The following is a 254,710-nucleotide window of genomic DNA, read 5'->3' as shown; positions in this document are numbered from 1 at the left end:
CTGTGAATTCAGAACAACCTGGGCAACATAGAATGCTGATTCTTATAGAGGTAATTGTGTTGTTTCTGGGACCGACACATTTTTCACAAAACATTTGATAAAATCCACAGAAATTTCCAGATTTGTTGTGTATCATATCACAAAATATTTACTTCAGATATAAACCGTGGTCATCTTCAGCCTTCGAAATGTTTAATATTTTAAATTTCCCAATAATCAAATAACTCTTAATCTTATCAAAAATATTAGACATCAACTTAAAATGTGAAAACAAGTACATAGTTTTTCAAAATCCTTTTAGGATGGTATGTGTTTTTTTAAATTTTGAAAACAACTGCTCTAAAATAAAATTTAATCATGTATCCCTTCTTAATGGCTTCCCATTGCTCTCAGGATAAACTCTAAACTTCCAATGTTGCATACTTGGCACATGCGGATTTGGCCAGCTCCTGTTGACCTATAGCTTGTTCTCTTACCGCTGCCCCTTCCCTCTACTCCCTAGCCATATTAAACTGCTTTAGTTCCTTAAACATGATATTTTCTCTCTTGCCTTGAGCCTTTTGCACCTAAATATCTTCTGTCTAGATTAGTTCTTTTTCCTTCCCTACAACTCTGAAGTTCTTGGATAGATGTCTCTTGCTCTTTTGTGTTCCCATAACCCTTTTCCTTCATTAATACTCGCCACCCTCTACTGTATTTACCTGTCCACTTGTCTCTGTCCTGGAAAGCCCTGGAACCGCTATCATCCCAGTAGCAATGAGCAAACATAGCATCCAGATACTGATTTCTAAATACCTACCTCCAACAAGATGAACCAGGGCTTCTTAGAAAAATGGCTGATTTCAAGACTGAGGCAGGAACAAAGTGACCAGGAACGTCTTTTCATGCCAGTAAATAAGGAAGTGCTCAGAGAATAATAGGGACATGTCAGAGAGACGCAAGATTCAGTTCGAGAGGATTTTTACTGGCCAAATCTTGGACAGTATATCAAAATAAATAGAGATGGTAAACAGATTACATCAACTGATTAAATTAGGAGCCATCTGTTTATAATTGCATAAGTAAATGAATGATTAAATGGAGAGAAACCCCTTCCTTATAATAAAATTTCAATTAATAAAGGTCAAAGGGATAATTAAATTAGAAAATAATCATTTTGCAACCATCACAGAAATAAAAAATTCAGACAAGAAACATCAATATGTGTTAAAGACATGAGTGATATCTAGATAAGAACGGTTTTTATTTACATTGTCTCAAAGCCTCTTCCTACAGAAGAATAATTAATTACTCAAGGAAAAAGAGTAACTTTACACTGGAGAAACCTGAAGACACTTCCTTATTCAAGTGATCAAAGTTAACATCAACAGTAATGGAACAAATCAACGTCATGTGTCATCTGATGGATATAGAGAGCCGAGCACAGTATTACTCAGTGGTGTCTTGCCAAAAGTGTGTAATATAATCATGAGTAAATATCAGGCAAACTCAGCCACAATATAACGGGTTTGTAATTACTTCAGTTTTCTATTGCTTTGTAACAAACACCCTAAAAACTAGTGGCTTAAAACAACGCTTTTTATTTTACTGCAATTTAGACAAGGTTCAGCAGGTGCAGCTCTTCTCTGCCCTAATGTGTCATCTAATGTGTCAGCCTAGAGCCTGGCTCCACTAAGCCTCAGCTCGAGTGGCTCAAACACTGGGAGCTAGAATCAGCTGAAGGCTTTTCCACTCACATCTCTTGATATCTGAGCTAGGAGACTCAAACAGCTAGCTGAGGGCTAGAATAGCTGCAGCCCGTCTAGCATCTCTACCTCTGTGTGGTCTCTTCATCACAACTTCAGGGTAACAGGATTTCCTTTATGTCAGCTCAGGACTCCAAAGGAGACAGAGTAGAGAGCAGAGAGTGAGAACGAGAGTGAGCATGCCAGGTAAAAGCTATATGGCCTTTTCTAACCTAGCCTTGGAAGTCACACAGGTTTACTTCTTTGCATCCTACTCATGGACAGGTCTGTCTAGATGCATTGCAATGGTTGAAGGAGAATAAAGAGACATGACAATTGAGTGAAATACATGCTCCTGGATTGAAACTTTTGCTATAAAGGATATATTTGAGACAGTTGGCAAAACTTAAATGCCATCCCTAAGTGACAGGTATATGGGATCTCTTTGTACTGTTACTGCAACTTTGCTCTAAGTTTGAAATTGTTTCAAAATTAAAAAAAAAAATAGTCTACCACAAAAGCTTATGATTTAAAAATCTTACAGTTTATACTTTCATAAAGCAATAGATGTTTATATAATAAAAATAATCACCCAATTTCCATATCTAATATGTTCATATGTTTTAACATCATATTTTATTAAATCAGAATACCACTGAATGTTATCATTATTATATTTTTATTAAATATCCTTCTATGCCCTCTGTCTCAACTATGCTCTCAAATTTTGGTCACCTTTTCTTAGAGGCAAACTGACCAATCCTGTCCCTCTTCCATCTCTAGGATAAAGAGTATATCACTTTTGGTATCTTGCCTTTGAAAAGTTTCTGAAACTGGTGACCAAAAAAACCCTAATAATAATAGTAGTGGTGGTGGTAGTAATAGTAAACCTTACATAGCATTTTATGTGCCAAGTATGATTTTAAATTCTTTATGTATATGAACTCACTTAATCCTCACAACAGTCCTATGAGATGTATACTATTATTATCCCCTTGTCGCTCTTTTATGATTGAGAAAACTGGAAGAGAAATTAACTAGCATAAGGTAATATAGCCAGTAAACCACAGAACTGAGATTTAAACCAGGCCAACTGGCTCTAGCCTTTTTATTGTTTATTAAACATTCAAAATATACTTTGCCAAACAATCTTTAAAGCCACAAGTATTACTGGGAACAATTTAAAGTAGAGCAATGGCCCTGTTGCCACTGTTTCTTCCATCTGTTTGCAGTGCTATGATTTTGATGGATTTTTGAATTGTTTTATCCTTGATAAAATGTATGGCACAAATTGTGGTTAAAAGTACATAACATAAAATTTACCATCTTAATTAAGTGTACAATTCAATAGTGCTAAGTATATTCACGTCGTACAACAGATCTTCATAACTTTCCTTTCATAGCGTTGAAACTATGCCCATTGAATAATGACTCTCCATTTCCTCCTCTTCTCAGACTTTGGTAACCAGCATTCCATTTTCTGTTTCTATGAATGTGACTAATTTAGACACCTCATGTAAGTGAAATGATACAGCATTTGTCTTTTCATGAGACTAGCTTATTTCACTTAGCATAATGTACTCAAAGTTCATTCATGTTATAGCATGTGACAGGATTTCCTTCCTTTTTAAGGCTGAATTATATATATTTAAGGCTGAAATATTATTATGTATAACATATAATATGTTATATTATATATAAAATATATAATATATATAAAATATATATATTTTATATATTATATATAAAATATATATATATATAAAATATATTATATATAAAATATAGTATTTCAAAAGACTAAAATAGAATATTATAATAATATATGATATATGTCAATTTTATTATATATAGATCACATTTTGTTCATTCACCTATCAGTAGACATTTGGGTTGCTTCCACCTCTTGGCTATTGTGAGTAATGCTGCTATTGGAGCGTTCATATATTAAAAACATGTTAAGGTATAAACTAGCTTATAATGAAAGTGAAGAAAATGAAGCTCTCTAGGTTTTGAAACGCAGTATACTTTCTGTTCTTGTATAAGTAATGATAACACTTTATATAGAATTTTTAAATTAGGAATTTAAACTGTTTTCATATATTAAAAATTGTAAGGCCAGTGCTCCCAGAAAAGGCCCCAAGGCTTGCCCAGGGGCAGGTCCCCGCCCCTAGCTCCCACCTGCTAGCCACCTGAGGCCCATGGACCAATCCGCGGGTGCCAGGACTACACTCGTGGTGCCAAACCGCTGCACCAATGAAAGAGCCCCATGCTATGCTTTTGCCTTTTTTGAATCTTCCCCTTCCTGGACGCGACCCTTAAAACCCTGCCCCGACTCCCCTGGGTGCGACTTCTCTAGCCCCTTTCCTTGGACCATGAACCTCCCCCGGACCCCCTTGCCTTTCAATAAAGGACGCCTGTTATTCCCGAGTCAGACTCTGTCTGTTGAGCAGCTGAACCTTACAAAAATCACTTATCTTTATATAATATCTATGAATTTAGTATTCTGGCAATAGGCATCATAATACTTATACAAGTACAGGGCTCAATTTGTAACTGTAGAAGAGGAAGAAACTTTACCCTCAAGGTTCTTTTGACTGGTCTAATAATAATCAAATAGATATGAGACGGGTTAATAAGAGAAAACAACAAAGTTTAATACATGTATATGTGTGGGAACCCAACGTACATGAGAGAGTCAGAGACCCCACATGCACGAGAGGTTCAGAAATAAAGAGAAAATGGGTTTATGAGACATCCTGAGCGAAGAATGAAGAAATGCACTTTGAGGCTTCAGTAGGTCACTGCAGGGAGAGCAAATGTTCAGTAATTATTAGTTTGCCCTGCTATATTGATAGGTAAAAATTCATTTCTGGTTTTAACTCATCCTATGCTAGGCTCCTAATTTAAATTATTCCAGATAATTAAGGGGAGACCAGAAGTTTCTCTTGAGTCCACAGGGTCTCAGTTGCCTTTAGCTCAAAATAATCCACATACCACTGAGGCACATCTTGGAGTGCTTGTTTTGAATCTCTATATAACCAATAGCTTGATGTTTTTAAATTTCAACATCTTCTTAGAAATCAGCTCTACTTTCAGAGCCTCAATTCAACCAAGATACCACAAATTTGCAGTAGGTAGAAGAAAGCAGCATGGCCCATTGTTGCTTAGGGACTGTTACAAAACTAGATGCTTTTTCTGAAAGGAGAGATTTCACAAAGTCTACCTTTCCAAACTTCTATTTTATCTAAGATTTATTTCCCTAGTATTAGGTGCCCAAAGTAAAAGTCCTTTTCTGGGAACAACAACTTGTCGAAAAAGATAAGTAACCAACCGGTCAATCACCATTTCAAAAGATTATTTTAAAAATGTGGAAGTGCATTGTAAAGATACCCAAGGGAATTTCAAGGTTGGACAACATGTATTGAAGAAAAAAACACAGGCCAGAAATGGTGTCTAGATAACTGCTCTTCCCCTTGTGGGTTTGGCTGAGACATGCCTATAATAAAAGACAGATTAACAGGAAGAAAAAAAAAGTTTAATAACATGTATACAAGGGAGAAACCCAGGGAAACTGAGTAACTCATGAAACTACCACTTTAAATGCCACCTTAAGCTGAAGACAGGAGAGGAGGTTGGAGGTAGGAAGAGTCAGTTATGGAAGGTTACCAAAAAGAGCACAGTAAACAAGGGTAAAGTTGTTAGTCATTGCCTTTTGTATTGATAAGAGTTTCTAGAGATAAGGTCTGGCTCATTTCTGGTACAACAAGGGAAACACCTTTGGTAACTGGAGATTTCCCTTATAAATATAAGTGCTTTTTACAAAGGGCAACTTGGTTTTCAAGCTTCAACCCTGTCTGCTGTTTCTTAAAATTAACGAGCCTAAAATAATCCTTACTCCAAAGAGACATATTTTTTTGGGTGACAAATTATGTTCCTCTACAGCTTCTAGGCCACAGATCTGTACAGCCTGTCACTGTACTAAATACTGTAGGCAGTTGTAACACGGTGGTTAGCACTTGTGTAATGCATTGCACTATCACGTTATGACTGCTATGATGTCACTAGGTTATAGAAAATTTTCAGCTCCATTATGATTTTATGAGACCACCATCACATATGCAGTCCGTGGTTGACAAATGTCGTTATGTGGTACGTGACTGTACTCATTTCTCTACTTCCCGGCCCCCCATTCACATATTCGTTACCTCTCTTCAACTTTCTACATCCTTTGGCCAATTAAGCACATCACCTTTTGCCTGTCCTACTATCCGTCATTCTTGTATTTCTCTCCTTTTAATTGGCTATAATATATGCATGAAAAGAGTGGCTGTGGGTGGTAGTGTTTCTTGTCTTTTAACTTGCTTACATAGAATAAAATAATATATAAGCACTTTGTAAATGATAAAGCACTATACAAAATATTAGGTTTTTTAAAGAATATATTCTAATGCCTAGCATTTTGTGGATACCTAATATATGGTTGTCAAATGATTTAGTAAAACATTATGTATTCTGTCCTTATTTTTAAAACCACATACCCTGAAACATGTTGAGATGAGGACATTTTTACAGCAAAGAATAAGTATGTTAATCTCTAAAACATATGGAGCACATTATAAGAAAATTAAAAACACCAATACCCCAGTTAAGACAGGGGAAGATAAAACTGACAAATTAAGCAGTACAAATAGTTAATAAACAATATATTACTTGAAATATTTTGGTGTCATTTTCCCAACCTTCTGAAATCTCATATCATGACAAAAGAAAAAAGTTTTAATTTTAAAAATATGGCAATATTGGAAAACCAGGTAGGATGTCATAAGCAGAAAAAAATTTTGCTGGTAGGAGTGCAAATTGGCACAACCAATTTAGAAAGTGTTTTGGCAATTTCTTATAAAGTTAGATATATACACACAGGCTTAGCAATTCTATCCCAGGTCATTGCCCAAGATTAATGAAAATGTGTGTTTAGACAATAACCTGTACACAGGTGTTTATAATGATTTCATTCATAATTGCCAAAGACTGGGAATAATCCAGATCCCCTTGAACTGGTGAATGGATAAACAAATGTTGGTACATCCATACAATGAAATGCTACTCAGCCAAAGGGGGGAAAAAAAAAGGAGGAGGAGATGGTACAGAGGGGGAGAATTATCAATACAGGTGACAACATGGATAAATCTTAACATACTATGCTCAATGAAAAAAGCTAGACTTAAAAGACTAAGACATATTAGAAGAGGCAAGACTATAGGGAGAAAAAACAGATCACTGGTTGCCAGGGGCCAAGAGGGGATGGGTGAAGAGACTGACTTTAACTGAACATGAGGGAATTTTTTTGAATGATGAAACTTACATCTTGATTGGGGGGGGGGGGGGTGGTGATATAACTATTTGTCAAAATGGTTTGTATTTTTTGAAACTCGTAAAAACGGAGATTATAGGAATTCATAGTACTGTTACAAGATACAACTGAGTGCAGAAAAGACCAAAATAAAATCTGAGGCAGATGTGTTATCATGTAATTGAAATAAAAACATTTTCTGGGTTAAAAAAAAACTCATAAAAATATACATTAAATTTTACTTTATATAAGTGATACCTCAATAAACCTGACTCTCCTACCCCCTAAAAAAGCAATTAAAAATTCTGAGGAATATATAGAAGACATAATTCAGATGATAGTGAACCAGAAAACCAGCCAGGAAACCTCTAACCACACATAGGTTTAGGAAAAGGCCACTAGATGGTGGTATTCATTTTTGTAATAGAGCCCAGGCAAAGTCTTAAAGACTAAAGATCATAGGACTGACAGTGGAGCAGTGTTTTGGAAAATTCCTTGTAAATTCATAGTTGTAATTTATGCTGTCAAGCCTTGAGCTGTATTGGTTTCTAAGTTTTTGCTAAGGCAGCTCTCCCAGGCTTCCACTGATTCTGAGAGGCCATCAATAACCTTCCAGTAAAATTCTCTCTCTTTATGCATTTGTTTTTGTTTTTGTTTTCTGAAACAGACTGGATAGCAGAACTAAAAATTGCTGTTAACCAATTGTTTTTTATTGTTTTGTTTTTCTTCTTACTTTTAATTACAGAGAATTTTAAACATGTGCAAAAGAAACAGAATGGTATAATCAACTCCTAATATCAATCACCAAGCATCAACAGTCATTGACAATCTACCATTCTTAATTTATCAAAACTTCACCACATGACACCTATGCGGATAGTTTTTTACAGTTCCTTTTTTAATAAGATAAAATTTACATATTTTGAAAGCACTTTTTAAAAAAGCAGTTTTAGGATCACAGCACAATTGAGCAGAAAGTACAGAGATTTCCCATAATCCCTGCCCCCACCATCTTCAGTCATGCACAGCCTCCTCCATTATCAACGTCCCCCGACAGAGTGATACATTTGTGACAACTGATGAACCTACATTGATGCATCATTATCACCCAGAGTTCATAGTTCACATTAAGGTGAACTCTTGTTGTACATGCTATTGGTTTGGATAAATATGTAATGATGTGTAACTGCCATTTTAGTTATTAAAGTATCATACAGAATAATTTCATTCCCCTAAACAGCCCCCATGTGCTACTTATTCATCCCTCCTTGCCCCTAACCCCTGGAGAAATGCACAAATTTTAACTGTACACTTCCAAGGTTTTTTTGAAGGACCTAGTTTGGAAGTTTCCAATAACGTAGAACAAAAAGAAAAAGGCAAGTTATGAGAGAAAATTAAAAGAGATAAATCCAGGAAACAAACTAAAAGTTTACTAAGATTTCCAGGAGGAGTTAATGAAGAAGAAAGAAAGGAAAAATCAAATATATCGTAGAAGAAAATTTTCCTAAATTCAAGAAAAATTTGGAACTTTGTTCAAAAGGGCCTAATAAATGTTGAATAAGATTAAAAAAAAACATACATACACATACCTTCTGTACATCTTGGGGAAAATACTGAACTCCAAGAATAAAGGAAAATTTCTCAAGCTTCCAAATGGATTGATATTAATAACAATAATACAATAATATGCTGCAAGTAAGTTTCTTTGATGTAATCAGTATCTTATTTTGAGATCCTCAGCCTCAAGTCACAGGAGAAAGAAAGAAAATTTAAAGAATATATATCATAAATATGAACATATGCTTTTATCATTAAAAGAATACAAATTAAAATAATATCACATGTTTCTACTTATCATATTAGTGTAAACTGACAATTTTAGAATACAAAGCATTGATGGGGGCAAGTAAATGCAAATAATCACTTAAACAGATAATAAATTGGTATAAAACTTTTTGAAGGGCTATTTGATAATATTATCATATTTTAAATATACATATTCACCCAGAAAATTCACTTCTAAAATGTGTGTGTGTGTGTGTGTGTGCGTGCGTGCGTGTGTGTGTGTGTGAATGTATTGGCAGTGGGAAATATTGGGAAAACCAGTGAATTAGAAAGAACCTAAATGTTCATCAGTATCATCAGTATGAGACTGGTTGGTAAATTTTAGCAAACTGTATACAATTTACTCTGATAGGCCAGGTATGGACCCTATGATCAGCTTATGGTTGTTCAGGTGTAGGCAATGGAAGATGGGAATGTAGGGGGTGGGACAATTTAAGGCAAGAAGGGATCATGGCTACCACCAGAAGGGTTTTGTGTTTGGCTGTTTCACCAGCTTCACCAGAACACATCAATTAGGGAAGACCAGTTTCCCAAAGGAAAGGGAGAATGATATTAACAGACATGAGTAAGAGACACTGAGTATGCAAAAAGAACAGCTGTTCATTGACAGTGCTGGCTGAAGTTCCTGCAGTACCAATCTTGTTTTCATAGTGGTAGCGACAGTTCAATATTTGCTGACTTACACTGAGGGCCTGGTGGGGGAACACTCCCAAATTTGTAGAGGAGTGTCTCAGTCTGTCCCACAAGAAAATAACCGTGAGGTTTTCTGAGGAAAGAGCAATTTAGGTATGGCTTAACATTGAAGATTTGTCTCTGCTCCATATGGTGTCAACAAGGCTAGCTGAACATGCAGCTGGAAGAATCACTTACAAGATATTGCATACAGGGCTATTGCTGTTGACTGGGACTCAGTATTGAGTTATAGACCTTTGTTCCTTTCCTGACAATCTTTCTTTCAGCACATAGGACTCATTTCCAGGAATGGCTATCTCAAGAAACAAAAGTGGAAACTACCATTTTCTTAAGACCTGTGCCTGCAAATTAATCCAGCATCACCTAAGTTACATTCTATTGGTCAGTCGTAACCTAGATTCAAGGGAAGGGTAACTGACCACACCTCTCAAAGCAAGGAATGATAAAACGTTTGGAAGCTATGTTGCAAAACTGCCACATCAAGCTCAGGGAAAACAATTTCAGTTTTTTATAGATCCTCTAAAAAGCCTTAAGAGTTTCGGTGTGAACTATACATTATGTATGACCAGCTGGCTTACTATGTATAATATCTGGCGTCACATTATATTGCTACCTACACCATAGTTAAATCAAGATTGCACCATATTCTATGCTAGAATTTCCTAACCCATCCCACAATCTGTTTTGGTCAAAATTCAGCTCCTCTAAAAGAGAACTTAATCAAGAGGGATTTGCTGTCTTATCACTTGAATGTCAGCTTTGGATAGCCATGTAGTCACATTTAAGCTCTGGCAGATGGTGAAGAAATGCATAAAGAATGAGGACAATCATAAATATCACAAGAGACATTTGAAAACAATTTTTTATTGATTTTTGTTTGTTTGTTTAACCTACACCTAACCAGGAGAACATATATCAAGAATCAGTTTGATCAACCTTAGCTGAATAACCATAAGGGTTAGCACAGGGTCTATACAAAAATTGACTAATCGTTTTATTTTTCTTGATGAGTACAAGATATATTGGCTATTGTATGACCTGTAAATAGTTGAGGGCAATTGTATTATTCTGGATGAGTTTAGACAGCAAGTTTATATTAGTCTGTTGAATTTCCTAATCTGTGTTGTTATTTGCCTCATAGTCAATATGATCACATGTTTTGGTTTTGAAACTTCAGTGTAGACTCCTGTGTCCTGGATGACTCCTGGTAAATTAACTGGACTTCTAAAAATGATGAGTCACTGAAAAATTTGTTTTGCATACTAGGAAAAGGAGGGTGATCTGTCCAAACTAAGGTCATGGTTGATGTGATAAGTGCATAAGGGCCATCTGGCTGTACAAGAATAGCTCTGAGGGTTTACACTAAGGAGAGAAAATTATTATATGAATTTAGTGGGTCTGGGTGGACTTAAATAAATTTTGTTATAGTTTCCAAATATCTGAGACAATAATTGGCCTACAGCTTATTTCATTAGTTTATGTTCCCTTTTATCCTTGATGTCTCTAGAGTTTCTTTGAGGCTCTAGGAAGCATCGGGAACTATATCATTATCAGAATCTAGAGATATAGAGTAGATATGCTGTGGTTAGTAATATTAACTATATTACTAATATTAACTATATTACTACATTATATTACTATATTACTACATTATAATATTAACTATAATAGTAACCTATAGGATTTAGGGGCCAGATGACAAATATGACAGACTTGGTAATTTGAAAGTTTTATAGTATCCTAATATTTTCCCACTGGCACCCTGGAATCGCACCATTTCCTTTATGCACTTTCTCAATTAAAAAAACAAAAACAAAAACAAAAAATTTGTAAATTATTATATGTAATTTGTTAAATAATAGAAGAAAATTCCCCTGAACTGGAGAAAAATTTTTATCTTCAGATTGGAATAAGTCCTGGATTCCCAATGTGATGGGATACTCCTCCCTTTAAAAGTTGGAGTTTACTCTCTTTCCTTTGAGTGTAGGTTGGATTTAGTAACTTGCTTCTGATGAATAGAATATGATGGAAGTGACAGATGACTTTTGAGACTGTGTCATAAAAGCCCTGTAACTTTTTCCTTGCTTTGTTTCTTAGATCACTTACTCTGGGGAAGCCAGCTGCCATGTCAGAAAGACTTAAACAGCTCTACAGGCTCATATGGCAGGAAACTAAGGCCTTTAGTCATGTAGCTCTCCTCCAAAACCGTATTTCAAATGAATTAATTTATAGTACAAATAATGCTGTTGGTTCCCTAAGTTTATTTTCTCATATTTCAATGATAAATACACATTGAGTTGACACGAAACAAAATTTTAATATTTGGCTCTTACAAAACCTTTTATAGTAGCTCAAAAATACAGCGATGTAATAAGTTTTATAATTCCAAACCACTCAACAAAGTGGATAAGGTTACCAGTTACACTACACTTCTTTCCAACACATTGGAAATATGGACTACAGAAAAACCTAGCACCTCCCAGCACAGCTGGGAAGGGCACCCTCTTCACTATTTAGTCATGCCTTCCTTTTTCTACCCTTTCTGGGACACAAAGCACCCCAGCCTGCGGATTAGAAGTTTTTTAAATTTCCATTCTTCTCTTCCCAGTTTCTGCCGGGCTCACGAAAGCAGCGGCATCGTACACTCAGCGTGGAGTTTGAGAATTGCACTTCCTCAACCTAATGACCAGCCCTCGCGCGGCCACTGCAGCTTCAGAGGCTGGACAAGGCAGTAACACTGATGCCGACGCAGGATTGGCCCAGCAAGCCCTCACGTGGCCGCTTGGGCCCAATGACCTAGGCCCACGCTTTCCAGGCTGCCGCATGCGCTCACAGAGCCCGAGCGCTCCCGGCGCCCCGCCCTGGCCGCACTGTGCGCTTGCGTCAATCCTCCCATGAGGTCCGGGCCGCCAGAGTTGCGGGATCCTGTCAAGAGGAGTTTTCCAACTCGGCCACGAGATTGTGTCCTGATTGGCTTGCTCTGGAGGCGGGGACAGGACTCTTTTGAGACAAGGACCACTTCCGGAAGCGCGAGGCAGGAAGTTATCTATATCTCTGGAGCCCCGTGCAGAAAGTGCTACCTGTCCCACTAGTGGCGGCGAGAGCTGAAGGTTGGTCGGGAGACTGACCGTTCGGTCTCGCCGCAGTTAGGCGCCGATTTCCATCGCAGCACCACGGCTCCCTCCTACAGCCCCGAGCCCGGCGCGGTTGCCCAGGGGGCTCCTTCAGGCTCCTTGACGCCGCTCCAAGGGACACCTACCTGGGCATCGCCAGGGCCTCCAGTCAAGGGACTGACACTTGGCTTCAGCACTCCTGGCCGCAGTAAGAAGTCCCCTTGTCACCCCGCGCCCTGCCCCCCTGCCTATACCATCGAGATCCTGGTCCAGATCAACAGCCTTGGACCTGGAACTAGACCGATCAGAGACTCTCAGCCCTGGCCCCTCTCAGACGGGGGTCTGCATCGTCTCTGATATGTCACCCACCATCTCACACAAGGACAACAGTCGGCAGCGACGGCCAGGGACTTTCAACCATTCTCTGGATATGAAGAGTGGCCCTCTGCCGCCAGGTGCCTGGGATGACAGTCATCTGGACTTGGTAGGAGGAGAAGGGGACAGAGAAGCTCTTCTGCAGGATATTGGTGATTTCTCAAAAGCCCAACGGAGCTACCGGGCTGAATTAAGCAGCATTTTTCTGTTGCTTTTTCTTTACGTGCTTCAAGGCATTCCACTGGGCCTGGCAGGAAGCATCCCACTCATTTTACAGAGCAAAAATGTTAGCTATACAGATCAGGCTTTCTTCAGTTTTGTCTTTTGGCCTTTCAGTCTCAAATTGCTCTGGGCCCCATTGGTTGATGCGGTTTACTTTAGGAACTTCGGCCGCCGCAAATCCTGGCTTGTCCCTACACAGTATATACTGGGACTTTTCATGATATATCTGTCCACTCAGGTGGACAGTTTGCTCGGGAATACTGATGGCAGAACCCCCGATGTGGTTGCTCTCACTGTGACATTCTTTTTGTTTGAATTCCTGGCTGCCACTCAGGACATCGCTGTGGATGGATGGGCGTTAACAATGTTATCCCGAGAAAACGTGGGTTATGCCTCTACTTGCAATTCAGTGGGCCAAACAGCGGGCTACTTTTTGGGCAATGTTTTGTTTTTGGCCCTTGAATCTGCCGACTTTTGTAACAAATACTTGCGGTTTCAGCCTCAACCCAGGGGAATCGTTACCCTTGCAGGTAGGGTATTTAAACTATTAAACAGTTGGGTTTATTTTACGTTTATGAGTCCTTTTGACAGAGTGTGTGACTTTGAAAAAAAGCTCATTATTTAATGTACTAGAGATTTTTTTATTGGGTGATGACCTGAGGTAAGTTTTCTTTTCCACTAAAATGAGCTTCAGTCAGAATGACTGCATTGGAGTAATCATAATTGATCAGTACTCTGCAGTGAGCAAGAAGAAGTAACCCAACCATTAACATGTGGAATGACAAACAAAACTAAGGCTAGGGATCTGTTGGTTCTTACCTAATACACAGATGCATATTTTTTAAAAGTCTGGCTAGTATGAAGACAGGAATCCAACCTGACAACTGTTGCTCACATTTTCCTTTTTTCTTTCCTTGGATAGAGATTTCTAGCTCCATGCTTTCTGGTCCATTCTATACCAAGAGTCCTTATTTTGCCCTTTGCAAAAGGGTTAATTCATTAAAACATTAACTAATTGGCTAAGTGACAGTTGTAAAGGCCTGCTATAAAGCAGAGTCCAACCCACAGGGAATGAGAGAGAGGTACATTTTAGGGGAACTCAGAGTTGCCAGTTAACTGCTTGTGGGAGTCAGGCTTCACAATACAAATATTTGACCTTTTTGAGTTATAAGATTACATGAAATGGATAAGTAGAATTCCAGAACGCACAACAATGGATGAAAATACACTAAAACAAAATACAAAAATGTACAAGACAGGGCCTATGGTCAAAGTGCCTACGCCAATAAACTCTGGGGACTTGGTTTAAGAAATGTTGTGACCAAATTAGTAAGATTTCCTTTAATTGCTGTGAGAAAGAGTTTGAAGTTTATCCAGTAAGAAATTGGGTGTAAGTTCTACAAACTCTCCCCTTTTCTGCATTAGTAAATACATGCCTCTGTAAGGTTTTCTGAGAGATTTTTTTTTAACTTTCCTAAAAACTAGGAAACAGAAGTGAAATTACCAATATCAGGAATAACCAACATCAGGAATATTGTAGAATTTTTCTTTCTGGTAGTGATGATGAATTTACAGAGCTACACCCTCCCATCTTTCCAGTACTAGGCTGAGGATTCCCCCCAGGGTGAATGTCAGGGGTAGGTGTGTGGTGAGGGAAGTGTAAGAGTTATAATATTTGAGGAAGAAGGAGGGATTCACGACTGAATTACTCATCTTCTGAAATCTTAAGACAATCCTAGTATACCCCTACACCCTGTAGTGGACCCCTTTTTTACCTTCTCAAACTGCTAGTGAGCCATTACTACTGATGTAATGATAAGTATACTTTTCATCAGTTGATCTGAAGCCAAATATGGTTGAGAGATCATTGCTTTACACTAGATAGATTTGTCTCTGAATCTTCTGGGGTTCCAATCCTGCTTTTTGGATAAATGTATGCCTAGAAATAATTTGTGGATGCATCAAATTAGCACCGTGTTGCTTTTCGTGTCTTGCTTTTCATTATGTACTGGGACTGTTCATATCACCAAGAAGGACTAATGAGATGATCCGTTACTTAACGTAGGAAAGTCTCAGTAGAGAAATCAAAATTTAAGAAGCCGTGGAAACTAAATTACCAACAAGGTAAAGAGTGACTGACAAAACATCATTCCAGAGGATGCAGTACTCCCTTAAGCCACAACTGTTCCCCAATGAGATCAAAATTGTGCCGTGGAAGTTTTATTTACATTGATTTGTTGTTTTGAATAGCTGTGGAATTCAAAACTGTGGAATATGAACTTTGTTCTCCAGGAAATTGTAAAAATTACTTTTTAATTCAGCTTTTTGTATCAGTACTGGACTGTTGTTTTTGGTTCAGACAATTTAGTTAAGGGTTGAAGAGTTCCTGCATTTTTATTTGTCTCTTTATGACTGCACATATCACATTTATAACCTTGTACCTTTGGAACTTAGTGTAACTAAGAAAAAGCAGAGGAATTTAAAGGGCAAAAATAATCATGAAGGAAATAAAATTGCTAAGTAATGAAAAAAGAGCCAAATATTGAGGAAGATGCTTAGAAAATCAGAATATTAAAAGTAGGCATAATTATTTTGTAAAATTCTAAAATCTGTTCAGTGTTTAACATCATGATGATAGAATATAGTGAGAGAATAGTTTTCGTTATCTAGAAAGCAGTAATCTAAATAGTATATACAGAACGGTAAAGATAGAATGAGAATAGAATCTCTTAGAAACAAAACCTTGACTATGCTGAGATTGGCTTTTTGGTACCTTCAAGGATCCAGGACAGTACCGAACTCAGAAGTAGGCTTTTTTTTTTAATCCTTGCCATATTTAGTTTTCAAATACTTTTAGTAACAAAAAGAGATGACTTTTTAAGCTGCAAGAACTGATTACAGTAACCTAGAAGAACAGAGATGAAAACCTAAAGTTTTATGATTTGGAAAAATCATATATTTCAATTCCTTCATTCTTACAGATGAAGAAACTGCAGCCAAGTAGCTAGTTAGAGGTAGAGCTATACCTACAGCTTAGGTTTCCTGATTCCTTAAATATAGTAATGTATAATGTAACATAATAAAATATAGTATGTGCTGATTGGGCTTTCCTACCGGAAAGAAGTAGCACTTTGACTGACTGCTGATGTCTAAAAACTATCAGCCCACTCCTGGAGTATCTAATGCCCAGAAGTGACAGATTAAAATTTTTCTGTTTTGTTATTCACTTACTCATCATTGAGTGCCTATTTGGTGCTAGCCATGTGATAGTGTTGTAATTTGATGAATGAGACTGTGACCTCTGCTCCCAAGGAATTTATAGTCTAGAGTGGAGGTTTGTAAACCAAAATGATGGAGAGGGTAAATGGATAATGTGATGAGTCAAGTGAGTTGGTGAAAGACCATAGGGATTGGAAGGGACAGTGATGACCTGAAAACCCATGCTCATCTAAAGGCAAGGATCTGCAACTCCAATAAATTGTCTGGTGACAATAGTCTCCCAGAATTACTAGATTGGATGAGTATTCAAGAGAAGCTGGAAATTTCTTTGTGTTTTTTCCCCTAATTTTAAAAACATTAATTAGACTCATAAAATATGTCTTTTGGCCAAGTCCAACCTTTGAACTGGTAGTTGAGGCCCACTTTTTTAGAAGCACTGGTAACAATAATGAATAGAAGTGATTGGAATAGGGAGTGGGAAATTGGGTTTGGGGGCAGGAAGCAGGATAGTCTGATACCAGAGGAGAGAGATAAACATATTAGAATTAATGAATCAGTTTGTTTATAGATAAGCATACCTATATAGGGGTCAATCAGAGAATAAAGAAATGTTGTTTTGAAAAAACTGGTGCTGTAAGCGTGAAGCTAATCAAATTGGTGATGTTACTAGTAAACACTATGTATTTGTAAAACATTTATGCTTTAAACTAGGAAGAGAGCTGGACCAATTAATTCTTAGTGACACATTTCTTTCTCTTGTTTTCAAAAGCAGTATTCGTTAATATATATTTACCTGACCCGAAATGCTATTTAGAATTTGGGTAGAACTGACCCATTTTTAGATAGATCAGTTATTCTTGTATGGGCTATAATATATTCTTAAGCATCTATATCTAGGCTGAAAACATTCTCCTATTCTCAAAAGAAAACTGTAGAGATGGAAAATAGATCATAGTTGCCAGGGGTTGTGAGTGAGGGAAAAGGTACTATAAACGGATAGCCTGAGGGAGGTTGGGGAGTGATGGAACTCTTCTGAGTCTTGATCATTGTTGTGGTAATTTGAAATTTATACGTGTGTTAAAATTCATAGACGTGTACACTAAAAAATATTTAGTTTTACTGTATAATAATTTTAAAAGATTTCTAAAAATTAAAAAAAAAACTAATCTATTACCTTCAAAGCTAATCTCTGGGTAAATATGATATGAAATCCTTGAGTTTAGCTCTCTTTTTGCCTTGAATGGAACAAGTTTGCAAATCTGGTGGTTCTTACATCTCAGTATAGACAAATAGAACAAATTTGAACTTATTCTCGAATGTAGTGAAGTGAGATAGGTGGAGGAATACTGAAGCTAGTAGAATCAAGAGGGATTAGGTATTGGCCATTAAAAACTGGAGCCTGCACCCCAGAAGGAAGGTCTTAAAGCCATTTTTCTTTTTTAAAACAAAGTAAAGGAGAAATGGTGCTATGTGCTTTCTTTGTCCAGTAAAGAATTATGGAATTGCTTTTGTGTGGAAAGTCAATTTACAAAATACATTGAAAATTATTTGATTTTATTTGGCACATTTTACTCTGATTTTCACTTCTAACTTTATGGAAATTTATTGAGGCTAATTGAGTTAGCCTTTACTATGTAAATGTATCAATGAAAGAATCATAGAGCCTCAGTAATTACAAGCATCTATATCTCCTATCTTCATTTATACTGTTTCAAAAAACACTACAAATTTAGGAAAGCAAAATGTACCTAAGTAGTGAAGGAGATATTGTTCCTAGGAAATTAAAAATGAAAATTAAAAACCCCTGATTTCACCTGTTCTTTTAAGCTAGCTAGTTATTTATTTATTTGTTTATTTATTTATTTATTAGGCGAGGCAACCTTTGCCTAAAATCTGCAGACTCACAGATTGCAAGGACTTCGTCAGTTTACAATCCTTATTTTTTATTTTTTACGCCTACAGCACCTGGTTTTCCTAGGTGGTCTCCCATCCAAGTACTAACTAGGCCCAACCCTGCTTAGCTTCTGATATTCACCTGTTCTTTTAGACATAATTTTGGATAAATCTGGCATTTTGTATATGTTCTTTAATCTCATTCTTTTTTATTATTTCATATTTTTAAATTTTAAATGTGTATATTTTACATTGTACACAATATATTAGTATAGGAATCACAAATAGTTAATTTACATGTGAGTGTGAATGCTAAAACATTTTTAAGGATGGGATGCATATTCCAAAAGCAAGATGTCGGTTACATACCACTATCTCTATTTCTTGGTTTGGTGTCACCTAAGATTTTTTATTTTCATTCTTTTCCCTCACTTTTGAATGTATTTCTTACTTGCTGAAGTCCAGTGGTTATCAGTTAAAGCTACAGAATAGGTAATTTCAACGTACATAAAAGATTTCCATTTTTTTATATTTTATATTTCAGATCTACATATCTCATTCCTAGCAGTCTTAAAACATTTACATTCTTAAATTTCCCATTCATTTTTTAAAAAAACTTTATTTTAAAATAATTATAGACTCATAAGACATTGCAAAGAAATGTTTAGTGAAGTTCTATGCACCCTCCCCTCAGCCTCCTCTCTTAACATTAGATAATTATAGTACAATATCATAACCAAAAACTTCACATTGATACAATCCATAGAGTTTATTCAGAGGTCACCAATTAATACATGCACTAATTTGTGTGTTTGCACATATTTGTGTAGGTAGTTTTGTGCTATTTCATCGCATGAAGCCTTGCATAACTACTCTCACCTGTGGTTATCAAAATACTCATATGTACCATCAACACAAGACTCCTTTGTTTTGCATTTTTATAGCTATATCCATTTCTTCCTCTCTGCCCTTAACCCCTGGCAGCCACTAATTTGTTTTCCATCTTTATAATTATGTTATTTCAGAAATGTTACCTACAAGAAATTATGTAGTATGCATTCTTTGGAGATTGGCCCTTTTCATTCAGCATAATTTCTTTGAGGTTCATTGAAGTTGTCGCCATGTAGCAATGATTTTCCTTTTTATTGCTGAGATGTATTCCATTTGTTAGACATATCACAGTTTATTTCATCATTTATTGAAGGACATTTAGATCGTTTCCAGGTTTTGGCAATTGCTGTGTGAAAAATAAGTCTTCGTTTCTCTGAGATAAATGCTCAAGAATGCAAATGCTTGTTATGGTAAGTCCATTTTTAGTATTGAAAGAAAACTGCCAAACTTTTTTTCCAAGGGGGTACTCCCTTTTATCTCTCTACCAGCAATATATGTATGAGTAATCCATTTTCTCTGTATCATTGCCGGCATTCGGTGTTACTGTTTTTCATTTTAGCTATTCTGATGTACCCTGCATCTTCATGAGATAATTTGGAATGTACATTGTCAACCGTTTTTATAAAAGTTTGAATTAGCTCACAAAAAGTGATTTAGAAGTGTCAGGATACAGGGTTTACAAAAGCTAAATGCAAGACCCTCATCATAGCATCAGAGTAGGGAGGTGTGTGTGTGTGTGTGTGTGTGTGTGTGTGTGTGTGTGTGTGTGTTTAATTAAAAAGTGATATAGGCCCAGGGTTAGCATGAGATGGGAGCACAGAATCTATTCGCCTCTCTGCCTCAGTCGTGCACAGTTGTGCATCCTGAGCTGAATTTAAGCTTAGTGTTTTGGGACAACATGGCCTTTAAGTAAGATAGCTGCTTAACGTGGTGCTTGATTGAAGAAAACAATCTCTTCTAGCTTGGAGGAAAACCTGACATTGTTGAAGTTAATGAAAAGATATGTAATCTCAAACATGGCTTCTTCCTAAGATGTTAAGAAAACTAAAGCATTAGGAAGATTTCAAAACTAGCTTTGTATTTACTTCATTTTTACATTATATGCTATCTTTTAAAGAACTTAATCCCCTAATAAGATATGGCAGTATTGTATTATCAGAACAGCATTTTGCAAGAGTGCTCGACAACAGCATGGGTATTTTGAACTAATCCTTAAGAGAGAGATTTGTGGAATAAAAGAAAAGTCCCTTTCTGCTAAGACTTAGTTGGTTACCCTGGGCCAGACACATAACATTTCTATTTTAGTTTCTTCCATTGTGAAAGTGGGAACATTGGACTGGATAATGGGTGTCTAAAGTCCCTTCGTGATCTTAACTTGTGAATTATATGTGCCAAAAGCAAGAAGGTGAAAGGAAGGCCTGACAGTTATTTAGAACAGAAACTAAGTTCATTTTTCTGCCACAGACTTCTGAAAGACCGAAGTTAATTTTCATAGTGTGAGAATTAGGGGGAGAGAGAACCTGGTCTGAGCCAAGAATGGTTTTATCAAACAATGCTTCTTAATTTTTCTGTCTCTTCTGATAGTGGAAGAGAGTGAACATAAACCACAAAGGGACTTGGGGCCTAGTCCAAACCTTGAAATCCTGACTTTTTTTTTTAGCCTAACATTTTATCTTAAAAATTCTTGGAAATTTGGCTTTCTCCATAACATTTTTAAAATCAGAATGTTTCCCTGTAAGTTGAGTATAGTGAACTCTTTAGAAAAGGTGCACCATGTTTATTTTTCAATGGGTTTGCATACCCTTTAACATACTACCTTATGGGGAGAGGGAGGTGGGGAAGGGGAATGTAAGTAGCCAGTTTAAAGAAGTATGTTCAAGTATCTGTTCCTGACTTCACAGTCGGAGCTAAACTATATGCCTTCTCTGGTGTATGTGGTCAATGAAAGCACCTATTTTCTTTAAGTGTTTGAACATCTTGGTAGTATAGTGGAAAACAGTCTTGCTTTAAAATCGATCTGAGTTTTTGGCACTTTCTGACCTATGATCCTGTTTCATGTTATATAGCGTAGGAACAACGATGTTTGTCTTGGAGAGTGACTTTGAGATTTATTGCACTGTCTTGCATAATAGACACCTAGGAGCTAGTTATTATATCCTTCTTGGTTGCTTGTGAATTATTACATGCTCTTAATTTTTGTATTCATGGGAGCACTAGCTAAGATCTAGTAGCCACTCCTGAAGACTTAGTTTGTATTATAGGCCTTGCTCAAAAATCAAGTGTATGAAACTTGGATGTCAGTTTTGATGTCTCGATTGTATATATCATAATGTTTTTGTAGATAAAAATACATAAATCAGAATTAACCAAAATATTAATAAAGAAATGTTTAGATTACTTTTGGTAGTATCTTTACAGTTAGTATATCAGGCTGTATATGTTCTAGCATCAAAGCAGTGTTAATAAACAATAGCAAATCATCTAATGGTCAGTATTTATAGTAATTATGTTCATTAAACTTAAAGTATTTTCTTCTCTTTCTGAGATATTAGCTGCATTGTTTTGTTCAAGTGAACTACAGAAAGACTGACTTAAGGCTTTGAATGATTCATTGTTACTATTTCCTTCTTTCATGTGTACTGTTTTATCCTCAAAGCATGAAGAAATTACAAATAATCCTATCTGCAAACAACACCAAAACCTGTTTAACTTGTTTTTTTTTTTTTTTCCTTCTGGTATTAATATCAAGGTGTTTAAATTCTAGATGAAGATTTTGTTTATTAAAATTGGAAATATACTAAGCAAATTTTTAAAAGCTTTGCTTAGAGAACTGGAACTCTGAAAAACTTTTAATTTTCACTTAACATTTATATAGACTATTCATTTCTGATGACAGTGATAATAATATATATATATTTTTTTAGGATTTCTTAAACATTTGATTTAAACCAAATGATGAACAAAAACTTTCTGAATAGGAATAATATTGTAGATGAAATTCTGTAAACAAGTCATTATCACATTTCACAGATGAAATTAAGAATGTAAAAATAAAGAACATTAGCCTGACTTATAAGAATAGTTGTAAGTTGTTCATTCCTTTTAAATAGAGACTTCAAAAGACCATATTAACATAAACTAGAAAATGTGTTGTAATGTTATTTTGGTAAACTTTTAAGCATAACGAATATATTACTGTATTTTAAAATGGTTAGCTTTGTGTTTAAGAATGTTTTGTGTTTTTCTTCGGATATCTAAAATTAAGTATAAATTTCCCATTTTGGAGAGAAGAATTCACTCCAGAATACAAATTTCCACATATGCTTAAAAGTGTTTTGCTTCTTTAATTTGTGTAATTTGCATAGCCCTGTTTTGGGTTAAGCTTGTGGAGACTAAATAATTAGCCAAGTTTAATAAATTCTTATTTCATCATTACTTTTTGAAAAAAAAATATTTGTGCAAGCAATGTGAAATAGTGGAGAGAATATGAAACTCAAATTCAGATTTAAGTTCAAGTTCTACCTCTTGATAATTTGACCTTTGGCAAAGATTTAAATATTCTGGGCTTCTTTTCCTAATGCCTACATAGTAATCCCTGCTTTCCCTGTCTCACATGTTTGCTATGAAAATCAAATGAGATAACATATTAAAAAATGAGCATTTAAATACTAAGGTGAAAATTGGTCCAAACGAATAACACTAATTCCTCCATTATCAGTGAGGTTCAAGCTGTAGTGATCACCTTCAGCTAGAACAGCTGCAGAACAAGACTGAATACCAAGAAAAAGCTCTGACGGAAGAATGCTCTACTTGTTTTTGAAAAAAGGTGATGAGGCTTTATAAACAGTGCTACATGCGTGATAAAATGAAAAGTAAACACATAGAAAAATGAGCACAATTCTAGAATGTTAGAGCTAGAAAGCATCTGGGATTTTCTAGCCAAGTCCTCTTATTTTATGGATGAGGTATCCAATAAATTTTGTAGTAGTAACCTAAGATGCATTTCTCAGAGTGGTTAAGGAGATACAGGTTTTGTAAGTGTATAAGGCATAAAAATTACAATTTTATCACTGACTTATAATGTAACTTGAAGCATAACATCTCTAAGCCTTTTTCTTTCTAAATTGGGGCTAGTAATAACCTAATCTATTGGGTTGTAGTAAAAGAAATGATATATGTAAAATGCTTAGCACACTTACAGCATGTGATATACACTCAATAAATGGTGCCTTTATTATTTTTTTAACTGTTACACAGAATCTTCCAGAACATTGTTCACTCCCTTTGCTTAATTTGTTCAAAATAATGGCTAATAACCCAGCTATCTTTCACTGAAACAACCCAAACAGTAATCTTTATGTGTCTCCCTGTGCACCTACAAGTATGAGGATATTACTTCTGTATCTCAGTTTCGAAAAGGTTATTCTTAAACAGTTTTAAACATTAGGAAGTTTCAAAATAGAAGTTGGAAAATCTAATGTAAATGATCATCTATCTGTTGTCTAAGTTGTCATAATTTAATAAAGAACTAAAATGGCTTAGATGCTTAAGCAGTATGACTGATGAATTTTGTGGGATATGAATATCATCTCCCCCCAACCCCCAGCACTTTTCTTGAATAAAATGACTGGATAGACTTTAGTTTCATTCAACCCACTAAACATCTGTGACCCTTTTCTTTTTCCTTGTTAAGTATCACTGTCTATTTTGAGTCTATGTAATGTATGTTTAACAGCCAGGACTGTCTTGTTTATCTTATACGCTTGGTATGCACAGTGCCTTGAACATGATAGGCATGTTAAGTGTTAATTTTTTTTTAACAGGTTTTAGTTGAGGAAAAGTTGTATAGAGATTTATAGAATCAATTAAATTATATCATTTTAAAAGTTAATTATAGATTTTAACATTTTTAATTTCAGATTTCCTTTTTTTCTGGGGAACTGTATTTTTGATAACAACAACTTTAGTTGCCTTTCTGAAAAAAGAAAACAAAGAATTATCGGTAGAAAAAGAAGAAACCCAAGGGATCACAGATACTTACAAACTGCTTTTTGCAATTATAAAAATGCCAGCAGTTCTGACATTTTGCCTTCTGATTCTGACTGCAAAGGTAAGATATTTATCAAGTAAATTTACCATTCCATTATAATTACCAATATCATGGAATACTTCTATTGCCTTTTTATAAGTCCCTTCCCATTACTATTAGGATTTAACAAAAAATAGTAGTTTTGGTTTATGAAAGGTGTTTTAAAAAGGATGATGATACAAATATAATTTCAAAATAAACTACATGTCTTGAGATCTTAAAAAGAATTTTGCTAATTTGAAGTAATTCTAATAAATGTAAAATTTTTAATGAACGATATTAGTGCACGGTATGGAAGTGAATGCCTTGAAAAATAAATAGCTCTCTACTGTTATAATAAGCATACATTGAACCTCAGAGGTACTAAAATTATTTACTTAGGATGTGATTTCTAAGATATAGAAATGTGTGAGTATTAGAAGTCAATTTAAAAATCAATTGAACTTTTTAAGTGCTAGAATTAAATATACCATCAAATAAATGGAGATTCTGGTAGCTTTTGTTTTATTTTGTATGTGTTCTGTAGTAAGATGTCCTAATTTTATAGTTATAAAACATTTTAAGACATGTTAAAAGAAAGGTAGGTATACTTCTTAATAGTGAGCTATTGTTAGTGTTGGAATTAATATTCCTAAAATCTAAAATCAATTATAGGCGTTTCCTATTATATATTTAAACATGTCTATATAAACACTTTACAGCTGTCTTTTTATAAGCCCGAAGTAAAAATCGTAGCCTCAATGTTTTGAAATAATGAGATTTTCTTCCTCCGATGATAAGAGTAGGTTAAATTTTAAGGAAACATTAGGAAGGTTTAAATTTAAGGAACTTCAAATTCAACTTTAGGAAATGCTGAAATGTTCAAGGAAGGTAATATCATTTAATTACATAATTTAGAGATAACCTTTGGTAACATTTTTGGTATATTTCCCCAGTCCCCATTCCCTCTCTATGTGCAAGTATATGTATGTGTGTGTGGGTATACATATACTTTATAAATATAACTAATAAGTTAGTTATACTCAACAAATTAGTATTAATAATATCATACTGAATATAATTTTTATCTTGTTTTTTATCTTATTCTATATTCCTATATCATTAAATGGTATTTGAAAATACTTTTTAATAGCTACATAATTGTCACAGTATAAATTTTCACAATTTGCTCAATCATTTTTCTGTTGCTTACTTTTTTTGATTATAAAAATGCACTAATGAATATTTCTGTGCATAAGACTTTCTTTGATGTTCTGAATATGTCCTTCTAATAGATTCTTTTTTAAAAGATTTTTATTATAACATAGCTAACATACAATATTGTATTAGTTTCAAGCGTATGACATAGTTATTCAGTATTTATATACCTAAAGAAGTAATCACCATGATAAGTGCAACCATCTGACACCATACAACACTATCAATATATTATTGCATATATTCCCCCATTACTTATTTGTTTTATACTGGAAGTTCCAACCTCTTAGTTCCCTTCTCTCTCTTCCCCTTTTTGATTTTTCAAATACAGTTGATAGTCTATATTATTTTATATTAGTTTCAAGTGTACAGCTTAGTGATCAGACATTTATATAATTTACAAAGTGATCCCCCGGGCTAGTTTAGTATCCACCTGGCACTATACATAGCTATTACCATATTATTGACTACATTCTCTATGCTTTATTTTACATCCCCATTACTATTTCAGAATTACCAGTTTGTCCCTCTAATCTCAACCATCAGCTTGTTCCCTGCATCTATGAGTCTGTTTTAGTTTTATTTTGTTCTTTAGATTCCACATGTAAGTGAGATTATATGGTATTTGTCCTTTTCTGTCTGGCTCATTTTACTTAGCATAATACCTTCTAGGCCTATCCATGTTGTCACAAATGATAAGATTCCATTCTTTTTATGGCTGAGTTGTATTCCATTGCATATATGTACCTCCTCTTTTTTATTCAGTCATTTATTGATGGGCAATTAGGTTGCTTCCATAGCTTGGGTATAGTAAATAATAGTGAAATGAATATAGGGGTGCATACATCTTTTTGAATTAGTGTTTTGGATTTTTTTCAGATAAATACCCAGAATTGGAATTCCTGGGTCATATGGTACTTCTATTTTTAATTTTTAAAATTTTCTGTATCAGCTGCACCAATTTGCAATCCTACCAACAGTGCACGAAGGTTCCCATTTCTCCACATCTTTGTCAATACTTGTTGATTTATTGATGATAGCCATTCTGGTAGGGGTAAGATGATATCTCATTGTGGTTTTAATTTACATTTCTCTGATGATGAGTGATGTTGAGCATCTTTTCATATATCTGTTGGTCATCTGTATATCCTCTTTGGAGAAATGTCTATTCAGGTCCTCTGCTCATTTTTTAATTAGTTTTTTTGGTGTTAAGTTGCATGAGTTCTGTATGAATTTTGGATATTAACCCTTTTTGGATGTATCATTGGCAAATATCTTTTATCATTCAGTAGGTTGTCTTTCTGTTTTATTGAAATATCACAGAAGTAATATTGTGACATCTTCAAGGGAATTACATCAGGAGCCATATCATGTCCCTTCATTCCATTAACTGTTGTAACTTTGATTACTCTGTTATCCGATTATAAAGTTACTTTTCTTTTATAATTAAAAACCAATTTATGGGGAGATACTTTGATACTATCTAAATATCTTATCTCAAACTTTTATTCACTACTTTTAGCATCTTTACTTTTTTTAGTCGTTTTTAAGAATGAATCTAGCTGTACTTTTTCTTCCTCCTCATTTTATTGAACCTCTCAGATGTATTTTTTTCAGAATTACTTTGAAATGTTAGATGACTTTTGGAAATTTTAATATAGATATAGTCAGTCAGAAATCATCGAAAATGTGTATATGTGTGGTAGTGATGTTTCATTTTAACCAGATTTGGAGTCAATTAAAGCTTTTTCTTTTAGACTTTAAACATACAAATCAGTAAGTTTGGATTTGGACCCGTTTATTATAAGAGATTGAACTTTTTGAAATGGAAATTTAGTTGTAATTAGAGCTATCTATAGTTCCTAAGAGTGCTGAATTTTCAATTGTTTTCACTGACTGCTGTTAGTAGCCCATAGGGTAAAGTGTACTTTTGTAACTTGAATGTTGTGCCAGATATAATAATACGATATTTACTTATAACTGGTATAGGTCAATAAAGACATTAAGGTTCTTGAAGAACTGACATATGCTTGGAGGAAAATATTTCACAAATCACAAATTAAAATATTTTTTTGTTTTTATATTGCAGATTGGGTTTTCAGCAGCAGATGCAGTAACAGGACTGAAATTGGTAGAAGAAGGAGTGCCCAAAGAACATTTAGCCTTATTGGCAGTTCCAATGGTTCCCTTGCAAATAATATTGCCTCTGATTATCAGCAAATACACTGCAGGGCCCCAGCCACTAAACATATTTTACAAAGCCATGCCTTACAGGTAAAAGCAAAATAAAACCTTATTAAATAAGAATGGTTAAATGAGGAACATTCATAAATATCACAAATATAGGGTATATATGGAAAAAGGCTTGAAAAGCATCTTTCACTTCAATATCATTCATATGCACTTTTAGCTCTTTTTAACCTCCTAACAGGTATTAGATAAAGGCCTCTTTCATATGGTAGCTACAGATTTTTGTTTCTGTTGTTTTTTTAACCCAAAATAGAAGTCAACTCCGTGTTTCTTTCTTTTTCCATAGATTATTGCTTGGATTAGAGTATGCTCTACTGGTATGGTGGACTCCTAAAGTAAAATATCAAGGGGGATTCCCTATATATTACTATATCATAGTGCTACTGAGTTACGCATTACACCAGGTAAGTTTGTGGTGGTTTTCTCAGGAAGGAAACTATTCTTTGTAAAATAAGACCTTTTTTTGTGGTTGCCTTAAAATAATGATAATAAGATTTAAACATGACTGACAATGAAGAAATTTTTGACAGTGGACTTTAAATCTTATAACTTTTGATTTAATGAGTTCTATTTGTGGAGAGTTCATTCATTTTACTTTTTGTTTGTTTATTCATTCAACGAGTATTTTTTGCATTTCAGAATTCATTCTAAAGCTAGTAATTCTACCTTTGCTAAGTATTTCTCAGTCCATCCCTAGATTTGGGTTCTTTCTTCTATTCCTGATATTGTTTCTCTGAAAGTATTGAGGAATAAAGTGGACTACTGAGTTAGAGGTCCCAGGTGTTTGGTTTAGATCTTGTATCGAAAGTTATGACTTTTTGTGATTTTGGAAGCTGTGTATTAATCTGTTTTTTAAAAAATTTATGTATTAAATATGTTCGTAATCCATAAAAGAAGTGATCCCCACTGTACCCTAGCCTCACCTAAGTTGTAGAATGGGGTTTTGTTCTGGGAGCAGGTGATTCAAGTAAATGGTAGATGCCCAGCAGTAACCTTTGGGATGCAACTGCAGTTATTGCTAATGTATATTTCAAGGTCACTTTGGATTTTTCTAGGGAACCTAGCTTAAATTTCAAAAATTTTGAGTTATCTTTATCATCTGCTCACTTTGTTTTTAACTGAAACTCAAAAATATGCCCACCAAGTAATCTCAATAATTTTTTGCATACAAGTATATCATTTACGAGAACTCCATAGTAAATCAGGTCAGACTAAGTGAATGTAAATCATTGAGGCAAGGCTGTCAAATATATTTTTTTCCTGTTTCGCACATACTTAGTTAATACTAGGCACAAAATAAAAGTTAAAAGAAGTGCTTTAGCTTAGTAAATGCTTCACTATCTGTGTAAATAAAAGAAAACTATGATGTAGTAGTCCAAAAATCATTTGTTTATTTTTGGATTTCACTAGAGAATTTCCCAAAGTGTACTCACTGAATCTCAGACAACCAGATGCTTTGTGAGAAAAAATGTACAAGGCCAAGTACATTTGAGAAATGATACATGACATAATCCCTCTTTATGTAGGATCTTAATCATTCTTCCAATGAATTTAAAGTGGACACCTATTCCATGCCAGAAACAACTCTAAGTACTAAAATGTAATGGTGAATAAATCATGCCCAAATCCCTGCCCTTAATGACTATATTTCCTAAAGGCTTTCAGAAGGCATACAGTGAAAGGGACCTGTTTAATTTTGTGTCACTTAGTGTTACTCAGTCTTATTTGATACTGGAATGTCCCGTGGAGCAGTATTTGAAGGAATGCTGTTTTGGAAACATGGTTTGTTTCCATGTTCCTAAATGGCGGGTTAATTCTTGTCTCTAAGCACTTTTACCTTTAAGGAGATTTTTCGCTGCAGTTTGTCACATAAATTTTGAAATATTATTTTTCTTCTATATATGTAAGAAGAAAATAATATATGTAAATAATTATAGAGTCATATCCCCTTGAATATATTTGAGTGCTTAAATGTATTGTATATACATACATATACATATATAAAAAGGTATACACACATATATGGTATATTTAGGTACAGTATAAATATGAGGTTTTGCTTTATTGCTATATGCATCATTCAAGACCACCTCATCTGTCATTTTCTCATTTGAGCCTTCCTTGACTACTTATGGTAGAATTAATCTCTCATTTATTTAGGCCCCCATAGCACAATGAGTATACTTCTATTTAGAATAGTTACTATGTTTCATCATAATAATTGATTCCTTATTTTCTCAGCCTAGAATAAATGTTGAAAGGCAGAGAGATTCTTCTTAGTGTTCTTTATATTGCCATCATCTGGCTTAAAGCCTGGCCAATAGGAAATATTCAATAAATGTTTGTTGACTTGGGTTTAATAAGGGTCATGAAAATTAATTTTCAAATGTATAATTTCAAATTTCTTAATTCAGAGTGTAGCTTTTAATAGTCTAATTATACTACAGATGTTTTACATTTTTCTTGTAGGTTACATTGTACAGCATGTATGTTTCTGTAATGGCTTTCAATGCAAAGGTTAGTGATCCACTTATTGGAGGAACATATATGACCCTTTTAAACACGGTGTCCAACTTGGGAGGAAACTGGCCTTCGACAGTAGCTCTTTGGCTAGTAGACCCCCTCACAGTGAAAGAGTGTGTAGGAGCATCAGACCAGAATTGTGGAACACCTGATGCTGTTAAGGTAAGTATTTTGTCATTCTAGATAACATTAAGCTAATGTTAAAATATTAATTTCCTTGTTTTGCTCCAGAAGTAATATATCTTTTTTAAAAATCATATCTGCCCATAGTTTCTCATATAGAAATCTACTTATTTTTTTTTTCTTTTCTATCGTAACTGAGGGTTGTAATACACTAAAATCAAGAGTAGCTCACTGAAAGCGCTTCTCAGCAAGAGAGGAGCAATCTTTTTTCCACTGTCTTACACATTGGTTCTTAATAAATGCATTATTATTAGTTAAGTTTTATAATGATAGCAAAAGAGAAATTTTACTGACTGTTCATACAATAATTGTAGGTAAAACCAGATGGTTAGAAATTTGTTGATAAATTATTTTAAAGTAACATTAGCCTACTTATGGAGGAGATTCATTGCCTATTTCTTCACATCTCCAAATTTAAAGAGCTGTATCATGAAAATGAGTATTGTTTACAGCACAAGCTGAAATTGCTTTGAATCATGTTAGTAGCATTAGAGAGATTAAGATACATTAACATGTTTTGCAATTTGAAGTAAATGAAATGTTTTAACAAAAATATTTTGATTAATTTTTTAAATTACAAAGTAGAAACATTTAAATTGCTGAATACTTCCATTTTGAAATTGTGGAATATTTATTATAATTTTATTTTTACAGCTTTGCAAAAAACTCGGTGGCTCATGTATTACAGCACTGGATGGTTATTATGTGGAGTCCATTATTTGTGTGTTTATTGGATTTGTTTGGTGGTTCTTTCTTGGTCCAAAATTTAAAAAGTTACAGGATGAAGGACCATCTTCATGGAAGTGCAAAAGAAGCAATTAATACATTCACTACTAGATATTCTAAGAAAGGTAACTATAGTTTAGTTTTAATTCAGAGACTATGATTATCAGTGCATAGGAGTATAAAATATTGTTTTAAACAAGGAAATTATTAATATAAAATGCCAAATGGTTAAAAAATAGAGACCTCTCCATATATTCGATAATTCCTTGCCTTGTTGATGTATTTAAAGTTTACTTAAGGTCAGGAAATGGATTCTAAAACATTTCTTGTCTTGTTATTTGATTTATATCTTTTTAATTTACTAACAAAAGTATGTTTTAAACTGCAATGCAGTGGTCATGGGTGGTAACCATGCAGTCAAGTATTGTTATCAGTTCCTATCATTGAGCTGTATTTAAAATTTTGATAAAATATATTAAATGGAACAGAGCTTGATATTTGGGTACTAATTACAGCTAGTCTGACCTGTTGGAAGTTAAATCTTATTTTGGATTGCAAATTGGTTAAATTCTATGTAGAATTTACTGAGAAGAGAATTTAGGCTACTGACCGAAATGCCATTTTAGTTGTTATTTTTCTGACCACAACCACATTGTACTAATGAATCTGTGTTTAAAAGACTATTTTAAATGTATTTCCTGCTTTTGTAAGCATTAAAAGATTTATAAGAAGATTATTCAAACTATTTTTTATAAAACGAAAGCTATGATTTTTAATTTATTGATTCCCCTCTCCATCCTTTTTTGGAAGACATTTTGATTCCTTGTTAATGTTGACCCTAAAGCTTATGTATGTTTATTGTCATAAGTGCTTCATGGCACAGAGACATCTCATGAGGTGATCAAATTTACTGTTGTATGTATGTTCATGGCAAAGTTTTGAAAATAAAAATTAAATGTTTTTCTTTAAGTAGTTATTTTTTATTACCAAGAGGGGGGAAAAACAGTAAAGCTTTCAGATTAAGTAAAATTTAAGTGAATAATACCATAATTAAAAAAAATGCTTTAAGGAGACAAAAACATTTTGTGCCTTTGACAAATTAAATTGTGGTGGAAGAACGTTTCTTCATTAAGCACTTTACTAGTGAGAAAAGATCTCACAATTTTTTTATACCTAATCAGGTACTGTATTTCCACTTACTAGAACACAATCTTCTGTTTGTAAACTATAGTTTCCAGTAGAGAATTGCTATCCCAGAAGAGTTAAGCCAAATTTCAGTATGTTAGCAATTTCCAACATATTACGTATACCTGGTAATAAAGTTCTCTGTATATTTTGTGTTGTATATTACTCCATTTGAAGAAAAAGATGAAGTAGAGTCTTGATAATTTTATCTTTGTGGGAAAATATATACTAATTCCAGATTTTGTTAATTTTATAACATAGGTTGAATTTTAGAGTGGGTTTTTTTAATAAATAATGGAGGATAAAATGGGTGGGAGAAAATGGCACTCAGCATTTGAAGAAAGATAGAGGCAATGGATTCTAGAGCTCATGCATTGCCATTGGAAAGCTTGTGTTGGGAATCGATGTCAGATCCTGAAGAATCACCTGGAAAATCATCCTACAGGCAAAGAGGCTTCACCAAACAATAGACTACAGCACTTTGTCACATGGATTGTCCAGTATCAAGTATTATTATCAACGTGTTTACTTGAATAAAGAAAAAAACCACTTAATTCTCATATGTGAAATGTATTTTGATTTTTAATTTTTGGATTAGGTAGCTCACATTGCCGTAATTACATTTTATTTCTTCTCCATTCATATTATTACAAATTATACATACTTTCAAAAATACTATTAAGTCTATGAATTTTTTTAATCTTAGTAATCTTTCTGTTCTCTAGTTTTTTTTAGTCTACAAATCTTTAATGACTGAAGTTTTAAAATATATTTTAAGCTTTTAACTATAAGGTGAGAAAGCCACGAATTGCATTTGCTCTGTAAGTGAACAATTACTTTTAATTGTAGTCATTTGGTTATTTGGATACATACTTGTAATGCGTGCCCAAAATGATTTGATAGCTATGTGCAACTATATTGCATACATTGATTGCTGATGGCATCTGTACTTAAATCTAAAGATCTATGTTGTAAATCAATAGTACTAGAAAATACAACTTATTTTTGTGTGTGAGTATTTTTCTTTACTGATTGATCTTGATAAACTCTACCCTCAAGTATAACCATTAACTCTTCCAATTAATGTATATATTTACTGGCTAATATCAAATATGAACATATCTCTATAGCAATATTTCCATTTGCACATTGGTTGAAACTTGTATACATCTGAGTTTGAAAAAATTCTTATAAGATTAAAGGTCCCTCCTTTGCAAATATTTTAATTTTGTCTCATCAATCATAAAAAATTATTCAACACTTAAAATAGATTCCTCTAATTTTTTTTTATACCGAACTATTGTAATCTAAACCTGCAATCTAAACTTATTGTTTGATTTAATCCCTTTGTTACAAGGGATTTTATCCTAAACAGATGTCAATGGGGACTTGAAAGCCCTGAATTGCTTGCAAAACTTTGGATATGTAGTTTTTTGTCTTTCTGGAAAGAGCTCTTAAAATCTTAAATGGGTTGTGATCCAAAAAAGTGTAAAAGCCATGACCATATTGAAGATGGGCTGTAAATTGTAAACATAAATTTGAAGTAATAGTTGTAAAGCTAATTGTTTAAAGCATCCTGAAAACAATGTTAAAAGAAAAATCTATGATGAAAACTGGAAAATATTGCATTTGTAGCAGTGAACTTGAAGCTCGAAGAGATTAGAGCTGATAAGATATTACTGGTAGAAGAGGGACATAAAGGTGAATTTTATCCCACAAAAAGTATCTTAGTCATTTAATCTTTTTTTCTTATGAATAATTTCTATTTTGCCTTGTTAACAGAAACCCAAAAATGTATGTTGTTTTATATTAAATGGTGGAGATCATTATTTAATATAACACAGGACTGACTAGATTTGTTTTTGCATTTTGGAGGATCATATCTTTTCATATAGTTGAAAGAATGAGTTAAACTATTTAACATAGACCTTGCTAAAAGTAAAGAACCAACTTATTGGGAACATCCCATGCAGATTTCCAAAATATATTTTACCTTAGTATTAGAGAAAGAAAGTAAACTTTAAAAAATAATTCCCTTAGAACTAAATTGACATATTTAATATCCATTTTAGTTACAGAGATGAGGGTGATATAATGCATTGTAACTACTGAGACTTTTTTTAAACCAATGTCTTTGGTAGATGGGAAGGCATAATTTGATTTTCTGTTAGAAAACTTAAATTGTCTATTATAGACCATGTTTTTGTCCACTTCAGCTTAATCTCTGCCTTATTCGACAGTGCCAGATTTTTTAAATAATCACTATTTAGTTTGGGATTGAGAGCCTTTCCATTTTGTACCTGTCAAAACCACTATTAGAGTCTTCCATTTTACTTTTCTAAGTTGTTAGTAAAGTGGAATGGGCATGCAGAGCTAATAATCTTTACAAGGATTCTGTTTTGGTAGACGCAGTCCTGTATCAGGACAGAAGAGTTAAATAAACAGGACTCATGCCCTGTCTTTTAAGTAAACAGAAACTTTTATTTGATTGTTGGGTTATAAAGATTGCTTTTAAGAATTTTTTTTAAATTGGGGGAGCAGTGGACATTTTGTAGGAGAAAACAGTTATACGTAGAATGAAAATTTTATAATTAATCATAATTCATCTTTTAAAACAACTTTGCCAAATGTATAATGAAAAAGATTATATTAAAATATCAGCAATATTAATCGTATAGTTTATATAAAGTCTCAAAGCACTGAGAAAAAGGTTGCTCCATTTTAATAATTTTTTATTATCAAAGATGTTTTTCTAACAATTTTGTGTGCAAACTTATGATTTAATAGCACTATATAATCATAAGTCTCTAAAATTTAGTACCCTAGTTGGTTATAATTAGTCACTATTATAAAGTAGAAATACTAGGGCCTATTATCGTCGACAGAATGACCTTAAATGTGGGGGAAAGTTTACATTTTATAGACCTATGGCATGCATCTGTAAAATTAGGAAAGTATAAAATGAGGGACAAAATTGAATATGTTAAAAAGTTATTTTAGTATATTTAATAAATTGATAGATTACCACTGTCATGTTATATCTGTGTATCTATGCTGTCGGCCTCAGATATTGCCTTTGCAAGAGATAGTGTAAAATTGAAAAAAAAAAGTGTCTCATTGTTGAGGGCTTTATGAAATCATTGCACTCATGTACAGTTTTTAATTAAAAATGCATAGTGCAAAATCATTTGTTGGTATTTTTGAAAAATCTAGCATTAGCTTTGATAGCTTAAGCATTATTTAAGTATTTTGGTATATGTGAAATGTTCATTTGGTTAACTTATTAAAAGGTGTACATTAAAAGTTCATATTTATGCACTGTTTAAATATTTGGAGATATTTCAAATAAATTCTCCATATGTTTACATAAGGAATTATTTAAATGTTCAAAACGAGTGTTTCACAGTTGAGCTCTAAAAAAAATAAAACATTAATGAAATATTCTTGTTTTTAGTAATAGGTGAATTTACCTTCAAATCATTCATGTTAAAATTATACTAGATTGGCATTATATAATTAAAAGCAAATACAGTAATTTCAAATCATGTATACTTACCACCAAACCTTTTTTTTTTCTTTTCTTATGAAGCCAGGCTGAATTGATTGTATCTTCTACTAGTAACCTGGGCAAAAGGGAGAATAAGTGGAGGCACAACACTTTTCCTACGAGAAGAGATGATGTGTGGATAGCTTGAGATTATAAAGAATTTCACCGAGAAACTATTACAAAATTTCTTATTTTTAAAATTTTATTTATTTATTTAGTGAAGAAATTATTTAATTTTTTCCCCCTGTCTACCTCCCCCACCCCCTCAAAATTTCTTATTTTAAAAACATATTTGTATATTGGCTTCAGGTGTTACAATTTTGAAGAATTTCTTTAAAGGACAGTTTGGGTCTATAGAGGAAATATTTTGTTTCTTCACAGTTAGAGCTTTGTGAGCCAGTTAACTGAAGCTTGGGACCTGTGCTGAAAGAGAAGATTCAAATTTAATTTGTGACTGAATCGATAGCGAGAAACCATCCAGAGTGGTTTAGTTTGCTAGGGTTGCTGTAACAAAATAATAGAGACTGGGTGGCTTAAATAATGGAAATTTGTTTTCTCACAGTTCTAGAAGTCCAGGGTCAAGGTGGAAGTAGGTTTAGGATCTCCCAAGGTTTCTCCTTGGTTTGGAGACTCCCACATTTTTGCTGTGTCTTCATATGACCCTTTCTCTGTGCACACACATCCCTGGTGTGTCTTCCTCTTAGAAGGACACCAGTTCTATTGAATTAAGGCCCTACCCTGTGACTTCATTTAACCTTAATTACTTCCTTAAAAGCCATATCTCCAAATGTAGTCACATTGGGGTGTAAGGCTTCAACATATGAATTTCAGAGGTGGGGCACAATTCAGTCCATAACAGATAATTTGCTTCCCCAATATGTACATTTCAAAGGGGAATGAGACCTGGAACCATGGAGATACCTCTGGGGTATAAATCTGGAGACGTAAATTTTGTCTTCCCTCCTAAAACATATTTACATACCAAAGGGTAAGAGCCCAGGATCCTTCCCGCCCCTACCCCCCCCCCCCAAAAAAAAATATTGGTTTACATTAAGGAGATAAGATTCCTCTTCCTTTCTGTGGGAGAGAGGAGGGTTTGTGTACAGCTGTCCCATGTAGACACCAATTCCTGCTTTTGGGTTCCTCATCTACAGTACAAACCCCAGTATATGTAGGCTCTTATCAGTCTTATTAGCTGTTATAGGTCTAGTTCGCATCAGTCACCACACAAGTGAGAATTGACAAACCAGTGTGTTTATTATAAGTAATTAATAATTAAATCTATCTCTGCTCCAGAAACTTTGTGTGAACTTTCAGTACAATGTGAATAACTATACCTTGATGGATATATTTTATCCAGTGTTTCTTGAAATCATATTCTGTTTAATTCATATTTTTGGGTATATTATGATTAGAGGCTTAGAATAATGAAAACTAGGAATTTTCAACCAAGAGTTCAGTCTCAAGTGATTATGTCTCTTTTTCATATTTTCTCCTGGCCTAATTGGGGCACATTATCCGGATAGTTTAAGGTGATTTAAAAAAAAAAAAAAAAAGTCCACTCCTGTGAGTAAATTTAAATCTAGCATTTCAGTAGTGAGGTGTGAGTTGATGTAAAAATTGGAAGGTTTATGTGAAGAAATCAGACCCTGTAAGTCAGGAAATGAAAATTATTACAAAAATAAAATCAACTCTGGGTTTTCAAAAAAAAATGGTGAAAACATTTAAGAATAATACTTTTATAGTTTTTTGAACATTTTTGTTTATTAGGTTAATACCTTGTGACAAAAAAAGTAGAAGGTTTGTTTGTTTGTTTTTTTAGTTTATTTCTTTCCAGTCCTCAGAATTTAAAAATTGTTGATCAGATACTGCCTGCACTGTATGTGTATATAGTCAGAGTATGCACAAGCTAAGTTTTTGCTGGTTATAAGAAGTAATTTATTGGTGATTACCTTTTTCATTGACAATTTCTAATCAAATGAAATCAAAGGAGAGTAAATGGGGTCTAAACTAGAATGGTAGCATTGGAAAAGGAAAAGAGGAAATGGATTCCAGAGACTGTGAAAGTGAATTACAAGGACAACCAGTTGCTATAGGAAGCAAGTATATGATCTTTTAAGTGTAGATGATTGTAGGAAATGTGTGTGGAGGAGTAGCTTTGAAAGAGAAGGCAATTTTAGTGAGAAGGTGGTATTATGAGTAGGAAATCGGGACGGTTCAAAAAAATTTATTAAGGAGTTGAATAAAACAGTAATGAAGCCAATAAGGGCGTAAAGGACAAAAGGGAGCAATATGTAGGATAAAGTTCTGCAGAAGGTAGGACGAAGATAATAGTGACCTTTTAAAAAAATTAGCATTTATTATGTAAAAAAATTAATGGTACACTCTTCATTATTCCAGTCATGATAAAAATAAGAACAAAATTTGAGAGTTGGAATTTTGTTATATAAACTTTTATTTCTCCTGGTGAATATCAAAGTATTTTTTTGAGGTGCTAATTGCCTCTCAGTCTAGAATTGTGCTACAGCCTTCTGATGGTTCTTCCTTACTCTCAGTTCTTTCGAATTAGGGCTACACTCCTTACTACAAATATAGTTCTTCTAAAGTGCAATCAGAAATTATGAACTCTCTATAGAACAAATTACTTCCCCTAAGTGATAAAATCAATAATCTTCATGTTCATGTCACATACTCCATTACACTGTCCATCACGTAGCTCCCATACCAGTCACAGTAAGAGATTCCAGATTTCAGGAACACCGTGTATATACAGCCTCCAAATTCAAGATGATGCCCTATGAGCATCTTCTCTTAAAATTAGCAATAGGCTTTCATTCCCTCCCTTGTCCACAGAACCACAGTCAGTTTCAATAGAAGAAAACAAAGGCTCTGTCCTGGATGGTTAACCAAGACCATGACACTCCAGTAGTGACATTATTTCAGGGTCATAAAATAACGGCCAGCATTTATTTAGTGCTTTCTTTATTCTATGCATTGTTCTAAACCCTTTAAATAAATTAGCTCATTTAATCATGAGAATTCATAATCTTAAAAGGTAGGTATCATTTCATTTGTAATTCCCATTTAACAAGACAGAGACATGAAGAAGGGAAATGATTTATCCAAGTTAAGACTGCTAGGAAGTAGCAAATTTAGATTCTAACTGAGGTCATCTACCCCTAGAGACCACACTCTTAATTAAATCAGTTAGCTGCCAAAGCTGTGCTCGCAGTACCAACTCACCCACTCCACTTCACAGCTCAACATCATTCTATGTCGAACCTCTTGCACCATTTCTATTAACCCTCAAAGAGTGAAAAAAGTCCTCATAGAATAATTAGAGCTCCTCATCCTTAAACCAATATTCCAGTCCTGTTTATGTCCCTTGGATCGTGTCATCTCTTACACTTCAAATACTTTTTGTTTTAAAGGTGAGCTTTTATTGAAGATAATTATTTGCAAGGGATAAGAGTTTTAGCCAGAAGAGGCATATCATCCTTTGAAAACAGAGAAAAGATTATGAGAGAACATTTATAATCTGTTAATGGAGAAGGGAGAGAAGCTGAAATTAAGTTTTCTAGGTATTTTGATATAAGTAAATAAAAGGTCAAAAAGAAATTGAAGTGTTAGAAAATTCAAATGAAAAGACCGGGTATGGGACCAAGAGATTCTAGGACTTTAGATCTCTAAGGAATTTCTACAGTGATGAGACACACGAGAGCATACCCAGTGTTATTTCCAATTCCTGAGGAATTAGCTGTTTTACTTTCTATTTTCTACTCAAAACTTACCAAGAAGTAATAACTTCGATCTGGAAGTTTCCTGGTTGTACTTTGTATTGTTATAGACAAAGCAAATCTCTGTTTGTTTTGGCAACAAAAGAGCTCAACTAAAATAAATATCCTACCACAAAGGCTAAAATAAGGGATATATGTTAATATATTTCAGATTTTGTCCGTATATCACTGTAATGACCTGCCAGAAATTCCTTACATAGATTTAATTGCCAGATTAATGCCCTGAAGTAAAAGTAAACTGCATGTAAGTTTAATAATGCTAAGACTGTAGTGATACTCCCGGGAGGCAAACATTTCAGTTTTACTATCCACTTTTATAAATTAGGCTTATTACATGACAGAGTGAAATGGAAGAGCAATGGACTATAAACAGGACAATACTGTAAGAATATTTAGTTCCTAACTTAGTGATATAAAGACTACAAGCTACATTACTGGCATATATTTATAAATTATCATTATTATGTTGGTTAATCTCTTATAGTCTTTAATTCTTACTTTGACTCAATGAATTTACTATTTTTTTCTGCAAAATGTAACTGGAAAGATTAAAAATTCCTTGACATGTCTGTCTATTTTAGAGGCTCATAATTTACTCAGCAGAAAAGGGCCATGAAAGTAAGAGGAGGCAAAGAGTAACTTTGTTTAGGAGAATGCTCTGGAAAGGAGGTTTTATCTTTTATATGCTTCCCACATCCCTTCTGAGGGCAAATGGCATGTACAGAGCCCCAGGATTAGTAAATCAACTCTAGCTTTTTTTTAAAGCTCAAGTGGCCATTTTTTGACCACTTAACCTTGTCATACTGACTCTAGCTGATTGTGCTGGTGAGTGAGTCCTTGACTGAAAGATATCCAATTTAGAGATTATCTGTCAGTCCAGTAGGTGGCTTGGCATGAAAACTTTGCTCGATAAGGATGATAATGCCTGGATAAATCAGTTATTTTTTTTTTAGGAAGTCATGTGGGAGAGATACAAAGTGTGTGTTGGTAGTGAAAGGAGAATAAGAACTATACAGCAAGGTGCAGATTGAGTTGCTGGAGATAGATTAATAATAATATTCATAGGGATCGATGAACTTCTACTCTTAAGGGGACAGTGTTGGTGGCTAAATTCAGTAGAGCTATAATAGATCTTGAATGTAGCCCAAATTACGTTCTAGATCTAAGATCTAGCTATATTGCAATTTCTGATCATTGCCTGATAATGTGCTTGAGGTTTCAGGGACCCTAATTTCTACATGTCGTTACACTATCCAAACTCTCCCCTCCACATATTAAAAAAAAAAAAAATCAAGGTATAATTTGCATATAGTAAAATGCAAAAATCAGTTGGAATAGTATACAAAAACTTAGCTCCAATATAGTTCTGTTTGCTCTTCCCTCCTTTGTGCTATTATTGCCATACAAGTTTTATCTTTATATAAGCCGATCCATACAGTTTTATGATTCTTGCTTTATAAAGTTGTATTTTAAATCATATAGGAGAAGAAAAGATTTATAAACAAAAATATATTTATACAGTATTTTATATTTTCCTACGTAGTTAGCTTTACTGGTACCCTTTAATTCTTTATGTGAATTCATGTTACTAGCTCTGCTCTCCCTAAAAGCTATGCGACTGAATTGGTCTGGAAGGAAATGGAAGGGAAGAAGATGCGGACAAAACAGAGGAGGAGGGAGGATGGGTGGAGATTTTGCCATATAGAGAATTGCAAAGCGTATCTCTCAGCTAATATTTAACAAGATTCTCCTATTTATCAGGAACTGAACTATACCTGGCACAGACTGGCTATTCAGTCTTAGACACAGACATAGTAAAGGACGCAGTCCCTGACCTGCAGGCTAATGAAGAAGGAAGGAAGCAAAAAGAAAGCCTATCTGTCAATCCATAAAAATACGAGTTAAATTTTATTGGGTGTATGGTGAGGACCTACTTGAGATAGAGTGTTCAGAAAAGACCTCTGTGGATATGATATTTAACCAGATCTTTCAGACTGATAGTGGTGGACTGGCGGGGAGAGCAAAAGGGAAGAGGGATCAGGGCATTCTAGGCAGAGGAAATAGTAAATGCAAAGCCTCTAAGGCAAGGATGCACTTGGCATGTGTGAAGAGCAGAGGGGTCAGTGTGCTCAGTATGCTGGAGGCATAATGAATGAAGAAGGGAGTAGGAAAGAAAAGCTTGGAGAGATAGCTAGGGCCTAGATTATGCAGCACCTCGTACATGAGCCTGAGTTGACGTTACCTGAAGCGTAATGGAAAGCCACTAAAGCAGAGGTAATAAACTGAAAGTCTCTAGTCTCTGCCTTGAGACATATTCTATGCTCAGCACAGTGTTTTGCTAACTTCATTTTCATTTCAAAACATGGTGATTTCATATAAAAAGTCTAGATTTTCAGCTTCTCATGAAAAAAAAGCTGAAGATCTCTCTATAGTGGACTCCAACTGCTTGGTGCAGTTTGGTTGTAATTAATCGTTGCGGTTTTGCAAGTGCAAAGGAGGCAGAGTGGGACTGCAATTGAGGCTATTTTCAAGGGAGTGATTGTAATGCTAAACCATGGGGTCTTTGCTGGATAAATGGTGTAGATTAATTCAGAACATAGCCTCTCCATTTCCTTATGGTCAGCAGCCATAAGGAAGGCAGTAAACGAAGGGCTCTCGGCAGCAGTGGCTCCCAAGGATGTTATCTGCTCCTGTAACCAAGCAGCACATCTTGTTCCCATCAGCCTGAGAAGGCGGCTGTTTGCCCAATTAGATAACCCCTCCCTCTGCCTGTGCATGTAAAACATTGCTTGCTCTTGGCCAGCAGAAGCTTTTGCAGCTCTGACTAGCTGCCATCTGAGTTTCCCTGCTTCGTGAGTAATAAACAGCATGGCTCACCCTTCTGGTCCTCCTGATGTTTTTTGTTTGTTTGTTTTTTGTTTTTTGTTTTCAGAATATCCCAAGCCTGGGTGTAAGTTCTGGGCGTGGGGCTCCTGTATTATGGATGGGAACTGAAGATGAGAGGAGGGGGCTGATGAACGGGACATGGTTCAGTGGATTAGTCATTTTAATGAGTTCAAAGAATTATTGCTATGAGGGGCATTTTCACAAGTGAACCAGAAGAACGGGAGATTGTGGTGTGAGAGTAGGGTGTTAGGGCTATGATTATGGATGTACTAATTCATGGTGAAGACAAGATCCAGAGTGTAACCATGGGATTGGGTGACTAAGGTGGGGTAGAGGAAAATCATTGGGCATGAGACAGTCAACCGACTGAGAGATCAGAATAATGACAGGAATTGAGATGAAGGAAAGATTTTAAGTCAGATGCTAAAGTCTTTAGTGAATAGGAGAAAGTGACCAGGAGATCAATCATAAGACAGCCTTTTTGATCACTCCTGCCAGACCTGAAGAGGGAGAGGGGGAGGGTAATAATTGGGGGAGCAAAGAGGTTATGACCTCTCCTCCTGATCCTAAAGTACTTAGGTGTTTTAGACATCTCAGACTGCTATCGCAAATTACCATAGACTGGGTAGTTTAAACAACAGATGTTTATATGTCACAATTTTGGAGGCTGAGAAGTCCAAGATCAAGATGCCAGCACATTTGGTTTCTGCTGGGAGCCCCTTCCTGTTTTGCATACTGCTACCTTTTCCATGTGCTCACATGGTAGAAGGAGATGCCTCTCTAATCTTTCTTCTTCTTATAAAGACACTAATCCCATTATAGGGGCTCCACTCTCATGACCTCACCTAATCAACCTCCAAAGAACTCATCTCCTAAATACCATCACACTGAGAGTTAGAATTTGAACATTTGAATTTTGGGGGGAACATAAACATTTAGTCTGTAACAATGGGTATATTAGAAAAAGGGAATGGTTGACTTTGAAAATGGAAATCAAGGCTAGAAATGGGTGTTTCATGAGGGGTCCCCATTAAATACTCAAGAGAAGAGCAGTGAATCGAAGTATGGCTTTTTGTGTATAATCCCTCTACTTGCATAAGCAGCATATCTAGTGAGTCCTCAAAGGTAAGTAAAAAGGAGTAGAGTCCCTTAGTGGAGCTATCTCAGGAGAATATTAAATCTCTGATTAATCTGAGGAAATCCTGGGGCAGGTGCTACACTTCCCACATCAGTGATTAGAGGAATGATGCTGACCTATTACTGAGGATGCTTTGAAAAATCTGGAGGACTTAGAGACCCCCAGGTGGCTGATAATAGGGGTATAGAAAAAAGAATTTGGGATGGAAAGTAGGAAAAATGGACTGAGTTGGCTTTAAGCTGAACAGTGAGAATAAGTGCAGAAATAGGTAAAAGATAAAGGACATTGAAAAGCAAAAGAAGCAGAATTGGGCATATAGTTAATTGCCCATGAAGAAATTGTTTTTCCATTTATTAACTAAAAATATTCACAATTAATATACAGAGCTTATGGTTTATTTAAAATAGTGATTAAAGATTTTGGTTGTAGCATGTCTTTTTAATTGGATTTTTCTCATCATTTTGGTGACACCTTCACTGGAAACTTATAGGGATTTATGTGATTTAGCCAATTGGCTTTATGGGAGGCATCGTTGTGATTAAGAGCACAGACTGAGCTAACTGGCTGAGTTGCATCTCAGCACAACATCCCAACTCACCACTTCTTGGCTGGGTGACATTGGCTACTGGCGTACCTCCTTTTTAAAATCGGGATTAATAATATTGTTTACCTCATAAAGTTGCTTTGAGGATCAAAGGAGTTAATATGTGAAAAGTATTCAGTGCCTGGTACATAGTAAGCAAGATCTAAATATTAGCTATTGTTATTTACTTTCTGTTAGCAACAGTACTGAGGCAAAATATTCCATGAAAGGACTACTCATTATATGTGTTAGGAAAATAATATACTCCATGTCGACTTTTAAAGATAATATATGCATACGGTAAAAAAAAGAAAAAAATCCAACAGTATACCTGCATTGCCCAATATGGCAGCCACTGGCCATAAGTGACTATGTAATTTAACTAAAATTAATAAAATTAAAAATTTAGTTCCTCAGTGGCACTCGCTGTATTTCAGGCACACAAAAGCCACATGTGACTATTAACTATGAAACTGGACAGTGCAGATATATAGAACATTTCCATCACTGTAACATTTTAAAATGTTCTGTTAGAGCTGACAGTGAAACCTCCCTCCCATTCCTAGTCCCAATCCCTCTTCCTAGGGACTGTCACTGTTATAGGTTTCCCGCAGACCTTTTCATGGTTCCGACACACACGCGCACATTTTTACACAAATTTTACCATATCATTTGCATTGTCCTGTGCCTCATTTTTGTTTTAAAATATACTAACTGTACTGCGTTTTTTTAAATTGAGATGTAATTGGCATATAACACTATTAGAGATATACAACAATGATTTGATGTATGTATATACTGCAAAATGATTACCATGGATTAATAGCCACGTATTGATTTCTAGGATAAATTCTCTACATTTTAATCAATTAACAGTTCAAAGATTTAGAGCACCCGATATAGGTTTACAAAACTGTGAAAGCTTTAAAGCACAATTCAAAAATAACATGCATTTTGTTGTACTTGGGAGGAGGTGGAAGAAAGAACTACTTCGATTTCCTTTCTTGCATGGCACAAGTGGCATTCACACCACGGCTGGGTCAACGGAAGTCACAAACTGATCGTCTTCCCACCAGCACGCTGAGCACTCCTTCAGTCCCCATTCCTGCCCTACAGGGATCTCCCACGCTGTGGGAACACCCTACAAAATGTTGAAGGGTCATCGTTAACATGTCTCAGGACAGGTTGTGAGGTCTGCCAACAGGCGACGCAAGGAGCGAATGGCGGTCGGGCCTACCTCCAGGTGGCGTAGAAGGGGACCCTTACCAGCTGGCGCGGCGCCCCCTACAGCCGGAGGACTGCCAGTGACTCCTGCCGGCCCCGCGAGGAGGAGCGCGGCGCCCCCTACAGCCGGAGGACCGCCAGTGACTCCCGCCGGCCCCGCGAGGAGCGCGGGGCCTCCTGCCGCCCGCCCGAGCAGCGCGGCGCCCCCTACAGCCGGAGGACCGCCAGTGACTCCCGCCGGCCCCGCGAGGAGCGCGGCGCCTCCTGCCGCCCGCCCAAGCAGCGCAGCGCCCTCTGCTGCCCGCTCGAGCAGCTCCGCGCCCCCTACAGCCGGAGGACTGCCAGTGACTCCTGCCGGCCCCGCGAGGAGGAGCGCGGCGCCCCCTACAGCCGGAGGACCGCCAGTGACTCCCGCCGGCCCCGCGAGGAGCGCGGCGCGGACTCGCGAGAGGCCGGGAACATGGCGGGGCGGCCTGCGGTCCCGGCCTCGCCATCCGCCGACCGAGACAGAGCGGCGCCCAACATGGTGGCACGGATCTCGCAGTGGGCGGACGACCACCTGCGCCTCGTCCGGGTACCGCAGCCCCGCCGGCTGGGCAGGGTGGGGGCGCACGGCCGCCTGGGGCGAGCCTGAAGGCGACGAGCCCCAGAATGGGGGGCTGTCGGCGCCGGGAGGGGCGCAGGGCCGCGGCGCCGGAGTCCGGTGCGGGGCGGCGAGGGGCGTGCGGCCGGGCGGGCTCGCTGCGCGGAGCGGGGCGGGCGCCGCGAGCCGGGGAGACCAGCAGCGCCTCACGCCTCCCGGGCTGTGCTGGGCCCCGCGACTCACAGAGCGGGACGCAGCCCGGCTATGGGCGCCGGCGGGTCCCTTAGAGGAGTTGGGGGCGGGGAACGGGGGACGGGGGGCGGGCACGTAGGTCCTGGGGAGAAAGGAGTTTTGTGTTTTTGTTTGTTTGTTTGCCTTTTAATTTTAAGAGAATTGAGAGGTCATTGGAGTTCGAGCAAGGGAGGGACACCTTAGATGACCAGGCACGAGAGGACTGTGGCCAAGATCCCCCAGTGGTGGTGTGGATGGTTTGGGTGTGAGGTATAAAGAGAGGAATCAAGGGGGCTGCCTGTTGTGGGATGGTGGTGAAAGTTGCTGATATGGGGGAGTTGGAGTAAATAATTTGTCGGAGAAATCTAGAGAACTTTTTGGACATGTGAACTTGACGTATTAGACTTCTAAACGAAGACGTGGGAACTTGGAGATGGTCGTTAGACTCCTAAAGGTAGTAGATGTTCTGGGTAACTGGTTATAGGAGTCTCGGGTTGAAGGGACATGAGAACTGGACATGTATCTTTGAGAATGAATCTTAAGTAGTTTTTAAAGCTTGGGTGACATCTTGGAGCGAGTCAAAAAAGCTGCAGGAGTCCCTAGTTTTGAACTGAAACCTGGGGCACTCTTTAACATTTAGAATTTGGGGACTGAAAAGGAGGATGTCAGCAAAGACTAGGAAGGAATAGTGAGGGAGGAGGAGGAAAACCAGGTGTCCTAGAAGCCAAGTGAAGAAAATATTTTCAGAAGGAATGATTAATTTTGTTGAATTCTGCTGAGAAATTGAGTAAGATCGTTAGCTTCGCAAATATTCTGCACAAGAAGCTCAAGGCAGGACCATGTCTGTTTTCACTCACTAGTGCAGCTCTAGTTCATAAAGTAGTGCCCACCACTTAGTGCTAGATAAATATTTGCAGCGTTAATGAATAGTAGACATATATATGTTAATTGGAAAGCCTGTAGTTCTAACAGGTGAGCAGGAAGAGATGCATGGTTTATTTCAAATTGAAAAATGACTTCAGCAGAATTGGGCAAGGGAACAGTGTTTAAGTAGCACATGGTTATATTATTTCAAATAACCCATCAGAGAATGCACCCTTGTGTATGTTTTCAACTTCATTTCTTATATACGTAGTTGTATTTATTGAAGGAAAGCGTGTCAGATTATCACTGTTGGTGAGGGAGTTGCAGGGTTCTTATTTTTTAATTAAAATCCTTTAGGTCTGTTTCAGTGTAAATGAAAAACTGTAAAAACAGCCAAATTTTTCCAACTGTTTATTCACATATATTTCTCAAGGTGCTATATTTTAAAGTGTTGGTGATAAAGTTTTCTACCAAATACTTAAATTCCCACTGTAGACTTAGGGTTCTGTGAGTTACTGTGGACATTGCACAAGAAGAGTAAGACCAATTCATGCTTTCAAGGAACTTATGGTTATTAAATACAATCAACAGAAAACAGTACAATATTATATGAATAATTACCATCCATGCCAGATTGTTTGGGATAAAAAGGGGAAGATTAATGGGTAGGCAGGCAGTTAAGAAAGCTTTTTGGAAAAAGTGGGCTGTTAATTAAAGGATATGCCTTATTTGGATAGTCGGTATAAGAAAAGTGGTCTTCCCCCCCCCCCTTTTTATTAATACTTTTATTATTGTGAATAATAATTAGTGAGAATTAATCGTTAAATCTCTTTCTGAAGAGCATCAGCACCGTAATGGCCATAGCTGGAATAGTGTTACTTCTAAGAAGTGTTCGACTGGTAAGTTAAAAAATAAGGCATTATGATAAGCAATAGACAGTTAATTTTTTTCTCACTTCAGACAGTTTTAATCTCAAGCAGTGTATCATTTTGTTATTCATATTAGAAGCATTTTAGAAGCATTTTAGAACAATGAACATATATTAGAAGAATTTTATAACAAATGAACATATTTAAGATCTTGGTTTGAAAGTAACATATCCACAGGATTTTATGAAAAGTAAATTGCACAGCCTCTATTTCCATAATTACTTTCTTCATGTTTTAAAAGGAATCTAAAAAGGATTTAGTTCACTAGAATGGTGTAAACACTAAATTTTGCATTTCGGATGTTGAAGAATATCTCAAAACTGTTTTCCATAGTGGTTTTAGATTCAGATCACAGGTGAATTATGTCCGTTTTCACTGAGTAATTTATGCTTTTTCAGATTTGCAGGAGTATTTAAGATTTACTGTTCAATGAATAAAGCAAGATGTACAGAGTAAAAAGAAATAATAATAATGCTTTCAGTTAGCATGTTTTTTGCCCTGTGAATAATGTTTTAATAATAGACATGTGGAAATTCATTTGATATTTCGAGATTTACAAGTATTTTTGTAATATAACTGATATTTGCCATAGGATGTAGTTTTAGTGTCATGTCGCAGTCTGGCATGGATTTATTGCTTCTGTGTATATTTATTTTCTACATTTATTATTTTATATTGAACTGTTGCCTTTTCCTCCTGACGCCATGTCAGCACTTTTATCTTTTTTTTAAAAAAAATTTTTTTTTGGTACCTTGAACTCATTTGTAACCTCATATATAATATAATAGGTTCTTTCTTATAACACCTTCATGATTTTGTAAGCCATTTATTTTTAGCCATGATTATGAATGAAGTTTGTTCCTCTAGTACATTAATGTGAAGACATAGGTGTAAAATATTGACTAACTTCAGAGCATTAGGTGTTAGATATTTAATTAAGTTCCTAATGTGGGCCTTTGGGGGGGGGCAGCTTTTTCTACTATAAGAGAAAAAATAAGAAAAAAAATCTTGTCGAATAAGAGTTTTAATTTAATTTGACTCAGCTTTGTTTACATTCTCCAAACAGTACCTAGATGACTAGATTGTACATCTACAGAATAGGATAGTGACTATTTAACTAGACTTGTGTGGTGCCAGGTACAGATCTATATTCACTACACTCACTGCTTTTTGATGAATTGCGTCATATTTTGAGGACATGAGCTTTTAGAAGTTAGGAGTCTGTTTAATGTTCTCTGTGTCGTAGCCTGAGATAGTAAAATAGTGACTAAAATCTCTAAATGATGTTCCTATAAACACTTTTGATTAAATTATATTAAAATATTAATATGAAATTGTGAACCAAGTAAAAATTTTCAATGGTTATGTCTTGTTAAATGTTTAGATAACAATTCAACATACTTTTAAACTGAAAATAACAATAAAATGTATTTTTCTCCTTGTGAATCGGCAGACATCAAAATTTGTAAGTTCTTCAGACATTCCAATAGAATTTATAAGGAAGAATGTTAAATTACGTGGACGATTACGCCGAATAACTGAGAATGGTTTAGAAATTGAACATATTCCCATTACTTTACCTATTATATCTTCATGGAAAAGTAAGTAAGGTGCAAGAATAAGGCTAAATAACTATTTTAGTGCTCCTTTTTTTAAAAGTTACTTTTAAAATAGCAAAAAAATATTTTAATTTTAATAACTCCAAACTCTTGGCCTCACATACAAGAAAGTATTTAATTTAGTTTTGATTTCCTTTCTTCCTATCTCTTTTTTTCCCCAACCACTCAGTATCTCCTTCAGACATTCAAGCATTCATTCTACAAACATTGAGCATCTATTATGTTCTAGGCCCTATACTAGCTGTATAGTGAGTGCCGAATGAAACAAACAAGACCACTCTACCTCTTGGAGCTTACAGGAGGAAGACAGACAACACACAAATGATAATTATCATAAGGGCTATAAAGAAAAGGAGCAAGGTACGAGGATCTGAATTATTGGAGGTCATGTGACGGGGGAACCTATATCTATAAAGTAGTCAGAGACAGCCTCATTGAGGAGTTGGTATTTCATCAGATACTTAAAGAATGAGAGAACGTGGGCAGGAATGAGCTTGGCTCTTGATAAGCCATATGACAGACAGCTCTTGTGGCAGGGGCATAGGAAAGAAGGGTACCAGAGTCACCAAAGGAAATCGGAGAGCTGGGCGGGGACTGGGCTGTCCTGCTGCAGTTCCCATTTCTCACTGTGTCGTGTGAAAGACCCCAGGTACACAGACCTTCCGGCCTACCTGTGTTCTCATGCCCCTGGTCATACTTCTTTGCTCCTGTTGAACTCTGACTCTTTAGTATCCGATTCAAATGTCAGCTCTTAAGTGACTTTCCCTAACTCCCAAGCAGAATGAGCCTCTTTACTATACCCCACAGCAATTCTACACACTGCAATTACAGTACTTAAACTTTTTCCTATAATTATGTATTTAGGTTTACATCCTCCCACCAAACTGTGAGCCCCCTTGTGGCTACCTCGGTATTCACAGTTTCTAGAAAAATAATTTTTAGACAGTGGAGATTTGGTAAAATTTGTCAAATGAATTAATTTAGTTATATTTAAAGATCTTCATATTTGTTAATTTAGTGAAGGAAGGAGTTCTTGTGTTTTAACCGTGGAATGAATATTACTGTCTCCAATGAGATATGATTAGGATACAAATCAGTTTTGTATCATGCACTATTTTTTTAAAAACCCTGATATCATTTAGTCACCACATTTCCTACCCACCAGATGGAGCAGAAATATTAACAATATTCCTCTCATGTCTGCAGTTTTTCCAGGTGCCAGTGGTCTGTCCCTTACCTGACATGCTCTGTCCCTACTCCTGCCCTGCTTTGTTCATTCCGCAGAACCCAAGTCTTACTTTCCTTAGAGTGCTCCACTGCACCTGAGCTCATGCAGCTGTCCTCTCATAACCTTTTAGCATGGCCTGTGGTATCCTGCATAGAAGATTTGGCGAAGGCCTGGGGATTCAATCACAGAAACAAAGCTGAAATTAGAAACTATAAAATTTAAACATAACATCTGCTTTTTCAAAAAAGCTCGTGTTTTGGTGAAAATATATCAAAGGTGTTATTTACCTTGTTCAGCAGATTTGTTCCTGGAAGTTGTCTTTGAAGAATCTTATTGACCACATCCTATTTTAAATGCTCAATGGGGAATTTGCTAATTTTAAAGAAATCCAATGACCTTTTGTCAAGTGAAGACTTAGGAAATTATTAAGATAGATAGTATTAAATTAGATTTGTTTTTGGTCCCAAAAGCTTGGTCTCAAAGACCAGAGGATGATTTACTGGAAGGCAGTTGGTGCTGATGACGTAAAAGGACTGGAGAACTCAGAGTCCTCAGGTCTCTCTTAACTCATTATGTACCAATGATAAGAGTTTAATGTTTATTGTATGTTTTGCCTAACTTTAATTTGTATATTTACTATATCCCAGATTTTTGCTAAGGGCATAATCTTCCTACTTACACCTTTTGATACTTTTCTAATTGAAGCCAGTGTCCTAAAGAAAACGTTTTTTATTATCAAATAATATTGTAGCAGTGTTCTTGGATATGTTCTTGAACTCAAGTATTACTTTTTTCCTAGAGATTAGATGAATTTAACTTTATATCTTCAATTACTTGTATAAGAACCCAACAAATGTTAAAAGTATACTTTCTTTAAAAAAAAATACTTAAAAAATTTTTTTGTCAGCCGTATCTCTTTTTGGAAAGTTAAAGACTTTTTCCAAGATAAAATCCTGTTCTTAAATGGTTAAAATTTTATCAAGGGTTTGGGTGAACAACTTTAATACTGAGTTACTTTGAATATAAATTAATAAAATTCTGTCTAGAAGTCAGTTTTAGAAAATGTATAAAAAAGTAATAAATCAATATTTATTAAGATGAGAAGATATCTCAGTAAGTTAAGTGGAAAAGCAGTTTATACAGTTTTATTGGTTGTAAGAGCCATATTAAACTGCATATCTATAGCTTTATGTGTATACATATGATAAATATGTAGAAATAAATCTGGAAAGTTTAAAAAAGTAAATTGGTTAAACCCCACATCCTGTTCTGGAGCTTACTGAAATGGATTTTTGAAATTATTCCATCTATTATATACTTGATTGTTTTAAAAGAAATAGGTGGACTAATATCTAGAGAATCCTGGGTATTTATAAATAAAAATAATATATTTGTTTTTTTTTGAGGGCCAAGTGATTTTGGAATCTACTTTCGCGAAGTAGTATTAAAGGTAAACTTTTTTCTATGTAACCTTTTTTAGAGGAGCCATATGGTTTTTTGCTGGTTAAGCTGGCTGGAGTAGAACTCACTGAAACTGGGAAGGTGTGGTTACAGAAAGAGCTAAAACCTTCCCAAATACTATGGTTCCAACTTCTTGGAAAGGAGAATTCAGCACTCTTTTGCTATCTTTTGGTGAATAAGGTGAGTAGTGTGAAGAAATAATGAGCAATGTCGTCTTCTTTTTATTTATATATAAACGTCATTAATTAGAATCTTGAATACATAGTGAGACTGAATATTTTTTTGTCTTTAAAATGCCACTCATAGTGATTATAGAGAACCATGTTTCATATATAAATTTTATTTTAAAATTTAAGCGATATATGTTTATTATTGAATAAATAGAAAATTAAGAAAAAGGAAACAAACAGAATTATTGATGAGTCTGGACATTGCCGACATTGCTGATTTAAGGAGAATCTTTATACTTTTTTTTTATGTGTGAGTATATGATATCAAACCATTTGTTGAATGACACTCGTCAACTGGAAACTAGAAAGAGCAAGGGTATTTTCTGAAGGTGAATATTGCCCAATCTTTGAACTCTAAAGTTGGACATATTTAAGTACTGCTTGTGATCAGCAGTCAGTCATCTGAGTTTTCTTACCTTTATGATTGGCTGTGGCCGTTGTGTAACTGGGAAGGCTCAAATCTCCGTCCATGGCCCTGGTGTTACCATGTCACTGTCCTGAGTCCTTCCTCTAGATTTCTGGGGGGTGATTACTGAAAAAAGAACATATAAAAATTAAATAGTCGAAATGTTATTATGACGGGATTAAGAGCAGTTTTTCTTATTTTTAAAGTCCCTAATTATATGACAAACAAGAATAATCTGAAGGGAAAAAACCTTACATTAACGTGATTAGAATTATAATCATTTTAATTCTTAAACATTTTTTGAATTATTAATAGCTTAATGAAATCCATACATTTTTGCGAGTCCAAATCATACTCAGTTATTTTAAAATAAGAATTACTCAACACCGATTTGTTGACGCATCTTACATTTAAAAGTAAGTTGATAATACAAAGTTATATAAAAGATGCCAAAGGCCTTACAAAATATTATCTTCTCTTTTAAGTTGAGGAGTATACTTTATCTGTCCTCAAAACCACATTATGACTCGAGTGACTGTGTTTATTCCCATTTACAGGTGAGATTCAGGGTGACCAAACAGAAGAGCCTGTATTCAAACCCAGCTCTTCCTGGGCCCTTGAGCTCATAGTTAGTCTTATGTGTTTTACCTTATATTGCTTCCTAGAGGGTGACCAAACTATGCTCTGTATATATTGTGGTAATTTACATCTGTTGAGTTTTACTAGTGTGAGGTCAAATTTTAACTTTTCTGATTTTAGTTTAAGGGAATGAGCTCTTAAAATGTAAAAGATTAAGAGAAATATGATAAACCTTAAAATGTAAAAGATTAAGAAAAATATGATAAACCTTTAAAACAATATTAACTCCTTAGTATCATATACCAAAGTTATTGCATTTACAGGAGTAAAATCTTACTGTTTCTTTAGATAGTCCAAGAAGATATCTCGTATTTTAAAACAGGAGTTTTCACATTTTTAGAATTTAACTATAACTTACTTGCCTAATGAAGCTAGGAATTTATTAATGCATTGTTAAAATTAATCTTTTTAGGTTAAAATTCCATGAAGATTATAGAAATAGTTACACAGAATTTCCTTTAATTAGTGGGGGGAAATCCCCAGTTACCCGGTGTCCTTAGGAAGTGAGGCGTTCCACAGACGAAATTTCCCAAAGGACTGAGCTTCAAGGCCAGGCCCATTTTTATGCTAATTATTTTGTGGAAAGCCTTTTAAAAATTCATTTACATGCAAGTGCCTTCCTAAACACTGGAATTCTGAACCTAATTTAATGGTTCAGTGATAATTCAGTTCTGTTTTGCATTTGCGCACTTCTTAGTTTCTTTTGCTATGGCCTCCTGTCATTGTGCCTATCTCCTGTGCTCCAGTCCCCTTCCAAACGACAGCAAAGAAACCAAAAAATGCTTTATGTATGCTCTGCTGCTTGTTTGCTTCTTTGGGTTAGGAGACTGATGAACCAGTGGAGAACAATATGTCATAGACGTGACAGTTGACTTTGAGCCAAGGATCTCTCCTAGTAATGAAATTCTTGGATTTAGCATTAGCTGTTTTAAGTTCTTGAGGACCCTTTTGCTTTATACTTTTGGCTTTTCCCTGGAAAACTAAAGTTGCTGAATGACTGATTTTAAAGTAAATAGATGTTATTGGTTATACTAGCGATATTCTTAAATAATTGATTTGTGTTATTTTTCATTCAAGGGTAAGTATTTTAGTGTGAATCTGAATGAAGAAATTTTGAGAAGAGGCCTTGGCAGAACTGTTGATGTTCCAGGGTTAAATTACAATTCTAAAATATATTGGAAAATTCACAGAAACTTACTTAAAGCTGAACTAACAGCCTTAAAAAAAAAAGAAGGAATATGGAAGGAAGAATCTAAAAAAGAAAGTTATTTGGAAAGACTGAAAGACTCCTGGAGAGAAATATGGAAAAAAGTCAGTTAATAAAAAAAAATTGGATAAGATTTCAACCTGGAAAAAGAAAGTTATGACAAGTTTAGAAGTATTTATGAAGCATGGAAAGACAACTACTTAATACTGAAGTTCAGAGAACTTGAGTTGCATGCACTTTCGTAGAAAAGGGTAAAATATTCCAAGAAGTCTGGAGGTGACCTACTCTGAAAAGAGTAAAATATGTAAATATATAGATATTTTTCATTGAGTCAAAATGGAAATTTCGTGAAGTGATTAAAATTGTATTCTAATGGTATTTAAATATTTAAGAAACGATTGTTACAGATGTAATATCAGAATAATTTAACAAATTGTGATTAATGTAATATGTTTTTAGGAAAAGTAAAACACTATAAAAAGTTACCAGATTGAAGGATATATACATGTAGTACTGTTTTTGAAGAGGGAGATTAACTATTGGCCGTTGTGTCATTTTACTTACTTGGGTATCTGTATTTTTTTGTTTAAAGAGAAAATTAATTTTTTTCAGTTTTATCAACTTTGATTATTTATAATAAAAAGACTTTATACTTCATGTGTGAGGCTATTCTTTTCTCCTGATGCTTACTAACTAACTACTTGTGAATTTGGGGCAGTGCTACAAGGGAACCTCACTCAGACCATTCCTAGTAGTGAAGAATGGCCAATTCCTATTTGTTGTCACAAGAGGGAGATAATCCCCAAGACAAAAGACTGTGTGCTGAGGATGGCAACATAGGCAATAGAAAGAATAGGGATGCCTTATGACATTTTTGAGCCCTTAAAGTGGCCAATCCCCGAAAGAGCTTGCCTCTCAATTTTTCATGTGACATATTAAATTTGTTGTTTTTTTAAAAATCACTTTGAGTTGGTTTGAAGATTGAATGTAAACACATACTTGCTGCTAAAATCATCCTGACAGTACAAAGCTTTTTTTTTACAACATTGGCAATAATTCCTTAACAGCCACAATATCTACAGAAGTTCTTCTTAATGAATTTTGATACTGATAAAAGTAAGAGGTATCATCTGGTCCAAATAGTTGACCCCTGTTATAATCAATAGTACAGACTAAGAAGTTTACTGCTGCTGCCTGACTCCTGGTTAAAACATAACAAAGTGGATTTCCCGACAAAAATTTTCCAAAAATTCTTTTTTGCGTGTGATTTTATTTCCTCACCTTTGAGGTAGGATAGGATGTTACAGCCTAGTTTTTATTCCCTGGGACTAATGCCTTGATGTTTTTTGTTTTAAGGAGATGTTTTATTTTTATTTACAGAGTAGTTAACAGAGTACATTTAAATTAGTTTTGTGATAAGCCCTTGAGCCATTTTCTTTACCAGGTTGCCTCCAAGTGATATCTCATTATAGTTTTGTTAGCCTCGACCAGCTCAGTCAGTGCACCTTTGTCTTTCCAGTTAACCTGTATGAAGGTGAGGCTGGTACAGGTCTTTCTGTGGACTAGATTACCTGGTCTAACCTTTTCCTTGATGATGTAGTGGGAAACTCTGATTTTATGGACAAAGTGGGCATGAGGAAAAATAGATAAATGGGACACCTGTCACCTGCAGTCACCACTTGCTGGATATTCTCATTTTCCACTTAGGTAGTGACAGGATTAATACCTACTTGAAGGTGAGGAAGAATCCCATTTACTAGCAGCTTCCTTCTGGGCCAACAACCTCTGCTTTTCTGGCTTCTGCCTCTGGTCTCTATTGTAGACCAGTTTGCTCGATTGCTCAAGGACAATGTGAACTAGATGATTACAGAGGCTAGATTCGTGTAGTTGGAGATGATATTTATAACGACCATCTGCGATGGCAAGGACACGTGAGTTTTTGTTTGTGAAGGTGACTGGACTTAATCACGCCACTCCTGGGGGTGTGTGTGTGTGTTTTGGGGGGGGGGGGCGATTGCATTAGTAACTCTGCTTCAACCCTGCTACTTTTCATGGTGTTGGTTCAACTTACAGGAAATTCATCTATTTTTTTTAAATTTATTTATTTTAATTAGTTTAAAATATACAGTACATTGGTTAGATATCTATATAGTTCATAAAATGATCCCCCCGATTGTACCCACCCTCCCCTGCTCCTCCACCTAGCCAATGTATTAATGTAAACTACTTTTTCTCTTGCTGCTTTTAATATTCTTTCTTTGTATTTAACCTTTGACATTTTAATTATGATGTGTCTTGGTGTGGGCCTCTTTGGATCCCTGATTTTTGGAATTCTCTGAGCTTCCTGGGGTTTTATGTCTTTTTCTTTCACCAGGTTAGGAAGTTTTCCATCATTATTTCTTCAAACAGCTGTTCAACATCTTGATTTTCTTCAGGTACGCCGATCAGACAGATATTTAGACCCTTAATAGTGTCCCATATGCTTCTTAAATTATTTTTATAGTCTGTCATCTTATTTCTTGCCATTCTGATTGCATGTCCTTGGCTTTCCTGTCCTCTAGATAGGGCATTTGATCCTTTTCTTTATTCATTTTGTTTATTCCTTTTAATATACTTCTCATCTCTGATAATGTGTTCTTCATTTCAGACTGGTTCCCTTTTATAATTTCCATTTCCATTTTTGTGTTTTTTATCTCCTTGTTGAAGTTCTCACTGAATTTATCTACACTTCCCAAAAGTTCATTGAGCATCTTTATAACCAGTGTTTTGAACTCTGCATCTGTTAGATTGCTTGACTCCATTGTATCTGGATCTCTGTTCTGTTCTCATGGCTTCTGCTTCTTTGTCTCCCCATTTTGGCTGCCTTTCAGTGTCTGTTTCTATGTGCTAAGCAAAGCTCTGAAGTGTCCTGGTCTTATTATTGTGGATTTGTGAAATAACTGTCGCATGGTACAGTCCTGAGAGCGGTTCAGCTACAGACCAAATTTTTTTTTTTTTTTTGAGTGTTGGAATTATTTTAAATTAAGTTTATTTGGGTAACATTGGTTAATACAATTATGTAAATTTTCAGGAGTGCATTATAGTCTGACATCTATATATTCTATTGTGTGATTACCACCCCAAATCCAGTTTTCTTCAGCTACCATATATTCAATCCCCTTTACCCACTTCACACCCCTTAACCCCCTATATTTGATCTCCTTTACCCCGTCCACCTCCCCCCTTCTTCCCCACTCCCTACCCTCTGGTAATCACTAGTCCATTATCCATGTCCCTAAGTCTCTGTTTGTTACAGGCCAAATTTAGCCCAAGCCTCTACCCCTTTGGGGCCTCTTGTTAAGATTCAGCAAGCAATCCACAGATGCTATGCTTATAGTTGCCTCAAAAGGCCACACCAGAAAACAGCTGCCTCCAGTGTGAGTCTAGGTGCTGCTCAGCAGGGAGCACCTGATTCGCTGAGGATACACCTGGATGTGGATTGGATGGGGCTGTGAGTTGGGGGAGGTGGGGTTTCAGGGAACCTTCTGGGTGGAGCGACCTCCATTATCCAGTCTGATGACCTCATGGCAGTGATGGTGCTATGTTTGCGCAATGGGATGGGGCAGGGCTCAACATGGAACAATGGAGACCTCGGGCACTTCTGTACAGAGCTAGTCTCCCCTTGGCCCTCACTCTAATAGTGTCTCCCTGTAAGTCCCTGGTTCCCACTGCATAGAGCCGAATCGGCACTGGTGCTCAGAGCGAGCAGGTCCATCACCGAGAAAATTCACTCGTGGACGCGGCCCATTTAAGAGGCTTCTGCCACTGGCGCAGCCTCCATCCCACTCAGCTGCTGGAGACCTTGCAGCTCCACATCCTCGTCCCGTCCTATCTTCTGCCATTGCAGGGTGATTTCTTGGCTTTCTCCTTAGTTGTATGGCTTGTTCATTCTAGGCAATTTTTCCTTGCTGCTGCTCCTTGTTTCCTTCACAACTTTGATTTGGTCGCTAGAGGGATGAACAGAACCTCTATCATCTACGCCATGGGAATATAGGCTGTCCACAAGGCAATTCCTCTTTCTTCCCTCTTTTTGTCAGGCTTCTTTCTTCTTGTCCCAGGAAAATGAGGTGCTGGCAGGTCCAGTAGCTTAGCAAATGTCAGAAAAGAGATAATTACTATTTCCCAACATAGTGAAAACAAGATTATGTGGCATCTGAGGCAGGCAGATAGTATTGGGCCCAGAGTTTCATCCTCTTCTGAATTTCTCTAGCGTCATTTGTTTCCTCACCTGGAGAAGTTTGCGTCTTTGAGATAAGAGTTTCTACTTGGGGGTAACCTAACGCTGTATGCTGTTAAGGGCTTATTGTTGATACGGTCTGTCCCAAAAATCAGTGGTTGTATATGGCATTGATTTGATGACAGTGGCTTTTCATAAAGAGACAACAAGGTTCTAGAAGCCAAGAAACAGCTGCACTTCCAAAGTCTCGGCACCAGTGGAATAATTTTTGCCAAAGCCACCACTCAGAGGGATGGCAGGGATGCTGAGGAGCGGCAGCCGCTGGGATAGTTGGGTGGGAGATGGTTTCCCAGCTCTTCTTTGTGGTGTGGAGAAGAAAGAATTTTCTTCGACCCTCTTAGGATGCCTGGCTGGGCCTGAAAATTAAACTGACAGACTGATTAAAAGCAAACAAATTTATTAAATATAAGTTCTATGTGATACAAGAGGCTTCTTAAGGAAATAAAAACCCAAAGAAACAGACCTGAGTATTTTGTGCTAGGTTTGATGAAGAGTACACAGGGTAGCTTAAGGGGTGAAGTAATTGTAGTGACCTGGGGGTAAACTGGCAAGGCCTGTTTGTTAGGATTCCTCTTGGCGTCCCTCTGACGTTGGAGATAAGGATGCTTCTTTCCTCCAGCTATAGGGAGGGTGTTATGACTTGTTTCAGGGAAGAAGGACCAGGGGAGGAAGAGATCAGCGTGACCTTCCTGCTTCAGCCATTTTCTCAAACTCCTTCAGCTTAAATAAAATATTCACTATGCCATGATGCCATATTTTGGGGGTAGTGTGTCCTGAACCTGATTAGTGATTTGAGTTTCTCTAATACCATTACTGAGGCGGCTATTTCAATGAAGGCAAATCACAGGAAGAAAGTAATGCACATTTATGAAAATACTGGAGAAAATAAAGAACCCAAGATTAAAAATTAAAACATTAACAGAAATTTCAAAATAAAATAGTGAAAAAGCTTAGAAATGAGTCAGCTATACTTCTTTTTTTGAGATGGCCATTGAGCTCGTTCATTTAACTTCCATTCAAATTACATCAAACTACCAAAATATTAAAACAGAAAAAAAATGGCGTCAGTGATGGAAAATGGGACGGTGCCTTAATTGGCTAGATATTTGGAAGTTTTTCAGCCTGTGATGAAGTGGAATTGGATTGAGATTCTGACGATTCTGGGGTTCAGTATTCTTTAGGAAAGAAGGTGGGGTTCATATAGGAAGTAAGTTCATGGCCTAGTTTGGGATCTCTGAGTGATAAGAATTCCTTTTGGTCCAGTCCAGTGATAGTTCTCATGATCTGGAAGCCTAAGGCCAAATGTCAACATGCCCAGTATAAAATGTGGAGGGAAAATAGCACATGTCTTATCCTACTGGATGGGGAAAATGGTGACTCCCATCCCTGGCAGTGTATGAATTTCCTGGTCAGTCAATATGGGTGCTGCCCATTCTGCTCCCTGGGAGACTGCCCGTATCCTCCACAGTCTCTTTAAAAGTAGGCACTGGAGAGGATCTACCTTTGAGGGCTGGACAAATTTAGAAGCTCCTTTCCATTGATGTGGATTCATGGCCAAAGGGTTGAGCAGTCACGGGCCTTATTTTTTCTTCCAGAGATCTAATCCTGTTTGGTTTTGATATCTTCTACCTTACTGGGCAGAAAGGGTGCATTTGGGGTCCTGTTGACCACACTTGTTTCTGTTCTGAACATTATGCTCAGAATGCTTTGCTGCTTTTGCGTTTTTAAAGGACATATTGAAGCTGTGTTTTTTAACTATAGGCATGAACTATTAAGGACATGCGAAATCAATTTAATGGGTTGCCTGCCACCAGCAATAAAAAAGAAAAAGAGAACAGAAGAGTATAAAATATACTGGAGTGTATTGCACATAGCAAAGGTAAGTGTTGTTTTGTTGATTTTTTAAAAATAAATATATTCGAATGTGTGTACTGGCTTGCAATGCAAAAGTATATGGGTTACTGAAAGTCACTATAGAACATCCCATTTTTAGCACACTCTTTTGAAGAAACCCGATGAATAGATTTCTATACCTAAAGTGAAGACAAGTAATTCAGACATAATTTTTTTTTTTTTTTATTTGGGTTTTGGGATCATTCCATTTTCTGTTTTGGTTATCAAAACACAGCTCGTAGGCAATTTAGCAATAAAATTGAGTAATAGTACCCTCTTCTGTCCTTCCACAACACTGTACACATACCTATCTTAGCACTTGTCACATTATATTGATCTACTTACATGTGTTCCCTCTGTCCAAGGGATAGTGGGTCCTGTAACTTAAACCATTACTTAATAACTTTTCAATCATTCTGATCCCTCCACGGCATTTAGCCCAGTTTCTTGTAACTGGAAACTATTTGCCTGCACATCTTAGGATCCTACACTATGAAGATTAATTTGTCTTAAATAGTCTGAAAGAACATTTTTAAAATTGTCAAATTTGAAAATGATATTTACATTGGGCAAATCAAGCCCCCTAAGTACATATTTAGTTTAAACATGCAAATAAATGAAACAAAAACTAACATGGGTTTTCAAATGCAGTTTTCCCTTTTACTATGTTTGTGTGGGAAAACCTAATGATTTTTCAGGTTAAAAAAAGATAGGTATTAGAAATGAGGAGTGCATATTCCATTAGGATTCCAAACAGTATGGACATAGAATTTCCTTGTGGTATAGATAGCCTTTCTCCCTCCTACTCCCCACCCTCCAGCTTTCAAAGCTTTAGAATTTACATTCTGTCTTACCTAGTTTCTTTCTTAATTTTCTTTCAACAATATCTGTCTTACCTAGTTTCTTTCTTCATTTTCTTTCAACAATACGATTTGCTCATTTGCCTAAAACTTTTGTTCAGTGTCTATAAAAACAATTGCTGTACTGAATGACTGGTCTGCAATTAGATAGGTTATGAAGAGATGCTATTCTTTTAATTACATTATGGGATTCTGAAGGGATTTTTAATGGTAGTATGGGTGGGGAACCCAGTATAATCCATACCAGACATATGTAATTTCAGAGTTTCAAAATGATTTCTTAGGCTGAAGAAAGTACTTCAATTACATGTCTGTCCCACCGAGCAGGCTCAGACCATCTTGAAAGTTGTAGATATTAGCTCTGGGCAGAGGGGCTGGGGGGAGGGTTGCTTCTGGAAACAAAGCACATAGCAGAGTTATGAAGCTCTTGGAAGAAGGAAAAGGGGCTCTGTCCTTCTGACACTATTGTTTTCTCTAAAATGCTTCATTCCCCACCTCCTAACTACCCAGGAAAGAAAACAATAAAACAAATTAGAAAAAATTAGAAAATGAAAAAAGTTCACTTTAATTAGCATACTTGGTGCCTTTTATTGATTATTTATTTTTTCCCAGTTTATTTATTTAACATTTTATTTCTGCCTTTTAAATAGTATCCATTCTGTTCTGAGAAATGAAAATCTCTTGAGAAGCATAACTGGCATATAAAAAAATTGTAGTTAAATTGAAGAACTTAACCTAGGTAGGCACATCTTTGTCCAGCATTCATGGGATGAATTGTTTTGCCAAGGTATTAAAGTAGGTAACCTAGAGTTTAGGATTCTGATATCTAGTCCCAACTCATTCCTGAGCTAGACAATTTAACCTGCACTTTTTCCTTATTTGAAAGGTGCAGTTGCTTGTAACATGTTTTACATTTCCATGTAAAAGGAGAAACAATTATGTGGACAGAAAAGGGGCCACATACTAAATCTGACAAGCTCAGAGGAGGCTAGTATGGGGGGCCCTGCAAACTTACAGACCTAAAGTAACCACAGGGGATGATCTGAACGTAAAAATTCCTAACTACAAGTGGCTCATGGCGTGTAGTCACATCCTAGCCTGTAGCTTCCTTGACAAAGGTCAATCTTGACCTTAAGTGAGCCTGTCTATTGTCTTCTTGCATATAAGATAACATACCTTTGAAATGGTAGAGTCATCTTCTTTTCTAGACTCCTCAGGGCACAATCTCTGCACTAGAACGCAAAAATCCCTCATTGTTATCTTATTCCCTGCATACCATCTCTATGTGCTGTAGATGTTAATTATTAACTATCCTTTACCCACCAATGTAAAAGAAGTATGTATCTCTCTGTTTTACTTTTTATCCAATCCCAGAGATTCCCCCCACTTTGCTTTCTCCTTTCCCCTTAATCTACTACTAATGGATTTCATGTACGCTCCTTACTTCTCCTCCTTTTACTCTAATGTAAAAATAAGCTGCAAAACTGTTCTTTGGAGCACTTTCTCAATCCATTGAGATTTTGCTTCCTGACAATGGTCAGTTTGGCTCAAATAAACTCATGAAAATTTGCTAAAGGTGCAGATGTTTCTTATGTCAACATTTACTTGACATAGTTGACAGGATTCCAAAGAAGCCCCTGGCCCCCCCACCCCCCAAGGACCACCTTGCAGACCTGGACCCATGGCCAGGTACCAGTTGGGGCCCATTGTGACACACTGGCTCCTGCTTTGCATCAAATGAACTTGGGTGAGTTTTTCTTGGAATTCTAGACTTCCCTGTTTTAAGGTAGAAGGCACTGACTTTATTTCAGCTGTTTTTAGGTAAAAAAAAATTTCGAGGTGGCACTAAAAGATAAGGGCTGAGATAACTCAGGAACGGGAGAAAAAAAATGGGTGGCTGGTTTTTAATTTTGGCTTTTCAATTGGAATGCTTACTGGGAGTCTGAAGAATACCTCTTGCTAGATAAATGAGAGTCTGAACTCTTTCAGCTCTGAAGTTAAGAGGCATTTACTTCCTCCAGATCAAATTTTGGGAGTGCTTAGGTCACTTAGAATCCATGGGGAGGTGTCTGAAGGTACCCCTCAAGACAAGCAGTACACCATAGGGAATTCCAACAGAACTGTAATTAAATAATTGACTCATCCAGGGACATGCACAGAAAGGCTGGAAACCTAGTGCTCTGAGTCCTCAGAGTTGCATTAACAGCTGGAGAGAGAAACCGAGACACATAAGGGGGTTGGAGCAACTCAGGAGATGACAGCCCCTTGGAGCTCAACCCATAAGCAGCACACTTCAGCCTACTATACAATGTCCCTTAAAATTTTTTCAGTCTCCATGGATCTCAAAAGAAAACTAAAATTAACATGAGAAATCATGTCTCCAAGGCCAACAAGCTCCCAGCCCTCCAACCTCATTTCATAATACTGCTGCAGATGTACAATTTGTAGGGAGTCTTTACTTGTAAGTACTCACAACATGGGAATATTAACTAGAAGTGATATCAACTAGAGATGCTTGAGATAGAGTTCTTTTGACACTTAAAATATTTTTGCTAGCTCAATAGAAAAAAAAAAAGCCTGCTCGAAAATCAAACTGAATGAATGGGAGCCTTATGTCAATTGGCAGATAGAAGACTCTAAAATGGAGCATGGAGACTTTCTTCTCTCCAGGAAATTAATAAGAAAATCTTAGAGACTGTCTCCGAACTAAGGAAGGCTTCCAGAGGTGCTCAGTGCCAATTCCCCACTTTTCCCTCTTCTCCAAATGCCCCACTGTATCCTTTACTTTGTTGTTGTCCAAGGACTGTACACAAGTTATCCTACCCTAGTCGTCGTCGTCGTTCTCACTACTCTAATACACTACGACTCCTAAGAATAATACTCAGTAAAACAGGCATCAGCAATCATCATCCTTAACAGCCTCACTATCATCCTACTACTCCTCATAATACCTCATACCGCCTATCCTCCTTCATTTCTTCTTCTTCTCTCTCCTCTCTCCTCTCTAGATCTCTCATCTCCTTCTCCTCTCTCTCTCTCTCTCTCTCTCCTTCTCCTATGCCCCCTCCACAAATTCTAGCAGTTCCCTTTGGAGAAAAGCTGATCTCAAGCGGAAGGGAACCAGCAATTGTATACATTTCTTGGACTAACAGAATTAAGTAATCCACCTCCAGGACCCTGAAGGGTTCACAAAGGAATTGGATTTAACTGTTAGAACATATGATCTTGGCTATTCTGACTTATTCCAATTAATACTCCTATTGATTTCTGAGAACAATGCAACAGAATGGCTAAATAAAGTTCCCTGGGAAACTCTAGTCTATGACTTTTTAAAACAGACAAATTGGGAAAAATGCAAGGAATCAGCCCACTGGCTTTACCAAGCCATACATGAGATTTTTCCCTGGAAAATAGACCAGATCAAGATTCAGCGATGGAAAAGAAAGACTGATGAGTCAGTGCTTGACTTCTTTGAACATTTCAAAAAAACTGTTAAACAATACTCAGGTCTGTCTCACACAGTTTTAAGAATCGTCAAAATGATCCCTTACAAAATTTGGCATTTTGAGAAAGACTAGATGGAGAGTTTATAACTGATTAGACAACAAAATTAAATTGGTCGATCACACATACTAATGAACTGGCAATTCTGGCTAATCAACTATCTAAAACTATTCAAAAGAGAGAAAAAGACAAAGCTGCCAAAATTGTGAACTTATAGCTCCAGCAATTAAGCAATCAGTTCAGACCTCCCCAAGGATTTTTTAGACAAGGGAAACAGGAATCTGTTTTTACTGTAAAAAGTCAGGTCACCATAAAAAAGATTGTAGAAAAGTGAAATGGGATTTAGAAAAAGATAAGAAACAGAAACCAGCCTAGGGCTACTTCAAAGACTATGAGAGGCCATTTCCTCTTCTCCTTACTAATACTTTAGGAGAAATTGAAATTATCATAAAAGGGGAAACTACTCCCTTATAGATACTGGGGTTGCTTTATCTGTTTTTAATCTTTTCCAAGTTGCCCTCTCCCTTGGACTAAGCTTCTGTACAAATGATAGGGACATCTTAGCCACTAATGTGTGTTTTAAATCAGAACCTATTCCCTTCCAGTTATGGGCCAACATGTATTTTTACTAGTCGAATCTACCCCAATTCACCTGATAGGGCAAGATTTTCTTGAAACCAATGACACCCACATATCCTTTACCCAGGAGGGTATAATAACACTTAGAGGTAAATGAATTAGATACTGAACCAATTGAGAAAATAATGATTTAAAAGGAACCTCCACAAGAAGAAACTAATCTTGAGACTGAACTTTTGTTACAGGATATTTTGATGCAACTTTTGGCTCTTTCCAGTGCAGATATTGGTAAGATTAAGTCAGCTATGCCTATTAAAATAACTATTGACAATACTTAGCCTCTACCTAATATTTGCCAATATTTTTTAAGGCCTGATACATTAGTTGGAATTAAGCCCTTTATACAAGATTACTTAAAAAGAGGGTTTGTAATTCCATGTATGAGCCCCTGTAATTCTCCTATTCTTCCAGTAAATAAACCCAATGAGAAAGGATGGTGATTTGCACAGGATCTCATAGCTATACATAAAAGTTCTCCCCAGACATCCTGTGATTCCAAATCCACATACCCTATTATCAGCTATTTATGTGGACTGTCAATATTTTTCAGTGATAGATTTATGTAGTGCTTTTTTTTCAGCATTACTTTAAATAAAGACAGTAAATACCTCTTTGCTTTCACCTGGGAAGATCAGGCGTTTACTTAGACAGTAATGTTCCAGGCATATACAAAGAATCACATCTATTTCTCTCAGCTATTAAAGGTTGATTTGACTAATGTTGAATTTCCCAGAAGTTCCACTGTAATCCAGTATGTAGATGATTTGCTTTTATGCTCTAGGACATATTAGGCTCCCAAGATGGCACTAGTTACCTATTAAGACATCCATAAATGGACATAGGGCCTCAAAGGACAAGCTTTGAATCTGTTTACCCCAAGTAAACTACTTCGGCTATCTAATATCTAAAGATGGGCTACTAAGTAACCCGGAAAGACTCAGAGGAATCCTATCCTTTCCTTTTCTAAAAACAAACAAATAAACAGCTTAGAGATTTCCTGAATCTGACTGGATACTGTCACAACTGGGTTCCAAATTTTTTATTAATGGCCCAGCCTCTATATACCATATAAAATCAGATTGACCTGAGCCAAATCAGTGGAACCCTGAAGGGAAACAAGCTGAAAAAGTTCTACAGGAATAGCTGAAGAAGCTCCAGGTCTGGGACACATTATTTATAAACTTTCTTCCTTTTTATGCACTAAAATAAAGGACATGCTTTATGAGTTTTAACTCAAAGACAGACATCATCATAGACCTATCTCCTAAGGGATATTACAGTCTGCAATTAGATCCAGTAGCCAAAGGGCTCCCTCCCTGTATGATAGTCATCTCGTCTACAGCTATGTTATGCAAGCAAGCAGAAGAAATAGTTATGGGCTCTCCTTTATGTTCCTCATTCTGTTGAATCTCCACTGAACTCTCATCATACTTAACATTTCTCTCAGTCAACTGTTTTTGTATGAAGTACTCTTGCTTTCTGTGCCTAATATTACCTTAACTCGATGTACCAGTTGTAACCCAGCAACTTTGCTACCTTCTTTGCAGGATGAAGACATCTGCAACTGTGTTTTGCTTACTGACCACCTTCTTGTACCTAGGAACAATTTATAGGAACCTCCTGTTGATAATGCTGGTTTACAGATGGATCTTATGTGAAAGATGAGCAGAGATATTACTGACCTGGATATGCAATAACTTCTGTGGTGGACAAAATTGAATTTTCAATTTACCTGACTGAAATAAGATATGTCCAACAAGGTGAGTTGATTGTGCTAACTTGAGCTTGTCAATCAGCCAAGGATCAAATAGCCAATATTTACACTGATAGTCATTATATCTTTGGTGTAGCTCACGACTTTGGAATGTTCTAGAAACAACGAGGCTTCTTAACTTTCTCAGGGTGGCTCATAAAGGATAGAAGACAGCTTGCAGAGTTATTCGATGTCATACAGTAACCGAAACAATTGGCAATTATCAAAATTCCAGGATACTCTAAAGCTTCCACCATGGGAATGAAAGGAAAAAATTTAGCTAACACCTGCAGCTAGACACACAGCAATAAGGAGCCAAATTATCCAGATCTGACAACATTTCTTCTTCCTATTAAAAATCAATTTAAAAAACCTCTGTTATAGTTGCAGCCGGCAGCTGCAGAAGAAGAAAAGGAGGATATGGCAATGAAAAGGGGGAACCTTTGACCCAGACAAACAGATACAGCTTGAATCCAATCAGAAACCAACCTTCCCTATAGAGACTCAATTGCCTGTATGTCAGCATGCGCATGACCTAACATTGGGGTCTTGAAAAGATGATTTCGTGGAGTAAACAATATTACTGGGAACTTACTCTTACTATAGCTCATACAGTATACAGCAGATATTCTATCTGTCCAAAGTGTTGCCCTGGAAAATCACTCTATGGGTCCCAAGGACATTTCCCACTTCCTTTAGGTCCATTTGATGCCCCCTCAAGGATACAAATATGTGTTAGTTATGATTTGTATGCTGTCTCACTCGGTTGAGGCATTCCCGTGTAGGAGAGCAACAGCCTGAATGGTAGGCAAATTATTATTATTGGAAAAAATAATCCCCAATTGGGATATTTCCTCTGAGTTACACTGTGACTGAGGGACTCCTTTCATTGGGCAAATAATGGAATCCATTTGTAATATTCGGCCTCTTCTACAGCATTTTCACTGCGCTTATTACTCCAGTCCTCCGGATCAGTAGAATGTACAAATGGTGCAATTAAAACTCAACTAGGTAAAATTTCAGAAGCTTTTAATTTCCCTTGGCGGAAAGCTCTCCCTATAGTTCTTCTCTACCTGAGATCTACTTCTTTTGGTAAACAGCCTTTTTCCTTACAGTTACTGGTCACCCAGTGCATCTGGGTGAAATCACATATGAACCAATCTTACTAAAAGGAGATATGCCGCATGACAAACAAGGACTTATTAGCAAGCTTAAAGAAATTGATAAATGAGTAACTGATTCATTCACAGTGTGCTCCCAGCAGATAGAGACTTCAAGGACCATGACTTACAACAAGAGATTTTGTCCATTGGAAAAGGAAGCAATTAAAGACTCTCCAACCTCACTGGAAAGGACCTTATCAGGTATTACCAGCTAATCCATGGGCAGCCAAACTTAAAGGAGCTAACTCATGGATTCACATTTCTCATTTAAAAAGGGCACCCAACAGCAAATGGACATCTGTCCCTGTCTGACACTTGCCTTTGTCTACAGCGGACATCAAAGACTCCTCGAGGATGAGAAGTCACCGACATCAGTGGTAGACAGCTCTTCCAAGACATCGGAAGGCCTGTATCCCCACATAATTGATCTTTAACTTAAAAAACAAAAAAACAAAAAAACATTTGTTTGATTGTCTTTACCTGTCGGCTAGTAATATTAGTCATAATAATAGTTATACTTGTTCTTTGGGCTTTTCTCAAACTTTATTCTTATATAACCCACTGTTAATAATTGCTAAAGGTGTATAAGATAACTTTTATATTATCAATAATACTCTTTTTATGGTTTCTCTTTTGAAATTTAGAAGGAATGTTACTGCAGAAGAAAGGAAAGGGATGTGTGTGTGTGTTTGAGAGATGTTAAAAGGAAGGAGTTTGTCCTAATATGCTGGTTATTTCTGAATGAGTAAAAAGAAACAATGTGAGAAAGACTGGGGAAGTTGTAGAAAGTGAAAAAGGAATTTTACGAAAGGAATTTTATGTATAAATGCTAGAACCTAGTTATTGGAACATGCTTATTTCTAACTCAACCATGTTACTAACCATGTTAATAACATAATAACTATGTTAATTCAGATGCAAGCTGAATGGCCCTTTGTAACAACTGCTGAGGCACAGGACATTTACTTATGAAACCTTTACTGTCCTCCTAGCCTCTGGAAATTTTTAGATGCTAATTATAATTCACACCATTGTGTTCTTACAGTCTTAGCCCTGATTAAACCTTGAAGTTATAGTTCCCAATTACACAACTAGCAGGAATCAGATTGATGATAAATGACACTTGAGTGCTTCCAATGAGAAATAGATGGGCCATATTAAAACAACAAAACGACAACAACAACAACAACAGCAACATCAGTAAGTAGGAACCCATCACATGATCAGATTGTGAAAACTGAAGAGGTGTATGTTGTGCCCTCAGACTATAGTAAATGTTATACTAGATGAAAAATCCAGAAAAGTGAGACAGCAAAACTTGGATCATGATATCTCATCGGTTCGAAATGATCCAGTTTTTTTTTTTCTTTAATGAAGGCCTACAAGACCTGACTGTCTCCTATTATCTGTCTTTGCCTTTCCCTTTTTTGAAAAATTCAGCCTTGACTTCCATTCAAGATTACCGTCTTGCCCCATCCCCAGTGGTACACCATTATAGCAAGACAGATGATGGCGCCATGATTTCCTAGGAACAAGTCTCCAAAGCACCATGGGACCACAGTATCACCAAGAAGTTGGCCATTAATGCATTCTTGGGATTGATTTCTGGTCAAAATGGGGAACTGTGGATGAAAAGGGACCACATACTAAACCTGACAAGCTCAGGGGAGGCCAGCATGGTGGGCCTTGAAAACTCTGAGACCAAAAGTAACCACAGAGGATGATCTGAACATAAACATTCCTAACTAAAAGTGGGTGATGGCAGATAGTTTCATCCTAGGCCTTTAGCTTCCTTGACAAAGGTCAATCTTAACTTTAAGTTAGCCAATTGTCTTTCTGCATCTAAGATAACATACCTTTGAAATGTCAAAGTAATCTTCTTTTCCAGACTCCTCAGGGCACCAGAACACGAGACAGAATCTCTGATAGTTATCTTGCTCCCTGCATACCGTATCTATGTGCTGTAAATGTTAATTATTAAGTATCCTGTACCCACTGGTATAACAGAAATATGCATTTTTCCATTTTACTTTTTATTCAATCTCCCCCCCACCCCCCGCATTTTGCTTTCTCCTGCCCCCTTAATCTACCACCAATGGATTTCATGTGATGCTCCTTACTTCCCCTCCTTTTATTCTAATGTGTGAAATAAGCTGCAAAGCTGTCGTTCTCTGGAGCATTTTATCAATGTATTGAGATTTTGCTTTCTGGCAATTGTCGATTTGGCTAAATAAACTCATAACAATTCTCTACAGACATTTTGTACATCAACAATTATAAAGGCTTGTTATAGGAAAACATAAATAACACATTTAAAAATTGATCATGTAAAAATGTTGCTATCTATTGGTAAGAAGATTAGCTTTAGTTTTTTTCCCCTCCATTGGCCAAATGCATTTCAATGAGTAGACTTTATTAGTACTTAAAAGCTTTAAATAGGTTGCCAATAATAGTAAAAATAATTGGTACTTTTGAGAGCTCAGTTTGTATTAGGAATTTTGCTAAGAGCTTCACATGTATTGGTCATATTTAATTTCATTATTTTGGAAGCATTCATTTATTCTATTTATCAAGATTATAGCACAGCAATAATGTGTTCATTTATGGGTTAAGTTTTTAGTGAATTTTTACATTCCTGAATAGATACAAGACTGCCAAAATATTGATAATTGTTGAAACTGTGACTAATACATAGGGCTTCATGATATAATTCTACTTTTGTGGACCTATGGAAATTTCTGTGATAAAAATTGAAAACACAAAACAAAACAAAACAAAACTCTCCAACTGGGGAGGAAAAGATTGTTGACTCTTAAATTGGTTTCCTCCACCCCAAACCTTCCAAATGGACTTGGGAAGTTTCTCATACAAACAAATAAACAAACAAACAAACAAAAACAAAAACTCTGTCATGTCCATATGAATTTGTACAAAGGTGTTAATGTCTTTCTTTGGTGGCCAGTTCAGGAGGAGGCACTGTAGGAAACACCTGCTCTTCTTATCTGCCAGAATCCCTTCCTACTCTCCTATAGGGAACAAATCCTCCACATGTTATCTTCTGGAAGTTCTGGGGCGGCTATTCATACTACCCCATCTCCCTGGCTATAGGGGTGGGTGTGTAATCAGGGACTGACTACACATATACTCTACTCGTTGCTGACCAGATAAATTGATCTGTGGATGATTACACGACCTGAACCAGCTCAATTAAAATCCTTTCCTACAATCTTATTTACAGATGATAAAAGCAAGAAGGCCTCTCTTCCCTCTGGGATCAGGAGCCGAGACGATGGAAGCCTGGAGCTGTCCCTGGTAATGCTTTCCCCACTCCTACCAGGCTATAGAGGAAGCTCACATGTAACAGGAGAGAATAAGATCGAAACTTTGGGAAAAGTGGAGAAAGCAAAAGTGAGAGTGAGTGTGAGAGAGAAATGATGATTCTGAATTTCTAGATCTAGTCATTTCTGAAGCCCTTATCCTTTCCTCTATCTTAAGGTGGGAATTAGTCATTGTTGTTTTTTTTTTTTAAATTTTTTCCCCCTCAAGCTAGTTTGATTTGAGATTTTGTTATTTGTATCTAAAAGTTTTAACCAGTACAGTGAGTAGGGCCATAAGGACAGCTTCTGCTCTGTACTTCAGTACTATCGATATTCCAGCTAAGACAGAATCTAGATCAGTGTCTGTACATGGCAAGTACTAAGGAATATGTGTTGAAAGAGGGGTAACTCCTCCTTCATAATCATTAAGCTCTTTGATCACTCTCTTGACTTCTTGGTGCATCGATTGAAACAGGGATAATATTCATCTTCGCTTTCTTGCTTCATGGATATAACTTAAAGATTGTTGTTGATTAAATCTGAATATCTTAAATATGGCTATTTTTTTTTTTTGCAGTTGAAAGCACTATTTTTGTACCGCTATAAAAATCTGTTTCCAACACAGATTTCTAGTGTAGTTTCCTAAGAAACTCCTTCCCATGTATAGCACAGCGGGCCCACCACAAGGTGCATCAATCATCTCACTGTGGATCAGGCAGCTTTTACAGGATTTTCTGTGATCCTGGTGTCAGTGCACATTCTGTATCAAGGCAGAGGTGATATGTAGAAATCTGGCAGCTATTTAGGAGGGAGGCCAGGCGGTGCTGTGCTGTGCCGGTATAATTAATGAGAGTCATCGCTCTGGAAGTGAGAGGAGAGTGGGGGTTGGGAAGGATGTCTTTCACCAGTCAATGGCATTTAAGAAAAACCGGTGCTTTCATAGCCCTTTGACTGATGGGAGGAGGTTAAGTCAAAGGACCACCGTAAAGGGCTTTCTTTAACTCACTGTGTGGATGGAGGTCTCCAATATGAGGAAACGGAGGATTCAACCCTTGACTTTTCAGCTGGGCTGATTTCAACATTGAATTGAGCTACCAGTAGGAAGGAGTTCCTTACATTGGAAAAGTGGTAAATCGTTACCAAAAGGTTATAGTTTACATGAGCAAGAGACCATTTAAAAAAGATACTTTATTACCTTATAGGACATATAGCTCAAATAAGTGTTAACCTAGATCCCATTTTCTCCAGTACCCCTGTAACCAGTGAAGTAAAGGGGTATTATTTGTTTTGTTTTTCTGTTGACTTTTTGGTAACCATGGAAAGGCTTGTGTAACCTAGAGAGGCTGTTTACTACCCACTGTCTAATCCCTTTGTTATTATTCCTGCTGATTGTCACAAGCAGAAAAAATAGTTCTGTTCTGCTTCTAAAAACAGCGATGTAACAGTATTTTCTTGGTGTTAGTTAATTTTTCTCTGATTAATGGTATAAAAAGGGCTCAGAGGGAAAAGCTACATTAAGAGTTTTATGGATATATGCATATGTCCTAAACACTTTAAAACCATGCTTAAGTATGATTCTCACCAGCTTCAGATTGGTTATCTGTGCTGAGGAAGAGAGATAGAGAAAGGATTTTAGCTGTATCTATGATATTTTATTTAAAAAAGAAGGGGTAGGGGAGGCAAGAGTATTACATGAGTGTTTGATTTTGGTAGGTCTGAAATACTGCATAACTAAAAAGTTTTAAAGTCCACAAAAACATGGACATTAAAACTATCAAGATAAAGAATGCATACCAAACAGGAGTTCTTGTTATGAATTTTGTGTTTGAGTTTATTTCAACATGTACCTCTGTGGTTGGTTTTTTCAGATATGAGAAAGACAAACACAGAAGGTTGTGGGGGATACATTCTGAAGTTGTGCGAGGGATTGTTTCTGTCCCCCTCTTTTGGCCCTCCTATTCACCATGGAGATTTCCAGCAAAACAAATCTCCAAAAAGCTCACATCTATAAAATTAAAGCAATTTGGGGGTAGAAGGGTTATCTTTTTAATTTCTGATCAATTTGTGTAAGCATGTAAAAAAAAAATTGAGGGAGGTGTCTTTCTATGGCACCAAAATACCTAATGTGTCTTTTGCCAAACTGATTTCTTCCTGGTATCCTGGCAGGAAGAAATTGAAGCGACTATCTGGTGGCTTTTCCTTTTTCTCTGAGAGTCCAGGATTACTTTCAGGATAAAGTTTCTTCTTGCCCATGGTGCTTTGCTGTGACATTGTAATTGCCTCTGTTGAATTGAATAATACAAATGGGTTGTTTCTATGGTATCAGCTAAGTGGGATGAAAAGGTGAAACCCTAGATCTTATGCTGAAGAGGTCACAGTGTTTACCCCTCACCCCCAACACACACACACACACACACACACACACACACACGCACGCACTTACGCATACACACACGCACACGTACACACGCGCAAACTAACTGTCCATCAAAGTGTACCAGCAGCCGGGCCCCCCTCTTCAAGCTCTGGCACTCATTTGTAACTTCCTGAACAAATTCACGCGTGAAAAAGAAAATGACTTTAGTTTATGTTGTCACTAAGCCCAGAAAATCCCTGCCAACCCCATGCTGCCAGCTTTTCCAGGATCTTCTTATTGGTGGAGAATTTTAAACTGAAGGTGAGCGAGGAGCAATGTCCCGCACGCAGTCCCTCCCAGGCAGGCTTTGAACTAACAATAGGGCAGGTTGAATGAAGGCTGATACATGTAAATCCTGGAATCCCGACGCCGGATTACACCGCGGCTGCCCGGGCCGGTGGTGGTCCGCGTTCCAGCACCTGCACCAACCCGCTTGCTTACCATGTCGGTACGCTCAATCGATTTCGTCGTTTCATGACCATTTGAGTGTCTACAGTGCGCAAAATTTCCTCTGCCATGACTGGGCTCTAACTCACCGCAGATTGGCCGCTCGAGTCCGCCAGCCCCTAAATTAATCTGATTGAATAGCTGAAGCTTAACATTTAGAAGAATCTGGAAGAAGAGACTAGACATCGAGTGGGGAATCAAAGTAGAGTGTTTCCTACATTCCCCCTTTCTCAGTCTTAGCTGCACGTTATTCAAAGCAAATGTCTTTGGTCATAACAGCAAAACATAGCCTATATTCTCGGATTGGTAAAAAATGGGAGGGGCGATACGATGGGCGGTTCAGAATTTTAAGATGTGGTGCTGACACTTTTTACTCTGCTGCTAGCTGAGCACAGTTCCCATTCTCTCTGCCCTCACCTCCAACTTCGTTTCGCCCAACTCCCTTGCCCTCCCACCACCAAGGCTCTCTGGGACACATCGCCAAACTGAGTATCGAAGGGGATCCCTGGGTTTGGGAACCTTTGAAATTCGAGGGGGAAAAAGACTTCATTCCGGTGCTTCCGGCTTTGGCCTGCCGGAGAGCCCCGCAAGGGGGTATAGGCCTAGGGGTCCGGGTCTAACCCTCGGCCCCCTACCCTCAGCGGGTTGGGGCTCGTGGAGGCGGCGGGAGCTCCAGTCCACTCGCCCAAGCTCCAGTTCCTGATTTCTGCGGGAGCTTCGGGGCTGGTAGGGAGGGGGCTGTAGAGTGAGCGTGAGGATTTGAATGAGAAAGCAGGTTGTGGCGACTGCGCCCCGCTCTTCCCAGCTTGTCTTGGGGGGGTTTCCGTGGCTGGTGGGGACAACTGCTTTTCTAGGGGAACTTTTCTGTCCCTCTACAGGATTTTGGAGTTGGAGTCACAGGAACCAATAACTCATCGCCCCGGTCCTTTGGAGATTGCTCCTCTGCCGAAGACTCCGAAGAATCCTTCATCTACTGAACACTCAAAGTTGGGCAGGTCAGTGCTTCTCGGGGAACGAGGAGGTACAAGAAAGAAAACGAGGACTGGCCCGCTAGTCCAGGTGTGCAAGGGAGCAGGTGGCTCGAGTTCCTCTCTCTGCAGTCCGGACCCGGACACGCTCTTTAGGATTGTGTTGTTTGTGGGGATCCCGCAAGCCCCTGTGCAGAGTACTGAACAGAAGCGGGTCTTGGGGGTCTTATAATTCGGAAGGATGTGGGTGTGTGAGCCTGCGCCATAACTTAATTCTCAGGTCTCGTGGGTGGGTGGGGTTTAATCCAGTGGACCCACGCGGGGTCCCCGGACGCGTCTCTGACCACCAGACGCCCCGAAGAGAGCAGGTTCGCCTTTCTCAGCAAGGGAGTGCGGTATCTATTACACTTGGGGAGTCTCACGGTTCTTCCTGCGCTCGGTGACCCCACTCAGGACCCTGTCGGAGCGGGTGCTCTCAGTTCGAGGAGGATTTACTCCATTGCCTTTTCCTGGAATAAACCGAGGGCACCCGAGCGGCGCGCGGCGGGTGAAGCAGGTCCCGCTCCGAGCCTGCGCGGGGTTCCCATGGCGACAGGGCCGCGAGTCCGAGACGCCACCCCGCGCGCCCCAAAGCTCTGCTCCCTGTGGAGCGTCTGCGCCGCCCTCTCTCCTCCTCACCCGGACTTTTTCTTTATTGTTTGTAACTGGGAATCAGTTTATAATCTCATTTTTTGACTGTAGGAGTTCAGCATTAAAACAATAACCAACTAAACTGAAAAAGATCCCCCTTCTTCCCCCTTCCCCCAACACCCCGCGCGCCGACATAGCCATTTTGATTATAGACGGAAGAAAGTGATGAGAAATTGTTCATTGGGACAGTAATTGAGGTCCCCCCCACCCCCGGCCCCCAGCCTTGGAAGTGGAGACAAATAAAATATGTTGACTTCCTGGTGAGGATTTCAAAAAATTCAGTCAGTCAGGTACTTGCTCTTGAGCATTAGGAGGAGGGGGGGACGTACCTCCTTTCTGCCGGTGGAGAGCGGGGTTTATGCAAACTAACAGCACCCATATTTCCTCATGGCATGCTTATTAGAAGGAGATGCGCTTCAAAATGGACCAAAGTAAAATACCAGTGAAAAGAAACAAAGGCTACCCCCAAAGAGGTGATTTTTCATTGTAGGGGTTAATCTTCTAAATCTTCAGGGAATGTTTAAAGAAGCTGTGAGCAAACCAGTCAGATTTCTCAAGCCTTCTCTTAAGAGAGTCATTTTCTTTTTCTTAAAATTGAGTCTTGACAGCTCCACCCCCCTTTAAAAATCCCATTTGTTTACACACAGGTTAGCATTTGGCAAGGGTACACATCTTAAGGGGTATGTAGAAAGAGCTTCTCATTGCTCATTTTTCTTAGGTTGCATCAGTGTTTGGCAGCATGATTGATATACCTAGTTACTATTAAATAAACATTGGTTAGAATTAACGTGACTGCTAGTAAAAGTTTAAAATGGAGTTACTCTTCCTGGGATAAAGTGTGGCATAAAAACACCGATGAAGTAATATATGAGCACTGTCTTGCTCTAACCTATTTTTAAATAATTTGCCTTCAAGAATAGCAAATGTGTATTAGTGGTAGAAGTTTTCAGACAATATCCTTCCACCATCAGCAAATGAAGTCAACATAATATTACTTTTCAGATGATTAGCAAATAACATGCTGTTAAAGTTATTTCTCCCACCCCATTCATTATAAATGCCTAGACATTATGCAATCTATCTAGATCAAATGTTAAAAAGATGTTCTGTTAAATTTTTTTCCCTTTTCTCACAATTAAAAAATAGAAAACCTCTTCTAATTTTCAGGTTCAGATACTTTGTGACCCTATTTGGTGGTTTGTAACTAGCTCCAATTCCCTAATTCTCAGTGACATGTATTTCTACTGGTTCTAGGAAGTAACATACAGTTTAGCAAATCATGGAATAATGAGATTGGGAGTGCTTAGGGGGAGGCTGGGGACAGGCAGTGGGAATGAGACAAAGGGAGTGAAGGTTGATGGGCAGAACCAGGATTTATAGCTGTACCAGAGTCTTCACAAAAGCTGTTAAAGTCATTGCTTCTGTTTGATACATTTTCCCACATCATCAACATCCATTAAATTTATTTTTAGAATCAGTCTTCTAAATAATTATAGACTTATAAAAATAATATGATAAAGGTGCTTTATCTTGGGGTGCCATAATGTACTAGGAAAACTTAAATATTTTCTACTTAATTTATTCATTTAGTCAGCAGATATTTATTGAAAACTAATTATGGATAAGGCAAGATAAATCCAGATTCCTGCCCTCAGTGAACTAAGAGTTATGAGTTCTGAAATAATTCTAATGCTTTTTGGGTTTTCAGGGTGAAGATATTACCTATGGTTCTCTTAAGGAGAACAGTTGATTTAGTGCCAAGCAATCAGACTTCTAGATTCAGAAACAAATGCTGAAATTTTGATTGAAAAAATCCTCAACCTTATTTTTGAATATTCTAGATAAGAATCTCTCTCTATATGGTAAAAAGCAATATGTGCACCTATCTTCTTGCATTTGCATAGTACAGACTCAGCCCTAAAACTTACAGTCTTGCCAAGTGCTGCTCTTGAGTTTGGGAGGAACAGAGAAACCCTGAAATTCTCAGGTTTCTTAGGTGGAGATAAGGTGAGTGATTCAGTAGTCCTTTGTTCTGGCTCTGTGTTTCAAGACATAATAAACCTCCTGCAGCTCCCTTCTAAGAATAGTGTTGGTCTAGTCTGCATGCTTAAAGGATCAGGACTACTTCTCTGAGCAAAAAAAAAAAGGGAGGGGGGCATATACAATTATAATGGATAAAAGGAATTCAATAGAACATTTAAACATTTTAGCACTTGAGCTGGAATAATTTCAGGCATTTTTAGTGAGTTTGGACTCTATTGAAATCCATTACAACCATGACAAACCTGGCCTAATACTGACCAAGGTTGACAAACCTTTCCTCTTGTCAAGTTAGGGAGACTAGTCTCCTTTACCATCTCACGATTATCAGCTCAGGGAAGCTTGCTGAAGAGCATCCCCATTTGGTTATTGCTCTTTGTCTAGGGAAATCAGACTCAGCTGTGAATCGTAGACCAAGTGGTGCAGAACAATGCCTCCCCGGCCTGGGAAGCGTGTTCTCTCTTCTCACTCATGGGGGCTTATTCCAGGCTGGCTTTGCTCACAAGGAAAATCATTTAGACACAGTTCAGTGGACACTCACTCACATCTCTTTGACACCCGTGACCATTTTTGTTTAAGGAGAAATCCAGTACTGCTGTGGTAGGGTGTGCGGAATTTGAAGTGCGTTTTAAGAACCCCGTGAAGAAGTTTACACAGCTTTATGTTATTATCATCAAGGTCTGTCTGCTGCGCTTCAAAGGAAAAGGATGGATACAGAAGGGACAACTAAGAAAACTTTTATAGAAAAGTTAAAAAACGTTCTCACCAACTCTGCATTTTGGATGCACTAAACTACATGCCTGTTTAAAACTGTCATAAAATTACAGTGGAGAATGAGACCTCTACCGTGTTTGTTATATAAATCAGGAAACCAGGTTCCAAGGTTGCTAAATGACTTTCTTAAAGTCACATAGCTGATAAATGGCAGAATGAGGATGAAAATGCCAAAATTCTGATTTGTAATGATCCTGTTGTTTCCAGGAAGTCTAGGGCAGGCAGATAGGAAATTCTTGCTCTAGACTTGGTATTTATAGCCATATGAAATTGCTATAGCTGTAGATATAAAATGATCAAACATTTGCAATGTTATATGATTTAATCTAACTTCACTGAGTGGAATCGACAGTGGGTACCTTCTGATTATATAATTGGTTATAAGCCTGTGCGTGTCATGAGAATGTATATGGTGCACATGCATAAATGCAAAGTGTCTTTCTCAGTATCAGTTTTGGCATGATTATAATTTAATAAAGAGTAACAGGTTTTCTGGTTACTGCCCAGTAACTGTCCAGTTACTCTCCAGTTATACAAGGAGTTCTGGAAGAAAAGGAGGAAATGAACGTTAATTCATTTCACCATGTTCTTAGGCATTTACTTTATGTCACTTAAAACTCATAATAATCAAGAGATGTGAGAATTATTATCCCATGTTACTGATGAGGCTCAGAGAGGTTAGTTTCTTTTTAAAGTCACCATTCTATTCAAATGTACAGACAGGTAAGTGTTTCCAATCAGCTTTTTGGTGAGTAGAGAAGCTGCATTTCTTATTTGGAGGTTAGGAGGTTATAAATTCAGGCCTGGTTCCAGAAAAGCATTCAAGGCTTTGTTTATAAACTGCGTTGGCTATTTGTTTGGAAGAGTGTGGTGTTTAGGTTCTCATCTGCAGATACTTATCCACATCAAAGTGGGCCACGTATCAATGCAGAATTGTTGTCAAATTGCTGTCAAATTGCAGTGGTCTAAGAGAGTCCCTCATGATTTTTATGTGTTTTCTGGCATTCCAAGACTTAGATATTGGTTTTATCTTACATAAACTTTGCTCACTTATTTTTCTTGAAAAAGTATTGAGAGACTTACTGCTGGATAGAACCAGATTGCGTCTTCCTATAATTTTTTCTAATTGGAGACCAGAATCACCTTGGACAGTTGCTGAAAATTTCTAAGCTTATGCCAGAAGCTGGAGCTTTGCTGCTCCTAAAACTGCTCTGCTGTGATGTTGGGAAATTGAAGTTGGACTGTATTGAGCTAGTTTCAGATTTGCAGTATTTTTGAACTGGTTGATGCAGGAAGAAACTAAGGCTCAGGAATGTCCACACTCACACAGCCAAGTTGAGACTTGAACCTTGACATTGCCTGCAAATGCCTGGCCTGGTGTTCTTAGTAGCCACATCACAATTTGAAAGCATGCCGGACTCCACTTCGGAATTTAGCCTCAGCTTTAGTCACTGCGCAGGACTCCAGAAGCCTCTCTGGGTTTTCCTCATCATGAGTTTGTTTTCTGTGGCATCCTACTAGCAGCTTCTTTTCTCAATGGCCAACTCTTCTGAATATAGCAAGGGACTTAGGAACCTGTCCGGTCATTCAGGATTTCATGCATTACCTAGTAAACTGCTACTGGAAAGCAGAAGAATCTAGTTTAATGCCAGCATATGTGAGTTACTGATTAACTGATCTAAGGCAATCATGGTTTCTCTTTCGTCTGCCTTCACTTCCTTGTTTCTAATTTATAAGAACCAAACATTTGAATTCAGCTTCCCACGTCCCTCTTCTCTCCCTCTTCAGTTTAATTGAAGAGGCCACAGGACCTCAGAATAGGTTTCCATGGAGTGCTAGTGGAACCTCTGCAAAACTATCCCTGGTGGGAACTTTGAAGATCTGTGTGGTGTTTTCAGGGGTCAGAATCCTGGACCAGAAGTTAAGTGAGTTGATTTACTATGTGATCATATGAAATTTAATTCTTTAGACCTCCTATTACTTTTTCTTTTTTTTTTTGCCAAAAAACTCATTTTTTTCCCCTATTTTTAAATATTTATTTATTTATTTTAGGCGAGGCAAATCTTGTTTGACCTCACAGATTGCAAGGACCTTGTCAGCTTATAATCTCTTATTTTTTATCTTTTACACCTACAGCACCTGGTCTTCCTAGGTGGTCTCCCATCCAAGCACTAAACAGGCCCAACTCTGCTTAGCTTCCAAGATCAGATGGGATCAGGCTTGTTCAGGGCGGCATGACTGTAGACCCAAACAACTCTTTTTTAACTTTAATGTGGGAGATATTGAAAATATATTTATTTTTTAAAGATTTCTTTATAGAAAAGAGTAAGGCATTCGAATAAGAAGTTAGGATTATATAAAGACCCTTTGATTTTCATTTCAATTTAGACTATTGGTTCCATACAACCATTTGTGTAAAAGAAAAAAAAAAAAGGGAGGGTTTCTTGTATGCATATAGAGTATTTCTGGAACGATGTACAAGAAACTAATAATGTTGGTTTCTGGGAGACAGAGACCAGAGATAAACTATTCATTGTATATCCTTTTGTGCCTTTTGAACTTTGGAGCTTCAACTTAATAAATAAAATCAAAGAAAAACAAAGAATATATGGGTTTTAATAATGAAGAAATAAGTAAGTAACCAGCTACTGGTTCCTAAGTAGTTGAAGGAGGAGACCAGGAAGCAATTATAAAAAAGGAAAAGCAATTCTCTTTCTTATTATCTTTTTAAGTGTCACCGAAGTTCACATTTAGTATTTTTCTTTTTCACTTTCAGCGATTTTTAAAAGCAGTATTCTTTAAACTTTTCTGGATTTTTATAACAGGGCTGGAGGTTTTTTCAATTTTTCATAATTTTCTTCCCTCTCATAAAGCATCAGTGATTGGCTGCAGCCTAGACTCAGTGAACCAATGGGAATCAGATTCGTTCAACTCCTGAGCAACTAACCCCACCTTATGCTGGCAGTGTGTTTATAATAGAGTGAAGGCTAGAAATTTTTTTTTCTTCCACAATGTTTTTCCTCCTATAGAGAAATCCCTGTAATGTGATTATTCTTTTATTTTCCTGAGCAGTGCCTAAACGTGAGTGCCAGAGGAATCTTTTCTTCTCAAATTGAAAAAGAAAGAGAAAGCTTGTATACAAATGTTTTATTCTTAACCACAGCTTTTCTTGTTTTCAATAGATTGTGAATTGGAAGTATTTTTCTGTTTACTGGGTAAATCATTAAAATACAGTCTTAGGAGAGAGTAAACACAAACTGTGTCCCAACTTCTTTTTCACTCTTCATAAGAGAGAAATGTGAAATCTATTATTTAGCAGCCAGGGTTAAGTCAAAAGCAAAAACTCAAGTTGGGACCAGTTCTTAGTACATTCTTGAAAATTTCTCATCTGAAATTTGGTAAAGAAAATATAAAAAAGCATATAGTTTCCTTCCAGAATTCTTCTTATTGCTCTATTGCTTTTTATTTGTTGGAAGAGAATAACCAAATAGATATTCTCATGCTTAATTTTTTGAAAGCTTAAAAGGTCATTTGGTGAGTCCTCTCTCTCACGCCTTTGTCCCTGAGCCATCCAGTTCTTTCTCTAATAGACCAATAGTGTTGTTATTAGTCTCATATATTTTTCAGAGATATACATATATATGTGTGTGTATATATATATATACATATACATATATATGTTTATGTATATATATATAAACAAATATATATATAAATATATATATAAACAAATATATATATAAACAAATATATATATATATAAACAAATACGTCTACATACCATTTTCTTCCTTTAAAAATCAAATGGTAGTGTACCATCCACACGATTCTGTATTTTTTCGTGTAACAATATATCTCATATATGATTCCATATTAGTAAGCTTCTTTATTTTATTTTTTCCTTTATTTTTTAAAAGCAGTTTTAGGTTCACAGCAAACTCGAGGGGGAAGATACAGAGCTTTCCCATGCATTTCTTGCGCCCACACGTACATAGCCTCCTATTATCACTCTCTCCTACCAGAGTTACCATTTGTTACAATTGATGAACCTACATTAACACATCATAATCACCCAAACGCCCTGGTTTACATGACAGTTCACTCTTGGTGGTGTACATTCTATAGGTTTGGACAAATGTGTAATGAAACATACCCATCATTACGGTATCACACAGAGTATTTTTACTGCCCTAAAAATCCTGTGTTCTGCCTGTTTATCGCTCCCATACCCTTCAGCCCCCGGCAACCACTGACCTTTCACGGTCTCCATAGTTTTGCCGTTTCCAGAATGTCATGTAGTTGGAATCGCACAGTGTCTAGCTTTTTCAGATTGACTTTTTTCACTTAGTAATATGCATTTAAAGTTCCTCAATGTCTTTTTATGGCTTGATAGGTCATTTCTTTTTAGCTCTGAATAATATTCCATTGTCAGGTTGTACCACAGTTTGTTTATCCCTTCACCTACTGAAGGACATCTTGATTGCTTCCAGGTTTTGGCAGTTATGAATCAGGCTGCTGCAAACATCCATGTGCAGGTTTTTGTATGCACAAAAGTTTTTAACTCCTTTGGTAAATATCAAGGAGCACGACTGTCGGATTGTATGGTTGAGAGTATGTTTAATTTTGTAAGAAATGGTCAAACTATCTCCCAAAATGTCTACCATTTTACATTCCTACCAGCAATGAGAGTTATTGCTGCTCCACATTTGGTGTTGCCAAGGTTCTGGATTTTGGTCATTCTATTAGGTATATAGTGGTACCTCATTTTAATTTGCATAACATATGATGTGGAGCATCTTTTCATATGCTTATTTGCATCTGTGTATCTTTTTTGATAAGATAGACACCTTAAGGTCTTTAACCTATTTTGTTGTTGGATTGTTTGTTTTCATATTGTTGAGTTTTACAAGTTCTTTGTATATTTTTCAAATATTTTCTCCTAGTCTGTGGCTTGCTCTCTCATTCTCTTGACATTGTCTTTCACAGAGCAGAAGTTAAAAAAAATTTTTTTAATAGAACAAAACAAATGTTTGCAGTCTCTGCTGTATTTTAATTCAGTCATGCACAATTTCAAAAACATATAACATACACATGCAAAATACTCAAATATCAGGAATTAAAAGGGTGTAAAACAAGGGGCTTACAGGATTGAAAGACTATTTTAGGCTTCAGAGCAAAACAAAACCAATCAAATTTTGAAAATATCTTTGTTCAAAACACAAAGATATTTTGTTTCCTTTTAAAGGACTACTTCAGGGACAAGAACTAACCTGCTTGTGTTGCCTGAGGCAAGGCCTGGCTGGCTTCTCTTCCTTTTGAAGACCTTTTACAAAATACAGATGCCAGCATTCACTGGTCTTGATTTTTACTTCCTCCTCCCCCATTCCTGCCATCCGAAAGCTCAGCACCCTGGGCCCACCCTGAGGACAGGAGCTAGAGAATGTGGTCAAACTTGGTGACTAGCTCCTGTCGCTTTGCCGAGATGATCTTCCGTAGGTGTCTTTCTTGAGCTCGCTAGCCACCAACCCGCTCAGCTTCCACCACCAACTTTAGCACCAGCTCCCTGACTTGTGCATCTAGATTCTGCATTTCCCTTACTTCATCTCACAGGTCAACCTGGACTGTAGCAGTGCAGTCTAACTGATCAAGGCCTTGTGCTCCATCTCTAGGCTCTTCTTGCCACTGTTGAGGGTGGACACATATTCTGGGACTGCTTGTACCTACTGATGGTCTCATCAAAGTGATGGTACAGACCTATTATTCTTTTGCTGACCAGGGTCAAGATCTGCTCTGTGATGCAGGCACACGAAGTGTTAAATTTTAATAAAGTCCAGTTTATCAATTTTCTCTTTCAAGGATAGTGCCTATCTGAAAAGTCATCGCCATTTTCAAGGTCATCTAGGTTTTCTCCAATGTTATCTTCTAGGAGTTTTATAGTTTTGCATTTTACATTAGAATCTATGATTCATTTTGAGTTAAATTTTGTGAAGCGTGTAAGATCTGTATCTAGATTCATTTTTTTTTTTTTTTGCATGTGGATGTCCAGTTGTTCCAGCACCACTTGTTGAAAAGACTATCTTTGCTCCATGTAATTGCCTTTGCTCCTTTGTCAGAGATCAGTTGATTGCATTTATGTGGGTCTATTTTTGGGCTCTGTATTCTGTTTTATTGATCTATTTATTCTTTCTCCAATATCACACTCTCTTGATTGCTGTAGCTTTAGAATAAGTCTTGAAGTTGGCTAGTGTCAGTCTTCCAAATTTGTTCTCCTCCTTCAATATTGTGTTGTTTACTTGGGGTTCTTTTAATTTTTTTAATGGCTATGTATTTTCCACTGTATGGATATTCTAAAATTTAACCAGATTAGTGGACAATTCAAGTACTTCTTATCTTTTCAAAACAATGGTACAATGAATAACTTTATATATTTGCCATTTTGCACATGTTCAAGTACAGTTATACAGTGTACTTTCAGAAGTGAGAATGCTAGGTCAAAGGTAAGTACACTTGCAATTTTGATAAATATTGACAAATTGGCCTTCATAGAATTGGCAGAATTTTTATTTCTATCAGAAATGTATTAAACTGATGATTTCTCTATACTCTCAGCAAGTTCGTCATCAAGCTTTTTGATTTTTGCTAATCTAATAGGTAAAAAATTAGTACCTTTGTATAGATGAAATGCTTTTCTTATTCACTTATGGGTGACTTTACAAATTCCATTTTGAGTAGAGCCTCAGAGTAGAAGGTGTCATTTTATTCTTTCCAGTATAAATAAAAAGATCAACTTTGAAGAAGCAGCAAATGAATAAGTTTTTGACCACTGCCTGGTAAGGAACAGAGTCAGCACACTTACTTTTTAAAAATAATATGCATTTAGTTGCCTTTCATAGTTCCTTCCAAATCTCAACATTTCACTTCCCCTACTTAACCTTGCTTTGTAGTTAGAAAGTAGAGAAAGTGTTGACTGGAGGTTTAATTACCCAGTCAAGACAGATCTCTTGAGAGCTTGTTTGGAGGTTCTAGCAGGGGAGCGCAGCTACTTGTATACCCTTGACCAAAGAACGGTCCTCTCCTCTATCAGGGAAGGTCGTCCTCTTCCACTGAGCACACAGCTTTGGGAGGGACGCACATGGAGTCGTGAGGAAGGAAGGGGACACCCGCCTAGCCAGCCAGATCAGCTGAATCAACCCTGGCAATCAATGGAGTGACAGATGTCACAGCCAGATCACCCTCACATCCAAGACAGATTTTTTTTTGTTGGAGCTGCATTGCTCAATGCTGGGTGGAAGGCGTAGAGAAAGCAGGTAAAGATCAGAATCCAACACATTCACTGTGATAAAGCTTGCTTCTCTCACTGGTGAGTGGGAAAGTGGACATAAGGGAAAAAGTGAGATGAACTCGGGAGATCTGCCCTTCTCTTGGAGTGTGCTCTTTCTGAGACTAAATTTTGGCATTCTTATATATGAAAGAATTGGGCGAAGAGCTATTTTGAGGTCCATTTCTAATTAAAAAGTTTGGAAATCACTAATTTAGAAACGATTAGTATGAATCAAGAATTTTTTTGAATGTTAGGCCTACACATAATTTGATGAAATTAGAATTGTAAAAAAAAAAGTCTCCTGTTAGTGTGTCATCCAGAAGTCTTCAAATGTGATCAAAGACTAGATTTCAAGATTGATATCTGCTGAGAGTTAAAATCTAATTACCAAGCAGTCATTCCTTCGGGTGTTATTTTTTTCAACCCAGTCTGCATTGTGTGCTCACTTTTACAAAGAAGGAATATAGAAAATAGTGATAAGAATATGCCAATCTTGATATGACTATCGGAATGGATTATAAATTGGAAAGACCGCATTTCATTCCTGACTCGACAATACCTTAGGCGTGCTCACTCTTTCGTGCTCTCTGTCTGTCTGTCTTTTATAGTCTTTCTCTTATGTTCATTGTTTACTAAGAAGCAAAATGACACACATCTTACTAGTGCAATCTTTGGAGTTAGATTTTTTTAGTTCAAATCCCAGCAATGTCACTTGATAGCTGTGGACCTTAGGTAATTACTTAACCGATTTGTGCTTCAGTTTCTCTATTTGTACAGTGGGGATAGTAAGGATCATGGTAAGGATTAACAGGTCCTGATGTGCCTATCAGAAGGCAAGGCTCCATGGCTTTAAATGTGAATTCCCAGGGTTGAATTCTGTTTGTAGCAATAGTTTACCAACATTCTTGCTAAAATAATTTTAAAATGCTGGATACAATAGAAAAATCATTTTCTTAAATGCAATGAACCAGTAATAAAAATAATGAATATTTAAGCCAAAAGCTGAGTGAAAAGGGATCTATTGAGCAATGAAGCTGGCTTTTGCCTTGAGGACATTTGCCAAACCAGCTAAGCTTGAACTTCTGTTTTCATGACCTGGGGGTGTAAGAGAGGCAAGGTAAGACATCTGAGAGGGTATTTATCCTTCAGTCATAAAGCTGGGACTTCAGAAAGCTTTCCATCAAAGTAAGGGGGAATTAGAATACAAACAAAAAAACTATCATTTATTCTTTTCAACCCTAGAGGACTACAAGGAAAATCACCTATCAAAACATTGCTACTGAGTAGATGCCTAATTATTTGGTCCTGAGAATTTAATCCTAAACTAACTCTAATATAACTGTGCATCTTGAATCAGAATAATTAGGTGGACAGAAAAACTTTAAGAGGAAAATTTGATTTAAAGCGTTCCTAAATTGAAAGTGTCCCTGGTACTAGGCAGAAAGCAAAATTTCTCCTTCTGTTGGAGGAGTCTTTCATCTAACTCTTTGGAGAATCCCCACCCATGAGATTAGAAGGAAAATGAGCATCTCATAGTAAAAAAAAAAAAAAGTCACTAAATACAAAATGTGAGCTGAGAGTAAGAAACTATAAAGATTGACTAAGCCAATTTGAAAAGGAACCAAATAAAAATATAATAATTAACAACTCAGTGTATGAATTTAACAGCATATTAATCCAAGTGAAACAGGGAAGTAGTCAACTGAATGATAGGTCTGAAGAAAATTTTTAGATGACAGCACTGAGTGGCAGAACAGTGAAAAACTCTAAGGGTTAATCAGTGTGGAAGATAAAGTATTCAGAGTCTACATAAGTTTAATTACAGTCTTAGAATGACAAGAGAGACAATGCAAAGAGGCTACATATAAAGGGATAATATCAAGGAATTTTCAAGGACCAATAAAAAGCATCACTTCACATATTCATGAAGTCATATGAGTCAGGATAAGTAAAAAGAAATCCACACATAGACACAGTATAATAAAACTGCAAAACACAAAAGATAAAGAGAAGATCTTCAGCACGGTCAGAGAGAAGAGGCAGTTTATCTTTAAAAACATGGCAAATATTCCTGACAGTACAATAATAGAAGTTGGAGGGCAGTAGAATATTATCTTTTGTGCACTGACAGAAATTAATTATTAGTTTAGTATTCTCATTTCCGTTTTAAAAATCTTTTAAAAACAAGGACAAAATAAAGAGTTTTCAGACTTAAAAAATCCTGGAGAGTTTGTTCTAGCAGATTCTCACTAAAAGGATATACAGTTGACCATTGACTAAAATGGGTCCACTTAGCACACGGATTTTTTTTTTTCAGTAAATGTGGTGGTAACTGCAGGTTTGGAATCTGAGGATTCACCCAACCCTGGATGGCAAATAGTATTTTTAAGTTCCCAATATGGTTTCTATCTGCAATTTATTGAATCTGCAAATATGAAAGGGCCAACTGTAGAGTCAAAAGTTATAAGTGGATTTTCAAGTGTATGGAGGTCTATTACTGTGCTATTCAAGGCTCAACTGTAGTTCAGGAAGAGGAAAATTATTCCTAGATGGAAGGTTTCAGAAACAGGAAGTAATGAAGAGCAAAGAAAAGGAAAAATTTTAAGTTAAAGCATATAATGACCATATAAAATAATAATGATGATGTTTTCACAGTGAGAACTAGATAAAATAAGTGACATAAGTTGTATAAGGAAAGGCAGTATCTTCTAAAGTTCTTGCATAGTGTAAGAGGATGTTAAAACATATTGATTAAATTTAGATTTTTATAAGTGCATATTAAAATATCTAAGGCAACCACTAATATTAGTAAAAAGTGAATAATTTTCTAGCCAATGGAGAAAATCGAAATGAGAAAAATAACCTTGAAGTTGAGGAAACTGAGAAGAGTATAGAATAAGCAAGACAAATAGTAATAATAAGATGCAGAAAGAAATCCACATGTATCAGTAATTATAATAAATCTAAACGTACCCAAGATTGTTAGGGTGGGTGAAAAATGAATATTCAGCTACATGCCATTTATGAGAGACATGTCTAAAATATAAGGGTACAGAAAGGTTAAAAGTAAAATAATAAGTGAGTGATCAAAAATTGAAAGAAAGCTGACAATATTCACATTAGACAAAATAAACTTTAAATGCAAAAAAAAAATTTTTAGAGATGAAGAGGGGCATACTGGTTAAAAAGTTGCAACTGAAATATATGAAACTTGTATGCATCTAAGAGCATGACTTCGATATATATAGTAAGCAAAAACTGAGAGAACTATGAGAAACACATTCCTAGTGAGATTTTAATATAACTCCTTAGTTCTTGATAAAGTGGGAAAAAGATCAATTATACATATAAGATTCTAACCATTCAATTAATAAGATTGAGCTGATAGACATGCGAAGATTACTACATCTCAAAACTGCAGAGTACACATTATTTTCAAACACAGAACATTTATAAAACATGACCTCAAACTAAGTCATCAAGCAAGTCTTAACAATTATCAAATGATTGGTGTCATACAAACTAGATCTGTAAACACCATGCCTTAAGCCAGATAACTAAAAAAGCCAAACAAACAAACTAGAAACTTGGGGTTTAGTGGTGTATCTTGTGAGCTTTAAGAAATGAACAAAGTACCCTCTTATTTCTTTCCCTTTGTGTACATAGCTGGAGGGGCCTAGCTATGGAATTAGGCTGTTTGCAGAGCCCTTTAACAACCAGTTTGGCAACGCCTGGAAACCTGTGGGAAGTGGGGGAGGGAACTTGGGAAGGGGAGGACAGTGACTTGCCAGCTGGGGAGCAGACTGGGGACCCATAGACCCAGGTTTCTAAATTACTTTAGAAACTGTCAGCCTGGGCCTGGGCCAGAGGAAGAGGCGCTGTGGCCCCTTCCATCCAATTTCTTCACTGTGTAATTTTCTTAATTTGTCTTAAAATTAGTGGAGAAATGCGAGAAGGAGCAGCTTTCTTTGAAATCTTAGCTTTTAACTGGATTTACAGATGCTCCTTGATTTACGATGGTGTTATGTCCAGATATACCCATCGTAAGTTGAAAATATTTTAAGTAGAAAATGCATTTAATACACCTAACCTATCATGCATCATAGCTTAGCGAGCCTGCTTTAAACATGCTAAGAACCTACAGTTGGGCAAAATCATCTAACACAAAGCCTATTTTGTACAGAATGTTGAATAAAGTAATTTATTGAAAGTGAAAAACAGAATGGTTGTGTGGGTATCCCTTTCACACCACTGTGAAATCGGAAAATAGTTAAGTCAAATGATCATGAGTTGGGGACTGTCTGTGGTTTGAATTCTCAACCTTTAGGGATAACTGAATACAGAAATTCCCAAATGTGTTGTGCTAGAGGCTGTGAGGTGCGGGACAGTTTTGGGACCTTTTTTCTTAGGTTTTCCTGTTTCTAAGCTTTTAATGTTTTATATATATTACTATCAGAGACTATAATGTCTTTCGTTTCTCAGCAAGGCTTAAAAAGAAGGAAATCAGCATTTCTTCTTATAGGTTAAATGCTATAGTACTAATGAGAATTAAATCTGGTTTCTCAAGACTATTTTATAATTAAAGATGGATGGACTGGAATATTGAGGAAGGGTTGCCCATAGTACTTATTAATACAATCTGCAGTATTAAAGTTGGAAGTTCTGAGAGAGCCTCTTTTGAACTCATGCTTAATAATGCATTACTCATATGGCTATTGTAATGGTCATTAAAAAGAAAGATATAAAGGGAAAAGCTGTACAAACCATTAAGTTGTTTACAAACAATACATTATTAAGAAAGAATGTAAAGGCATGGGAGTCTTTGTTTTTATGGAAGAGGGGTGCCAGAGGAGGGTGAGCCGCAGTGGTCTGGTCGTACTTATAACAGATAAAGAGGTAGAGATAGTAGTCAACATGTAATAGATAAATCCCTCTGCATATATATATATGTATGTATGTATGTAATTTTTCCCTCCCCTCCCCTCCCACAAAATTTTCTTTTAAAGATTTTTCCAGTTTTTTCTTTAGTGTTAGAATTTCTATTTCCTTATATGGACTTGAATAATTTATCTTCCATTAAGCCATTTAAGTGACTTGAACAGATTTGTAATTGTTTGTAAAACTTATGTTGAAGCAGTGATATAGATTTGCCTCTTGTGTAAAAACAGCTAAGGGAATTCCATATATGAAGATAAGATTTCAGGTTTTATTCTGCTTAAATACTTTTAAGGGGTTGAGAGAATACTTTACTACCAGAACTAAGGACTTGAATGCACCGTATCCTTTGGGAAAGCCCCAGTAAATATAGAGTCACACACACACACACACACACACACACACACACACACGACATACACACACACACACACACACACACACACATATATATATTTTAGCATTTTACTTTATTATTAATTTCAAGTATATAGTGCATTGGTTAGATATTGAAATGATCCCCCTGATTACTCTTCCCTCTGGCCCTACACATAACCATTACATTCCTGCTGACTGCATCCCCGATGCCATGCTTCCTATCCCCATAACCATCTATCAACTACTAATTTGTACTTCTTTAACCCTCCAACCCTTTCTCTCAGCCCCTCTGCCCTTCCGGCCATCACCAGATTGTCCTCTATATTTTGAGTCTGTTTTCAATTAGTTTTTTCTTTTTGTTTCTTAGATTCCGCATATAAGTGAAATCATGTGGTATTTATCTTTCTCTGTTTGACTTATTTCACTCAGCATGATAACCTCTAGGTCCATCCATCTCATTACAAGTGATAGGATTTTTTTTTTATGACTGAGTAATATTCCGTTGTATATATGAACCATAACTTCTTACTTCTTTATTCAGTCATCTGTTAATGGGCATTTAGGTTGCTTCCATATCTTAGCTATTGGGATGCATAGATCTTTATGAATTATTGCATTGGTTTTCTTTGGATAAATACCCAGAAGTGCAATTGCTGGGTCAAAAGGTACATTCATTTTTAACTTTGTGAGAAGTCCTTCAGACTATTTTTCATAGTGGCTATACCAATTTGCAATCTCACCGACAGTGTATAAGTCTTCTTTTTCTCCACATCCTCTCCAACACTTGTTTTTTTTTTTTTCTTTTCTTTTCTTTTTTTAATGACAATAGCATTCTGACAGGAGTAATTATAGAGTCATATTTTGAAACTCAGGACCAGCTAAAAAATCTTGCCCATGGTCCCCCAGCAAATCAGCTATTAGAGCTGAAACCCGAATGGAGAGCTCATAGCTACCCAGTGGGTTCTCTTAACTGGCTCTGCTGACACATATCATCACTGGTTGCAAGTGACAAAAAACCCAACTCAATGTGGCTTAAACAAAAGGAAATATATTGGCTCGTTTAACTAAAAAAGGCAGCAATAGCTTTAGCTTCAGGTGTGACTTAAATGATATCAACAGGACTTAGATTCTATATTCCTCTGGGTTGGATTCATTTCACACAGATTTTCCCTGTAGTGACAAGCTGGCTGCCAGGAACTCTAGGTTTTGAGGCTTCACAACTATACAGCCTCACAACTCAAGTCCGATAGAAAAAAAAGTTTCTTTTCTTACAGTTCAAAGAGAAATCCATGCCTGACTCTCAGTGATCTGAAAAGGGCCATGTACCCACCTGGATCAGGAGATGGAGCTCACACTGCCTACATCTCATGGGCAGAAAGTGGGAGAAAGTAGCCCATGGATGTCTACCTTTTTAGGGGCCTTTAGTCAAATTAAATGAGTTTTGGTATGAAGAGGAATTTTCCACTCAAATGGCTAACCTTGTAATCAGTTCTTTGTTCTGCTTCTGTAGACATTCTTGCCTCATAGGCCGAAGGGCAGAGTGATCTAGAGATCAACTGAAGACTCTCCCTCCCCTTTGATTGTTCTGTGTAGATAACAGATGTATTGCCTAAGCTCCTGTCTGAAAATCTCAGGCTCTGTAACTAACTGTAACCCATAGCAACTCCTGTGGTCTATAACCGCCTGAGGACAAATCAACCAATCAGCCCATGCCAACTGTAACAGCATGGATAAACCCTATAAAAAGCAAGCTTGCCCCTGAGCTCAGGGTCCAGATCTTCAGAGCGCTAGCTCTTCTGGGACCACTGGCATAATAAACCTGAGTTCTCCAACTCTCTTAGTGGAGCTTGGTTTCATGCTGGTCTAATTGTTGCAACATTTCTGCAACAGGTGTGAGGATTTCTTTTTCCTTTGTAGAGTGTTAAAAGCATTGACAAACGTTTATTACTCAAAACAGTTCTTGCTTTTCTTAGTTAATGATGTCATCCTGGAATTTCGTGGCGTCCTACTGCTACTGTTTTCTGACTGTTGTATAGTTTGACATTGGCAATTTTAATCTTGTACCTATAGAGAAAAATGGCAAAAATTAGAAATGTAGAATGATTATAGAAGTTACTAATCATTTCTAAAATGAGCTTGGATACCTTTAAACTTTTAAAATATTTTTTTAAGTCCATCTAATGCTTGAATCACCTCCGAATGTCTACGTGGCTTCTTTAGAGTGGTTTTTAGAGTGTGCAAACTTTGAGTAGAGTCGATTACAATTTCTTTTTCGAATTACATTTATTCTGTAACAGTATATTTATTGATATGTATTTATTCATATATATTTATTTAAATACATTTATTGACTAGAGTGTTAACATATCACTAAGTTATTAAATGAAATAAATAGACTACAAAATAGTAGAATCTGATATTATATAGACATCTCAGGAGGTGGAGTGAGCATTTTATAAGCCTCAAAAGAAAGTTAAAAAAATCAGTTTTTAAACACCGTTGCTTTTGCCTGAATATTGACCAAATAACTTAGAACTGAGTACAATGGGAGTATGTCTCTAATGGAATTTAAATGGTCATTTTTTGAAAAATCAATGAAAAAATATTTTTGGTAGATATTTTCGCCCCTTGTGACCATGAAATACTCAAGAGGTCCCTGCTTTGGACTGCTGAGATGGGTTTCCTGTCAGCTCTATCTGGAAGCTAGCCAGATAGTGGTATCTGCAGGTTACACAGCCTCCCGGGCCTCAGTTTTCTTCTGGCTACACTGTGAGAGGTTTGGCTTAGCTGATTTCTAAGGTCCCTTTCAGTTGCCCGCTTTTAGTGAGCACTGGGTCCCTGGCACATCTAAATCTGGTCGAATGCAAAATTGGTTTTTTACACAGCTCTTTCTTTCCCTACCCCAATCCCACTAACTACATCATCTCCACCTCCATCATCTCTAAAATTTTGAAACCATTAGCTCTGATTCTGGAGCCAGAGTGAGCGCTTCCTTCCTTCAGTCTGGGCACATAGTGAAGGTGTCACTGATGTTTATTGTGGGCCTGTAGTGTGTGCATGTCTCAGGTCTGTCAGAGACAGCTGGTAGTCTGCTCCTACCAGATGCCAGGGGAGGTAAGAGAAACAAGCAATTAATGAAAATAAGGAGGCACACAGCTTGAAGGTCATAGGGTTCAATTATTTACATATCTTTGTGCTTTAGCTCAACTATTTACATTCTCTGAGTTTCCTCTTCCTACGAAAATCTTCCTACAGAAGATTTCTTCAAAGAATGGAGATGATGTACATAAAGAGTGGTTCTGACCTTTGGCTGCATTTTGGAATCACCTGTGGAGCTTTAAAATCCACTGATGCCCAAGTCCCACCCCCAGAGATTCTGATATAATTGGTCAAGGGTGTGGCCTGGGAGCAGGGATTATAAGGCTTCCCAAGTGATTAATTCTAATGTTTAGTCAAGGTTGAGACCCACTGAGTAAAGCCTTTTCATAGTTTCTGACACATAGTAGGTACTCAAGAGTAGGTACTAAATAATTACTAGATAGGATTATGATAGCTCAGTGAAGGAGAGATTTTTAGGTTAAGTGGAGAGAGAGATTCCTGGGAGCATTTCAGAAAGGAAGTGGCATTTTACCCAGCCCTTCAAGAAAAGGGCAGTGATCACAACAGTGTGGGTAAAAAGATCTGGAAATTGGAAAGCCTGGTCTATTGATGTGAACCAGTGCTCAAGTGTCTTAACATTATATGCTTCTCTGTGGATTTGTGTCTTTGTCCTTAAAGAGGTATAGGTCCCACTCTTATTGGATGTATCTGAGGGTGTTACCTATGTTCATTATCTATTTACTATATAACAAGTTACCCCAAATATTACTGTCTTAAAACAACAATAATTATTTACTATCTTTTACTGTTTTTGTGGCTTAGAAGTACAGATGGTGGTACAAAGGGCATAGCTTGTTTCTCCTCCACTACATCTGGGGCCTCATCTGGAAGCTGGAGGCTAGAATCGTCAGCAGGGTCACTCATCACATGTCTATGGTTGATGCTGGTTGTTGGTTGAGGACTTAGCTGGGGCTATCAGCTGGGACACTCGCACCTGGGCTTTCTTAAAGCTTGGTGGCTGAGTTCCCAGGGCAAGCATCCTGAGAAAGACTGGGAGCCAGGCAGAAGTCGTATCCATTTTATTACCTAGTCTTGGAAGGCTCATAGCATCAATTCCAACTGATTCTGTTAGAAACATGTAACCGAGTCCAACCTATATTCAAAGGAAAGCAAATTAAATTCTTCTACTGTTTGAAAGGGAGAAATGTCTGAGAATGTGTATGGCATATTTAGAAACCACCACATTGTGTAACACTTTAATTCCTTGCAGCCTGTTGTGGCTAGAACCTTGGGTCTGGAATCTGAAGATTTCAAGTTCCATCGCTACATTTTTTCTAGCATTATGGGTGACTCACTGACTCTAACATGTCCTCTTCTTTTTCATCAGTTAAAAGGAAACCAAATGAGAGTCAGGTATGTGTATGTGTTTTACTATGTACAAATGCACATTATTCTTTCTTCTTCTTCTGATTCCACTAACCTTCTTTTTTGGACTGAGAATGAACCGAGTGCAAAATAAAGAATGATACGTGAAACAATTAGATCAAGTTAGTAAGAAAAAATGGTCATGAATACAGAAGGACTTTTTAAAAAAAATTCCATGTTACTTAAAATACTTCTAATATAAATCACAGCTACACATTTTATAGGAAACAGTTATTGCTATTATTGAAAATTATTTCCAATTCTTGGAAAAAAGTTATTAAAATATAGATGTTTTAACAATTGCGTACATGTATGTGTATGCGTGTATATATACATATAGTACATTTATATATGTAAATGCATAGAAAATAACTGGAATGATACACACCAAACAAAAGTGGTCATTCCAGGAAAGGGGGCATGAAGTAAGAGAAGAGGGGACTTCTAATTTAGAAAAAAGTTGAATTTCACTAGTTTGAGCTTTTTTTTTTTTTTTTTTTTTACATTAAAGAGCATATATAACTGCATTATTTATATAACTAAAAATGCGTTTTAAAAGAAGAGACCTTTGTTATATGCAGTGTTGGGTGGAGAGAGGGCAGATGGGGTAGGTTGTCTCCATAATAAGCCATTTTCTGCTATATTTTACAATTGAGTCCATAGGTGACTTTCTTTAGTGATAGGACTCATCTTCAGCCTGCGGGTGTAGGAGAAGCAGCCAGACTTAGCCTAGAGGAGATTAGGCTGGAAGAACTGGGACTCAGGCCTGGAGCCAGAGGAAGGGTTAGATTAGGTTGGAGTTAGTTAGATTAGATCACTGTCGGGAGGGTTAAGAATGAGCCTTAGGGAGCCAGGGAGAAGCTCTGGCAAAAGCTTTCAGAGCCTGGAGCCTTCACCATTTGTTCCGTGATGGCGCAGACAAAGCTCCCACAATTTTTACCAGGTGGCTGACTTCATCCTGGAGTACCTTTACAAAACTCTAGGTTGCTTTAATGGGACAGATGACAAATCGTTTCCCACCTGTGGGTTTTCTGTCATGCCAGCCTTGCTTGATTTTTCCTGGCTTTATTCTGTGACCAGGAAATAAGTTGGAATTCTGAAAAGTTGCTTTAGCCAAATCCTGTGAACAAAGGGGGCCTTGTTCAGGGTGATGCGCATCAGCTTTTGGAGGAGTGGAAGGCATCAGCTTGGATCTCTGCTTTTCGAGTCCTTGCTCCAGTTAACATTCTGTTTTTCTGTGGAGGCACAAGACCTGTGGAAGAGCAGGCTGTGCTTCTTGTTCACCATGCTTGAGGCCCAGGCCTGACTCTAGTCACACCAGTAAGTTCCACGTGGGCAAATCCAGGCCCCAGTGGTCCCAAATGGACACTGTAAAGACTCCACAAGAGAGAGGCAAGCTTTGTTACTGTGTTTGGTTTCTCCAGGGCTTACCCAGAGGCTGTTATAATTTCTAAGATTTTCATGGATTGCGTAGTCCATCAGAGGGGTACAGACACAAGTCAGGAGCTGGGAGTGATAGTCACTGTTCTGTTAGTCACCTTCCCTCCTGTTACTGAAATGTCCTGAAGAGTGACCAGTATGTACTGGTGTGGGTCCTGGCTGACCATGGCTGAGGCCTGGAGCACTTAAACCTGTCTTGAAGCTTGCTGCCTGTTCGACTTATTTTCCCTGCAGACAGCAGTAACTATTTGTTAGAAATAGCAGGTGGTATTTGAAAAAGATACTACTTTAGTATGTTAAGTGACATTCTACCCCTGGGAGGACTTATGGGACATTTCTTAGGGGGATTCCAGCTCCATGCCCAGAGCAGTCGTAGGCTGGATGTGCTGCCCCGTAATGCCAGGTAACTAATGGCATTATGCTACCGGTGTGTGCGTGTGGCTGCCATTTTCTTCATTTTTGTCTTCTCTTTCCCTTGACAGGGGGCAATCTGGTTTTGATGCTGTGACAGAAATTTTCTGACAATGAGTTACTGGGACTCGGGGAAAAGAAACGTTGTGCGGTACTGCAGGCATTTTCTGGTGGACAACGGTGCATTTCACGGTAAGCCGCCTTCTGTATTTATGTACCTGAATCTTTTATTTGTTTCTGACAGCACTTTTATTCTAGCATTCTGGATACAAATATAATATAATTGCTGGGTTCAAACAAGAGCTTGAGCTAACTCGTTTATGGATTAGTACCTAGAAGCCCCATCGGGCTCCTGTGCCAACTGCCCCGCCTCAACAACCGTAACGAAATTCCCACTTTCCACCTTACAAGTTAGTTTATGTCAGTGCCTTTTTTCTTCTAGATTGTCAACTCCAGTAATACCCCTTCCTGATGTTTGGAATTTGGGGGAGCTAGACCTATAGTAAGTGTTCAGTTAATATTTGTGGATCATCAGTGAGCACTTACTACCGGCATGGTGTGTGCCTTCTGTGAGGCCACATGTAAAAACAGAACAGAGCAGTTCACAGCACTTCACCATCACTATCAAGGCGGATTACTGCAGCCATAAGTCAGTAAGTCAGTCAGAGGGTAGTCAGTATTAGTCATTTTCATGGCACACCAAGACTAATTGCCTTTACCCTGCTGGTGTGTTTATTTTGTGTTACACAATCAGGGATAAGCTCTGTCAATCCTGCTATCAGGGTACCCTTGAGTGAGATTTATTTAAGAGTCAAAGATATATGTGTTGCCAGAATTTCTGGAGTAATCGCCATCAAAAGCTGGTGGAATTACAGCAGGAAGAGAGAGATTTCACAGGGAGCGGAGCGCTGTTTGACCGAATCCCATAATCTAAGCTGCTTTCGACTTTCTAAATTTGGTGTTTCTTCCCCAGTTTGGTGATGGGCCGATGTTTTTATTGCTTTAAATTAAGGTTAAGATAACAAACTTAACCTCAACTAAAGCATTTTAGAGTTTACAATGTTTTTTCACATTCATTATTTCTCCTCACTCTAGAACTTTCCTAGGTAGAGAATGACTTTATTTTATAGGTCAAGAAAGGGAAGCAGAGATGAAATTACCAGCCCGAGTTGACATAGCTAATTATTAGCAAGGTCAGAACTGAAATTCTTGCCTCCACCTTTCCAGGCTGGCTCTCGTGGCATTGCAGGGGTGAAGTGCCCTTAGCAAAGGATATGTGGGAATTATGACAGCACTATGGCACCGAGTTCTACTTTGTATGTCTCTGAACCTCATCTCATCTAAGGGCCTTGCTCATTGCTTCATCTCTCACATACAGTGTTTACTGTGTGGTATTTTCTGTTAGAATTTTATTTGTATTAAAGATGATAAATACGGTAATTGAAGAAACACAGGCATTAGTAAAACTAGCTTTATATTTTCAGGTTTCATTTTGTGCCAGTTTTTAAGTTTAAATTTAAATGCCACCATAGATTATTTTAGAATGCCTTCGTCCAGAGATCTCAAAGGCTGTAGCAATTTAAAAACCATTCCTATGTATTTTTATAGTTGTATTATCACTTAGCTTATTACTTACTATATTGTAGATACTTCTCCTGAGGGCTCGATGGTAATTGCCCTATTGAATCCTTTCACTACCTTTGCCATCATTTTTATTCATCCCATTTTGTGGATGGGGAAACAGGTTTGTGGGAGGTTGTGAAGTGGTGTTAGACAGAACTCCAAAACCCTGCTATTATCTTCCAGGCTGTCATCTCCATTTCAGTAGAGAAATTAACACTCTGAGAGGCTTAAGTTCTGTTCAACAGTGATTACTCTGCTATTAGCTAGCAGTGTGTAATCTTGAACAAGCTATATAAATCCTGCAGGATCTCGGTTCTCTCCTCTGTGTAATGAGTGTGCTGGTCTTGATGATTTTTGGGATTCTTTCTAGTCATAATCTGAGATTCCATCAAAGTGGCTCTGAGAATTACTGTATTTTGTGAGCTACCTTTTCACTAAACACGGGATACACAAGAGGGCAGTAGAATACTTAAAATATGAACTGGTTACTTCCATTCAAGAATTACTCTTTTTGAAAGGAGGTAGGAATATCACATCTGCCTAAGACTAACATGATTAAAGCCCATTAGAATTATGATTCTATTCATTTATAATGAAGCAGTAGCTTTAAGTACTTCTGATAGTTTAAATAGAATTTTGGATGTTTACACCTAAAGATAATGTATTTCAGGAAAGAATGATGCCTCTGTGCTTCCTCTTTACCGCTGCAGAAAATACATGTCATTAAGATAGGAACTTACTTAACTTAATGGAGAATTGTGAGGATTCTTCGTATGTTTCAAACCAAGGGAGCTCTAGAGAAAATATCTTTCTCTAGATAGAGGATTTCAGAACATTTTCTCTAGATAGAGGATTTCAGAACATTTTTGAGAGATGTTGAGTTAGAAATGTCAGATATTTTTGGAGGGGCTTCTGGAACAAAGGGTGGGTTTTGCATACTAGCTTGGCTTCTCCTGTCTAACTCTCCCTTTATTACCAAATCAATTAAAACAAAATGAAACAAAACCTCTTCCATTATAAACAGAAAACAACCATTTTCTGTGCAAGACAATGGACTTGTAGAATATACAGACTTGGATGTGCAAATTGTGCTAGGCAAACTCTTTACATACAGATATAAGCAGAATTCCCATGAGAAAAGAACCACATTAAAATGAGGGCTATGTAGGCTAAAATGGTCTAAAAGGAACAATAAAAATGTGACATATGTATGCCATTTTACAGTTCATAAAACATATTCATAACCTCAGTGTAGAGGTAGTATGATTCTCATTGGAAACCATTTAGGAAATTACCCACAATCCCACAACCCCAAAAGGAACACTGTTAATTGTTTCTGTCCAGTCTTTTATCTATTTCATCTTCTTAATCCTGGTGTAGGAATGGAATATTTGGAAAAACTAGGAAATGGTGGATATTGGTCAACAGAAAGGAGCTGGTTGAGTTGACTTCATTCAATGTTCAGTGATGAAAGGGAACCCAGTTAGGAAGTTTAAAAAGCTGTTTTTATATTTTCCACTTGCCTGTCCTTTGCCCAGATTTTTAGGGGATCTATTGAATCTTAAGGGTTTATATACATATCAAAGAAGCTAATTGCTGGAGTTTTTCTTCTACTTGGCTTTTATTTAGTCTCCTGATATGTTTGAAATAGAGAAAAAACTTGGGTGAAGAATCATTTGTGTAGTATGAATATTGCTTTAATGGCTTATACTTTCATGAAACTTATGAAAGTATTCTTATTTGAAAATTACCTATCCCCTCAGCTGTTTCTCTTGGTTGCAATGAAGTGAAGCATTTTTTTTTTTTTTTTTTGACATGAGACACAGATTCTTAAACCAAGAGTCAGTGTATTTTCAATTAGTATGTACAATTTCTTATGCACATAGCTCTTCCAAACATTTGAGTTTTTTAATAGAATATGCTTGCAGGTGATTTAATTTTTGCTTTTATGCATTGCAAGTTATAACTTTGATGCTGGAAAAATTTATTAATTGCTTTTCTATAAGCTATTATGGTATCATAACTTCTTGTATTGAAATTTATTTCTGTTGCTATAATATTGTTATGGGTGTTAAATAAAAATTCAACCAAGTAAATTTCAAAGATCTAATGGGCTTTAATGAACAAGTCATGAATTGGGCAGCATCCCATCTAGCAAGCAGAAAAGAGCTCAGAGGGCTATAGAAAGGGAAAGGTTTTTAAAGGCAGAGAGAGAGGGGGTGGGACAAGGAACTCATAAATGAAAAAATGGATTTTTTGGGGGGGCAGGGCAAGGCCACCTACCTTTGGACAGTGGGTCTGGTAGGAGGATTACTTCATTGGTGACTACCAGGAAATTCCAGACTGGCTAGTTAGGATTACATTCTGTGTGTGTGTCCCTTCTGACCCTGGAGAGACCAAATAACAAGCAAGCTTTAGGACAAGTGTCATTATATTCAAAAACGAAAAGTAGAGAAGTTCCCCTTTCACCCTCGCTGGAAAAAGAGAGAAGAATACCAGATCCTGCCTGGTAAATATGAAAGGAGAGTGAAATTATACAGAAGTGAATTATGGTTCTCATTAATTTAAGCCACTCTATTAGGAAGTTATGACTTCAGCAGCCTTCCTGCTTTGCAGGTTTGGGGGCATTACTATATTTTATATTAGAATGTCACTTCTTCACCAAGCAAAGCCTAGCTTTTTCAGCCAATATAAATATAACTATATAAATATCTTCTTCTAGGTCCAGAAAATAGCAGGGCACATAGAATCCTATTAATGCAAAGATAGCTGAGATTTTTGTGAGCATCATTAAGATAAAAAGTATTAACTCTTGGAGAGGAATAGTGCATGGAAAAAATTCCAAAGGAAGTTGAGAGAAAGGATTAAAAGAAAGAAGATAGGCTTTAAGAGAGAAAATGTACTAGGGTCATTTAAATTTGATAAATTATTTCTGGAAGCAGCTTTGCCCAGTAGATTTCTCTTTAGTGCCACCCTCAAGCCTGCCCACCCTGCCAGTGATGGCTACCAGGCAGAAAGCTTTGAGGGCAGGTGTCCTTTCAGGCTTGTGATGTTCAAGTACATCTTACAAATATGCCAGAGGCAGTGAAGGCTTAGCAAGGCCTGACCAGGTGTCCTTATTCATTAACATTTTGGTTCAGGGTGACTTCATTTCCCCAAAGGTACTGATGTTGGTTTTGTTCATTGTGCTTGCTTCTTGCAAGGTTGTATAACCGAATTGGTCAGAACCAAGTAATGATCCAGATTCATAAAAATCTGTGTTGAGACGTTTCTGCCTATTTTTCCTGTCGAGAATCTTATTTTATGGGGAAATTTTGCTGAATATATCACGCTTTCTATGTCAAGGTCATTCATCCTGTAATGATGTGTAGCAAAATGGCAAATTGAAGATCTATATACCTGGGAAGCCCAGGTAGGTGAGAAGTAACAATGTTCAGTCTTTGAAGCTGTACCTTTAGTTGTTGTCTGAATCAAATCTATCATGTTAAGGGAGATTCTTGACTGGCCTTTGCCTTAAACCCTCACATTCTTTCTCTTAAACCTGTGACAATTGGGAGTCCAGACAAGCAGAAAGGCCCTTGATGGTTTTATCTCTTTATGCTTGGGAATACCAATTTTCTAATTACTAAATTAGAAAGAAGAAACACGTCTAATAACACTCAAGTTTTCCTTCAGACTTTCAGACTTCTTAGGTTTTTAAGTGGTTGCTTATGAGAATTATTTCCCATTAGGCCCGTGTAACAAATTTAAGCCATTGTTCTTTAAGCTGCATTTCCATAATTGTAATTAATTTTCCTCTGCTCTCTCATTTTCCCGATTGTCTTTTCCTACTCTGTGCCTAATGTATGCAGAGAGATTGATTGCAGGATAAAATGTCTTTCCACGAAATTTAGGGTTCTTCCAGGGCAACATAATTATTTAATTAGTTATACGAAAGATCCAGATTTCTTTCTTGGACCACAGTAATAATTACTAATGATTATATTTGTTATCAAAAAAAACCCTCCTGTCTCCCATCTATCAAAACAAAGATGAAAAATTCCAGTTTGTCTCTTTATACTGTGTAAGTGAAAATTCATCCCAATAGACCTATGATAGTTTATGTTTTCTTAGGGCTCATTCCTTTAAGCAAGTATGTATGGGGTTATTAGAAGTGCAAACTGTTGGTTTCAAAGGGATGTTTAGATTTTTAATTTAAAGCCCACAGCCTAGAGTGTGTTTTACCCACCCCTACAACCTCAACTCTCATCAACGTGCTGATAATTCTCAACGGGTTGTCCCTGGCTTGGACCACCCCTCTGCGCTCCATGCCCTGATGTCCATTCTCCTAGTGGCAGCTCCACTGATGCCTTCCAGCTCTTTGGACTCAACATGTCTGGATGGAGCAGGCAGGACTCCCACTTGCCCCTTGCACCTGGCTGCCTCACGGGCCCTATCTCATCCTTTCCCTCCCTCTTTGCACCCCAGCTACTCTGACCTTTGTGTTTTTTGCCCACAAAACTTACCCCTTCTTCACTTAGCCAGCTTTCAACTCATCCTTTGGACCTGAGTAAAGGTGCCTTCTGCAGAGAAACCTTTTCTGACTTCCCAGACTAGGTCAGGTCTCATTGCATTATTGCACTTAATTTTATGATAACCAATTTAATATCTGTTCCCTACCCCCTTCTATTCTAAGTTCCATGAGACAGAGCCTGTTCTGACTTCTATCATAGTAGAGTGCATTGCATACAATAGGTGCTCGATAAAATATTGCCAAATGAATTTACTCATTTAATAGGGGAAAGAAGAACCACTTACCATTTCATTATTTTTGCACTGTTAGGTTTGTGCTGTGGAGTGCATCATTTCTCTGGCTTCAAACCATCTTCTTTCTTTCACTCATGCTTTTGCCTCGAACAAAAGAATACCCATAAACCATTCCTTTCTGAGATTGAGAAGGAAAAGGCCACTTCTGCTGAGAATCCTAGTGTGCTTTAGAAAAGATTGTAACAAATGTATAATGCCTCAAAATGAAAAGGACAAACTTATTTCTTGAAAAGAATTTTTTAGAAGTTTTAAATTCATTCAATAATACTTTCTGGAATTTTCGTGTTGGTTGTATATGTGTTTATTTTATTTTACTCTGAAAATGGAGGTTCTACTCATTAAGATAATACTAATTAAAAAAAATAACACTAATAGTAAAAGCTGTTTAATTGAAGTATTTTTCATACTATTAAAGTTCTCTGCTGCTTATATCTGAAAATCTCCAGTCACAGAGGTGTTGTCTACAGGTTAATTTTTACCCCAGAGAGCATAAAATAGATCTGCAAAAACAAAAGGACCAGTTTTCTCGGTAAGAGAGGAGGAAAGGAGGTCTGGGAATACATGAGGAGAATAATCAAACAGCATAGGGCTTCTTTAAAAGTTGAGAAGGTGAACTTTTATTTCAGATGTACAAACAAGGAAAATGGTCAGCATCTAGGCCTTTCATCTAAGAATCTCAAGCAATATGAAAGTACAGTCCTGACTTCTACGTAGCAGAGTCACTCTGAGAAATAACACCTACCTGGATAGGATAAACGTAGAATCTGTGAAGACATTTTTTGTTCAATTTTATTTTTCCCATATTCATCTTTTGGTCAAAAGATGTGACCGGCATACAGTAGTGTTCTCCGAATTTCTCATGTTTGAATGTAGAAGATGAGGACTATGCCCAATTAAAAGGAAGGACAGTCAACACATTTATTATTGTGTCTTATTTTTACTCCTAGCCAACTTGAAGTTGAACATCAATGCATATCTACAAATAACCATTCTTTGAAATTATACTAATGTTAGAATTTCAAGGTATTGTGCTTTTAAGCTAGCAGAAGCTTACATCCAGATGTGGAGATTTGTAATTAATTAACTCTTTAAGCCAGTGGTTTCCAGAGTTGGCTGCATATTGGAATCACTGGGGATATATATAGCTGCTCAGATGTTCCGATGTCATTGGTCTGGGGTGTAACCAGGGTCTGGGGGATTTTTTAGAACTCCCCTGGTAGTTCCAGTGGGTTGAAAACCCAAGACTTAAGGTGACAAATGCATAGTCTCTCAATGGAACTATAGAATTTATGAAGTTGATAATGGTTATATTCTGTGATTGTTCATTTTATACTTACTCTTGAAGGTATGGGAAGAGGGGGCATCTAATGAGAAGGATATGGATACAAATGATGTATTTGAATCTAGAAGAAATAGGAAATGTAGAAGAGTCACATATGCTTGGGATTTTGTGGATGGTGATTTTCTTAGAAATTTATTTTCATTTTAGTTTGTCTGATGGTAACCATGTATAGCCTCACTCTAGAAAAGTTGGAGAGTCCAGAAAAGACTAAAGAAACAGGAAAAACATCTATTATCTCAGTATTTGTTTTAAGTCTGCACTTCTTAAAAATGATTTAAAAGTTAAAGACTTGTGATTCTACTCTGGTTATACATTAGAATCTGCTGGGTTGCTTTAAAATACGGATGGTTGGGCTCTACTCAAGCCCAGGTAAATCACTTCTGTGGGGCGGGACCCAGCTTTCTTCACTAATTCATTTATTCACTCCTTCCTTATCTCTAACTTTATATATCTCTATATACTTATCTTCAGGCAATTTTGATGCAGTGGGAGGCATGAGAATCACTGGACTAAAGTTGCTGATTGACTAAAATATTGATCTGGTCAGTAAACTAAATTAAGTTATTGGTTTACTGATTTAATACAGTATGTAATTATTCACTAGTTTGGGCAAAAGTCATATGTGAAAATCATGATTTTTGTGCAGAGGAGTATTAGGGCAAGTGATATGTTTACCTTCATGTAGTTATTTTTTCTTTCCTGTCCAATTTATTTCATGTTCCTTTAATATCATTCTTTCTTAGTGCCCTTAAAATGCAATTTGTCTTAACTTTACAACCAATATATGTTACATGATATAAAGATAGTATATCTTTGAGTATTAACTGACTTCACAATGTTATCTATGGCCTCCTGCTGGTAAACAGAAATACTTTGGGGAGGTCCTTAACAACAGACAACAAAGAATGTATTAATAGTGCTTTATTTTGATTAATCCATAATGAGGGCAACACAGTTCACAGCAGGATAATTTAAAGAATTGATACAGAAATAAATACTGTTGATATAAGAAACATTTAAACCTGTAGAGAATTTTTATGTGTTTATTTGGGTCAAACTGACAACATATTTGGGAAGAAGATTTCAGATTCTCTGGAGAATAACCATTTTGCAGCTTTTTTAATGCATCTGAAATTAAGGAGGGGACGGAAGGAAGATTACATGGAGGTGGGAGAAAGTGAGGCCGGAATAGGATTACAGGATAGTTCACAAGATAATATACTCCTTTGAGGGTGGTTACAGCTTATTTCAAAGGTGTATCAACCTAGATGCATAGAAAAAATGGACAGGGCTTACTTAAGGGCGATAAACCCTTTCCTAAGGAAGTTATAGGCCTGGGGTGTGACTTCCCACCATGACCTGCCCAGCTAGGAATTTATGATCAGACTACCCTGTGAAGTGACTTTCCATAGAATCCTTTTTTTTTTTTTTTTTTCATCTACAATATGAAACTACTTGAAGTATATCAGATGTAACCTTGAGTATTTTTAGAATTGTTTGCCTATCCACCTTGGAAGATTAAGGGGCATCTAGAGACTTAGAGAAACACACACATTTTTGAAGGCAAGCTTTGTTAGCCCCTGTGGACCTCTATTCTACCTCCACCACTCTACACGGGAGAAAACTGATGCTCAGGATCCCTGTGTTATTCCTTAGACGTTTCAGAGTTGTGAAGGAGAAATCTTGTCTTCTCAGATCACTCTGTTAGCATGATACTTCCTTTTATGCACATAGAGCCATATGGGGGACACAAAAGAATTTGAGGCTTGCTGTTAAGATAACTAAATTTAGACTTTCTCAGGAGGACTTGGTGGGTTTTGTATTCAAACATTCTTGAGGCTCCATCAGGAAATGTTAGAGTTGTTATTGGAACTGGCAATCCTGGTTGCTTTACCAGAATTATTCTTTTTAAGCCTTTCGACAAGACCATTTTACAAATTAGACTTGGGTCCACAATTGGCCACAAGTCACATTGTTTGATTATGGTGTTCAAACCCAGGTTTGTCAGACTTTAAAATCCAAAGTCTTCTCACTATTGTGACACAATGGTGTGTTATTCAAAGTTTTAGAGCAACTGAGGGAGTGGGTTTGAAGGTGTTAAAAGAGCTTTAAGACCCCTTAGAGGCCATTAGAAGATGCCACAGAGGTACCATGATGAGTTGCCCTCAGACTGAGAAGGGGGGCTTAGGGAACTGAGCTAGGGGGTTGAGAGCTGGTATATTCTGGAGTGGTAACCCTTGGAACTTGTTAGAAATTTGGACTCATAGCCCAACAGAATTGGAATCTTCATTTTAGCAAGATCCCCAGGTGATTTATATATACTAAAATATGAGCAGCACTGGTCTAAGAGACCTACTAGGCTTGGGTATGAGTCCTTTGAGTGAGGGATTAGTCTCTGTTCTCCAAGGAAGAGAGATGGGGTGATAGAGAAGAGAACTGTTTCTCACCAACCAATGTATTTAGAGGGCAGACATTTGTGTGTGAGGGGTACAACTAATGACAAAGACCCCAAATGGTATGCCAGTGCTAAGATTCCCAAGTAGGAGACATGAGGGTTACAAATGCCAGATACTTTTCTTTGTACAATAGGCTTAAAATTTTGACCCTCCTATATCTAAAATATAAGATATAGTTAAGGATATAAGCAGTACCCTGGTCTGCAATGAAGCATAGCAGATCTGAGCTAGAAAGGACTTAAGAAGCCATCTGACTGAGGAATTTGAGAAGAATGCATAGCTGGGCTTCAGGACATTTGTAAAATCTCTGAAAACATTGCACTAGACACTATGTATATATGAATATACATTTGTGTCTCTCCTATGAGCAAAGTCCTTAGCTTTCATCATTTTCAAAGTAATTCGTTTTTTCTCTTTGCCCCTTCTAAACATTATAAACCACTCTCCTTTTATAGATGAGAAGGTAAGTGGAGCATATTCATATCATCTAGCTAGTGGCTGTGTTAATTCTAAAAGCCAACATTCTGCCATTCCAACTCTACTGGCCTTTATGATCTAAGCTAAGTATTATGAAATGCTAAGTGGATTTTCTGTGGAATTAATCTTGCAAATCTCTGCATTTTCTGATTATTGGAAATGGTTAGATCTTTATAGCATTGGAATATTATGCCGTAAAAGAAATTTTACACAAAAGTGTTTCCAGGTCTTCCTATTATTGAGCAGGTGAGTTGAAAGTATTCATGCAGAGCTGCTAGAGGGCTGAAGGCCTCCGGCATCAGCTCTGATTTCCTCATCATTGAGGGCAACAGGGCTTTGTGAGATGGGAGGGCTCTCCTACCTGGTGGCATCCAATGGACTTTTCTGGTGTCTTCATAGCTATAAATGATCATTAACTCTCTGGGGAGCCAGATGCTGAACTTTACAAATAAAGTTATATAATCCATGTAGCATTTAGATCAAGTAGTGATTTTACTGTCTGGTAAAGTGTTGACTCCAAGAATTCAAAGGACGTTTAGAACATTTTTCATTTCTAGGAATAAAGCTTTTAAAGCTGTTGCTCTGTAAAACCAGAGATGAATGGCCTTCAGTTATAGCAGTTAATTCTTTAAAGTGGCACCTCTTTGCATCCCTATCAGAAAATAACAGAATGTCCAGATCCTTGTGAATTATGTCAGTCAATGTCAGGAGAATGGTTGTTTTGCAAGGACAAACATTTAGTCTCAATATCTCAACTTGCAGCCTGTGTTTGACGCCGTCTTTTAGATGCCTATTTTAGCTCCCGAGAGCCCATCCGAGAACTAATATTTTTATATGCCTCTTATTTTCATCTTTAATTATATTTTTTGAACCCCTATCCCTTGCCATTCCTCCTATATTATATAAATCGGCATAGATGTTTAATATCTGGTAACTGTAGGTACCATGTTTCTGATACTAGTAATGTAAAATTTTTTCTTAGCTAGATAGTAAGTTCTGCATAAATCATAGTACTAAATTATTTCTAAGTTGGATTAATTTATAGAAAGCGATAAAATGTTATTGGTTTCTCATTTTATCATCTTTAGCATTCATGAAAGAACAATTCTTTCTTCTTTTCTCTAAGGTCTTTAACAAAATTAGCCTTTGTAACCATTTTTGTGCTAGTTGACTGTGAATGAGGAGGACTAATGAAGCAGAAAATTAAAATACTTTTGATGTTTTCATTTTAATACTAATCATTAATCTACACTTCAAAGTTATTTCTCAATGATAAATTTATTGCTTTAAAAAGCATTTCTGTCTTTCGTAGTTTTTTTTTCTAAATTTAGAGCTTTGTCAGATTTTTAAAAATTTTTGCTCTTTGTATAACTTGTCAAGGCACGAGAATTTTGGCAGCTAAAATCAACTTGGTTATTGGTATATGGCTTAAGTTATATAGGCTCTCAGGCATTTCACTGCCTATGTGAACAGATTCTTTTTTTTTAATTTAAGAAACAGAACATCTCAAATAGATTTCACCTTTAAAAGAGTATGTATTTGCCACAAGTTTTTTAGAGTGGTTATGCTGTAATATTCATGCTTATTTTTGAAGTAAAAAGCTCCAGAGTTTTTGTGTAGAATTTTCAGGCCTAGAAAAGACTTCCATGACCTCAAGACATTATTTAATATAGTCAGTTTGTGAGATCCCTTCTAGAACAAAAGCTCGGAAAGGGGACATGACTTTAGGGCCTGGGAGCTGCCCAGTAAGAATTTGATGAATGAATTTGTAGCATCCCACATTCTATCACTGAGGACCCTGAGTCCTTGGAAGGTTAAATAAATGGTGGGCCGAAAGTGAGTCTGACTGAACCCCCAGTAAGTGGTGAGAACCAAGGCCCTGGGTAGTGTGCAGTGCATACCATGCCATACTGTGGGCCCATGTTCCCAAGATTCCTTGATTGCTTTCTAAACAGAGGCAGCTCACTGATTCCCACACACTGGCTTAACTATCAATTATTTGTCCCTGCCTCAGGTCCTTATTTCCCAGGTGAGTTTGAACATGTGATGTTGCTCCCTTTTCTTGTTCTTGCCTTAAATATTTGTTGACCTAGATTCGGTACTGAGGGTTCAGCAATTAACAAAGTAGAAGTGGCCCCTCTCTGTACAGAGCTTATAACCTTGCTTTTCTTTGCTGTTACCTCTTCTTCCCTTTCTACTCCCCCAGAGCTCACATGGGACCTCTATGTTCAATTAGCTTTTTCTTTGGAAATAATTTTATCCTCACAGAAAAGTTGAAAGAATAAGAATACCACCAAGAACCTCATATATCATTTACCGAAATTTATTTACTGTTAGCCTTTATCTCATTTGATTATCATGTACTCGCACACATGCTGTCTCCACGCACACACACACACACACACACTCACATACGCATGCACACACGCACACACACACACTCATTTTTTTCCTTAATGATTTGAGAATAAGTTGCATGCCTCATGGTTCTTTGCCCTTAAATACCTCAGTGTGCGTTTCCTAAGATTAAGAATATTTTCTTATATAACCACTGCACAGTTATCAACTTAAGTAAATTTGACATTGATGGGTCCTTTAATTTTTTTTAAGATCTTTTATTTTTGAAAGACTTCTTTTTCAGCTGGTATCTTCTATAAGGAAACAGACCTGGGAAGAAGATAGTAACCAAGATGGAGAAAATTCTAGGGCTTCATAAGACCTACCAAGTTCTTAGGGTTAGGGCTGCTTCATGGATATGCCCGGTGCAGGGTTTAGAAAGGTCCTGTTCTTGGTTTAATGATTTGCTAATGTTATCTTGAATTTATTTTTGGGGAGAAAAAGCCCCATATTTTCATTTTGTACTGGACCTGGAGATTATGTTACTGGTTGTGCTCATAGTACTGAGGTACTGGGCTGGGAAATTTGCAATCTTTCATTGTAGGTACTATTATAACTGGGGAAACTGAGGCTTAGAGGGGTTTAAATAACCTGGTTTGGTTTGCTGAGCTACCTGATAGAACTAAGATTTTAATTTTGATTTCACATCTGATGTCTGTCATGTTACTTTTAACTACTCCATAACCCCAGCTCTCTGCCACTGTGTTTAATTTTCCCTAGATTTGGAATTGACCTGTCCTTTCTCTTTTTTTCCTAAGGAACTCTGCCTTCTAGGTACCAGAGGCTGACTCTCTCATCTTAAATTCCTGGGGTAAAGTGTTAACCAGAAGGCCATTTTGAAAACTTTAATAACTTGATAATTTTCATCTCAAGGGAACGTCCCCTGAGTAGTTTCCATCTTAATCTTCTCCCTAATTACAGAGAAAAGGCTGCCTATGGTCATTCTCTCATTTACCTGTAGCATATATCACAGTGCCAGCAACTGGTTTTCTTTATGCTCTATCATCCTTTGCGGTCTTGGTCCTGCTTTACTCCCAGTGTCTTCTTGGGAACTGGAGGACGATCTAGAATCTGAGCTTCTCTTTTCTGGCGGGTCTTCTTGCTCTCAGGCCTTCTTGGCACTCACTGCTGTCCTGATGTATTCCTGGGGACATATTGATGAACAAGACATTCACCGTTCCTGCTTTTGAGGAGTTTACACTATGGTCCTCCCTGAGGCTATGTTTCATTTACCTGTTAAGATGTCTTTTAGGCAGAATGAAAAATTAGCACATCGGGATTGTGTTGAGGAAAATCATATAAGGACAAAGGTTAACCTTTTTCTCGTTTAGAAAAAAAAAAAAAAACAACGCAGCTCACTGCCAGCGTTAATTTAACATCACGCATAGGAATGCTATGAATTCTAGGATTTGACATTTTCAGAATCGAGAATTACTATATTTTGTAAATAGAAATACTGCTACTAAAAACAGAATGCTAGAAATAGAATGATGTCATTTGTTTCCAAAGATGATCGATATACTAGAGCAATGTGAAAATAATAATATAAGTGAGACATTTTATGGCAAACTTTGGGGATAAGGTTAGGACTGTCATCCGTGAGTTATCTCGGGGTAAAGGCTGCAGCCGCAAGCGGCGCCAGTGAGTATCCTTGGGGCAAATGGATTAAAGAAATGAAGTTATTTGACTTGGAGAAGCAACACTGCAAAAGTATTTACCTATGTTAAAAAATGCACTGTCAAAGTTTTGAACAGCCACTTTCTATTTCATCAAGAAAGAGACAAAGGAGTTGATTTTTCATTTCTGGTGAGTGATTTAGTTTAGGAACTTAGACTGTTGTGATAGTACTGTGCACTGTGACATACTGAAAATTGGTACCTGAGAAGTCAGTACAATCGCTTTCCTTTGTTTTCTTCTGGAAAAGAAGGGTGATATGTCTCTGCCTAGGTCATTTAAGGTAGCCATTTCCCTAAAGGTCATATTTTGTTACTAAAATGTTCTCCCCAGACCGTATGGGATTAGATTTTCTTCAGAGGAATACATCTCCTTTCCTGTCCTTAGGGACACTATGGCCACCCAGCTCTCCTGGAGACCTACTTCTTGTTCTCAGGAGAGTTCCTGGTCAGCCATGGCATGGCAACAGCGGGGCTGGGGGTCACCTTTCTCAGCGGAAGGAGCTTTGGAGTTTGGCCCCTCCTCAGCCAGGCCGTGGCTTTGGCTGGCCAGTGGGAGATTTGCCAGAGATGTGGCTGCTGGCTGTCCCTTTGATCTAAGATTTTGTGGCTGCTGACTTTGGATTAAAGGGATCAGAGTTGCTTTCAACTCTCTTGGCACTCAGAAGAGCTTTGTTTAGGGGAGAGGTTGTTTAGCAATCTAGAACTCATCTCCTGTGTCCCACACTCCTTTTTCCTTATGGTTAACTTTCTGTTTGCATTTCTCATGGGACTAGTTTGTATGAGTTGTGTTTTGGGGTTCAGTGCTACCAGATGAGTGGTTTGCGTTATGATGACTGTGTGTGCCTCCCATGCGAATGCACATATCGTAATCCCTATTTGACTGACCGTAAGCCAAGCCATGCCTGGGTAGATATTGTTTACCTTTAATTAAACCCAGACATGGCAGATTTAAACATGCAAAAGTGTTCTTTATTACAATATCAGAGATATGCAAGCATGGTTCGAATATAAGCCTTTGGCCGGAGTGCTGGAGAGAACAAGCGCTTAGAGGTTATTCTGGACTTTTCCATTCCAGCTGTCCAGTTCCTCCTTCTGAAGCCGGGGGGGGGTGTAAAGGGGCTTCTCTGTTCTAGGGTTCAAGTGCCTTCTGATTGCTATGGGGGAGGGGGATTTGACTATGTCACTGCTGAAGTTCTGAGAATTTAATTAAAGTTTCAGCCCTCAGAGTAGATATTTGTTTTCATACATGTCACTGTCAACAACCATTAGAAATTCCAATATGCCTACCTGTCTCTGGTTAATTCCTCTCTGTTAATGTTATAATTAACACTGATCAGATCTGATGGTAGGTAACCAAACAGTGGAGGCTGACTTACAAAGTCTGGGCACCTTTATTTATATCTGGATATGAGTTCATGAAACCTGAACGTCAACTGAATTTCACATGTCCCGAGTCTCTGCCAAAAACAGTATGTGGCTGCTGGCTGCGAGCTCCTGGGTTTCTCACAGGGCCTGTGAATAAAATCTTGCCCCTGAGGTCTCGGTGGCTTTCATGGATAGCTCAAGCCTAAATCAAGCTCTGAGCCTACCAAGGATTTTACTTTAAATTATATTGACAGCTTCATCAAAATGACATGATGGGCCTATAAATTTTCATTCTAACCTATAAAATTTCAAGTGACATGACTAATAAATAGTCAAGTCTTTCCAAAAAATAATGAGAAATTTTTTATTTTAAAGCCAAAGTCTTGACGGGGGGATGAATAAATCATCAAGGATTCATCATTTCAAAGAAGCAGTTGGGCTAAAGGGCGGCTCATCTCTGTCCTGTGGAACATAGCAAAATTAAAGATGGGTAATACTCCATTTGTTTTAGAATTCATATGCTTAAAAATGTGTAGTGATTACTGTCCACTGATGCGTTAAACATTAGGGACGTCCAAACTGATTTATTTGACAAGTGTGTGTGATCTATAGGACTTGTTCTATATCATTATGACATATAGTTATCTCTCTCCAATAAGGAAAAAACAACAATGGTAAGCCTGAAGTCTAAATAAAACCATGTCTGCCATTCTCAGCATTAAGTTAGTAGGCATTGGGTAGACACCTGCAACCCTTCATGTCTTCGTCTGTGTTCAGCTGAAATTTTTGTAGTACGCTAAGATTTTAATTTTAAGTTTTTGGTTATACTTGGTTGTTTAGCAATGAATTTCTGCTGACAAAAATATGTTAAGCATGTTTGTATGGTGTGGGGAAAGAGCACTGTGTTTGGATTAGAAAGCCTAGTTTCAGGTAATTTTTCTCCATGTGTTAGCTTTGAGATCTTGGGCAGGTCATGATGAGTTGCTGAGGCTCAGCTTACTTCCTTTGTCACTTATTGGGGTGACATTGGTTAATAAAATTATGTCAGTTTCATGTGTACACTTCTATAATACATTATCTGTTTATTGCATTTTGCGTTCACCACCCAAAGTCAAATCTCTTTCCATCACCACATACTTGACCCACTTTAGCCTTTTCTATCCCTCCCTTCCATCTTTCCCTCTGGTAACCACTATACTGTTGTCTGCGTCTGCGAGTTTTGTTTGTTTGTCTTGTTCATTTGTTGCTTTCGGTTTTATATCCCAAATATGAATGAAATCATATGGTTCTTGACTTTTTCCACCTGACTTATTTCTCTTAGCATGATATTCTCATGATCCATCCATGTTGTCACAAATGGTAGTGTTTCATCTTTTTTTATAACTGATTACTCCTTAACGTTTCCTGTGAAAATGAACTCACGGTAGCTTTCCTCAGGGTTTGTTTCTCAGGGGTTAATCCAAAAGTTCCATCAATTTTCTTAGTCCTGACAGGGGTTTCTGAACTTCATATAATAGCAATTTCCTTAAATGCATTGATGGTAAATAAGCCATACTATGCTGGCCTTGTTTTAAATTGATATATGATCCCCGCTCTTTTTAATCCATTTAACTCCAAATTTGCAATGACTGCAGCAGCTTTAGTCTAGTGAGTTGAGTCCATTGTAAATAAAAACTGAGAGCAGATTCCTGGTGCTATCTCAGAGATTATTAATAGACACTCAGAGGCTAATGTCTCTAACCCTTCAGTTATCTATCTTTGTGATTGGCACAGTCCAAGTTAAGGGATGGTGCTGCCTCTACTTCTGAGTCAGATGTTGCTCAGGATGCCTAGCTGAGTACAGATGGCTCTGAGTGGTCAGAAGATTTCGATGGAGGACTGGTGCCCAGTGTCCGAGGAATGAACTGGAACAGCTTGGGGCTCAGCAGCGGGGCTGAGACAGGACGATGCCTCAGTGATAGGTACCCTTTGTTTTATGGAAGCAAATGTGCTTGTTCATCCTGAGAACATCTCCCTGGAGCATCCACTTGGGAGTTTGCCTACTCTTTGGGTTTGTTTGTACATGTAGGATTCTTGTTGGGTTTTCATGTATTTGTGTAGTTACATTAGTGATTTTGCTATCTGACATAGTGAGGATTTGGGGTTTCCTGTGTAATTGGAGTGTCCAGTGAAATGTCCTAAAAGAAATGAGCTCTAGCAGCTCTTATTATTGTTCTATGAGCCTTTCAGGTGAAAAAGCATATTGCAGGATGCAGGTAACATATTGACAGTCTCTCTACTACCTTATCTAGTGAAGAGCAGGGGCCCTAAAGCTAGACCGTGGGGATTCAAAGCCCAGGTCTATTACTCATTGGCTGTGCCAGCTCAGGGAAGTTATTTAACTTTTCTCTGCTTCAGTTTCCACATATTAAACTAGAGAAAGAATTATACCTAATTCATTCCTAGGGGCATTGTAGGGATTAAGTAAGTCAGGTACAACGGTGGGAGCAGTGTCTGGAACATAGGGAGTGCATCATAAAATGTCAGTAATCCTCAGTTTCCCATTGTTACAGTACATCAGGGGGAAGGGATTATCTTTTCCCTAGTTGAGTGTTACTAAACTGGCTATACTTTAAAGAATAATGTTATTTTCTTTATAAGTAAAAGACATGCTGGTTAAAAAAAAAATGTAGTTAAATTTAAGAAGAAAAATTAAAGCACCTAGAGATATCCATTGTTAATCTTTTTCACATATTTTCCTATGCCTTGTTCTGTTTCTATATACATATATTTTGCATAATTAAAATCATATTGTATATTTTGTTTATATATTTTTTTCACATGGTATGCCAAACGATCTCTAGGTAATTGCGATATCTTTCTTAAAAACATTGTTAAATGGCTAGATCGTATTCCAAACTATGGATCTGTGTTTTATTTAATCATTCCCTTGTGGACAGGCGTTTAGATTGCTGGCAGGTAACTAACACTAAGGAAACATTCTTGTACATAGATTTTCATATTTCTGATGATCGCATTATGATAGCTGTCTAACAGTAGTGATTATGGACCAAAATAAGTGTAAACATCCTTACAAATCTTGCTGTGTCTTGCCTGGTGACTTTTCACTAAGTTTGTTACCCTTTATGCTCAAAAATTGTTGTCATTTACCATCAGTCTCGAAAGTCCCTGTGAAATCCATCCCTCACCAAGTTACCTAGGCGCTCGGAGCCCAGGGCTGGAGGACAGACAGGGTCCGGAAGGGCGCGGCTGGGTGCCACCCACAGCTGTCGCTGTGAAGGTTCTGCTGCTCCCACTTGTTTTTGTGCTGCTGTGCATTTTGTGAAGAAAGCTGAATATGCTTTAAAATCTGTATGGTAATTTGGGATTATGGCTTTACAGGCTGTTTTTTCTTACTAAGCATTTCTGTGTTTCTATGCCAGAGGCACATCTTCTAGCATTCTTGGGAATAGTTTCTCACTTGGAAAAACAAAGACTTCTGAAGTTAGAGCTGAAATCTTGCATCTGGTTCCCATGACCTGAAGCATGGAGCTCATGGGAGGGCCCGGACATGGAGTCGACTTGGATTTGTTCCTGGTTCTAGCAGAACTGTGCGGTCTTGGTCATCTTGTCCAGCTTGATTATTTTCTTCCCTTTAAAATAGGGCTTTCATATGTTTCCTTGCAAAATGTTTGTGGCGGTTAGCGAAGGTAATGTTTGTGTAGTGGTGTTCGGTAGATGGTAGCTTTTGTAACGATCCTCTCATGAAATGCCGTGGCTCCCGTATTGGTGTCAGTAGGCTTTCTGATTGGATTTGGGGATCTCAGGGCAAGTGCCATGCTTTTGCCCTTAGTTGGTCTCAATTCAGAGTTATGCAGCTGTTAGGTTGAGGTATGGGGAGAGTGTAGTGTAGAAACTCTTCAGCATGAGATTTGATTAAATGGGATTATATCAAACCAGTGATTGGAGTGGATAGTCACTTAACTTTCAGCTATTGAATAGTTATTTGTCCTAGTACTGGGGTTGGCCTAGATGAGCTCCTTTACTATTCAGAAATACCCCCATGAGGTGGGTACTACAGTCCCCAGATGAGAATATTTAGGCTTAGAGAGGCCCCCTCAGCTGGGTTGTCAGATTTAACAAATAAAAAATACAGGAAATATTGCATGGGACATTTTAAACAACAAATTATTTGTTGTTTATCTGAAATTCAAATTTACGTGTCCTGGCCACTTTAACTGTAACTTTCACAGGACCACACAGTAAGTAAAGGAGAAAACTGGGACTTCCTAGAACTTTGCCCCATCTGACTTTGAAACCCATGCTTTGACTTGTTATTCTGAGATGTTTCTTTAAGAAATCAGAAGTAGAACACAGTGTGAAAGATGAGGAAAACTATGTCAAATGGATTTTAAAGTCCTTCATTCATTGTAAATTTAGAAGCTGAACTCAGAGGCATTTTTCTCTTTTACCTGATTGATGAAAGTTATTTCCATATTAGGTCTAATGCTTAAAAATGGAAACAGCTAATGAGGCTTTATATGATAGCCACTATATGCCAAGTACTGAGCTAGAACAACTTTGGAAAAAGCTCAGCCTTTTCAAATGAGAGTTTCAGGTAAGAAATGAAAAGATTTTAAAGCTGTACAGATGAGGTAACCTGTCAGGGGATGTGCCACTGCCCCCAGAAGCCCATTTGACATTGTATATAACTTTCGCTGGGAGAGTACTAGGGAGTAATCAACGGTGATGTGTTATTTATCCAGTGCCCCTGCCGACCTTAGAATAGGTATGTAAGTTTTACGATTCGTTTCCATTGGCTGCATAGAAGGTTATTTGGTGCTACTAAATAATTGGATATTTAGTAAGGGGTAGATATTTCTAGGCTCTTAAAAAATCCATGAGTGTTTCTTGGTTGAACGCGTACTCACAGGCCATGCTGGGTCTTGAAAAGCTTGCCCACCTGCCCTGCAGAGCTGCCGAGTGCTCACCTTGGGGCTGTGGCTTGGCCCTCAAAGGTTCCCATTCTGGATAAACCTGAGCAACTGTTCATCCCTGTGGTGTTGGCTCCATATCTGACCTACACACTAGTCTTTCTAGGGAGGAGCCAGGGGAAATCTGAGGGTGAGAAGGTGAGAGGGATAAAGAACTTGTGGGGAGGAGATGACTCTCTGTGGATGAGGAGGGTGAGAGGCAGTTTGCTCCCTTCCCCTCTCTGTTCTCGTGTTGGCATCACAAGACTTTGGCAGGGGATCTTTAGAAGGAAAAAGGAAGAGAGGTGTTCTAAGCCTTCCACGGGAGCACTTTGACTTCCATCTCTTTTCTGGATTGAGTGAATAATTGATTCAAAGATGTGTTTTGCTTTTCAGACAGCTTTGGTTCTGGGAAGCCAAAGGAAGTAGAAATCCATTATTTGGCATCAATTGTGTGCGATGGGAATACCACTGTCTTTTTGTATAAGATTATCTGGGAGTATTAATCATTTTAACAGGAGTGGGTATTTCTGAGACCTTAAGTTTTGGGGTGCCATACTATGTTCAAAGTACTAGTTAGTTCAGATTAAACAATGAAGTCTATTGCTTTTCTGGCTTGTGGTAAAGAATTTCAAGACTAATAACAGTTGTATAATAATAATATAAAATAGTTGTGATGATAAGCATTTTGTGTATTAAAGGAATACATTCAATACCACTTTGAAGTGAGAACTATTATGCCTATTGTACAAATAAGGAAACCAAGGAGCAGAGAGTTTAAGTAACTTGCCCAGGGCCACACAGCTGGTCTGTGGCAGAGTCAGGATTTGAACCTGGGCAGAAGGGCTCCAAACTTCTTAACCATTATTTTGTGTAGTTGTGTATACATGTATTTCAGATAAAATCTTGCAAGAAGGATATTCTGATTTTGTGTACCCCACACACGTGATGTTGAAATTCAAATTTCTCAAGAGTATTTAAGAGTAAATAGTGGAGTTTGCAAGTTGGGAAAGAAGTGACTAGAAATTGGGGTAGAGCTTGGCACCTTAGAGGAGTGGGGTGGGGTGGTAATCTGGGCTGGGTGACCCTGATGGGAATGAGGTAAAGTGGTTGACACTGGCGTGTACAGAATGGGATGTGCTGGGCATCTCAGGGGCCACGGCGGAAGCTGAGGAGAAGAAAATGGCAAGAAGGGTTGATGTTAGAGAATTCTGGGAGTAAAGGGGTTAGTTAATGCTCATGATGCAGAGAGACCTAGTTACAACTCAATGCAAGACGACAGTAAATTGCTTGTGAAGTATCTGCCTATATACCTACTCTACAAAGAAGCTGATTAAAACATGCAAATAATGCTTATATATATTTTAGAGAAAATTGTACTCTACTAATATACTTGTTCATTCACTAAAAAAATTGACTTCTTCAGACCCACTTATGCTACTTAACCTTGCTCACAGGGAAGTGATTTTTTACCTGAGAGGAGCTCTCACTGCCCAAGTGCTTTGAAACTGTAACCTCATTCATTCTAAGTTGGAAACATTCCAGTCTTTCCTGTGATCATTGCTATGTTTGTGTGTGGAATAAGGACAAAAATCAAGGAAAAGCTTCAACACTCTCAATAAATATGTGGTTAACGTGACTGGCACAAAAGTAGTAACAGCATAGAGAGCCACACATGGCTAATTTTTTAATGGATTGCTTTTGCCTCAAATGGAGTGATGTTTCCTTCCGAGAGTGTGTGTTTCTGTGTGCGTGCGTGTGTGTGCTTCTGTGTGTGTGTGTGTGTGTGTGTGTGTGCATGTTCATTTTCTGCATTCAGCCTGCGTCACTACCATGGCAATCAGTGTTTTCTCAATGGCCTCTGTAGGTGAGGAGGGTTTCTTTGATGGTTAAAGTCCTACACTTCCCAGACATTAAATGTGCATAATGCCTTGAGGGCTTTAAGCGCTGAACTAAGCATGCATGTCTCATACCCAGAGTAGCCACCGTGCCTGCATTCCCACAATAGCGGCAGCCCTGAGCAGATGCTTCCAGTGTTCTTATCTGGCTGTGCTTTTCACTTTGGGACAAAGTTCTATAATCATATCTCATGGATTTATTTTCTCCACACTATAAAGCCTGAATTGTGAAGATCTCATCATGCTATACAGGCAGCATGAGCCAAGTTCTTGAGGCTGCTAAAGATTTCTTTGCCTTTTTTTTTTTTTCTTTTCCTTTTTGGAGATGTGTATCAGAAAAAGGCTTTGCCTTTAGAGAGGAATTTTACTGCTCTTGCCAATAATGTGTAACAATATTAAATTTCATGGCAGACCTTGAAGTGTATAAAAACTTAAGTCCAGAAAAAGGTAAGAATCATACTACTAATTTTAAGGTAAGTGTAATAGTTCTAGTAAAAGATGATAAATATTTCTTATTTTGTTTCATGTTAAGTTAAAAATTTATCTGACTCTTGACAACATATTTGAGAGTGTTACATTTTGATAAGAGATGAAAAGGTAACAGTATTTTTGACTCGGCAAAAGAATGTTTTATCTTACCAATATGTACTTTTATAATGGTATAATTTGCATGCTGCTGAATTGGAAGTGCATTATTGTAATAAAGTGGTCAGTGACAAAACCATTGTATTCTTAGGTTCAAGTCAAGGATATAGACGTGCTTAAAAATTTTATTTGTCTGACACTTATAAACAGTGGGTTTTAATTTAAACATCGTCAAGTCTTATTCAGTTTGAATAATGATGAATATAGCTATATTTTAACTTTTTACAATAATCTGGACAGAATGATTCCCAGTTTGTATCAAAAGTAGTCATGTTTTATAATTATAATTATTTTTATAATTGTATATCATATGTTTATAATTAGCTTTCTCAAATGAAATAGCATGGTATTCAGCATTGATAAAATGGAGGCAGAATCCATGTATCATGTTCTTAGAGCCTGTCTGTTAGCTCCAGTAGCATGAGGGAAATAATTCAAAGTATGAGTTGGGAGGTCAGAATTTAAAGTATATGGAGATTGTTCTTGAATTATAAGAAATGTTCCTGCCTGGTTAGACGGAATGAATGACATGTCAAGAAATGTCTGCTAAACTTATCTTCAAACTGAAATTGGTCTGTCATTTCAGATTATTCATGCGCATCTACTAAGATGTAACTTTGTCATGTCAGTGTTGGATCTGAGAGGCTGCCTTGAGATTGTTGCTAGTTTATGGTATCAACTTCAATGTGTCATGTTCACAATAGCAGCATGGAGATGCTTGCTTTTTATTCAAAATATAAATTAGACCATGGTTAAGATTTCTGGAGTACAACTGACTTTTCTAAGCCTCGGAAGGACCTTTATACAGAAATAGGGTAGAATTTGGTTTACTTGAAATGCAGTTTGTCAGAAGGATTTTTCATTTAGAGTTTTATCTTTTAACATGTTTAGAAACTCTTTTGTATGCTGAATGTAGGAGGAAATTGACTTGCATAGCATGCTATTAGGATTGTCTTGCTTTGTACATCATGGAAGTAAAAATGAAAATGACTTCTATTACTTTCACCATATAAAGTAATCTTTAAGATTATATTAAAGTTAAAATTAAGCTTTAATTATTAAACATGAAAATTTGAATGAATTTTTCTAGTCATATAAGCTTTTTAAAGTTGACAGATGTAAGGTGTCTTGTTTCAAGGTAGATGTCTTCACATACAGATGGTCTTCCTAGAGATTTTTTAAAAATGAGCATATATTTCACATTTTACTTAATAGATTTTCAATGATTTATTTTAATGGTTTATTTTACTGAGTGAAAAAATTTCCTTTACTGACTGTTCATCTTGGTATTAAAATAGTATTAGTGGGTAGCTAGACTATTTTAAAAAAATTCTGAATTCAAGATCAGTTTTAAATGGAATATCTTAAATTATACAAGTAACTCCATTTCAGAGTGTATAAAATAAATAGATTTTGAATTCTTATGAAATCTGAGTGATATTATTAAACAGTAATGTTAGTGAAAGTGATTTCAATTGATGAGGATACGAAGTTGAAAAATGTTCATTCATAACCAGGAAGACCAAAGAGAAGAAACCTGAGTTTTGATGGTATGTCCTTAGTCTTAAAACTGTGTATTAAGTATAAAACTCATGTCTTCTCCTACATTTTGTATTTATAAATATACTTAAGAAATGATTATTGTTATTAGCCTCAAAATTTATTATGTATTAAACTTCCCAGTTAGAAGTCATCTTAGTGACACTCAGAACAATACTAAATATGTAAGGGACTTGAACTGCAGCATAAAATCGGAGATCAGAGTAAGCTGTATGTATTTAAGGCAAGTGTTTTTATAATCTCGTTATGCCCATGAACCCCAACTTCCTTTTCTAGTAACAATAGATAATACTACTTCCTTGCTTACTTCACAAGGTTGTCATAAGAATTACTGGTATAATGTCTCAGAAAGCATTTGGAAGATGGAAAAAGGACTACAGACATGTAAAATAATATAATCATAGAAATAAGGATAATGCACATTTCATCTACTTTAATTGAAAAGAAATTATATTAGTTTTGGAGTGCAAATTAAAAGCACTTTAGTCTAGAACCTTGGTAGCATCTGCTACTAATTCTCCCCTTGGCTCAGTGTAGCCTACATGCCAGCAATGTGCATGCTGTGTATGAATGCCTTATGGAAGGGCTGTTGTCAATGTAGGGCTGAGTCCGAAATTACTAGAGCAGGGAGAAATCACAGCAATTTTACTCTTTTTTTAAGGAGAAAAAACATAGACTGCGCAATTTTCTGCAAGACATGGAGTAGATCCATGGCTGGGATCAAGTCTTTTTGCTCCTAGAAGATGCTAAACATTTAGATACTTGTTATATCATTTGAATTCTTTGTACAAGGTCATTTTTAGGGAGGGGAAAATCGAGAATTACTTGTGGAATCCGTAATCGCTAATAATTGGCACAATCAAGGACATATTGAATGCTTTATATACATACAAGGTGCTGATTGGGGATATAAAGATGAATAAAAGTATTAACCTCTTTTTCAGTAAGTCGCGGCATAGCGCAAAGAAATGCTTATATATCACTGTAATTATGGCGACACTGTAATAAAGGAGCATTCTAGTGGTCTTTTGAGGGTGAAGACGTCAGCAAAGGATTTCTGGAGGTGACATTTGAACTGAGACTTGATTTATAAAAAGGATTATATCAGGTATATAAGCAAAGATTGAAGATGAAGAAGTAGGCAAGGGCCACGTGTTATAATAAAGACCTCGTAATCCAGGTTAAGAAATTTGGACATTATTTTTAAAAAGCAGCAGAAAGTTTTAAGCTGGGGAGAGATTAATCCGATTTGAATTTCAGAAAGATCTCTCTGACGATCGAGAGACCGAGGGGAGCAATGAGGCTGGAACAAGGGAGACCAGAAACCCGTTGCAATAGGTGAACATGCAATGGTCTCAGCTCAGGTTTCCTAGTTTAGATAGATCATTCATGAGGAAACATTGCTCTCTCTAGTTCACATTGACGTCCTTTGCCCCTGGTCATAGCTGCCTTAGAACTCACACCGCTTCTTCCTCTGCATGTACTTTTTATCTGTCACTGACTCGTGGTAAGGATAAATCAGCTACAAGTTGGTAATTGCCTGATATGAAATTTAACATTTCTGCTCTTACTAAGTTTGTGACTTCTTGTCTATTAAACAGGATTGTGCCTAATTATGAGTATCTCTGTTCCTCTTTTACAAAAAATTATTTCCCTAAGAATCTCAGAGAAACCCAACTCAACCTTTTTTAGGGTACAGGACATTGATTTGAATGTTGTCATGTTGTTTTCATAGTCAGTCCAAATGGGACGTTAGAGTAGGGAGGTCAGCAGACATTTCTTGGTATTTAACTTTGTTAAAAATGGCTATTTCTCTATTTATGAAGATGATGCTGATAATACTGTGTACTTTATTCTATTCCACCAATCGATTGTTCTAGGTCTGACCTGCCTAATAGGACAAATTCTCCATCATTGTTCTTATTCAAAACTTTTTGACTTTTTTTTTTTTTAATGCATTTCCTATACCAGGTGAATTTTTGAAATAGCTTTCTTGGTCCAAAAAGTAATCCTTTTTGGGATTTCTGACTGGAATTGCATTGCATTCATAGAATAATTGAACACAACCACCGACTTGAAGACACTGAGTCTTCTGTGTCAGCGACATAGTAGAATTCACCATTGAGTAAATGAAAAAGTAAGGAATTTGAAGAAAGGAGGGCAAACTTGAAATTGTGCCCAGAAGACAAGAATAAATGAGTATAGGATAAAGAAAGAGCACAATAACACAATGGCATAGAAAAAGCACACATATTAGTCAGATAAAGAAATTTTAAAAATAAGGAAAAATCAGTCTTCTGTGTCAGTAAAGTCTTAGAGTTTTCTTCATGTATGTTTATTCTCAAAATTTTAGTTGTTATTGTGAATAGATTTTTTTCAGTTACATTTTCTTATTTTTAACAACAGTTGAAAACTTAAACACAGCACAAGAACTAGTACAGAAAAAATGGTTCCCCCTCTTAGCCCTCTTCACTTCTTTCTTAAATAAACTACTTTTTGTAGCATTTTAGTGTTTCTTCCATATCTCTAAATGATGTACTTATACTCCTACCTATTGACTTTTTAAAAAAAAAATTTTTTTTTTGATATTATCTATTGATTTCCTTCTATGGTAGATGAGGAATTAGCTCACTTATACCACCACCCCACATCTCTTTCTGTTACTCTATTGGTTACTTTTGTAACTTTAACCATTAGTTTACACTTATGTTTCTTGCTTTGCAAATAGAAATACTCTATCTAGTGACCATGGCACCCCCTTTACCAATCCTTTGTCTCATCATCCTTTCTAATTTCTATCACGTATAATAATTTTTTTCATTTTTTTCTGTATTTATAATTACTCCTTCCATGTTTTGATCATGGAAGGTTGATTTAAAAGGATTAATATGAATATGCGAAGTTTACATACTATGACTACATAAAATTACATTATTGTGATTATATAAATGCTCACCAGAACAAAATAATCACCTAAGTTAAATAAGGATACTGCTTCAGAAAATGGTGTCTGAGGAAAAGGATGGATTTTGAAGATTGCTATACCAGGTGATAGCATCGAATTCATTAGAAAAAAATTGAGTACCTGATAATAATTTTGACAACTAACAATCTTCATCATAACTCAACAAGGTACGTGTAGTTGTTACCTCCATTTTTAGGACGAGGAATTTGAGGCACAGGGAGTGAAAATAACTTGCTCTGGGTCATACTGTAATTGGTAGAGCTAACACTGGAATTGGTCAGCCAACTTGGAACCTGGATTCACAGTCCCTTCATGATATTGTCACTTTCTTGGGAGTGGTTAGTAAGGGACATAGGCAGGAAACAATCGATTGCCTTCTCTGCAAAAAATTCTTTACCATCCCTGTAAGGATATCTCAGTTTAACTTCTCTTGCTTTCTGCATATGCCTTTCCCCAGCCTACAGGTTGACCTGGTGTTCCCTTGAGTAAATAGATCTGCAAATGAGAACTTTCTGAGTGAGAGAAAGAAAGAAGAGTGGTGTGTGTGGTGGATCAGGCAGGTTTTGGTGCAAGGAAGCAGTGGGGTAAGAAGGGTTACGGTGGGACCAGATCACACAAGATTCTGATATGTCCCTGAGGAATTGGGGGTGGGTCCAGTCAAGGAGGGGAGAAGACAGTAAATTTTGCAGTGGAAGATGATATAACATTGGTATTTAAAGAAAAAATCGTGGTGTTTTAGAAAAAAAAAGAGTGGTATTTTAGGGAAAGAGTGCTGTGAAGAATTGATTCAACAGCAAAAGATAAAGTGTCCTGCAATCTACTTGAGAAATTGGTTCAGGCATATCAAGGCCATGAACCCTCATCGTTGAGTTTTTGACAAATGATCCGTTACTCTCTCTAATTACTTGTCAACAAAACAAGCTGCCATGAGTGAGCTAGAGTTACTTCCGCTGTGTCTTTGAAGAAAGGTGAATGATTGTTTCTATTGATCTGTTTAAAGAATAAGTAAGTCATGGCTGTAGACTTGTATAACATAACATTTTCGTCTAATCCAGTGACCTGTTGCTTCTTGCTTTTTTTTTTTTTTTTTAAATCGATATCAGTATCATCCGTTTTACCAGGGAGAGTTTGAACAGATAAAACTTGAGAGAATATACAAGCTGAGGTCTGAGGCACCTCCCACCAAATGTAGATACAAAATTAGGAGAATAGAAAAGAAGATGAAATAAAAGCTCTAAAAGGATTATTTTGCTACCCTCCCACTCTTTTATAGTTTCTCTTTGCACATTTTCCCCTGATGTCTAAATTTGTCATCATCATTTACCCTTTTGTTTTTCTTTGTTTCATTTTGGATGTCCAAAGTTTTACCTGATGATTTTTTTTTTTTTAATAAATAAGCACTATTGATTTATATTAAATACTAAATGAAATTTCTTCTTTCCTTTCTCACTCCTCAGATATAGCCATGGTTGATGTTTTGGCATGTTTGTTCGGATCCTTCCAGGAGTGTATGTCCACGTGTATGTATGTGTGCACACATATACAGAAAGGAGTCACATCAATAGTGAAGGTCTCATAGGATCTTAAATTTTTAGGTGATCAACAAGGAGAATGAAAAATATAAATTGTGCGAATCATTCCATAACCTCGCCTTCCTATTTCTACTTGTTGAGCTCCAGTATGAACGTGAGATAGGACCTCAGCTATTATTTATTTAGCTATTATTATTTAGTTACTAAGTGCAGCTTTCTCCTGATATTGAGGTTTTAAGGTTATTTTATACTATTCTTTCATTTTTGTATCTATTTTTTATTTATGCATTTTCCCCCCAGGTTCTCATTGATGTTCTGAAAAATGGAAAGGCCAGAAAATCTACTAGAAAAATGAGAGGAGGCAGGCATGGGAGCGTGAAAAACATGAATATACAAATTTTGATAATGGGAGTGGAGAAGAGAGATTGTGTCTCAAGTTTCTCATTTAACACTTCATTTTCATCTTATTTAAAGAATTTGGCTGGCCAGTCCATTTCTTATTTGATCACGGTGAAAATTTATTTCATATTCTCTCAGTATTTACTTACTCTTTCTGTCTCAAATTTATGCCCTTTTGTCTTGAAGAAGTGGCGACTGGCAGCAAGATATACACTGAGGTCAAAGGAAGAACAAAATGAGTGAGGAATGAAGCCATTCCGTTCTTAAGCTGTGTTTCTTTTCCCATTCTAGGTACTCACTCAACTGTTGGTTGTGATTTCTCTTCCACAAAGTCTTCCTTTTTTGCTTTTCCACTTCCTTGCCTAGAAATAAGATTTAGAATGTATTTGATTTATAAAGCCACACATGAGTCCATGAAGATAAGAATCAGCGGTGGGCATTACTCTGGCTCTGACATGAATTAGCCATAAGACCTCGGAGCCTACCCTTTGTGTTGGGCTGGGGATTTTCCTAAGATGCTTTCCATGGCTTTTCTTATTCTAAGCTCTGAGAAGTATCTATAAGAACAAAAACAAAGCAACACAAATATTGGCAGGCCTGGCAGAAGCCCTGAGGATCGTGGAGAGCAACAAACTGATGAAAGTTCTGAAGCGGTAGCCCGTGAGTGCAAACAGTGTTTATTAGGCCCTGGCTAACATTCTCTTTGTAATCACCAGGTGGATATGACTCTTATTGGAAGAGAGTGTTATGAGTGGTTGGAATATTGGCATGTGATGATGACTATTAAGAAAATGGGAAAGAGGTTCCTTTAGAGACAGGTCAAGATGAAAGAGCTGGACATATTGTTTCTTAGTTGAGCCATCCAGCTTTATAATTCTGTGGTTTCTAGGTATTATTTGTTTTTTCCTTATTTTTAAAAATTTTTTTTATTTGAGTAATATATGTGTTTTTTTTCCATGCCATTGTTTTATTGTGCTATTTCTTTATCCTATACTCATTTATTCTTGTCTTCTGGGCACAATTCTAAGTTTACCCTCCTTTCTTCAATTTCTTTAGTTTTTCATTTTCTCGTAAATCCGTAATTTACTTTCTTATTCTTTTATTCCTGTATCTGAGACCTTCCTCATTCTCACATGCAACCTGTTTTCTGCTTTTTATTTGATCATTTCTTTGTTTCTTTGTACCCCAAAATGAGAAAAGAGGGACACTGGCTGCAGGGTGAGCCCCGAGGTTCTAATCTAGGATTTCTTCAGTGCTTCAGCACAGTGGGGTGAATATGGGATGCGGTATAAAATAGCAGCGAAAGACAAACAGAAGTTCTAATAGCGGCTAAGCTTTGGAAGCAACCACTTAGGCCAATTTCTCTGGCACTCATTTACAAAGCATGGATTCTGTGCATTTTGAAGAGTTGTGAGGATCAAATGAGAAGATGTGTATAACAGATCTTGCCCAGTGCTTGGTACATAGGCCTTCAGTAAAAGTTACCTCTTTCCCCTAATAATACATGCTTGTTCATTCCAGTGCCTTCCACACGCACCTCGTCTCTGTCCATCCCTTCCTTTCTCTCGGGGTTGACAACCTGTAGCAGTTTTTTATTTGTATTTCTCCTCTCACCTTCCTTGTGTACTTAACCTTTTTCTAACTACTATATAACCAAACCAAAAATAAATTAAGCACATGATAAAGCTGTGAAAAGAAAAACCTAAGAAAGCAGTACGTTAAATCCTTAGCTGATTTTAATTAGTGAAACCACTTATAACTTAGACTACACAAGTGCAGAAACAGATTACCCACTCAATTCTGATAATCACAGCTCTTCCACATTACTCAGTATCCCCTGAGAAGAATTAAGATTTGATTATTTGCGCCGACTTCTTCCATGCAAAGCCTTTCAAATACGTGTTACTCTGCTTTTAGTCATTGAGACCAATTGACTAAATTAAGCACACTGCCACCTTACTAAAGATAACTTCTAAATGTTATGTGTTTAAGATCTTCCACAGAGCAAATGGAGAGGATGTTTTAAATACAAAGAAGAGGACTAGGAGTTTGTTTAACAGTACTTTCAAAAATTTAAAAAAAAAAAATGAGTTTTTTTTTCCTCACCTGATTGGCAAATGATATCTAGTATCAGCAGAGGTGTGGGAAAATGGGCAGTTTTATACATGGCTTGTGGGAGTCTGAATTAGTATTTCTGGAGGGCAGTTTGATGTAGACAAGCCCTTGGGCTCAGTAGTTTTACTTCCAGAAACTAGTCCTATAAAAGTACTTGCACATTTGCACAAAGATATAGCAATAGGAACGTTTATTGTAGTATTTTTTTTTTGTAATAGCAAGATACACTAGTGGATAATTGATTTTTTAAAAAAACCAATAGCACATATCATGGTGACAATGTAGTTATTATTCACAGTTGTGTGAAGATCTATGTTGATTGACATGAAAAAATGCCCATGGTTAAATTCAGTGGAAAATATCATATTCCCATTTTTCCCCTTTTTAATATAGCCCCATTTTGCTTAATGCCTAAATATATGTGCATAAAAGGTAAAATAAGATCAGAAGTTTATGCCTCAAAATAGTAATACTGGTTATCTTTGGCTATGGGATTATGTGTAATTTATTTTCATATTTCTTCAAACATTTATAATTACCATAGACAACATTTATAATTTGAAAAAAAAACACATTTATTTAAAAATCAGGTTATATAAAGAACTACTATTTACTTGCTCACAGCTTTGCTCTGATTATGCCAGTACTATCCTGAGACCCCTGAGATGTTCCAGCCTCTGTTTGCTACGGTCGGGTGTGTTACTGGCAGGTCTAATTGCTTTCTCTTGTTCTCTCCAAGTCCTTTATAGTCAGTGTTGTACACAGTTTCTTTCCTGATCTTCATCTTTGCTGCCTCTTCTTCCATGGATTTGCTAGCTTACTATCTAACCATTCAGAACAATTTATTCTTTCTTGAAGTAGCCCTTGCTTATCTTGTTATACCCTCTGTCTGAAATATGATGATCTCTTCTGCCTCATCAGCCTGGCAAATTCATCCTTTTCATCTCTGCTATAGTTGGATGCAAACAAAACTGGACCTGGACATGAGCTGCATTAGTTAAGGTAATGTTAGCTGCTGTAACAGATAAAGCTCTATATCTTAGTGGATTAGTGCAAGTTTCTCGCTGCTTTCACAGTCAAGTGCAGGTGTCCTTGGTTGGATGGCTTTCTTCCAGGTGTTGATTTAGGGTCTCAGGCTCCTTTTTTCTTGCAGTTCTGCTATTGTCAACATGTGACTCACAAGGTTACTTACCCCAGGGGTGTCTCCTTTCTAGCCAACTGAAGGGAATCACATGTAGGAAATTTTTATGAGAAAGTTTTAAGGGGCAAAGTTTGAATTATTCTGTCCAGAGCCCAAGCACCATGGTCATACTTAACTGCAAAGGAATTTGGGAAGTGTAGTCTGGTGTGTGTCCTGGAGGAAGAGAAAGTGACTTTTGGTAAACACATAATAATATCTGCCTATTAGGTAGAAATTCAAATCCTACCTCCACCCTGAGCTGCGGGATGATTTAAAGAAAGTTCTTTAATTTATTTGAGCCTCAGTTTTCTTATTTATAAAATGAAGAAAATAAGACCTACCCACTACAGAGGATTGGTATGAGGCTTAAATTTTGAGTCTTCATACATGAAATGGCTTCATAGCTTCATTATTTCTAAACCGTTACACAAATAAATACAATGTCAAAATTCATTGACACAGATCTCACTGTTTCACCTTTTTAAAAATATGTACCTGGCTCATGGATTAGATGAGGAATTGGCAAACTTACATCCTACAGGCCAAACCTGGCCAGACACCTGTTTTTGTAAATAAAGCTTTATTAGAACACTCATGTTCAATAGTTTATATATTTTCTAAGGCTGTTTTTGCACTACACTTAAAGTTGAGTGATTGTCACAGAGACTAGAGGCCCACAAAGCCCAAAACATTTACTCTTTGTCTCTTTACAGAGATTTGCCAACCTTTGGACTAAATCATGAATGTCTGAGGTCTTATTCATTTGATATTTAGGACAGTGTCTGAGATGTAGCAGATGCTCAGCGAATTTTTACTGAGGGGCTGATTTTTTTTTTTTTTGAGCCCTGTAATTTAGAAATCATGGGTGTAGAAAGGAATTCCAGTAGGAAGGATACCTTTTCATTATAATGTGTGAGCACCATAGGTTCCTTTGCACTCTTTGAATCACCAAATAACCAAGATAATCAGGCTCCCTGAGTTCAGTCCCAGCTGAATCCCTCTACTGTGCTGCCTTTGCCTGATTTTGTTCTGAACATAAGCAAATGTCCCTTCTCATCATTCATTACAGTTGGTACAGTCATCAAATTGTTTATGATATATTATATTCAATTCATTATGGTTGGCAAATAAGAAGTGGATGATCACTGCAGAGAGTAAAAAGCAGAGTAAAGGACAGTTGACTATGGCATGCTTGGATATTACATGTGTACTGTCTCGTTAATGTCAGCTTATTGTTATGTAGCCTGAGTTTTGCTAGTTTGAAGACATAACAAACAGCCTGTCCAATGGTGGTGCAAACTTGATAGTCACTCTTTTCCTCTAATGATTGGCAAGTAAAAAGTTTATGTAAGCCAATCAGTACAAATTCAGTATTTAGCATGTGGAGACATTAAGCTAGATGATGAAGGGGAAGTTTGGGGAGATGACATTTATTGACTGCCTAGCAGTTGTTTTGCGCCATGCATTGTGCTAGATGTTGAGGATAGTAGGATAAATAATAAGCCACAGTCCTTGCTTGAGGCACCTGCAGCTTAGTGGGAGAAGATATAAAAGGAATAGACAGATCCCTCCTTATCTTTGAAAGATAGGGAGAATTTTGTTGACAGATAATATTTTTACAGAAATTAATATCTGGAGAAACAGTTTCTTCCACTGGGATAATCAGAAGGTTGGATACTTGGCTGGCTTATGGAAAGTAGAAGAGAGGGACAGAAGATGAAAGAGGGAAAAAAAAAAGAGAGCAAAGGATTTTAGCAATTAGTTAATGACAGAACTGGGTCAAGATTTACTTCTCCATGCATATTCTTAGTTGCCCAAATCTAACCAAAGGCAGTTGTCTAACTAGATTAAATCACGTTATAAAAGAGGTGTTTTTACAGCTATGTTTAGCAATACATTTTTGTACCTTTCGCTTTTGTTTCGAGCAGTTCAATTTTAAAAGGCTGCAAAACCACAGGGTTTGTCCATAGAAAACCTTTGTAGAATTTAGCCATTGAGAATACCAGAGGATGTTACTGTAAGAAATTTTCAGAACAGGGACAGAGGCTGAGTACACTTGGCATCCCCAGAATCCACAACAATGTCCTACATGGTATCAGTGCTTAATTATAGTTTATTGGTACATTATTGGGAGTTTTGCAATTGGAACCAAAGATTTAGTACCCCTTTTAATTATTAAAAAAAAAAAAGAGAGAGAGAGAGAGAACCAGAAACAAAGAAGGCAAAGATCAATGAATGTTTCAGAGTTCTCATTGAAGCTGGAGGTATCCGATCATAATTCATTCTCTGTTCTCTCTCCTTATTTTGCTAGTCTCAGGGTTATGACAGAAAAAAAATATTGATTTTAGATCATGGCAGTAGCTCCTAATTCTAGTGACTGTCCCCATCATAAGCTTGCCCCAAGCAATATCTTCAAGGTCTTTTACTGAACTATACAGGTGCTGGACCCCCAGCAGGATCTGGATAGCTCCAACTTAGGTCAGTTGTTGGGATTTCCCTGTAGATTCTGCTATTTCACTAAGGGGACAATACTCCCCTGTTCTTCAATGCACCAGTTCTCCATGTGGCGTTATGTTTGAAAGCTGTAGGCAGGTGGGGGTTAGGGTTGTATGGAATGTTCTGCAGAGCACATCAGACCTTCGCTATTTGGTAAATTTCCTATGAAATTCAATTACCTATGAAGTCACTCTAGGGATGCCACTCATCCTAAGGTACATAGGAAAAAGGAAAATTATCAATTTATGTTTTCCAACAAGGGATTTTTTTTTAAAAGGAGCATGCTGATTTTCTTTCAATAATGTAAAATTCAAATGCACAGAAGATGAGGTAAAACTCAAGAGATTGATATGGAGAAATCAGTAGAAGAATTATTTTAGGACTCTCTCTTTCTTTTCCCTACTCTTGCAGTAGTTGAAATAATTTAGCTAAGATTCAGGTACAGCTGTAGTTAAATCACTTCTAATATTAGGGTATTAGAAGGAGTATATGTTTCTCAGTGCTATTTTCCTTTGTAGAGCCCTGCACTCTTTAGTATAATGCTGAGCACACAGCTGGACTCCAAGGGCCATTAACTATTGAACAGTCCTTATTGTGTAACACCTGCTGTAGCTGGCAGGAAATAGCCTCGGAGTCGGTCTACTGCTGCAATCTCGATTTCAAATGCCTTTGGTTTCTGCAGCCTTCTTATGAATTTCAGCATTTGCTCTGACAGTCGGCTTGGTGAGAGAATAGGTTATTAAAAGAGCCTGTTGACTTTTGAAAAAGATATAGATTCCCCAAAGAAGGTGTGTTCAGATGGCCACGGGCCTGCAGTTCTAGGAAAAGTATGGCTTTCAATTGTGTTCAGCCTTGTAAGAAACCAAGGGTCACTCTACAGAGTGGGTACCACCTTTATAATCTAGGTATGAATGCCGTTTGAAAAAATCCATTCATTCTAGAAGACATCTGGCTCCCCCATTCATAGATACAGATAATGAGTTTGAGGATAGAAAGGAATTCCAATTTTTAAGTAAGAGAAATTATATAGTAGGCACTTGACATTCAAATGTCAAATGAAGCAGAAGATTCTTTTCTGTAATGATTGATGATTGAAGAAGATTAGGAATGAATGAACACCTCAACCCTAGCAGGTGATTAGGAGCAGTAAAGGAATATTCTGCAGTTTTGAGCTCAAGAAGGCTCCTTGTTGAGACATCATCCCTTATCCTAGGAATAAGACTAGGACAGACTAGGAACTCGGTTGACCTGTGCCCAGCATTCTTCATGGTCTTCAGCTGCATTGCTTCTTGATGCTTCAACAAAGCTGGGAAGGCTTGGTTCCCAGTGCTTGATGGGTTTTGATGGGCTCCACTCATCTCCAAATGGTAGTGACGGGATAGCTAGGGAGATAAGCTTCGGTTTTGTCTTTGGGGATGTGATACTACTTTTCTGTCTGAGCTTTAACTCATGACAAGTAGATAAATTGGTTCTGTGGTCTGCTGGGTAATTAGGTTTCTAAGTAAGATTAACTTCTAAATTACTTCTGAAGGAGAAACTGTAATATCGAACTATGATTGTTTTTGGCAGGCAGCCAGGGAGAAAGCACAATTAAATGTGTGACTACTTTTTTCCAAATATGAAAGGCATAGTTCTTGATAGGGTTATTTAACAACTGAATCAAGACCGGCTGAAGTCGTTACATCAAAGGTGAATAGAGATTAGCTAGAGAAACAAATGTCTTTAAAAGCAGATTTTATTTTAGAGCTCAGGGGACTATGGTCTCCCAGGAGCCATGGGAGGAAAACTTTTCAAGGAGAAGGGTATGATCAGCGGTGTCAAATGCCATTGAGGAGTCAAGTACAATAAATACTGAGAAGTGGCCATTGGATTTGGCACATGAAGGTCATGGGTATGCTAGACCAGCACAGTTTCAGTGGAGAGGTGGCAACAAAAACCTGGTTAGAATGCATTACCGAGAAAGTAGGAGGGAAAGAATTGGCGGGAGACAAGTGTTTCTGAGGAGTTTTTCCCTAAGTATATGTAGAGACATGGAGTGGTCACTAGACAGATGGGGTAAGGGGTAGACTTTTTTAAGGGACCTTTATAGTATATTTGAAGAATGTTATATTTAAAAATATATTTAACATTTATATTTAAAAATCGGTCGTGTTCCTGTGTTTTGTGCTAACCAACGGAGTGTTGGTGCAGGATTTGGAGACTAGGAACTCACCTGGGTGCGGGACAGAAGGGCCAAGGAATTGCATGTGTAAGCAAGGCTGCAGAGCCGACGCCGGGTTAAGAGGGCCATGAAAAAAGCAAACAAACCAAACCTGGGGTGGTAGTCTAGTGGAGAGTTTGAGTATAGATTTTAGGGGTTACACAATTAGTGGTAATTGTATAATCTGAGGTCTAGGGTCAGACCACTGAAATGGAAGGGTAAGGTGGTGGGGGACAAGGTTATTGAAAGTGAGGAGGTCTGGGAACAAAAATGCCAAAAAGTGCTGGGTGTTATCAACCAATATTAAGTCGATGTCACCAGGAATCATGGCAAAAGTAGAAGAGGAGCTTAGCACAGAAATCATTAATGAACGAGAGAGAGCTTGCCTGAGAGGGTGGTATACAACTGTAGCGAGGTGAGGGAGCAGTTGTTAAAAGCGGAGGTATATGCTTTGTTTTTAGGTGTGAGGGGGGAGCAGGGGTTTGAAAGCAGCAGTGAGGAGGACACAAGTAAATGAGATAAAGCACTTAAAGACCTTCCTGCATGTGATAAGCACTCAATAAATGGTAGATGATATCTAGTACTAAATGTTTGGTGAATAAATGATCTCAAAAATGTAATGCTATGTTCGAAGTGGGCTCAAAAAATGTAAATTTGTTCAGCGGGGTCCCAAACTGAAAACAAAACAAAACTCTCTCCCTTCACTAACCTGAAGGGGAATTCTGGTCTCCTATAACAGAATATGGATTTGTTCCACTGATTGCATGGAACTCTGGTGGATGATAATTTTAGTCTAGCCACCTATGCCATGCTGGATTCTTCATATGCATTAGATAAATGACGAGTGCAAATGTAGATTATTAGCAAGCTATAAATTGATGAGATATAAGAAGTTTAATGTGGTGATTTTTAGTTTAAATGTACATTCAGTTTGAGGGATCTAGCAACATGAATGATTGAAGTTAACTGGCTCCCCATTGCCAAAACTCTCCTGGAATGGTTCGAAAAATGAGAGATAGGGTTAGCTATAAAGTCAAATAAATGATAACATCCAGCTTGGACTTTGCTCTGTCACCCTGATCGTTTAGAATGATTTGATCAGTATGTTCCCTGAAGAAGTCAAATTAATAAGCTTCTTCTGCATGGTTACCTGCATGGGTCCGAAGGCTATGAGGCATAACTCATATATTTTTAGAGATTCCTGGAGGGAAGAAAGCTTAGGAAGTTAGGACTTGCAAAATGGAAGCCAATGGAGACCTATGTTTCCTTTTAGTTTATCCTAGGTAAGAATTGATCATGTCTGAGAATCAACTTAGAATTAGCACTTCAGTGAAGGTAATTGGAATAGCTATTCTGCCTTTCACTAAAAGTGGAAGAAAGCAGGGATTTCTTATATTAATGTTTCATGTGAGAAAGTAATTTCATACTGCAACAAAGTAATGCAGAAGTGAATAAGAATGGAGTCTGCTTACTTAACATTTTAGTTACTTGCTGAAGGACTTTATGCTTCTGAGGATTTTTCATATTAAAATATTCTTACTAATTTAAAAACTTATGATATGCTTTTCATTGGAAATTGAATAATACAGAAGTATGTGAAATGAATGTACAAGTCCTGCTTTGAGCTGAACTCCCCCACTCTCTGCTTGCCATTTATCCCACCCATTGTAGGAGGTCCCGATCGACAGTTTGGGGCATGCATTTCCTAACTTTGCCCCGTGTACATGTAAACATACCTTATCTTGACAGTGTATTTTATTATATATTCTGTTTGATTACAAGTTTCAATTTTCCTTTCTCACTCTCCATTTATATATATATATATATATTTATATATATATATAAATATATATATATATATACACACACACACACACACATATTCATGTTGTTATATCCATATCTGCCTCATTCTTTTAAACGATGATATTGTTTTCAATATCATGGACTCACCATATTTTAAGACTAGTTCCTCACTGAAGACCGTTTAAGTTTTTTGCTCTTAACAATGATGTTGTAATAGACAGTCATTTACAAATATATGCCTTTATATCCTTGTGCATTCTGAACTCTAGTAGGAGTCAAAGTTGCAGGCTCAGAGAATAAGAACATTTTGATAGTTCTTGCTAAATTTACCCAGTCTGTAAGAATGCCTGTTTACCCACTATAATTCTCCCAGTTCTGACATGCGTGTTTTTTCCCCACACTGCCAAGCAATTCCCTGTTATCAGCTGGGTGTCCTACATTGCAGCTCGATTCAGACACTACCTACGAGCATCAGGTATCACAGGTTAAGGGCTCCATTGCCCAAGACTGTCCTGAGGTTAAGATGCCAATCACAAGCCCCAACTGGCTGTAAGTCAGAGGTTCCCATAACCCCTTCCTTGGATTCCATTAATTTGCTCACAGAACTGAATAAAACATTTACTTACTAGATTACCTGTTTATTACAAAAGATTGCAACTCAGGAACAGCCAGATGGAAGAGATACATAGGACAAGGTATGGGGAAAAGAGTGAGGAGTTTCCGTGCTCTCTCCGTTTGTACCACTCTCCCCAAATCCCCAAGCGTTCCCCAACCCAGAAGCTCGCTGAGCCCTGTCCTCTTGGCTGTTTATGGAGGCTCCTTTACATAACCATGGTTGATTAAATCGTGCCTGTTGGTGATTCAACTCAACTGCTAGCCCTTCTCCCTTCCCTGGAGGTCAGGGCGCTCCACTGGCAGCCAGCCCCCATGCTTAGTTTATCAAGGGGCTGTCCAAAAGTTACCTCATTAATATCACAGAATGCAGCTCGATCACTCTCAACACTTAGGAAATTGCAAGGATTTCAGGAGCTATGTGCCAGGAACAGGGAGGAAGGCCAAATATATATTTCTTAATATAAATCACAATATCAGATTAATATTCTAGCCAGCACTGGATGATGTCAGCCTTTTAAATCTAGCCAGCAATGGATTGTTATTGTTTTAATCTGCATTTCTCGAATCATTAACATTGTTGAACACCTTTTCATGTTTACTGGTAATTTTCTCTTCTAGAATATTGTCTATGCCCTGTTACCATTTTTACATTGGTTTATCTTTTTCTTATTGACTTGTAATAGCTCATTGAATATAAGGCACATACAGTGTTTGTCACATATGTTGCAAATATATTCACCCACTTTCTTTTAATTTCTGAGTTCGTTCGTAGTATGTTTTGCCATTTCTTCTGTAGTTTAGCAAAAATATCCCAGTTTGGTGACTTAAGGCTAATTCCAGGCTCTCAAATAATATTTGATTTGAGTTGCCTCCAGTCCCCTGTCCATAGTACCCACCCTGTCAGGTCTGCCAATGGTTAATGCCTCTGGAAGGCTCTCCAAGATGATGGGAGCCCTCTGAGTGCTTGTTTGTGGCATTATGAGATTATTCTATCACTTAGGGCAATGGGTTTTGGTAGCAGGAGCATGCATTTAGGAGCATGCATTTCAAAGTTCTTGATTTGTTTTTTCTCTCCCTGCTGTATACTAATCATGTGATGTTTGCTGAATTCTACTTTTGAAACAAGAATTATATATGTCATATCTCATGGGACTGTTGTGATCATCACATAATATAATGAAAGTAAAATGTTATAAGCTGCAAAGGGCTCTGTATATATTTTTATCATTTACATGTTGGTTTGTTTTTTTTCCTGACTAGTAAGGAAAGTTGTAAAAGTGTGACATTCTCCTCTCCCATGCCTCCCTATGTCACACACTCTGAGTCTCATTAATTCTACTTTTTAATTGATTTGGAATTATTCTCTGTCCCACTATAACCATCCTAGCCAAATCCAAGCTGGACGAAAGGTAGGTCAGTTGAGTAGCTGACCTGGATAGTATGTGGTATGGGAATGCTAAAATGACTAGAAATATGAGATGGAGAAAACAGGTTGGAAGTCATTAGCGGGTAGAGAAGTGAGGCCCCGTCTCCCCGTCCCCGACAGCAGGGCTGCTCCGAACCGCAGCACAGGGTGTGCGCCGTGCCACTTACGGTCTGCATGACCAGCACGCCATATGCAGTAGCTCTGCCTGAGGGATCTGTGCTTGTCAGATGGTCCTCAGGGCTCCTTGTAAGGAGGACAAGGTCTTCTGTGTGGCATGAATTTTTCCCGTTGATCAGGGTATTATTTAGGGGCCCAAACAGGAGCACGTAAGGCAACAGAAGACAGGCTTCTTTGTCTCACCTTCCTCAAACAGTTTCAGACATGTCTCAAAATCAGTGTTGAACAAATAGTTCGAGTTGAAGAGGACCCGAAGTTATATGCCAACACATCTTAGTTTTGCCCTTGTCTAAGTCACTCCTTATGTACTTGGGAGACCCCACTCCTGTCCTCAAAACCATCCTCCAAGCCTCAGCCAGGCCGATCTTTACAAAAGGCCAAACTTGTCATGTCACCTCCCTGCTTAAAAGTCCTCAGTGGATTTCTGTTGCTCTTAGGATGAAAACCAAGACCCTCAATGTGGCCTGGGAGATCTTATGATGTTGGCCCTGCTTCCCCTCCCACGACACTGTCACAGAGTTCCTACATGTGTCGATCCTTTGGAATAGACTGATCCCCTGGCATTTTCCCTGGCTAACTCCTGCTCAGCCTTAAAAGCCATCTTCACGGGAAGCCTTCCTTGTCAGCCCAGGCTGCATCAGGTTCTCAGTCATTTGCTTTCTCTCTCTCGACTTCTCTTTTTGCAGCACCTAGGACACATATCATGAAATTCTTTGTTATCTAATTTGTTTCTTGTTGATCACTCCTGCTTACCGAGGACAGGCATCCATTTGTCACATTCATTATTGTATCCTTAGCACCTAGAAATACACCTTGTACACAACAGACACTATTTACTTGCTAAAAGATAGAATGGATGACAATATAACTAATTGTGGCGCTTCTGGAAACTTAAATGTGAGCAGCGTTTCTCCCTGCTGCAGGCTGGACATTTGCCAGGGAAGTGGTGCCTTTGTACCTCCTTTGCAGGGAGAACACTTAGACCAGAGGCCCGTGGGCACGCCTGGGCTATAAATGGTCCCACCTAGCCTAAAGCTGCCTTTTTTATGACTTTGTTTCCCTTTCCAGGCCTCCAACATCTTACATTGCTGCTTCTTCTGCCTGTCTTGTTTGTTTCTTTGTTCTTAATCTGATCTGATGGATGTAAGAGGTTTGAAGATAGGCAGCAGGAAATTTTTGGTACCACCACCTTTGCTCCCTGGGGTTGGGGAAGAGTTTAAATTCCCAAGCTATGACCCTATTGATATAGTCTTAGTACTCCTAGGGCTAGGGTGTTATAAGATGACAGTATTGCTGATTAAATTATGATTTTTCTGTCATTTGATCCGAGAGTCAAATTTTCGACTCTTTAGAGCATTCCATTTGGAAATGTATCAATTCTTTTACTGCCTTTGGTTTAAAGTTGAAGATATAAATTGCTTCTTCCCAGAACCCTGCCAAAATCCCTCTAGTATGCACAGCGGGGACAGTCAATACCATGGAAAGAAAGTAAAACAGGTTAAGTGCTCAGGATTTGAAAATCTAGCTTTGCCGCAGGCTCAGAAATTCTTAGTATTGAATAAGATATTCCGTCGACGCTTAACGCTGCTTGGTGAGTAGAAAAAGAATTAACATTCACTTCGTCTTATCTTCAGACAGATGGTTTTCCTTTTCTCTTCAGGAGTTTTACTATTTTAAAATTTATTTCTTTTTTAAAGAGACTTTTGAAGTTCTCAGTTAGTTTTAGAGTGAGGGTGCAGGATAGATTTGTGTTTGCTAGTCATCGCTTAGAACCTTTTCCATATCAAAGACCTTTTGGACATTGCTTTACCAGGAGCCTTCGGACTGTATTTTTTTCCTCAAGTTCTATGTACCTCTTTTCTTTCTCTCTGATCTCCTAAATTGTCTGCTTTGTTGATCTACAGAGAAAGTGTTATTTCCTGTTTATTGTGTCCTTTGATCTATCTAAAAGATTCTGCAAGTTTGGGAGAAAGAGGCTTAGGATATGTGCTTTGGCTTGATGGTGCTGTCCCCAGGAACATTCTTATTAAAGTACTTTTGAATGAAGCAGTCAAGCATCTTTCATCTTGGGACTGTTAAAGTGTATGTAGGGAGTTATTTAAATTGTTTGGAGCACAAATGCTTGTTGTTATGCTAGGTGGGAGAGCACATTCATTTCCCTTATTGACTCTGAGGTGAAGAATCCATGCATTTTTTATTAGCTAAGCTTTTATATCCTCAGCCTGCTGAATAGCAAAAGCAATTGGCGTTGGCCCTGCGTGAAACTGCATTTATGTGAAATTGTTTCACTCTCTGGGAAGAAAGTTGGAAATCAAGAATGAAGGTGATGGTTAACTTTGCACAGCTGCAACCAGTCTTGGCTTCATATTATCAGTATTTGTTCTGGTGATGAATTCTATTCAATATGAGTCACTCAGGCCAGTCCATATCCAAGAGGTGGGGAATTGGACTTGATCCCTCAATGACAGGAGTGTCAATGAATTTGTGGATATATTTTAAACCTCTACAGGTATATATCGTAATGTCCCCTGTACTCCATTGCTTCACTGAGCTGTTTTATCAAAAGCCAATCCAGCAAAACCCGTGTCAAAGGCTATCAGAGGCACAATGAATTCACAGGTTTACATTGTGTTAGTGGAGTGTCAAGTGCATGAGTTTGGGGCAGGAGGCAGGCCATGTGGGAGATGAGGCTGGCTAGTTAGGAGGGGAGGCTGCTCCAGGAAGGACTAGGTTTAGGCTTTCTACTTAGACCTGTGTTTTCCAAATTGTGGTATCTTTACCCTCTAGGTCATTTGAAAGAGTGTCAGGATAAAAGGGGGCTGTTCTTAGAAGGCCAGTTTTACTTAAGGAATTTTGGGAGACTTATTATGAAGTTGGGGATACCATTTCACTTTTTAAAGATAAAAAAAGTCTTCAAGGATTTGAGCATGGGTGTTAGGAGGTTAGAGATTCATTGAGAAGATCACTATTGTTGTCAGTACTGAAAAGGGGAGAGGGTGAGGTAGCTCAGTGACAGCAGCTAGCCTCAAGATGTCATTTAAAAGGTATGAGGACTGAGCAGTGAGGGGACACAGGGGAGAGATCTAGAAGGGAGAATGGTGGAGTCAGTAGTGACAAAGTGGCTTGGACCGGCGGGTGGCCGGCCGATGATGCCACCCATTTATGAGACTGAAACCAGGAGCAGGGACAATGTGTAGGCAGGTATATTGACCGTTTCTTTTTATTTTCTGTATTCTGATGCTTTCACATGTGGGGCTTTACCCTGGGGGACTGCCCCACCCAGGGTTAGCTAATTCCTAGAGATAACTCACTGTAAGAGCACTTTTCATATATAAAAACCAATCAATTCAGATTTTTATCCCCAGCTGCCTTTGTTAAAATCAATCTCTCATACATAAGTCACTGTTCATCTGCCCTAATCACCCAGCAGCCAGGTGCCAGACAACTAGGGAGAGCCCCTAAGACCATGAGCCTGCTAAAATTATTTGAACTGGCCAATCTTAAGCCTGCTTACCCCCTGCCTCACATGCTCCTTCCTGTGGAAACCACATTAAAGATTCTTGCCTTCATGTCACACCCACCCACACCTGATCTCTCCACCTCCTGACCAACCCTAGTATTCCCCTGGTGCTCCCTTGTGTGGCCCACCCCCTACATTTCAACTTCTTGTGTCTAGGGAACTGAGAGTATACAAAACTTATTCTTTCATGACAGTCTTATCTATGTCTGCATGTCTTACCATACTGGGATTCTAAAACAAATCCCAGACACATTTAAAGCAGTGGAGCCAATAGAGAATTTGGTTTTATATTTGCTGAGTTTGAAGTGCCTGGGGTATTGGAATATCTGGACGGAGATGTCTAGGAGCAATCAGATATAAGGATTTGGGGCTTTAAAGGAGAGGTCTCAATATTTCCTTCCCACTCTGTAGCCAGGCTTACAGTGGGAAATAGGTGAGATCATGTAGAAGGGGCTTTGAAAATTATGAAATGCTATTTCAATAAAAAGCATTCTTATCACTTCCTTTTAGAGGCTAGGACTGTACACTGTTGACATACCTGTACCTCACTGAGAATAAGTGAAAAATGAATTTTGCTTCATCCCCTTGTTTGCCGATCTTTATTTAGACAAAAACTTGTGCAGAAGTCCCCCTGGCTGAATGTAGCTGCTACTTTACTGGCTTGGTTTTGATTTTAAAAAGGGCATCCTGTCCTAGCAACAGAAAAGGTGAATATTATAAGTGAATATTTTCCTTTGTTTTGATCTAGAGATAGTAATTGGAGGTATGAAATAATACGAATAAACCAAACAAGATTTAGCATAAAATCAAAATTTGAATTTCCTTTCTTGGAAATTCTTTTCCTCCTTTGGTACTTTTAGACTTGTTAAATTCACCTCTAGTGTTTCTCAGATTGGAAATTAAATAGCTCTGGGCCCCAGAGATCACATGTAGTGATTAGCACTGTGACTCTGAGGAATGGGACTGTGTAACTCCACCGCTCACGTCCCTTCATCTTTCTGTAGCTTTGTGTTTGTCCGCTTTGGTGTTATAAGGTGCTGCCTCCGTGACTATGCCTGTGTGTTGACATCATCGACTCTATTCCAGTGACTCTGGTTTTTCTTCGGGATTCAAAACAGAAAGCTTATAAGCCATGTATGGGAACCAATTCAGGATGTGACCTCAATTTGATTTTCTTTTCTCGGACTGATAACAATCAGACACTAGGCAGGCTCTTCGATGTGCAGCATGCCACTGGTCAGGTGGGACTAGTCAACAAAGAGAAAAGAAAAATCACTCACGTAAATAGAACTTAGTACCTGACTGCCACTTATTCCTTGATTCTTCAGTCATATATTTATTTGTTCACGCATTCAACAAATACTATCTGAGAATGTCCTCCATTCCAAGTTCTGTTATATGTATTGGGGAGATGCAATGATGAGCAAAACTAGACATGATTCCTGCCCTCACGGAGCTTCTGTGCTACCAGCATCATGTCGGTAGGCCTAATGAAATGGCAATGCAGAACATAAATCATAGAATACTTCTGAGCATTTCAAGATTAATTTCATGGAAGGTACATTACAATGCCAGGGCATTTTGGAGGATTAATGCTAACTGACACATGGACATTTTATCATTGATTGATGATAGCAAATTACTCCTAAATGAATAACCATTTATTGTCTTTCACAGTTTCTCTGAGTCAAGAATTCAGGAATTTCTTGCCTGGGTGGCTCTGGCTTGGGGTGTCTCATGAGAATGCAGTCAGGCATTAGCTGACACTGCAGTCATCTGAAGGTTTGATTGGGGTTGGAGGGTCACTCGTGTGGTTCTTAGGCTTTAACTGAGGGGAGGCCTCTGTTCTCTTGATGTGGCCATCTCATCTCTACAGGGTTGCTTGCGTCTTCTCCTGACATTGTGACTGGCTAACCCCAGAGTGGAATGATCTCAGAAACCAAGTTGGGAGGCCCAGGGCCCTTGGACATTACATGTCACTTATGCCATACTCTATAGACTGCCTGATTCAATGTGGGAAGAAACTACACAAATACATAAATATCAAGAGTCAGGGCTGTCTGACTACTTGGTAGGGTGGGCTGTCTTGGAGCCTGGCTTCCACAGGTATGGTTTCAGTGTTAAGTTCAGGTATATATAACATGCAATCTAAATAACAGTGCCTGAAACAAGATAAGAATTTATTTTCTTACATATGAAAATCCTAGGATAGGCATTCCGGGACTGAGGTGGCAACTCTTCATTTCTAATTTTAAGGTTTCCTCTATCTTTCTGTTCTACCATTGTTAGGACTTTTCTGGTTAGTGAACTGTGTGATACAAGCAAGAAAAATGGGGGAAAAAGCTAGGTTCCTTGTTCAAGTCACCCTTGTGATTATAAGATGGCTGTTGCAGTTCTAGCCATCAAATTTACATTCCGATAGCAGAAGGATCAAGAATAAAAGGACATCCGTGAACTGAATCACGTCTCCTTTAAAAATAGCTTTCATAGAAATTAAGTCCTAAACTTATGCTTATATCACATTGGCCATAATTTAGTCACATGACCACCCATGTGTGCAAAGGAGGCTGGGAAGTATTTTTAAGCTAGGTACCTGGCCATAGTGTGTTTGTGTAAGTAATGAGCAGTGTCTGCCAGAGGCTTAAAAAAAAAAATCTCATGCTCTTTTGCTTCTTGTTGTAGACTGACTGTAGACTATTACCACCTTGTTTTCAGTAACAAACAGAACCTGCAAACGTGTGTTTTTGATCACCAGCCATTATTTTGAGGCAAACACAACAAAATTAAGCCAAAATACATAGAACCATTTTACCAGAAGTTGTTTTCCTTATATATATATAGAAATTCAAATACTATAAAGTTCCCGTAAATGAGCCGCTCTCCATGTGAATTTTCTACCGTTGCCTAGTTAAGTGCCTGACATCATCTAAAGGGACAGAGAACACGAGTGCATTCTATCTTGTATGTTGTGATTGGATTAGCTCATTATCATAGCTTTCTTTGCTTGTTTGCCCACAGCCTTATCTCCTTGAACCAGAAAATAGGAATATTTGGTCTTAGTTCTACATTTACTTCTAATTCCTGCTTATTTAAAAAGCCTACACATAAATTTAATGTTTCGAAGAGATGAGGGAAAGGCAAAATTCTCTACTAATTAGCGTGGAAGACAGACAGTTAATTAGAATAAGTTGTTTGATTAATCACAAGGGCTTTTAGATCAGTGATTTCTAAACTATTTTCCCATAAAACAAAATTTGGTGAGCAAAACTAAATTAGTTAAAATTTGGTTCATGGAGCTTTTCCCAACTCCTGCTATACAAGCCGTAGACAAATCCAGGTCAATGAAAGTACATTCCATGAAAAAAAATTTGTATCTATTTCCACTTGAATGTAGACCATGGACAAAGGAACACTTATTCTAAAAGGAAGAACAGTATTAATGGGGAAAATATAAATGGCTGAACATACTTGGATGATCGTTGATGTTCTGGCTGGTCGTCTACTGTGTAATTGTCACTGGTGTGTCACTGGAGCTAAGTGTGCGCATACTCCTTGAAGCACCCGGGCTGTGTTCCTCAAAGAGCTCTGTGACCTGCTGATGCTGTGCCCACTAACGCACTGAGAGTCTCTCCTGGCTTCAGCGGGGAGTCTGTGATCCTTGATTTGGAAACGCACTTCACCTCGGTGCCACGGGGCTGTTCTACTGTATGTCATTTAATGTAGAAGTCTTGGGGTGCCATTTATTTATACATTTGTCTTTTTTAAATTGGCTATCAGTGTAGAGAGCTTTGACATTTCTGCAGAGTGGAGTCTCAGGCTTCTTTCAATAAAAGTGATGGAGAGCCAGTGTGAAAGAGCCTGCTTTACCCTGAGTAAAAGTTTTTTATTTATTTATTTATTTTATTTTTTGCTTTCTGCTTTCACAGTGCCAAAGAATGCCATGATTTTTTTTTTTTTTTTAAATCCAAGGTAACATCTGGGCCTTGGGAAGTAGTTCAGTATGGTTGCTGGAATCCTATTCCACCACTTCTTAGTTCTGTGACCTTGGGGAAGTTACTTAGCTTATTTACGCCTCTGCTGTAATGTAGGGATAATGATAGTCCTCCTCATAGTGTTATAAAATGACTCCAAGCATGCCAAGCACTGTGAATAGTGCACTGGGAGGACATTTTAAGTGCTCGATAAACTTTAGCTGTTCTTTTTTATTATTGTATTGCTACTTTTGCTCTTCTTATAACTGGAAAAATTACATTTGATATATTTTTTAGTATGCCACTCTTCAGCAGCTGGTGAGTCTTTGAATTAGTGCTTTCATTAAGATTTTTGGCTGATCTTAACAGGATTAACTTCTGACCTACTGTTTAATAACTTCTTTGCCAGAACAGCAGTTAGGTTTTTTTGAGGGTTTAGTATGAATTTTCAATTGGCAGGATTCAGGTATTCTACACTTGTTTTGATGAGGGTCTCCTCCCCCAGTTTTGATCAGAAAATGGATCAAGCATAGCTAGGGAATTTTGGGGTTTATTATACAGATAGAAATACACAGTAGCATGACATTTATGACCATTTAAGTCTAAAAAAAGATCTATAAAGACAGGTTATAGGAAACACTGAATTGAATTCTCAAGATTTTTAGGTTAAAAATGATAAATGTCAGAGTCAGTGAAAGAATCCAAAAGATGTTTCTTTTTGCAGTTTATTTTTAGATTGAAAATCAGTTTAAAAAATGTATTCCAGGAGCTGCACCTGCTTTAGAGCAAGAATAGCTGTAGAAAGCTAAGTTCATTCTAAATGCAGAGCCAGGAAGGTCCGCATTGCAATACCTAACTTGCACTCTGCCTGTCCTGAACCAGCTTACTATTCAGTTATATTTCGAAGAAGCGTAGAGAGCCCCCAATCTTAGGAGATTTAGAAACATTTCATGAAATTAGCAAAGCATCTGCTACCAGGTGCTACTTTATGAATTCATTTGTTGACATTTTCTTTGAGAGTTTCAGGAAAGGATCTACACCATTCAGGAAGAAATGTTAGAGACCACGCTAAAAGAGCAGCAGGGTGATATTCTCTTTAGGCAATTCTGAAATGCAGCATTGTTAAATAATGGGAGCTCCCTGGTGAATTAGTCTCTCGTCCTAATGATTTAATTAGATAGTCATGGAGATTTTGGATTATTAGTCTAATAATTTATTATGCTAGGGTGACGAAGAATGAGTTTTCATGTAATGTTTAGAGATCTTGCATAAAATGTGCCCTTTTGAAGGGAAATGGTCCATCTGTTTAAGTTTTGCCAGCAGGCAGCATTACACCTTAGCAACAGATACTTACTTCCCTGGGACCATGGACTGGTAAATGACCACAAACACCTCCTCAATGCAATCTGTCCTATTCCAACTCTTAACCAGGGTGGTGTTTGTAAAGATGATTCCTGGTCATGGGTCACTCTTGGTTTTAAAACCTTCAGTGACTCCCAGAGTCCTTAAAGGAAGTCCAAACTGTTTTTTGCATCTTTTCTCTCTAGTTCTTATTTTTATTTCACCCCAGCATTTTATTACCCAGATATGTTGGAAATTGTCATCTCAAGGAACCCAGGCTGGCCAAGCTTCACCGGATTGGAGCTCGGAGCATAAACAGTCCTCAATGCTCATCTCTGATCTCCGTGGCTTTCCCTGCCGTCTGCCTCATTTTCTTTCTCTGCATACTTCCTTTCCCTCTTTTGGAGTGATGGGAAAAACCACTCGATAAGTCCCTGGTTTAGATCACTCTTCTGCAGGTGATCAGCAGAGATAGAGTTTAGTTTCTCAGGCCCTACTGCTAGTTTCTGGGAATGTGAATCTGATAGACTCCCTGGAGGTCCTTTGAACCTTATGGTCACATAGGTAGTACTGACTATGAAAGCAAGCTGCCATTTTTACAGGTTAGAATGTTTAAAATAGTCCCAGATAAAATCACAGAGAACTCTTCGGATTTTTCAATCTTTGATCTCTGTGCACCCCTTCTCATTTCTCTGAGATGTCTTCAAATAGACTTGGGTTTTTGTCGTTGGTACTAAGGGCTGATTGTCATCTACATGGTTTATTTATGAGAAGCTTAATGCAACCAACTACTTACCTTTCCAACCAAGTGTATATCTTGTGGATTTTTTCATTCATTCATTTGTTTAATAAATATTTATTATCTAGATTGTTTAAGGTGTTATAGAGAAGAGTGAAATGTAATCATATGTAGTTTCAACTCTATTTTTTGAGGAAAAATAATGTTATATATTTAAGCTGCATTTACTTGCTTGTCAGGGTTATAATCCTTTTATTTATTACTATATTCCCCCAGATCTTGTTCCAATATTATGCAGGCAGTCAAACCCTTTAATCATTTGCCTGCCAGATGCCTCTGATTTAGTCAGATGTTTTACTCATTCTAGCTATGTGCAGGAGAATAGACATGTTGGAAAAATAGGAATTTTCCAACAGCAATGTTGTATGACATCATGAATTTGACATTTATTAAATAACAAGAGATAGACTTGGTCTAATCTAGGAAGCCGAAGGCTTTAAGATTATAAACATGACAACTGCAGCTTGCCCACATCATTTCTAGAGTTGGAGGTAGCTCAAAGTTCAAAACTTCACAAATAAACATTTATATGCATAGAGAAAAACCAGAAAAATCATAGCCTTAGTCCAAAATGAAGTTATAACTGGCTGCTTCAGGAAAAGAAGGATGAGTTTTAATGGTGAAGTCAGCTCTTCTGCATGTCTGAAGTATAGGTAGCAGAGCCCACTGGAAATAGAGTTTTCCCTCTCTCTTCTTTCAGGCTTAAATTTAGCTCATCATTGGAACTGGTACTGGTGGAAGACTTGTGCATGGCTGGAGAGATAGCATTGTATTTTTAAAGTTCAGTAATAGGAATTATTGAAGGGGTTCTATCACTAGAGTATTTATTAGGGAGCTAGTAGATTAAAAGCAAGAGACCCCTACAGAGAGACCTGTATATGAACCTATTTGTTAAATATTCTCCTATAGTGAAGGAGAGAGAGCACACATGGGGGAGCGAGCAAGCTGTACCATGGTAACCAATGGGAAATAAATAAGGAGATGAAAGTGGAACCCACTAACAAATGCCATCAGAGATATACTGAAGCTCAGAATGATCTTTATGGTGAAGCTTTAATTCTAGAATCAGTTTAAAATTCTTGACCGTTGAGCCCTTTAACTCTTTTGTGCCCTGGTTATTGCTCTCAGGAGTGTCAGGGGAGCTTTTCATGAGAAGGTCTTATGTTAATAATTTCATAAAAGCCCTATTAAGAGCTCAATTTCAGTACATTTTGAGATAGAATATTATCTCTGCAGTTGGTAATTTGAAAGATTACTTTAAATCCACTGAATAAACATACCCAAGTAGGTGAGAGATTCTTTGTTTGGTTATGGAAATGTACCAATGATGTATGCTAATTATGCCAAAGGTACTCTCCTAATCTTCAGTATTAACTACAGGTCTGTTTTGTCCTTTTTTATGGAAAGGTGCAAGAATTGGTAAATATAACTTCTGTCTGATAAAATACATATGATAAGATATGGGACTGTTTACAAGACATATTTTCCACAGCAGAAGACCTAAAGTGCTAACTGAATGTAGGTGATATTCCCATTTGAAGGAAAAAAGTATTAACTTTGATTCCAGTCCTTAATGACAGTGACAGTTTCTCATTCTAAGGACTTTTCTCATCTGATTAGGACAGTTCCTAATATATTTTTTTTCAGTAATGCTGGCCTGGTCAAGTTTGCAACTTTCTCCTACACCCTTTTTATGTGATGTTGTGTCCAGGGGCTGGCTGGTTGAAGTTAAAGATATAGTCTTTTCTGGAACCAACTAGCCCACCAATTGATGAACCACAGACCTAGGGCTCATTAGTCCTAAACAGTTTTATTTTTTAATACAATTTTTACATTCAAGTATATTTTACAATTTTAAGACTACATATTTGGTTCCAAAAGTCCTAGACCTTTATAAAGTTGGAAAGAAAAAGTTGCTTGAATTTTTGACAGTTAAAGGTAAAATTTAAGTTGTTCTGCGTATAACATATAAACTAAAGCTAGACAAATTGCATAGGGCAATCTATCACTGGTGAATGATTCCCCCTCTAATTTTCAGGCCATCATGGGCTGATAATTTTGTAGAATGTAATGCAAATCAATTACTACTAATAAAAACCAAGACAAAATAAAAAAGATAAGCTCTGAATTCTGTTTAGATTTAACAATAAAATTAATCTGCCAAATATTATAAAAGTTTCTTTTTCCAGATTTTTTTACTTATCTCACTTTGGATCCCCCCAACCAGTCTGCAGACTGGGATGGGTCCTGGGATTATACTTTGAGACACCAAATGTAATTATTTAGTTGAAGCTGAAAAAGTTCAATCATACTCAGAGGCACCCATTTATAAACTTTCTCAGAATTGTATCTTGACTTAAGCTTGTTATATTAATTTCACTTTTTGTTTATTTATTTATTTTATATTAACGCTGCTGCCTAACAACAATAACTTCTCTTTTTTGAACCATGCCTCGATCAACTTAATCTTATCCTGGCGAAGTCTGAGGATCTGCTCTGTCTGGGGGCGGGGGGGGGGGGGGTCGGGTCTCAATCAGATTAGGTATTCCAATTTTCTCTGAATGGTTGGTGTAGGTAGGGACACGTGACCCAATTGTGGCCAATGAGGTGTGATTTGAAATCAGAGCACTTCCGAGAAGTTTTCTTTTAAAAAAAGATACTGAAATGACACTAGGACATGTTGCCTGGAGCTGCTACCGCTATCTGGCCACCTATCAGTTTAGGAATAAACTTGGACTTTTAATGAATTCTTTTTATTAAAATAAATGTTTATTTTTAAATTACAGTTGACCTACAATATTGTATCAGTTTCAGGTGTACAACATAGTAATTAGGCATTTATACATCTTTCGAAGCGATCACCGCCATAAATCTAGTACCCATGTGACACCGTACATAGTTATTACAATATCATTGACTATACTCCTTAAGCTATATGTCACACCTCCCATGACTATTTTGTAACTACCAGTTTGTACTTCTTAATCCCTTCCCCCTTTTCACCCATTTTCCCAAACCCAGCTGGCGATCATCAACATATTCTCTGTATCTATGAGTTAGTTTCTGTTTTGTTTGTACATTTGTTTTGTTCTTTAGATTTCATATAAAAGCAAAGTCATATGGCATTTGTCTTTGACTTATTTCACTAAGGGGAATACCCTCTAGGTTCAGCCATGTCGTTGCAGATGGCAAGATTTCATTCTTTTTTATGGCTGAGTAATATTCCATTGTATATATGTACCACTTCTTCTTTTTTCATATATCCCTGATGGACGCCTAGGTTGCCTCTACATCTTGGCTATTATAACTAATGCTGCAAAGAACATATGGATGCACATGTTCCTTTGAAGTAATGTTTGGGATTCTCTGTATAAATACCCAGAAGTGGGATTACTGGGTCCTTCTTGGTCTCTAGTTATAGCTTTTGTTTTAAAGTCTATCTTGTCTGATGTAAGTGTTATTACCCCAGCTGTTTTTGTTGTTGTTTCCATTTTCATGAAATATCTTTTTCCATCCCTTTACTTTAGGTCAACGTGTGTCTTTCAATCTGAAGTGAATCTCTTGTAGGGAGCATATGTAAGGATCTTGTTTTCTTATTCATTCAGCCACCCTATATCTTTTGATTGGAACATTTAATCCATTTACTTTTAAAGTCATTGTCGATAGATATGTAGTTATTGCCATTTTATTCATATTTTTAATGTTTTCCTTCTTAAAGAAGTTGGCGTAACATTTTTTGTAATACTGGTTTGGTGGTAATGAACTTTTTTTTAGCTTTTCCTTGTCTGGGAAATTCTTTATCTGTCCTTAGATTCTAAATGATAGCTTTGCTGGGTAGAGTAATCTTGGTTGTAGGTCATTGCTTTAAATATTTTATACTAATCCCTTCTGTCCTGCAAAGTTTCTGTTGATAAATCAGCCGACAGTCTTATGGAAGCTCCCTTGTAGGTAACTAATTGCTTTTCTCGTGTGACTTCTAAGATTCTCTTTTTATCTTTAGACTTTGGTGTGGGCCTGTTCGGGTTCATCTTGTTTGGGACTCTGTGCTTCCTGGGCTTGTATGTCTATTTCCTTCACCAGATTAGGGAAGTTTTCCATCATTATTTATTCAAATACATTTTCAGTTCCTTGCTCTCTTTCTTCTCCTTCTGGTACCTTATAATGTAAATGTTGCTTGATATCTCAGAGGCCCCTTAAACTGTCCTCATTTTTTAAGATTTTTTTTTCTTGTTGCTGTTCTAATAGGGTATTTCTGTTACGTTATCTTCTAAATTGCTGATTCAGTTCTCTGCTTCATGTAATCTACTGTTGATTCCCTCTAGTGTATTTTTCATTTCAGTTATTGTATTCTTTGTTCCTGACAATTTTTTTTTTATGTTTTCCATCTCTATGTTAAAGTTCTTACTGAGTTCATCTACTCTTCCCCTAAGTTTGTTGAGCATTCTTATAACCAGTGTTTTGAACTCTGCATCTGGTGAATTGCTTGTCTCCATCTTATTTAGTTCATTTTTTTTGAGCTTGGTTCTGTTCTTTCATTTGGGACATGTTTCTTTGACTCCCCATTTTGGCTGTCTCCCTGTGTTTGTTTCTATGTATTAGGTAGAAGGGCTATGTCTCTCAGTCTTAGTAGGGTGACCTTATGTAGTAGATGTCCTGTGGGGCCTAGTGGCCCAGTTTACCTAGTCATTTGTGCCAGATGCTGCAGGTGTGCCTTTTGGATTGTGTGTGCCCTCCTGTTGAAGTTAGGCCTTGTTTTTTTTTTTTTTTTTTTTTTTCCTGCACATTAGTGGGAGGGATTGATGCTTGAACAGATTGATTGTGAGGACTGGCTATGACTACATTGAAGGAGGTTTTGTGCAGGGGCTGACCCTATGGAGCAGAATTCACTTTAACAGGGCTCTGATATCTACACTATCTTCCCTTTGGGTGTGTTGTCCTCAGAATTCGGCCCTCCTGGCAGCCCCCCCCCCCGCCCCCGCCCTGCCAGACCAAGTTCAGCTGCAGTCTGTGCCCTGCCTGGGGTCGCTTGGCATGAGCCACCAAGCAGTCTACAGATGGCCACCACCTGAACTGGGCTTGGAAGTATCTTGAGAAGTCAGGCCACCAAATGAGGCTGACTGCTGCTAGTTTCAGGCTTGGGCCACTCAGCAAAAGGTATGAGGCAAGTCAAGGCTAGATGCTGCTTTTTTAGGGTGTGTGAACCGCTGAGAGATTTTAGAACAGTCCATAGCATAAGCTGAGACAGGCCATTTGTATGGAAAAGCCATTGGAAGCAGCTTGAATGGACCCACAAGTCGGGTGGGTGCAGAATCTTAGGGAATCACCTGGGCAGGGTGACTGGTGTTAAGCAGGTTGATGGAGACTCAGATATGGCAGCTCCCTGCATATACATGCTTGGAGGGCTCAACAAAGGAACAATGGCTTCTGCCAGCACTTCTGTCTGGAAGAAAGCTGCCCCTCCAGCCCTTGCCCTGAAACCAGACAATTCAGTTCCTCTCCCTATGTCCCTGAAACTGTTCAAGCTGCTGCCCCAGTGCTGGAGCTTGAAGTAGATGAGGTCATCAGTGAGTAAGTTTGTGTGTGGGCCCTTTAAGAAGAACGTCTGGGCCTCCAGCCAGTTTCTGTCTCACTCAGTCACAATCTCCACTGGTTTTCACAGTCATAAATTGTAGGGACTTCTCTCCTGGGCACTGGAACCTTGGGTTGGGGAGTCTGGTGTAGGGCCGGGACCCCTTGCTCCTCCGGGGGGACCTCTGCAGCAGAGATAATCACCACACACAGGTGTGGGGCCAGCCCATTCTGCATCTATGCCCCTTCTACCAGTCTCGAGGTGGCTTCTTTTATATGACCTTAGTTGTAGGGCTTCTGTTCAGCTAGATTTCAGGAGATTCTCAATGATAGTTGTTCTGTAGTTTAGTTGTAATATTGATGTGGTAGTAGGAGGAGGTGAGGACTTATTCTGCCATCTTGATTGGAAGCCTAATAAATTCTTGAACTGCTTAGTAAACTAACCATGTTACCACCTTTCAAACTTTATATGGAGAATAAAAAAAAATCTAATTATTTAAGCATTTTGTAGTTGGTTTTTCTCTTACTTATAGCCAATGCATCTAAACAGTAATTTAGGATCCGTTCAATACATCTATTTTAATAGGTTCAATTTTTAATGAAAAAGCAATGATTGATTAGATTCATAAAAATCAGCTTTTTCATGCAGTGTTCTGCCCATGGCATGACTTTCTATCAGGTGTCAACTCCCAGATTTGCAGGCAAAAATCTTCCAAGGAATAACACAGATCTCTGTACGATTTGCTTTGCAAATCAAATATTTGAGCAGCACCACGTGTCAAAAAAAAACTAAGTGTACTGCAGCTATACACTGTTTTTGCTTTGAGATATAGGGCATTTCTCACTTTTGGTGTGGGATAGACTAAAATCAAATCTGAATCTTTTGTTTTGAATATTGGAGGAAAGTGCACGATGTACATAATACTCTCAGAGCAGGCCGTAAGATTTACGTTATCAATGACCGCTGGAAGCTCCCACCGAAGGGCTGCACATTCTGCTCCCGGCCTTTAAAGTTTACTGAAATGCCCAGATGGAGGAAGATAGAAGCTGCAAGGCTTGAGAAATACCTAGCGCTGTAAAGAGAACTATTACGAAGTATTTTGGGAGTTGAAGTGTGTGAGAATTCGGTGGAAAGGAAAAAGGAGATGGAGGCTAAGTGGGGTCATGCAAGTGTAGCTGGCAACAGAGCTGGAAAATCTTGATTTTATATATTAAACAAATGGCACTTTAGGACCCTGACATATTGTGTGTTGGATTGTGTTATAAGCACTATATTAATTCATTTTTTTCCTGAATGCAGCAGTTATTATTATCATGCCCTGCTGTATATGAAGGAGGTGAACCCAGAGAAGTTAACTTTCCCGAGGTCAACAGCTACCATTGTTTATGCTCTAACCATTGAACTATACTCTCTCTGGAATATTTCATCTTTACAGACAAGTACAGAGACTAGTGTAAGAATCAGCCAGATATCTAACACTCCACTCTATTACTTAAAGGGATACATTGCAGATATTGTTGGTCTCTGCTCCTACCCCCTTTTCATTCTCTGATCTTTCTTTCTCTGGCATGAGGGTTGGTTCAGTTTTTGGCAGAGAAGCTTCGTCTATTTTCTCATGCCTCCTGGGCCCTGCTTACTTAAGCAGCAGTTCTGAAAGGCACTGGAAATAGTTTTCTTCAGCCTCCTTTTTGAAGCCTGGAGCTACACCTCAGCTCTGCATCTTGGACAGTGAAGCTCCTCTGGCCCCCATTCAAGGGCGGATCCTTTCAGTCCTTTATTTAGTCTTGCAAGTGCTCAGCAATGTCCCACTGCCCACTGTTAGTACCAGTGACCTTCCCCACAGCTTCAGCCCCGCTCATCACAGTGAGCCTTTTGGGAAAACGAGGAGGTCGATACCAGTACTGACTTTGTGATTTTGGGAAAAGGAAGCTTATCTTCTTCAGTGCTACCCTGGACAGTGCTTACTCTATATTTGCTGGTCATCAATAGGTGGCGCAGTTGAGCACTGTGTTTTAATTAGGCTTACAGCGCAGGCACGCCATACTACCACAGGACATTGTGTTTCTTCGTTGTAACAGCGGGCCTCTTTGACTTACCATACATCTGTCTTTTGGTCGTGCACAACCAATTTTTTCTGACCTGTTTTGATTCTAATAAATTGTTGATCGTTTTAGAAGGATGTGTGAAAATTTTTTAACATTTAAGTTAATTTGATATTGAAATGTAACTTTTCCTGCCACCCTCGGGTGACAATCAGTGAGTAGGGTTATAGGTCTGCTTTAGGCTTAGTTATTTATCCTGTTAGAACAACTCATAGGGATTTAGAGAAGACATGGATTCTAGTCCATAACCTCCTAAATGTATGTTTACCTTAAGTTAAAAAAAAAAAAAAAAAAGATGCAGTCAGGAATGCATTGGCATGGAGTCTTCTGTTATAATTTATCCTTTGTTTATTCAACAATGGTTTATTTACTGAGGGTTTAGTGGTAGATATGGGTGGATATAGCAGTAATAAAAACAGATAAAAATTCTTAACCTCGTGGAATTTACATTCTAGTGGGAGAGACAGACAATAAATAAAGCAACTAAGATTATGAGATTTAAAGTATATAGTCTCTTAGGGCATTTACATTTTTTGACTATGGTCTATTTGAAAAGATGGGCATCTGAACAGCAAGCAGACAACGCTTGGTACCTTTACCAGTGGGAGCTACAGACCACTCTTTACCTTCAAGGGAGACCCTCTTCTTGTTCTTCCATATTTCCTGCCCTTCTCCCCATCAGCCCCATAAACAGAACCGACTGTTGTACAAAGGAAGTGCTTATGAGTTCTTTACACTTAAGAAGGGGGAAATGCTGAGTCTTGAAATATTTTATGATTGCCTGATGCCAACATTGGCAAAGTTAGCAGGAGTGAAAGCGATTTTCTTTTCTGGGAAAGAATTTCGATGTACGTGTGCCTAAGTGGGATAGGGCAAGGTGGTCAGCCTAGGGGTCCGGCAAGTATAAAAGGGGCCTTTTCCTAATATAAAAAAATCCAAATGGGAATTACTTCCCTAATGTGATTGTGGTGAGCGTTCATGATATTAATATTAGAGATCACATGAAGACTGTCCTCTTTAGTTCACTAATAAAAGTCTCCCAGAAATCAGATAACGTTTTAAGAAAATCTTCCTTCCTTTCTCCCTCTCTCCTCCTCCCTCTTCCCTCTCTCTCCCCCAATAACCTGCACCAAGAATTTTCTCTTTTTTGTAAGATCTTTGAGCAACACCATTAAAACTCTTTTGTGGTAGAGCATTTTAAAGTTCCTGCATGGGCATGGCTTTATAGAGACAGAGTTAAATTGACTTAGGCCTAGTCATCTCAGAATACAGAAGACAGAAAATCGTATTTTAAAGACTGCATTTTGGACTGAGAAATTTTTAATCCCCAATGATAAACTGCTTTACAGCCGATTTGTTCATGGACAAATGACTCTAGAAAGTAATAGATACTTGATCTAGTTGCCCAGAATAGTTCCAAATTCTGGATTAAAGTGTGGTAATTGATTTAAAGGAGACATGGCTTTTTGTTGCGATAGAGATATAGGGAAGAGTGTTTGCTAAGGTGGGTTGGAATAGGGTACTTTATGATTACAATTGGCTAGTTCACTGGGGGTTCCACTTGTAGCTTTTTGGTAGCTGGAATAGTTCTGCCACTGAGAACAACTCTTTTCCAACACAGTAATTACCATTTGCTGATATGGCCCTCTCAAGCCACAGCCACCGTCTGACAAGTCTGATGAATTCTGTGAAACTACTGAAAGCTGCTTGAGATGCGTCAAACTCATCTCAAGAGTGGTTTAACCTTGGACCCCTACATTTCAAGAACAGAAGGAATGGTACATTGGTTGGAAATGTGATTTCAGTTAAATGAACCTTGTTTATTTTTATGTTCCTGAGTCGAATACTTAAAAACAAAACGGAGTACTTCTGGTCGCTTGTTCATCTAGGATGGACTCATTGAAATGGCCAGTAGTGGTAATTGTTCCTAAATGCCGATGATACTTTTGAATTACTCATCAAAAGTTTCTCTCGTCAAGAAGATGTAGGCCTAGTTGGTGTTTTCTCTCTCTCAGACTGGGACTGGGGATAAACTGTTGAAGGACTTGCGCTTGTTCCGCTAGAGGAAACCAATTTCTGATTACAGTACTTATCAGCAATTGGAGTGCTAAATCAGTTGCAAAAGTTCAAAATAGCACACAGACTGGGACGTAATTGCCCCGTGAATAGATCTTTAGAGAAGCAATCTCACGGAACGAAGTTCTCTGTGTGTTATGTGCTGCCGCTAAGTCGGCTCTGACTCCTGGTGACCCTTGGGAGTGAGTGATGTCTGCAGTGTCCTGTCCTCAGCAGCCCTGCTCAGTTCCTGTACACTTGTCGTGGCTGTGGCTTCTTTATGAAGTCCATTCACCTAGGAGCTGGTCTTCCTCTTTTTCTGCTGCCTTCTCATTTCCCCATCATTAGGGCCTTTTCCAAAGAACCCCACCTTCTCATGTTGTATCTCAAGCAGGACAGCCTCAGTTTTCTCATTTTTGCCTCTTGGAATATTGCTCGGGACCTACCTGTTCATCTTTTTGGCAATCCAGGGTATCCTTAGAGCTCTCCTTCAACACCATGTTTCAAATAAATATTTTTTTTCCTCTCAACCTTCTTCGCTGTCCAACTTTTGCATCTGTACATAGTATTTGGGAATATGAGGGTGTGAATGATCTTAGCCTAGGTCTCTAATGATTCAGCTGCTCTTGGCGACCTTTCCCAATTCTTTCATTGCTGCCCTTCTGAGTCTCGACCTTCTCTTGAGTTCTTGGCTGCAGTCTCTGTTTTAAAATTGGTATCTGAATGCAGTAAGCAAAACCTTATGCAATCTCAATGTCTTCATTGTTTATGTTAAAATCGTGTGTTTTTCTTTTGTCGTCACGATTTTTGTCTTGATGTTCAGATATAGCCCTGCCTCAGCACTTTCCTCTTTCACTTTCATCAGACGTTGTTTCAGATCGTTGCCACTTTCTGCCAGTAAGATGGTGTCATCTCGTCATTGGTATTTCTTTCACCGATTTTCACTCCTCCTTCCTCTGAGTCTAGCCCAGTTTTTTGTATGATATGTCTGTGTAAAGATTAAAAAAATAGGGAGATAAAATGAGGATAGGGAGTAAAATGATGAGACTCTATTATGTTGTTCTATATGTTGTGGTTCAGGGCAGGGAGAACAGACATCCTGGGAAGGATGTGTATCTCCTGAGTGTTGACGTGTAATGCTGCTTCAGTGCTTTCTTTTGAACTGGAGTCCTATTGCTTCAAGGGCATGCAGTGTGTTTACACACAGCATATTTTGAATTTGGCAACAATCCTAGCATTATAGGGGGCTGATGCAGCCATTTTTAAGGCTGCCGGGGAATTGAATGGAGCCCAGTGATCACTAAGAAGAGGAGCAAGAGGGACAGGCTAGAATGAAATCATGTAGACCTGGAGTGGGGAGTTTGGGATACTTCCTGTGGGAGGCCTTCAGATTGTTTTGAAAAGTCTAATTGACCTTTTAAAAAATACCACATTAGCTATAACATGAAGCAGGGGGGCCAGCTGGAATGCTCAGACATCCAGGAGCGAGATGATGGTGGGGTTTGAATCGTGGAGTCACCTTACTGATGGAGAGGAATGGTAGATTCGGGTTGTGCTTTAGATGGAGACTCAATGGTTTATGAAGGGTGAAGAAAGGAAATGATGATGACTTCTTGGTTTTGGGTTTAAACAATTAAGGGCTGGTGAAGTCATATACTGAGATGGAGAAATTGGGGTAGGAGAAAATTTAGGATTTCTGTGATGTTTATATGGTATTAATTTTTTTTTTAAAGGGAAGCTTATGAAATTAGGGCTAGAGTTTGGATGAGGACAAATGATTTTTGAAAAACAAACCTGAGGGGATTTCCCCAGGCATTTTCTTTACCACATGGAGATCTATTTTTGTTTTATAGTATGGATTCTTTTTTCCACAAAAACACCTGCCGCCAGAATAAGGAGTCTGCTCATTAAATGCCATACACCTTGATTTCCAATGAGCTGTGGCTGGAAGGTGCCAGGTTGGCTTCACCTCAGCAGGTGGTCTCTCTGAAACAGCCCCTGGGAGACCATCGTTGGCCTGAGAGTCCCAAGGCTTGCTGGGTGAGGGGCACTTATTCCTAGGGAAAATGTGATCTCTTCCTTCATTTGCTGTATTTGACTCCTAGACGGAGAGCCTTAAAGGCACACAGAAGTAGAACCTGTGTGGACAAAATCAGGACAGTTTGCATGAAATCAGTTAAGCTTTCTTGACTTTTCTTTCTTTCTTTTTTTTGACAAAAAAGGATTAACTTCATAAACAGTTGATCAAGAAAACAAGGGTTTGAATGTAAGAATTAGGAACTGCTGGGGACACATGGGTTTGTTGGAGTATAGAACAGACATTGTGTTTTAAAATGCAATTAAATACAATAAAAATGCAATTAAATTAAGTGTGGATGGTGTGCACAGCGACTTTAAGAAATGACTAAGACAATAGAAACCTCAACAAATACTTTTTCTACTGTAGTGTGTATAGCACACTGTGTAAGCATCCCGTAGAGGTATCTTGCTTTTCAAAGAGATGACCCTGGAATGGGGTGTGGGTGAGGTCAGATAAAATGCCAATTGATCATTAAGGCTCAAAACTTAAGAAAGCATCTTTATCCTATTTAGTGGCTCTGTACAGGTTAGAACGGATCTGAAATTGCAAGGTATTGAGCAGCCTGCAAGGGGACAAGAGGTTATAGAGAAGCGATTGGTAATGATACTTGAACATTGGAATTTCATATTTTTTAACTAGTGCTTTCACTGGGATATTTCGTATTTTTTTAAGTAGGGAGTGATACCTTGTCCTAATGTCCTAATATGCAACTGAGTAGTAAGCCTTTACTTCTTTGATTTAAGTGACTCTTAATTAAGCGCTGTGCTTGGGAAGCTGCTTGGTTCCCGCTGACCGTGTACGAAGCGGGTAAGGTGCGATGGTGCCCAGGGCTGTGGTTTCCAAACTTAAACATGCTTCTGAATTACCTGGGAGAGTTTTAAAATGCAGATTCTCAAGCAACAAGGATGTCTGGAGTTGTGGTCTAGCGTCTGTATCTAAAGAAAGCTGAGATTGGGGACCAATTGCTGCCTTACGAGAAGTTAGATTTGTCTAAGTACGGCACTCAGCGTCTGCCTCCTGACAGTCATGGATACTTCTATTTGATCTAACCATCAATCAAACAATAAGCTAGAACTTTTAAATTAGTGTGTGGTATGGTAAACTTTTTATTTTTTAAAATGTGCTTAGCAGAGACACTTTGTGCTCTGATATGACAGTTCTTATACAACTAAGAGAAGATTTCACTGGCTTTAGGGAAGTTGAAGCCTTACTCACATAGCCAAATAAACTGCCCTTGCTCAGTGTCACCCAAGAAACAACCAAGATTAGGAGTGAGCGATAAGTGAGACTGGATTTCTAGTTAAGAATAAACGTTAAGGAATAAATTTTTAATGTGGTGAACAGAATATTTATAATTCATTTAAAATAATCATAGGTACCATCTACATACTCTAAATGAGGAGAAAAATGTACACAGACCTAGAATTAGAACAACTTAAAAAGTGCACCAAGTGCTTGTAATTATGGTCTGCAAGGGTCAGCCTCCAATTCTGTCTCCTCTGGAGTTCACCTGATCTGCAACTACCCACCCCCCTCCCTGCCCCCCAGTGGCCTTATTTTTTGCGTCCCACCCCCTACCATCACTATGATACATAAAGCTTCCAAAAAGCCAAACCTGGTATATTATAGACTCCTAGTATTTTGTAAAAAGGGTCTTAGGAACCAGAAAACCTGTTTCCTTATTTTATAGATTAGAAAATTGGAGTCGAGGCTGTTTAAAAGATTTAGTTAGTCATCAGTCAGTTACTGGCCTAGATAGGACCTAAAGGCAGACATTCCAAGTGGTAAAATGAAGAAAATTGCCCTGGGATTCAGGGCACCTAGTTTCCAACCTGGCTCTGCCATTTACTAGTTTTATGGGCTCAGCCAAGTTCTTCACTTTCCTGAGGAGTCTATTTTATATGCTCTGCAATGAGAGGCAATTAATTATTTCACTAACTTCACAGAGATCTTAAGAAGAATGATTCATATAATATATGTCAATAGTCTTAAGTCTAGGTACACACAGTAGAATATCTGGGAGGAGTAACGACAAACCAACAAATAAAACAGATACCCCGCCCAGCACCCCCTGAGAGATGTCGATTAATTGCACTCTGATGGAGCTTGGTGATCAATACTTTAAAGAATGTCCCTAAGTGATTTTAATGTACATCTAGGGTGGAGAACCATGAAGAACTTTGTTAGACGACAATGTTTTCTGTAAATTAAGGCCACTATTTATTATGGCTTGGGAATTTTGCCCAAATATTCAGTCAAATATCATATCACTGAATAAATGATGGAACAAAGTCTATGGTCTTTACACACACACACACACACACACACACACACACACATTTTATTATTTAAAATAAATTTTATTTTATTGAAGTAGAGTTGACATACAATATTATATTAATTTCACATGTATAACAGTGATTTGACATGTATATACCTTATGATGTAATCACCACACTCTCTAGTAACCATCTGTCACTGTGAAAAGTTATTACAATGTTATCAACAATGTTCCCTGTGCCGTATACTTCATCTCTGTGGCTTGTTTATTTTATAATTGGAATTTTGTACCCCTTATTCCCCTTTACCTTTTTTACCCATCCTGCACCCACTCCCCTCTTGCAACCATCAGTTTGTTCTGTTTCTGTGAGTTTGTTTTTGATTTGTTTTGTTTTTGTTTTAAATATATATATATATATATTTTGTAACAAACCATATTGGGGAATGGTGATGACATGGTCGTTTTTGGTCTTATGTTGAAGTAGAAGATTCTTTACTCATTAGATGAAACTAAATTTAAAATTAATTTAAAATTAATTCATATCCCCAATAAGATAGCATTAAATAAAACCAACAAAGTTATATTGTTATGAATTCTTATTTGTATTTATTTCCTAGGGCTAAGAATCGTGGAACAGAAACAATTGTTGAATATAATAGGTCCCATTAAGAAAGCAAGTGTTATGTGGAAGGCTTTAGTAAAATAAAAAATAAAGTTTTTACATTTTTAAAAATTACAGAGTAATTCCTTTCATCTTTTCATTGACATAAATCCTCCATACGTATTTATCAACTTTGCAAACATATTGACTATGTACCTGTAGGTTTGCAAACAAGTTCCAAAATGTTACCTCTGACCAATTAGTTTCTAAAGCCTTTCAAATAATCTCAGCTTCGCCACAGGAGTGATCTAAGAAATGGAATTAAAAAATCAATGAACTTCACATTGTTTGCTCTTCACTAGGAAGAATCATGACTTAATAAGAATGGAGCTTGCCATGGTTGTTTGTTAAAGCACATTTATTCATAAGCTGCTGTTATTTGACTTTAAAGCCTGACTACGGGTAAGGAAGAGCTTTTCAAGTGAAACCATGCCCTGTAAAGAGCAATTATATTTTACATAAAGACCATTAAAAAACATTTGAGTCTGTAGTAAGTTATCTAGATGCTAATCAGTTTTTTTTTCTTTAATGTTATTTTAAAAGGCTTTTGCGTGAACTAGGATTTTGTCTTCTTGAAAGATAATATTTATGAAAGCTAGATCACCTATTTTATAGACTCGCAGGACTTAAAATGCGTGTTTAGGTCGAGGGAAGTGAGATATTCAGTGAGTCTCAATGACCTTCTGAAGGTCATACAGCCGGTTGGTGACAGAGCCCAAACCAGAACTCTTTGGTCCCCCTCTTGCCCCCAAACCTGTGGACTGACTCATCCAGCTGTATCACCTGTCAACAAGGCATTTCAGCCTTCACTGTGTCCCAAATCTGGTTTTGGTCTGTGCTGAGAATTAAACACACCCTTTACTTCTTCTCTGGTGATTTTAGGAAATCTCTCCTTTTTATCCTTTGAGAGAAACATTACCTGCATTATTTGGCACTTTTCCACAGAGAAATGAAATTGTTTTCAGAAGCTAATCCCTTCCAGTCACTCAGATTTACCTTAATCTGTGGAAGCTGGCAAGAAATCAGTTCACATTTTTTCAGTATCTTTCTCCTGAAAAGATTCTCTTGCAGAGGATGTGGACTTTTGTTTTTGCCTGCTAATACACAGTTCGGTGATCAATGTCTCAGAATAGATGTGTTCACAAAAGAGCGCAAGTGATATTCTTGTATGGCCTTAACACAGGCATGGCTGTGACTACCCTATATGTGAGAAACTGTCTTAAGGTGACCTTTAGACCAGAGAATGAACAGGGCACCAGGTGTGCTTATTACCATTGGAGGTGATTTTGCTTCTTGGCCTGTTAAAGAATAGAGCTAAGTAATATGCAGGTATATGTACACACACACAAACATATAAATACACATTCACAAATATGTACACATGTATATGTGCATGTGTGTATATTTCTGTTTACTGTCTGTGTTTGTTTCCCCTGCTCGTTTTTATTGATTTACTTTTGCACATGTGGGCTACTAAAAGAGGTCACTCCCTTCTTTATGATTCTCACCTATACAGGTAACCGGTTTCATTGTGTTCTGGGTTATCCTTCTTGTGTTTCTTTTTGCAATCATAAACAAATATTTGTATATTTTAAAAATTTCTCATCACTTCTTACACAAATGTAGATTACTATATATATGCTATTTACACCTTAGCTTTTCCACTTACTAACATCTCCTCAAAGTTACTCCATATCAGCTCACAGAGATCTTCTTTATTATCTTTTATAGTTACATAGTAGTATGTACGTATATTTTATTTTATTCAGCTGGTATCCTATTTGAGATCATTTTTACCCTAAGTGGCAGTAGAAGAGTTTAATGGGAAGTGGGGTGGGGGAGGAGACAAAAAACAAGTGAACACAATCATTATAGGAACCTCAAAAACATGCATAGTGAGAGAAACCAGACAAAAAAAGCCTGCATAATGTATGATTTTCATTTCCATGAACTACCTAGACAAAGCTCGTCTGTAGAGGCAGAAGGTAGGATATTGGCTGTCCAGGGCTGTGGGTGAAATGAGGAATAACTGCAAATGAGCATGAGGTTTCTTCTTGGGATGATGGAAGTGTTTTAAAATTAGATCACACAACTCCAAATGTATTAAAGTCATTGAGCTATACATTTAAAGCAGGTGAGTTTTAATGTATGTAAATTATACCTTGATAAAGCTGTGATAAAAGTCAGTATCATGTGGCATGTGTGAAATTCCTAACAGAATGGGATTATCTCCGATTCAACAAGGCTGAAAAAAAATTAAACTCTCTTAGATGTCACATATACATTGTGGAAGTGTCGACAATCCCGCTCACGCCATGATATGTACTTTATGTTAAGATACTTCACGTCAGAAGTACATTTTTATAGCATATCTACTTGAGATATTTACAAAACTGATCACCCCTATGGAAATTTACTTATTTTAAACTGATCAAGGCTGAAACAATTGATTTAATCCTTTTAAAGAGTTGAATTCTATGGGACTTTACAGATCATTTTGTTATGCCTTTCATTTTACAGATGAGACTGTTAAGAGTTTTAAAACTCTAATTATGTAATAAAGTTAGAATATAGTTCTCTACTCATCTGTTCTGCTCTTTAAATATTTATGCTATGCTGTTAGGCAGGCATTAAAGTGCTGTTAGGCAGTCTATTAAGACTATAGAAACATGGAAAGCTGTTTATAATACAAATGAAATAAAGCAGAGGGCCAAATGGCTTAAATAGCATGATTGCAACCAGTATATGAAATTTGTGTACATATTGAGATCTGGAGCCTAATATACAAAAATAGTGTGTGTCTTATGTAATGGTTTGATGGGCATTTCTCCCTTAATGTTTTTGAACGTTGCTCTATTGTATCTGAATAAACGTATTTTCTAAAAACATTACGGCTACTATAGGGAGAATGATGTAGGATCAAAAGGAATGTGCTCACGTTGGTAGCTGCCTGAATTTGTAACTTACATCTGCAGACTTTACTCAGACACGTACTGGCCCTGGAAATGAGAGTGATGAGGTTACATCATTCTAAACCACTGGAACTCTTCTTGTTTATCTGCCTCTGGAAATTTTTTGTTGTTGTTGTTCTCTCGTTTATCGTCCTGTCTTATGGAATCTACCAATCTGGCATGGCTGGAGAATGACTTTTATGGGGCAGTAACTCCTGTTATCTATCTCCACTAAAGGCAGAACATGAAGAAATTGGCTTATACTGACACTTGTGATTTAGAGGACACTGGAAGAATATTTTGTCTCCAACACTGGTGATCATTACCTACGGGGATGAGTTACAAAGGATGATTGAGGGTGCTCCTTCTCTGGTTAGCCTTACAGTTCAATGGGCTGTTAACCGTCAGGTGTGAGGAAGGAAGAAGTGGGATAGATGACTCTGAGGACTCCGTTGGACTTGATTTTTCAATTTCACTCTAACCAAATGGCCTTTCTATATGATTGGGGAGCATCATGGAGAAAGCATAAAACAGCTACATAAACGATTTAAGCAGCATTTTGTTTAAGAGCCAGCTCTGCCAGGTACACTTTAATCATATGGGCTTGTGCACTGCAATGGATGATGCTAGAGTCTTAGCCCATGGCTGAGTTGCTTGGATAAATCTGAAGCTAGTGAATATTTAGTGTATCGTGTAAACATAGTCTCCCTCTGAGGGACTGGATCTCACTTTCTAAAACGTTTGGGTTTCTCTGGATGATGGTTGCTAGGCGGTAGGTGATATTTATTAACTCAAGTAACGATCACACTTTTTGTATCGCTGTGCTTTTCCTCTTAAATTGTTGAGATATAGCCGTAACAATTTCATTTCAGGGAAAAGAAATAGGACTGTGAAAAGGAAAGTAAATAAAGAAGGAGGAGTGCGAACAAAGCATGGGACACTGTCAGATGTGTGGACAATGTACAAATTTATAGTCCTTGCTTTAGATCTGTCCTAGTACAGTCAATTCAACTTTGATCTTGCCACGCTTTTGCTCAGAAATATCTAGTGAATCTCTCATTGCCAATGGATTAAAATCTTATACCAGCATTCTTAATCCTCTATGGCCTAGTCTTATCTGGCCCACGGAATCATATATCCTATCGATTCACTTTGAGTCCCTCTTGTAAAGATGGAGGCCCATCTTTCCCTCCTCCAGCCTTCACCGATGCTGATTTATTATCATACGTCTCCCCGTGCCAGCCCACTGTATTCTCCTTTTCCTGTGGCCTCCCACAGTGTGTCTCTCTTTACTTCTGACTTGGCATTTATTTTTAAATACTTCAATAATAAAACTACCATTTGTAGTGTTTAATATGCCAGACACTGTTTTCAGTACTCTACTTGAATCAACTTATTCAATTAACAATAATTCAAGAGGTAAATAATAATATCCCCACTTTACAGATAAGCAAATGGAGGCACAGAGGGATTAAATGACTTGCCCAACATCATACAGTTAGTAAGTGGCAAACCTGCAGTTCTACTCCAGGCTTTCAGGATCTAGAGTTGTTAACTACAGCTCTAAACTACCATTAATAAAATATCTTTTTAAGTGTTTCATTCTCTTAAAAAATTTATCCTCTTTGAGGTAAAGACAAAGTCTCCTTGTTGTATGCTTTACTTCATTAAACAGCCCTGTGCCTAGAACAAGGAGTTGCTCTGTGAACATGTGCTTATTGAAGTTCTAATAGGTATTTTTGGCTTGGTTAGTTTGACCTGATGATTTTATCTTGATACACAGACACACTCTCTTCTGTTCTCCCTCCAGTTACTGGTGTGAGATGATCAGTGTGGCTGTCAGGAATTCAAATCAGTGGCTTTCATTGCCTAAATGAATGGTTGCCCAGTAGTGGATAAGTTTACTAACATGTGTGAAACTAAATGTCAAATTTTGTTCTATGCTTCAAAGTAAACATTTTAAGTTTGTGTGTTTGTTTTCCTAAGCGCTATTTTTATTATTTGGCAAATTAATATGTCAGATAAAATGAGTAAGAGCAAGCTATAGTTCACCTTCTTTGCAATATAAAAATCCCAAAACATACTTAATTTTATGCATTTCTTCCTTACTTTGGGGGTGGGGGAGAGATTGTTATTGGAAGACAAGGTTCTTCATGGAGGAAATAGTGAAAGTTGGTTATGTTGAGGTTACCTCTAATGGGTGCCCTGCACATACAATGTTAAACTTTGGGATCAAATTATTTTTCCTAGCAAAGACAAGATACTTAACCAAAAAACCTCAACTCTAATGTTGTTGTAGTCTATTTACTATGTCTTTGATCTGTTCTAACAGCATACTGCTTGATATGGTAGATATTCAGAGCCAGATGTTTACAGTGTTCTAATGGTATATATGTGCCTCTGTGTTTGTTGATGAAATAGGCTGTATTGCATAAGTCACAGAATCAAGAGGAAAATGGAATAACTTGTCAGCCTCAGGAAGAATAGCCGTGACAGCTATGGCATTTTGGGGTGGCCAACAAGGAGCATCTCTTAAGTCTTGGCCATTGAAATGACTCAGTTCCGTTTTCATTCAGTGTTCTGCTCAGGATTGGTGTTCTTTGGATGGGAGGCAGATTTGCTCTAAGCTTAAGTCAGGTGCCCATTTCTTAGTTGGGGTGATCGATAGTCTGCCAAAGGCACATGAAATGGGAAAAGAATATTTCCAGTTACCAGAGATGGGGAAACGGGCAACACCAATAGATGGCCTCTTCCAACAGGGCACATCTCAAAGCAGAGAAAATTTAAATAACTTTGACTTGGACAACAAGTGACTTGGATATTACCTGAATTTTATCACCAAGTTATTCCTCTAGATGAAAAATTCTAGCAGTTTGATGCATTAACCCATGTTTTATGTCTAGATCTTTATCACTGTATTAGTCCCCTTTTTTAGGATAAACCTTCCTTTTAGTTCAACCAAGGTTTTGTTTGGCAATTCCCTCAAAGGTGTGTCACTAGATCCTATCTCTAAAAGTTACAACTTTCAGCTTTAGCTTCAGAATATCCTAAGTGTAGAATGGGAACTTGACAGGTTAAGTAGTCCACTCAAGCTCATATATAAATATTATTGAATATATTGGTTAAAACTCAATATAGCAAGTAGCAGAAAACTTAAATTGAAGCCATTTGAGCAGAAACTAAATAGGTCAGGGATGTATCTCTAGTTTCATGAGGAGCTTGATGTAGGGCTCAGGTAGCATGACCAGGACTCTTTCTTCCCTTCCCATTTATCAGCTCTAAGTTTGATTCCATTTCAAGTAGACTCACTCTTCATGGACCTGAAATGGCAGCTGGAAGCTCTGAGTTGCAGAGTTTAGCTACAGAGGGGCTTAAGGAAATCTATTTTTCCAGGAGTCTTCAGTCAAATGCCCATTTCTAAACCAATTACTTTAACCACAGAGATAGGATACCCTAGAGGTGAAGGGTAGATCCATTTTAAACGATTTCACATGGCCGAAAATGGAGGGAAAGGTGAATTACCCAAAGAATAACCAGAATGCTGGGAAGTAAAAAAAAAAAAAAAGAAAAAGATTTTATGTTCAGTTGTGAAACTTGTTTTTTTTTTTTTTTTTGGATTACATTAAACCTGATGATATTTAGCTATTTTCAAATGTACACAGAAATGTAATAATATGAACCCATATTTAGCCATCATCCAACATCAACAATTGTTGAAACATTTTGCCAATTATGTTTCTATCAATTGCATTTTAAAGCATTATCAAAAGATATTTTTATAGCTAGCTATGTAAAAACTCACAACATCTAACAGGAAGTCTGAGACCTTGCTTTATGAACATAAATTTGCATATGAAATGATCATCAGTCTCAAACCAAAAAACATTGTGTTGCCAGTTAGAACAAAAGAAGGCTCTGGGCAACGGGGAATGCATTGTTTGCCTGGCAGTACAATTTTATTTTAGTAAGTAAGGTTTTTTTCCTGCCTTGAGCCTGATGAATCAATTCCTTAACATATCTTTTCTGAGTACCTGTGGCAAATTTGTGTTCTGCTCCTGGGAATCTTTAGCGGTCAATTTATCTGGCAGTAAGGCTTCAGAACACCAGTTTACATGTGCATTGTGTGATAGCTGAATGTGCTCTATTCTCTTTTGCAGTTGAAAGATGCATGGGTGTAATGCAGTCCGGGACGCAGATGATCAAACTGAAGCGCGGGGCCAAAGGGCTTGTCCGGCTCTTTTACCTGGATGAGCACCGGACCTGCCTCCGATGGAGACCCTCTAGGAAGAACGAGAAGGCAAAAAGTGAGACCGACCTTTGAATTCTTTGCTTGGCCTGACACAGTAACCCATAGGTTATACTGGATGGGTTCTTTGGAAGCTTTGGATCTGTGGAACTTTCATATTTTTTTCCAGTTTAGGGGTTAGTTGTTAAAGGATGTGGAAAGACAGAAATAGTAATGACTTGTTTTGCTTTTATAATTCTTTGGGGAATTTAAATTGATAAAAACTTTCTTGTCCATGAATGTTGTAGATGTTAGTAATTCCCCTGTGTTAGAAACATAATCTTTTTCTTTTTCAGTTGGGATGTGAGGTTAATAGCCTGAGGCCTATTAGGGATATTACAAATCCAATGGACTTTAAAGTGTATTGCCATATTTCGAGTACAGTTAACTGATTAATGAGTTAACAAAATCGTATGAATGATATCAAGTAAAATAGCTGCGATTTGACGCCTCATCAAGCCTGTGTCCTACACCTTCTATACTCAGCACCAAGCCCGTGTGGAGCCCCCGTAATGCCTCTCTCACCTCTTCCGACCATCCCGTTTTTTCACAGGAACCTCTTTGTCTGGGGTTTCTTCACCTGTTTGGTGGTGAAGTCTCCTAACCAATCTTCATTTTGCTAGTTTTTTCTGTTTTTATCAGTTAAGATGCTTTCCTGTTTAAGTAAGAGGAGACATTGACCAAATAAATAAGTTTATTATCTCATATAACAAGAAACTCAGAGATTGGCAGTCTCCAGGCATGGGACATTGAGTCTCTGGTTGTTTTTTTCCCAAGTGCTCTTGGCTCTGTCCCTTATGCATTGACATCACAACATGGCTTCAGCTGTTCTGAGCCTCACAACTTAATGACCGTGACAAGACAAAAAGGGACCTTCTTTTCTGGTACTTCTTTTTTTTAGGAGGGAAGAACCCCTTTCCAGACCCTTCCTTCAAAGCACATCACCTCAACACTCCTTGGTTAGAACTGGGTTGCATTTTCATACCTAAGTTGATCATAACAAATGGGAGAGGGGCCACCCCAGTGGCTGAAACCCACTGAAATTTGCCCTGGGGCCGGGCGTGTGCTGATTTACCTGCATGTTGTGTGGGGAGTTAGTTGGTACCAGAAGAAAATTGGGACTGTGCCATTTAGGCAGACAGGAGAAGTGGATGGTGTATGTGGGCATTCAGTAGGATATGCAGTACTTCTGATTCATGCTTAGAAATTAGCAAGCAAATGAAAAATACTATTTTAATCCAAAATAATCATCCCTGCCAGTGCTTTTCTGATGCAAACCATTAGTGCTGCTCTTCTACCTAAATAATGCTAATCTCTGGTCTGTTATTCTAGGCTCTCCATAATCTAGCTCCTCCCTACCTGTCTAGCTTTATCTCCCGTTACCCTCCTTTTTGAGCTTTCTAGCATAAATAGCCTATCCAGCATCCCTGGGGTGGGCCTTATGTTTCTGTGTCCTTACGCCTCTTCCCCTGGGCTGCTATCTTGTTCCTCTTCGCCTCTCTAAGCCTTGCTCTACCTTCACCATCAAAGCATTTTCGCTATTAATACCGATCACTTTTAACTGTGCGATCCGGTTATCGCTACATTTCTTTTCCTTTCAATTTCTAACTTCTCATGCATATTATGAAACACCAAAGTTGGCTCTAGGTCTTAGTATGTTCTCTTCACGTAAATATGTGAACTATGGATTTGACACATTCATTAGCTCCCTTTCTACCAGTCTTCTTGTCCTGGTGGCATATTTATCATTTTATCATCAATTTCAGCCCATCCTCACTCAATGCCTGGGAAGGCATTGTCCAGACTGCCCGGAAAGGTAAAATCTTATATAGAGAAGTTCTCTAGCAGAACGTGATAGGGCTTGTAGTTCATATTTGAACTTAAAACCATAACTCATAGACAAGGAATTTGTTCATGCTCATTTAAAAAAGTTTAAAACGATTTTGCTTTGCTTTTTTCTTAAGCCATTACCTTCATCTGCCATGTATTCTGCTTTCCTCATAGTCCTTATTGACTCCATTTACAAAGTCACCGAAGGCCGGCAGTCTGAAATATTCTACAGACAGGCTGAGGGGAGCTTTGACCCCAGCTGCTGCTTTACCATCTACCATGGGAACCACATGGAGTCCCTGGACCTCATCACCTCCAACCCTGAGGAGGCCCGCACCTGGATCACAGGCCTCAAGTACCTGATGGCCGGCATCAGTGATGAAGACTCCCTTGCCAAAAGGCAGAGGACCCACGACCAATATCCTTTCTAAAACTTTTTTTTTTTGAGCTCTGTGTGTGTGTGGGGGGAGGGATCAGACTATTTTTCCCCATAATTTTTTTCTCTACCCCTAGGCTCCTCTGTTCCCTCCTCACTCTCACCCTAAGTAAATGAATGCATGAAACACATAGAAACAAGCTTGTATGAACTCAGGAGCAGTCTTCTGGAGAGACTGAATTTCGCTCCACAAGCTGAGAGATGTCCAAACGTAGTTTCCTAAGAGAGAGATGGTAATCAGGAAAACATTCACTCATATTAGAGAAAATCCTGCTTTGTTATAGTCAGTTTAGTTTAACAAATACTGTTAAAATTTTAATGATGCACCAGGTACTAAGCTCCTTACTACTTTCCTTCTCTCTTTTTAGCGTACTGTTTGGAAACTGAACTGATTGATACACGAGGGGAAGTTACTTTTTACTTAATAACATCTATCCTCTCTAATTGCTCAAAACACTGGAGACTGAGTCTCCTTCTTGATTAAACCCATTCCTGTGGTCCTGCAGTGTTGACAAGATAAATGATTAATGCGCTTGGTCTGAAAGGCACCTCTCCTGCTGGGATGGAGCTGGGCTTGTGACATGGCGTTTCTGGCCTCATTTCTTCCCTGACTTGTAAAGTGAGGGTATTAAGCTGCTTTGGTTTCCTTCTGCACCTTTGGTATGGCTTTAAAATACACATGCCCCCATTCATTTAGGAAATAGTACTACCACCTTGCTGTCATGGGAATGTGTACCCTAAGTTTTTTCCCAGAGCGGTGACAAATTTGTGCTACTGTGACTCTAATCCCTCACCTGGGGTATCGTTGGAGCAGAGTGGAAATATTCAGCCCAGGAAAGGGTTTCGACAGTGTAAACGTCTGAGTTGATTAGCCATGGCGTTTTCATCAATATTCTCAGCATGCAGATAAATGCAACTGGGATTCATAAGTGATCAAGACACAAACATAGGAACTAACTTTTTGTGCTTTATTCTGTTTGCTTTCTTCTTAACTCATCATTAGGTGAAGTCCTCTTCCCCACTCAGCCAAAATTCTTAAAAAGTCTTTTGCTTATTCATTCATCTGTAGATGGATACTTAGGTTGCTTCTATGTTTTAGCTATTATGAATAATGCTGCTATGAACATGGCTGTACAAATATCTCTGTGAGACCCTACTTTTAATCCTTTTGGGTATATACCCAGAAGTAGAATTGTTGGATCATCTGTTAATTCTATTTATAATTTTTTGAGGAACTGCCATATTGTTTTCTGCAGTGCCGTACCATTTTACATTCCCACCAACGGTACACAAGGGTCCCAATCTTTCCACGTTCTTGCCATCACTTGTTTTCTGTTCTTTCGATTCTAACCATCTTGATGGGTGTGAGGTGGTAGGTATGTCATTATGGTTTTGACTGCATTTCCCCAATATTAATGGTATTGAGCATCTTTTCATGTGCTTGATAGCCATTTATATAACTTCTTTGGAGAAATGTTTATTCAAGTCCTGTGCCCATGTTTGAATCGTTGTTTTTTGTTTGTTTGTTTGTTTTTTTTGTCATTAAGTTTTAAGAGTTCTCTATAGATTTATCTATGACAGATTTGAATCCCTTTTCAGATAAATAATTTGAAAATATTTTCTTCCATTCTGTGGGCTGTCTTTTTACTCAGTTGATACTGTCCTTTGGTGCATAAAATTTAATTTTCATTAAGTTCAATTTTTCTATTTCTTTTCATTACCTTTGCTTTTGGTATTATATTCAAGAAATTATTGCCAAATCCAGTGTCATAAAACTTTTGTCCTGTATTTTGTTCCAAAAGTTTTATTCTTTTAGATCTTACATTTAGGTCCTTGATCCATTTCGAGTTAATTTTTGTATATGGTGTTAGGTAAGGGTCCAGCTTCATTCTTTTGAATATTGATATCCAATTTTTTCAGCATCATTTGTTGAAAAGAGTGTTCTTTTCCAGTTTAATGGTCTTGGCACCCTTGTCAAAAATCACTGACCATAGATATAAGGGTTTATTTCTGGGTTATTTTATTCCATTGGTTTACATGTTTGTCTTTATGCCAATACCACAGTTTTGATTACTGTCAATTTGTAGTAAGTTTTGAAATCAGGAACTGCTAGTCCTCCATTTTTGTTCTACTTTTTCAAGATTGTTTTGGCTGTTCATGGTCCCTCGAGGTGTCATGAATTTTAGGATGGGTTTTCTATTTCTGCAAACAACGTCATTGGGATTTTGATAAGGATTCTATTGAATTCGTAGATTGCTTTGGGTAGTAATGGCATTTTAACAATACTGCCTTCAATCTGTGAATGTGGGATGTGTTTCTATTTATTTATATCATTTTAAATTTCTTTAGCAATGTTTTGTAGTTGTACAACTCTTTTCAGCTCCTTGGTTAAGTTAATTCTTAAGTATTTTATTCTTTTTAATGCTATCGTAAATGGAATTGTTTCGTTATTTCTTTTTCGGATTGTTCGTTTATAAAAATGCAACTGATTTATGTGCTGCTTTTTACCCTAGTACTTTCCTAAATTCATTTATTAAAAAGTTTTAACAACTTTTTCTTTTATGGAGTGAGTCTTTAGGGTTTTCTACATATGAGGTTATGTTATGGCAAACAGATAATTTTATTTCTCCCTTTCTAATTTAGATGCTTTTTATTTCTTTTTCTTGCCTAATTGTTCTGGCTAGAACTTTGGTACTATGCTGAATAGAAGTAGTGAAAGTAGGCATCTTTGCTGTGTTCCTAATCTTAGAGGAAAAGCTTTCAGTCTTTTACTATTGAACGATGTTTGCTCTGGATTTTTTATATATGCTTTATTATGTTGAGGTGGTTTTCTTCTCTTCTATTTTGGTGAGTGGTTTTATCATGAAGGGTGATATATTTTAGCAAATGCTTTTATTGCATCAATTGAGATGTTCATGTGGCTTTTCCCTTTGTTATGTTAATGTCATTTATTACATTGATTGATGTTTGCATGTTGAACCAGCTTTGTATTCCAGGAATAAATTCTACTTGGTCATGGTGTATAATCCTTTTAATATGCTGCTGAATTGTTGAGAATTTTTTCTTTTTTTTTAATCAATGATCATAAGAGATATTGGTCAGTAGTTTTCTGTGATGTCTTTGGCTTTGCTATCAGATTGATGCTGGCCTCACAAAATGAGTTAGGAAGTGTTCCTTTCTTTTCAATTTTTCTTTGGAAAAATTTAAGAAAGATTGGTATTAGTTCTTTAATTGTTTGGTAGAATTCACCAGTGAAGCCATCAAGTCCAGAACTTTTCTTTGTTGAGAGATTATTCATTCTATCTCCATACTAACTATAGATCTATTCAGATTTTCTATTTCTTTGTTATTAGATTTGGTAGGTTTCCTGTTTCTAGGAATTTGTCCATTTCATCTATATTATGCAGTTTGTTGGCATATGCTTGTTCATAGTACTCTCATAACCTTTTTTTATTTCTGTAGTAATTTTCTCATTTTCATTTCTGATTTTAGTAATGTGAGTCTTCTCTACTTTTTTCTTAGTCCATCTAGCTTAAGGTTTGTCAATTTTGTTGATCTTTTTGAAGAATGATGAACTTTTGGTTTTATTGATTTTTTCTATTGTTTTTCTGTTCTCTATTTCATTTATCTTTGGACTAATCTTTCTTATTTTCTTCCTCCTGCTAGTTTTGGGTTTGGTTTGTTTTTCTTTTTCTAGTTTCTTAGTTTGTAAAGTTAGATTGTTGATTTGAGATCTTCTTTTCTAATGTAGCATTTATAGCCATAAATTTAATTTCCCCCTTAACACTACTTTCACTGCATCTCATAAGTTTTGGTATGTTGTATTTTCATTTTCACTCACCTGTAAGTATTTTCTAATTCCTTGTGCTTTGCTTTGATCTATTGATTGTTTAAGGGTGTCAATTAATTTTCACAATTTTGTGAATTTTCCAGATTTTCTTTTGTTATTGATTTCAAACTTTATCCCATGGTGATCAGAGAAGATACTTTGTATGTTATCTATCTTTTTAAATTTAGAGTCTTAAATATGTGGCCTAAAATATGGTCTAGTCTGGAAAACATGTCACGTGCACTTGAGTAGAATTTGTACGTTGTTGTGTAGATTGACCGTATGGGTCTGTTAGATCTGGTTGGTTTATCGTCATCTTGTTTAAGTCCTCTCTTTCTCTACATCTGTCTAGTTGTTCTGTCCATTATTGTGTGTGGAGTATTGAAGCCTTCAACTATTATTGCAGAACTATTTCTTTTTTCAATTTTGTCAGTTTTTGCTTTATATATTTTGATGGTATATCATTAGATGCATAAATGTTTGCAATTATCATAACTTACTGTATCAAACCTTTTATTAATATATACTGCTCTTCTAACTTTTTCATTTAAAGTCTATTTTGTCTGATATTAGTATAACCACTCCGGCTCTCTTTCGGTCACTATTTGCGCAGAATATCTTTTTCCATCTTTTCGCTTTCAACCTGTTTGTCTGGATCTCAAGTGAGTCCCTTATAGACAACATATAATTGGCTCATGTGCTTTTATTCATGCCAATCTCTGTCTTTTGTTCAGAGAGTTTATTCCATTAATATTTAAAGCATTTACTGATAAGGAGAGATTTTCTTCTGTCATAATGCTCTTTTTTTTCTACATGCCTTACAGCTTTCTTTTGTCCCTCATTTTCTGCATTCCTGACTTTTGTGTTTAGTTGATTTTTTTTTTTTTTGCAGTGAAATGTTCAATTTTTTTCTCATTTCTTTTTGTGTATATTCTATGGCTATTTTCTTTATGGTTATCATGGAGACTGCATTTAATATCTGAAAATTATAATACTCTAGTTTTAATATACTAGCTTAAGCAATAGTGTTTCGAATGTGATTTGTTTGTCCATGTTTACTGGCAGTAGAAAGTTTTCATATTTGAATTAACTAGGTTGAAAACTGAGTGATTTCATATTCTGAAAATATGCTATTTGGAAAGCAAGTACATCCCAGAACTACACAGAGGAACAGTTCAAAAAACACAAAAGCAGTTATATTTGTGTCAGTGAAGAAAGAAAAGGAAAGAGGAAATTAATGAATGATAAAGAGAAACCTGATGTCAAAAATAGAGAATGTTATTTGAGTCAGGAAACCATTCTCATATAGATTTGCTGTAACTTGATAGGGTTTTAGATAATATCTTAATGCTAGAATGACCTTCTTAATTGGACATACATTCAGTTACATTAATCGGGAGAGCAAATTTGGAATGTTCATTATTATTCGATTTCAATTAGGCCTGAAAATTTCAACTGTGAACAAATGATGAGAATAATGAATCTTAAATGGCTGTAGAAAAAAAATCCATCTAGTGTAAAGCATAATTCAAGCTATTTCTGCAGCATGAACATGTTAAATTGGAGGTACATACAGAAACAATATACTGTTGTGGTTAAAGACTCAGACTGGTGCTGAGTTCGAGCCCCAAATCTGCCATGTACTGTGCAACTTTGGGTGAGTTAAACTTCATTGCCTCAGAGTTTTTATTTGTAACATGGAAATGATATTAGCGATAGTGCCTACCCTATGCAGGTGTGTGAAGATCAGATGAGTCTATGTACAAAAAGTGCTTAGACCCTTTATAAATAATAGCTGCTATCATTATTGCTTAAGAGAGGTAAGGATTAGAAAATCTTTTGCTTTCTTATTCAGGTAGATTAAGGTCTGAAATTTCAGCAGCCCCAGTATGCAAAAATGATAGTATTGGCACCTAGTTTCAGCATTTTTCTCCATCAGATCCTTCTTCTACTTTGTTCCCCACATTATCTCTTGACCCCACAAAAGAAATTATTACCTCTAGAAGGCTGTAGGGAGTCCCTTATGGATGCTGTAAACTGAAGCCCTGTGCCTTCCCTATAAATGAGGGACCCCGCAAACTGAAGCCTGTAGGGCAAATTCGGCCCACCATTTATTTTTACATGGGCTGCGAGCTAAGAATGGGTTTTCAATGGTTGGAAAAAATCAAAGGACCAACAACATTTTGTAACATATGAAAATTATATGAAATTCAAATGTCAGTGTCCATAAATAAAGTGTTGTCGTAACATAAGCATGCCAGTTCATTTATATATTTCTATTTAAGAATGAGAGAGTTGAGTAGTTGCAAATGGAACCAAATGGCCTGCAAAGCCTAAAATCTTTATTACTAGTCTCTTGATCCCAAAAGTTTGTCTACCCCTACACTAAACACCATTCATTGCTTTACATTTTTCTATAATTTCTTGATAGAAATACAGGTCATAACTTTTCATTCAGTTTTTACTCTCGCAGTTTTTCTTTGTAGCATGACTGTTTTATTCTTAAATTTATCATGTGTATGGCGATGAATCACTAATCCAGGGCTTCCTTGGACACTCATGTTGTAAGTAGGAAGAACAACTTTAAGATATCTGGATACTTTAACCTGCAATTGTATCTTATACATGTGTACTGTTACTAGGAGAGAATGGTTTTCCTTTCACAGAGTCTTAGAGTCAAAGCGGACTTCAAGGCCATCTGGGTGTACTCACTGACATTATAGACAAAGAAATAGAAGCCCAAAGGAATGCATAAGTAACCCACTGTCACAGGGTTAGGTCCAAAGAATCAGAACTAGTGGGTATTTCTTGATCTGATTCTACCTCTCTTTCTGTCTTACCAACCCTGTATCCCCTAAACCAACTGTCAAGGCCAATTCGTGTGTCAACACTGAAGGTGGTACAGACACAGGCCCTTCCTCAAGGGTCTGTATCTGCAGAATATTCTTACTTAGGGTGTGCTTGACCCTGCCTTTTCTCTGGGGAAGTCCTTGAGAGGCTTTGGTGAAGAAGTATAGAACAAAAGGATGACAATATTTCTGTCATCGGACTCATTTCATCATGTCTTTGAACATTGGCTAAATATTTGTGGGGCACAGAGTAGTGTCCATAGTCAAAAAGAAATAGAGCTCATGGAATGGGCACTGTGGGCCCAGAAAACAAACAAACAAAAATGAGATTCGGTTACTTATTAGTGATTGGCCCAAATATTCCACTCTTGGTTCTTCAGTCATTTTTCTGCAAGTCACCCTTTACCTTCCTGGTGTCATATGTAATGAGATCCTGCCTGAACTCTATGAGGAAAAATCGAAAAACCGAAAGAACTGGGTTGGTTAATTTCAAATGTTAAAAGGGAACAAAATATGAAACAAGGTGTTTACAATCAGAAATTCACTTCTATTTAACTTTGGAAGAAATAAGACTTTAACTTTCTGGTTACTTTTACTTTCTAAGGTACAATCTCCTACAATTATTAATTTGAATCACCTTAGAAATGTAAATGTGCTGTTATCACTGAGAGGTTAGTTAATATTTCAACTTAAAATGAAAATCTCAGTTTGATGTCGCCTGCTCGATAAGCAGATATTCTCCATTGACCCTTTCTTCTGACCTACTCCCATTTTCTCATTTCTCAATGTTAAACCTATGCCTTTTGCGTACTTTGAGTCTGATTTCATCACCTTCATTTCTTTCTTCCTCATTATCCTTCACATTTTGAAACTCAGTTTGCTTTTCTAATTGTGTATACACACAATTTCTGCCTTTTTAAATTTAACTCTCAATAACTATGAATCATCCATTTTTAAAACATGCCCTGCTAAAACTTGGAATTTTTCAACTCACCCATTTATGACCATTTATTCTCCACTATGTAAAACAGTACAATACTCATTCTCCTGAGGGTCTTTTAAAATCTCAGTTCACCTGATGCAAATCCTTTGTATATAAACTCAGTTTCACAGCCTCAGTCACCCAGTGTTATCCTTGAGCTGTGAGGGCAGCCTGTAGCATGTAAGGCTTACAGTCTGTATCACTGCCCTTGATTTACAAGTTTGGAGCTATTAGATAAGACCCATCAAAGCTAGTCTAGAAACAGGCCTTCTGTGAAGGAGGAGAGAGTGCTAGGCTAGGTTGCATGAGATCTGGGTTTGACACCTGGGTCCCTTATTAAGCCTTACCAAATTTCTCCCTCTCTTCCAGTTTATATCCTCATGTGAACAATAAGATTAAACTAGGTATTCTAACCTTCTAACTGTAGGAGTGGGACTGAGAAAAGGGAACTGGAAAGATTGTGTAGTGCGGTGGGGTATTGTGACGATAATGAGATACTACATGAAAGGCCATAGAGGGAGAAGTCGAGGCCTAGGTTTGGTATATTTGGAGTTTCGCCACATCGTAGAGATACTTTAACAGAATGGATAAAAACGTTTGAGTTGAAGAACCTCTCAAAAGAATACGGTTTAACTCATTTCACAGTGGAGGGAATCACTTCTATGTGCTGCTCCTTTCATTCCTCTCGTCGTTGTTGTTACTCTTGGTAGCTCACTAAGAGCCTGTGGATTGCAGGGCCTCCTCAAAAAATTTCTTCTCAAGTTCGGTGATGATGATCAACACTCTTGTGAGTATTCTGTGAGAGAGCAGTTTTTACTTTGTGAAAACACAAGTGCTTTTCTTGACGTTTCTGCATGTGGGTGAAGCAGACCTTTGAGGAAGCTGATAAGAATGGCGACGGCTTATTGAATATTGAAGAGATATACCAATTGATGCATAAACTAAATGTCAATCTACCCCGAAGAAAAGTCAGACAAATGTTTCAGGTAGGTTTTCACAATTGCGCTGGCCTTATGTGAAATACACATTAGAGGTTATTATTGTACTTAGATATTTCAAAAGGCTATTTTGTTTTGTTGGAAACTAATATTTTCTTTGTATTACTTTATTTTTCTTTGCTGAAGACAGGCATTTTGTTCGAGGGAAAAGAAACATTCTAAATTTACCATGAGTCCACAATTTCATTTCCTAAAATGCTTTTTTGTTGTCGTAGCTGTTTTTAGAGAGTAATTCCAAACACTTTACCGACAAATAATGGAGTAAATGTGATCAAGTTTCTTAGGATGTTGACATCTGATTTCCCTGCCTCACAGGTTGTTGTGAGGATAAGAATAAAGACTAACATGAAAAAAATAGCACTTGTTGAAATCCTCAAGAGCTCTCTTTTGTTTCAGAGGAGTTTAAGATTCAGAATACACAAGTCTTACCTTTTAGGGAGCTCTCCAGAAGTTCATTCAGCTGCTTGTTGGTGTTAGGTGAGATGCTCTTTCCCCGTTGACAAGTCCTTGAGGAAAGTCCTTAGGCCCAAATTTACTCCTGTCTGGGACTGTACTTAGTTCTCTGTCTAAGGTGCAGAAGTCAGCTCTGTTACATTTAAGTTGGTACAAAGACAATGTTAGATTATTAGTAATTACTAGTATATTAATTTAGGAAAGGCTCTAATTTGGAGGTAAGAGATATGCACAATCCATGCTCTACAATGATTTTCTAAGTGGTTGGGTAGGTGACATTTTGTAAAATAAATATATAGAGTGATAGTTCATGATTTTTAATGTTTTGTACTTTCTTTGTTTTCTAAGTGCTTGTCCTTGAAGGGGGTAAGGGCAGAAACAGCATGAGGGGTGAGTGGTGATGATGAATGGAAGATGGAGGCCGGCTTCCATCTGTGACCTCTTGCAACGGTCCTGTCCTTGGAAGCTCTTGGCTGGAGATGGTTTGCATTGTGGGGAACTTGGTCCCATTGTACTGGGGAACAAATGAGAGAAAGGAAAGAAGAGGAGGGAATGAGATAATGCTATGGAAGGAACCCCAGAGATGGAGTGAGGGGCTTTGGATGGGAAATGAGTTGTTACAAATGGAGTGAATTGTCCTTTAAACTATATGAAAAGGCTTGCCACATTCCCGGCACTCTCCGTGCCATCTCGTTTTTGTCTTGTTGTGAGCTGCACCTCCCAGTCTGATCCTTTTCGTAGGAGGTGTTCGTAGCACTGAAGAGGTAGCTGCTGACTAAACCAGAGATGCCGAGCTTAAAGAGGAGGGCAAAGTTTATACCTGTAAAAGTAATGTTTTCCTTGGTAATTTTTGAAAGTAAGATAAAGCTGAATTGTAAGATATTAAATTATTTTTACTTCTATATTTTTCCCCTTAAGACACCTTTTATCTCTAATACACCAAGACTTTTAGAGGGTGAACCGGAAAATGTTTATGTCAAATGTCTATGGGTTCACAGTAAATCCTTTAGAGAAGTTTTAAGAAAATATTAAGAGTCTCTTTTTATGACCTTCAATTCAAAGACTTACCAAGCCAGAAGTGCGTGGAGAAGCAGTTGGGCCTGTTGTGTGTAGAACATGTCTGCTTGGGTCTTGCTTCTAGCAGGGTTCTGCAAGTGTTCATGGCAGGGGTGATAGGACCAAGGATCTTAGCATTATTTCAAGAAAATTCTCTTTAAAATTTTTTTTGAATGAATTTCTGCAAAAGACATTAAAGCCTTCCTAGAATTTTTTTTTTTTTTTTTTTTTTTTTGCCTTTTTGTTGCAGTGCAAGATTCAATTGATTTTTTAAAAAAATAATCTTAAGGAAGATAGGGATAGCTTCTTTTGAAGTCTTTGATGCTATGGTTTAAACCTCAGAGTTTTACTACTCTTAATTGTTCAGGCAGTTACAGGGAAGTCTTGAAAAATGTTTCATTTCCGTGTCAGGATTAGATATTTTGAAACAAAGTTGTGGCAGAAATGTGAACATTAGATCTAGCTCCAAGGTTCATTAGGATGCAAAGATTCTACAACCGAGAGCCTCAAACGCCAAAACTGCTGATATTGTACAGACCCATCTGTCTCTATTTTTAAAATGACAGAAGGCAACAGCAATCAGCCTCACGAAGAAACTACGTATGATTTAAATATTGATCAAAGTGTTTGTTAATAATTGACCCAAAGTTAGCAACGTTTAAGAAAAGGTTTTTATGCACTTTGATTCTCAAACCTGTGTTTAAAACCACATAAAACAGCTGCGACTACTTCACAAATCCCACGAATTTCAAAATGCCATTGTTTCCCTGTCAGTTTTTGTTCAGTTACCACTGTGTCCACTTAGAATGAAGATCATGTAAATGGGTTTGCTGCTCATTATATATTTGAAAATAACAGTTTCAAAAATAACAGTTTTAACAGTGTTAAAAAATTTTAGCCAATTAGAAGGAAGATACATGGCGGAAGATTCTCACTCAATAGTTGCTAGAAATAAATAATTTCAACTACAAATCAGTTTAGATGGATTTTTCAGACTTAAATGGAGGAAAACCAGGGAGGGAACAATGATACTGATGGCTATAAGAACACTGAACTACCTACACAAAATTAGGAGAGATTCTGCTACAGTTAAAAGTTACATTTGATTGAAATGCAGTTCAGAGGATGATGAGAGAGACTGATATTTTCACCATAGGTTAAATATATCTTCTCTCTTTTGTTCATGATTAGTCTTATTCAAGATTTCTTTTTCATTAGTTTCTTCAAAACAGCAGCTTTTGGTTGACTCACTCGCATTTGATTTATATCCATTTGTTTTCTATCTCTTGCTTTCTGCTCTCATTTATAATTTATTTCTTTCTATTTTTTTTTTTAGCTTAAATTCTTTCCTAGATTTTTGAGTTGAATTATTAGCTTACTTGTTTTTAATCAACCTTGTTTTCTAATAAACTGAAAACTTCGGGTTTCCTCTACTGCTTTAACTTCGTCACACAAGTTTAAATATGTAATGCATGTATTCACTTTCCTATTTAGAAGATATTATGTTGTTTTCATGCACGATTTTTTTTTTAGAAAAGCTTTCTTTGTTTTATGAATTTACGATGATCCGTAAAATAAGGTCAATTCTTCATAATTTACAACTTTACTTGCAGCCTAATATATAGTCCATTTTAAAGTTGATCCATGTGTGCTTGAAAAGAATGTGTGTTTACCATTTGTGAAATGTATACTAGCCTTTTTATAGTAAATATTATTTCCCAGTACTGAATTTCCTATTTCAGACTTTAAAACTGCCTTGTTTTTTCTATGCCACTTTCAGGAAGCTGATACAGATGAGAATCAGGGAACTTTGACATTTGAAGAGTTCTGTGTTTTTTACAAAATGATGTCGTTGAGACGAGACCTTTATTTGTTGCTCTTGAGCTACAGTGACAAGAAAGATCACCTAACTGTGGAAGAACTGGCCCAGTTTTTGAAGGTGGAGCAAAAGGTAGTATTAGATTGTTGAATGTTTACTTAGAAAAAATTGTGAAAGATACAATGGGTTTCTCTTGGGTTTGGATGTAGATATACTTTAAATTTAGGATAGAGGCATAAATATCACTATTCCACAGAAATCTTAAAAAAATTTTTTTTTCAGAAGTCTTACCTTTGAGTTATTTAAAATGTTTCCTGCAGCTTTTAAAGAGAAAGTGATAAATTGAACACATACATTTTTTATCTTAAATATGTTGAATGTGGCTATGTGTATTTTTTCACAAAGTTGAATGGTAACTCATGTGTTCCATTTTAGATACAATGGTAATGTTTTCTTTATATTAGTTATATTTCTAGGTATTTATTAACTATGATGTAATTCTTAACTAGCAAAATAGTTATTTATTGATAATTCTGATGGGAAATTGCAATTTGGTCATATGAAAGGCTAAGTAAATTAAGTCCTGATTAACAAAGGGAATCCCAAAATGTATTTAAAATAAGACCTTTAATTTTAATACTATGTAGGACGAATTGCGATAAGGTAAGTTTTGTCCTATTGCTTTTTAAATATTGCCTTAGATTCTGTTTCTCATTAAAGTAAAATTTCCCCCCAGCTTTATTGAGGTATACTTGATGAATAAAAATTATATATATTTAAGGTGTACAACATGAGGTTTCGATATATGTATGTACTATGAAATGATTACCACAGTCAAGCAATTTAACATATCTGTCAACTCATATGGTTGCAATTTATTTTTGTGTGGCAAGAACACTCAAGATCAACTCTTAGCCAATTTCAAGTATGTGATACAGTAACATTAACTAGAGTCACTATGCTGTACATTAGATCTCCAGATTCATTCCCTATAATTGAACCTTTGTATCTTTGACCAACATTCTTCCCACTCTCCCTCCCTCCTACCCACTCCCTGTTCCATGAAAACCAACATTCTACTCTCTGCTTTTATGATTTTGACATTTTTGCATTCCACGTTTAGTGAGATCATGCAGTATTTATCTTTCTGTGTCTGACATTTCACTTAGCACAGTTCCTCTTGGTTTTAAACATGTTGTGGCAAATGACAGGAATGATTTAATCAAGCGTGCCTACATAATGGAACCTCTATAAAAACCTCAAAACCATGGGGTTTGGAGAGCTTCCTGGTTGGTGAACACATAGAAGTGCTGGGTGGGAGGTGCTCTGAGAAGGCAAGGGAACTCCGAACAACTCCCCTTACCTTGCTCTGTGCATTTATTCCACTTTATAATAAACCACTAATAAAGAGTAAGTAAGGTATCTTTCTGAATTCCGAGTCATTCTAGTGAATTATAGAAATTGAATCATGGGAACTGATAAAGATTTTCTCTTTGACTAAACTCTAGATAGGCTCTTCTGAGTCCTTTTTCAACCAGACCCTGGCCTCGGGCCTTGTCCAGTGCTGCTAAATCAGTTTAACCAGAATCCCCATCTGATCACTTTTGATATCCGATAAAGATTCCTCATTCTCCACTATCTCTCAGGTGATATTTGGTTGCCCGGCCTGCCTTTAGCAAGAATTCTGTTAGATCAGTTTATCTGGAATGCTTCTTCTCCCTACCCTACTCCTTGGCTATAAATCCCCACTGGTCCATCCTGTATTAGGAATCGAACCAGTTGTATACTGAGTTCTCTTCTCCCCTATTGCAGTATGTAGTTAATGATTCAAATCTATTTTTACTGCTTTAACTCTTGTCCAGTTCTTTTTTTTTTTTTTTTGACAGAACCCCAAAATTTGTGGTCAGCCAAGCAGAAATGGGGATAGCCCAAACCCCTATTTTGTGGCTGGCATCTGACTTGGGGGCAATCTGGAGGCCTGAGCCCTTAACCTTGGGGGTCTAATGTCAACCCTGGGTAGTTCATGTACCCAGTTAGTGTCAAAGAATCAGAGATTTGGTTGGTGTCAGAAAAAAAGACACTAGACCTGGTAATATTTTACTTTATCTCATTACCACAGTCACATACATTTTGGGAAAAACAGATTCAGATTTTATGAATTTCGTCATTGCTTTTTTAAGGATTAAGCTGGATAGTGTTAGCAAAATGTTTTATCTAACTCTGTCATTGTAATTAGCTTGATAATTTGGCAGAGATTCTCCATGACCAAAGTTAGCTATTAGACAGGTAGAAAATAGGAAAGAGGTAAGAGATTTTTTTTTTTTTTTTGCCTAAAGAATGTGCTCTTTCTACATTTCTACTCTTCTGTTTCCTGCCATTATCGCTACTTCCCCATTCTCACAGGAGGACCCCTTCCTAGTACAGTGGAAAGAACATTAGACCAGGAACATCGAAGACCTGCATTCCACACCCTGTAAGCTTTAGTGGTTGGAGAATCATGGGCAGGCCAATCAGCATTGTTTCTAAGCCTCGGCTTCCTCATTTGCACAAAGGAAAACTGATGTCTACCTTTCCTATCGCACATTGTCAAATCAAAGTTGGATTGTAATAATGAAAGGGGAAGCCCTTTGACAGAGATATTCAGAAGCACAACAGTGTGAAAATTTTTAAATGTATAAAGCTACCGATTTCAAATTTATTTGACTAGCAGGATTAACCCAATCCATTTGAATAGCAGTAGTGGATGTCACTTGCTAATAGGCATATGCACCTTCCCTCCTTTTGGTTATATTGGCATTTACCCAGTAAATTTTAGTTAAGAAAAACAGAAGGCAATGTTTCTTGACAGCAGCATTTTGTGACATCTGCCCCTGGCAGATGATTACCTGTATCCAGTTTAATTTTCTAAATTAGCTAGAAACTGCATATGAGCATAACCTGAAAGAAATTTTAAAAATTATGATACATCAAGAGACATAAACCGTAAAGGAAAATATTAATGTCCTAAAACTTTAAGTTTATATGTGGCCCAATGTAGCCAACACCATACAAATTAATATTAAGTACAAACTAGGAAAATATTTGCAACATATAAAAAAGAGACATCATGGATTTCCTTAATATGGATATTGTTCTTGTGTGCTATTAAGGAAAAAAATGAATACCCAACAGAAAAGTGAGCAAAACATTTGAAGCATGAAAGAGTTTTTAAAAAGTCAATAAATCTGTGAAAAATGTTCATGGTCCATTAGTAATTTAAAAATATGAAAACCAAGAGACTTACCTATCAAATTAGTAAAGGTTAAAAAAATTATTACTAAACATGATGTTCATTTCTTATATTTCTGTTGAGGTTGTGGAATGGTATAATCTTTCTATAGGACAGTTTTATTTATCAGATGTTATATAATTTATTATACTTTTACCAATTCATTTTATTTCTAGTAATTTATCCTAAGAAAATAATTGCGTGTAGAAAAAAAGTTATAAGGTCATTCATTTCAGCATTTTTTAAAATACAGAAAAATTCAATGTGATCTAAATGTGCGGCAAGAGAGTTATTTATTAATCAAGAATTTTGTGGGGTTTGGACTTTTGAAATAGGATGTTCACGAAGGAACAAATCTGAGCCAATTTGACAATCCATATGGCAGTATGTAATTCATTCTTTTCTGATGGCATAAGGTTGGTATAGACACCAGAGTATTCAGCTTTTATAGATTTACTCAGTTGTGAAGTGAAATATCACTGCTGGCCACATATGCTGTCAGAGATTATGTGAAATCAAACATTGGCCCACAGATCAGATTTTCATTTCACTGAAGCTCTCTGAAAATTGATTTTATGTCTTTGACAGGTCCAAGTGCCGTTTGATTAGGACTTTCATCCTTAAAATGTGGATGTGTTAAGGGAAACTTTCACTCTTTTATGAAACTCTCATTCTTTTATGTCTGCGAAGAAATGCCAGTTAAGCAATAAGCCAGCAAGAAGCCAGCTGGCTGAGGTTTCTCTTGTATTTGCAGATAACGATCGCAGAAATCCATCAGTCTGTGGTTCCAAAGTACTAGGGCTGTTTGAGGCTTTTTGTTTCTTCCCCTCTCTCCCTTATTTGCCAAAAACAACTTACATCTCCTCCAGAGTTCCTATCCATTTCTTGGCACAGGGGCTGAATGTGTTTTGTGTTTAATCCTTTTCAGACTTTGGTTCAGAAGTGATCATTTGATTGAATTCTTCTAACCCCCTTGACAACCTTTCTTAGCAAGCCTCTACCCTCTCGTTATCTTTTTGTTTCTTATGGATTGAGAAGAGTGGAAGAGAAGACAGGAATATTGAAACACCCTTATAGTTCATTAAGAGCAAATGCTACCTCCATAGATAAATATAAAGCATATTTCTATTTATGCAGTGCTTTCGGCTGAAACACGCTTGGAGATGGTTAATCCTAGGAGATTTTTCAGAGCTTTTCTGATCCTATGCTAGAGGGGCTTCTTATTGTAACTTTGTTTTTCTGATCTATACATTATCTCTCTGTGATCTACCAGTTGCCCCCTTTTCTTCTTTATTCTGAGAGAGAATAAGTTTTTGTTGTTTTAAGTCACCAAGTTTGTGATAATGTGTTACAGTAGCCCTAGGAGATTAACACACGATCTCAAGGAAAAATTTCCTAAAAACACTTGTATCAGAAGTCTCCAAATAAAATAGTTCAGCCAGAGAATTCCATAGTGAAGCCCACAAGTCATTAAACCTTGTTCAAGAATACAAAACTTCCAACCAATTTTTTTTTATTGCCTAGTTTTTAAAAGCCAGTTACTATAAGAAACAGAAAGCAAGACAAATAGAATCAAGAAAGCTGGAGGAATTGGAGGCAATGCAGGGAGAAAGAAAAATTTAGAATTGACATTAATACATCAGAATGATAGATAAAATTGTGGCCACAAAGCAGGAGAAGGTGCTAAGAGAAAAGATTCAGAGGAAGAAAAGAGCAGAGAACTAAATTTAATAAATGGTGTAGAACACAGAAGTTGAGAAAATTGCCAAGAAGGTAGTACAAACAAGAAATAAATGGAAAATGGAAAGAAAAGATAAGGAAATTAGTCGATTGATCCAGATGGTCCACTATCTGAATAACAGGAGTTACAGAAAACGATAAGAAGAAATAAAAAAGAGGAAATTATCAAAAAAAGTAATACAAGAAATGATTAGCACCAAAAGATAGGAAGGGCTCACTGAGTGCCAAGCACAGTGAATGTAAAAAGATTGCAGAGACAAGTAATAGTGAAATTTTGCAATGCCAAGGATAAAGCGAACCCTTAAAAGCTTGCATAAAGAGAAAAAATAACCAAATTAATGAACAAAAATAGGCCCTATAAAAAGGATTGAAATCAGAATGGCATCGGACTTCTCAACAGCAAATGTGGAAGACTAAATACACAGAAGCAATGATTTCTGGCCTAGAAATTCTTCTACCTGGCTGAACCATTAACCAGATGTATGTGTGGAATGAAAAAACACAACACACACAAACACATACAAGAAATGCATAATTTACTTCTTGAATGCTCTTTGACAGTGACAGATGAAGTCAGGGCAAAAGCTGAAAAAAGTTCCAGAACTCATCCAACCTGAAGGAGGAGGACTTTTCAAGAGGGAAAAATGCTATTTATGGATTGATTACCTGTTACCTTTGGATGAGTGAAAAATAATGCTGAGAGACCATTAGAGTCATAGGGAAGAAGCTGTGATAGGGTCATTTAAAATTAACCAAATAGATAAGAAGCACAGCAATTAAATCAGAAAAATATGTAAAAGAAGAAAATCATGTTATACAACAGACCCAATGTTCGATCTTTGCATAGATAAAAACAATTTACACACTGGAGAATAATTTAGTAAAAATTAAGTTATAACCATATTGGGAGGATGGATAGAGAGAGAAAGTTAATTTTGCTGGCCCCAAAGAGCTGTCTTTATCTAATACATAAAAAATTAATAGATAATATTTAAGGCATATAAAGTAAAAAATAACATCATTTGCATAATTATTAGGAATATAAAGACTCCTTCCACAAAACATACCTAGAAATGTTGGCATTTTTGCCTATGGATTGTGATTCTGATTATTAGGCGTGGGCATTCTGCTTTTAGTCATAAGTATCTTAGTTTTGACTTATTTAATTATGGATATGTTACTTTAACAAAAGTAAATTAAAAAGCTAAGCAATATTAAAATTCTCTGAAAATTCTATTAAGATTTTGTGTTTGGAAATCATGACTGTAACAATTATAATTATTTACTCCCTCCAACTGTTGAGAAGTTTACACTCGCTTGAAAAGCTTTGCTAGAAGACTTGCAAAGAAGTGTGGGAATAAAACACTGGTGTCAGAACACAAGTATTTTGGTTTCTACAACTCGTCCATCTGAAGTAGATTGACCTTTAATATGAGGGCTATTTAGTCTTTTCTCTTAGGGATGAGATTAAAGAACTATAATAAACGAGGAACAAAGAATGGAGTTCAACCTGGAATAATCAAAGAAGTCAAATTATAGTAACTGATTTGAAAGTTGCAAAAAATTCAGGAGTTCCTGCTATATTGAAAAACCAGTTTCAAAGAAAGCAGTATTTCTGTATAAATAAAGAAAAACACCCAGAGAATAGATACAATATAAAAGAAAAGCTTGGACTTGAAGTCAGAAGGTTGAAATTTGAACCTTGGCTCTGCTTCTTACTGGTTTTGTGACTTGGATTAAAATAGTTAACCTTAGTATCAGTTTTCCTTTCTACATAATGGGGATAAAAATACTACCTTTACAAGACTGTTATAAGAACTATTTAAGATTGTGGGTATAAAAGCTCTTTATAAACTGCACAACACTGACCACGTTATTCAAAGTAAAGAACCGTTATTAAAATCAAGTTTTATATAAATCAAGTTTACATAAATCAAGTTTTCCTTAAGTTCTTGGTTTAGAGCCGATAGCCTTGAACAGTAAGAATATTGGAGACAGCAAGTGACTCAGAGATAGATAGCAAATAAAACTCCTAAGTGACCTCCATGGGAAATAGGGAGTAAGTGTTTCTGTTTTACCTTACCAGCTATGTCAAATGGGAAGCAAAACGTGGGGGAAAAGGACAATAACGAGCATTAACCGATATTGGACCTTCATTCATTCAGTGAAACCCCAATATAACTTTTTAGGTAAAGTCTAAAAAAATTCAACTGTGTAAAATGTAGGATTTTACTGTGGAGAGGTTAATTAAATAAGAACAGGAATGGGGGAAGGATAGGAGCTGATCGACTCATATTTCAATTGTCATTATGAGGTTTTACTGTATTTGACTGAGTTAATCCTAAAGACTTGAATTTTGGGCAGAACGTGGATTATTTCCCATTAATTCTTTCATAGTACCTAGAAAACTGTGACTTCCCAGAATGCCTGCTAATAATTTCACCAATTTAATGAACACTTTTCAAATAGGATGCATTTTGTTAGCACATCTTGCTTTGTATCTTGGACTAGTATCGTGTTCTTACTCGTCTGCAATTAGCTCCATCCCAGGATAAGTTTTTTGTTGTTCGTTTAGATCTCATGGGCTCCTGGCAGACTGCCTGAGTCTAGTTCAAGGCCCCTACATCTCTGAACAAATGGCCTCATAAACCAAATAATTGCAATGTGAACTCAGTCTTCCCATGGCACATATAATTTTTATCAGTTTGGTTCTTTTTATTTTGTGAGAAAATATCTTTTGGATTGCATGCAATAAACCTCTGTAGCTTATAGCAGACAAATTACGGATCTGCTCAAAGCCTGACTGGATCAGTAGAGGTGCTCGTTGGTAGCATGGTTTAATTTATGGTATTTTCAGGTGGTATCTGGGAGTGTAGGACTCTGAATAAAGTAAGAATTATAAATTTCACTCAAATGGATTTTTGATCAAAATATGACATCCTTTATACTACTGTTTTAATTCAAGAAATGATTCCTGAAGAGTTTACTTTTCCCAGTGACACCAAGTACGTGATGTTCACGCAGCAACCTTGAGGCTAGCTCAGTAATGCTGGCATGTCCATGAGCCACACGTCATTCTTACAAATATCAATTCATTTAATCCTCACATCTGCCTTATATGGTAGCCACAGAGAAGGTGAATGACTTATTTAAGGTCACACTGTCAGTAATAGGAGCTGACTGCGCTGGCCACAAGCAGGCCAGCTCCAGAGTTCTCTTGCTATGACAGCTGCTTCATGTCGCTTTTGGTTTTTATTTTTTCTTCCTAACCTCTGTGTTCTTGAATCAGCATGGCAGACTGCTCTCATGCTTCAGAGGAAGGATGTATAGTTACACACACACACACACAGGTGGGTTTACCTAGAACACCTGTTTTGGTAGGGAATCATTTTCTTTTAACATGTATTTATGATTAGCAACCTTCAGTGTTTGTGTAGAAAACATTAGTTTTGGAGATAGCTAATAGCTTATAGTGAGTGGATTTTTGGCAATGCAGTTGCATTGATTATTGATTTTATTTTTTATTGCTTCATAGAGCATATTTAGTAGTTGAAGTGCTGTTTTCTGAAATCTAATCTGTTTTGCTGATTAAATCTGAAAAGTGCAAGGAAGATTGATCATGATCATTTTTCAAAGATAAAGTGGTTGTGACACTATTAAGCTTAAACACTGTTTAGTTAACCATTTTGCTCTGTGTCAAGAATGCTTGAAAAATCAGTATGCTGATTTTTAGTGTAGAGAAACATGAAATTTCAGGTACTCTACTAATGCTCTGTTTTGTTTTGTTTTGTTTTAGATGAATAATGTGACAACAGACTATTGTCTTGACATCATAAAGAAATTTGAAGTTTCAGAAGAAAATAAGGCAAAAAGTGTTCTTGGTATAGAAGGTAAAAAACCAATATTCTTAATTTCTCATTTTTCAATTCAGTTCATTAAGTTAAACTATAGCAAAATTTTTAGGAGAAAAAAATCAGAGCTATCCATGGAATAACTGATGATTCAAATAACCCCTGACCGCCCACAAGCACACACATATTTTTTCCTGCAAAGCAGATACCATGATATTGTCACTTCTCCTACTTTTGCAATGACGATACGCATTTTTGACTCATACCAAGTCAACTTGATGCTACTATGTATGAAAGATACAAAGAGATATTTGGACTTTTCTCAAATGGCTAATTTTTGGAAATAGTACTAACCCGATCATTTTATAAAGGGAAATCCAATTCTCAAATAAATAATGTATGAAACTAGTGACTTGAAAGGAAACATACTTCTTAAAATTGGTGAATAACTAATTTTGCTTAGTTGGTAGCCGTGGAGAGGTTTGTTGGAACCACAAATTTTTTTAATACAACTATCTCATTTTATGATTGAGGAAAGTGAGGCTCAAAGAAATTAAATTATTTGTCCACAGTTCTATATTCAGAATCTAGGTCTTAGGATCTTAACTAGAAATAATATATGAATATAGCTGCATGAATGGCTAAATTATATGCATTTAAAATATATAGGGAAAAATGTCAGGCTTCGACTTAAGAGGAGAATCTTGCAAGCAGAACATATAGATATTCTTAACGAAAGACTGGGGTGCCCTGTTGCCCTCAAGACCATCCAAAGCCATGGTGTATCTCATCATCTTGGATTGTTGGCCTCTTATTTCCCCCACTTCTAGGCTCAGTGTGGGCCAGGGGAGTTTGTGTTTACTTCTTGAGGTAGAGGATAATTAAAACAAAGAGGAATAATTTAAAATTTATATTATTAAAAACCATTTTAAAAACAACCAGAGAAAATAAACTAATTTGGACTAATTACTAAGAAATGGATCTTTTCCTTGGTATGACCCTAAAAGATGGAATTAAACATGATTAAGTTACAGCCATCAAGAAGGGCATGAGGAAATTCTCCAGCCTCAGAGGATAATTATGGATACAGTTTTAGCACATGATTCTTGAAGACTTGAAACAATTTACCCTAATAACCATCCCACTTAGGTATTTGTGGGTCATTCATGTATTTATTCATATATTAGTGAATGCCTCTTCTACCCAGGCATTTGAAAAAAATGACAGAGTTTTCTACATAACCTTTAAGCACTATTTCTTTTATTAAGTGTGCTAGCCATTAATAGCTTCTTCCCAAACCAGTTTCATAGTTTCCAAATCACACCCTGAATTCTGGCCGAGGCTAACTTTTGACCTGCTCTCTCAGCTATGGCACTGACAACATTATTTTTCAAATCAACTTAGCCTATCAGATTGTTGGTTGATCATTATACCACTTAGTATAAATAATGCTTTAACTCTGCATCAGTCACTGATTAGGTCACACTGTATAATCGTAGCTTGAGCTCAGTAATTACTGAATGGCTTTGCAGGAAGTCCTTTTCCCCCATTCAGTCAAAATTCTTAAAAAGTCTTTTTCTGTAGGTTACGTTTAAACTACCACTCCCCAAAGTCATATGAAGCTATCCATTTGACCCGGAGCAAGTCTCCCATTGCCCCAATGTTCCCTCCCAAGGCTGTTCTGAGGGTAACTCAGATAATCCCTGCGAACACACGTTGAGCTCTTTTGTCCCTGTTACATATACTTTAAAGCTATAGCACTTCCTTCTCTCTTTCTTCCAAAGGCTTCACGAACTTCATGCGTAGTCCTGCTTGTGACGTATTTAACCCACTGCATCATGAAGTGTACCAGGACATGGATCAGCCCCTGTGCAACTACTACATTGCTTCCTCTCACAACACATACCTGACTGGAGACCAGCTCCTTTCTCAGTCCAAAGTGGACATGTACGCTCGGGTGCTACAAGAGGGCTGTCGCTGCGTGGAAGGTATGTGCCCTGTCTGAGCTCCGGTTTGCGTTGGTGAACGTGTCCTTCAGATGGTCACTCAAGTCTGGTATAAGTAGTGGAGAAAAAAATGCACTCACACTAACCAGAACCATTTTTGTACTCATCGTAAAGTCATTCTTAACTCATGATCCTCTCTGGTTCCTCCTTCTTGTTGAATCAGGAAGGAGAGATGAGCTTGCAGTTGGGAAGCATACCTTTGGTTGCTGCAAAATTGTAATGAAAATGGCAGTTTTCCTAGGAAGATATATTTGCCTTAATAGTAGCAAAAATAGTTCAGGGTAACTATTTGTTTTCATGGTACTTCATAGCCTATCAATCAGCCAACATTTATTAAACTTTCCTTGGGTTCCTGGGGGTAAGGACACAGATGTAATAATACATGGTGTCTGTCTTCAAGGAGCTCACGGTCTAGATAAGGGTGGAAATTAGAATCAGTAGTACTGGATGATAATTCCAACAGTTGAGTGGTAGACATGGTAGAGAAGTGACATGAAGGGTAAGCTGTGGGGTTAAATGTAATGACAAATCAGGTGGGCTGGGAAGATAGACTCAGATCAGTCATAAAGGTTCTGAGTGCTGTAGTGAGGAATTCCAATGTTAGCTTTGGGTAGCAAGGGTTTTACTAGCTACAGAATACTTATAGTGGGATGATCACACTTGTAGTTTAGAAACATTGCTTGGGCAGCAGTAGGAGAAAAATATTTTTCATCTGTGTTTGGGAGGGGAGGGGAGGGGAGGGGAGAGGATGTTAGAGCAAAGAGAATGATGGGGTGGCTACTGCATTGATTCAAAGGAAGGATTATAAAAGCTTGGGCTAAGTGAGAAAGACAGTTAAACAGATATTAAAGACATAAATTTAACAGGACCTGGTAAGGAAAATAGGACGTAAGGAATAAAGTAGAGCTGGAATGAATGAATGGCATCACCACATACTATTGGGAATCAGAGAAGAGCAGTAATTAGTTCAGTTTTCCATCTGTTGACTTTATAATGACTTTTCGACATATATGTGGACATTTTTGTTTATTAATTGATAGTGATATTGGAATTTAATGAAGGATCTGAGCAAGATAGAGTCCATAATTCTGAGCTTTGTATGTGGTAGTTAAAATCACAAAAGTGTATGAGATTACCTAGAGAGAGGAGCGGAAAAGTGAACGAGGCCTGTGGATGTAAGCAATCCAACATTTAGAAGGTAGGAACAGCAAGAGGAATGAACATGGCCAACTAGTGCAAGTGGTCACAGGGACTAAGGGTTGAAAGTATCAGAAAGGAATGGTCAAAAGTGTCCCATGCAACAGAAGAGTAAAGTAAGGTAAAGACTGAGTATCCAATCTTGTTTTTGACAGTGGAAGTTAGTGGTGTCCTTTGCTGTATAGTTTTGGTGGCATGTTAGGCACAGGAAGGTGGAGGTTGGTGGTCTGCTGTGGGTTAGTGTCTCAGAATTTTCACACATTAGAAGAAGATTTGGCGATACAGGGTTGAGAAGATTTTGAGACTTGGAAGAGGGGGAAATGGGGCACAGGTTTGTTTTTAGACAGGATAAGGAGAAAAGAGATTTTAAATGGGTTCATGCCTGATGGTCTCTCTTTTTTCAGAGAGGTAGGAGAAAGCACCATCCACTAAGTGCAAAGAGGGTGTAGGTTGGCTTGGGGGCTTAAGAAGATCAGCAACTTTTAGAAAAGTCACCAGGTAATGGGAAAGGAGTCGACAGGATAAGTTGGTGAAGGTTGAGCTAATTTCAAAAAATAGTCTTTAACCAGAGGGAACAGGAGAGGAGGGAGGTAGATAAGGGTAAAAGGGGTCAAATATTTGGTGACAGAAGGAAATCTGTGGGTGGTGAACGCAATGCAATTTATATATATATGTGTGTGTGTGTGTGTGCATATGTATATATGTATGTACGTATGTATGTATGTGTATATATGACATACTGTCGAATTTTATACTTGAAACTTACCGGATTTTGTTGATCAATGTCACCCCAATAATTTTAATAATAAATAAGTAAATAAATAACTAGTTTTTAAAAAGTCTTTTTGTGATAAAAAATCTGTATGCTTAGACTCCTCCCACTTCATCTCTAACAGATTAGTTCGAGAAGCAGTGAAGGCAGATTGTAGAGTTGATTGAAGGTTCTGGATTTCTAGGTCATATAAAATGTCTCGAGGTGTTGGTGTTAGCTCTTTTAATAATTGACAGTAGGTCCATGGGTCTAGGAAAGGAAGTGAAGTGAATAAGGGGCCACAAGGTGAGGCTAAGAGACTAGAAGACTCAAAGAAATAGAAATGTGGAGAAAGTTGTCGTCAGGTAGGATTTGGGATGTGCTACAATAGGTGGTGACTATTTCTGGGACCTGTCATGGGTGAGCATGATTGACGTGGAGCGAAGCAAGGGATTGTGGGTCTTGAGGAGGTCAAGACCAGGAGGTTGAGTACACTACCCACATGGAATTTTAGCTCACAAAGAATGCTGACAGGGGGATTAAAAATGAATAAATTAAAAGATGAAAAGCTGGAGATTAAAAACCATAAAGCAGATACATTTAAGTACAAAAAGAATGCTATAGAAAAGTCATTTGTAATATGCCAGAAAGGTACTGCTGTATTAAAGTGAGGGGGATTTTTTTTTTTTTAAATGAGTATAGAATAATTATTTAAAAGTAGCAATAAAAGACTAGAGAATGCCTTCTGGTTCCATGATTTATACAAAAAAAAAAAGCATCTGTGGAGAAAAGAAGTAGAGACCTCCACCAAGGTAAGCTGGTTGTTAACCGAGATAAGGAGGTTGAGAAAGAATTCCAAAAAGAGTCTGATGATCAAAGGGAATTTGTTTATGATGGAATGGAGCCCATGCTGCAAAGGGGAATTGCTTTATGACAGGGTAAACTGGGAGTCGGCAGTGGATGACAGGTTGTTCTTGGTGTGGTAGAAAAATAAAGGGAAAAGAATAGAGCAGTAGCGGGGTAAGGTTAAGCCTGGTAACTGGATGAGCTTTCCTTTGTCATATATATGGTTTCTCTCTCGAAGATTTTTCTGCTATAAAAGTTTAAGATGTAATGTTATAGCAATAGTAGTAATAAAAGTAGTAGTAATGTTATAAAAATAAATTAACATTTTAAAAATGGACAGTCATTATAACTATCTGCATACAGAACCATTAGGGTCACTACAAATTTAGCTCTCTGGTAATTAATGCTTTAAACCATGACATTTTGCCATGGACTCAGAGAACACCCACTGATAATAGTGATTGACAATTGAGTACTTAAGCAACTAAATAATGAAGATGCTTATAAAATATTAACCTAAATAAAAAGTTTTCAAGCAACAGAAGGTCTTAAGGTGGCATTCTGTTCTCAGCCATTATTAAACCCTTCGTTCACTCAGCACTCAACCAGTTTTACATGTCTAACATTCATAGAGATACCTGGGGCACACACTGTCATAGGAGTCACGGTGATAGTTGTCTCTCATTTTAGATGGTGACATTTTCGTGGAAGCCAAGCATGGAAAATGACTGTTAGTGAATCCATGAAGTGAACTCAACTCTAGACAGTCTGACAATTTTGTTACTTCTGTGTCCTGTACGCCATTTTTTTTTTTTGCTTTTTAGGTCCTTTGTTACCTAGTTTCCTCTTTTTTTGATTTCTCTATCCAAAATCAGTGTCTTACCTAAGCTTAATCATGTTCCCATGATCAATTACTTATAATGAATCAAAACTTCTAATTTTCCAACTCTGTTTAGGATATTAAGAAGGAAAGTTATCTAATTAAGATAATTTATAGTAAGGTGCAAATGACTTTTAGTCTTAGCTTTTTCAGAGGTCTTTTAATTTTAAAATGAGAGCTTTTAGAAATTGTGTGCAGTAATGATCTTGAACATGAGCCTTCTCTTAAACATTTTTTTTCTTCCTGTGTGCCAGCCATCAAAGTACTGTAATAGAAAGAAGCCACTTTGCCCTTGTCTAAAAGGTTACTTGCTTCAGATATTTACACAAACTGAGAATATGCACAGCTATGGTATAATTTTAAAGGGCATTCAGTCTCGTAAATATCTCCCTCACTAGCTTGCATCAGCAGATTCCTCCTCTATTATTTGGCTTGAAATTCTTACCATTGGAATAATCTTTGGACAGTGAAAGTCAAGCTACTGTCTCAGAAAAGTTTTTGTTTGAGGAGAAGAATTATATTTATCTGGTAGACTTGGCCAGCTTTATACTTGATCTATTTCCTGTTTGAAATTGTTGTCATCTTGGCTTTGAATGTACTATACACAGGATCAGGGAGACCACCACAGCTTCAGCCTCTTTTGTGGGCTGGTTTCTGGCTAAGTACTTTCCATACATTCTCACTTAATTCTTATAACACTAAGGGAGATGGAATAATCTCCTTAAGAAAACTCCTCAATTTGGAGTGGAGTAAGTGGCTCAAGGTCTCATAGCTAGGACATTTTGAAACTGTGATTTGAACCCAAGTTGTCTGACTTACCTACTTTGCTGTTTTCCTGAAAGCCTGTGTGCTTTTAAAGGAGCAGGTGTTGAAAGACATGACTGGCCTTCAGGGGGATCAAATGACAGACATCAGGGCGTATAAGAGAAAACTGGAGCAAGCAAAGTGTTCAGCACAGAGGGGAGGTAGGCTCTAAAAGGAGGAATTTGCTTGTCTCACGATTAGGTCTAGCATCCAGATATTTAGATATTCCTGAAGACTTAGAATTTGATGACATGATCTTTTGTGTTCTCATGACAGTTTCTGTCAGCTCCGTGATTTGAAGACCCGAGTTCACATTTGAAGCTTGGGCTTAGAGACACCGATGTATATATAGTCAGTTGTACTTTATCTACCTTGGGTCTAGATGAAGTTGTTTTAATTCTTAGACACCTGCACTAGGATTTGAAGAACGTGATTTATAGAATGTGGCAGGTTATGAATTGAAAATTTCAGGTCCCCTAGATATTTTTCTGAAGCAGTTTTTGCCAAATATACCTCTTCAAGGTGGAGAGTAATGATTCTAGACAGTTTCTTCACGGTATTGTGACCCAAAGAATCTCTCCACTTTCAAGCTTCTATTTTGATAATGTTGTGTTTTCCATCTTCATTGGTTCAGCTTCGGGAATGTCCGAGGTCAGGATATATATGGTGTCTTTAGGAAGACTAATAAGTCTTTTTTGGTGAAGTGGGCTTGTCAGAAAATCAAATTGATAACATTTTTTTTTTTTTTACATGATTTTTCAGCCTGAGTTGCTTAATAAATATGGATGTTCTGTCCAGGGGATTTTCACTCTCATTACAGAAGTGATGTTGCATTGCTGTTATAATCGGTTTACAACCTTTCCTGTTATCACCGGGAGTGCTATCAGGGTGGAACATTTTTAAGTTTCATTATGAAAAGCTGTCATGTTAGCTGCTTGACTGGCCTTCAGAACTGACCGACTCCGTCAGAGTGTTTTGGGGGGCCTCTGCTATGTGACCTGACTGAAAAATGGGCTGTTTTGTGTTTATGAGAACGGATTAGAGGATGTCAATCTTGCCAACATTCCCATGACAGCATGAGATCTTAAAGGAACCGCCACCGACATTTGAACATGGCTATGAATGCCATATGCTAGGATGTCAGCACCATTTGGGAGTGTTGTTATCCTCGTTTAACAGACCTAAAAAGCAAACATTAGAAGAACCATCCTTGATGGATATTCTGCCTGTATTATAAACATTAGCAAAGGAGCACCTTCTTTTATCACCAATGTAGTTTTAAGCTCTATTTTTATGTGTTCACGATAATCAGGTCAGGTGTGGCATTGCCTTGTCTACGTCATGTTTGTTTTTTTGTTTTGGTTTTGTTTTTTGTTTTTGAAAACATTAGTTCATTTATGAGGAACCCTGTTATGTCTTTTCTCCTCAGGGGATAAATTGTTAAAATTATATATTTTAAAACATCTGTTCCTTCTTGCAACACCTATATCCAAAGACAAATTAAAGAATGACAAGTATATGTCAAAGGATCAATGGGGCTTCTCTTCTGAGAAGATGTCTTTCATACATTTGACCTCATTTGCAGGTCCAAAGGGACGGTGCAACACTGCATAATAGTATCCCAGAACCTTTGGTCACACCAACAGCATCTTTATCCTTAAACTTTGTTTTCAGTATTCCTATGGTATTACCTTTGAAAGTTCTTTTTCCTATTATCTTCTCTAATTTTATTCCCTAAGGATATTTTAATATCTGATGCTTAATTAATTAATATAGGTAACTATATTAGGGAACAGATAGGAGATATATCTGACTATCCTCTATCTATGTATCTATCTATCAATATCGGTATAAGATATATATATATATATATAAAATATGTATTACATATATAAAATATGCTGTTAAGGCCATCAACTGATTGAGTGAGGCCCACTGCTCGTATTATGGAGAATAATCTGCTCATATTCCAGAGACTTACCCAAAGCTTACTGATTTAAATGTTAATTACATTTAAAATATCTTTATAGCAACATCTAGACTGATGTTCGACCAAAAAAACTGGGCACCCTAGCCCAGCCAAGTTGACACATAATGATAACCGTCAAATCATATTATGGTTATGGTGAACAGTTTGAGAGTTTTAGAATGAAATGGGGATACTGTTGCCTGGGGTAATACACACAACACACGTATGGAAAAGATGCTATTAAAATAGAGAATAGGTGTGGTCTTGAACTGCGTGGCTCTAATTAAAAGGCAGAGTTTTGATCAACATTCCATCAGCTAAATCCAGCCTGCAGGACTATTCGTTTGACCCATATTATAATTTAAAAAATAAATGTATTACCAATAATTAATAATTGGGGAAATTCACTACGATGAGATCTAGATTTTTTATTTTTCTCAGATCTGGCCACCAGAGTCCTTATTCCAACTCGGCAATGATCGATTGACAGTGAGAAGTAGTTGCTTCATTTAGACACACGTTCGCTGTTGTCCCGCTGCTCTCAGTTATGTTACCTGCGAGGCTCTTGTTTGTATTTGAGTTTGTGACCCCCTCCCATAGGAAGGACATGTCATGAGTGCTGGCAAGTTTCCGTGGGGGAGCCCACCTAAGTCTGGATTGGGATTTAGATAACAGAGTGGAAGTGGACATTTTAATTGAGCTTAAATGAAAGAAGCATAAGGTAGGACTGTACTTGAGAAAACTTGCCTAACTGAACAAGTCTGTGAGTTTATGTATAGAAGAGAATAAGGTTGACTTGTCAGGCAGGAGCTAGGGTATTAATTAAAACAATACTAATTTTGTTTGTTTGTTTGTTTTGTGTTTTAAGAGTCAAACCTGAAATCTCTTGCCTTAGAACAACTGAAGTTTATTTATTGCTTCTGTGAAATTCAAAATAGTCGTTCTTATTGGGTGACTCTTTCAAGCAGTGACTTAGGGGTCTAGGCTTCTTTCCATCTTGTGACAGAGCTATCTTCAACACATGACTTCTCAAGTCACAGCAGAAGAGAGAGCATGGATGACTGTGTAGAGCAAGTGCTTATAGAGCAGACGTGGGGTGGTGCATTATTTCCGCCCACATTTCGATGGCCATGTCCTACTGCAAGAGAAGCCTGGCCAGTGTAGCCCAGCTGTGTGCCAAGGTGAAAGAGAAAATGGGCTGAGTGAATGGCAAGCCAGTCTCTAGCACCAGAGATAGAGACCTTGGGGGTAAACAAGCAGGAGCTGCTGTAGGATATTTATTAAGAAACATAGCATAGATCTACTAAGTATATGCTATGTGTTGAATACTGTGTTAAGCACTGATTAGGCTTTTGAGCAAAGGAACAATGTGGTTTTAGCAGTGTTTGAGGAATTAGTCTGATGACAGGGTGCAAAAACAAGAGAAGGCAAACTCAGTTAGGGAGGGTCATGAGGAAGTGAATGTCTTTCTCGAGCCGGGAGCCAATAAGATTGTCTCCATACATAAAAATATTAATTTTAGCAATAACAATACAAGTTACTATGGGCTATGCAGTATTATAATCAACTTTACATATACTTAATTATTACTCAAACTTATGATACAGGTGTTATTATTATTTTCCTTTTATTGATAAGGAAAATACCACTTTAAATGATTCAATTATTTGTCCTTATTTATATAAATCTTGGCAGGGCCTGAGGATTTGAACTTAAGTTCATGTTATTTTATAACTACTGTAGAATTAATAAACCTAATGGAAACATAATGGGTTTAAGTAGTAATGAAAAACCTTGTTATTGATTTGAGAGGGTCACTGCGATGTATTAAAAAACCTTAGTAAACTAAAGAAGTGAAATTAAAAAAAACAACCTGTTAGGAAATACCACTATCCTTGGCCCACTTGATTGGATTAGATCAAATTGTAATGAGAGTTCTTGGTAAAATGCTAAGCTGCTTGGAAATATGACGTCTTTGTTGACTATGCACACTCCAAATCAAAGTATTTATTATCCTTAATTTCTTATTCTGATAAATATGTCAGAACACCCATTTCTGCCTGACACCTTTGTCATGATTATAATATGTATAATCTCAAATAATAAAATACTATTTGCCTGCTGTTTGCAGAAACATTAGTAAACACCAGAAACTTTGTTCTGTTTTTGGCAGTTGACTGTTGGGATGGCCCAGATGGAGAGCCAGTTGTACACCACGGTTATACTCTGACTTCAAAAATTCTCTTCAGAGACGTCGTGGAGACCATCAACAAGCATGCCTTTGTGAAGAACGAGTAAGTGCAGCAGCTCCTGGGAGCTGAGCGAGGCCAGCACGTCGTCACGTGGCTGCAGAGGCACGCGCTCTCCCTCGGAGTCTGTGTCCTTTCTGCCACCCTGGCTTTCCCTCTCCAACAAAACATTATAAACAAGTAATATGGGCTCCATGTACATACTTCCTGATGCTCCCCTTGTTCCTTACCCTATTCAGTCTCCAGTCGTTGCCTCAAAGTCTGGTATTACAAAGACTGAGCTCAAAATTTCTAAGCTCCAGGGATACAAATTATCTGTAAAGTCTAGAAATGTAGGTTACTATACATAGTAACTTATTGGTACTGTGTTATAATACAGTAAAATAATAATATCCAGGTTTCCAGACTTGCCAGGTGTCCTAGAAATACCAGTGTCTAGCATTCTTATGTTACCTAACCTCTCCTTGGTATTTGATAACGTTGACTATTTTCTTCCCCATACTTGTGTTTTATTTTTTTATTTTTATTTTTTATTTTTAGTTTCCGTCAGAACTTTCTCTCCTCCACTGCTGTCCAACCCTTGGTCTACAATTTTGGTTGACTAATTATATGTCCAGATCTTTCCTCCTAAGTTTCAGTGGGTATATAGAAAAAAATCTTAGTAAAAATTCATCCGAGAATCCCATAGGTACCTCAAAATCAACAAATGCCATTGTTCATTCAGGTATTTATGTAGATATTTAATGGTGCCTACTCTAAGCCAAGCGTATTGTAATAGGTGCAGGAAACCACAACACCGAATAAAAGATAAAACTCCTAACATCATGGAGTTTATATCCCAAACTGAACTCAACATCTCATTCTGGCGAATCTCCTCTTACTCTACTTTTTGTTGTTGTTGTTGTTGTTGTTGTTATTATTATTATTATTATTATTATTATTATTATTATTATTAGAGCTAGCATGTCTTACCAGTAGCTTCAGCCAGAAACTAGGAGTCATTCTAGATATAGCCAATTCGTGTCAGCTCTACTTCCTGAATTATCTTTTAACTCCATTGCCTTCTCTTCGTTTTCACCTTCCCGTTGTTTCATCCTCCATACTGCTGCAGTATTTCTCTTTATGAAAATATAAGCATGACGTTGTAAGTCTTGTCTCGAAGTCCTTCATGTCTTTCATGCCCTTCAGGACCTGGCTCCTTCTCTTCCAGCGCCCTTTTCCTCCATTGCCCCACAGAAACTTAGGCTTCTGTCTTCCTTAACTGTCTTTTGGATTTCCCAGTGATCTCAGGTTTTTTCACAGCTCCCTATCCTTGTATATGTTATTTTCTCTGCCCAGAACACCCTTCTCTATAATTCTACCTGCCTAATTTTGCTCATCCTACAAGACTACTTAAGCATTGTCCCTCTGGCAAACTTAACTGATCCCACCAGTTGATTTAAATGTTTTTATTTTTCTGTTCTTAGCACCCTGAGCATATTTCTATCATATCATACAGCACCCCTTACAGTTGTTGGTTGCTTGCCTTCTTTTAAGTCTTTAAGACTAAGAACTCATTGAAAATATGGGGTTGTGTCTTATTTATTTTTTATTGCCTAGCACATTCCTGGAATATACCAGACATTCAAGAATGATTTTTGAAATAAAAAAAGCAAATTAAAATGACAACTGCATAAAATTGATTTGATAGAAGCTTGTAGCCTTTAAAAGTTTTAATTTTGATCTTTTCTTCAATTAATCAGAAGGTTAAAATGCTCTTCTAATGAAAGACACTCACTGCATAGCAGGTTTACTTTAAAGTGTCTTCTACTTGGAAGAATCTTGAGCACTGATTTCTGATGTATCTTTACTACCTTGATTGCTGCTAGTCTTAGCCAACTTGAAGAAGTGATTTTTCCCCTTCTTTTCCAATATGTGAAATAGAATATTGAGAAGATCTACTACCTATGTACCTCTGAGGAGCCTCTGGTAACTCAATAGTCCTTACTGCAAGTTTGGGAATCCTTAGGAGAAAAAGCATTTCAAATTATAACAGTTAATAAGGTTGTTAGAACAGCTATGAGAACCTAATGCCCGATGATCTGAGGTGGAGCTGAGGCGGTGATACTAGCTCTGGGAAGTGGCTGCAAATACAGATGAAGCTTCGCTCACTTGCCTGCTGCTCACATCCTGCTGTGTGGCCCTTGGCGGGGGTGGGGGTGGGGGTGATGGTTGGGGAATTCCTGTTTAGAAGTTAAATCTTTTTCTTTTCTTGAACTTTGGTTGCATCTCTACAGCAGGAATTTTTCAACCTTGACACTGTTGACATTTGGGGCCAGATAACTGTTGTAGAGAACTGTCTTGTGCATGTAGGATGGTTAGGAGCATCCTATATTGTAACCACCAAAAATGTCTTAAGACATTGGCAAATGTCCCTTTGTGTGTGTATCGAAGGGGCATGTGCAACACAACTGCCCCCATCCCCTGTAGTAAAATACTGCTCTACATCAAGCACATTTGACACTAATAGAGTTTTTGTAAACAGATCAATACTTTTAAAATTCACTGTTAGAACTCCCGATATGATTGTAAAGAGAACTAAGGATTGCTAGTTTGTTGTTTTTCTTTTTTTCTGACACTGTGGATAAAACCCATGTGAGGACACAAGAGCAAACAGATTATAGTCAGATAACCAAACCAACTTCAGTCACAAAGGTTCATCTCTTCTTATATTACCTCTGGAGTCAAGTTTATGTAATCAGGATAGAATAAGTTCAGGAGGTCACAGCCTATATTGTGGAGTTTATGTTTGTTACACAAGCCCAGAAATAATTTTTTTCTCCATTTGAATATTGGCTTGTAACTCTGGAAAAAAATATATTGCCTATTACTTCAGAAGATTGATGGAAAACTAGAAAAAAAAATAAACCTGAATTTAAAGTAATTTCTCATTCCAGGGGAAAAACAAAGTTAGAAGAGGAGTAATGTCATGTAATTAGTCCTGGTTCCCTTTCCGCCCTGGCCATGAACTCCTCGCACTGTCTTTGGGAAGCACTTTACCCAGGTCTCGCATTCTCTACTCAGAAACCTGAGTGCGGGTGGAGAGTGAACATTTGACCCCTCAACCCCTGCACAAAACCTAAGACTAGTATATAATTCTATACAAATGATTTCGAAATGCCTGACATCAGATGCTACAAAACACAAAATTCCATTATGTTATTTGATCCTTAATAGTAATTTTCAAGCTGGGACTGATTATATATTTTTGAGTAAATATCTACATTTAATAATACTCAGTGGTCTCTTAGATGTTTCTAGACTTTTGAATAAAAATGAGACAAAATTACATTATGAGTTTTAGTTCTTTAGGCTTTTTATCTCTCTTAAAATTTTATTTTTTCTTTAAAGGAGATATTGTGTGTACCATTTTTCTTTCTGTGATACAAAATGGCAAACTAAGTCATCCCACATGAATTGGTATGTTGTTCAGCCATTATGCCTGGCAAAATATATTTGCTCAAAGGAGAGGTTTTTTGTTTATTTGCTTTTGTTCTTTTTTAAAATGCATATCTCATTTTTCTTCACTTCAAAGCATGTTAATCATCACCACTCTCACAAGTGCTGTTCCTAGGATTGCAAGAACATAATGACTACAGAATGATTTTTGAAACTCCCTGTGAGTTTCCTTTACTCGATACCTTTACAATATGTTTCTGTACTCACAGGTTCCCAGTCATACTGTCTATTGAGAATCACTGCAGTGTCCAGCAGCAAAGGAAGATTGCTCAGTATCTGAAAGGAATACTCCGGGACAAACTGGACCTCTCATCTATAGACACGGGAGACACCAAGCAGCTTCCAAGCCCTCAAAGTCTGAAAGGAAAAATCCTAGTGAAGGTAATTACCTGAAGGAACACAGTGAAAGGCATTGATGACCAACTAAGCCCTCCCTCCCATAAGGACTAAACACTGGTTTATCAGGAGGGTAATAATTAGAGTCCCTATATGAAGGGTTGTCTAGATTTGTGTATGTACCTTGCTACAATTTATTTATAGTCATAACTTCAAAAAAGCTTGTTATTAACTGACCACGTATTCTGGGATTTGTTTTTATGTAGTGAAAATGTCACTACTGTAAGCCAAATGTTTACTGTTTCAGCCTGTCATAGTTGATACAAGAGAAATATATGTATAGGAGTGTGGAGTATGGGGGAGGAGAAGGCTCCTGTGTCCATATCTGAAAGCATTTCTTTCAGATTCTTCTCTCTCATTTTGAGCTCCAGTAAGTGTCTGTCAAAAAAAAGAAAAAGTCTTCACGGTTGGTCAGCCTTGGTTATGTAAGTGAGAACAGCTCGCTTCAAAGACGAGCAGAGGCACAGATGGAGTAACCCCCCCCCCCGCCCCGCCCCGCCCCAGACTTGCATGTGTGCAAAGGAGCAGGCGGTGACTAGAATGACATTTCATAAACAGATTTTCTGAGGGGGGGGGGGGAAACTTACTACCTGCAATGAATATTATTAATACAAGGGAGAGTCAGAAAAAGAGTTTCTTGAGATTTCAGAAAACTGACTTTGTGATTTTACTTAATTCCAGTGTGTTTGTGTGTTTGGACTAAAAGCATCTTGGATAGTTGGATTGTTTTGAGTTAAAAACCTAAGGAAGAGCAGTAGCATAATATATTCAAACTGGGTTATATTTTACCTAAAAGAGGTGTGTACAAAAAACAAACAAACATAGGAAGCACAAAAAAGTCAAAGAAGCAGTTTATCATAGTGAGACATTAAGGGGAGGGGCAGTAAATAGGAAAGATGTATTCATTTTTGGAATTTTTCTAACAGTTAAATGAGAATTATAGACAATCCATCAAAGAGGTGTTGGTGGGCATTTATACATATGAAAGCATTTTGAATAAAAGCTCCAAACAATGTAAGAGATAACAATTTTCTTGAAGTCTTGCTAAAATAAACTCTTGTCAATACTGATTGCTGGGTTAGAAAGCTATTAAGAGATAACAATTTTCTTGAAGTCTTGCTAAAATAAATTCTCGTGATTACTGATTGCTGGGTTAGAAAGCCGTGATGTTTTTCGCCTTGTAAATGTTTCCATGTTTCCCTAATCATCTTTAGTCAGCAGTCAGAAGGTTAAATGCAGAATAAGTCCATTCAATTGAAATTCTTCCATTTTGGACAGTGGAACTTCAGGTAGATACCAGTATGAACTAATTGAGACCTTTCTGCATAACTGGACTCTGGTCATTTGACACAGAATGTCTCATGTCTGACGAGTCAGAAGCTCTGAGACATGTATATATGGATAGATGGATAGATGTAGATATTTATAGATATAGGTTTATAGATATAGACAGATACAGACATAGACATCGATATATATGTATATGTGTGTGTGTATAATATCCTAAAAAGTAAGCAAAAAGTTGCTTTTGGACAAAAATAACACACTTACAATTTTCCATAGACTGTTGAAAGAGCCCTTAACTATCTGGTCGAAAGTTCCTGCTTTCACAGGAAGCAGGAAGCTATGTATGGGGCCACATAGCATGAAGCTGAGAGGTCGCTATGGTTCCAGTTTCTATTGATGTGTTCGTATACCATGAATGAATTAACCTATTTCTTGAGTGTAACTCTTGCATGAAATAGTATGCAGATCAAAAAGGGACCCTTAGAAGCCACCTGGGTCTACACTGGACCATGGTTAAACTCTTGATTACTTAAGATTCTACCTTGTTTATTCTGTAATTTTCCTTAAGAGTAACAACACTGTCGATAAGAAGGATCATGAAACAGTGTTTTGTTGTATTGCTCTACTTCCTATCTGCCTGGGTAAAGTATATTTTGAGAACAAGGAATGTGGAAAAACTTGGCAGAAAACATGGCCCTTGTGACTTTTAATTAGATGTAAGGACTGAGAATGAGGGCACCTTGCGGATGCTCTAAGGCAGCTCTCTCTCTCTTTACTCCCTCACCCACTGCCACACTTGGATAAAGGGGACACAAAGCTCAGTGCCAGTGCCCTACCTGCTCAGTATTACTTGCTCATAATGGTACACTTTCCTTTTTGTCCTGTGGCAGCAGAACCATTTGTATCACTTGGAGACTCTTATTCCATACTTGGTGATACTAGTTCTCATGTTTGTTAGTTTGATTCTGCTGAACGTTTAAAAAATACATTGGCTTGGATGCTATTTCAAAAGAGGAAAGTGCTATCACTACATTTAAAATGTCTCGTGTACAGATGCATCTTGGTGTCTGCCGTTGTGCCCAAAACAAAGCTGACTTTGAATAAACAGTTTGTTATAAATAAATAAAAAGAAGTTGATAAATCTTAGTATCTATTAGTGCTTGAATCTTTCTGGTCACCACTTAGTTGAGTACCTTATTTCTGGTGCTGCTATAGGATCAAGCTAACCTACCAATGCTCCTACAATAAAGAAAAATAAATTCATTTCATAGGAGTCTTCTCTATGAATGAGACAATATATAATAACAAATGCCTTAGTTCTGAGCTACCTTGTTATTAATGATACACAGGAGGAAATGAAGAAATGCCATATTTACTTAGAATCATATATATGTATGTACAATTTATATACCTATGTCTATATTGATCCTTGTGGACGAGGAAGAAAAAAAATGTAGTTTCCACTGTGCTAATAACCCATACGAATAAGCAATATACTAGTACAAAGGCAAATTAAATTTCACTGTTTTAATCATGTAAATGTCTCTTGCAAGAAAATGTTCGTGTCCAAACCCCAAGAGTTTGGATTCTTAGTGCAGGTTTTATTTCCATTACATAAATGATTTAAACAGCTCGCAACTATCTCTGTGCTGAGGACCTGAGGTACAGGAAGACGGGGAGGGAGACTTCTCTGCAAACCTGACCGAGCTGGTGGGCCTGCAGAGGGAGGAAGTGGGCGGGGGCGGGCGGGGAGCTCCACAGTGCTGAAGAGGGGCCAATAATGGTGTGGAGAGCAGGAGTACTAGGAGTCACTGGAATTTGAGTTAAGAAAAGATCACTCCAGATTGTAGTTTGGGATGGTACTTAAATTTATCATTATTTTTGTCTGCTCATACATATGAACATCGTTCCATGTGTAAAGAATTCCCCCATCCCTGTGTTTTTAGAAATCCCCGTAGAGATGCCAAAAATGCTAGACATTTGCTTTTGCAGCCTCTCTTAGAGCGAGGGTGTGAGTGCATGGTGTAGTGGTAGGACCAAGCAGAATCCATCCCAGCGAAGGGTGGTGGAAGAGGTGGCAGCTACGTTTAGGGCCCAAGGGCAGCATGTCTGGCAGCTGTTCCTGGTGTCTGATGTGTGGATAATGAACTTGAGAGCCATGAGGCCTGTGCTTAGCCGCGCTGGAAATGGTGTCGTCAGTGTTTTACTTCTGCCCTGTGATTTTGTTTGGTGATCATACTAGTTATCTGTAGCTGTGTGACAAATTACTCCTAAATTTATCATCTTCAAGCAACATTTATTGCCTCACGGTTTCCGTAGGTCAGGAATCTGGGTGTGGCTTAGCTGGGTCTCCCACAAGGCTGCAGTTGAGGTGTCAGGCAGGGCTGCCATCATCTGAAGGCTGGCCTGGGTGAGGATCCACTTCCACTTTAGTGGTTGTTGGCAGGTTTCCACTTCCACTTTAGTGGTTGTTGGCAGGTTTCCACTTCCACTTTAGTGGTTGTTGGCAGGTTTCCATTCCTTACAGGCTATTGGTCAGAGCCCTTTCTCAGTTACTGCAGTGTGGGCTTCTCCATTGCACAGCTCGCAATATCTGAGTGAGAGAGTGAGGGAAAAAAGAGAGTTCTCTAAGAGAGGAAGGGGTTTGGGGGGAGGTGTGGCAAGCAAGAAGGAGGCCACGGTCTTTTTGTGGTCAAATCTCAGAAGTGGTACCCTACCACTTTTGCTGTATTTCATTTGTTAGACGTGGGTCCCTAGGTTCAGGCAACACTCAAAGGGGAGAAATTAGAGAAGGGCGTAAATACCAAGAAGCAGAAACCACTGAGGGTATTTTAGAGGCTGCCTACCACAGTGTCCTTGGCCACTTAGCTTCAGCACCTGGTTCTCACTCCACCCCTAGCCTTCCCTAGGAGATTCTGGGAGCCATTAAATTTACTATTATTCCTTTCTGCTAGCAAATAACACACCTTGCTGATACAGGTGGTTAGCTACCCTAGAAGCCCTTCTTAGACCCCTGGGCTTTGCCTTCTGCTACTGCTTTTTATTTACTTTTACTTTTCTGAATATAAATTGAGAAGTGTAGGAAAGGAGAAAATAACTATCATAATACTGTCACCTAGCAATACCTGCTCTTAATAATTGGCCACATTTCATGCCAGAGTTTTTCTCTGAGTTTTCATACATCACAGAGGTTATGTCATGTGTATAATTCTATAACTTGAGTTTCTTGCCTTTTTATTATAAGAAGTTTCTCTTGTCGAAAAGCTCCTGACTCCTGAAGTGAGTAGTTGTGAGGGGCATGCTCCCACTGGGCAGAAGTCTCATTGTACTGTCTGTGAAAGAGGGGCTTGTACATGCAGATGGACATTGCATGTACGTGGTAAGGGCACCTGTACCTGCTCAGGACAACGTGTTGCTCTTAAGGGCCTGGGGTTGGGTGATGCTTGTTCTGTTGAGTCATAGAGTCTCGAAAAGAAGCCTGGTTTTCGTTCACAACTATTGCATCCCTAATTAATTATATTTAATTGACAGTAGTAAAACAGCTTTTTCTTGAAAGTCTCTTCTCCCTTGTTTTGCCCGTAATTTGAACTATCTGCTTTCTAGTCAGTCTGAAGTAATGATTGGCTAAGGGATAACACATTTTTATTTTTCACATTTGAAAAATTATTTTTAGTTGTGGTAAGATACAAATAACAAATTTCCATACCATTTTAACTATTTTAAGTGTTCATTTCATCAGTGTTAACTACGTTCACATTGCCATGTAACCAGTCCCCAGAATTCTTTCATCTTGCCAAAACAAAGTCCATACCCATTGCTCAACTCCCCATCCTCCCTTCCCCACAGCCCTGGTGATTGCTATTCTACTTTCCGTCTTTGTGAATTTGACTACTCTGGGTACCTCATATAGATAGAGTCATACTGTACTTGTCATTTTTTGGCTAGGTTATTTTACTTAGCATGATGTCCTCAAAGTTCATGCATACTGTAGCATGTGCCATAATTTTCTTTTTATGGCTGAACAATATGCCATCGTATACGTGTACTACATTTTATTTATTCATCTCTTGGTGGACAGTTGGGTTGCTTCCAACTTTTGGCTATTATGAATTTATTTTCTTTTTTAAATTGAGTGTTTTCTTCCATGTCAGGGTAAGAAGCTGCCTTATCACCTTGGAGATGATGCAGAGGAAGGGGAAGTTTCTGATGAAGACAGTGCAGATGAAATTGAAGACGAGTGCAAATTCAAGCTCCATTATGTAAGTTATAGGCTTGGCCATAATTTTTACCCTCAGTGTGCTCCAGCCAAAATTGCCATTGTTGGAATCCTCATAAATACAGTGGCTAAAATATAAAAAAGATATCTGTTGAAAATTACTTAGTGTGCTGTTCCACAGATACCCAAATATTTTTTGGGTGAATGAGTTAAGGATTCTTGTATCTGAGTTGAAAGGAATGTTAGTAATGAACCCATCTGACCCTATCTCCAGGGACAAATCTCCATCCTAATACAACTTGGGCAAAACTCAAATTGCAGTTGGAAATTTCACTGTCTGCTTCACTAGGATGCCCATCTCCGCCTTAAGAAAATGTATTTTGGACTAGAGGATTTCCAGGCTCTTTCAGACATGGGACTATTAGCTTACTCTTTAATTAGCAACATTTTAATAAAATGGCTTTAGAATAGTTTGTTACCTGCATGATGTTTCAGACCCCTGTCTCACATCAGATCCCTGTCATAGCCTCTATAGAAGAGCACCATTTAGACAGGTAATCCAAGGGAAATGCAAACTGAGGGAATGTAAGGCGTAAAGAGACACTGTCCACCACCACTTTCTAGAACTCGTGTGATTGCTAGGATCACATGACAACCTGAGAATAGCATTTGCTCATGTTAGTTTGTTATAGGGTTTACAATTTCGTTTCTTCAAAAAGGTGGTATTCCTTAGATATCTGGACTATTATTCTGCCCTCTAAAAAACAAAGAAATTTAGTATCAATTCTTCTAATTTACATCATTGCCCTTAATTCAATTAATACGTTGTTAAAAACAGTCTGTTCTCTTCTAGATAATAGTAAGTCTGCTGCCTTCTTATAGGTACTAAAGGGAACAGCATCCTTTTCAAAGGGGGCAAGAACTTAATGACAGCTGAAGTCTCAGTAGACACTTCTTTCTTGGCTTGAATGCACTTTAAGGGGGATGAAGTAGAGAAAATTTAGCTTGGAGTGAAAAGGAAAAATTGCCATCTGTATTAATCTTTGATCTTTTCACAGTTTATCTTAGCTCAATTAACTGCCACTAATAGGGTATCGTTATAGAAAATTAATCTAAATAGATTTATGGAAGTGAAAATATAGTTAATACTTTAAATAGTATCCTTTTTGCTCTTTCAGATATTTTCTATTTTTGTATTTAATGACATGATTATGGGTAATTTAGCTCAAATTTTTTTTAGATTTATTTTATAAACCACATTTTTGTCTCTGCTTTTCATTACGTTTGCATCTTGTTTCCCAGATCTCTTGGTTGCTAGCCTCAAAGTAGTCTATCATTTAAAAACAAAGAACAGACAAGTTCAATTAAGTTACATGGTTAAGGAATGCTGTTTTTAGTGAAAATGAGTGGTGGAAATTTAACTACTGCCACAATGTAATTATTTATTGTTCTGAGTAAAACCCATGTTGTCTGGTTTCTAAATCCACCCACTTATATATTTTTTCCTCTAATGTCAGTGAACTTTCTGACTTTCTAAGGTAAATATCTATAATTATAAAATAGAATTAGCTATAGTTTTATAGAAACAAATCTATAGTTTTGATTTGTAAAACTATAACAATGCTATAGTTTTATAGTAACTTCACCTGTGAAAATATCCAACTTAGTTCCTCTCCCCTCTCTCTTACCTGGTTTCTAGGAACCCTTACAGGTGTTTCAACATGATTCCATAAAGATAGTCATAATATTTTTTTTTGAATTCTTTGATTTGGGCCTAAGTGAAAGTGGGGAGCTCCCTAATTTGTGAAATTTTACAGGTATCTTTTTATTAGACTTTAAGAGAAAAAAATACATAAAGATACCAACATTCTAGTGGAATTCTATAAAGTTTTCACTCCACCTTTTCAAATCTTTTTTCTCTATTTTTGAACTCTTCTAAGAAAAGGAAATGCTGTATTTAGAAAGCCAAAATGTTATCCTATAATCAATCAATGTATAGTCCTATTATCAGCAACAGGCTCAACTGCATTACCTGAGTGGCAAATGTAAATTAAACCAAATGCTTGATCATATTTCTGCAAAAGAGGATGTACTGTGAATTGCTTATGAGAAACCAATAATTACCTTAGAGAAAGTTATTAACCTCAGTTTTAACTCAACAGAACGTGGTTAGATTTATATCTGACTTATTGCAATAAATAAAGATTTTAGCTTAGCGCTCATGAACACTGGAATACTAACTTGCATGAGGCTTATAATTCATTGCACATTCAACCAATTTTTTTTCAGAGTCTCCTATTGTAGATGTGGCCATCATTTTGTAGGTGTTGGGGGATACAACACAGACAAAAATTTTTGCCTTCATAGAGTTTATACATTAATGGGAGAAGGGGAGGATAGATAAGAAATGAAACAAATAAGTAACATCTATAGGGTACTAGGCAGTGGTAAGTGCTAAAGGAAAAGAAAAAAGGGAAGAAGTATAGAAAGTGTGTGTATGTGAAGGGTCTGTTTATTTTATAAACCAGATTTTTATAAACCAAAAGTTTTAGGTGGGTTAACCAGGAAATGTCTCACAGAGAACGTAACATGTGAGCAAACACCTGAAAGAAGTGAAGAATGAGCCATGCCGATATCTGGGGAAGAATGTTGCAGGTGCAGGGAACGGCGAAAGCCAAGGTCAGAAGCAGGATTTGTGGCTCACTGTGCAGCACCACCCTGGTGTTGGAAGCAGAGCGGGAGGCAAGAGCGTCTCACAGGTCTTCTTACTCCTCCTGGTCTGCTGCTATTTCTAACTAAGGGATTCAAACCACACTGAAAATGTTTTGCTCGTGTAATAAATGCTTTCTGTTGAGTTAATTAAATCCTTTAAGCTTCTGCTTCATACTATTTCGTGGCTTCAGCCACAGAGAAAATCTGGCTCATGATGTATAAGCCACAGGGTTTAAAACTTGTGTGTTCAGTGACCCAAGAATCATCCAGCTCAAAGACACAGGGGCCAATTTCCTTTCAACCACAGTACAGTTCTCTAACAGGTTTGATTCCATGAGGCCAACTTAGAATTATTCATTTTTATGGGGTCTTCTAATGTCAGTGTGTCTTCCAGACTTTCCACCCCCATATTTCAACTTCATTGACTTTTTTTCCTCTTCTCCTGAGTAATATCAGTATCTTTTTTCTTGAGCTCTCTGAATTTATTTACCCAGACTCATAGGCAAAATATAAGCTGTCTCTCTCCTACATGTAGCCCATCTCATAAGCTTTCCAACAAGGTTTAAATGAGCCCTAATCTAGGAACATGTAACAACTTTTTTTATTATACTAGTATCCCCAAACCATTATTTAATCTGTGTGTCTATCTCACACTAAACATTTATTGTTTTCCTCTCTTCTCATTCTCTTAGCTATAAATTCATCTTTTCTCCTGTGATTTGTTTTATGATTTGAATCATTTTGAGAAAGGTTATGGACCTTGTTGGTGTATGAGTTGTCAGCACTCACAGAAGGGATGAGTCACCTCATGAGGTTGTGAGGCCTCGCTTCTGAAAGTGCTCGCTCGGAGAGTCAATGCCCACATAATAGATGTTCTGTTGCATCCTGGCAACCAGGTGACCTGTATGATTCCTGGAAGATTCCAGTAGTTTCTAGTACCTGATACACTCCTGCCGTTCTGCCAAAGAGTTAATTTAAGATCTAACATGGTGTATGTATTATAGTCACACACTGCAGAGCAATATTTCTGTCGACCATGGACCACATATACAAAGGTGGTTCCATAAGATTATAATGGAGCTGAAAACTCCCTGTCACCTAGTGACGTTGTAGCCATGATAAGGTCACAGCAAAAAGCATTACTTATGCGTTCGTGGTGATGATGGTATAAACAAACCTACTTTGCTGACAGTCTTATACACATACCATCACCTACAGCACACGCTCATGGTAATAAATGACTGTTACTGGTTTATGTATGTACTATACTTCTTATTATTATTTTAGAGTGTACACTTTATACTTATGAAAAGAAATTTGCTTTCGAACAGTATGCCATGTTATGCTGGCAGCAGCCTCATACATGTCCTGTTTACCAGGTCTCTTGATTACCTCGTTTTCTCTTGCGCTTGATTTAATTATGTTGTTTGGCACAGTAACATGCTGGACAGACTTGTAGCCTAGGAGCAGTAGGTATATACCGTGTAGCCTAGGCGTGTGGTAGGCTATGCCATCTAGGCTTGTGTGAATACGCTCTCTGATGCCCAAACAATGATGAAATCACCTAACAACACATTTACATTACCTTTTGCTACTTTTCTGACATTTTACTGTCATTTTTATACCTTGGCTAAAACCAGTTTTAGAATACCTAACATTTATTGAACTCTTACTAAGCACCAGCAGTGTGCTAAGGACTTTACTTACAATATTTCATTTTATTCCCATAACCATGGGGATGGGGTAGGAATCATTGCTTCTAATATTTTGCAGATTAGGAAAATAGGGTTTGAGGAATGAAATGACTTGTTCAAGATCATGGCTACATGAACTTTCTAGAGTTAACCGCTATACTCTATCATTTATTAGAGTTTGATTTAATTAAGTAAATCTTGATTTTTTGTTGTTGTTAAAAAAAACTCATTTCTTGTTACACAAGTAGGATCACATGAAGCTTTCTAGAAGATCACTAGAACTACCATAAATCTTCCCAGTCAATGTGATTAATTCAGATTAGGGAAAAATATATGGGCCGTGCTTAATTGCAGAGGTAATTAATTGTGTCTTTTGTGTCTTTTGGGGAGATCTAGCTATTGGGACACAATTACACTGGAAGCAAATAATGAGTTACAAATTTAAACTGTTATACGATATGGTATTAAGTAAGTAGGTAGAATGTGAATTCAGAGGAAAGAGAGCTCAGGGTAGGCTGGAATACCGAGAATGGGTCAGAGAGAGGTGTAGCAGTTGTCAAACACACAGGCTCTCTGGAGCTGGACTGCTTGGGTTCATAGCTGGCTTTGCCACTTCCTGACTGTGTGACATTGATGACTTCAACTTGAGTTTCTTTATCCTCTTTTTTCCAAATGGACATTATACTAACACTTCAAAATGTTACTGAGGTTCTTTCTCTGCCTGCCACCTTCATAAGTTGCATTCACTCTCCTGAGAAAAGGCCATCCCCAGTTGGTTTTGAACTGTGTTAGAATTGTTTTCTCCTGGCTGAAGTTGACAGCTGACCTAGAGAAGGAACAGATCTTCAATCCTAGGGCTCTCCCATGACATTGCACGAGTATATTGTGTGACAAGCAATAAAATCTTGAGGATCCTTAAGTGCACAATTCCCTCCTAAGCTTCCTGAGGATCACTACTATTTAATTAAAAGAGCTGTTGCTTTTTGAAAGCATTTTGAGACAAATAGAAAAGATAAGGATTCTAAATTTTGTCTGATTCTTACTGAGAACCAACCAAATCAATAAACTCTATTATAAGAATAAGTGATTTCTCCCAGTAGGAAACACAAATCACTCTTATCCTCTGCTTGGTTACATAAATTTGACTCTTTATGTACTAAGGGAATGAAATAATTATTTAACTTAAAAATAATTATTATTAAACGTAAAAAAAAAGTTTTGTCATGAGGTCTATGTAAGTTCATACCTTGTAAAGAACTCAGAACAATGCCTGGTATGTGGCTTGTGCTCAGTAAATGTTAGATATCATCAGTAATGAGAATAGCCATGGCAGCATGATTATCGCTAATAAAACTCCTGAGCTGGTCCCGGAACAGAGAAAGGTGTTTTAAGGGAGCTAAAGGATCAGGCAGGAGATAGGAGATGATGGGAGTAAATGGCTGAGTAGCAGCTGATCTTCAGCCCAAGACCTTCAGGTTATGGATTGGAAAGCTCTAATGCACTCACGAAGTAGAGCTAATATATTATCCTTCCTGCCTCTCACCTGGAGAGAAAAAAGACGTTTGGGGGATGATGAGATATTCCAGCGTTCGTCTGTTTGATTATTTGTTTGCTTAAAGCAAAGATCCTCAGCTTTGGCAGCACGATGGAATGACAGAGGAGCTTTCAAAACTCCCAGTGCCCAATCCCAGCCCAGATAGTTACACATAAATGGCCCGGGTGTGGCCTGGGATTTTTGGAACACTCCTCTGATGATTCCAATGTGCAGCACAGTGATTCCACTGTCTGAGAGGGTCCCCATTTACAGGTCCACCTCTCCACCCCAATACCTCCCCTTTCCTGCTGCTTCCCAGCCTGGAGTGGTGGCCATGATTCTGGGCAGCCCTTCGCTTTCCCAATGATCCTTTCATTTTACGCTGGAGACATAACAAGAATGTATTTGTGTGTTCGACTTATTCATGTGTAGTAGACATTCCTAGATCATATGTGCCTCTCAGAGAAGGGAATTAGAAACGGTGCTTACTTCTCTGGTGGAAACTACTCCTGATCATATTAAAGAGATGCCCTGCTCCCACCCTCAACCCCTCTGCAACATCCTCTCCCACTGGCTCAGAGAACAAAAGAGCAAGGTGCATAAGGCTTTCAGCTGTGGTCCCTGATTCAGCTGCATGGTGGCTGACAGGTTGTAAGGTCGACTGTCTGTTTCAGCTTTCTTTCTCTAGTGCTATTGGGTTCCAGGACCAAATGATAATATATTAATGGAACTTAAGCCATTCATTTATCTGTTTCCCCATGGCTGCTAATTTTCCTGTGCTGTAAATCACAAAGAAGAAAAAGATCAACAGGCAGAAATATCATTCCTTCAGCAACAATTCCTAGTGTTTAGAGGCTGTGAAGTGAATAATTGTAGCCTTTGTATTAAGCATTCCTTATTTCACCAGCACCAGCCGGCCTGGCTTTGTATTTTTGTCTTGCTGTGCCGACATTGAAAGTGTTTGGGCATAATGGCCACAGTTCGTCTCCTCACTGTCTCTCACTCTATGCACCCTGAGCCAGGGACAGAAACTGATGTGTATCTGGGGCATTCTGTGTGACCTGGGCACACCAGGTGCTCCTACATGTTTTTTTTTTCCTTTTTGTCCTCCCAACAAATGTGCTTCCCTGCCATGCTCTGGGTCATTTGATCAAGTGCATTGGGAGTTTGAGAACTGGAATTCTTTTCTTGGATTCCCGTTTGACTTTAAGTGAAATTTGTTATTTTCCCCAGAAGGATCGTGGGCGTGTAGTTCCCAGGTGTCATATAGGAGTAATGATTGTTTAACATATGAGCCTGCTCATGATTAACTTGACCTAAGAATTAATCCTTTTTCTATAACAGTGTAAAAGAGATGGCTGCAGCATTGCATGGTGAAATAGACGTAGAATTTTGTATTGAAAGTCTTCAGCTCAAGTCCCAATTCGGCCACTTCATAGTCATACATGTTTGGATGAGTTGTTGAATCTTTCTGCCTCTGTATCATTTTGAGTACAATATGAGTCTCTAATCCTAGTGCTACCTTAAAGGATTTGGGGCAGCTCAAAGGAAGCATCATTACATGCCAGTGCTTTGTGAGCCTTAGCCCAATGTAGTCTTAGTTGCTTTTTCTATATTTCTCTGTGCTCTTTTCCCCTTGTCCATGTGGTTACTAGTTCTCCTTGATACTTTACTCATGTTAGAATGCTATAACTGTACTCTTTGCCAGATTATCACTTCTTATTCATTGTTGTAGGATGATTTATTGGCACCAAAAGATTTGTCAAAAAAAAAAATTGTCCAAGTTCTACCCTCTGGTATCTGTGAATGTGACTTTATTTGGAAAAGGGTCTTTGCAGATGTTGCAAAGTATCTCAAGATGAGATCACCTGGATTGACTGGGTAGGCCTTAAAAATCCAGTGACAAGTGTTCTCATAAGAAGGGGAAAAGATACAGACAGAAGGGTGGGACACACAGGAGAAGACTGTGTGAAGACAGAGGCGGAGACTGGAGTTATTCTGCCACAAACCAAGAAATGCTTAGAGCCCCCAAAACTGAAGGAAGCAAGGAAGGATCTTTCCCTAGGGCCTTCGGGAGGGAGTATAGCCCTGCTAACACCTTGATTTCATACCCTGGCCTTTAGAACTGTAAGAGAATAAATTTCTGTTGTTTTAAGTGACCCGGTTCATAGTAGTTTGTTATAGCAGCCACAGGAAACTAATACACTCATCTTTTATGGCTCAGCTCAGGTGTCTTTTGTTCCTGGAAGTCTCTCCTCTATGCCCAAGTCTGGGAAGGCTGCCTCCTTCCATGTGCCCATGCTGTCTCTTACATCTGTCACTCTACTTGCCCCTGCTTATAATTATCCTTTGATGTGGCTGTTGCCATGGCAATGAGGATTCTGTGACAATGGAGTTGTGCCTTATTAATGTTTCTCACCTGGTATAATAGCAGCTCTATACATGTTTCTTTTGTGCAAAATGAATTTTGCTCTCAAACTCTCTCTCCTTTATTAAGTCCCTCACCAGCACATTGGCCTAGGCTCTTAGTGCTTGTAGGAGAAATCATCGTGTCTGGCTTTTCATCTATAGATACCTTTCCTCTTTCTGCACATGCTGCCCTGTTAATATTTCTAAAATAGTATTCAGGCACTTGTCTACCCAGTGATTCTCAGTAGTTCCGCACCTCTTGCTTTCAAGTGCTTTCACCACCTGGTCCCAAAGTATGTTTCCAGCTTTGCCTGCCACCTCCCTCCTCTGTGAACTTCTGCACCAGGAAAACTAATTTCTGAGTATAGAACATGCTCTACTAGTGTAAAACCTTTGTTAGAACTATGGATGACAGGAAAGCCCTCTTTCCTTCATTGTTTAAGTCTTAATTTCCATGCAGAGATTTCCATAATGTAATGTTCTACTCAGTGAAGAAAGTGATGTGTTTTAAACAGCACAATTTTTCTCAAATTTACCTATATAGGTATATGAAACTTCATCTCCTAAAACTCTTTCTTGCCTTCCCTCTATTAAAAGCATAAAGTAGCATAGTGAGACGGGCTTAGGAGCCCTGAGTATGAATTCTGCATCAATTCTGCGTCAATTACTTGCTAGCTTTGTAACTTTGAACAACTTATTTAATTTCTCTAAGCATCAGATTCTGCATCTCTGAAGTGGAAATGGCAGTAAGACTTTATAAGGTTTTGAGGATTGAATGCAGTCATAGTAATCATTACTTAATGGGATTGGTGTGTGTGGGTGGGAAGAACCAAAATGGTACAATGAGCTTGACTTATCGACTTATTAATTGAGAAAGAATTAAATTATAAAAGCAGTGTTGGCTTGAATGAGGGGTGTGTTCTAATTGATTCTGTGTTTCTTAGGGGAAGTCATTTCCACTGCTTAATTCTTTGCAGAATAACGGAACCACTGAGCATCAGGTGGAATCCTTCATAAGGAAAAAACTGGAGTCATTGTTAAAAGAATCTCAAATTCGAGACAAAGAAGATCCTGATAGTTTCACAGTGAGGGCACTACTGAAGGCCACGCATGAAGGCTTAAATGCACACCTGAAGCAGGTATATGATTCCCCTTTGTACTTGCCCTTTGACAAGAAAAAGAAAGCATATCATACTTCATTTCTGATCATTTGTCATTTGTAAAATTCTTCTCCAGTTTCTTCCATATCTATGAAAATCTATTGCGAAATAATATGGGAAATAGTTAAAGTTAGATGGGTGGGTGAGAATGACAGGGGAAAGCCTGCTGACCCTGGATTGATCTTCCCATGCATGCTCAGGTGAGCGAAGAAGCTCAAGGCCTCTGCGTATGGCATCCTCCCTCATCTCCATGTTCGGTCAGCCTCCGCGCCCCATCGATAGCACTTCCCAGTGTGTCTCCCATCTGTCTGCTTCTCTCTCCGTGGCTGTGTCCCAGTCCAGGCCAGTGTCAACTCTCACCTAGACTTCTCTTGCCCTCTTCAGTCTACTCTCCACTCTGAAATCAGTATGGTTCTTTAAAAACGCAAATCTGATCATGTCACTCTACCGTTCGAAATTCTTTGGTGGCTTCCTATTATACTTGGGGAAAATTACACTCTTTGAGCAGCCTTTGGAGGGCCTGTACCATTGCATCCTTGCCTACCTCTCCAGCCTCAGGTCTCTTCAGTTTCCCTGTCGCACCACCTTCTGCTATTGCCATACCAGCCATGACTGTCTGTACGCCTTGGTCTTCCTCACATCACGTTTCCTCTGCCCGAAACATTCCATTCCTACCTCTGTTCTGGTTAAGCCCTATGTCATCGAATGTGATGTTCTAAATGAGTCCTGCCTTGCCCCCTGGGTTGTGTTAGCTATCTCCTTTACATTATATCTTTTCTGAGGTTTTTAAAACACAATTGCAATTACTTTTGCTATATCTGGCGGTAGACTAGACTATATAGATTCTGTGGACACAGGAAGCATGTCATTCTTGATAACCATTGTCATGTTCTGACTTGTTAGTGCTTGGGATGTAATGAGACCTTCATAAATAGTTGTTGAATGAATGAATGGTTTGGGCTTTGCCTGACTTTTTTACTCTGCTTTCCAATAAAAATCTCATAAATGGGCAAGGAGAAGGGGTAGTGGTTTATCGGTGTTATCATTGCAGGACACCGAGGGCATTTATTCTGGACCAGGGGAGATCTATGTGGTCACCAGCTCAGCTAATAGCAGCCTTCTCTGCTATTAGCGCCTGGCCTCCATGGCTCAGGGCTTCCTAGGCAGAAGGAAGATCATATGGGGTGACCATGCTTTGGTCTAAGTGACCACTTAGCATTGGTGATTTCTCTCTAGACCCTAAAGAGGTTCAGCCATTCAACCACAAGGTTTTCTCAGGTCTATTCACTTTCCAAATATAGGGTGTCTAATTCAAAATGGTTTAAGTAATGAAGAAAGATGTTGGGTTAGGTAAGTGGCAAGTTTATTTGTAGAGTGGCTTTCAGGGTCGGCTTAATCCAGAGGGTCAGCAGAGACCTATCTGTCTGCTCTAACTACCACATGATTAGTCTAGTTCCCCTTCCCTTGGTGGTTGCAGGGTGACTGCCTGTTTCTTAGTCCATGTCCAGAGAGGGCGAGATGGCGTGCATGTCCCATCTAACAAATAAGAGTTTGTGCTGAGCTCTGGTTGGGTAGCCATGGTCTTAGGTACATGTCCTTCTTGGAACAATAATTTGGCAAGGGTATAGAATAATATTGACTTGTTAATGTCAATGAGAAATTACCCCTGGAACTGACAGCAAGGTCAGTTACTCTGAAACTGCATGTTCTAGGGGATAGAATGAAATATTGGGGAGGCAACCAAAATGTCAATTACAGCATTACTGCCGTTAGTTTATCATAAAATTTTGAATTTTCTTAAAACTTTCTACAAATAGTTTCTTCTTCTCTTCCGTTCTCCTCCAGTCACTTATTTTCAAGTCTGTAAAATCAAAGTTAGTCCAGCTTGATTTCTACTGCTTGTCCTCAGTGAACTCTCATTAGCTAATTTGGGCCAATCATTTCCACTTATACTTTTGAAGAAGTCTTTCTTCCATCCTAACCATTCCAGTTGGGAAAGGCAACAGCAGGTCTCAGAGATTTGGGAAGAAACAAACTCATCTTTCTTTTGCTATTTGTGGAAGAGATCCTAATGATAATTTCTCCATCAGTTAAAATGATAAGGGACCTCAAATTTCAGAGATGTAGTGGAACAAAGCTCATTCTCCTTATGTTTTACTTTCTCTTAAATCTGGGCGATTACGAGAATATATTAGACTTGTATAAAGTAAGGGAAGCCTGTACGTTACTAAACTGGACTGGAAAGTGTTGAGGTTTTTAATACTGCTGTTGTATTTATTTTAAAAATATGGTTTGGATCCAATGGGCAAGCAAACACAAGTTACTGTTGAGACAAGTACATCTGTGTCAGATACAAGTGCATATTGAAATCCAAGGATGAGCATTTTCTGTGCGGTTCAGGGAAGCATGTCACTCTGACTTTCTTCCTGGATCATTATTTAGCAATGCAGTACTGTGTTCTATTTCTGCTCTCTTTTCCTTGGAGAGCCCTGAAGAAAAATAAAGATCAAGTTCTCATCCTTCAAGCTAGAAGAACTTAGTAGACATAAGAAAGAGGCCTGCCTGCTTTAGAGTTCTTGAATCCACTCCTTTCTGTACTTACCAGTGGTGGCTTTCTGGATAGCCATAATTATTCCCAAACTGGAATTTTCCAACTCTCCTACTGTCCTGCCCCCTCCAGTCTCTCATTTACACCGCTACCACAGTGATATTTCAAAAATGCGCATCCGATGATGTCATTCTCCTCCATTTGAAGGACCTTAATAGTTTGGAGGGTGAAGTTCAAATGTTAAGATATAGCCAAAAAGATTCTTTGTCCATGCTCTGGCCCTAGCTCTGACTCGTTGACCAATGCGCAGATGCACAGGTACACACATACACACCCAACTTTCTTTGTCTCCTTGTTTTTAGCACTTGGCCTTTGTGTTTGCTGTTTCCTTGGGCACTTCATCATCTCATGTAGATAATGTCTTACCTATCTTCTAGCTTCAGCTTGTGCATCATGTTCCTTGAAAGTCTTCCTTGATTTCCGAGTCTGGGTAGGTGGCCTCCCTGTGCTCTCCCACAGTGCTCTGACCTTTTCCCATCATAGTCCCATTACGATGTGTTGTAATCATTCATGTTTGCCATCAGGCTACAAGCCCAGCGGGCAGAGAATCTGTGTCTCTCTTGCTTGCCTGTCACCTTTGTGCATATGCCACGTTCTTAGCACAGTCTTCGATACATGAATTCAACAAAAGATGTGGTGCTGATCCTCAAGGAGAGCTCAAGATAGAGAAGGAGATTTTATATTACCCTTCCCTCTAAAGAGCAGGTGGGTAGGGGAAGGAGGTGAGCCCCAAGGAGACTTAGAGCTACACAGAATCCCTGTTTGATTACCAATAGCTTTGTAACTTTGTACATATTATTTAACATCACTATATTTCAGGGTTTTTGTTTGTAAAATTGGAATTTTAATCATAAGAATATATATCATGCACTTAACAATCTTTGGGGCACAGGTAGGTGCCTACTAAACAGGATGACCATATATTTCAACTTGCATGGGACAGCCCTGTTTTATACCTATTATCCCAGTGTAATTATTAAAAGTGCCCCACTTCACTCTTTAGAGGGTCCTGTTTGGGGCAGTAAATGACATGATCCCCCTACCAATAGATGGGCTGTTAGAAGTAGAAAGGAACTCAGAGTTAGTTGGTTCACTCCTCTCTCATTTCACAGACAAGAAAACTAAAGTTTAAGATGAGGGACTTGCTAAAGGACATGTAGCTACTTGGTGATAAAACCAGGTCTCTTAAATTGGAGAACAGTCTTACTTCTGTGACAACCAGGGTTTTTGAACAGTTAATAATCAGCTTTAATATATCTGCAAAGGCAGTCAATATATATAAACATTCAACTAAAATTACCCTGTTTCCCCCCCACACACACACACACACTACCCCTTCAGCGTTTTCTGAACTGCCTCTTTCCCCAACCAATTCTCAGATTTTCTCACTCTCCACCCCAAATTGCATTTTTGATTAGTCTCTGTGGATATATGTAGATGCCCTCCCTGGCCTTTTGACTTTAAGTGGTTTTGCTTACCCACATTTATTCCATTTATGTGGTTATCTCTGTTTCTTCTCTGTTTAGCTGGAAGTCTTGGGAGAGGGTGGCCAACTGGTCTTTCCTTAAACCATGACATTAGTAGTGAACCACCTAGTACATATTCTTAGGGATGAATAAGAATCTAAACCCTTTAGTAGGATGGCTTTTCTGTCACCTAATGAGAGAGAGGCTTGAACAAGGAGATCTCTAGGCAAGAAAATTAACTAATGTGAAGAAAAATTCAGAGGCTTACCAAACCACACAGGAAATTATTTCAATGAACAGGTAAGTTTTGCTGTGGTTTACTTAAACAAAAACAGTGTTAATTACCTTCCTCATAGATATATTTGGATTTTATTTAATTTTAATGTTTTACATTTCCATATAGCAGTATTTGATCAATGCGATTACTTTTTTTTTTTTTAAATGCAGCAGAATTGGCTCTTAGTGACTTGGCCATTTTTCAAAATTAAATCTAATTGTAATTGAAGATAATTTTATCCCCACTCACAGATTCAAAAGAAATACATTCTGCATTGTGGAGAGCCTTGTGAACAAGCACCGGGTGGGCCTGCACAGCTGGGCGTTGTTGAGAGGCCTTGACCCCAGCTTTGAGAAGCTGCGGGCAGTTCTTGTCTCCTGGGTGGTGCCCCAGCCTTGCCATGCCAGTGTCCCCCTCTCTCGAGGCATCCTCCCATCTTTGGGGTAGTGGAAGGGTGGACTAAGAGGAAGTGAGCAGGACCTTTTGCTTCCTACCTAGAGGCAGAGGGAGAGAAGTTCCCCCTGCTACTCCACCAGAACAAAGGGAAAACCAAAAGCAAAGAAGCAAAATAGTTACATTATGCTTTGTTTACTCAGAATCCAGAGGTGAAGGAAAGTGGAAAGAAATCACATGGACGATCCCTCATGACCAATTTTGGAAAGCATAAGGTATGAATTAAGAGTGATAAATGTGCATTATTTAATTAAATTAAGTCTAGAAGGTAACAGGAGAATATCATCATGACCTTGAAAATCTCTTATATAGGACCTCGGAAAAGGAAAAGGTTGATTATTAAACTACTCTGAAATTTAGGAATTCCTGTTCATCGAAATTATCAAAAAATAAGTAGCATACTGGGAAAGAATATTTCAATACATGTATTCAACAAAAGTCTTGTATTCTGAATATATAAAGAATTTCTATAAATCAACAAAAAAGACAAGTATCCTAAATTAAAAAAAAAAAGTAGGGAAGACAATAGGCTTCAGGGGCTCTTCACAAAAGAAGATAACCAAGTGGCTAATATGGAAAAGGTGCTCACCCTTATCAGTCATTTAGAAAATGCAAATTAAAACGATAATGAGATTCCGTACACATCTACCACCATATTAAACATAAAAGACTGACAATACCAAGTGTTAGTGAGTTTGTTGAGCAACTTGAACTCATACACTGCTAATGGAATCGTGCAATTGCAATAGTACAAATAGGAAATAGTTTAAATGTCTATTAACAATAGAATTAATAAAACATTGAGGTATATTTAAATAAGGGAAAATTTACCAGCAATGAAACTGACAAAATTGCAACTATTTACGATAATATGATCTTTATAATTATGACATTGAACAAAAGAAGCCAGACCCAAGAGAGTACATATGGTTAGCTACCTTTGTGGAAAAAGTAATGACTGAATGGGAGAATCAGAAAGCTTTGGAGGGGGCGGGGGAATAATATTCCATTTTCTCATTTGGGTGGTTTCATTTGTGGAAAGTCATCATGCTATTCACTTATAATTGTCATACTTTTCTAAATGTATATTACTCTTAAATAAGAAGGTAAAATATGTTTTATAAGTAATCTGTTTTTGGATGGTGAAATTTATGCATAAGGTTTTTGTAAGGCCTTTTCTTGTACTTTAAGGGATATGGTATATGGTATTTCCTGCCCCATCAGTAGGATAATTTATTATAAGGCTGGAAAAATAGCGATTATAGTAAAAAGCTAAACAACCAAAATGTTCACCAATAAAGACTGGTTATGTGAACCATGATTAATTCACATAATAGACAATTATGCAGCCACTAAAAAATGATCGCTCTACAGTGCTCAACATGCAAAACATTAAGTAAAAGAGTAAGATGAAAACTTGATTATTTGGTACGTTAACCACGATAAGATGTGTCAAAATTGTATGTGAAGAAAATATGTCATCATTTCTCCAAGTATTATCTGATGCTGGTGATTCATTTTTTATTTCTTTTTGCATTTTATGTTAATAAATAAACCTTAAAAAAGACAGATTTATTATTGTAACACCTCAAATTACTAATTATATGTAGAATTAGAGAATATTTTATTTCTCGATTACACCTCCCGATTTAAATTAAAATTATTTTCCAAAGTAAACCTTTTAGGCAGTACTTTAGCTACTATAGAACTAGCATTTATAATGCCTCATGTCAAAAGGATAAATGTCCACAAGACTATTTATAGATTATTTCATAAATATTAATAGTATTTTTAATTGAAAGTTAATATTACGTAGCGTACAGAGTGACATTCCATGTCATCTCATTTAATCATGACAACAATAATAATTTTTTAAAATAGATGTTATTCTCCTGCCTTTTAAAAAACACAATAGGAAGCTAAAGAGGTTAGGTAGTACCCGTGTGGTGAGAAGCCGAGCTAGAACGTGAATGAGGTCATCAGGTGCTAGGGTTCCCAGATCATACACACTGAGGTTTGCGAGGCATGAATAACACTGGAGAAGGTTTCAGAGTAAATTGGCACCTCGCCGTGAGTGCAATAGAGTTATGTGTATATGTGCCACTGGTGTCGCTTGTATTTTACTTGTCGGGTATGAGAAGATGACATGGTCTTGTGGTGATGTGGGCATGGAGTTCCTTTCCTTTTTGGAAGCCGTATTCTTCAGATGTACAGAGTCCTCTGTCCTAAGTTCTCACCTGTGTGGAAGCTGTATTTCTGGTGGCAGATTTTCTGCAATTACCAGGGTCCCTCCCCATCATTTGAAGTATGTATTGAAGTATGTGTTGCCAAATATTGGGGTTATCTCCAGTGCGGTGGGGATGAAAATGTTTTTATGTCTAAAAGCTAATCAGTCCCGAAGGCCCCAGATTAGGCCTGCAGCCTTTCAACCTGAATCCTGTGGGTAATAGTTTTCATTCGGCTGCTGGAAATTAAAATGGATCAGACCTCAAAAGAGCAGTTTGATGTAGATGGTTATTTCAGTGCATACTAATCAAAAGCAGGAAAGGTAGTTATTCATTCAAGAAATTATGACTTGATTGTTTGAATCAAATCTACCTTTTATAGGTCAATAGGAATAGTGAGCTTCCAATAAAGAGGACATTTTATTTCTTAGAATTATTTAAATAGACGTTACAACTTTGACACTATTCCTCATAGAGATCTTTGATATATAACCTAATAAGGTCTTTTTAAGACCTACATTTTGTGTGGCTTAGAAGTCAGTTTTCGATCATGAAACCCTCAGTCTTGCCTCAGTGTTACGATTGAGCCATAGACGTGCTTGTTATTAATGCTGAGACAAGCTGAAATATTTATCATTTTTCCCCTTCAACTTATTATGTGTGTGTGTGTGTGTGTGTGCGCGCGCGCGTGTGTGTGTGTGTGAATTTTAAAGCCCAGTTCATTCTCTGTATGTTGTAGATGTACCTGGTGTAGTGAGTTTTTAAATTAATGTGATTTTTCTCACAGAAAACCACAAAGTCACGGCCTAAATCTTATAGTATTGATGACGAGGAGGACACACAGCAGAATCCTGGCAAGGAGACTGGCCAGCTATATCGGTAAGAAAGCATCTCCATGATTCTTGCTCAGACAGCTTGAGCTTCTCTATCTCCATTAGCCTGGCTATTTTAGTTATATGTGCCTAGACAATCGGAAGACAAGGTAAAGTGCTTATTGCAGTGGGACCCATAAAGATCAGCCCGGTGTGAGATGTTCGTACACGTAGGTGACTTAGACTGCGCCTGCTGCATAATGAACTCTTAAGTGCTGGCTGTAGCAGTTCTCAGATTGAAGGCATCTTCAGAGACGAGAGAGTGACTCGTACAGAGGGCTCTTGTAGGAGACTAAAGGAGAGACAGATGATAAGCACATGTTATGGGCCGGGGATCTGAAATGATCCAGGCTTCAAAATCTTATTCCTCCAACTTGACTGTGGGGCAACGTATTTTCATTTGTATCTGTTTCTTAGGATCATTGTAAGGGTTAAAGGAATTAAACTACTTAGCCTGATAAGCCCTCCCCCAATTAACTAAGTGCTCAAAAATATTAGCTGCTGTTTTCTTTGTTATTGCCAATAGAATTTGGGGTGAGTGAAATAACCATATTTTTAGAACCCAAATTGTGACTCATGATCGGATGTAGAATTTTCTCGCAGTTTATGTATTTATATAGTAAGTCTCGCAAAGGAATGTAAATTGTATCATGACAGACACATGTACCTGCACACATGTGTGCCTGTGTGTGTGTGTGTGCACAGACACACACACACGCGCACACACACACATTCCCCCCACCCATATCCCTGTGTTTTTATTGAGAGACTGAAATTAAAAGAAATTGGAAGCATAGTGGTCCTACAGGAATGGTAATGTATACTGTTCAATTAAATTTTATATTAGAATGTCCATATATAAAATAGTAACTAATTATTAAGACCAAAGGGATGTGTGTGGTACCCTACCTTAGGATATAGAAAATTTAATTTGTAGTTTCAGTAAAGAATATAAAAGGAACAGGAGATCCTTCCAGGAGATCTCTGATGTGAATGTTCTCAAATATTAAGTTTGAGAGAGCCTCAACTCTGAATTATACAGCCAGGTAAGGGCCAGAATTTTAAGAAAGCCATGATAATCTTAATGTGTGCAAACAAGATATCACTACAGGTATTACATGAAGTCATGTTGCTATACTGCCCTTGGATTCGAGATTTGCCCAGAATAGGTATCGGGGCCTAAGCATCTATGATGGTGTCCTTTTGGGACTTCAATAAACTAATCCACTCCCAGGGTAAGGATTACAAAGAGCTAACTTCACGCAAAATTTCTCTATATTCCAAGGTGTCTTGGAGTTTTACTTGCAATTTATAGGCATGACCTTGCATCGATTTATAATCATTAGCCCTCGCAACACCAGATTTTCGCCAGTGGCTATAGAATTTCCTAATTATATGATAAAGGAAGAACATGAACTCTTTTCTTCCCATTTATTTTATACCTGTCTATATTCTTGTCTTCTTTCTTGGAAAAATGAATTGTTGGTGCATTTTAGCTTTAATTCTTTTATTGAATATATGTGTGTGTGTGTGTGTGTGTTTGTGTGTATGTATGTGTGTCTGTCTATCTATCTATCTATCTATCTATCTATCTATCTATCTATCTATATATCTGTATGTATCATGAAGGTAAAGAACTTTTCTAATTTGTTCACTATTTTATCTCCAATAGGTGCTCAATAAATATTCATTGAGTCAATAAATCTATATCATCATTATCTAATTTCAGAACCATTTTATCACATTAAAAAGAAATTACCATGAGCAGCCACTCCCCTTCCTTTTCTCTCTAGTCTCTGGCACCAACTAATCTACTTCCTGTCTCTATAGATTTGCCTTTTCTGGACATTATATGTAAATGAAATCACACAATATTTGTATCTTCTAAATACATGAGAAGAGACTGTGATTCTTGCTAAGTGGTGAATGAAACCATGAGTAGGATATTGTGGTGGAAAGAATGCTGAACTAGGAATCACACTTGGGTTCTACCCTTGGCTCCTTTAGGAGCAGGGAGGGGAGGTGGACTAACCAAAAGCCCAGACTCCTTCCAGCTCCAAAATGTCATGAGTCCCGGGTGTGTATTTCACAGGTTGGGTCGCCGAAGGAAGACCATGAAGCTCTGCCGAGAGCTGTCCGATTTGGTGGTGTATACAAACTCCGTGGCAGCACAGGACATTGTGGATGACGGTAAGGACTGAGTGTTTTTTTCTTCTGGATAAACATTCTTGAACTTCTTTGTTGATTGCTAATTAATCTTTTGCTAATCATATCATCAGCATACATTTCTGGAACTGGGTATAATCCAACTTGAGTTGTCGGGAAACTGATTGCCAGTGCAATGCTTCTAGCTCACAGGGAGGGCTCTATTGATTACTGCGGATGCCTGATTGTCTGGAGGTCAGAGAAATAAATTTCCTGCAGGGCAGAGGAGGACTTTATTATTATATAAAAGACAAATTCATCAGACGGAGGTCTTCCTTAGTGCTTGAACTGTGGAGACCAGACCTGGTTTGATGGCCAGGTAAATAGATTGCCATTCCCAGTGGGAATGACCAGAAGAAGAAATGAACTGGCTTAAATATCACTTTGGAATGCCCCATAATTACTTATTGGAAATTTTTACTTTAATGAAAAAAATTAACCAAAAAAGCAGAAATTTCAGAAGCACTGACTTTTTCACTGATTGTTACCTATCAGTTACCATATATCGAGTTGAGAAATTCTAGTCACAATTGGTATTACCCTGGGCTGTCCTGTTAGTTGCCCTTTTTTACCTTCGTCCTCTTCCTTTCTCATTTCTATTTTGTTCAGTTAATGTTTATAGAAATACACTGTAGTCATGTGGCTTTTCTAGCTACTTTGAATTTTAGTAGAAGTTATATGTATATCAGAATCTCCCATTTTCTCAATAAGTCTTAATGAAGGAAAAACAATATAGTGTCCTCACAAACCTCCAGGATTTTCCATCAGATCTGCCCCTCCCCCCCCCTCACTCCACGAGTATGTGTTTTTCTGTCTGCAGACTTTCTTCCCTTTGGCGGTGGTTTCTTCTTCAAATGGTGATGAGTATAAACATTTTTAATTAATTTCACATGTGAGAACATGATAAACTGTAGAAGTCTTAGCAAGTAAACAACACATTCTTAGAATAACTGTCCACAGCTAGAAAATAAACCCAAGGAGTGGTTTGGTATATTTGCTTTAAAGAAGTATAATTGCTAATAAATGTATTAGGAAATCATAATTCTTTTAGCCTAATGGAAAATAATATTGAGTATTATTTAGCTCTTGAACTTCAGCTGTTTTTGTCTTTTGTGGAGTTTTTTTTTTTAGCCTTAAATGAACAATAGAAAATAAATGCATGGCTTATTTTAATGCAAAGTAACTCAACTTCATTAATATATTAATTGATATGTGCCTAATTAACAGGGTTATCTTAATGACAGTGATATGCATATTTACATGGAGAGACAGAGCAAACAATGCTACTGATTACAGTGCTGCTCTATCTGAATGTGGCTTTTCAAAAAGACTGTATTTCTTATCAAAATCCTCAAATAAGATCATTTTTAGTATACTTGAGATATGCAAAATACGTCAATAAGTTATGTAAATAAAATATATAAGGAAAGAATTTATATGAAGCGAATCATCAGATTAAAAATAAATTTTCTAATTTCTTGCCTCTCACTTATATTTAAGACTATTCCAAGTTCCAGCTCTACAGTGTAACTGTTAGGCATTTGGCCAGCGTTTAATATCTAAGGCTGTTCAATTCTGAAGACAACAGGGGCCCTGGGAGACTGTGTGCTCTAATAAACATGCACAGTCTTGATATAATTCAGGTCATTTGGCCCGGCTAGGCTAGTTCTATTCCTTGGTTTCATGGGCCATATCCCACAGTCTGGGTTCAGACATACTCAGCTTGTCACAGCACACCAGTACACATTGGAATGAAAGTGAGGTTCTGGGCAAGTTTGGGTCTTCATCTAGCCTGACCTCTTCCAGCAGGTCTGAAAGACATATGGGATGTTGTTTTGGGAATGGGGTGTGGATGTTTGCTGAAGGCATGGGATTGTTGAGGTTATTATGCACACGATGAAAAAGGTGAGATTGGGAGAAAATGGTAGGATGTTAAATACCTGGAAGTTGACTCTATCATGACCCCAGTCTTGTACTTCCTTTGCCCTGGATTGACCTCTTCTGAGGATGGTCCAAGCAGAAAATTTAATATAAGCTTCTTGTTCTTTTACGTCCCTTTATTTTTTTCTGTTGTTTACAAACATAGGTTAGGTGGATGATTGTTCTTGTTTCTGAAGCTTTATTTTTATAATGCTCTTTTGAACTTTTTATTATTATTTCTTTCTCTTAAACAGGTTTTGACTGATTCCATAGTTCTATTAAAATTAACTTTAAAACTAAATTTTTCTTGTTTGGAATTGGTTTTCTTTATTTCCTTGGACCCTGAATGCTAGTAGTTAATATGTGTTTCTCATGTTTGCTTTTTAGATGAATGCCTTCAATGAATGTCTCCCTGTTATCAGAACTAAGTTACCTAGATACTTTTATTTATCCATGACTGTCTATATCTTTGGCAAAGACATTCTTTCTGTGTGAATTATGCACCTAAAAATAATTTTCCTGCCCACTCTGTTTATACTAGCCAGATAGACATAAATTAGTGAGATGGTTGAACTCTTGGGAAATGTGAGACCGCTAAATAGACAGTTATCTTAGCACAGCTCTGATTTGGCCTCAGAATGGCAAAAGAGTCTCAAGAATGGGATTATGGGCCTTTTTTTGGTCAAGAGCTGCCTCCTCATGGGTTGGATTCACTCTTTTGCTCTGCCTTTTACTATGAGTATAAACTGACTTGTGTTATAAGTGCTTCTGTGAGTGGTGTTTTCTTTATTGTAGTTCTCACTTGTTTTTTTTCTTTCTTGAAAACTGCCAGGAACTACAGGAAATGTGTTATCATTCAGTGAAACAAGAGCACATCAGGTGGTTCAGCAGAAATCAGAACAGTTCATGATTTATAACCAAAAGCAGCTCACGAGGATTTACCCCTCCGCTTATCGCATTGATTCCAGTAACTTCAACCCTCTGCCCTACTGGAATGCAGGTTGCCAGTTAGGTGCGTATATCTCCCTTGGGAAGGAGTGGTTCTCTATAGTCTTGAGTCTATGCCGATGTCTCGCCTAATTCTTTCAAACTTTGAACTTGCACAGTGGCACTGAACTACCAGTCTGAAGGGCGAATGATGCAGTTAAATCGAGCCAAATTCAAGACAAACGGCAATTGTGGCTACGTCCTCAAACCCCAGCAAATGTGCAAAGGTGTGTGTTACTTTCATAGTCATATACCTGAAAGCAGGTGACCGACCTCTTTTGAAGGAGTTCTCTGGAAAGTGTGATACCCTGGTGTTTTGCAACTTGATTTAAAAAAAAGGGGTAGGTTAAGGTGTTGGAATGTGAATTAAAACTCTTGTCACACTATAATATTTAGGATGTTCTCTCCTGAGGTTACGCATGGGAAGAGGGATAGAGGCAGCAATGGCTTGTCATCTGAAATCCAGTGCCACAGCACGGTAGTCATTGGGCAGTACTTATCAATTAGACTGTGTTCTAAGGTTCTGAGCCCTACCTTTCGGAAACCCTTAAGAAACATGAGTCAGAAATCTGACAAAATTAAAATACCACCTGAAACAATTTTATCAAGCCTTTTAGTCAGTGTGGTCCAATTACAAAACAGCGCTAACAAAAAAGAAAAGCTAATGTAGTGTTAGATCAAAAAACACGTTCTTTTGGTTCTGCTCATTAAAATTCTTTTGAAATTTTCCAAATTGGATTTTTAATAATTGAGGCAAAAATGTGTTGACAGATGGGTCTTCAGGATTTTGTGCTTTGCGTGTTTTCTTGCTTTGCTATTTACTTAATTTCAGACCTTCTTTCTGTTTATTATATTCACTGTATACCTGAGATAGCTTAGGTTAGAAATTATTCGGATCTGACATAACTGCTTACCTTTTCTATACTACTGACATTCAAAAAAATGTTCCTCTTCTTCCATTCTACAGTTGATACTCGCATTGCAGACACTTGCTTTAAATTGGCCCATTCCTCTGCCTTTGGGAAAATAAATTCTAACAAAAACCTCAGCTATAGAAATGCCAGCTGGCATTGGCTTCAAGCAGAAGTCACACTGATAGTTGTGCGATAATTTTTTTGTTCTGAGAAACACTGTAGTAACTCAGAATTCATTGTTTCTTTGTTCTACAAGCTTAAGCTGTATATGTGTGGGTACATGCACACATGTGTTTTTCCATGCCACCAGCCTTAGATTTTAATGTCTGCTTTACTTGGCTTAGGTACTTTCAACCCGTTCACTGGAGATCCACTTCCTGCCAACCCCAAAAAGCAGCTCATCCTAAAAGTGATCAGTGGACAACAACTCCCCAAACCTCCAGACTCCATGTTTGGAGACCGAGGAGAGGTAAGCCAAATATGACCAAGTGGGTAATTATGTGATTATTTTTTTATGTTTACATTTCATCTAAAAATGTCAATTCTCTCTCTTTCTCTTTGTGTGTGTGTGTGTGTGTGTGTGTGTGCGCGCGTGCGCGGTGTGCATGTGTGTGTGTACATGGGCATGCGCACGCATAAGTTAGCATTGACCTCAGCTCACCAGATATTAACCAGCTTATTGGCAGAGCACAAACACATCCTTCTGGATTGCAGTGTATCATCTATTTTGGAGACATGAGTGCATGTAATTTAATTCATTATGGCACTGGCAATGCTGACGTTGGGATGCAAATAACAATTTCGTTAATACAGACATTGCATAGGGGTATGTCTTAACTTTCTATCCACATTCCTCATCCTTTCTGACCCTCATCTCTGTTGCACGCCAGCCATCTGCTCCTGGCCACAGGCTGACTCTTGTCATCACTTGCACCTCTGTAGCATGATTTAAAAATGTCTCCCTCTGTGACCATAGCTTCCTCTCTTTCCAGAGCTTTTCTTTCATTTTTCCCATTACACCTGATCTTGGCCTCAGGTTTCCTCCTGCCTCTCAGCCCCTCCTATGTTCATGTCCTTCCTCTCAGGAATGGCCCACCGCTTCAGACTCTTTGCCACTCACTCCCACCTGTTAAACCATCATTTCCAGGTCTTCTAGCTCTATAGTTTGGCACCACCATAAACTCTTTGTCTCAACTTTCAAGTGACCTGCAGTGTTGTGTTGCCATCCCAGCCTCATTTTATCAGCCTACTGTATATTTCCAGCCGTCTCTCTCCTCAGACATTTATTCTCATCACTTTCTTTCTCATCTTCAACAGATGGCACCATAGCCTACTCCTCAGAAAGTAGGAGCCTCAGATGGGACCATTTCTTCCATCTCTATTGCCTCCAGCCTAATCCAAGCCACCATCATCTCATATCCGTCTGCAGTAGCCTCCCAGCTGACTGGTCACCCTGCTTCCATTCTGTTCTCCTGTTAACAGCAAGAGTAATTCATTTGGGCAGTACCAAAAAATTGATCCTCACCTTTTCCTCTTTTCTTTTCTCTTCCTTCATTGTCTACACAGGAAGACTCACTTCCTATATTTTCTCCCAAACTTTTTATTTTGAAACATTTTGAACCTCAGAAAAGTTTCAAGAATAGTAAAATGAACACCATATTTCCAGCACCTAGATTCACCAATTATTAAGTTTTGTGACATTTGCTTTCTTTTCCTTTTATATGTATATATACACATGAAAGAGAGAGAGAAAACGTCAAAATTTAATAATTATATATACACACATATATGTATTTATGCATTTTTTTGTAGTCATTTGATGGTAAGTTGTTGACATGATGAGCCTTGACCCTAACTATTCAACATTTACCTCTTAAGAACAAGGACATTCTCTTGTATAACCAAATATAATAATGACACTCATGGTATTTAATATTGGTACAGTAGTATTATCTAATATAAAAATCTACATGAGATTTTCCCCAATTGTTTCAAAAGTGTCCTTATGGCTTCCTTTTTTCTTTTTATATTCAGGACCCAATCAAGGATCATACATCACTTTTAGTTGTCATTTCTCTTTGGTCTTTAAAAATCTAGAACAATTCTCCAGCTTTTTTGTTCTGTTTTCATGATACTGACACTTAAAAAAATATATCTGAAACAGTTATTTCTAGAATGTCCTACAATTTGGATTTACCTGATTATTTTTTCATGACTAGAATCAGAATAAATATATTCGGCAGGACTGTTACATGTTGTGTTTTTCTCAGTGCCTCACATCAGTAGCCATACAATGTCATTTACCCTGTGATAAATAGTACTATATGGATAAGGGGGTTTCTTCCAGATGTTTTTCATTGTATGGGTATCTCTTTACCTTTGTAAGTAATACATAGTCTGATAGGGACTGTTTTTCTTTTGTAATGAAAATAACATCCAACCTCCTTATCCTGGCTTATAAAGTTCTTTATCAGGAAATTGTAACTTTCTTTGAGCTATGGAACCCTTTGGTATCCGATGAGGCCCATGGACCCCTTTTCAAAATAATATTTTTAAATAGATAAAATACAATAGATGGGGCTACATGGGAAACCAATTATATTGAAATTTACTTATCAAAATATTAAAAACAGGCAAATATGTATGTATATGTATATGTATATGTATATGTATATGTATATGTATAGCAGGATCTGTAATTAGGTCTAATAACTTAGAATTTTAAGTTGTGATGAGTATAGATGCCACATGGCAATCTCTGTAACAATAATAATATGACACGAAAACATCTATGATTTCTATCAGTCACAAAATTACAGTACTAATACTCCTATACTGTGCTTTAGTCAAGGCTAATGAAAATAAGGATAAAGATTTTTCCTCCATCCAGGCTCTTTGAAATCTCAGCCCATGATCTCTCATATTCATATTTCTGAGAATGAAATCACAATTTTTCTTGCTCCAGTCAGAAAGTTGTCCTCTTTAATTTTCACCTTTTTTATTTTCACTCTCCACATCTGATCGGTTACCATCTCTTAGGTCTTCTGCCTCCCAAATCTCTCCCCAGTCTTGCTACCACTGTCGAATTCCATTCTTTTAGCTTCTCATGTGCGTTCCAGGAGGACGAAGCAGACACTGTTATCTCAGGTTCACAAATGAGGAAGCTGAAGCACAGATACTCACACAATGTGTTAAAAGTCAGCACAGGAGCCAAGCTTTGAAATGTGAAGTTGCTTTTCAAGCTTGTGGCCTTGAGTTCCTTAAATACAGAAATCACATTCGTTAGCTGTCAAAAAATCCAAGATCTGCCTCCATTGGTACAGTTTTACCAAAGGGTTCTATTCAAAGGGAAAACTTTTAGCATAAAATAAATAATTAAAATGAGTCATATGTAACTATGGTTCATCTAGTAAACAAAAAATATGTGTGTCCACCTATTATCTTACCATGTTATTCCTTCGTACCTCTAGTTCTTATTCCCTGAAGGTCCCCACAAAACTCCACGAAATTCTCTTTACTCTTCAAGCTTCTGAAAATATGTTTTCTGAGATTTCATAACTGTTTTTTTTTTAGGTTTTTAGAACTTCATTGCTCATTACCTAGAACTTAAACCGCAAAGGAGAGATTACAGATGGCCAAAAAATCAGTATTCCTTCCCCCAGTGGAAGGGTAATGTGGGGGAGGTGGGAGGAAGACTAAACACTCATCATTTTTATTTTGATTACTTTTTAAACTTTTTAATTTTTTAATATTTTAAAATTTACATTATAGTATACTATTGATTTAACTAAATTAAAATTCACAAATCAAATGTGGATAGCTTGATTAATTACTATGCAATTTAGTTCAAAGACAGAACTCCCAGAAAGCTTCTGACCACCCTTCCAGTCAATGCTAATACCCCCTCATCAAATACCAACCCTATCATGATGGATTAATTTGTCTGTGCTCAAACTTTATGTGCTCTTTTGTGTCTGGCTTGCTCAACATTATGTCTATGTAGCAGAACTTTGTTCTTTTTCATTGTTGTATAGTATTCATTAATGAATATTCTACAGTTTATCCATCCTACTCATGATAGACATTTAAGTTTTTTCTAGTGTATGACTATTATGGATACAGCTGCTCTGAGTATTTACACATGGACAAAAGCTCTCATTTTTGTTGAATATACCCTGAAATGAAGTTGTAGATCATTGGGTAAAGTTTGTGTAACATTAATAGATGTTGGTGAACAAAAATTTAATAATTTCTCTTATCCCTGCCTCATCTGAATCTGTTGCACCTGCCACAGATTTGCTTTCTTGGTACGCACCTAAGAAAATGAGTTGCTGTTGAATGTGGACATTTGGGGCAATATTCTCATTAATTAACATGTGTAGAAATGTATCGATTGTAATAATACACTTTGTTTATATAGATCATCGATCCTTTTGTTGAAGTTGAAATTATTGGATTGCCAGTAGATTGTTGTAAAGATCAAACCCGTGTGGTGGATGACAATGGTAAGATGATGCTCTGTGTTCATGTCAAATCAGTATGCTTTAGAAATATAATTTACACTGAAAAAGAAAAATGCGTCTACATGGAAGAGAAATTCCTAAGGTCCATAACTACCATCTGAGTTTATGTTAAGATCTATTCGACATGTAAAACTTAGTGGGATTGATACATAATATGTTTTGAGGGATAAAGGCTCTCAAGATTTTTGCTTTTAAAGCAAATTTTTTCCTAGTGAAAAGAATGAATGCTGTTTTATAGGGCTGTATTAAAACTCCGCTTAGGTAAATGCGTCCATTATATTTTTATATTATTTTTTCATTATGTGAGTTGCCTCAAAACTCTTATTTGCAAAGCCTACATTTGGATGATTTCTCATTTTTTTTTCTTGAGCATGTAAAACTCTAAAGGCAAACGCAGCATGCTCTGGCTAGAGCATTCTTGTATTTTGGCTATATGTAAAAAGAAAGCTTTCTTTATTCAACCTTCATGTCTTTCTCTTAGTAATCTAAAATGTGTTTTTTCACTCATTGAACAAAAATTATTGTATACCTGTTTTTCTCAAGACCTAGTCATTAAATCTCTCAAGTAAATCTAAACCACAGTTCTCAAAATGTTTGAGAAATTAGAAATTCACGGACTCTAAGAAGAGTTATTCTAAGTGCTATTTTAAGGAAAGGAACTTGGGGGTCCAAGAGTAGTACAGCCCTGTTACTGAGAAAATAACATGCTTAAAGAAAGTAAACTTCTTACATTATATTTTCCTACCAGTTTTTAAATAGAGTGTTTTTTTCCCTTAAAAGTAATGGAGAGATCAGCACTAAGCCAACAAAAAGATAATTTCTTCTTTTGTTGAGAAGGGGCATTTTGATGACTTTTGTTCTGTAATCATCTCATATAACAGGGTTAAATGCTGATGCCCCATAAATGCATACATTTAATAAAACTTATTTTCATTTTTAGAAAGAAAAATCTTATAGAATAGTTAAATTTTTATCAATTTAAATAATTGTTTTATCTGAAGAATTTTATCAAGAAAAAAATGTATTTTGGCTTTTAGAATTTGAATCTAATTAATACCTTTCTGTTTATTTTCAGTAGTTATGAAAATATATCATCTTTCATGTATTAAGGTCTTGCTTCATGAGAAGTCACTGGAAATTAATAGTGCATAATCTAATTAGGCTTTGTCACTAATTATGTGACCTTAGGCACATTATTTTCTTTAAACATCAGTTTTCTCAACTATAAAATGAGTTAAATAATACTTATATTTCCTACTTTAAAAAATGACCATGTGTTACTCGCATAATTTTTAAAAGCTTATATAGTTTTAAAAATCAGCAATATACAATTTTTCTTAATTAGAAAAAAATGAAAACAAAACTGGCTCTGTCACCTTTAGAGGATTGCTATAAGAATTAGCATCAAAATATGCACAGCACCTTATAAAATGTTTGCTGGTGATTATTACAGCAGCATAGTCTTTGGTGGGAGAGAAGCGAAATTATATTGGCAGGGGATGTGGTAGGGATCATTCTTTATCAGATGTATTTGCTAACACATTCTTAGATCACTACTCTTTCATTGTCTAAAAGAGCTTTCTCTACAATGCAATTTGACATCAAAGATTATTAGCATTGATGTAATCATTTACAGGCAATTTTCTTAGCAATTATTTTCCAGCAATGTGGTAAATTCCAAGATTTTTTTTTTTTTTTTGGTAAGTCATTCTGGAGTGGTTTGGTTATCTGCACGAGTTTAATAACTATTGTGAGCAATCTTCACTATCTGCTTTGCAAATGTTGCAGCCAATTCATTTTAGCCAAGTCCTTAGCTTTTCTGATCTTTCTTTTCCTGTTTCTTGGAGGATTTAACCCGATGTGGGAAGAAACCCTGACATTTACAGTACACATGCCAGAAATAGCTTTGGTTCGGTTCCTTGTATGGGATCACGATCCTATTGGGCGAGACTTTGTTGGGCAAAGAACTGTAACCTTCAGCAGCTTACTGCCTGGTAAGTATGGGTTGGCTTTTTCTTTCTAGACTGACCATTTCATTTTCTTTGGAAGATTTAATATATGACATATGATATACACAATATATAACAATTATGATATATAAAATGTGTTATATGATAATGTGAGTGTCAACATACATCGCGAAACATAGAAAACTATAGTGAAGCCAGATACTTAATTCACTTGCACCTGTGGGAAAGTCAAATGCAAGTTCAACTGAAAGAAAACTACTTTCTCTACTTTTATCAGGCTACCGACATGTCTATTTGGAAGGACTGACAGAAGCATCCATATTTGTCCACATAACAATCAATGAAATCTATGGGAAGGTAAGAAAGATTACAGGGTTTAAGGCCACGTGCAACAATAATATGGTTCTTAAAAAAGTTATTTATTGACTAATTACATCAAAGGACTGTATATGTTGACAAGCTGTTCTTTAGCAGGAAGGAAACTTTGGGAAGCCTGATGAGGCGAGCCTAGTGTGCCAGCCTGCCTTCAGGTCCCAATCCCCATGTGCTCCTTCCCCAAGGGTGTGTCTTTATTCCTTCCACCCAGGGTGTCTCTCTGGGGTTATGAGGAAACTGTTCTCTGAGATGGTTATTTTGTTTGGCTAAAACATTAAAGATATAGTTAAACATTGAATTTTAATTCTTAAAAAGTCTCAGCTGGCTGCAGTGGAAAATATAGTATCTCAGATATTCGATGAATTAATTACTTGTACTAACCAAGCTATAATCCTACCCAGTTCTAGGCAGGGTGCTTTCATTTGATGCCATTGTATTTAACTAAAAACCTAAAACTCGTGAATGAATTTAAAGCTATCACCAGACTTAAAAGAAAGAGATCACGAAAAGGTTATTCTAGTTCTCTCCTGATGCTGCCCTCTGTACTGTAGAACTCACTTGCGGTTTATAAATCAGCCGGCCGTCTTCTGGTCATGCCAAGTAATTGGGGACTTGGCCACAGGAATGAATTTTTAGGACCAGATGTGTGTTGGAGGGACTGTGAGAGCATTGAATAAGGGCTAGGAATGATCCACGCTCATCTCCAGAAAGTCTATAGCCTAGAACTTCTCCCGCAGAGGCATATATGTTCTCTGTGCCTCAGCTTCCTCCTCTGCAAATGTGGGGTAAAAATAGTACCTCCCTCATAAATACATAAGTAGATGTTATCTTTGGAAATCTGTCTGGCCCATAGTAAATGCTCAAAACTGTTGGCTAATGATATTATTGTGACTAGAAGCCAATTGCTAAAGAATGGACCAATTCAGCCTAAATTAGGGGTAAACATTTCTCACAGTTGCTGAGGGTAATGAAGCTTTATTCCACGACTTGCTATGTCTAGTCCTGGGTTTCTGTTTGGCTGCTTGTTGAGACCTTTTTTCTGGCCTAAATGCTCATAAATATAAATAATTGAAAAGCAGTTCTTGAATTTCAAGGAAGCCAGGTTAACTAAGTCATTTCTCTAGCATTTGTCATGCTTGAGGGAAACAATAAAATTCAGAAGTTGTTTAAAACTCGATCCAGAAATAAATTTAAAATATGAAAAAGAAAGTGTTCCATAGGACTCCTCTCTCAAATGTCCTCTTATAAGTCATGCTATTTATTACTTTCGAGGTCTGCGTGGGTCGGGATGCATAAGCCAAAAAGTGGTTGGTGGTGGGGTAGTGGATCGGTGGCTAAAAATCACCAAAACTGGAAGAAACGGTTTTTAGAACATAAGCGTTTTTCTTTTCTTGCTTTTGCTACGCCACCTTCTTAAACGAGCCCAAATTGTGTTTTGTTTGTTTTTTCACTTGCAGTGGAGCCCTTTAATACTCAACCCCAGTTATACTATATTGCACTTTCTAGGAGCTACAAAGGTAGTTTCTCAGTGTGGTGCTTTGTCCTTGCTGGCATATCTTGTTTTAAATGGTTACGGCGGCATGCTGTCTCATGTCATTCCATTTTTCTGCTTACCACCTTGAAACATGCATCTGTTGCTTTAAGGCGGCCGAAGTTCTTAACAGTCTATTCACTGCAGAAAGTTTTCCTACCACCTTGTCATCTCTGGGTAGAAAACTTCTGGGAAAACTTAGTTGTGAAACTGGAAGGCTGCCATCCTCACAAAGTAAGGTTGGGAAGACGTGCATGACGTTGTGCTAACATATTGTGAGCTGCTGCTTTCTTGGTCTGAATATGATCCAATGGCTGTAAAATTTCATTTTGTATCCATTGTTCATGGAGCTCTCATTTAAAAGGCAAGTTGTTGACACAGTGGCATTTGTTTAACTTGTGGTTGATCCTTTTGTATCTTTAGAACAGACAGCTCCAAGGTCTGAAGGGACTGTTCAATAAGAATCCCAGGCACGGTTCTTCAGAAAACAATCCCCATTATGTTCGGAAAAGGTCAATTGGAGATAAAATTCTGCGACGCACAGTCAGCGCTCCAGCCAAAGGCGGGAAAAAGAGCAAAATGGGCTCCCAAGAAATGGTAGAGATAAAGGATTCTGTGTCTGAGGCTGCAAGAGATCCAGAAGGTGTCCTGAGGAGGACCACACGGAGTTTGCAAGTGCGCCCTGTCTCTATGCCTGTTGACAAAAGTTTTCTGGGGGCTTTGTCACTGCCTGTCTCTGAAACAGCAAAAGTCACTGAAGGAAAAGAAAACTCTCTGGGTAAGATGCTTTCAGTTTCTCTAAAAATAAACCCCTATAAGCTCCATTTTGGTCTCTGATTATCATTATGATATGGTTGACATTTCGTAGTCAAAGTAAAACATACTGAAAAATAAATAATTATTGATGTTATCTTTTAGACCAGATTTTAAACTTTGAGGGGAGGGTGGTAAAGGGCTGTTTCTTAGTCACCTAAAGTCTTAAAATCACATTGACATCTGAAATGGACAGGCAGGGGTAAGAGGAACCATCAGGGGTGATGGGCGGAGCCTGTGGGTCTCTAAGGTAGGATGGAGGGAGGGGGAGGTGAAACTTGCAAACTATGAGCAGATATCTTGGTTTTCTAAGTGGGTACCACACTTACTGATTGTTCTAAGGTTGAGCAGAATTATATTGATTTTTCTGAAGTTGAATATAGTTCTATTTCTCTCCCTGCCATATAATACAATTCTGCGATTGGAAATGTTTATGGAGAAAGAGGAAAACCCAGATGTTAAAAAGCAAGCCACTGGCTTCTCTTGAGAAATCTTTGCTTCCTCAAGAGGTAGCTTAGGCAATGTTTTCCTGTGGTCACATTTCCCTGATCGCTGGATGTTGGCAGGGAAGGAAGCATGTCTGTGCTCCAGTTATAGGTTCCTCAAGCACAGGGACCCATCTTTTTTCCTAATTTGAACGTAATGCTTCACTCATAACAAGAACTTAATCAAGAGTGATGCATGTTGTGCAGTGTGCCAAAGAAGTCTTGACTTGTGCCAGTGAATCTTCCTTCTCCTGTCTTATTCTAGGTAATTTAAGCACCAAAACGGTGTCCATTTGATGTCTCCGCAACAAATCTGTTTTAATTAAATCAGAATCATCTCAGACAAGGAGATTGTGATACCTGCTTACTTTAGCAAAATTCTCCTTTTAACATACAATCTAATTTCAATGATCTATTTTCTCACAAACACCATTTTGTTTATATTGATTTTCATTGTAAGATATTCTAGGGAGACGAACCAATTTTTGAATGATTTGAAGAGAAAGAGGGAGTTTAAGAGTTTGAAATTTTGCTAAGAGCAATATCAGAAGAGATGAAATATGTGGTTTAAAGATTTTTTCAAAACTCCATTTTGGGAGAAAATAAAGCTGTATTCAATAGAAATCAGTAATTATGTTATTATTGCCAAAATTAAGATGTTAATACCATAAGGTGAGTTAGAAAGCAATATCGAGGTGATTTTTCTTTCCTTCCTCTAAAAAATAATTATATAAGTTAGTTATTGATAGATAGACAGACAGACTTGTGGTAAATATGGAGTAATATATAACCATGGAATGATTCAAATTATAATATAGAAAAAACTGTTAAGTGGATAAAATGCTGAATACAAACTTCTATGCATGCATAGTTTTGTTCCTCTACAAAAAGACAGTGGCTGTCTCTGAGCAGTAATGTCATAGAATAGTTAAATTTTTTCCTTATAATTTTTGAGTTTATCAAAATTTTATGATGAATTTTTTAGTTAAGCAAATTTTTCTTTCTTATATATAATAACTGAAAATATTTAAACACTATTAAAATAATCTGATCAAGGATACTTGAATGCTTAGGACTGGCTGAGCGCTAGTCTAAGCATGCTAGGGGTACCCAAGTTACTGTGAATTGTGTTTTTATAAATTTCCTCACTGTGCTTGATATTTTACTGCCTCTTTTCGGGGAGAATGCATATTAAAAACAAAAATATGATTAACAGTAAATTACATATTAGCAATGGCATAGAATTGGTGACCCATTCTTTATTCTTACATTTCAGTCAAAAGAGATTGATATTTTAGTACATTTGTTGCACCTTCCAATTTGTTTTAGAAGTTAATTAAATTAGATCTTTTGCCAAACTGTTTTTATTTTTTTAGTGTGATTTGTGCTTTTACTAATGTGTGCCTAACTTTGAAAGCTTGAGTATCTTGCTTACAGGTGCCACAATGCTTTGTTTAACAGAGCTGTCTTGTTCTGTTTTTATTGCCATGCTTCTGTGTAGTACAAATCTGAATAGGAAACAACGTAAGGTAATCTTCACGGTAAAAGTATGGTAACTCATTGACATTTTTTTTTTGATAATGAATATTACATCCTTAACTGATGTAATAGATTTTCAAAGGGAAGCTTCAGTGAAATTTTTATAAGTATATTTCACCATTTATTCATCACACGGATACTTTGTTGCAAATCTATATAATCCATAATTATGCTGTCACAATGTAACTGATTTACATTCTCCATTTGTCTGTCTGAAGACAAACATGAGTGTTTACAGCTCCTACATAAACCTCAATGTCACCTAAAATGTTGTTTGTTTCATTCAGCAGAAGATAAAGATGGCAGCAGAAATGGGGAGGCAAATATAAAAGACCAACATTTTCCAAATTTCAATGAAAAGATATCCTCTTCCTCCAGTGCTCTTCTCCACGAAGACTTCAGCCAAAAGGACTTTGGGATTTCTACAGCCAACATGTCAATCATTGAACAGTTGGGAGTGCCAGGTCCTAAGGGTGGGAGAACCAAATTCAACATGTTAGGTGATTGCCAGGAACACCACTGCCCCAATAGATCCTTCTCGCCAAGGCAGCATTTGACTCTTAATCCTGCAGTTAACCTAACATATGATCTGTATGGTATGAAAAACAAGGAAAACAGGAATGCTGGTGGCTTTGTGGAAGGGAAAAGCACATTGTCAGGAGGCATCTTTTCTCAAAGCAATCTGGAGATTAAGAACTTGGACGGTAATTGTGGTAAGAGCAGGGCTGCAACTTCCTTTTCTTTGTCCGATGTCTCTATGCTCTGTTCTGACATACCTGATTTACATTCTACGGAGATTCTGCAGGACAGTGAAATTTCCCATCTTATCGACAATGTCACTTTAACCAATGAGGATGATCCAGGCAGCTCTATCTCAGCACTGATTGGTCAGTTTGGTGAGACCAGTGATCAGGCTAACCGCACAGTTGTTTCTCATCTTCATAGCACTAGTGTAATGTCAGGCCATCCTCCCTTACCCACTATGGACATAAAAACGCCCTTCAAGCATGGCTTCTCCAAAGGAAAACCCAAGTCATTCTTACTATGCTCATCTCCTGAGCCAATTGCATTCTCGAGTCCTGAGACCTCTGAATGCTCAACACACAAAGTTGTTCGTGAAACTACCTGCACTCCCACTGTCTTTAAAACCACACCAGGTGATGACCTTTCTGATAAGGCCAAGACGGCGGCCATGAAAAGTAACCTGCCTCATTTCTCTAATCCTTCTCGCTGCTGGGTACCTAAAAGTCCCAATGGAAAAGATCAGGAAATTCTGAGGAACCACAGCCCTGACTCTTCCACTAACTTGACACTGGGAGATGTAATAGCTGACCCCACTCTCTGTTTAAATTCTGGGGAGAGCAGTCTCATGGAAATGGATGGAGACTCAGAAAATCTGTCAACCTATGAATATATGAAAGAAGGCACAAGTCACCTTGCATCTTCTTCAAAACTGAAGTACAGTCAGGATGTGGTGGAACGTATTCAAAGAAACTTGAGAAATGGCTACTATAAAGAGACTCTCTACCCTTCTGTCTCTAATGTATTCAACAATGTTCAAGATGTCAAAAATCAGAGTATTTCTTGTCTAGTTCATCAGGGTGCTGGTTTTATGCATAAGCATTTCTCAAATTCAGATGCAAAAATGAACCAAACCTGTGTGCCCTGGTCTTGTGCTCAAGACGTGCATGCTCCCGCACCCAGGCAGTCGCCGCACCCTCCTCTGCCTGTTCTGAAGCTGCCCAGTCCTTGCAAATCCAAAAGTCTCGGAGACTTAACATCAGAGGACATCGCCTGCAATTTTGAAAGCAAGTACCAGTGTATCAGTAAGAGTTTTGTTACAACCGGCGTCAGAGACAGGAAAGCTGTGACTATGAAGACAAAGTCGTTAGAGCCTATGGATGCCCTGACCCAGCAGCTGCGGAAGCTTGTGTCCTTTGACCAGGAAGACGGCTGCCAAATGATGTATTCAAAGCAGGATGCCAGTCAGTTCCCCAGGGCACTGGTCAGAAAGTTGTCATCCAGAAGTCAGAGCAGAGTGCGCAATATTGCCAGTCGTGCCAAGGAGAAGCAGGAAGCCAACAAGCAAAAAGGTGCAAACCCCAGCAACACGGGAGGAGTGATTCTTCGAAACAAACCCTCAGCGCCCCCGTCCGCAGGGAACCGGCACTCCACCGGCTCCTACATTGCGGGCTACCTGAGCAGCGCAGAAGACTACGGCGAGGAGGGCCGTGGCATCCCCGAGGGCGAATGCGGAGCCCTGCGCGCTGGCCACGCCGACCAGATTTGTTCGGATAATTCCGTTTTGCAGACAGAGCCAAGCAGTGATGATAAACCAGAAATTTATTTTCTTTTGAGACTGTGAATTACATAAAGCTGCATTTTCAATGTTTACAAAGTATTCCGTAGAATTGTCAGAGCTTTCAGTTTTTAGTAAATGTGGTCCTTGGCTTTGAAATGATTTTAACATGTATTTTTAAACTTGTATTTTGGTCTCCCTTTGACTCCATGTGTTTGTCCTGTTTATGCGTTTGTATATCAATTTGGGCGACATTTCTCATGTGCCTATGATCTTTCTTCCCTGAGGTGTAAACCCTTCCGGTATGAAATACGTGCATGCCCTAGATGTGAAATTTCTCAGCAGCTTGGGTTACAGTGTAAATTTGTTTCACTCAGATCCTCTTTACTCTGTATCCTCAGATCATAGTCACAAATGTTGTCATTTTTACTCTCTAACTCTTGAGTTAATTAAGAGACTTTTCAAAGGACAAAGGGATGAATTCTTTTTTTTAAAGCCATTATCATCTTTTCTATTTTTCCTTCTTTGTTGAGAAACCAGATGCATTTTTATACCTCAGTTAAAAGATTAAAATAGTTACCTTATCCTTTAGGATCTCTGCCCTACCCAAAATGAGAGTTTAAAGGAGATCGGTAGCTGCTTCCCCCGGACCTTTTCATTTTAGAGTAGGCTATGAGAGCCCGAGGAATAAAGGAAACTTCTGTATATAAGAACAAGATTGTTTTACATAAATTTTGTTACATATTTTTGCTAAAGGCTTTGTATGTAACAAGAACACAGTTGCCAAGCTATTTGTTGTACTTTTGAATTTTCTGATTAAATTATAGGCTACAAATAATGGCTTTCAGAATGAGGGACTTCCATCAGATGCTAACAATCATAGTAGCAGAAATTGAAAACTTCCCCTAAAGCAAAAAAATAAAAAAACTTTCTCATAATCAAATGAATAGTTAATTAAAAGAAACCTTTTTTTTTTTCTTCAGGGAGCCAAATAACTGTATTTTAATACCAACATACATTATTTTCACTGTGAATCCATTTTTTATTGCATGTTCAGATGTCCCTCTTTGCTTTTTTGTAACATTAACTGCAATGATGTTCTTCTTGAAATTCACAAAAATATAATTAAAGCAGATTTTTAAATACTTGGTGAGGTTCTTTCAATCAAAGTTCATATGATGACTGTTGAGTAAGTAATCCAAAGCCCTTGGAAATATTTTTCGTTTCTTCTCTTTACTGCAGAAAGGATAAATTTTACAGGGGACAGTTTTAAGCAACAATTTATGTTTCTGAGTGTTTTCATTATGGTTTAAAAGGCATGTTGGTAAGGTGAGTTGAAAAGAAGCAAAATATAATGAGTTTCTTTGTATTTGGGGTTAATATTGCTAGTTTAAAAATATTCATTCCCAAATCTTGCCTTGGAGGGAGGGTAGACAGGGAAAGGCAGGCCAGATGCTATATTTGGTACATCAGACTACCTGAAGCTTTGTTTTGTGGGGGAAGAGTGGGGAAGGAAGCAATCAGACCCTGGTTACCCTGAGTCCTCAGCTCCAAGCTTCCCCCAATGCTGAGGGTCTTCCTTTCTTTGAGCAAGCCCTGGGATGCTGCTTGGTGTAAGAATTCAATGGTGAAAGGGATAATTACCGATTTTCATCCCCATAATGAACCTGAGACATTTTTGTCTTCTTGGGAGTTCTGAATCTACAAAGGTTTATCCTGAGACCTTGGCTTGTTTTTAAAGTATACTTATCTTAAAAGAGATTAGCATGGAAAGATCTTTTCTAGAGGGAGCATTTGAGATCTTGCTCCCTGGCATATGCCATCAGTTTGGCTCAAATAAACTCTTACAAAATTTTTTTTAAAAAGAAAAGAAAAAATTGGCACGATATAAAGTTATTGAAATTCACTTTCAAAGAGAGAATTTAGCTGCCTTATGTAGTTTGACAAAATCTGTCAAAATCCAGGAGTTTACATTTGGATGTCAGTCCTGTCTCTAAGTGATCT

General features: G+C 37.5%; 3 protein-coding genes and 1 pseudogene across 8 annotated transcripts; 3 read left to right on the top strand and 1 right to left on the bottom strand.

Moving 5' to 3' along the window:
- Positions 1-12,498: 12,498 nt before the first annotated feature.
- SLC33A1 (solute carrier family 33 member 1) lies at positions 12,499-33,707 on the top strand. 2 transcript variants are annotated; one of them, XM_016138705.2, is made up of 6 exons: positions 12,502-13,855; positions 24,248-24,438; positions 27,704-27,888; positions 28,151-28,268; positions 30,334-30,549; positions 31,225-33,707. In XM_016138705.2, the coding sequence occupies exons 1-6, from the start codon at positions 13,087-13,089 to the stop codon at positions 31,390-31,392; spliced, it is 1,647 nt and encodes a 548-aa protein (XP_015994191.2). In that variant the 5' UTR covers positions 12,502-13,086; the 3' UTR covers positions 31,393-33,707. The 2 variants fall into 2 exon arrangements, with proteins under 2 accessions (XP_036075242.1, XP_015994191.2); XM_036219349.1 differs by lacking the exons at positions 24,248-24,438; positions 28,151-28,268 and having other exon boundaries at positions 12,499-13,855.
- A 12,374-nt stretch (positions 33,708-46,081) lies between these two features.
- CUNH3orf33 (chromosome unknown C3orf33 homolog) lies at positions 46,082-57,339 on the top strand. The gene is given in 6 exon segments (XM_016138706.2): positions 46,082-46,230; positions 48,174-48,233; positions 49,717-49,864; positions 52,591-52,751; positions 54,924-55,276; positions 55,278-57,339. Coding segments are annotated over 6 exon segments (867 nt in total). The 5' UTR covers positions 46,082-46,116; the 3' UTR covers positions 55,309-57,339.
- Positions 52,623-252,911, top strand: PLCH1 (phospholipase C eta 1). Of its 5 annotated transcripts, XM_036218658.1 has the most exons (28): positions 52,623-52,751; positions 61,091-61,208; positions 67,773-67,985; positions 69,229-72,453; positions 76,200-76,316; positions 98,874-98,994; positions 172,398-172,544; positions 174,530-174,773; positions 183,308-183,437; positions 186,739-186,909; positions 195,582-195,675; positions 197,421-197,624; positions 206,263-206,383; positions 210,046-210,217; positions 215,671-215,778; positions 225,062-225,223; positions 230,192-230,263; positions 233,061-233,152; positions 235,238-235,335; positions 238,103-238,282; positions 238,377-238,484; positions 239,516-239,640; positions 243,592-243,676; positions 245,542-245,688; positions 245,942-246,021; positions 247,497-247,556; positions 247,994-248,348; positions 250,695-252,911. In XM_036218658.1, the coding sequence occupies exons 6-28, from the start codon at positions 98,916-98,918 to the stop codon at positions 252,770-252,772; spliced, it is 5,112 nt and encodes a 1,703-aa protein (XP_036074551.1). In that variant the 5' UTR covers positions 52,623-52,751; positions 61,091-61,208; positions 67,773-67,985; positions 69,229-72,453; positions 76,200-76,316; positions 98,874-98,915; the 3' UTR covers positions 252,773-252,911. The 5 variants fall into 5 exon arrangements, with proteins under 5 accessions (XP_036074551.1, XP_036074553.1, XP_036074552.1 ...); XM_036218660.1 differs by lacking the exon at positions 247,497-247,556 and having other exon boundaries at positions 250,698-252,911; XM_036218659.1 differs by lacking the exon at positions 247,497-247,556.
- Positions 81,921-82,039, bottom strand: LOC118602454 (annotated as a pseudogene).
- Positions 252,912-254,710: the final 1,799 nt, after the last annotated feature.

Source organism: Rousettus aegyptiacus, unplaced genomic scaffold, assembly GCF_014176215.1.
Source record: "Rousettus aegyptiacus isolate mRouAeg1 unplaced genomic scaffold, mRouAeg1.p scaffold_m13_p_4, whole genome shotgun sequence".
Taxonomy (NCBI): domain Eukaryota; kingdom Metazoa; phylum Chordata; class Mammalia; order Chiroptera; family Pteropodidae; genus Rousettus; species Rousettus aegyptiacus.
This window is presented reverse-complemented; position numbering and strand designations above follow the sequence as displayed.

Excerpts from the sequence above, each read along its gene's own strand:
- SLC33A1 (XM_016138705.2), top strand. The coding sequence starts at position 13,087 with ATGTCACCCACCATCTCACACAAGGACAACAGTCGGCAGCGACGGCCA. Across the intron at positions 27,889-28,150 it reads TACAAAGCCATGCCTTACAG|ATTATTGCTTGGATTAGAGT; the intron begins GTAAAAGCAAAA and ends CTTTTTCCATAG. Across the intron at positions 30,550-31,224 it reads GAACACCTGATGCTGTTAAG|CTTTGCAAAAAACTCGGTGG; the intron begins GTAAGTATTTTG and ends TTATTTTTACAG.
- PLCH1 (XM_036218656.1), top strand. The coding sequence starts at position 98,916 with ATGAGTTACTGGGACTCGGGGAAAAGAAACGTTGTGCGGTACTGCAGG. Across the intron at positions 210,218-215,670 it reads AAGGAAAAATCCTAGTGAAG|GGTAAGAAGCTGCCTTATCA; the intron begins GTAATTACCTGA and ends CTTCCATGTCAG. Across the intron at positions 239,641-243,591 it reads TGTTTGGAGACCGAGGAGAG|ATCATCGATCCTTTTGTTGA; the intron begins GTAAGCCAAATA and ends TTGTTTATATAG.